Source organism: Diabrotica virgifera, chromosome 5 (assembly GCF_917563875.1).
Source record: "Diabrotica virgifera virgifera chromosome 5, PGI_DIABVI_V3a".
Taxonomy (NCBI): domain Eukaryota; kingdom Metazoa; phylum Arthropoda; class Insecta; order Coleoptera; family Chrysomelidae; genus Diabrotica; species Diabrotica virgifera.
The window spans coordinates 107,973,412-108,261,769 of record NC_065447.1 but is presented as its reverse complement, the minus strand read 5'-3'; the positions used below and the strand labels follow the sequence as shown (position 1 = coordinate 108,261,769).

Sequence of the window (288,358 nt, the reverse complement as noted above, 5' to 3'; positions counted from 1 at the left end):
ACTATGCAATATATATTTTATGAGGTGCAATAATTTTGAGCCACCCTGTATATTGGAAATAAAGGAATAAAATTAACTATTTATTTGCAAGAAATCAAGAAAGTGTCCACAAAGCACAAAAATCAAAAATATTGTGCCTAATAATATTTGTGTACAGCAGTGTATATCAAAATATCTGTGTAATGTAATATGTAATAATAATTAATATTAAGCCACTATGCCATATCAAAAATCAAAAATTTTATGCCTAATAATATTTATGTACAGCAGTGTATATCTTTATATCTGTTAAATAATAATATGTAATAATACTCAATGCTTTATAAAATAAATAATAACAAAAAATTTTACGTTGGAGCGCCAAATGTTACTCTTCGCCGATGTTACCGGTTTTTATTGAAGGTATGCGAAGGTAAATAACTAGTTTTATTTTCTACCAAACAAAAAAAATAATAATAAGAAATCAAAAAAAAATCGGAGAATTCACAAACTATTTATTCTTATTAACCAAAACTAAAAAAATTCATATTAATCTTAATTGAAAAATAAAAAAAAAACCCAAAAGGAAAAGGTAAAAAGCTCAACTAAAGTTTATATTTGCCTCTAAGAATATTCTTTTCAGCGTACACCCATATTATAATTCTTAAAACTATGTAATATTATATTTAGGTACTATTTACAAGAAAAAAATACAAAACCGAGATATTTGTCAGACTGCTGTATGGTGTGGTGGCTTAGACAGGCAAAACAACGTTCTTTTAAGAGAAGTATTGGTTTGATCCTACCTTATGTTTTTTTCGTCGATGTTATACACGTGGATGATGTCGTACTGCATTTATATACTTGGATACTTCACAGATATACAGGTTATATAAATATCGACCCTGGACAAGGGTGTTTCAAAAAAACTCACAACATCAAAATGAATTGGAGAGAAAGAAAAATTGTTGGCCTTAAAGATAGCGTATGGCCAAAAAGAAAGGTCTTGGGGACCTAAATATCCAGATATTTTAAATCCTTGCTGAGCAAGACAATCGTCAACTTCATCAAATTGAATATTTCTTAATTAGTTATCTGGATTACTTCTGATTAAATATCCTCAAGGAGTTTCATAGGACAATACTAACTTGTCCTCATGAAGTGTAAATCAAAAGTGAGCAAGATATGACACTAGACAGGTAAAGACAAAGAGATGACCCTTACTAGACAGGTAGCAATGTATACCTAAAGCCTACTTCATGCCTGATTTTCTATATGATTTCGGACTTAAAAATGGCTTGATAGCCGCTAATGTTCAAGACAATATAGAAGCCTGATTTTTATAATTGTTTAGGCCAGTACTTGTGACAATAAAGCAAAAATTATGACAATCTTATTTATAAGAATCGTTTCCAGTTGCTTAGCGACTTTTAACCCGTAACAAGGTGTATGACATATTATGTGACAGTATTTAACAAATTGAATACGATTACATACGTCCAGTTTTTGACAGGTGACTTCTCTACATGATAAACGCGAAAAGGCCCCCTTCGTTCACTGTTCGACATAGGCCTCCCGTTCACTGCATATATCCACTGCTTCCTGAAGCCGTGACATAAGAGGATAGAATTTAACGAATTAAACGACAAAGAAGACTAAACAAGGCAGTGTGCGGGAAAAACAGAACCATCCTTTGTATACTCCACAGGAAAGCATTATATATTCAACGTTAGAATTATGTTATAGTATAAGGGTATATATTTTTAAATGATAAATATATTTTTTTATTTAGTACATTCCGTACGTTTTTTAAACATGATCAGGAGAATTTGTTGCCTGAAGTCTATAAAAGAATTTCCTAACAATCCTTGCGTTATGGATTATTTTTGAGAATGTGTTTAAAAGGTAGCTTACAGGCTTATTGTTCAATGGTCTTATCACTTTTAAGCGATTGTCTTTTTGTAGGGCTATTAATTGTGATTTCAACCATTCTTGCGGGACAATGCCTTTTCAGTAAATGAAGTGAATATTGTTATACATTTAATTTTTTTCCTCAATTAATTGGATGCCCCCTACTGGTGTTTGGTCTAAGCTTACAGCTTTTCCCCATTTAAGCTATTTTATAACTAATTATAATTAGGGGTACGGAATTTTTGCAAATAAAAAACATGAATTTAGCATTTACTTTTTTATAATTACAAAATTTCGCATATATTTTTAACTACGAGTAAAACAACAGAAAACATTAATTAAAAGCTAACATCGTTGTAATTTCGACATTCGACTCTTTAAGAGCTGTTCTTCGATCTGTCACTGTCACTACAATATTATATGTGCTGAAGAATCGTTCTGCGTCTATGCTGTTCGTTGGACTCCAAATGCTTTGTAATGCTGCTTTAGCAAATGACGAAAAACTGCACTGTGTAGCAATTGTGTCTTGTGTCACACAGATATAGGTCATCTGTTGCAAATTCTTTGACTCGATCACTCAAAATTGTTTTAGGACATCCCATTTTAGGGGATACTTTAAGTAACTTTATGTTACTATGAAAACTTTTTTGATAGACCATGTTCTTAGTAAAAATTGACGGAATGAGCACTGATTGTCCTGTTTGACTAATTTATATGTTTAGAAAATAAGAATTAGCCGACTTTTATTCCTACTTAGATTTTTACCAATACAAAAGACCGAAATGCAGATAACAACAGTCGGATTATTTATATTTCTCAAAGAATCAACATTGAAAAATATCAATTCCTTATCTTATCTTTATCTATTTAATGATGAACAATGAAAGTTCCTTCTGTTTCAACACGTGTTAGAAAAATAAACACTTTTCAAAATAGAAATTTGTACAATAGAAAACTTTCCGACTTCCGTAAAATCTTTCCATACCTTATTTACTACGTGACTACCTACTTGTTTACGGACGAGTTGAGCACCTGCAGGTATTTCGCGGAAATAAACAAAAACTCCATATTTCACATTTATCTCATTTTTGTTCAAAATTTCGCCGACATTCTCATCTATTCCGTACCCCTAATTATAATAAAACAGTTGGTCCAGAATCATTATCTCGTTGACTTTTTCTTGTTTATCGTTGATAATTCTGCCGTTTGAACCTTCTGATAATCCATATATTTTCTCTATCTGCTCTTAAAGTGTGTTTATTATATTATTTTCTTTCTCATTTAATTTACACCGATCCAGACTAGTATATCTCCATATAACAGTTCTAGTTCTGCAGTAACGAATCAATACTTTTATTTAGCAAATTAATTTTTGTTTTGTCTTCGGGTCTATTAAATAATTTTCTTGCGGTGTTTCTCGCAATTTTTAATTATCCATTTATTACTCTACTTGTCTTATTTTTTGAATATACGACTTGACTAAAGACTAATGTTTTGCCAGTCGTTATTGTTTAGTAGACCGGAATATTGAGATATTAATTCTTTACATTACATATTTATCTTTCGGTGATTTTCTATTATTAATATGAAGCTGGAAGTGTTAGGTTACACTGGTTTTTGATATTTGGTCCAGAGTTCCCTCTCAATTCTTTTGTCGGATTTCTCTTTAATATTATCGCAGCTGCATGTACGGGTACTAGGTTCTGAGTACTCAGGTGACCTTTGAAGGACTCCCAATTACTCTATTTCGTCCACTTCTTCTGAGGTGGGTTCAGAAGTGGATATCAACTTCTATTCCATATCTATTTATATGCCATCTAATGATTTTACTTTAAATTTAGCTGCTTGATCTTCTTCATGAGTAATAAAATTTTTGTTATTTTTGCTATTTAGCAAACAGCATTAGAAAGTCTGTAAGCTTTTTTTATGAACTGCTGAAGTGCGTCCTATAAAAGTAGACATATTTTCATGAAAAACATGTTTTCATGAAAATTCTTTAATTTTATTCAATATGTTCAATACAGCGATTTTAACGGTTTTACAAATTTTTTATGTCGATGCCGTGCGCATAATACGATTCTGGAAGCTCTGAAAAATAGTTATTTTTTTCTTCAATTATCTCAGCTGATTTTTTTATTTACGAGTCATTTCTTCAGATTTGGGAACACTTAATAATTGGAGGGGGCCAAGTCAGGAGAGTAAGCCGCATGAGAAAGTAATTCGAACCCCAACTCGAATTTTTGCTACTGTCACAACGCTCTTGTGAGTCGATGTATTGTCTTAGGTCTTGAGAACACTTTAAAGAACACTTTTTTCTTCTGCTTATGGAGTCGTTTCTCATTCATCACATACCGGGACTCACCACATAATTTTTGAAGACCCTGACATCAAAACTGTATTAAATTATATGTGATCTAAGTAAGTTATAGAAAAAGTCAGATAGAGTTATAAGTTATAGATAGAGTAGAACACTTATAAACAAATTGTAACAAGCAATTGGACATCGTAAGTTCTAATTTTTCACCCAAAGTGACCGGAAGTTGAACCGGCAGTCGATATTTGAACTCTTCGTGTAACTTTTTGTCAGTTGATATGACGGATGAATTTTGTTCACCGACAGACATGGACGAACAGACAGGCATGAAACCGGAAGTATGTATTTGTTCTGGTCTTTCTTAGTCGCGTTGAATAATAGTTTGTACTATTTCGACGAATTTAAAACAGTACTTTCGGTTGCAACTCTGGAACAGGCAGTCCGAGGTCAAACTTCTCACATGTAATATCAGGTTTGTTCCAACATAAACTTTTGGACGGTCCAGAAACCGTCACGAAACTACTTGTACCGTTTGTTGTGCGCATGTTCGTAATTGTATCGCCCAGTTATCGTCCCATGACGGTAATTTGGAAACCGATGTTGGAACGGTTACCTGACTGATAACTGATTTATCTATCAATATGTATATTGTTGTTGGTATATCCAATGATAAAAGCTAAAGACGTATGCCGTAGATATAGTAATATTATGTGACACATGACAAAAGCTCTAAACAAATAACAATCAATGAAAACCCCTATTTCCCGATTACTGAAATGATCATCACGAAACCGTCACTAAAAGATCACAATTCTTGTTGGAACAGTGGGAAGGACGATCCGATGACGATCATATTTTTGTTGGAACGGATTTTGTTTACTGCGCAGGAGCGTTACCGTTTCGTGACGGTTTTCGGTCGTGTTGGAATAAACTTTGGTTATAGGCTTTCATTTGACACCTTATTTGTCATTCTTTCTGCCCTACTAACAGAGGAGTTGTGTTTATTGACGGACAGACATGGATAATTCTAGGTTTTCACATTTAATGATAAAAACAATAATTATACAATTCAGTTAACCTGACTATGTCATTGTGATAATGACTTCTTATCTAAAAGTGACAACGGCAATTATTCCATTCACTCACGGTAAAATATCGCAAAACCTCCAGATTTTAAAGAACCGCTTGGATTGACATGAAATTTGGCACACACGTAGCTAAAATGCCAAAGAAAAAAGTGAGATTATGCCGATATGTTCTCTTGTCCTGGATGTGACTTTCACCCCTTCTTGGGGGTGAAAAAACATACGTTCAAAATAAGTCCGGAAGTGGATAAACTGACTAATTCTAATTCTAAGCAAATTTTGTTCTATAAAAGTTTTAAACGGCTGAAAATGGTATAAGACTTTTTTGCTCTACATTGTGCTTTCTATCTATACCTTTAAGGAACGCAATATTTTCGGGGACACCCTGTATATGATCTGTAAGTTGCATTGGTTCAAAATGCTTATTTTTGAAAGGGGTTTTGTTGAAAGGGCTCGAACGAATCACTAGTCACGAGTATGTATATGCAAATTTTAAACAACCATATCTTAACCAATTTTTGTCTTCCAGAAAATCAAAAAATCCCAAATATTTAAAAAAGCAAAACCTACATTTTTTACTCTTTAAGATATTTGGTATCACTAATAATTTAAGTTATTTTGAAAAAAGTCTTTTTTTTCAAAATTAAAGATTTAAAATTTACTTTAAAACCAAATTTTTTCACAAATAAGCACTTTGAAGTGATGAAACTTACAAACACAAACAATACATAAAGTTACTTGTGAAGTGGTAACGATTAATTCCATTTGGGCTGTTAATTAGAGGGAGATTTTTACGATATTTTTAACCAAAAAAAAAGGAACAACTGTATTTTGAGCGTAACTTGCTTACTCTTGCTGCTAGAAACTTAAAAAAAAAATAAAAATGAACGTTTTCTTAAACACTTTAAAAAAGTTGTAATAAGTTTTCCCAGAAAAGTGTTTCATTTTTTTTATTTCACGTTAAAATATTCGATTTGGAATTTGACATATAAGAGCTTATTTTTCACTATAGTCTGTTTTTAAACCAAGAGGAATAATTCAAATTTCCCGCGCCGCAAACCTTGTTTGTAATTGGTACAACCTCAGGCAATTTTACTCATATCAAATTTTGACAATAATGACATTTATAAAATTTTAACACTATTGGCATTTCATATGTTAGTTTATTTATTTTATCAGCGATTTTTGTATTTTCTGCGTTATTCCTTTTATTTTTAGATTTTTAGTCAATATTACCGTCAAAGGCCGATATGATCAACCAAAAAAGAAGATGTATCTGAAGATATTTCTAGTGACTTTCTTGGGTGTGAATCTGTCTTTTTAGTTTACCTACTCCTCTTGGTTTTAAAACAAAGCTTAGCAATAACTCTGCTTCTACTGGGTCTACAGACCTGACACATATACGATTTTTTCACTTTTCTATAAGCTATATTTGCTATTTGCTAATTTTTTTTCAATAAAGTAGGTACCTACTTTTTGAGTTATTTGCGAAAAACCGTCTAAAAACGTGTTTTTTTTTGTTGAAAAATGAACATATTCACTCGCAAATATCTCTAAAAGTATTGACTTAGTGAAAAAACTCTATAAAATAGAAGTTGCTTAGAATTAGCCAGTTTATCCAATTCCGGACTTATTTCAACGTATTTGTTTTCATCCCCGATAACGGACGAAACCCACCTCCAGATCAAAAGCACATATCGGCACAATATCACTTTTTTCTTTAACATAATATTAGCTATGCGTGTCCCAAATTTTATGTCAAACCAAGCGTTTCTTCAAAATTCTGAACAAAAACCGTAAGTAAATTAAACGAAAATGTAAAAGGTACATTCCATGTCAAATCACTCAGGCAAAAAAATTTGGATCTCCGATTTGTCTGAAAATTGGTATATAGCTTCTGCGGGACGTAAAAAGAAGATATTTAAGGTCAAAAAATCTTCTTTTTCTTTTTTTCTCAAAATGTTATTTTATGCGATTTTACAGTGATTTGGTGTTTATTTAAACAAATTTGCATTTTCTGTCGTAAAGTATCAATGAAAAACATAATATTTTAATAGAAATGACTCAAAAATGTCATTATATGGCATTATAACAAGTTATTTGGAATCAAAACAAGTTTTTGATCAAATTTTATAGTGTAAAAAACGTTAAAATACCGTTTACATTTTCCTCCATTCCCAAAATACATCATCATCGATTTGGCTAAAAATTTGCCCGCATATAGCTAAAAGATAGGACTTTAAGTGGTTAGAAGGATTTGAATTATATTACAATACCAAAAAAGTTACATGCAGTAATATCATACTCAAAAGTATATATTAGTCCAGTCGGGATAGCATTTGACCTTGAATGCCAAGCTGCACAAAAATTTATTTTTCTGATCTTTAGGGGAGTCAATAGTAGCCTAAATTTAAAATCGCGAATGAATTCCTCCGTTACGTTAGCGGCCATCTTGATTTTAAAGGGGAACCTGTTTTGCTCAATATCTCCGCCATTTTTAACTTTTCGACAAAAATGGAAGGAACTGAAATTGTTCCAAATAAATCGTATTTACAATTATTACAATTTCTTTTTAACAATTTTTGTCGTGAGATCGATATTTTCGAGTTAATTTTACTTACAGTACACGCCTATATTTTTGACTATAATATTGCATGTAACTTTTTGGGTATTGTAATATAATTCAAATACTTATGACCACTTAAAGTCCTATATTTTGTCTATCTGTGGGCAAATTTTCAGCCAAATCGATTATGATGCATTTTGGGAATGGAGAAAAATGTAAAAAACGGTATTTTAACGTTTTCTACACTATAAAATTTGATCAAAAGCTTGTTTTGAATCAAAGTAACTTGTTATAATGCCATATAATGACATTTTTGAGTCCCTTCTATTAAAATATTATGTTTTCCATTGATACTTTACGAGAGAAAATGGAAATTTGTATAAATAAACACCAAATCACTGTAAAATCGAATAAAATAACATTTTGAGAAAAAAAGAAGAAGATTTTTGACCTTAAATAACTTATTTTTACGTCCCGCAGAAGCTATATACCAATTTTCAGACAAATCGGAGGTAAAATTTTTTTTTGCTCCAAAATTGAGTGATTTGAAATGGAATGACCCAAAATTAATTTTTCAAACAAATATTTTAAGTCATGAGAAAATTATAATTTAACAGATGAAATAAAATAAACACAATTCAACTCGTAAATATTTGGACCCTTACCAGCCGAACCGGCCGAACAGGTAAAGAACCCACCTTTTGTATAGTTTATAAATATACCTTTTCTACCTGCCCTCAAACGATCGATATTTTTAACTCGTGGCAACATCGTTTGACGGCAAATACACCGCAAATACACATTTTTATGTGGTGGAAGTCAAAATGGCTGTGAAGTGTAAAAATTTTTGTATATAATTTAAATTTTTAAAATCAAAATTTTAGAAAACTGAGAACGATACAGGGCATTAAAAAATGCGCTCAACAAACATACACGAATTAAAATTCGAAAATGATAGTATTTCTTAGTGATGCCAAATGACTGCAACATGAAAAGATGACATAATGATAGCGGGATGTATATATATATATATATATACAATATATATTATATGCCTACCTACAACAGAAGTGTTTACTTCACTCCACGTTGTTACATTGAAGGTATACAGCCAACTACAGGGTTTACCCCCTTTTTCAAGTTTTTGTTATTAACTTTTATCGCTATCTATTAGCATAACCCATCTACGGAGCTTTAGCCCATTAATCAAGCACCCTGTATGTGTATTATTAATATGCATAAATATACACTAAGCAATCGTTACAGTAAACACTATTAGACAATACTTTTTTGTACAGATATAGGTCTGGATCCCGTGTATGAAAAAAAAGTTGATTAATAGCAAGTTGAAATTTTGTTAATAGCTTAAGGGTGTCTAGTCAGATAAACTTTGATATATGGGAACACTGGAACAGGGGCAGTTTTAATTGTGGAACAGGTTAAAAATTTGGAACAGTCAGACCACGAAAAGGGCACATTTATTTTGTCCGACAGAACAGACTTAAACTCTCCGACCTGAGATTAAACTCTCGTGCAAAAATCAGACTGCTATTTATCACCTGTCATAATTCCTGTCATTTGACATATTCTACATGTTCCACTCGTGAAAACGCCCATTTGGTGATAAATAGCAGTCTAATTTTTGCATGAGAGTTTAATCTCTGTTCGGAGAGTTTAAGTCTGTTCTGTCGGATAAAATATATGTGCCGTTTTCGTGGTCTGACCGTTCCAAATTTTTAACCTGTTTCACAATTAAAACTTCCCCTGTTCCAGTGTTCCCATATATCAAAGTTTGTCCGGCTGGACACCCTTAATATATTAACAAATTCTCAGCTTACTATTAATCAACTTTTTTTTTCATAAGCGCAATCCAGACCTAATAGTACAAGACAGATTTTTGCATGTAAACCAAAGTTCAGTAAATATTAAAAAACCGTACTTTTCTTTTCTATTACTGCTTTATTTTTAAAAATAATTTTTTCACATGAATCAGGCGAAATAAATACACAATATCTCTTTCTCGGACAAAGGAACATACAACTCGATTTTTCTCTCTATGCCACCACTCTGAAATCTTATGATTTAGTTGTGATATTTTAGAGACTTTTCTGTACAGTTTTCTTTTTGTACTCGGTTCCATAAAGCTCCTTTCGTCCTCTTTACCGCTAAATATATTAGAACTTTATGTGCTGAAACATATTTTTGTTTGAGTATATTACAGTGAATCCTAAAAGAGGATTATATTTGGTAAGTTTTTGAGTTTTAAGAAGTTTAAAAAACCCAAAATATACAAATATTTGTTAATATTTAAAGCATTTCAATTCGTTAGATTTTTGGTAGAGGTATCTTTTTAGGGAACAATTCGGAATTAAACAGTGACTTGAGTCTGAACTAGTGATAATACATATTGATTATTTCATTCATAAAGATATTGACAAGAATCAAAATTTCAGCGATTATTTCATTCATAGGAAATTCTGACCAATAGAAAGCTACAGAAATAGAAATTAAACTGATTATTTTTTAATATTTCACCTTCCAATCTTATAGTAAGATATTTGATCACGTGTTTAATTCCGTAAAATCAGATTAAAATTATACTGAGAATTATCTACTGTAGAAAATTACGGTGAGAATTTTTTTAAATAGATTGTTTCTGTTTCATGACAACCGCTCATTATACTGTGACGTTTTCTAGTTTTGACAACTGTCACATTTAATAAAATGAACGAAAATAAACGTTTTGATTCTGCATCTGTGGAAGATATAAACGTAGAAATTACAGCAAATGCAACTAAGAATACTTTATTAGCAACAATTCAATTTGGAAGCAATTCCAAGAATTTTGTGATGAAAGGGGTTACAAACTGGAACAAGATACTACTGTCCCAAAATTGGCCCTCATTTTAAAATTTAACATGAAAAGGTGTAATGGTGAAGACTATAAAGAAGCAGTGATTAAAACAATGTGGAACAAAATCGCCAAATTATTCAAGATTTATATTATAACGAATTTAACCGAGTCATATACCCCTTTAAGGATGTGGAATTTAAATCATCGCGAGATGCTACAAACACATAGTTCTTAGTTCTCTTGTCATGTTCTGTTGTCTTTTGTGATATACTTAGGGCCGGTTGTTCGAACGCTAATCAAAAATGATCATTATCAAATATTTAATTACTATCACCAATTGTCAATATCAACTTTGTTTGGGTTGCTGAAAACATAATTATGGATTACAATTATGAAACTAATTAATCAATTATGATAATAATTGATATATTAATTGATTAACTAATCTCATAATTATAATCAATTATGTTTTCAGCAACCAAATCAAAGTTGACATTGACAGTTGGTGACATTAATTAAATATTTGATAGTGATCATTGTTGATTAGGGCCGGTCGAACAACCGGCCCTAAATACAATAAAATTAATGTTACTAAAGACTTAACTTTTGTAATATGTGTATTAAACAATAATCTTACGAATATCACACGACAGTAAGAATAAATAAGAAAATAGTGCTTCATATTTACTCAAATTTTTCGTCATTGTTCAATAGCCACTCGAGCCCTGCGGGCTCTCGTGTCTATTACCAGACAACAAATTTTTGGAAAACTGTCTCATTATTTTCACTTTTTTCTCACTCTCTTGTGATATTCTACCCGATAATTTTTGATTATTTTATTCATAGGAGATTCTGACCAATAGAAAGCTACACAAATCTGAATTAAATCGATAATTTTTGATAATTGCCCGTCGTTAAGTATATTACGTCAGATGCCCTTCGTTGCTACGAAAAAATACATTCAGTGACATTAATGACAATTAATGTTTTAAAAATTATAAAAGTGATGCCTTTAAATCGTCAAATATTTATAAAAACTGTGTGTTTAATTGTACTAATTTGTACTTACATAAATAAATTTCAATAAAATTTTGGTTTTGAACAGTTTTATTCATGAATTAATCGCAACAAATTGCACTCGAACTCTAAAATTAATATAGAATTTTAGAGCTCTTGTGCAATTACTACTGATTATTTCATTCATAGGAGATTCTGACCAATAGAAAGCTACATAAATCTGAATTAAATCGATAATTTTTGATAATTTCCCGTCGTTAAGTCTATTACGTCAGATGTCCTTCGTTGCTACGAAAAAATACATTCAGTGACATTAATGACAATTAATGTTTTAAAAATTATAAAAGTGATGACTTTCAATCGTCAAATATTTATAAAAACTGTGTGTTTAATGGTACTTACATAAATAAATTACAATAAAATTTTGGTTTTGAACAGTTTTATTCATGAAATAATCGCAACAAATTGCACTCGACCTCTGAAATTAATATAGAATTTTTGCTCTCGTGACACTTTGACATAATTTCACTCGCCTTCGGCTCGTGAAATTAAAACTGTCAAAGTGTCACTCGGGAAAAATTCAATAATTTCAGATAGTCTAAGAGCTAGTGAACCCTCCGACTAACGGTCGTCCTGCAAGGCTAGAAATTTTTCTGGTGATAATTCATAGCACACCAAGGCTAAAAACCATGGCCTGACAGGCATCAGCGGTGCACGTGTATCTACCAGGTGAATCGAAAAGTGCAAATTTAGGGGGTAAAATAAACTTTCTCATGTAAGGTTTAAATTTAGGTATGTGTCTGAGTAAGTCATTTAGAAGAAATGTGTACAATGACAGGCGATTCTGAAGAGCATAAGACCTTGCCAGGCGAGGGGAAAGGTTAGGGGTTTCTCCTAAAATTATTCTTTTTGCATCGAACAATTTTTTTTAGGTTTTTTAAATCATTCCAAACAGAAAAGGTCTTTAGTGATTTTTCTCTTAAGTTAATAGTTTTTGTTATATGTATAAGCGATTGAAAATTTTGAAAATTGCGAAATCGGCTATTTTTAACCCTAAATCGGACATTTATCTAAAAATATCAATGTTGTCATGGTCCGTAGATATTCTTTAAACATTGATTAATGAAATCCCGAAGAATTTTTTGCAATAAAATATCGAAAACTCCTTTGTTTTTTTAATTACTAATCAAGCGGGCGGGACACTGTAGTATAAGTAAGGACGTTTGAGTTTGCATAAATTCATCATCTCGAGAATAAGCAAATTTCAAGAGAAATCCTCAGACAGGTCGATTTTTATTTTTGAATTGGGACTTTTGGCATATACATAATACTAGTGACGTCATCCATCTGGGCGTGATGACGTAATCGATGATTTTTTTAAATAACAGTAGGGGTTGTGTGATCGCTCATTTGAAAGGTTATTTAATTCTCTATTCAGTAATATAAACACTAACATAATTATTTATACAAGGTGTACAAAAAAATTTTTCTTCTATTGGTCAAATTTAATCAAAGTTAATTTAATAAAAAAAATTTTTTTGTACACCCTCTATAAATAATTATATTAATGTTTATATTAGTGAATAGATAATTAAATAACCTTTCAAATGAGCTATCACACAACCCCTACTCTCATTTAAAAAAATCATAGATTACGTCATCCCGCTCAGATTGATGACGTCATTAGTATTATATATATATATATATATATATATATATATATATATATATATATATATATATATATATATATATATATATATATATATATATATGCGCCAAAAAGTCCTAATTTAAAAATAAAAATTGACCTGTCTGAGGATTTCTCTTGAAATTCGCCATTCTCGAGATAATGAATTTATGCCAACTCAAACGTCCTCACTTATACTATAGTGTCGCGCCCGTTTGATTAGCAATTAAAAAACAAAGGCGTTTCCGATATTGTATTGCAACAAACTCTTTGGAATTTTATCAATAAATGTTTAAAGAATATCTACCTACCTTTGCAACTTCGAAATTTTTAGATAAATGTTCGATTTAGGGTTAAAAATGGCCGATTTCGCAATTTTCAATCGCTTATATAACAAAAACTATTAACTTAAAAGAAAAATCAATAAAGACTTTTACTGTTTGGAATGATTCAAAAAACCTGATTCGTTCGATGCAAAAAGAATAATTTTAGGAAAAACCCCTAATATTTCCCCTCGCCTGGCAAGGTCTTATGCTCTTCAGAATCGCCTGTCATTGTACACATTTCTTTTAAATGACTTACACACATACTTAAATTTAAACCTTACAGGAGAAAGTTTATTTTACCCCCTAAATTTGCACTTTTCGATTCACCTGGTAGATACACGTGCACCGCTGATGCCTGCCAGGCCATGGTTTTTAGCCTTGGTGTGCTATGAATTATCACTAGAAAAATTTCTAGCCTTACAGGACGACCGTTAGTCGGAGGGTTCACTAGCTCTTAGACTAAGAGCTCTTATGCAATTACTACTGATAATTTACCGTCGTCAAGTATATTACGTCAGATGCTCTTCGTTGCTATGAAAAAATACATTCAGTGACATTAATGACAATTAATGTTTTAAAAATTATAAAAGTGATGCCTTTAAATCGTCAAATATTTATAAAAACTGTGTGTTTAATTGTACTAATTTGTACTTACATAAATAAATTTCAATAAAATTTTGGTTTTGAACAGTTTTATTCATGAATTAATCGCAACAAATTGCACTCGAACTCTAAAATTAATATAGAATTTTAGAGGTCTTGTGCAATTACTACTGATTGTTTTTTAATGATTTTAGTTTTCTATCGTATATTAAGTATTTTCGTCATATTTCCAAGTTTCTGCTCCGTAGAGTAGTATACGTTTAATGCAACTATTGGAGATTTTAATTGTTGTCGTTTCCGATATTTTCTGTGTTTGCCAAAGTCCATTTAAAACGTTGAATGCGTGTTGAGTCTTTATTATACTCATCTCTATATCCTTTTTACACCCATCACTCTTTTCCATGACTGATTCCAGATATGTGAACTTGTCTACCTCCTCTAGTTACAAACACTAAACACGAATTTGATGTTGAAAAGCATTTACAGAATTTTTAAAATAGAGAAAGGAACAGAGTCCTAGCTGGATGTGCTACTATAATGTAGGTGCCTCAAGAGAAGATTGTGACGGACTGACTTGAAAATCTCTCCAATATTTACATATGAATTTATAGCGGTATTACACGGTGGACTGTGGAATAAGCATCCGAAAAATAAAATAGTGTCAGACGTCCCTCAGTCTTTGACCAATCAGCGCACTGACAACAGCTCTCTCAACAGGAGAAACTCCTTATTGGTCCGATGACCAGAATTTCCACTTTCCTACGTCATAATTCGGTAAAACAATGGAAAATTTGATATAACAGGAGGTGGATTTTTTATCATCGGCCAGTTCGAGCTCACCCCCGTAATCAAAGACTCCTAGGTTCGGTGTAGTAATACATCCACCTGGAATCTGCCTTTTATTTCTTGCTATTTTGTATATGTTGAGGAACGGAATCTTTCATATTTATATTAAATTTGCTATTTTTCTGTGTTATTCTAGCAGTATCTCTGCTTGCTGACCAACCGCTGAAAAAACACATATTTATTTGTGCCTGTATTTACTATTCGAAAATACTCTCTAGTGGAATTCCTTTCGTGGGTCAAGCATCTGAATTTTTTTCCCATTTATTCATCTATAATATTGTTTGATATAAATATGTTTTATTTTGTGCTAAGTCGATTCCTTCCGTAAATCAAGGAAAACTTAGAATTTTGCCATTTTATTGTTATAGGTACAGTGTGGGCCAAAGAACAGTCCACCTCGATATTTGGCAATAGTTATTAGATTTTAAGGAAAAGCCGAAACATGTCGATCTTTGATCTAAGGGGGACACATTTTTACGGCACATATATCTGTCATTTGTCAACCCACTTCCTTCCACTTTCCCCACTCGTTATTTTTAAATAAGGTATAGGGGTCGTATGCTAACGCATTTGAAAGGATATTTAATTCTCTGTTTAGTAATATAAATATTAACATAATTATTTATACTTTATTTATACAGTCCAACAATAAAAATTTTAAATTAAATTAATTGACACAAAAAGACGAATGTCTGTAATTTATTTAATTCAAAATACATTCTACTGCTGTCACAAAACAAGAAGAAAATATTTTTTGACAAATAAATATTGCTTTTCGCTTGATTTAAATGTTCAAGCTGCCACCCATCTGTCTCTTGGTAGGTTGAATATGGAATTTAAGCAACAAGCAATGTTTATTTATGAAATAAACATTTTTTTCTGTTTTCTGTCAGCAGTAAAATGTATTTTGAGTTAAATAAATTACAAACATTCTTCTTTTTGTGTCAATTAATTTATTTCAAAATAATTTTTCTTGGACACCCTGTATAAATAGTTATGTCAATGTTAATATTAGTGAATAGAGAATTGAATAACGTTTCAAATGAGCTAGCACACGGCCCCTATTTCCTATTTAAACATAAGGGGTGGCGGAAGAGGAACGGAGGGGGTTGACAAATGACAGATGTATGTACTGTAAAAATGTGTCCCCTTTAGATCAAAAATCGACCTGTTTCAGCATTTCCTTAAAATCTAATAACTACTGCCAAATATCGAGGTGGACTGTTTTCTTTGGCCCACACTGTATATATTTTCTCTAAGTCGTTTGCTTCCGTAAACACTCAGACATTTATTGTTTTAGGTCTGGTTATTTTTCCGTCTTTCCTAAGGTTTCTTTCCAGAAGTTAAAGAAACACTTAGCCATATTATTATGCATATTTCTCTTTTAACTCTACGTGTTCTTTCGTAAGGTAAGAACACTGCTGGAGGAATATTATTTCTGTGCTATTCTCTTTTATTATCTATTTTTCTATTTCATTCTTTTCGAAAAGTATCAGTCCTATGAAACTCCTCCTCGTACGTTACGCACTTGCTGTATTTTTCTATGCCAATTTATATAGTTGAATATATTATAATATCGCATTTCTTGTTTTCTCTAAGGTTAGAGTTACTGACGTAGATCAAACACTTACACCCTCATATCACTGGGCTAGTGACATTTTCTATTTATCCCCCTTAAGAATTACGCACTGCCCCCTTAATTTATCTCGTGTCAGATTATATATCTCTACACACGAGGAAACAAGCTAGAAACATGGTAGACACCAGATTACATTCCCGTTCTAATTTTTAGGACAGGAGAGCATCCCAAGAGCCTATTACGGCCCAAACTACGCCGACTGGCACCTCTAGGGAACAAAAAATGGTTCTGTACAGATGATTATGTACAGATCGGGACCGACGGGAACCTTGGCGCTTGGATGGCATTAAACAACTACATAAGATCAGAAAAATTAACCAATTGCTGCCGGTTCCCCACCACTTATAAAACTAATAAATACTGTCACAGTTTTCAGCAACACATCATAACGTAAGATAGTAGTAGTAGTCCGGTGTCAGACACCGGAGGAGCTACACGTACGAGCGGAGCGGAGCAACAGCGAGAGCAGCCGAACGAGGTGGGGGTAGCCCAACTGTGAACTTTTTAGTTCAGTTGCGAATGTAAGCGCAACAACAGTTGAGCGATACTCACTCTCCGAGGCTAGCAGTCGACGAGGAGCCAACGGTGGAAGAGGTAGCACGGCTAGCAGGAATTTTCATTCCACACCACGAATGTAAGCGTGGTAGCGAAACCGTGCACTTCAAAGACTTAGGCAAGAAGGAGAGGCAAAAGCCAATCTACTGGATGTGGTGAACTCAGGGAATTTTATTTTTACAAGTTCTCTGAGACGCTACAGCTAGAGATTGGCTAGCGGAAGAAGCAAAAACGGGCTCGACGTGAGCCCGTTTACGGGTATTACAGTGCCTCCGTAAGGGTATCGACACTGCAAGGTGTAGTTTTTTAGAATCTGCATCGGGCAGCCCCGGCCCCTAGGTCTGTAGGACGAGAAAGTCAAGAGGATCCCGTACCCGGTTCTGTCTGGGTACGAGAACAACCGCGATTTGGTGCAGGGAGCCAACCCTGAAGCCGACGTGGCACCGGGCCAGTCGGCAGACAAAAAGGCTTCGTCTAAAATTAGGACCATTCGCCCCCACGATGTCCCGAGTCAGATCTCGGTCACCCCCCCCCCCCCGTTCCAAGGCGCCTACCCCGCCGACACATGAGGACTCTCGAATAGAGAGTATTAATCTTTTTCAGGTCCTCGACACCGACAGATACTCGACCGACCAGCGGTCACAGAAAGATGGGGAATTCCAAAAGCCCAGAAGATCAAAGAAGAAGAAGTCGAACCAAGCGAAACAGAGGACATGGAAGAGGATGAGGCAGAGGCACTATTAAAAGAACTCGGACCGAGAAATCCGAGAGTGAGGACGAGAACCTGGCAAGCATGAAGGAAATGCTGAAGAAGATGAGTGACCAGATGGAAGAGATGGCGAAGAAAGATAAAGAAATCGAGCGACAGAGAGACGAGATGGCAAAAATGTCAAACCTCCAAAAATCCGATTGGATGACCTCCTAAAGGAATTGAAGGAAACACGCAAGCTCCTTGATAAATCTTAGCAACAGCAACCATCAAAGCTGCCCAAACCGAAGCCAACAAGCCTGGCACCGAAAAGCAGAAACCAACCGCCGAAGTAAAGAAGACTGAAAAATCGAATAAAAAAAAAAGATTTCCCGGTATCCACCTCCAGAGATGAAGAATTGACGACATGGGATCGTCAAGCCAATAATGCGATGAGGGCCAAGTCACCCCCAATAGAAGTGCTCCTGCCAAAAGGAACCAGTCCAACCAATCCATCCAGCTACGAGCGCAGGTGGTGGTGCGCCTGCCCCGAGACGTCTCAGAGTCGGAATGTCAGATGGAAACCAACCAAGATGAAGATACCGCAGTGTTGCCTGAACAACAAGTAACACACCACCGAAAACCTCCTGTAATAAAATTACAGAGCGTGAACGAGACAGGGGCCATCCTCAGCATTGCCCAAAAGCAAAAGATCATAACGATCAACAAGATCTCAAAGAGCGGTAGGGAAACCCTAATACAAACTAAAAGCCCCGAAGATTACAGGAACATGGTTAAGATAGTGGAAGATTATGCTAAAGCATATGAAGCCAAGGACAAAACCAAAAGGCTACAATGGATAGCCTTCCCGTTAGACGAGGATAGAAAACCCAGAGTGGTTATAAGAGGGTTACCAACAAATACCACAGAAGAAATGGCAGCACAATATAATATTGTCTGCCATTCAGCGAAAAACATGTCCACCAGAGCCGGCCCAAAGAGACAGCTTCCAATGTAGGGAGACAGCGTCCTGAATCTGGACCATGAGGACGTCGAGGGAGCCAAGCGAATCACCTGTGCCACATAAAGGTCGTGGTAGAGGACCTATGAAAGGCTAACGGACCAACGCAGTGCTTTAACTGCCAGGCCTTCCACCACGCCCAAAACGCGTGCCATAAAGATACAAAGTGTGTTAAGTGCGGTGAAGACCAACAAACAAAACAGTGCAAACGTGACAGAGAAGTTAAAGCAACCTGCGCTAACTGCAAAGGCAGCCATCCAGCCAGCTACCGAGGATGCCCTAGATGCCCAACATGGGGAAGAACACCACCAAGGAGGCCACAACATTAAGCACAACAACAAAGACGACCGCAAGCAACCGGGGTTTCCTACGCCCAGGCCACACAAAACGCGCAGAACAACACAGCGATCCCAGACGAAGACTACCTAGTCAGAATGGTCACCAATATAGTGACTAAGGTAGTCAAAGAAGTGATATTGGGCACCAGGGAGGCACAGAAGTAATGCTGACAGAAAGGGGAGACTTGAGGATATGCTCCTGGAATCCGGGCGGCATAACAACAAACCAGAATATCTTAGACGAAATCGCCAACAGATACGAGATGGACATCATAGCCATACAGTAAACATCATTTTTACGTAAAATGGGTACTCTTGTTTAAACTTGATAATTTCAACCGTTTTCGATAAAAACGAAGTCGAACTGCTTACAGTCATTTTTCATTAGCTGTTAGAAATCACCTTAATGACGTATTTCCTCAACGATGGATTGGCAGAGGCAGTGATTTTCAATGGCCACCAAGAAGTCCTGAGTATAACCCGCTAGATTTTTATTTTTGGGAACATATGAAGTCCTTAGTTTATGCCAATGAAATTAATACACGAGACGAACTTTGGAGATACATTCAAAATGCAGCTAATCTTATAAGGGGACAGAATAATATTTTTTAACGTCCGAAAATCCTTTATAAAAAGAATTAGAAAAGGCATAGAAATCGGAGGAGACCATGTAGAACATTTCGTTTGAGTTTTTGTGAGTTTTTTTAAGTTAAAGTGTGTTTAGTTTTGATTTATCGTCAAAACGGAAACCTTACGTTAGTTGCAACTTTGTTTATTAGTTTGGTATTTGATATCCCCTTCTAAGTTCCTAAAATTTTCAATTGCGTTTTTATCGAAAACGGTTGAAATTATCATGTTTAAACAAGAGTACCAATTTTACGTAAAAATGATGTTTACGTCATATTTTCTAATAAAAATTACTAAAAAGTTTCATCAGAAAAAGTTTAGACTCAATTTGATCATCAGGAATGATCCACGTGGCGCCCTCTATGACAAAACGTAAAATTGTAAATAAAATACTATTTCTTGTCTAAGATTATGCCTCTGTGCCAATTTTGATAGAAATTTATAAATATACAGGGAAACTATTAGCAAAAAACGAAAAACAAAAATTAATTTTAACACCCTGTATTTTTTTCTCAGCGACATTTTGTTAAGGCATATTTGGCCCAATAGCCATATTTTGGTCCAAATAACCTGTCCTTAGTCTATGTCCCTATAGTTATGACTCACCCTGTATATTTAGTATATATTTATTATACAGGGTGTCCCAAAAGTAGTGGAACGGTCGAATATTTCGCGAACTAAACATTGGATCGAAAAACTGAAAAATACGTGTTCAATCATTTTCAAAAATCTATCCAATGACACCCAACACCAACCCCTACTACACCCCCTGGAGGTGGGGTGGAGGGTAACTTTAAAATCTCAAACAGAAACCCCTAGTTTTTCTTGCAGATTTGGATTCGTTACGTAAAAGTAAGCAACTTTTATTCAAGACATTTTTTGGAACTGTGGATAGATGGCGCTATAATTGAGAAAAACGATTTATCCTGATACCATAGGTAAATTATAGAAACGGTCTAATATCTCGAGAAATACACTTCCAAATGAGAAACCAAAAAAAAAGGTTTTTAATACTTTTCGAAAACCTATCGAATAAAATTAAACATGACCCTCCAACCCACCCCCTGGAGGTGGGGTGGGGGTAACTTTAAAATCTTAAATAGCAACCCCCACTTTTTATTACAGATTCGGATTTGTCATGAAAAATTAAGCAACATTTATTCGAAACATTTTTTAGAATTGTTGATAGATGGCGCTTTAATTGGAAAAATACGATTTATTAGCGCCATCTATCAGCAATTTTAAAAAATGTTTCGAATAAATGTTGCTTAATTTTTCATGACGAATTCGAATCTGCAATAAAAAGTGGGGGTTGCTATTTAAGATTTTAAATTTACCCCCCACCCCATCTCCAGGGGGTGGGTTGGAGGGTCATTTTTGGTGTTTATCGATAGGTTTTAGAAAAATATTAAAAACCTGTTTTTTGGTTTCTCATTTGGAAGTGTATTTCTCGAGATATTAGACCGTTTCTATAATTTACCTATGGTATCAGGATAAATCGTTTTTCCCAATTACAGCGCCATCTATCCACAGTTCGAAAAAACGTCTTGAATAAAAGTTGCCTACTCTTATGTAACGAATCCAAATCTGCAAGAAAAACTAGGGGTTTCCATTTGAGATTTTAAAGTTACCCCCCACCCCACCTCCAGGGGGTGTAGTGGGGGTTGGTGTTTAGTGTCATTGGATAGATTTTTGAAAATGATTGAACACGTATTTTTAAGTTTTTCGATCCGATGTTTAGTTCGCGAAATATTCTACCGTTCCACTACTTTTGGGACACCCTCAGTATATACAGGGTGTAACAAAAATACAGGTCATAAATTTAACCACATATTCTGGAACCAAAAATAGTACGATTGAACCTAACTTACCTTAGTACAAATGTGCACATAAAAAAAGTTACAACCCTTTGAAGTTACAAAATGTAAATAGATTTTTTCCAATATATCGAAAACTATTAGAGATTTTTTATTGAAAATGGACAAGTGGCATTCTTATGGCAGTAACATCTTAAGCGAAAATTATAGTAAAATTTGGGCACCCCTTAAAAATTTTATGGGGGTTTTGTTCTTTTAAACCACCCCAAACTTTTGTGTACGTTCCAATTTAATTATTATTGTAGTACCATTAGTTAAACACAATGTTTTAAAACATTTTTTGCCTCCTAGTTCTTTTTCGAAAAGTCAGTTTTTATCGAGATATTTTGAATATTTTTCAAATCCACCACATATTTGTACATGGTTAAGTACGATTATGGAGACTTAGTAATAATATGAAAATTTATTTATGATTTACATTTTTAGGTATATTTTGAACCATTTTAAAAAAGAAGCCACATCTCGATAAAAGATGCCTTATCGAAAAAATACAAAGGGGCAAAAAAGTTTTAAAAACACTGTGTTTAACCAATGGTACGGCAGTAATAGTTTAATTGGGACGTACACAAATATTTGGGAAAGGCACAAAACCCCCATAAATTTTTTATGTAACCATATTAAAAAAGACGCAGCATCTCGATAAAAACTTCCTTATCGAAAAAATAGTAGGAGGCAATAAAGTTTTGGAAATATTGAATTTTACTATATTCCTTTTCTAAGATATTCCTGCCATAAGAATACCACATGTCCATTTTCAATAAAAAATCTTTAATAGTTTTCGATATATTCGAGAAAATCGATTTTCATTTTGTAACTTCAAAGGGCTGTAACTTTTTTTATGTGCATATTTGTACTAAGGTAAGTTAGGTTCATTCGAACTATTTTTGGTCCCAGAATATGTACCTTAATTTATGACCTGTATTTTTGTTATACCCTGTATATTTAGTAAACAGTGTGTAACAAAAATACAGGTCATAAATTAAATCACATATTCTGGGACCCAAAATAGTTCGAATGAACCTAACTCACCTTAGTACAAATATGCACAGAAAAAAAGGTATAGCCCTTTGAAATTACAAAATAAAAATCGATTTTTTCAAATATATCGAAAACTATTAGAGATTTTTTATCGAATATAGATATGTGGCATTCTTGTGGCAAGATCATCTTAAAGAAAAATTATAGTTCAATTTGTGCTCCCCATAAAAATATTATGGGGGTTTTGTTCCCTTAACCCCCCCCCCCAAACTTTTCTGTACGTTTCAATTAAATTATTATTGTGATACCATTAGTTAAATTCAATAGTTTTTAAAACTTTTTTGGCTCTTCGTATTTTTTCGATAAGGCAGTTTTTATCGAGTTGCAGCTTCTTTTTTAATATGTTTACATAAAAATTTTATGGGGGTTTTGTTCTTTTAAACCCCCCAAATGTTTGTGTACGCTCCAATTAAACTATTACTGCGATACCATTAGTTAAACAAAATGTTTTTAAAACTTTTTTGCCTCTTTGTATTTTTTCGAGAAGGCACCTTTTGTCGAGATATGGCTTCTTTTTTAATACGGTTCAAAATATACCTAAAAATGTAAATCATACAATAATTTTTCATATTATTACCAAGTATCCATAATCGTACTTAACCATATACAAATATGTGGTGGATTTGACAAATATTCAAAATATCTCGATAAAAACTGACTTTTCGAAAAAGTACTAAGGGCCAAAAAAGTTTTAGAAATATTGTGTTTAAGTAATGGTACTACAATAATAATTTAATTGGAACGTACACAAAAGTTTGGGGAGTTTAAAGGAACTAAACCCCCATAAAGTTTTTATAGGGTGTCCAAATTTCCCTATAATTTTTTCTTGAGATGCTACTGTCATAAGAATGTTATATGTCCATTTTCAATAAAAAAACTTTAGTAGTTTTCGATATATTGAAAAAAATCGATTTTCATTTTGTAACTTCAAAGGGTTGTAACTTTTTTTATATACACATTTGTACTAAGGTAAGTTAGGTTCAATCAAACTATTTTTGGTTCCAGAATATGTGGTTAAATTTATGACCTGTATTTTTGTCACACCCTGTATATTTAGTATAGCACAACAACTAAAAAATGAGGAACAGTATGAAACAATAATATTACTGGAAATACTAGAGCAAAATGAAATACAACATTACAGAAAAGAAACACAAAAAGAAATGAAAATACAAAAAAAGAAATACAAAAAAAATTACAAAAAGAAATGCAAGATATAAAGATTCTTAAGTTTAAATGTGACATTACAAGGAAAACGAATGAGAACATACGGATAAGGAAACAGCAACAGGGGACTGCTGAGAAAAATATAATTCTCAGCGAGATATGTAAAGACTTCAGAAGCAAATTTCTAGGTATGACCAAGAAGACAAAGCAACATATTGAAAATGTTCGTCACCTGGCGAGAAAAACTAATAACTTATTGAAGATTTTAAAGAGGACAAAACAAGCCGATTCTAGTAATTAATCTCTTTGCTGTCATTTTTAAAACAACACGGCCCATTTTAGAGCCAACAATTACTACAAATGTAAGAATTTATAACAACTATGCACTATGTCTTACATTTGGTTGTAGTTATATTTTTAGGCAATACATTCTAATAAGTCAGATGGGGATGGACGGGAGCGTTGGCTCTCGTATGGCCAGCGTCAAATAACTCCAATGAGATCAACGCAACAGATGGTAAATGCGATTATTTAATACACATACGATAGAAAGGACTTCGAACGTCTCAGGCGAAATGTCTTCATTTGAAGCATAGGTAGTTCTTTTTGGCTATGGATTTCTGCAATCTTGGCCGGCTAACTATTTCTTATATTACAAATACAAAACGCGAATTTGAAAAATGTTCGCAGAATATTTGAGGTGAAGAAAGACGCAGAGTCCTATCTGGATGGGTTACACTTTCAATTTCTTAGGTGACAGTGGATCCTTCTGACAAATAATTCAACTAAAGTCAAACTGATGAATGGTTACCGGTTTGAAAATTCAAACTGTTTGTCAAACTAGTTTGAAAAGGCTTAAAGAGTAATTTATACAGTAGCTATAGTTTTTGTCGAGATAGGAATGTTAGCTGCCAACAGTGGCGTAGCGTATTGGGGGCGACAGGTGCGGTCCGCCCCGGGCGGCACTTTTTAGGGGGCGGCAAAATTTTACAATAAATAATAATATTTTGTAAATATTTGAACCATTTTATATTTTTATCGCAACTACAAATTCGGACCGATTGAAAGGAGCACGGAATTTTTCATTACATACTTATTTTGTGACGAATTCGGGGAATTCCTTTTCTTTGAATGATATTTTGTAGCGATTGGCAACAACGTCTATACTGACTTGTGGGAATTCCCCGATTATGACTAACAATCAGCACAACTTTTTTCGGCACTTTAAAACGTTGCATATTCTTTTTTTTTTTCTCTCATCGACACATCGTTGGGAAGTTCTGATAGCAGCTACAGGCAAAAGAAGGATTCAAGACACGCGGTGGAGTGCAAGAGGCGATGCCGTAAATGTGACATGGCATCATTACAAAGACATTCTCGTCACTTTGGAAAAACTGAAAAGAGGCAGGTGAAAGCTTAAACACTAGGACAGATGCAGGTGCTTTACTAGTTTCGATGCAGTCATTTTCCTTTCTTTGTTTTTTGGGCCTGTGGCAACCGGTGCTACATGAAGTGAATGATGCACAAAAATATTTACAAACAAGAAAACTTGACATAAGATTGTGCGCTCAGAAAGTAAATGCTTTGCAGATGATATTGACAGAGAAAAGAGAGGAATGGGCAAATGGCGCTCTAGGTTATGAAAAAATATGTGTGAAGAACTTGGAATTTTCATAAAACCTTTTCGATGACGGAAAAATAAGTTGAGACGAAAGCAGTTTTCTTCGTTAGATGGAGTTATTGTAGAAATTCGTGAGCATTTTCAACAGCAACAGAATTTAACGGATAAGTTTGTTTATCTAACGCCGGCTTTATTATTATATCCAGACAACACTGAAAGTAATCGAGACTACGCATCTGACGAAATTGACGAGCAGGGTTTCAAGCTGGAACAACTTCGACTGCGGACTTTCGTTGCTGCTACAGGCAACGAAAATAAATTGATTAATGCAGACTCACTTGAATCATTTAAATTTATTGTTAAATCCAAGCTGGAAAATACTCTGCCCTATATTATAATAATGTTCCGAATATTTCTCACAGTTGCTATAAGCAATGCCAGCTGTGAGAGGAGTTTTTCAAAATTGAAAATGATTAAAAATTATTTAAGATCGACAATAAGTAGGTACTCTAAAACTAACTAATTTGGCAATTTGGTCTATTGAGCTAGAGGTGTGTGTTGCGATAGACATTGATGGTGCAATAAAAGACTTTGATCTTAAAAAAGTAGACGTATAAATTTTTAATTGAAAACGGAAGTTTTGTTTTTAATTCTAACAAATACTCATATTACTTTTCAATAAAAATAAAAGTACAACATGATTTTATTTAATTTTGTCGATCGTCAAGGTGTACCTAATCTTAAGTGACAGATACAAGTTATATCAATGTATCTAATTGGTTAAAGTAAAAGAATTTTTGATAAACTTAGATAAACTAAAAACTTAGATAAACTTTTTTATTTAAAATCCAACCTGTATAATGCAAAATAATGGTGACTGCTCTCGCCTAAAAGTTCTCTTTAATGAATGTATGTAATGTTATACAATAAATTAAAATACCTAAATAAGAGGGCGGCAAAATTTTCTTCCGCCCCGGGCGGCCGACATACACGCTACGCCACTGGCTGCCAATGTAGATATCAAATGTGGAAATACAGGTCCCGTATAAAAATAACTTATACTCAAAGCCATACAAATCAAAATAGAGACGTGGATTTCTGCAATTTTGGTGTTGTACAAAAATCAACTATTTCATACATTAAAAATACGAATCACGAAGTTAAAAAATATTCGTCGAATACTGGAAGTGAAGAAAGGAGCAGAGTCCGAGCTGGATGAGCTACAATATTGTGGGTGACTTAAGAGGAGCTCGTGACGGACTGACTTGAAAATCGCCAATAGCGATTTAGAAATTTATAATGATATTAGACTTCGAAATCAGGCATCTTAAAAATAAAAATGGGTCCGTACCGATCGGTATGGACGGGAGTCTCAGCGAGGATTGCCTGCGTCAAACGACTCCAAGGAAATAAACGGAACAGTTGGTAAATGTGATCATTTGATACGAAATCCATGTATAAGATTAATAACAAATTCTTACATTTTTATAAATTTTTGGCCTTGAAAAAACCGTTATTTTGGACGAATTAAATTTACCCTGTTACTGACTGACCTGAAAATCGCCATTATAATATATATTATATACATGAAGTTATAGCGATACCAGACTTCGCAATAAGGCATACGAAAAATAAAACGGTTACGTAACAATCGAAATGGACGGAAGCCTTGACGCTTGGCTGGCATGCGTCCAATGATGCTTATCGTTTCACAAGTTTTAGTTGAATTTTTGAAATTTACTTGATTTCAAGTCAAACTCAAGTTCGCCGTAAATATCACCTAAACTAGAATACTGCTACTCGAAGAGTTGTACTGAGTTTTGACCACAACAGAACTCAGTTTTTACACTAATGGCTTCTATCTTCTAAGAGACTTTGTCTGGTTCTGAAAAGAACTAAGTCACAGTTTTTTTGCTTATACGAATCAGTTAGTTCACTCTAGTTTTTATGCGGTTCCTGCGCTTGCAGAAACTCCTAGCAGACTGCGCAGTAGACTAGGAGGAAAATGTTGCTGTTGCAAGATTTAAAATATTCCGATAAAGAATATTCCAAAATTATAATAAAATAATTATGATTATCGATTTTTTTCAAAAAGCTAAAAACTAAATTCATAAATGGTAAAATCCTTTACGTACACACTTGTATAAAATTTGAAAAATAATATTTTCTAATTATTGATTGAATGTATTCAAACAATTAATCACAAGTAACTATCTAAATTGGTGACATTTGGCAACAGTGAGTAGATCTGGTTTATTTATGTATGTTTATTCCAAACATAACCTTATAAACAAACAGTTGTTTATTTAGAGTTATTTATTATTGTTTTCTCATATTTTGCAATTGTTAAGTTGGTTTACTTCGAATTTAATGTGCATTACTGTGGTATTTCTCCAGTTTTCTAAGAAGGTTGGTGATTTTGAATTGGGATTATGATGAATTTAACCCAAAGGCAATGTGTGTTTATTTATGTGGCAAAATTCCTGGCACCATAAAAATTTGAGTTTCTTCCTGTTGCCCATGGATGAAAATCGGTAAGAACGTAAATTCTATTTAATATCATTGACATCATTTTTGACGTGCTGTCGTTTTAGGTTTGCAGAATGAAAAGAAATTGTTCAATGTGATAAACTTTCTATGAACAGTCCTCAATATTGTTACATTAACTTTTAAATATGCACTTTACATCTTGAGGAGCAGGCCTTTGCAGAAATACTGAAAAGCGGCTTGCAAAACAACGCAAAATAAAATAAACGAAATATGTCTTGAGATTAAACATTCAAGTTGAAGGTGTGTTCTTTCTTAAACTGGAATGATAATTTTTAGTGTAGGAAACAGAGGTTGAACCTTGCAAAATGGACACAAGTCCGGTTTTATTTTTTTTCTGGTAGATCAAGGGGTGCTTATTATAAGACTAACTTTTTCTGAAAAGATTTCGCCCCGGAACCCCCTTTTTCGCCCCTTTAAAGGGGGTAATTTGTGGTTTTTGCGGAACATAGCCCTTCCTGTACCTTTTACAAAAATTTTTTTTTATAGAAATATGAAGAGGACTATATTTTCTATGATTTATTTCCCGACAGCATATGTTTATCATCCACCGTTTAGCCGGGGTGGCGCCCCAAAGTTGACAAGTTTTTAAAAAAGATGTTTTTAAAAAAAATATATTTTTCGCTAACTGTAACGGAAATTAAGAAAAAGTCCTGCTACAATTTTTCACAAATAAGTGACTGATTTTTTCGTATAGCTTTCACTTAAGGGTAGTTGCCCTATTTTTAATTACAGGGTGTTACATTTTAAAAAACCCCTTTTTATACCATCTGAACTGTTTATGCTAGAGTAAAAAGACTTTCAGCGATTACCAATGTACTGGTGCTATTTACAAATTTATATAATGCACCCCCATTTTTTCCCCGGAACCACCCAAAAAAAAAGAAGAATTAATAAATAAAGTGATTCTCTTGGAATCCTTCACACACAATGCCCTTTATTAATATGCTTCATATATCATTTTGTGTACGTTATTATTACCCATGCATGGACAACAAAAGCGATTTCCTAGTGCAACCCCTGTAGCCAAAAAAAAAAATAAATAAAATGGGGGTTGAAATTTTTTTTTTGTTTTTTGCTTTTTGATCCATATGGGCATATGCTTCATCAATTCTGCTTTTCAAAAATATATATGGTTATTGCAACATTCCTGCGGAAACCACCCCTATCCTTGAAAATTTACTGCAGAAACTACCCCTATCCCTTGGCGAGCATGTTTTTACGATTTTCTCATTACCTATCCATTATTTTTAAACAAAACTTTTACAAGGTTAAAGACCACTATTAACTCTAAAAATTAGATCCTATTCATTTTTTTCGTATAAGCAACCGATACGGCACAGTGGCGCCGTAAACCTCGTGATATGCTTTGGCGGGCTCCAGTTTTTGGTTTTTATCTCGTTACTTGTTTGTTTTATTGATAAAGTACTTATGTAAAATAAAACAACACAGTGTAATGACCTATACACATTTTACAATCTTTGCCCCTCAAAACCACAGTGGTGGCCCAAAATCAATTTTTGCATATTTTCGCCACCTACACGCATTTTATTTCATTAATGCTACCTTAATAGCACAATATTCACCCTTAAGTGGTCGCTAAGCAGTGGCGGATCCAGGGAGGGGTGATGGGGGCGATCACCTCCCCTCTCACACCAAAAGTGATATTATATTTAAAGATTATAAAAATATTCATTTATTTTTATAGAAATTTAGCCAATTGGCACCCCCCTTAACGATGCTGGATCCGCCACTGTCGCTAAAACATAAAAAGTACGCCATCATTATAAAAATAATAATATAATTATTTCCATAAAAATAAATGAATATTTTTATAATCTTTAAATATAATATCACTTTTGGTTTGAGGGGGGTGATCGCCCCAATCACCCCTCCCTGGATTTGCCACTGCTTAGCGACCACTTAAGGGTGAATATTGTGCTATTAAGGTAGCATTAATGAAATAAAATGCGTGTAGGTGGCGAAAATATGCAAAAATTGATTTTGGGCCACCACTGTGGCTTTGGGGGACAAAGAATGTAAAATGTGTATAGGTCATAATTTGTAGCTTACACTGTGTTAATTTATTTTACATAAGTACTTTATCAATAAAACAAACAAGTGACGAAATAAAAAACAAGAACTGGAGCCCGCCAAAGCATATCACGAAGTTTTCGGCGCCACTGTGCCGTAACGGTTGCTTATACGAAAAAAATGAATAGAACCTAATTTTAAGAGTAAATAGTGGTCTTTAATCTTGTATAAGTTTTGTTTAAAAAGAATGCATAAGTAATGAGGAAATCGTAAAAACATGCTCGCCAAGGGATAGGGGTAGTTTTTGCAGTATATTTTCAAGGATAGGGGTGGTTTCCGCAGGAATGTGGCAATAACCATATATATTTTTGAAAAGCACTATTGATGAAGCATATGCCCGTATGAATCAAAAAGCAAAAAACAAAAAAAAAGTTTCAACCCCCATTTTATTTATTTATTTTTGGCTACAGGGGTTGCACTAGGAAATCGCTTTTGGTGTCCATGCATGGGTAATAATAACGTGCACAAAATGATATATGAAGCATATTAATAAAGGGCATTGTGTGTGAAGGATTTCAAGAAAATAAATTTATTTATTAATTCTTCTTTTTTTTGGGGTGGTTCCGAGGAAAAAATGGGGGTAAATTATAACAATTTGTAAATAGCACCAGTACGTGGGTAATTGCTGAAAGTCTTTTTACTCTAGCATAAACGGTTCAGATGGTATAAAAAGGGGTTTTTTAAAATGTAACACCCTGTAATTAAAAATAGGCCAATTACCCTTAAGTGAAACCTATACCAAAAAATCAGTCACTTATTTGTGAATAATTGTCGCAGGATTTCTTCCTAATTTCCGTTACAGTTAGGGAAAAATATATATTTTTTAAAATCATCTTTTTTAAAAACTTGTCAACTTTGGGGCGCCACCCCCGCTAAACGGTGGATGATAGACATATGCTGTCGGAAATAAATCATAGAAAATATAGTCCTCTTCATATTTCTATAAAAAATGTTTTTTGTAAAAGGTACAGGAAGGGCTACGTTCCGCAAAAACCACAAATTACCCCCTTTAAAGGGGTGAAAAAGGGGGTTCCGGGGCGAAATTTTTTCAGAAAAAGTTAGTCTTATAATAAGCACCCCTTGATCTACCAGAAAAAAAATAAAACCGGACTTGTGTCCATTTTGCAAGGTTCAACCTCTGTTTCCTACACTATTTGTAATTCTGTAGGCACATCTATTGAGAAGTTACAACCAGTGGCAAAGTGCCTTAAGGGAATCTATGACATATATAATTGAAGGTATGAGTATATGTTTCAAATTAATTGTTGGATGATTCTGAGAAAGTGTAAATTTTTTTCATGAATTTGGTACATAACTGTCTTTATCTAAATTCTAAAAATCATTGACATCTGTTTTGAAGAACCATGTTCCTAGAAACCATTGATAACAAATATAGACGGTTACCTCTGCATTCGTTGTATCATCTTACTACCCTAGCCACAGTGAGTCTAATTTTTAAATCTATAATAATTGTTTACGTGCTGGTTTCATAAAGATGCTTCAAACATCTATATGGGTCTTACTAGGCAGCACAGCCATGCCTTTAATAGTTTTTCCAATTATATTTTCAATATGCTTATTCTAGTTAAGATTGAGGGACAAAAAGACCACTAAATATTTGAGTTCATTTTTAGGTATCAGCATTGGCTCTACAGCCCATGGTAGGTCTTGGCCTGTTCCAGAATCAGCTTCCACTCTTTCCTATCCTTTGCTTGGCTTTCCAATTTCTCACTCGAGCATGAATGTTTGGTATATATGGGATTATATTGTGATAACGACCAGATCTATGAAAGAATAGTATGTTGTTAAAGAAGATTGTGGTGACACTATTCATGAATATCTGATAATATTGGTTAATGTGAATGGAGTCCAAAATGGGGTTTAGGCTGTTATATAAAAAACTAGGTCATTAGCATATGGAAGTAGGGTGACATTATCTGGTATTAAATTATGTGAATGAGGAGAATTAAACCTAAAAACTCTATTTATTCTGCTAATCAATATGATTTTAATATATTTTAATATAAAACATATGTTATTCTTTCTAGGGACATCTCCTCTGAAGGAATTACAATTATTTGCCAGTATGTCAAATGAATTTTCAACATCAGTCATACTTTCATGAATTTATTGATGAAAATAAAACTAGGTACATGATTTATTATTTACTTCCAAGGGATTCTAAGATACTATGTGTAAAAAGTCCAATATGCAGTGATGAGCATGCTAATAACTGGCAAAATATGGGATATAACGCCAAAGATGGGAAACATGGGATGCATTCTGAAGTAAAAAGAGATGAAACTGAGAGAAATTATCGATATAAACATATAAATTAACATTACATTACAACTACATAGTTTCCCACCTTTAGACGTATCAGATGAGTATGAGAACTGTCACTGTGCCAGGAGAATTTTATAAAATACTCCTGTCACAGAGATCTAAAGGTGGGAAACTATGTAATGTTATCGTCGGCTAAGAGTGTTAACCTGCTAACTCCATTTTTCACTGTGAGTGATATTGGGGTAGTTTCTAGGTCCGTGTACCTTCATACCATGTCCCACAAGCCCGCTGGTTCCACTGTAGTTTAGAGATCGCTATTTCTAAACTACATTGGTGTCGGCGGGTTTGTGGGGTGGTGTATGAAAATACACGGACCCAGAAACTAGCCCAATATCACTCAAAGTGAAAAATGGAGTTAGCAGGTTAAAACTCTTATCCAAGGTTATGTTAATTTATTCGTTTATAACGATAAGTTCCACTTCTACCAGTTTCATCCCTTTTTATCTCACAAGTTAATATGTTTTCCATATTTTGCGTTATTTTGCCGGTTATTAGTGTGAGTACTCATTACTGTATATTTACGATTCTGTGATTTCTCAATATGATGCTGAGTAGGTATAGATCTGAGTAGGTATATAGTAGGTATCTACAACCCTTTCAAAACAGAAAATAAGTTCATTTTATGTACCTATTAAACTTTATTTTAAGGATGAATTTGAAATGCTTGTAGGGAATATATCTGTAAAAAATAAAATTGGTATTGTAAAATTGAAATTCTCAAAATATAATTTATAATTCGAATGTATTATTATTTTTTTCCTCTATAGAAAAGTCCTCTTATTAGTTTTCTCATTAGCACTTGACAAGACATCAGTACTTCGTTTTTTAGATTCCTCACAAGGATTCAGATCCGAAAGATCCTGCGTAGACGCCAGTACTTACTTAATTACTTATTCCTCTTCACTCCATGTGGAGCATAGGGCGTCAACTGTCTCCATTCTGTCTTATCCTTTGCACTGATCTTTATTTCTGTCCAGGTTTTCCCAATAGGGCTTTTCATTCACAGTCATTTGTTTCGAGCTCCTGTCATATGTCGTATAATCCGTGTATATTCATAGATATAACAGAATAGATTAGGCCAGTTCGAAAAATAGAGTAACGCAGAACAGTTCGGGTTGGTGGTCTATCTTTCTCTCTCTACTGGCGCTCAGCTTTCTCTCTCTAGCATATGATGGCTGCCGCCTCTGTGTAACTGTCGTTCCATTACTCCCACCTCTTGGTAGATACGCTCACACTCGCACGACAGACAAAGATAGCTAGAAGACCGTACTTGATATCAGCGTTACACCCCGATGCTTTGAGTGGCATATGACTAGCCTGATCTATTGTTGACATATCTCTGTGTATATTAGTATTATACACAGATTATACAACATATGACAGCAGCTCGAAGCAAATGACAATCAATGTTTAGCCCTATAGCATTAATTTCTTTTTCAACACTTCTTTTCCACATTTCTACGGGTCTACCTGGTCTTCTCTTTCCATGTGGTGTATATTCTAGGGCTTGCCTCGCTATGTCTGTGTCAGGTCTCCGTAGTGTGTGCTCCATCCAACTCCATTTCCTTTTGCATATTGTGTAATATATAGGTTCCTCGTTAGTTCTTGTCCATAGCTCTTGGTTTGATATACGGTTTGGCCAGTAAATGTTAAGAATCTTCCTTAGGCATTTATTTATGAATACCTGCATCTGTCCAATACATTTTCTTGACACTTTCCAAGTTTATGCTCCATATAGTAATACAGTCTTCACGTTGCTGTTGAATAGTCCTTCGGTTTTAATTGTCATCTGATGTGAAGACCACATTTTCCTTAGCATATTGAATGCGTTTGTAGCGTAGACGCCAGTATTGTACTATTTATTTCTGTACTAAGACAAATCACAGAAAAGGCCATCGAGTACAATAAACCAGCATATCTATGTTTTACCTGACAAAGGCTTTCGATCGCATCCAAGTCGAAGACGTCTTACACTTACTGTATAGAAGATACATGCCAATCAATATTATACGAACCATCGAAAACATCTATTTCCATAATCGAATACAGGCAAAGATAAATGGAAAACTAACACAGTTTATACCAGTACAAAGCCGAGTCAGACAAGGGAACCCGTTAAGGCCACTGCTCTTTAATGTATCTAATAATGGACGAAATAATAGAAGCAGTATGTAAAGATCATGGTTACAGAATGGGGAACAAAAAACTCCAAATATTAGGTTATGCAAACGACGCCACATTAATCGCCAAGACAGAAGACAATCTCCAAAGATTAACACACATCTTCAATACAACAGCCAAGAAATACAATATCAATATATGATAATATCAGCAGAAAAAACACATGTATGACATCTAAATACCCACTACGAGGTAAAATCGAAATTGATGGGAAAATATTAAAGCAGGAAGCAAGGTTTAGATATCTGAGAATAGATATACCCAGTTACGGAGATGTTGAAGAGGAAGTACGACAACAAAGCTTAAAAGCAAGTAAAGCGCTGGGATCTCTTAATGACACAATCTGGAAGAACGAACACCTAAGACAAGACACAAAAGCAAGAATCTATAAAGCAGCAATTAGACCTATATTGACATACACGGCAGAGACAAGACCTGACACATCTAAAACGAGACGACTACTAGAAACAACCGAGATGAAAATACTTAGACGAATATCAGGGAAAAGTCTGTTGGATAGAGAGAGATGCGAAAACATAAGAAGATCATGCAATGTAGAAGACATAAATGGATGAGTGACAAAACGGAAACTGGAGTGGAACGAACACATTAGTAGAATGGCAGAGGATAGGATAGTACGAATAGCACGAGATAAGTCACCAAATGGATGAAGTATTTGCAGACTAAGAAAAAGATGGTGCGATAATTTAAACAATTTAGGAGGCTAATATTGAAGAAGAAACAGTCTTTAAAGCCTACCTACAAGAAGGAAGACTCCTCTTGCTACGGCGCGTCGAATAATATATCGCTTGTACTATCCCGGAGAATTTAAAACCGTATTTCCGATTGCATTTTTAAAACTGGAAGTCCTTTGCCAAATATCTCACCTTTAGTACCATCCTTGGATTATAAGTTTTCATCCGACACCTCATTTGTCATTCTATCTGGTTTAATGACTGAGGAGTTGTGTTTACGGACAGACGGACGTATATAATTCAACGCTTTCACACTTTTTTAAAACTGAGTGAAAACAATATTTCTTTAGAAATCCATAAATATATTCGCTAATAATGAAACTAATTTGCAGTGGTTATAGCCAACCTTCATTAGTGGAGTAGGCATTAGAAGAAGAAGACCAATGAAGATAAAGTAGAGCCCATTGTTAGACCAAAATTTTGTTTATATAGAAAAAATTATTTAGTTGAAAATAGTAGGTACGTAATCTCAATGAATCCATTAAAGCTGATACATTTAGTCTTCAGAACAACAGTAATAATTATTTATGAAACTATCGATAAATTGTCAAGAGCTTCGTAAACGTTAATTGTAGAAAAGTATTCCTTATTCCGAAAAACCTATTTCAAATTTGTCCTATTTATTTTCGAGCAGTGTATCAAAAATAATGTTGAGCAGTATAACACACGCTGTTATGCGCTTGCGTCCGGCTGCAAGGTCTCGATGCGCAGTGGGAAAAATGGAACATTTTTTCATAACGTACTTCACGGCAAGTGACTATACTGATTGTTGTATAAACCTATATACTGTGACTAAGTCAAAGCTCGTATTTCTTACATTATGAAACGAAAACCTAAAAAATAAAACACTACTGCTAAAACTCGGAAATAAAGCAACTTCGTTAGCGTAGAATGACCCTAGACCACAGAGTCAGGGAAGGTAAGGTGCAGCGCCCCAGGCTGATGGGACAAGCCCGTGCAGGCTGGAGAACAACTGCGGACTGAGATGCCGAGGTTGCCATGCCATGCCACATTGTTTGATTTGCTTGTCTAGATAATGTTTAGAAGAAATGCGTTCAATGTGCTTCCCCGTTTAGGATTTTGTCCTCTTCAGGGTTTGAGGTGAATGTATTGTGTTGGCAGCAAAGCAAACAGTCCGAAAACCACACCGGGGCAAGCGCCGTGTCCTGGTGTTCTTGGATCCTGGGTTATGCCAGACGGTGTTGTCCAGAAGGCCAGAAGTCAACAGAGAAGAAAGTTTGATGGATTGTTGTTGGTTCCATAGACATTTACGTGTACTGTCCGTGCTTTGCTTTCGACCAAGCTCCCTAGAAACCATTGTACAACGACAGGCGAACCTGCGTCCCTCGTCGGCGGTCAGGAGGTGGCTTTGAGCGCAGCGTGGACAGTGAGCGTTCGAGTGGAGAAAATAGTTGCGGCTATTTTCTTGGGACGAACAGGTATAATTGTGCAATGAAGTTGGGAAACCGCAAAAAACCAACTTCTCCCTGTTCGGGGTAAGGAAGAGGAAATGTTAGAGGTGGGTACGGAAGGCTAACGGGGTAGCCTCAAGGATGTTTTCGTACTCTACCGGGAGTTCGTCAATGCATGTTTGCATTAGAGCGGACGGTACGTGAATCTTTTTGCGTTTGGGCTTTCGGTAGAGTACGTGGCCGGAAGATGAACAGGAACATTTGAGAGATTCTTGTGTGTCGGAAGGGGGGCCGTTGATTACTTTGATTGTGAAGTTCCTGTTCAGAGAGTTTATTCTCTCGGTGATTTTGGGGATGTTCGAGATGTTATGGATTTCGTTTGAGGGATATCGCCAGTGCTCATAGTTACATCTACGCAAGACTCTGCGCTCAGTCCTCAACAACCTCTCTTGTTTTTGTCTTGAGCAAAGAGAGTAGATACATGATTTGTACTCCATGACGGGTCGAATAAAGGTCTTGTAAGTGTGAATGAGAGTCTTCTTGTGTGTCTTGCCAATTTTTCCCGAGAGAGCGTTGAGAAGTCTGGCCCTGTTCCTTACCCTATCTAAAGTTGCCTTTAGATCTGCGTCCCAGTTGAGAGTCCTGGTAAACAGTACTCCCAAATAGTTCACAGTCGGGCTAACAACAAGCCTTTCTCCCAACAAACTCGGAGGATATTGGTCGTCTTCATTGCGAATGATTCTATTTGACACAGTAGGGGCGCGAAACACAATTGTTGTTGTTTTGTTCGCGTTGAGCGTGACTCTCCACTTACAACACCATTCGCCGACACCGTCCAACAGAGCCTGTGCTCTTCTGAAGAGGAGTCTTGGGTTGTATCGAGAGGTAGTTGAGAGCAGAGTCGTGTCGTCTGCATAGAGAAACAGCCGAGTACCTGGGATATTTTGGTTAGTGATGTCGCTGTTGTAGATGATGTACAACAGCGGCGCTAGGACTGAACCCTGGGGAACTCCAGCTTGTGGAGTGAAGGGGGTGGACTTTTGATCGCATATTTTCACTCTGACAGTACGGTTGTGGAGGTAGGAGTGTACAATTTTGGTAAATTGCAATGGAAGCCCGATGTCCAGAAGTTTCCGAACAAGCCCGTCGTGCCAGACCTGGTCGAAAGCCTTCTGCACATCCAGAAATGTGGCTATGGCGATAGAACCATCGTTGATGGTTTGAGTGACTTTGGTAGTGAAATCTATTAATGCATGTTTGGTAGATTTACCTGACTGGAATCCATATTGGAATTTTGGTATGATATTGTGGTTTTCGAGAAAGTTATTGAGCCTCTCCTTTAGGATTAGCTCAAGAACTTTACCCAGAGTATTGATTAATGAAATTGGTCTGTAGGATTCCACGTCGGTTGGGGGTTTGCCTTTTTTCAAAAGCATGATGGTGTTGGCCACTTTCCAAGGAGTAGGAAAATGGCTGTTTTTGAGACATGCATTGAATATTTTAGTTAGAAGAGGGATGATACTCTCTGGAAGTTTTTTGAGGCACCTTCGGTTGATGCCATCAGGTCCGGGAGCGCTGTTTTTGCCGATTTGGCAAAAGCTCTCCGTTTCCCTGTCTGTGAGGGGGTCCATGATAGGATCATAGACTGGAATGTGGTGGTTGAGAGTAACATTTACAATGTATTCTGTGTTGAATTTAAATATGCGATCAAAGTTCGGGTTATCTGGCGTTTGAAAATTGTTTTGAAGCGAATTTTTGAATGCTTCGGCTTTCCCTTCTGGGGAATTGACTATGTGATTGTTGACCAACAGATGAGATGGTTGAGATAATTTTTGTTTTGTTAGGACTTTGAATTTTTGCCAGAATTTACCTCCGTCTCTGTAGTCCAGTTTTGAGGTAGTCTCTTCCCACCGGCGAGCCGTTAGGACAGATATCTCCCTCTTTATCCTGGCACAGATTCGGTTGTACTCTGTTTTGATTAGTGGGTTTCTGTTGGCCTTGTATTGACGTAGAAGACGTCGTTTTTGTTGAATTTTGGCAATGATGTATTGTGGAAGTGCCGGTGATGTATAAGTTATTTGTTTGAGTGGAATTGCGTGCGTGATCGCCTCAGTGATGAGGTTCTCGATATTGGTTGCACTGGTGTCGATACTATCGTTAGTATCGAGTTCGCCTAACATTGGGAGATTTTGTGTGATGAAGTTTTGGAATTCAGTCCAGTTAGCGTGACGATAGTCTCTTATAGATCTTGGAGGGTTTGGTTGTTTTGGAGTGAGAATGTCGGTGTCGACAAGAAGAGGTACGTGGTCTGACGTTATCGAATCGCCTATGTGGCATCTATCCCCGAACCGATCCAGAATGTTACTAGTAACTAGGATGTGGTCGATAATAGAGGCCCCATTGGCGTTCAAAAACGTGAATTCAGTGTTGGTGATTCTTGAAATGGGAAGGTCTAGTAGATAATCCGTGAGGCGGATGCCTTCTGGGTTTTGATGGTGATCACCAAACTGTGTATGTCTACAATTTAGGTCACCCATCAACACAGCCTTGCCGAGCCTCGAAAAGTACTCTAGCAAATGCCTGTTGAGTGGTTGACCCGGGTGTTTGTAGTAAGAGACTATCGTGAGGGTTTCGTTGTTGGGGATGTGCACGTCAATTGCCAGGAAGTCCACATCAGGTGGACGAAAATTTTGTGGGAATGTGTGTGTGTTGTGCGGTATTCCGTGTTTCACGAGAATACCATTCCCACGTGAAACCTGACAGCGGCTTCGATGGATGATCGAATATCCTGCGAAGTGTGGATCGTTTTTCGACAGAGTATCTGTGAGTGCGAGGATCTGGATGTTATGCTTCGACAGGATATTCTTGATGAGGGGTCTCTTTTTGGAGAGACCCTGACAGTTGACTGTGCCTAGGGTGAAATCCATAAAGGGAGGGTGTTTAGTGGTTGGAGCGGAATGTCACCGTGACATTGCTCCCGTACCCGTGGACCACTGTCGAGTGGTCGTAGACTTGGCTAATCAGATTAGCCGTGATTGCAGCGATATGCTCACGAAGTTCAGGCAACAAGTTAAGCAACAGAGCGGTCTGAATAGACAAGATGTTTTTTGTTTCTGTAGGGAGTTCGAAAGGGGGGAATGATCTTTCGATCGTAAGTGGCTGAATTTCATGTTGGGCGGAGGGGATGGTGTGTCTTTGAGGACACTTGTTGGAATATGCGGGGTGGTCACCGCCGCAATTCGGGCATTTTGGTTCCTGCTGTTTGGTGCAGGCGCTGGATTTATGGTTGCCGCCGCAGTGGGGGCAGACGAATGCTTTTTGTGGGCATTCGTCGATGGAATGTCCGTTGATGCAGCATTTGCTGCAATATTTTGGAGTGGGTATTGTAGGGTCGGAGCCATGAGGGAGTTCGGCATTATAGATCTCGCCATCTAGAGTTATGCCTCGGCTCAGTGCTGACGTGAATTTTTCCAAGGATTTGGTCACCACCCTGATCACTTTGGAGTCCTTGCCTGTTTTATAGGATTTGACTCTCCACAGTCTTTCGACTGGGAATTGCTGTTCTGTGAGCAAGTCAGTGACCTCCTGCTCGGAGTAATCCACGTCGATTCCAGTTATGCAGAGGAGATAGGTGGGCTCTTTTGCGGAAGTGTTTGCATTTCTGCTACGGCTATGGACCGTAACCATGGTTTGGCCAGTTGCTGTGTGGATTGCTTTCTCGATATCCCCTGCATTTATAGGATTAAAAAGTCGAAGATGTGCGATTCCATGTGAGAGGACTTTGCAAGAGTGAATTTTGTTGGACAAAAGAGTGGTGGCATTTATTTGCCGAAAGAAGGTACGTTTGTTACAAAGATCTTTTGGGAGATCTTTGATTAGATATTCGGACAGTGTGGGATCGTTTATGGCGTTGATGACGTTTTGATTTCTGGCTTGGGTTTTGGGGCGTGGATTGGCTGCGGCATTGGCGTAAGACATTTGTCTTATTTGTCTTCTTTGGAAGACGAAATCGTTTGGTTCAGGGTTGTTTTCAGTGCTGATGGTTGCTTGTGGTTGAGAAGAGGGTTGCTGTTGAGAAGATTGTTGTTTCGGTTGTTTGGGTGCTTGCTTAGACGGTTGAGTTGGGACTTTGGGTATGGCACCGTGAATATTCCGAGCGCTCTGTCGCTGAGGACCAGCCTGTGCTGGTGTTCTTAGAGGCGGAAAATCATTAGCATATCGCTGCAGAAGGGGGTTGGAGGCGTCGTCCTGCTCGATGCGAAGGTAGGCCTCGCGATACTTGTTGCGGACGATTTCCATCTCCGCGCTAAGCGTCTCGAGGTCTAGCTCCGCCGTGAGCCGGTTGTAACCTCTGGCTGGGGGTACAGTGCCTTCCTGATGTAAGGAAGAGAACTGGTTGGCAGTAGTGGTGGCTGTAGTGGTGGTGGTGGTGGTGGCAACGCTTGTCGAGGTCGTCGTCCGAGGACGAAGCGACCGGGTGGAGCTGACTGACCTTACAGAAGAAGGCATTACAAATGGGTGAGGATGCAAGTCGAGCGATCGGAGGGCACCTCAGCCTCAAGGTGTTCTGGGGGGTAAACCCCAGGGATAAAGGTGGCTTGTCCACCCCTCCGTGCTTTTCCGGCGTAAGACAGTGACTATAATTACCTGATGGGTGCAGTTTACCCTGCTGCTGGTGGGTCCCTCGTTGAAAGCCTTTATCGCAGTTAGTTTGGCCCCCTTACTCGCACTTGTTCTTGTAACCGTATGTGAACACTAGGTAGAGTTCGGGGCGAGCGAACTCGCTCGAGCCCAGGGCCAGAGTATTCCTCTGAAACCCAGTAATCCGTCTACCTTTTTGGTTTACACGGCCAAGCGTCGTTGGTTTTTCACGCTGGTTCCAAACTAATAGCTTAGGGCTAACCGTGCGCCGCTTCTTCAGCACTTGGTGCTCTCAGGCTTCTCGCTGTTCGTCGGTAAGAGTGGGGTGTGCACGCAGTGACCTTACTCTTCGACGTCCGGGACGAGAATGATGCCGAGGTTTGGAACCGCCAGCTTTTATAGATGCGTCGTCTGTGACGTACACGGCAAGCTGCGAATTCCAGGCCTTGGATGGCCTGCGCCCAATGATACTAATGGTTGCACAAGTTTTAGTTGAATTTTTGAAATTTACTTAATTTCAAGTCAAACTCAAGTCAGTCCTTCTGAAAAATCATTTGAAACATCGGTAGTTCGTTTTGGCTATGGATATCTGCAATTTTGGTGTACATATACTAGGCATTCCTTACATTACAAATACGTACCACGAAGTTGAAAAAATTCTGTCTAGGTACGTGAACAATCGCGCATTGTGCAGGGAGCCAACTCTGAAGCCGACGTGGCGTCGTGCCAGTCGGCAGACAAAAAGGCTTCGTCTAATAAAATAGGACCAATCGCCCCAAACCCAAGATGTCCCGAGTCAGATCTCGGTCACCCCCCCCCCCCCCGCTCCAAGGCGCCTACCCCGTCGACACATGAGGACTCTCGAAAAGAGGGTACTAATCTTTTTCAGGTCCTTGACACCGACGGATACTCGACCGACCAGCGGTCACAGTAAGATGGGGAATTCTAAAAGCCCAGAAAATCAAAGAAGAAGAAGTCGAAGACAAATCGAGCGAAACAGAGAATATGGAAGAGGATGAGGTATAAGCGGCAGGCGGAGGCACTACTAAAAGAACTCGGACCGACAAATCCGAGAGCGAAGAAGAAAAGAGCGCGAAAGAAGAACTAGCAGCCATCAGGGAAATGCTAAAGAAGATGAGTGGCCAATTTGGAGAGCAAATGGCAAGAAAATAAGAAGAAAATAGCCGACTAAGGGCCGAAAATAAGCGCCACAGTGAGGAAATGACGAAAATGTCTAACCGGTTGGACGACTTACTGAAGGTGCTTGAGAAGCAAGGAAAAATCCAGCAACAGGAAAAACAGCCATCCAAGCTGCCGAGGCCACAAACCGAAAAACCAGCCACTGAGGCCAAGAAGACATGCACGGAGAAGTCCAAACCAGCCGCCGAAGCGAAGAAACCGACTGAAAAATCAAATCAGATAGAAGAGAAGTCCAAAACAACCGCCGAAGCGAAGAAACCGATTGAAAAATCAAAACAGAAAGAAGATTTCCCGGCACTGCCATCTACCTCCAAAAACGAAGAATTGACGACATAGGATCGTCAAGCCAACAACGCGAGGAGGGCCAAGTCACCCCCAATAGAAATGCTCCTGCCAGAAGGACCAATCCAACCAATCCATCCAGCTACGAGCACAGGTGGTGGTACGCCTGCTCCAAGACGTCCCAGTGTCTCATAGTCGGAATGTCAGATGGAAACCAACCAAGACGAAGATATCGCCGTGTTACCTGAACAACAGGTAACACACCACCGAGAACCGCCTGTAATAAAATTACAGAGCGTGAGCGAGACAGGGGCCATCCTCAGCATTGCCCAAAAACATAAAATCATAACGATTAACAAGATCTCCAGGAGCGGTAGAGAAACCCTCATACAAGCTAAAAGCCCCGAAGATTACAGGAACATGGTCAAGATAGTGGAAGATTATGCGAAAGTATATGATACCAAAGACAAACACAAGAGGCTACAATGGATAGCCTTCCCGTTGGACGAGGATAGAAAACACAGAGTGGTTCTAAGAGGGTTACCAACAAACACCACAGAAGAAACAATAAAAATCGAAATGGCAGCGCAATATAATATTGTCTGTCATTCAGCGAAAACATGCCCACCAGAGCCGGCCCCAAGAAACAGCTTCCAATGTTCGTCCTGACTCTGGACAACGGTGACGTCGAGGAAGTCAGACGGATAACCAACCTGTGCCATATGAAGGTCGTGGTAGAGGACCTACGTAAGGCAAACAAATCAACACAGTGCTTTAACTGCCAGGGCTTCCATCACGCCCAGAACGCGTGCCACAAAGATCCTAAGTGTGTTAAGTGCGGTAAAGACCACCCAACAAAACAGTGAAAACGTGACAGAGAAGTAAAAGCAACTTGCGTCAACTGCAAAGGCAGCCACCCAGCCAACTACCGAGGATGCCCTAGGTGCCCAACATGGGGAAGACCTCCACCAAAGAGGCCACAACAAGCACAGCAAAGACGACCGCAAGCAACCGGGGTTTCCTATGCCCAGGCCACGCAGAACAACACAGCGATCTCAGACGAAGATTACCTAGTCAGAATGGTCACCAAAATTGTGACTAAGGTAGTCCAAGACGTGATACTGGGCACCAGGGAGGCACAGAAGTAATGCTGGCAGACAGGGGATACTTGAGGATAGGCTCCTGGAATCCGGGCGGCATAACAACTAACCAGAACATCCTAGACGAATTCGCCAACACATACGAGATGGACATCGTAGCCATACAGGAAACCAAGCTTACCAACAACTTTAACTTGAAGTTTCCTGGATGCGATGTATATAGGAACGACCACACAAGAAGATCAGGAGGAACAGCCATCCTAGTCAAGAAGGGAATCAAACACACAAATTTCGCGACTCCACCACTAGTGAACATGGAGGCAACAACAATAGAAGTGAAAATGAGGCAAGGCGCAGTCAGAATAACATCAGCTTACGTAAGACCGCAAGACCCATTAATGGATGAAGACCTCGACGTGTTCCTAAACATCGCCGAATCAACAATAATAATAGGAGACCTAAATGCGAGATCCCCAACTGGAATGATAGAGCTACGAACCGAAACGGAAGACTACTAAACAACTACATAGAAAATAACGAAGATACAGTGGCAATGGGCCCAGAAGATCCAACACACTTCCCAGAAAATGGACTCCCCACACACATAGACATCGCTGTTGCTAAAAACCTAGGACTTCAAGCAGACCTAATCACACTAGACGAAGGGAACACAGATCATAACCCAATTCTACTAGAACTAGGAACATGGGAAGAAACAAACCAACCGAAGAGAACTAAAAAGAAAATAAAGTGGACAAATTATAAAGGATTAGTTAGTAAAGGAATAAATATAGTGCCAGCTATAAACGATCCAGAACAAATAGAAGAAAAAATCCTAGAGCTAGAGAACATCATACAAGAAGCAATTAGAAATAGCACAACGGAAGAAGAAGTCGAGATCCATGCGGGAAGTTTCAAAGACATATCACAAGAAGTAAAAGACCTTATAAGGGAAAAGAACAGAACGAAGCAAATAGCCAGGAGAACGAGAAACAGAGTAGATAAAACCCGGGCAAATACATTAAACAGAGAGGTGAAGACGGCTCTTCGACAACACCGCAGCGAAAAATGGGACAACTATATACAAGAGATTGAAGAACTAGATTCAAACATGAAAAACGTCTGGAAGCTCCAGAAAATGTTAAGAAGCGACAAAAACCTATCCCCCCATTACATGGAGAAAACAGCATGGTATACTCCATAGAAGAAAAACTGAGGCGATGAGGTCCACACTCGAAACAGAATGCAGGCTAAACTTCCATGAAGATGAGGACGACGACATCTTAGAAGAAGTCGAAGAGCAAGAAGAAAGACAAGAGGATCCAGAAGACATCATCCCCCCAACATCACCGGAAGAAATAAACGAACACATAAGAAACAGTTCACCGAGAAAAGCGCCTGGTCTAGACGAAATATCAAATAGAGCCCTAAAATACCTTCCCAGAAGAGCTATAGTGTATTTTACAAACATAGTGAACGCCATATTAAGATATAAAAAATTCCCAAACAGATGGAAAGAGGCCCATGTCATCATGATCCAAAACCTGGCAAAAACCACACGTTCCCGAAAAACTACAGGCCAATCAGCTTACTCCCAGCGATCAGCAAAATAGTGGAAAGAATCATCCTCAGAAGACTCCAAGCGGAAACAAACAGACTAGAAATAATCCCAGAAGCTCAATTTGGATTCAGAGCAGAGCACTCCAGTGAGCTACAAGTACTCAGACTAACTGAGTACATAGCAGCTGGTTTTAACGATAAGCAGTACACTGGAGCAGCATTCCTGGACGTAAGCAAAGCTTTCGACAGAGTATGGCATAAGGGGCTCATATATAAAATGTGAGGCTATGGGTACAGCGGGGCGATGACGAGGCTGATCTCTTCCTACTTGGGCGACCGGAGCTTCAGGGTTCGGATAGGACAAGTCCTGTCTGAGCTCGGGAGCCCGGAAGCTGGGCTACCGCAGGGAGCAGTCCTGTCACCCCTACTGTACACAATATATACCGCAGACGTACCTAGAACTACGGGTACCATTATGAGCCTCTACGCAGACGACACAGCGATAGCGGCCAAACATAAAAACGTAGACATAGCAGTGACCAACCTGCAAACAGCGTTAGAAGACATAGAGGAATAGAGTATAAAATGGAAGATAGCCATCAACTCCGAGAAAACTCAAGCGGTACTATATAAGAAAGGTAGACAACAGCCAGAAGAACAACTGACGGTGCAGAACACCCCCCATCGAGTGGAAAGACGAAGCCAAATATCCAGGAGTAATCATGGACAAAGGATTAACCTTCAAGAAACATGTAGAAGCTACAGTCCAAAAAACCAACACGGCAAGAGCAACATTAAGAGGATTAACAAGAAAGAGAAGTAAACTAAGGCTAAAGACTAAAATAAGGCTCATAAATAGCATAATACTTCCGATACTAACGTACGCATCCCTCGCATGGGGACACGTGTATAATACAACATAAAAGAAAATACAGGCGGTCCACAAAAACAGCCTAAGAGAAGCAGCCAAAGTCCCAAAATACGTAGCCGAACGATTCCTCTTCAGAGAACTACAGCAAGTAAGAGTCACGGAGATGATGACAGACAAGGCCAGGGTGAAATTTGCAGAACTGGAGCACCATCCAAGCCCAATACTGCGAGAGATGCTAAGGTACGACGCTTTCCACCGGTGGAAGCACAAACTTCAAAAACAACAAATATTGTAAAGTGGGATAAATAAATAAAATAGGGTAAACAGTGAACGGTTCGTAGCTCGAAAACAAGTGCCGGAGAAAACGTAACACACGTAGGTACAATACCACGATCACCTCTAAGTTAAGAACATAACAAGTAAGTCGAGGTTTAGATGGATGTGGAGGTCGCGGTCGATGTCGACATCCATGTAAAACAAACACATTGTACTGAATGAAAGAGGAGAGAGCAAGTAAGTCGCGGTGGAGGTTTAGCGCGATGTCATCTAGGAGGTTTGCATCGATGCTTTTGAAAATAAAATGAGTTTATTTTACATGGATGTCTACTGCGCGGCCTACAAGGATGCTTTTCTGTGATTGGTCCGTTCGACTCCAAGTTGTCATTAACTGCGCTATCTGAGTTGATACTTTTTATAATATAATCCCTTTTTTGTATACAGTATATTTTTGATTTTCTGAAGTTATTAAATTCAGTAAATTTTTGAAATATGAAGGAGGATCTGATTATTTACAGCTGATATTTCATCACTATCATCACTTGACTGACACAACATCGCAAAAGCACAGTCTTTTTGTCATTCAAATTTCATTAAACTACTTCACTTGATAGTGGTCCTAGCTCGACTGACAGCGCAGATGACCTCCTTGCTATGTGCTGTCGACATCGACCGCGACTTAACTTGTGGCATCCACCGCGACCTACACATCCACCTCGACTTACTTGTTATGTTCTTACCCTAAGGTAAGTCAGATATAAAAAAAATTTCTAAAAAAGGCGTAAGCCACCAAAAAAATCACAAAAAACAAAAAAATCATAAAATTATTGAGTTCCAAGCCATTGGACTGAGCACAATGGAGCTTGGTACAATGACTTGGGGCCCAAGCAAGCAATTTTAGTTCCGCGGATAAGTAATTAAGAAGATAAAGGCATAGAGCGCTTCACGCTGACCTAGCTTTTTGCATTCGATTAGGGTACCACATTCAATCTTATTACCCAGGATTCCATTGTGAAGAGCATTTGGCTACGAGAAAATTTGGAACAGCAAGAATACATCACGTTACTTGAAGTTATAAACGATAACCACATACAACGCTACCGAAACGAAATACAAAGTCGAGATACTAAGATTGTTAAGCTTGAAGGTGACATTGCAAAGCTACGAAACGAGAACGGGAAGTTAAGGAAACAGCAACAAGCAGATGAAGTGATAAATAAACTTCTTATCGAAGAGTGCGATGACTTAAGGACCACGTTTTTAAGTTTAATCCAAAAGGTTCGAGAAGTGACATCTGTCATTGAAAGTCTTCGTCACCGAGCACGAAAAGCTGAGAACATCTTCAGCCAATTCAAAAAGAAGAGGTTACCAGATAGTAGCAATTACTCGCATTTACTTAATTTTTGGAAAAAAACGGCCCTTTTTAGGGCCACCAATTTTTTTAAATGTAAGAATTTATTTAAAATAATAACGAAACCTGTATTGAGTGGGTTGATCTATTTAGTATAGATGACCCCAAAGGAGCTCGTGAAGGATTCACATGGCTTGAGTTGAAAATCGTTACTATTCATACGTTTACAGACATCTTAAACTACGGAATAAGGCATCCGAATGATGAAGAACGGTTCCGTACCGATCGGGTCAAACGGGAGCCTTAGCGCTTTGTCGCAGTTACTTTAATTAATATTAACTAATTTCACTGGTGTCATTTTTAAAACAAAACGGCCCTTTAGAGCAAAGAGTTCCTGTAAATGTAGGAATTTATTACATATTTTAAATTTTGTTGTAGTTCAATTTTTAGGCAATGGTTACACTTTGGCCAGTCACATTGGGACGGACGGGAGCCTAGGCGCTCGGATTTCCTGCCTCAAATGATACTTAGTGCTTTGCACAAGTTTCAGTTGGATTTTTGAATTTGACTTAATTTTAAGTAAAACTCACGTCAGTCCTTCTCACAAATAATTCAGGTAAAGTCAAACTGGGGATTGGTAAAATTTTGGTGTAGTTAAATTTTGGGCAATAGTTAGATTCTGGTCAGTCATATCGGGACAGATGGGAGCCTAGGCGTCGGATGGCCTGCGTCAAATGGTACTTAGCGTTGAAAATTAAAAATACAATGAATCACATATAAAAATAATTTAATATGGGAGCGATTCAAGTTACAAGAGAGTCGTGGGATTAAGAAAATAATTCATTTACGCGTAAAATTGCTTGATGCAAGACTCATTTTATCGGTTGTCGGTGTAAAATATCTTCATTTGAAACATCTGTAGTTCGTTTTGGCAATGGATTTTTTTCAATTTTACAAAGAATAGATCTTACATTATAAAATACGAATAACGAAGTTGAAAAAGGTTCGCCAAATACGGGAAGTGAAGAAAAGAGCAGAGTCCGAGTTGGATGATCTACTATATTGTAGGTGACTTAGGTGGAGCTCGTGACGGACTGACTTGAAAATCACCAATAGTTACACAGGAATTTATGGCGATATTAGATTGCCGATTAAGGCATACGAAAATTTAAAATGCGTCCCTAGCGATCGGAATGAACATTGGTCTAAGCGCTTGAGATTATTACTAAATTCTTGCATTTTCATAAATTTTTGGCCCTAAAAAAGGCCGTTATTTTGAAGAAATAAAATTAACTTTCTTAATTATAAGTTGTTTGGTTAGGACACATCGCTTTGTATTTGTGTTTTCTTTTAAAATTTGTGGATTATGGTTCTTTCTATTTCCTCTGGTTCTTTAAATTGTATTTTTTATATGTCGTTTTTTATTTTTTATGTGTATTTTGAGTAGTTTGGATACGCTTTTTTTTAATTTGTTTATTCTAGTATCGGTGATTTGTCTTCTATGAACGATGCTTCCCATCATTTCTTTTGCTTTGTCCACCATTCTGCATAAATCCGTATGTTTTGTTTGTATATTTTCATAAGTTTGTTTGAGATATTTATATTTATTGGTGGACCTCTGCTTCTGAATTTTTAGATTTATATTTTCGGTATGTAATTTCTTAAGTTCAAGCAATAAAATCTCTCTTTGTTCGCGTTCTGATTTTGTTATTGTCTTACTTGTTCTTCCCCTTGTTGACTCCAAGCATTTGTCTCCTTGAGTATTAATTTTACCGCTCTGTCTAAAATTTTCCATGTCGTGATTTGGAATAACATTCATATTCAAACTATATGTTTCAAATTATTACTCCAAACTATGCTGTTTCTTTAGAAATTTTCTTGTTGCTATCCAGTAGTAATGTTTGTTACTAGTCGGATACATTTATGACGTCCTTTGCAAACAAGCAAGCAATTTGATCCAACCCGACCTGTGGGAGATGTCCACCCTATCGAAAAGGTACATTCCTTTTCGATACAATGCCCCAGGCCATCCCTTTCCCCCTCATAGCACGCTGATGCGCGATGGGGGCACAACTATCGTAGCCAAATGCTCTTCACAATGGAATCCTGGGTAATAAAATTCCATGTGGTGTCTTAATCAAATGCAAAAACTAGGCCAGCTTGAAGCACTCTATGCCTTTATCTTCTAATTACTTATCCGCGGTACTAAAATTGCTTGCTTGGGCCCCAAGTCATTGTACCAAGCCCCATTGAGCTCAGTCCAATGGCTTGGAAATCAATAATTTTATGTTCTCTGCGTTTTTTATGATTTTTTTGGTGGCTTACGCCTTTTTAGATATTTTTTATAATTGTCTCACCTTAAGGTGATCGTGGTATTGGACCTACGTTTGTGTCACGTTTTTCTTCGGCACTTGTTGTTTTCGAGCTACGAATCGTTAACTGTTTTCACTATTTTACTTCTTTATCTCACTTTACACTAACAATAGTTGTTGTTTAGGACGTTTGTGCTTCCACCGGTGGAAAGCGTCGTACCTTAGCATTTCTCGCAGTATTGGGCTTGGATGGTGCTCCAGCTCCGTGAATTTTTCCCTGGCTTTGTCTGTCATTATCTCCGTGACTCTAACTTGCTGTAGTTCTCTGAAGAGGAATCGTTCGGCTACGTATTTTGGGACTTTGGCTGCTTCTCTTAGGCTGTTGTTGTGGACTGCCTGTATCTTTTTTTTTTTTGTATCACACACGTGTCCCCATGCGAGAGATGCGTACGTTAATATCGGAAGTATTATACTATTTATAAGCCTTACTTTAGTTTTCAGTCTTATTTTACTTTTCATTCCTGTGAGTCCTCTTAGTGTTGCTCTTGCCATGTTGGCTTTTTGGACCGGGGCTTCTATATGGTTTTTGAAGGTTAATCCTTTGTCCATGATGACTCCTAGGTATTTGGCTTCATCTTTCCACTCGATTGGGTTGTTCTGCACCGTCAGTTGTTCTTCTGGCTGTTGTCTACCTTTCTTATATAGTACCGCTTGCGTTTTCTCGGAGTTGATGGCTATCTTCCACTTTATACTCCATTCCTCGATGTCTTCTAACGCTGTTTGCAGGTTGGTCACTTCTATGTCTACGTTTCTGTATTTGGCCGCTATCGCTGTGTCGTCTGCGTAGAGGCTCATAAGGGTACCTGGTGTTCTAGGTACGTCTGCGGTGTATAATTTGTACAGCAGGGGTGACAGGATTACTCCCTGTGGTACTCCGGCCTCCGGGCTCCCGAGCTCGGACACGACTTGTCCTATCCGAACCCTGAAACTCCGGCCGCCCAAGTACGAAGAGATCAGCCTCGTCATCGCCCCGCTGTACCCATAGCCTCGCATTTTATATATGAGCCCCTTATGCCATACTCTGTCGAAAGCTTTGCTTACGTCCAGGAATGCTGCTCCAGTGTACTGCTTATCGCTGAAACCAGCTGCTATGTACTCAGTTAGTCTGAGTACTTGTAGCTCACTGGAGTGCTCTGCTCTGAATCCAAATTGAGCTTCTGGGATTATCTCTAATCTGTTTGTTTCCACTTGCAGTCTGCTGATGATTCTTTCCACTATCTTGCTGATTGCCGGGAATAAGCTGATTGGCCTGTAGTTCTGCGGGAACGTGTGGTTTTTGCCAGGTTTTGGGATCATGATGACATGGGCCTCTTTCCATATGTTTGGGAATAATTATTTGTATCTTAATATCGCGTTCACTATGTTTGTAAAATACACTATAGCTCTTCTGGGGAGGTATTTTAGGGCTCTATTTGATATTTCGTCTAGACCAGGCGCTTTTGCAGAGGTTCTTGTCTATTTATTATACTTATTAAAATAATCGTCAAGGTGGGTGTGATTGGTTATAGACATTAAGCAAAAGCAATTGGCCGATCTGGCTCTGGCCAATTGGTTGACGGTTCGCGATGGGTCACTTTAGTACCCCCACCACTTTTAAGACTAATAAATAAAATAAAATTTTTCAGTAAAAGATCACCAACAGCAATCAATTGGGATCAACGCAACAGATGGTAAATGCGATTATTCACTACACATACGATAGAAATGACTTCGAACGTCTCTGGCGAAGTGTCTTTATTTGAAGCATAGGTAGTTCGTTTTGGCTATGGATTTCAGCAAATTTTTCAAAAGGCTAAAGGCTCTGCAATTTATTTTTGCTAAAGGCGACGATAATGAACTCCAACACCTTAAGTTACGACAAATGAAGAAATAAATATCGAGGAGGGAGAGGTAAAGGAAGTATTAAGAAAATTAAAAAATAGAAAATCTCCAGGAGAGTACAGAATATCGAACGAACTCCTAAAGTACGGAGGACAAGATCTAACTAAACAATTATTAAAACTAATACAAAAAATAATAGAACAAAACAGAATACCACAAGAATGGAGATCAAGCATCCTAATACCTCTCTTCAAAAAAGGAGACAAATCAGACCCGGAGAATTACAGAGGGATTAACTTATTAAAGACAACATTAAAATTAACAACAAATGTGATAACAAACAAATTGAATGAAATTATAACATTAGCAGAGGAACAACAAGGTTTTAGGTTGAGAAGGTCATGTACTGACGCTATATTTATAATGAGGCAAGTTCAAGAGAAATCGTTGGAATACAACAAACCGGCATATTTATCTTTCGAGGACCTTAAGAAAGCATTTGACAGGGTCACATTAAAGTCAAGTATATTCAAATGGGAAATAAGCCACAATTTTACCTAAAAATGATTTTATTAACGTTTCGACGCCCAAGTCGGGAGTCGTTGTCAAAATACAAAATAATACTAAATAAATAAAAATGTTGTTGCTTAGTAAAAAATTCTTCTAATAATTTATTTAATCTGACTCATTTATATAATATAAATAATTATTTATATTAAAGGAGGAAGTCAATAGAAATAAAATACCACAATTAGTAAATCAGTAACATATCGAGTTAGTACATATTTAGTATTTTAGTATTATTTAAAATTTAAAATATCAAGTCAGAATTTGGTATTAGTTTTGAGAGTAAACTAAATGTAAACCCAAATAATTACGATGTCGGGATAGTATCACGAGGTTTTTCCTGGTTTTCCCTCGTGATTTACTATGGAATCTCTAACGCGAGAATTTCAGTGCCACCGTTGCATTTGGTTGTCTTTTTAAAGACAGATCACATGCTATGATTTTTTGTGGCGGATATTCTTGAGTTGGGATTGATTTCATGTAATCGAATGAACTATCTTTTAGTAAAGTCGTCCCAGGAACGCAACTCATCAATATTGGCAATATCATTTTAAAGTCGTCTACTTTAAAATGTATAATACGTGTCTGAATTGCCGATATAAATGAGTCAGATTAAATAAATTATTAGAAGAATTTTTTACTAAGCAACAACATTTTTATTTATTTAGTATTATTTTGTATTTTGACAACGACTCCCGACTTGGGCGTCGAAACGTTAATAAAATCATTTTTAGGTAAAATTGTGGCTTATTTCCCATTTGAATATACTTGATTATAAAAATGCCACAAGAAAATAGCTTCAGAACAACGTCACATTAAAGGACGTTATCCACTTGTTATACTCGAGAGAGGTACCTCTGGGAATATTTAAAACGATAGAAAACATCTACAGGAACTGTCGATTTTAGGTGTATAATGTTACCAATACCTTTTGTAGTGCTTGAAAAGACCTTCAAAATGAGCAATATTAAATGTCCTTTAGGTACATTCAAACTATGATATAAGGCACATTCAAACTATAATATGGTGCAAAAAAATTGATGATTAATATATTTTAAGAAATAATGAGAAATATATTTAACCCTTTAACCAACAGAATTTAAAGGTGTTCTTTCTACAATACCCTTAATTATAGTGTTATTTCTATGTTCAAAAAGTTAGACGGGTTTAAAATGAATTGTTTTTGAAAAAGAATAAGATCAAATGATAGAGCACATTTTAAAATTTTCCTCAAATATCTTCCTTTTTCTTCATGTAACTCGAAAATGATAAGAGATACGATAAAAAGATACCATACAAAAATGTAGGGTTTTTCAGATAAATATTTTGTTTTGATTTTTCATTATTGCATCTCTTATTATTTTCAACTTATATGGACAAACAGGAAGATTCTGAAAAGAATTTAAAAATGCGCTCTACAGTTTAATCTTATTTTTTTTTCGTCGCCAAAAACCTTTCATTTTCAACCAAGTTTCAACACAGGAGCATAGAATCAAAACTAGCTTTCTCCAAAATTCTCGTTTGTCACAAATTGCTAGAAACTTGTAAAAAACAAACCATTACAGTTATAACACGGAGGTAAGTTTCATATTATAGAATTTAATCGAATAAAAATCATTTTGTTTGGAGAAATCGAGTTTTGAAGAAAACTTTTGGAGAAATCGGGTTTTGAAACAAACTCATTAGGAGCAAGCAAGTTTTGAAACAAATTCTCTTTTTGGAGATGAAATTTTATAACTTTTGTTTTTTGCCGATTTTAACAGAGTAAAATTAATTAGCTTGATAGTCGTATAACAAATCTTATCGGTTTCAATGAGGATATAGTTCTTGGAAGACCATGCTTACAATCAGTAATTAGCTTGGTACAAAAAATGCATAGAGAAATTTTTAAATAGGCACTTTTTATCTTAATAAATTAGTAAGACGTGTTAATGTAAAAAATATTGTAGAAAAATTAGAAAACCTTAGTTTGGTTAAAAATTACCGGTATAATTAAATTCTAAATAGGTCAACTTCTTTTGAGGGTTCACAGACTTCATTATCCTCCTCATTATCATTTTCTCCATTTCCATTGTTAATAATATGAAGATAAAACTGCAGTTCTTCAATACTCCTCCAGTTATTTCCACAATGTTTTTAGTAGTGCGTCTACACTGTCTTTTAATAGTAATTAAATCTATGTGAGTCCCTTAAACTCACTTTACATTCCTCCTATTGGTCGGTTGGATATAGACGGGTTTCACGCAGAACTGTCATAGGAGAAAGACCGGTTTGATTCAAAAGCCTTCTTTTAACATTGAATTTATATTGGATAAAGCTAATTTTTATTCAAACTAGTTCTGGATTCGTGTAGAGTTCAACAAACTGATACAGAAAATATAAACAACTCAATTTCGGCCATGGATGGAGAAAGCAAGTTTTGATTTTATACTCTTCTAAATTTAATATTGCTCATTTCAAAGGTCTTTTCAAGAAATATAAAAGGTATTGGTAGCATTTTACACCTAAAATCGACCGTTTCTCTGTTATTTTAAGTTGAATACACCGATTTGAGCATAATTTTTTTAGTTAGATGCATATTGTTAGTCGAAAGTTGTCCCAGTAGCATGCACATTGAGCCTGAACTTGGCTTTATCGCTTTAGAGCTTCAAAGTTTTACGAGCAAATTCGTGGACCGTTTCTAATTTTTCTCTTAGGGTTTCTATGTACGTTGGGGATGAAAGTTCTTCTTCGCAGGGAGGCAGTCTTTCGAAAATAAGATTTTGAGGAAGGTTCATTTCTCTTCCGGTGATAATCATCGATGGAGAATAACCGGTTGCTTTATGTTTGGAACTTTCGTAGGCTAACAGGAATAGAGGAATTAGGGTATCCCAATATTTTTGATTATTAGCAACAAACATTGAAAGCTATTGACAAATAGTTCTATTATGTTTTTCGATCATTCCGTCTTATTTTGGATGGAAAGGCGTAGTGCAAGTATTCTTAACACCCAAGACTTTTATTAATTCTTGCCATGATTCTGATTTAAAATTTCGTCCTTGTTCAGAATGCAACTCTAAAGGAACTCCATGTCTTGATACGACGTGTGTTAAGAATGGTTTTGCTATTGTAGTTCCTTCTTGATTAGGAAGGGGTACAATTTCAGGCCATTTTGAAAAATAATCCATTGCGATCATTAAGTACTTGTTACCTCTCTGTGTCATCGGAAGTGGATCGAGAATATCCACTGCAAGTCGTTCAAAATGCTCTCCGGAGAGATATTGTGTCATTTTACCACGACTTCTTATTCGAGGGCCCTTTTTACCGTTACATAGTCGCATTTATTACACCACTCTTCTACATCTCGGCGGCAATTTATCCAATAAAATTTGTCTCGAATTCTGGCCAGTGTTCCTTTTACTCCAAAATGTCCTTCAGACAGGCTGCTATGAAGTTCTTGCAACACTCTTTTAATGTGTGACTGGCAGTACCACTTGTTGAACTATACGTACTCCATCGGGAATTTCCCACCTCCGATATAACAGACCATTCGAAATATGCAAAGATTCCCGTTGAATCCAGTATGACTTTGTAGTTCCACTGTATTTGGATATTTCCTGCCAAATAAGTCTTACTCCATTTTTAAGCCAATTTCGTACTAATCTTAAGTCTTTATCTTTCTTTTGGCGCTTTTTAAGGTTTTCCAGAGAAGTCTGGTCATGATCTTCTTGCTGTTTAACTGTGGTCATCCGCAGATCTACTTTTTCGGTTACATTCTCTCTTTGTTCTAGCTGACATCGGCTTTGAACTTGTAATTAATTTAACGCATTTTGGAATTCTTGTAATTGTTTATTCAACACATTCTTCTCTTTCATCAGTTTCTGACACTTTTTTTCTAGATTGGACTGTGTAAGTAGTTTTTGCATTATTTCTAATTACTTTACACTCTTCTTGCAATATTGTCACCTGTTTTGTTAACTTTTCTATTTCATTTTTACTAATGACTAGTTACTTTTTCAAATAAGTAACTTCAGATTCCAAAATCTCTTTTTCATTTTTGTAGTCACTTGTGTGATTTTCATTTCTTAGAGACCTGTATCTACTATTATCTCTAGTGGGACTTTGTGACAGACTTCTAGATATCGACAGAAGCGAGCTTCTGACCTCATTCTCTAATCATTCTTCCGTTGACTGGAATCGGTTGCTTCTGCAATTATTCTGAAAATGTCCCATTCTTCCGCAATTAAGGATTTTGAGCTTTTTGTTGATTTTGTTGAAGATTTTGGAGTATGTTTAACATCTGGGGCAACATCGGTTGTTGATTATCTGAAGTAGTGACTCCTTCATTTTCTCAAAATCTTATTTCTTTTAATTTTGGGCGAGACCTGGAAATACTTTTTGCCGCTTTAAACTCCTGAGCCAAGGTTAGTGTTCCATTTAGCATGTTGTGGTATTATAATCGGAGCGCCTGTTGTATTTCGACATCATGTAGTCCATCTATGCAAGCCTGTACACCAATCTGTTCCAGAAAATCTTTAGGTGCTTAAGGATATGCCAAATACAATAATCTCTTAATGTCCGTTTCAAATACTTGCAACTTTCAGCTCACTTTGAAAAACCCACTTCAGATGCTGCTGGCCATATATGGTCTCTAAAGCTTCAAAAATAGAGGTATAAGTGGGTACATCCTGGGAAAGAAATTGCCAGACGATTGCTGCCATTCCTCAAAGCGATACCACCAAGGAAGCTGCCACTTCTTTCTCAGTCCAGCCGATTGCTCTGGCTTCTGCTTCAAATTGAAAACGATAAGTTTCCCATGCTGTCTGACCATCGAATGTGGGTGGTTTTAAAATTTTGTTAGCTCTAATTATTCCTGGTTCAACTATGTACGACGGCGAGGCTGGTTGTTCAGATTAGACATTACTTACTGAAACAAGGTTAGATAAAGAAACTTGGTGTATTAATTTTTCTCTGTAATTCAAATATCTGTCTATCTAAACTGGATTTTAAATCGTTTTGTTGTTCTATTTTATTGACTAAATAATTTTGTTGTTCTATCTTATTATCAAAATAGTTTTGTTATTGCTCTATCTTGTTGTCTAAATAGTTTTGTTGTTGTTCTATTTTATTATTTAAAGAGTTTTGTTTTTCTTCTAATGTGTAAATTCTATTAGTAATTTGACTTACCTCCAATTTAATATTCTCATGAATTTAGGATAAAGTGTTAATGATTTCTACCTTTAAATTTAAACGCCTCTCCATCTCCTCTTCCTCTTCTTGTTTACGCTTCTTCTTCACCTCACTACGCTTCTGCCTTTACCTCTTTTTTTCTTGTCTACGCTTCTTCTCTTCTTGTTTACGTTTCTCATCTTATTGTCTACGCCTCTCTTCAACTTCTTTCATTTTTAAAAACCATGCAGGGGGTCCGGACGTATCCATTTCTTTACCAAGTTTACAAGATCTTGTATTTACCATAAACAATTTAACAATAACTCTTGTTTCCCACCGCTGTCGTCACTGTCGCGCTTCTTTAATAGTATATTATGCAACGAGCATAAGATGGTGGTCATTAAGAAGCGAGTATGAGGGATACTAAACGATCCGCCTAGCGGCGAGTTTCGTATAGAGTACAAGCTTCATAATGATAATTAAATTAAAGTTGTATACACGATTTTTTCTATGATCATTCAAAACAAAAATATATTCAAATTTCTTAATATTGTAACGTAAAACAAATTAAATAGTTTGTCAGTTGGACAGTTTGTTTACATATTGAGGACTGTCAAAGCGTATGTAGTTGACTCGAGATTGGTCACTGCGCGTGCGTCACCTTCATGGCGAATGCCATATCGCGGTTCTATCGGTAAAAACCTGTATCGTAATGAAAATATGTACCTATTATAATGAAGTTCAATATAATACAGGTAGTGATATCATAATGGATATATTATAGTGTGATGTCACTACCTGTATCATAATGCACTTCGTTATGATACAGATTTTCATTACGATACGGATTTTTAACCAATAGAATCGCGATATGGCATTTGCGATGAAGGTGGCGCACGCGCAGTGACTAATGGCGAGTAAAATACATATGCTTTGACAGTTCTCAAGATGTAAACAAACTGTCAAACTGACAAACTACTTAATTTGTTTTGCGTTACAAAGTTAATAAATTTGAATATATCTTTTGTTGTGAATGATCATAGAAAAAATCGTGTATACAATTTGCATTTAGTTATCATTATGAAGCTCGTACTCTATAGGAAACTCGCCGCTAGGCGGCTGGTTTCATATCCGTCATACTCGCTTCATAATGACCATCATTAAATACTCGTTGCATAAATACTATTTTTTAACTCTAACAACAATATTACAATTCTTTGAACTTTTACAACTTGAACAAACTTCTTCTTCTTCTTCTGCCACTCCTAACGGAGATTGGAAATCATCAAAACTACCCTGACCTTGTTTACAGCTGACCTAAAAAGTTCATTAGTGGTGCAGCCAAACCACTCTCTCAAATTCTGCAACCATGGTATTCTTCTACGGCCTGGATTCCGTTTTTCTTCTATTTTTCCTTGCATTATATTTTGAAGTAATGCGTATTTATGACCTCTCATTAGGTGACCCAAATACTCGAGTTTTCTTCGTTTTATCGTTAACAAAATTTCTGGGTCTCTTCCTATCCTTCGTATTACTTCAAGGTTTGTGATTATTTCAACCCAACTTATCTTCAGCATTCGACGGTAGCACCACATCTCGAAACTTTCAATATTTTTTATGTTGTTCTGTTTGAGAGTCCAGGCCTCTACACCGTATAATAGCATGTTAAATACGTAGCCTCTTAGCATTCTTTAACAAACTGACGACTATCAACTTCTAAATTCAAACACACATGTTTTTATAGATTTTCTGACGATCTAGAAGTCACCAGATTTTTCTGGGTTATTCCATGACGTCTAGAACATTCTCGTACGTGACAACTTCTTCTTCCACGTCAAGGGCCTTTTCCTATGTAGGATCAATCTACGGAACTGTCATAACAATATTTTTTAAAGTATTTGCAAAAAACCGTCCGTGTCATGTTTCAATTAAAACGGCCAATTTTCAACCATGAATAATTCAGAAAATACCTATTGAGTTTTAAAAAAAAATATTTAACAGTTTTTGCTTTAAATTAGGTTCTCTAGTCACTTCCGTGGTTATTTTGAGCAAAAAATTGTCCGCCCCTTGAAGGGGTGGGAACCGCCTCCAAGATAAATGCGCCATAGTATATAGGCTAGACTCTGAATTAGGAGATAAGTAAAAACTATTCCCAAAATTTTATTAAAGTACATTCAGTAGGATAGAATTCGGAGGTAATAACCTGTTCTTGCTGTCATTGACTGGCGTAGAAAAGGGTTTTTAAAAATGTACTTATTAATAACCGGATTTTTATTTGATTACTAACGGTATACACGCTTATTGTGTTTTAGATATATATTACAATTTATTAAAACTTAATTAAATATAAATAATACAAAGTATTTCTCTTATGTACAGTTTCTTAACACTAATAGGTACTATTGCGGTTTGCATTGCGGTTTAGAATTATATTTCTTTAGCAGATTGGTGAGTATTTTTTTGTATTCGTCAGAATTTTGCTTTACGAAAGGTTTTCTCCACGAGTCGTCCTCCTTCTGTTTTTTCATTCCCGGCCAATGTACCAAAAACGCTCCGTCCAATATGATAAATTTATATTCCATAAGGCACATTTCCAGCATCTACAATTAATTAAATAGGTATTATTAGCTATAATAATTCAGTGATGAGCGTGCTAATAACCGGCAAAATAGCACAAAAGATGGAATACATAATACATTACGAAACAAAAAGAGATGAAACTAGTGGAGATGGAGATGATCATTATAAACTTATAAATTAACATTACATTACATAGTTTCCCAACTTTAGACGTATCAGCGGAGTATGACAACTCTTACTGTGACAGTAGAATTTTATAAAATACTCCTGTCACAGACGTCTAAAGGTGGGAAACTATGTAATCTAATGTTATTTTATACGTTTATAACGATCATTTCCACCTCCACTAGTTTCATCTCTTTTTTTTTGACGCAATTTATTATGTTTTCCATGTTTTGCGCTATTTTTCCGGTTATTAGCGCGCTCATCACTGTATACTAAATATATACAGGGTGTCCAGAAACTCTCCTGACAAACGAAGACCGGAGATTCCTCAGAGAACTTTAAGACAATTTAACACAATTAATCTTATTCTAAAATGCTTCCTGAGGATTAAGGATATTAGTAATGGATATAATTAATTAAGATAAGTCTTGTAATTAGTTTTTTAAAAATACCTTCAGAACTCTTCCATTCAGAACAAAGATAAATCGATTCCATTAAGAGGATGGATACTTATTTTCGGCTGCAATGCTATTCAAATAGGGATTCATTTTTTTCGAGTCCTGAGAAAACTTATACGCATTTTTGAAAAATTTAAACGCAAAATGAAAGATTACGTTATTAGCGAGGGCCGAAAGCCCCTGAGAACTTCTATATTATTTATTTTAATAAGATAGAGAAGTGAAAAAATTTAAAATTTAGTGTGATTTTTAAGTTCAAATATCTCATTCAAACTAAACTTTTTATTTATTCTAAGGGACTTTCGGCCCTCGGTAATAATTTAGTCTTTCATTCTGCCTTTAAATTTTTTAAAAGTGTTTATTTAGTTTTTTCAGGATTCGAAAAAAATAGACACCATGTCCGTGGTAATATTTTCCAAATCTATATTTGTCTTATAACGTACTCAGTCGAATAGAATATTGTCAGCATATTGTCAGTCAGACTGTGACAATCAGTGACAATTTTAAATATTTGACATGGCATCGGGAATATTTTGAGTTGTGTATTAAATAATATTGAAATATTTGATAAATAATTGACTTAAGACGTGAACTTAATAAAAAGTTATTTATTGTGTATTATTTGTGGAAGATCCAAGCAGAGAATACATCAGGATAATATATTCTGTGATCCAAGTATTTTGTTGTTTAAGATGTTCAAAATTGTAAGAGTTCCATAGTAACAATATATTATTAAAAAATCACTTTAACACTCTTCCTCTTTTCTCGATTGATTATTAGTTTTTGTTGTACGTGTAAATTATTGCAATCACTGAATACATAGTTAGTGAAAAAATTATCACATTTATTAACTGAATTAATAATTCGCAATTACACAAAAAAGAGTTATCCAAGAACATTAAAAAGCCATCTCTTTAAGTTAATGATGACATTTTCAAGTAGAATGACATTCTAGTAATGTTTATATATCCATACCAGTGTGAATTTTGCTACAAGTAATTTGCCGTGTAAAGACAGAAAAAGTAAGGATAGCCGTAAAATATTTACGAATTATGTACCTATGGCCTTAATTGAGAATTTCTAGTACCGCTCATAGGCGTTCGTTTTGGGTAGGTCAACGTTTATAATATTGTTGCACAATGTTTTGTCTTTACGTTTTAAGTATATAATCAAAAAATATACAAAAATACTACATAATCTGTATTTTATCGAATTAAAGCAAGAGTATCTTTAAGTACTAGAATAACCCATAATTTAATAATCTTGTATCAAAAATGTTAAAAATTTAAAGACAAAAGCGATAAAATAACCGTTGATCTACAAAAACGAAAGCCTATAACCGGTACTAGAATTTCGCAATTGATGAAATCGATTCATCTCTGAAAGATAAAAAAACGTATCCTTTTACGTTTTTCTAGATAGTTTTCTTTTGAAAAAAATTTTCAAATTCAAAAAACGAAAAATTTTCAAATCGATTTTTCTAGAAAACAGTGTATCCTACCTTAAAGTAAGAGTGATTTTGTAAAAGAATACCTCATAATCTAATAATCTAGCATCAAAAATGCTTTAAAGTTAAAAAAGTTATGCGATAAAATAAACGTTGCCCTACCCAAAACGGAAGCCTGTGACCGGTAATAGAAATTCGCAATTGATGGAGTCGATTTATCTCTGAAAGATAATTAGGCGTACCAGTTTTGTTTTTATAAATAGAAGCGTTCTAGAGGTATTAAAAAAAACTAATTACAAGACACCATCTTTAAAGAGCTCTAGCTCCCTTAGGAATCATTCTCGGACTAGGTGAATTAGGTTAATTGTAAAATATAAAGGAAAAGATTCCTCTCATTGGCTGTATACCATAATAAAAAACTTACTAAGAAAGTAAAACTTCACTTGTAGGTAGATGGTATATAAATTTATTAAATTTTTTTTTCCAAAAAGATCCAAGTTGGATTAAAGTGGGTACATTACTAGTACAAAAAATAAAAACGTTTTCGGACTAATCAGTCCATCATCAAGTTGAATCTTCAGATCCAAAATAGTTGGAAATAACTATGTAGCTAGTTCCAACTACTTTGGATCTGAAGTTTCAGCCTGATGATGGACTGATTAGTCCGAAAACGTTTGTATTTTTTGTACTAGTGATGTACCCACTTTAATCCAACTTGGTCGTTTTGGAAAAAATAATTTTAATAAATTTATATACCATCTACCTACAAGTGAAGTTTTACGTCCTTAGTAAGTAAGTTAATTGTCTTAAAATTATATGAGGAATCTCAGGGCTTCGTTTGTCGGAAGAGTTTCGAGACACCCTGTATATTTACTCATTATAAGTTAGAGTCGTAGTTTTGGATCATTGATTTTTTTAACCATTAAAGTTTGTTTAAATTTAAATAAAAATTTACCGTGTTTTAGGCGGCAATAAACTCAATTATAAATTTTCTTTGATTATAGAGGGTGTCCCAAAAAGATTGGTCATAAATTATACCACACATTCTGGGGTCAAAGATAGTTCGATTGAACCTAACTTACCTTAGTACAAATGTGCTCATTAAAAAAGTTACAGCCCTGAAGTTACAAAATAAAAATCGATTTTTTTTCAATATATCCAAAACTATATTAGAGATTTTTTATTTAAAATGGACATGTACCATTCTTATGGCAGGAATATCTTAAAACTAAATTATAGTGAAATTTGTCCACCACATAAAAATGTTATGGGGGTTTTGTTCCTTTAAACCCCCCAAACTTTTGGGTACGTTCCAATTAATTCATTATTTATACCATTCGTACCATATTTATACCATAAACACAACGTTTTTAAACCAGTTTTGCCCCTTAGTATTTTTTCGATAATCCAGTTTTTATCGAGATGCGGCCTCTTTTTTAATATATTCACGTAAAAATTTTATGGGGATTTTGTTCCTTTAAACCCCCCAAATGTTTGTGTACCTTCCAATTAAACTATTATTGTGGTACCATTAGTTAAACATAGTGTTTTTATAACTTTTTTGCCTCTTGGTATTTTTTTCATAAGTCACCTTTTATCGAGATGCGGCTTCTTTTTCAAAATATACCTAAAAATGTAAATTATAAATAAATTTTCAGATTATTAACAGGTGTATAATCGTACTTAACCATATATGTATATGTACAAATATGTGGTGGATTCGACAAATATTCAAAATATCTCGACAAACACTGGCTTATCGAAAAAGTACTAAGAGACAAAAAAGTTTAAACATTATGTTTAACTAATGGTGCCACAATAATAATTTAATTGGAACGTACACAGAAGTTTGGGGGGTTGAAGGGAACAAAACCCCCGTAAAATTTTTATGGGGTGCACAAATTTCACTTTAATTCTTTTTTAACATGTTGCTGCCACAAGAATGCCACATGTCGATTTTCAATAAAAAATCTCTAAAAGTTTTCGATATATGAAAAAAAATCGATTTTCATTTTGTCACTTTAAAGGGCTGTAACTTTTTGAAATCAATCTATTGTAAATCAATCTATTTTTGACCCCAGAATCTGTGGTAAAACTTATGACTAATATTTTCGGGACACCTGGTATTATTACCAATAATATCCATTTAACAAAATAATTATACAACGTCGAATGAAGTAAAACAATTATAAACATTGGACAAAGGCTATTTTGTTTAGATTTACTTCTTTGATAATAAAATTTTCTATTTTATTTGGGAATAAAACCAAAATTGAAGAGCTCGGGGCAATACTGGACATGAGCAACATTTTTTGAAATTTGAAGATTTCAGTAAAATGGGCACTGTAACAATGGTCTTAAGCCACCAGCGAAATTTTACGGCTATTGGGCAATAGATGTGGCCACCAGGCTATAACGACCTTGTTGCCGACTTGCAAAATCATGGGAAATTTTGAAGCAAGAAAGTCATAAGCCACAGTAAAATCAACATGGCGATACGTGATTGAAGAGTTTTAAAAGAAAAACAATTATTTTATAAAGAAAAAGAAAGTAGTTCAGGTTCGAATTTTTACTCTGACGATTCTGTAAAGGATCGAGAATGTTCTCCGCACACGAGTTCCAGTGAAAGTGATGAATCTTCTCCGAAAAAGGTAAATAAACATTTTAGTGGCTTGAGACCTTCTTGCTGTAGGATATATGGCTTGTGTCTTACTAAGTTTTATGACTATGTTTTAGTAAAACGTAGTCATAAATAAACTGTTTTTAATTTTTTTATTGATAAAGATCCATTAACACTTATATTCTATTTAAATTCGTTTGTCAATAAAAAGTTTTAAGACCAAAAAAAGTAGTTTATTTAGTAGGTGGTTTGGTCTCTTCTTGGTTTGATAGCGAACACCCAAATTCCATATTTATTCAACACACCCTAAATGGAGCATTTGATGAAGTAAATGTTGGTAAGAGGAGTGTAAAATTAGTTTGGTAACAACATATTAACAACAAGAAATTAAAAAAAACATGGAGGCCAATAGTAGTTAACATAAAAAAAATTCAGGGTATAAAGAATCTCTTACAATATATTCATCACATAAACCAGCAGTTTTATCTCATAATTATTGGAAACAATTCAAGTAACATTGAACAAGACTATAACCAGGTTGATGAAGCAGAGGAAGTAGACAGAGATGATGAAACCGATTTTTATTAATAAAAAATTATATTGTAGGCATATTCTTGATTTTAGAATTAATATTCATTTTGTTATTTTCAAGGTCATAAGCCATATTTATTTGTAAGGAATTAAGATAAACACTTTAAAACATAAAAAGATGATTTCAGGATTTTGTCAAAAACTTTAAACGTAATTTACTCAAAACTTTTCAAATGAGGCTTAGATCCCTTATTGCCCCGACCTCTTCAATTTAGGTCCGAAATGATTTTATTTGACGTTTCGACCTTCACTTTGGAAGTCGTTATCAAAATACAAAACAATAATAAATTAAAGACATTTTAAACACATTTTTAATTTTTTTTTATATTTTGAGTAGGTACGCGGAATTAACTTGCGTTGGGGTTCGTTTTTCCTAGACGAATAGACGGGATGTGAGATGTGACTGCATGTTGTAGAGTCCTTTTCGTCCTTTATTTTTTTATCCTTGCCTTATAAATTGTAAAAGGCAGAGATTAAGGATGTTACCAGAAAGTGGTTCTATGAGAAATTTCAGATTTATTGTTTAGATCTGGGACTTCTGTCTCCCCAACATATTTTGTTTCTGTTGCTTGTATTTTATTTTATTACAATGTTTTATTATTTAGTAAGGCCTATAAATTACAAAATATAGTCCGTCTAGAAAGTATGCGGAATTTTATATTTTTCCTAATTTTAATAGATTTCCTTTTTCTAACATTTTAAGACAAAAGTAATGCATCAAGTAGGTTGTGCCGATAGTAGGTTATAGACAAAATCGCATGTCAACACCATCTGTCAAATATTGTTGTTTGTAAACAGACTTAAGGGAATGAGAAGACGGGGTAGACCAAAGCTGAGGTGGATGGACGGGGTAACACAGGATGCCGAGAAGATCGGAGTCGGCAACTGGAAAATGCAAGCAAGGGACAGAACAGAATGGCGTAGAAAGCTTGAGAAGGTCGAGGCCCTCTAAGGGCTGTAGCACCAAGATGATGATGATGAAACAGACTTAAGATTTGTGAAATAATGTCGCAAGTAGAAAAAAGAAAAGTGGTGGAATATTTGTATAGAAAGGGTGTCCGAAACGTTAAAAAATTAGTGCAATTGACTGAACTCGGAAAAAATGCAGTGTATGAGACAATAGAGAGGATAAAAATGGCATAGATATGAGACATAGACCAGTTCCGGGTAGACCGCGTAAGATTCGCGGAAACAATTTAAATGCTTTAGTGACTTTAGCACGACAAAATCCGCGCCTAGGGTTTCGAAAATTAGCGAACAGATTTGAAAATCAACGAAGAATAAAAGTGTACCCAGAAACTGTCCGCATGTCACTGAAAAAGCAAGGCTACATATCAAGGAATCCAAAAAGAATCCCTACAATGACACCTCTGCAAAGGCAACGAAGAATAGATTTTTGTCAACGTTTTCGAGAAGATAATTTTAATAATGTCTTTATATCTGATGAAAGTTGTTTCCAGCTTGGTGCAAATCATCTAAAAGTCCTATCAAGAGAAAATGTTACCGTTCAAATTTCCAAATTTCCCACTAAAATAATGGTTTATGGAGCAATATCTCAGCGTTGTGCTACACCTCTCTGTATAGTTAATGCCACTGTTGATAGTGCGAAATATTGTCACATCCTAAATGGTTTTCTTCTTGAAACCGCCCATGTTTTATATCCAGAGGGGTGGCGTTTTCAGCAAAATAATGCAAGATGCCATATTTCTGCTAATACTCAAGCATTGATTCAAGAACACGAATTGGCAACAATTCCGTGTCCAGCAGCATTTCCAGATCTTAGCCCCATTGAAAACATATGGGGACTGATGAAGATTGAAGTGGAACGAGCAGCGCCACGAGATAAAGAAGGTTTTATTCGGTCAGTTTTACAGGCCTGGAATACCATTACCGAAAATTATGGCCTTGACCTAGTTTCGGGTGTACCTGGACGTTTAGTTAAGTGTTTAGATTTAAAGGGAGGTTGTATAAATAAATGGGATGATTTATTTGTTAAGATTTTATATTTTAAGTGATAGAAATAAATACCGTAAAATTATAATTCTACTTTCTTTTTTCGGGATACTTTCTAGATGGACTATATTTTACTACAGCCTGTATTTTATTACAGGAGAAAAATAAAAGACGTAATACTGCGCATGCTTTGTATATCAAAATAAAAAGTAAAATAAAAGGTCTTTTATTACAGGACGACGTAAAATACGGTTGCAATAACCTAATAACTCAGAATAGGGTAACATCGTTCGATAATAAAAAGGGTATATTATGTACCTGTAACATTTTATCTTGAAGTCCTTCCCAAGACAGCTTTTCATTATACAATGGTTCAGCTTTCGTTCCAATGTATATAGGCTCCCATCTGTGATAAGGCACTTCTCTACGTGCAGTAAGTAATGGCTAAAAATTACCAAAAATATTCATTAATATTTCAATCCCACCTCCATTAATTGGAAGATATACATATATGCAAAACCTTAACAAACTGATAACTTGGTCACCTAATGCAGAAAATAATGTTTTTCTACGAGCGTGCAAAAATGTCTACTTTAGCGCACGCATTTTAGTTTAGAAAGTTTCACTTCTCCGCACGCGTTTTTTTACTTTTCCGCACACGTGTAGATTTTTTGTGGCTTTTTTCTGAACGTACGGCTTTAGAAAAAATATTGTTCCTAACTCATGCGGAAAGTGTCTTCCCCGCACTCGACTGCTTGTCCGAACTCCGCTATCGCGTCATTCGTGTCAACGGCAGTCTCGTGTGTAATAGTATCCCTTTCCGCAATAGTTAGGAAAATAACTGTTTTCTACGAGCGTGCAAAAATGTCTACTTTCGCTCACGCGTTTTAGTTGAGAAAGTTTCACTTTTCCGCACGCGTTTTACTTTTCCGCGCGCGTTTTACTTTTCCGCACACGTGTAGATATTTTAATATGGCCTTAAAATAATTATAATACATTCAATAAACTAATATTTAGATATTATTTATTATTTTATTTCAAATGTATCTTATTGTGTTCCTGTTTTAATTAAATTAACGCGACAATTCGCGTTAAAATTAAATTAACATCGAACAGAAGAGATTAACCTGGTACGGACATGTCAGAAGAGCAGACCAAAATCGGTGGATAAACTGAATAACAGAGTGGAGCCCGATAGGAAAGAGGAAGAGAGGCAGACCCCGAAGATCCTTCAGAGATGAAGTAGACGAAGCAATGGAGAAAAGAAATCTACAGGAAGGGGACTGGCAAGACAGAAAGAGCTGGAGAGAACGGTTGAGTGAAGGAATACAGTGAAAACTGTGGAAATCCTCAGTATATACAGGGTGTTTCATTAATAATTGTCCATATAATAACTGGAGAGACCTTAGCACAAAATACGAAGATTTAACCTAAAACACTTAAATAAAATATGGTTCCTTACCGAGTTACAGGGTGTTTTATCTAAAAATTTAAAAACTATTTTTGCTCAGCATTTTAAAACAATTTGACGTATCCTTTTCATACTTGGCAGAAAGTGCGACTACTATACACCCTACTAAATTATGATAAACAAACGTTTCTAGCTACTACCAGTGGCGTACGACAAGGGATGGTGAATGGTTGAAGCTTCTCAAATTCCACGCCACTGGAGAAATTACTATTTTAGTGCCATTTTTAGATTCTCCAATACTTTCTACGTAAATAACATACTCTTAATTGGTAACGATAAAGTCATTAGTTTTCGAGATATTTGAAGTTAAATATGAAATGGCACAGTTATTTTGATTAATTTATGATATGATTCATATGATTAAAATTTAAAAATTATTTGTACCCAGTATTTTAAAACTATTTGGCGTATCCTTATCATACTTGGAAGAAGAGTATATTATTTTGATAGAAAGTATTGGAGAATCCAAAAATTGAACTAAAATAACAATTCCGCCAGTGGCGTAGAATTTGGAAAGGGTAAACCATTCACTTTCCCCCGTCGTACGCCTCTGGTAATAGCCAGAAACGTTTGTTTAACATAATTTAGTAGTTTGTACAGTACCTATACTTCCTGTTAAGTATGAAAAGGATACGTCGAATAGTTTTAAAATGCTGAGCCAAAATAATTTTTAAATTTTTAGATAAAACACCCTGTAACTCAGTAAATAACCACATTTTATTTAAGTGCTTTAGGTTAAATCTTCGTATTTTGTGCTAAGGTTTCTCCAGTTACTATATGGACAATTATTATTAATGAAACACCCTGTATAGAGGTGGCATTCGGATTTTTGCAGATAAAGTTAGGTGACACCTTCAGTAATAATACTTGACTTATGCTCCTTCCCAAATATGCCCGGAACATTAATAAAAAAATTAAAATATTTAAAAATTTCGAAAAACATCGATTTTTTTCTGCTTTCTGTGCTTATAACTTTAAAACGGTTCGTTTTGGAACAAACTAGTAGAGAAATAAAATAAGTCAATTAATCATAATGCATATATTCATAATACTCTAATTATAACAAGGTAGACTGAAAGACACAATGTATAAAGATAGAATTCAAAGTAATATGTTTATATCCCTGCCATTTTCGTTCGTTGCAATCCGTAACTGCACGCCGGGGATTTTCCTGGTTGGGTCATGTAACGGTCCACCCGTTATAAAATCATTTTTAGCGCTTTAATTATTTTTAAAATTATTTTCTTTTGACCTCCCATTTAAATTCTTTAATTTCTCGTAAAGGACTTCTCATGTGACGTCACACTGTACGGAACATAGTTGAACCGTTCCTTGTCATTTAATTCGTGTTCCGTGAGAGTTTGACGTCTTCCTCGCTGAATGAGAGAGGAATGCTCTTTACTTGACTGTGAGCTGTGGTTCGAATCGGTTATACCAATGGCGGGTTGATAATTTCAACAATTTAAATCATTTTTGTTATTTTCCAAGTGAAAAGTTATCTGGAGCCTGGAGTATGGAAACATATGTGTAACTCAACACCTTATGGAATCTGGATAAGAATCAACCCGGTAAAATATTTAGTTTTTCATAATAATTTTTTTTATATAGCCTGGTTTTTTGGTGATGGAACATTTGATATATTAGGTTCATTGTTAAATTTCTTAATCAACTCATTATTTGGATTTTATGTAGATTATTTCGATTATTGAATATTCATTCAAGGAAAATTATATATTAATATATTTTTTGGTTAGACATAACCAAACATATGCAATTCTCTATTAATATTGGAAATAATTATCATTTCTCTGTAGGTTTTAAATTTATTGAACATCCAATATTTTTATAAATTCTATATATTTTTACAGATATTCCCTCAGATAAATCATATTCAAATTTCACATTCATCATTATTTGTTCATGTTTTCACATTCAAAATAGTTCAAGGTTACCTGAGATTAGTTTTTGTTCCATTTTAATGATCGGTTTTTCTATGTTAATGCTTCTAAAAAGTTTCCTCAATTATCTCTTCTTCCCTTTACTTTTTGCTAATGTCTAAAATGGGAAATAAAACTGGGAATGTTTTTAGCCATTTGGGAGAAACCATAAGATGAAGTCATAGCCCCTTCTTTGACCACCTAGGGAAACCACCACAGCCACAGTCAAGTCACCATTGGGAGTAAGTCATTTTTGGGAACAAGCTTTTTGGGCGCATTCCAGCTCCTTTTCGTCCTGCCACCTGGGCCTACGGAGGGCATGGGACCGCATCATCTTGATGCTCATTTCTGAGGATGCAGCAGCAACCTCGTTAGGAGTCGTTTGGGAACATTTAGTGTTGTGTTTTAAGTAACTATGGTTTTTATATATCAGACATTTATTTGATACATTATGTTTTTTAATTATTTTTTTTTCAGATTTAGCATACCTTTGTTTTTATATGACATATTTGTATACTATTGTATTTGGTTCCCAAACTTTGTATCTACGGTAACTTCTTGTGCACAGGAATAAGCCTAGAGAAAATTAGGTTTTTAATACTTTATTATTGCTTTGATACTGGTTTATGTAATTCGGGTAAATTTATTTTGTAATATTACTTGCTTGTTTCCCAAATATTTTCTTGTTATTCGCTTTATTTCGATTGTTCGGTTAATTCGTCGTTACTTTATTTCATTGCATTTTCTCGGTTAATTTAGGTCATCGTTTCGGTATTAATTACTTCATTACTATCACTTTATTCATTTGTATATTTAACTTTATTTATTCATTATGGTATTTTCTCTTAGTGAGGCTTGGGCCTATTTATTTGTAGTATTTTCATCTTTGTCAGTTTCCTTTAGTTGTACGTAGCAGGCGTACTATAACCATTTGGTAGAAGACTTATGTAATTTTGTACCCTATATGTTAGTGAGAGGTACTTATACCTGTAATTTTGTCACAGATAACATTATTGTTGTTATCTTAGATATAACTTTTGTATAACTTATGTCATTTTAGAGTCACATGATATGCACTTTATGTAACTCAGAGATTGTCAAAGATCTAGCAGTTATTTTTAATAAATATTTACTTATTTTTGTATATCAATTATTTTATTATTCCTTTATGTTCATTATTACAGGTTTGATATATTTAATATTTGAAAGCAGTGTAAGATACCTGGGAAAATTATCGAAGATCATTTTCATGGCGCCCATGATTAGTTAGTTTTATTTATTTTGTTCGTTTTTAGTCATTATTCATCTCCATTCATTTTCAGTACATTATTCTTATTTTATTATTTCATCTTTTAGTCATCATTACTATCTATATAGAGCTACTGTTCTTCGACAGGCATGCAAACGAGCCGTATCCATCCTTGAGTGTCAAGTTGCTCTCTTGCATCTATAGCTAGCCAACTCTATTCAGTTTGCCTCTGTCTCTTCCCACTTCTGCTTCTATCCCTTCTAATCCCCCTTTCTTCAGTACTACTGCAAAGTAGTATTTTTTTTATTTTTCTTACTTCGGCTTCTCAACATAGAAGTCACTTCACCCTTTTCTTTACACACCCCACTCTCTCTTCATTTTTATTCATATCTAGTACTATTTTTTTTCCTTACTTCTGTTGGAGTACCTATATCTTTCTTTTTACTTTCACTCCAACAGAAGTTTTCTTATTTTTGTTACAGTCAGAGAGAGCTGCATATGTCCCTTTTGATGAGAGACTAATTAGTTTCGAAACCGGTAGAGTATTTCTGAGTGTTTCTGATTGGATTAGAGTATGATGCGGCTGTAGTCTCGTGTTGCAACGAATTTGAAAATGGTTATTCATTTTTGATTTACATGTTTAGGTTTACTCTGATTGGAGTACGAAGGGAACCATTCTCGTTTGAGCTTTACCGCGCTGAGCAGATGGGACGTGAATTATAAATTGTAAAATTCCCTCATCTTCTTTAGTCTCAGCATCCGTTATGGCTTGCAAATTTTAGAAGCTTCGGAGGTATAATTAGAGAAGGTTCCCATTATTTTCAATCTGGTGGGATATAGAATAATATTTTTGATATTGTTTTATGTGCTATTAGATTAAAAACTTAGTCTCTCAAAGCTCTATATTTGTAGAATATGTGGTAAAAATTGTATGCTTCTATTAGATCGGGAGATATTATATGGAAGTTCAGCCACGATTTTCTAAGTCCTGCCTTTTGCAATACTGAAAGGGTAGACGATGTACTTACAATCTGTGGAAACATCCACAAATTTCCTGTGACTTTTCCTGTAAAAATTATATTTTTCCAAAATATAAAAATAGGGTTTTGCGATGAATTTTTAAGTCCTGCCATATCCGTAGATAGACAGGATACTATCGATTTTATGAAGAACATTTTTTGGGCAGGAGGGTTGGCATGACTTCTCCTAATGTTTAAGTATACTTGTCCCTTGGAAAATTCTGCGGAAAATTTTCAACCTGATTCCGTGATTTTCTTAGTCCTGCCTTTAAAAAGTTATAATACTCAAATACAATCAATACCTTTTCGGTACTCGGCAGGAAGGTTAAACGGTTCTTGTAAGACGGCAGGAGTCCTAGATTTGTAAGAAAATTCGTGAAAAAGTCAACGATTTTCTGAGTCATGCCATTTTGCACATGTTGCAAGAATCTTAATATAAGTCTATTTACAAAGAGGCAGGATGGTTTTATGGTTATTTTGTATAAAGGGTGGGGCATTAGTGTGACAAAGTCCAATTACTCGTTTGTCGTAAGATATACGAAAAAAGTTATTTAGGTAAAACATGGGCCACAGATAGGACTATGATTTAACAATATTTTCTACAGGGCTACCCGTTTTCACAGGGTGACACAAATTTATGTTTTTTTAAATGGAATACCCTGTATATTTTTACATTTTGGATTCTATTCGATGTTCTGTTTAATAAAATATAGTCTTTTGAAATATTATACGAGGTAGTTTAAAATATAATTACGTTTTTTTGTTAATTTTGTAGGAACATTCACACCCTATACATATTGTTAGTGATTTGATATCCAAACTTCTATTAATTTATGTTTAAACGACTTTTAAGATAGTCTACTATTGTCAGTTATTAATAGTATACCAAAATGTTTAATTTTCAAATGGGGTAGTGAAGCGCAATACATGATGCTGTTTCCAGTTAGCATCTCTAGCCTCTCCTACTCAATTCCTATCCTCACCTCCACGAAGTGTGGTTTAGGCTGCACGGGTGAACCCCGGAGAACCTGGGCAACCCTGTTGGAGATTGGGTAACCAACCCCAGTGGAAGGCAGGGTCAGGGCTGACGAGGAAGGGAGAAATGGTCCTCCGAAAAGGGGGTTTTGCTATGAACCAGCAACCCATACAAGGAAAAAGAAAGACGCTACGAATCGAATACTATTGCCTCGGAATAGACATGAAACACGGATTAGACCCAAGCTACGAAATAAGGACATTCTTTTAGGCACATGGAACGTGCTAAGCTGGTTCAGGCCCGGAATTGCAACACATGCCATAAAACAGCTTCAAAAATATAAGATGGACGTAACAGCGATCCAGGAAATGAGATGGACAGGATCGGGAAGCCTGCAAATGGAAAATTCCCTGGTTTTCTGGTCAGGAGAAGAGGAAAGGCACTAATTTGGATGTGGGTTTGTAGTTAACGGAAAACTCAAGTCTGCCATAATTGATTTCAAACCAATCAACAAGCGCATGTGTTCTCTAAGGCTTAAAGGAAAATGGTTTAACCTAACCCTCTTCTCAACCCACGCACCAACTGAAGAAGCAAATGAAGTCGACAAGGAGGAATTTTATGAAATTCTAGAACAAAAGTACAGACTGGCACCCAGACACGACGTCAAAATCATACTGGGAGACTTCAATGCCAAACTAGGTAAAGAGGGCCATCTTAGAGCGGTGATCGGTACACATAGCTTACACGATAACACGAATCATACGAAACCAGATAGACCACGTGCTCATCGACGGAAGACACTCTAGCAATATCATCGGCGCACACAGTTTAAGGGGAGCAGAAAGTGACTCTGACCACTTCCTGGTCAGAATAAAAATGAGAACAAGGCTAAACACGAGACATCCAAAGCAACGCCAACAAGGAAACAGATGGGACATTTCAAGGCTCGATCTACCTGATAATGAACGCCAATATCAGTCGCTGATCCAAAATAAATTGCAGACAATGGAAGAAGAAGAGACATCAACACCAGAATTGACCATAGACCAGAAATTGCAAAATATAACAAACGCCATACAAAGCGCCGCAGCGGAAACGATAGGGAAACAAAAGAATAACAAGAAGAAAAACCAGTGGTTTGACCAGGAGTGCGAACGAAGCTTACAGCAGAAAGCAATCAAGAGGCTGGAGCTACTAACGCGACCTACAGAAGAGAACAGGGAAGACTACAACAGAGTAAGGACTCAAACGAGAAGACTTTTGAGAAGAAAAAAGAAACAGTACCTAGAAGCACGAATACAGCAACTCGAGGAGGAACATAGAACCGGTCAGTCTAGACAGTTTTATAGGGACATAAAAACAATGACGGGCAACACGATCAACAGCCCAAGATTTATAAAAGACGATGCAGGACAATTGCTCACTGACGACGAAGAGATAAGCCGCCAATGGAGAAAGTATTTTGAGCAACTCTTAAATACAGAAAACCCCACAACGACAGGGCAACAAAGACAGTACCAGTTAGCCGAACCTGAAATACCAGGGCCCACACTAGCTGAAGTAAAGTCCGCAATTTCGTCCCTAAAAAACCATAAAGCCCCAGGCCCAGACGGCATACAGGCGGAACTACTAAAAAAAAGGGGGAGACAAACTACATCTTGAGATATATCATCTTATAAGAGAAGTCTGGGAAAGAGAAGAAATATCGAAACACTGGCATGAAAGCCATATAATACCTATTCACAAGAAGGGAGACAAACAAATATGTCGGAACTATAGAGGAATATCGTTAATTAATACAACATACAAGATTATATCCATAATACTGTTTAGAAGATTAACTCCATACGCAGAGGAAATAATAGGCGACTACCAAAGCGGATTCAGACCGGGAAGGTCGACTATAGACCAGATCTTCGTCCTACGCCATGTGTTGGAAAAAAACTGGGAACTCAACCGCGATGTACACCAAATCTTCGTGGACTTCAAACAAGCTTACGATTCTGTTAGCAGAGAAGCATTGTGGGAGACTATGGTAGAAATGGGAGTACCTGGAAAACTGGTACGATTAGCAAAGGTGAGCACGGAGAACGCTTCCGCACGAATCAGAGTTGGCAGCAACACGTCGGAGGAATTCCTCATTGATCAAGGATCAAAAATACTATTAGCCTTTGCGGATGACGTGGACACAATTGCACAATCCACCAGAGATGCAAAAGAAGTTTTCACCCTATTCGAGAACGGAGCCAAGGAAGTTGGTCTTAAGGTCAACGAGGACAAGACCAAGTACATGGTGGTTACTAAGAACCCAAGACCAAGGGTTAGACAAAACGTAACAATTAATGAATACAATTTTGAAGTCGTCAAAGAATTTAAGTACTTGGGAGCGATCATAACATCTGAAAATAACTATGAAAAGGACGTGGCAGCCAGGATTATTGCAGGAAACAGGGCATATTACTCGTTAAGGACCCTACTTAAATCAAAAATACTCTCAAGACCAGCAAAAATAAGAGTATATAAGACAATAATTCGTCCCACAATAACGTACGGAAGCGAAACCTGGACTCTGAATCAGCGGGAAACAACAAAATTACTGGTACTTGAAAGAAAGATACTGCGGACTATCTATGGGCCTTGCAGAGAAGAGACAACAGGAGAATGGAGAAGAAGACACAATGATGAACTCCAAACAATATACGGAGATGAAAACATAGTACGCTACATTAAATCAAACAGAATACGATGGGCGGGTCACGTACTAAGATCAAGTGACGAAAGACTTCTAAACGCCACATTCTGGGAAAGGCCCGATGGAAAAAGGTCAGTTGGTCGCCCAATAAAGAGATGGAAGGACGCAGTAGCCAGCGATCTACGCAAAATGGGAGTACAGCAATGGGAAATAGCTGCTCAGGACCGACAACAATGGAGGGAAATAGTAAACGCGGCCAAGACTCACATAGAGTTGTAGAGCCAAATGATGATGATGAAAATGTTTAATTTTAGTACACGGGGTTGGTTGAAACTCGGAATGAGTATTTTCTGAGTTTTCTTAAATAGGACACCCTGTATTTTAGTATTATAATAAAATGATATTTTATGGTACCTTTTTATTTGTTAAGCATTTTCTATACCATACTTATATATTAATTTCGGCAGTAAATTGATACAGAAAAATTACTCAGGTGGTTTTTGGGGTTTCTGAACAAGAATGTCACATTAGAACAGATCTTTACCTAGTGCTCGGGGTGACTAGTATACACGCCATATTCTTAAATTTTGAGGCTTTCAGACAAACTGGTCCGCCTTTTTTTCTTCCAGAGATAAATCGATTCCATCAATTGCGAATCTCTAGTACCGGTCATAGGAATCTTTTTGTCTTTCCCTTTTTTTGACACTAGATTATTAAATTGTGAGGTATTCTAGTACTAAAAGGTACTCCTGCTTTAAGTCAGTAGGATGCACGGTTTTCTGTAAAAATCCATTTTAAAATTTTTCGTTTGTTGAATTTGAAAAAAATTTTAAAAAAATAAAAAAAAAACGGTGCATTTGCCGACTTAAAGCAAGAGTAACTGTTAGTACTAGAATACCTCATAATTTAATACTCTACTCTCAAAAATGTCTAAAAATTTAAAGACCAATAAGTTATGAAATAAAATATCCGTTGATCTACCCAAGACGGATGCTTATGACCAGTACTAGAAATTCACAATTGATAAAATCGATTCATCTCTGGAAGAGAAATAAACGTAGCAGTTTTCGTTTTCCTAAATAGAATTTTTCTAAATTCTTTTAAACTCAAAAAACCAAAAAACGAAAAATTTTTCAAATCGATTTTTCTAAAACACTGCGTATTCTTCTGAGTTAAAGCAAAAGTACCTTTTAGTACAAAACTATCCCAGAATTTAATAATCCTGTGTCAGAAATGCTTAAAAGTTAGACAGAAAAGTTATTCGATAAAATATCCGTTTCCGTACCCAAAACGGACCCCTATAACGGGTACTAAAAATTGACAATTGATAATTGACATTGGACAATTGACCTCTGGAAGATAAATAAGTGTACCAGTTTTCGTTTTTCCAAATAAAAGCGTTCTGCAGCTATTTTAAAGAAACTAATTACAAGACTTCGATAAGCTTCTTCTAGACGAAGCATATCGAAGTAGAGGTCGTCCGCCAACCAGATGGTCTGATGATATCAAACGGATCGACAGAAACTTGATGCAGACAGCACAGGACAGAAATGCATGGAGAAGACTGAGGGACACCTATATCCAGCATTGGATAGATCCGAGTTGAATTATGACGATGATGAATTACAAGACGCCATCTTTAAAGAGCTCTAGCTTTCCACGGAAGCATTTTTGAACTAGGTGAATTGAGTTAAATTTTATTAAAATTATCTGAGGAATTTACGATTTTCGTTTGTTATGAGAGCTTCTGGACACCCTGTATAATAAATATAATGGGTAGGTAAATTTTCTACTATAACCAATAAATTTTAAAAATTGTTTATTTACTTTTATTGCGTTTACTTAGATAAAAAAATGATCTAATCACTTAAAATAAATATGTTACAGTTTGCTATTAGATTTGAAAAGTGTGTAAAAATTCCGACACATTATTCAGGAAAATAATATTTAATAGGATACGATTGTTTTAATGATATACAAATTAATTTTTTTTATTATTCATCTTTGCGGTTATCCTGCCAAGTTGTAAACGGTTTTAGATTAGTGTTTTTTAAGCATACTCGACATGGTATGACTCAGAAAATTGTGGTGATATGAATATGTTTGTATAACACCCTGAAATAATTTTACAGACACACAATTTAATTCTTTTATACGAAATAACTATACAACCATCCTGCCTCTTTGAAAATAGATTTATATTAACCTTCTTGAGATATTTGCGAAATGGCATGACTTAGAAAATCGTGTGATTTTCCACGAATTTTCTTACAAATTTTTTAACTATATATAGTAAAAAAGGTGTAACTAAACATCCTGCCATTTTGAGTAATGTCTACTGAAATTATTTATTTTATAATAAAATTTATTTTATGACTTTATGACTTAGAAAATCACGGAACCAGAGTGAAAATTTTATACAGAATTTTCCAAGAAACAAGTGCAGTTAAACATTAGGTGACGTCATGCCAACATTTTTTTTGGCCATTTTGAAATAAATATGATTAATTTATTAAGTTGGCAGGACTTAGAAAGTTATGAAAATTTCATTATTTTCATTACATGTTTGTATATCTGTATACTCCCTTAGTCCTTTTGCAACCGTCCTGCCCAAAAAATTTTCTTCATAAAATAGATAGTATTCTGTTATTCTATGGATATGGCAGGACTTAAAAATTCATCGCAACTCCCAATTTTTTTTTTCATGGAAAATCTAATTTTCACAGGAAAATGTCACAGGAAACCCGTGGATTTTTCCACAAAAGAAGTACCTTCTCTAACCTTCCAATATTGCAAAGGGCAGGACTTAGAAGATCGTGGTTGAACTTCTATTAATATCTCCCGGTTTATATAATTAACTGCACAATTCTTATAATATTTGCACGAACCTGCAGCACTAATAAGAAAACCTGTGAAGGTACGTCATGTATTTATTAAATAGTAATTAGCATAACTAAAAAGTTTAAAATATTTCCTAAAAATATTTTTACCCTCTTTTTAATGGCAGTATTACCTTTTTGAAAAACTATTATATACAGAGTGAAAAATTTGAATAAAAAAACATATTTTTACATAAAAACCAAGAAAAACACAACTTCTGGTAAACCGATTCTTCTGGTTTACCACATCGATATTATAAATCAAAAAAAGAGCCTATGTACTAAATTTGATTGAATCCGGAGTTTTTGTTCAAAAGTTATCGTACTATTAATCACATATGTACAACCCCCATTTTGAATGCCCGCCTTTTGTAAACAGCAAAATCTAAGATGGCCTCATATCTAAATTTAAAGCTTTATATGTGTATTATATGTGATCCAAATTATATGCTTGTATCATTAATCGCCCAATCGTTTCACAAATCGGCCACACTATTCTGGGTATATTTGACTCCATAATTTCGTTTATCTTCTCATCATTATCGCAACCAAATAACTGTGACATGTTGAATTTATATTAATTTATGTGAAACGTCAAAATTGACATTCATGCGTATCTGTAGCAACGAAGTGAAAACAGCCCATGGGATCTAGTGTAACGTTGCTATAATTGGTAATTTTTATTCAAATGACCTCAAATATATTTTCATTGGATTTCTAAGTAAGCAAAAAATTTTCTCAGAGACTGTTCGAGTCGAGATATGGAAATGCCGTTTCCAGATTTGGATTCAGGATACAAAATTACATATCAATGCATCGGTATATCTGCTCCAAGTATTGCATGGGCGGCAACGCACAAACGAATAAACTTATACAGGGTGTCCCGAAAAGATTGGTCATAAATTGTACCACAGATTCTGGGGTCAAAAATAGGTTGATGAACCTAACTTACCTTAGTACAAATGTGCACATAAAAAAGGTATAGCTCTTTGAAGTTACAAAATGAAAATCAATTAACTGGTCAAAAAAAAACTGGTTTATCGAAAAAAGACTAAGAGGCAAAAAAGTTTTAAAAATATTGTGTCTAACTATTGGTACCACAATAATAATTTATTTGGAACGTACACAAAAGTTTGGGAGGGGTTTAAGGGAACAAATCCCCATAAAATTTCTATGTAGTGCACAAATTTTACTATAATTTTTTGTTAATATGCTTCTGCCATAAGAATGCCACATGCCTATTTTCAATAAAAAATCTCTAATAGTTTTCAAAATATTGGAAAAAATTGATTTTCATTTTGTAACTTTAAAGGGCTATAACTTTTTTTATGCGCACATTTGTACTAAAGTAAGTTAGGTTCAATCAATGTATTTTTGACCCCAGAATCTATAGTATAATTTATGACCAATCTTTTCGGGACACCCTGTATATTATAAAAAAATAATGTGACTTTTGACAACATCCTAAACTCTCTAATCAATATTAATATGTATAGCAAAATATTCTAATCGTGAATGCCATTAGAATCTGAAACTACGATGTCGATCTCTGAATTGACTTCTCTATATTAAAAAATGCTTAAACATCAAGGTTCTTTAAAGTAAGACACTTTTATGCAGATATTCTTTGGTCTTTACCAGCTAGGATTAGATTCATCTGTCAGTGCTAATCGAGAAGTGTTTGTGTATGTCTTTGTTGAATTTAAGTATCGGAAAAAATAAAAACTTACTTTAACATTATCCTTTGGATCCGTTCTCATCCAAGATTCTATTCCCGGGAACTTTTGACAATGGCGACATACTAATTTATGAAAATAAACTGCTTTTTTCTCGTTAATCAATTCAAGGATTTGACTCTTTGTTCTCGGTACATTTTCTGTCGCTTCAACCTCAAATATTGGAAGAACGTATACTCTTCGTTCGCAATCGTGTAACTTGTAACGGTCCATCATCTCCAAAAACTTATAAGCAAGTCCTAGAAATCAGTAATAAAATAATAATACAACGAAATCATATTATTATGAACAAAGTTAAATTACAATATCACAGAGATTAAGATAAAAGGATCACGAATTGGATCTTTTTGTATAAAAAATCCATTCTTGTTCACAGGAATAATATTGCGCATTGACACATTCGAAGGAAAGCTATTTATTCTATCTCTAAAAAAATATCATGGTTGTTTGTTTAAGGATTCCGTTTCTATAAATTCGCCGAAAGCAGGTGGACATTTGTTTATAATATAATCGAGAGAGAAAGAGATAGAGAGAGAGAGAGAGAGAGAGAGAGAGAGAGAGAGAGAGAGAGAGAGAGAGAGACAGAGAGAGGAAATTGGCGGAATAAATCTTTTGATGAGAATTGTCTTGTTGTGTCCGTATTCGATTGGCTCGGAAGAGAGAGAGATTGGCGGAATAAATCTTTTGATGAGAATTGTCTTGTAGAGCTGGTTTACCGGGAAAGTAAGATTTAATGAAATGACTCGACCCTTTATCCGATATCTGAATTAGACATAGACAGTGATATTACATACGGATCTGTCGTCTCTAGGCGGATGGCTTTTATATGAATAAAATATTTTATTTCATTGGTACATTCGAACATTGTAGAGTATACTTTGATTTTATATTTATTTAGATTCACATTGAAATATTTCAATATACAGGGTGTTTCATTAATAATTGTCCATATAATACTGGAGAAACCTTAGCACAAAATAAGAAGATTTTAACCTAAAACACTTAATAAAATGTGGTTGCTTACTGAATTACAGGGTGTTTTATCTAAAAATTTAAAAACTATTTTTGCTCAGCATTTTAAAGCTATTCGACGTATCCTTTTCATACTTAACAGACTACTAGACACCCTACTAAATTGGGATAAACAAACGTTTCTAGCTACTATCAGAGGCGTACGACAGGGGATGGTTGATGGTTGACCCTTCTCAAATTCTACGCCACTGGAGGAGTTGCCATTTTAGTGCTATTTTTAGATTCCCCAATACTTTCTACGTAAATAATATACTCTTCGTTGATAACGATAAAGTCATTAGTTTTCGAGATATTTGAAGTTAAATATGAAACGGCACAGTTATTTTGATTAATTTATGATATAATTCATATTATGATTCAAATTTAAAAAATTTCTGTACCCAGTACTTTAAAACTATTTGGCGTATCCTTATCATACTTGGCAGAAAGTGTAGGTACTGTACACCCTACTAAATTAAGATAAATAAACGTTTCTAGCTACTACCAGAGCCGTACGACAGGGGATCGTGTCTGGTTCACCCTTCCCAAATTCTACGCCACTGGCGAAATTGCTATTTTAGTGTAATTTTTTTATTTTACAATACTTTTTATGTAGATAATATACTTTTCATTCGTAACGATAAAATGGTTAGTTTTCGAGATAATTGAAATTAAAAATGAAGCAACACAATACACTGATTAAAATAACCGTGTCGTTTCATTTTTAACTTCAAAGATCTCGAAAACTAATGACTTTATCGTGACGAATGAGGAGTATAATATTTTCATAGAAAGTATTGGAGAATCCAAAAATGGAACTAAAATATTAATTTCGCCAGTGGCGTAGAATTTGGAAAGTGCCAACCATTCACTTTCCCCCGTTTTACGCCTCTGGTAATAGCCAGAAACGTTTGTTCAATATAATTTAGTAGTTTGTACAGTAGCTATACTTCCTGCCAAGTATGGAAAGAATACGTCGAATAGTTTTAAAATGCTGAGCGAAAATAATTTTTAAATTTTTAGATGTAACACCCTGTAACTCAGTAAGGAACCACATTTTATTTAAGTGTTTAGGTTAAATCTTCGTATTTTGTGCTAAGGCTTCTCCAGTTACTATATGGACAATTCTTTTTTTCAGTCTACATCGAATAGCCGAAAGAAGAGGGTCACTGTGCTCACACTCTCTCAAGAGTAGGCTAGTAGAAGACAAAAGCTATAGAAGATAGTCGAAGACAGCGAAAATAGCCATACCAAAAAGCCATCTAGCCAGAAGAGGCTAACAACACCTGAATAAACCAATAACGAATCCACCTACAAAAATACCACTAGAGGTGGCCGTTGCCTGGAACTGTTACATTGTAACTGTTGGAAGTAACGGTCGCTGACAAGTAAATAGGAGGCATTTCAAAGCAAACTGGTGAGTTCTGGGTGTACGTCTGGTCAGCTTCTTGGGTAGTGGTCTGGGGGCAGCTTGCTGCTTCTAGACGTCCCTCGAGGGTGTCCATAGATAGGTCGCGTGGGTCGTAGGCGCCTAGCGAGCGCTAAATCTCATCCTGCGAAGGACAAGACTTCTTCGAGCCTGACGAGGTTCTCTCGTCGCCGGTATTAGGTGAGTCTGCCACCGGCTAGCAGGAAAAGATAAAAAAATATCCGCTCTTCTTAACTATTCTCCCCCCATATAGGCGCAAGCCTCACGAGATAATCCAGGCCCCTGAGATGGAGACTCCATCGTCTCAGGGGGCTACCCCGTCTCAAGAGACCGTGAAATCAGAAAGCGAACCAGTCGACGAGGAGGAAAAATTCCTCCAAAACCTCTCACAAACTTTGTGTTCGGCATATGAAAAATATCCGAATGCACTACCACGCATTTTTAAAATGCTCCATGAAAAAGTTCCAACACCATCGGAGGTTGGAACCAGTTCACGCGCATCTTCTCCACTCATTGATCTAGATTTTGATTTCAAGTACAATGATGTGTTTCCTACTCTCCCTCCCATTCAAGAGGAATCTTCATCAGGAGATGCCGCAACCTCTAGGAGGAAATCCAAGGAAACAAAATCTCCTAAGAAGTCACCTTCTAAACCTTCTAGGCCCAGAACTCGTTCTGGGTCAAAAACACCTACTAGTTTGCCTAAGCAAGCTAAATCCAAACCAAGTAAATCCTCCAAGAAAGCCAAGAAAAGCACTCGGACGCACTCTGGCGATTCTCAAATACCTTCAACTTCTTCTTCAACAAACCTTCCTGCCACTACTGTCAATGAGGTCCCTCAGACCTCGACAAATGCGAAGGAAGTCAGTCTGCCTGAAAAACGTTTTTACTACAAAATTATCAATATTCCAGTAACCTATGACACCCAGAGGAAGCTCTTTCTGCTGGTTAATACCCACGAGCTTCTGAGGGGTGTCATGGTCAACATTAGACTTGTCTTTAAAGACAAGATCGCGTACCTTGAGACCAACCAATCGGTTGACCTCAAGGAAGTAACCAGAAGGTTACAAGCACGCACTGGCGACCCAAGCATTGCTATAGAGTTGAAAAACTCACCTCCTACTCGGTCCCACAATACCAAATCAAATTCGTCCACTAAATTATCCGACTTTCAATTAGTCATCACAGACATCGACCTAGATATCACAGAAGAGGATTTAAGCCAAAGCCTCAAAGAAATTAATTTCCCTTTCAATAAACTTCGTCGAATTGTCTCCAGACAATTCGACAAACCTACGAGGCTAGTCCGGCTATTCCTCGATTCCGAGGTGCACTTCAAGAGTGCTCTGTCCAGTGGCATCGTCATCGACGGGCTGGTCAGACCTTGCGAGGCACCGAGGAATCCTAATTTCGTCCGCCCAGTAACCAAATATTGCAGCCGCTGCTGTAAAAGCGGCCATGAAATCGCGGAGTGCACCAAAAGACAAGTGACTTGCCCTTATTGCGGCAGTGGCGAGCACAAGTCCACCGAGTGCCCTACTCAATCCAACCCGACATGCCCGAATTGCAAGGGCAAACACCCTGCCTGGCATCCGAGTTGCCCCAAACGGCAGGAACCTGCTGCTTCTTATAAGGAGCTAAAACCGATTGTTGCTGAGAGAAAGATTCCCTCAGCCAACCTAACAGAGGATGCGAAAATGGTGATGGAAATCATCACCATGCTATTGCTCAATGTCCTTCCTGACAGAAGAGACTCCATTGGCAAGTTCGCATCTCAACTCTGTGAACCTTACTTTGGTCACCGTATGGTACCTCATCCTAAGAACAAAGGGTTAGAAATAACCTTTGTTCCCATCCGCTAAATAAAATAAGTCACATTCAACTGTGTATTGGGTACAGTCAACTGTCAGGGTATTGGTAGAAAGAGAGCTTTAATTAAGCAAATGCTCTTTGACAATAACATACAAATCCTATCCCTCACCGATACCCTGTCCAAAACCACGCCTAACTTTACAGGCTATACTTCATATCACCTACACAAAAGCCAGGTCAGCCGTGGAAACGGCTTGCTGATACATAACAGCATACCTACCTCCCCACACATCCTTCCCCCCCACATCCAATTTCCAGACCTGGATTTCCTGGCAGTTGACATATACGTACAAAATAACATCAAAATTACGATAATCTCCTATTACAAGCATCCAAATCAACCCCTTTCCAACCTGCTGTTAGAGTATTTTTCCACACTCAACTTAGCAGTGTTAATGGGCGATCTTAATTGCAGGCATACCCAATTCGGTGATAGTACAATAAATCCAGCTGGCAGAATGCTCTCAAACTTACTTCTTGATCTGCCAATATCCAGAATCACCAACTCCGAAGTCACGTTTTTTGGGCCGGCTGGAATGTCCATCGTCGACCATATCCTCTGCACAGATAATGTGCTGGGCATGTTCGATGATGAATGCTTCATTGCTGACTCAATAAGCTCTGACCACCTTCCTTTGTTAGTTAAAACTAACTTCACAGAACCTCCGCAAATAAGACCTGTCATATATAGGGAAGATTATCGTAAAGCTAATTGGGAACTATTCCAAGACTATATCGATCATAACATTCCTCAGTTAGGTAATATGTCAACCATCAACGAAGTTGACACAGGAATCTCTAAAATCGAGAGCCTTCTACGGGAGGCCTCATCCTTAGCAATTCCAGTAACTCGATACAATCTTTTTACTCCAACTCTACCTCCCAGAATAATCGCTAACATCAAAACAAAGCGACGACTAATCAGAGAGTATAAAAGATATCGAGACCCCCTCATCAAAACAGAATACAACCGACTCTCAGCGTCCATCAGGCTGGAGGTCAACAGGCTGAAACAAGCTCAGTGGAGGCATGTTACTTCTCAGCTGGACTATAGAGAAGGGAGTAAATTCTGGAACAAGTTCAAAATCCTAACGAAACAAAAATCTAAACATCATTCACATCTTGTAGTCAATAACGTCATCCTTAATAATCCACTAGATAAGGCCGAAGCTTTTAAAAGCTCTCTCCAAACAGCCTTCATCTCACCCAACAACCCAAACTTCAACGAGCGACACAGACGCAATGTCGAAAGGAGAGTGGAAGAAATACTCCAAAACCCCCAACACATGGCAGCCTACCCTCATCCGATGGTGGCTCCTGTGGAGGAGGAAACCGTCAGGCAGATGTGTAACATAGGAAAAAACACATCTCCTGGCCCAGATGGTATCCACAGAAGGTGCCTCAAAAAACTTTCAGAGAGTATTATACCCCTGCTTACAAACACAATCAATGCATGTCTCAGGTTGTGCTATTTTCCAACTTCATGGAAAGTAGCCAACACAGTCATGATTCCTAAACCTAGGAAACCACCTACCAGCACAGAATCCTACAGACCTATTTCTCTTCTTAACACTCTAGGTAAAGTCTACGAGAGAATCCTCAAGGAGAGACTCGTAGAATTCCTAGAGACAAACCACATTCTCCCCAGTTTTCAATTTGGATTCAGAGCTGAACATTCCACACGTAACGCATTGATTGAAGCAGCTACTTTCATTTCCCAAACCATTAATGAGCATAGAAAATATGCAATAGGCATCTTCCTAGACGTCCAAAAGGCCTTCGACCAGGTCTGGCACCCAGGCCTGATCGAAAAACTCCACCGATTTGGACTGCCTATAACATTTATCAAACTTATTCATTCCTACCTCTCAAATCGAACAATTCGCGTCAAAGTCGCTAACCAATTATCCACCCCATTTACTCCTCAAGCAGGAGTGCCACAAGGATCCATATTAGCTCCTATACTATACACAGCGTACAACACTGACATTCCCCATCCCATTAATCGAACCGAGTCAATCCTACTTTACGCCGACGATACTGCACTGCTCACTGCAGGCACTGCGCGAGGCACGCTAGGACGGCCCTCTGCATTCGATAGGGCCCAAACTCTATTAGACAAGGTAGTGAGGTGGTGCAATAAATGGAGAGTCACCCTCAACCCAGCCAAAACACAAATGATTGCCTTCAGACACCCTCGTAGTGCTAGGTACGAAACAACCAGAATAACCCTTCAAGGAGAAGCTCTTGAATATCGTCCGTCGGTGGTCTACTTGGGAGTCCACTTCAGCAGGACACTCAATTGGAACATCGACATCCAACACACCCTAAACAGGGTAAGAAACAGAGCTAAACTCCTTGGTGCGTTATCTGGAACGTTTGGAGGCACATCTAGCAAGACTCTCCTGCACACCTATAAAACCTTCATAAGGCCCATTATCGACTACAGAGCGCTCCTTTATGCTTCGCTAAATCAACAATATACTAATAAAATCCTCGGATGCGAGCGTAGAATTCTCAGAAAGTGCCTCAGGAAACACTGGAGATATCCGTCGGTATTGGTACATCCACTTGCTAAACTACCCCCCATAAATGAGAGAATCCGTTCTCTCAGCAACAAATATGTCATACGAACGATTAATGGTAACAACCAAAGGGCTCAAAATGTCCTAATTACCCCTTGCAATCGGCGAGGGCATATACTCACCGGGACTCCCAAAAACAAAGTTCCATTCCCTCCGGCCAATCTTCTACAATTGGCCAGAAACGAACTTCCCGATGAGTACTACGAAATACTTGAACAAACTCCCTTAATGTATCGCAGATAAACAACTGCATCCCCACACGCTGATCTAAGAGCCGTTCCTCTAAGGTGACAGATTTGGAACCCCCTCACTGACTGGTCGCTTGCTGAGCATGGCAATTTCTTTCTTTCGCTTCTACAGCTTCTGCGCTAAAACCACCTTCTTAACCCAATCCACTAGCAATTTTGCTTCTCCACATACCATCGACGCAATCTCCCACACTCCTGAAAAGGAGGATCCTTCACCCTGAAGAGGCTTAAGCCTAAACGGGGTATAAACGACGAGTTTTCAAAATATGGACAATTATTAATGAAACAAATTATTAGTATTGATAAAAATGAAATATGAATAAAAAACCGCTAAACGCCGTAAAAATGAGTGGCGCATACAATATTTCAGCTACAAAAAAGATCTGATATGAATATTACGTGGCGCGAAAATGTTTTGAAACGCGCGCCACAAAAGAGTGTAAACAATGTAAAACGCGCCACAAAAGAGTAACTTTGATACAGTTTGAATTTTGAAACTCATTTGTGGCGCGTTTACTTCAAATTTAGCAAATATTATGGAAAAAATTTTAAAATAAAACTAGAATTTCGTTTTGCATCAAAATAAAAATACATTTTCGCGCCACGTAATATTCATATCAGATCTTTTGTAGCTGGAATATTGTATGCGCCACTCATTTTTACGGCGTTTAGCGGTTTTTAATTCTTGTATCAGGAGTTTTTCAAAATTATTTATAAATTAAATGTATGAAATTGAATGCAATATTTCTCGATTACACGTTAAGCTTTATAAATGGTCGCCTTTGTCGCATTATCTCCCAAATGATCTAGTGTTTATCGAATGTACACTAGATTTTTTTTTATTCGAAATAGATTGAAAAAAATATTGGGATGGTCGATAAATATACTCGGATATCCCGTTGCCAGATCAAATTAAGCGTCGTAACCACTACAACTACATAAACCATTTCGGGAATAATGGTTAATTGATTATACTTTTGTAGCTTAATAACTTCTAAACGGCTTAACCGATTTTGATCACTAAACATGAGTTTGAAACGTATTGACAAGTAGTATCTGACTCGCCTAAGGTCAAGTATGAGAACTAAAGCTATTACAGGAATTATTGAGCTTGAAAAACCGTTTTTTCTCATAGGAAATAGATTTGATCATACTTATTATGAAGCCTATAACTTTAAAATTTGAATTTTCCCGAATATGAGGTATATACCGTTAGATTCGTCTAGAGTCCTTCTACAAACGCTTAGTTATTGGCGCAATTCGTAGGTTGAAATTTTGAGTAATTGTCGAAAAACCAAAATTTTCAAAGTTTGTTTTTCAGTTTTTCAGCTATACTGAGCCATGTGATCCTGACGCCTTAGACACCATTTGAAAGCATAACTCAGCACTATTGATTTGGTGTATTTGCGGTTCTGCTGTCTCTTCTTGAATCGAAGATATATACCCCCAAAAAATATGCCATATTGTACCTACCAAGTACTATAGCTGGCTTATGGTTGGTTAAAATTTAAAGACTACACCGGTTCTGAATCAGCCCTTACCCCTTCTTCGAACACAGAAGAAAATTCAAATGGGTTTAACTTTTCCACATACATACATATCTACAAACATTTCCCCTTTTTTAAATAGAAACTGAATTCAAATTCTTAGCTCGGAAACTTTTGAATGGTATAACCGATTTTCAAAATTAGACACGTGTTGGAAAGATAATGATCAGTACTATTAGAAGCCGCAAAGGTCGGACTTAAATTTTCGAAGTTTTTGGGAGTTCTGGGGACGAGAACGAAAAACAGACTCTAAATACGAAGGGCCGTAAAATCCACACCTTTTGACCAAAATGGATGGTTGACATATGCGAGGGTGAGTCTTTTCCTGAAGTTTAAGATAGGAGTTGGCCCAATTTTCAATTCAGTCATATTTAGAAAATCGAAAATTTCGTGTATATATAGTGTCGCGTGTAGGGGGTTGTGTGTGCGCCACTGGTGAGAACTGCGGTTCTCTGGTAATATAAATATTCTGACAACTGTCAGATTTACCTAAAATGTCATGTAATGATTTCCGATATTCTTAAAATCCTATATGACGTCAAAATTAATGACGCACTGAAAAAAGGGTTTGGGATGAACTGTACTGCTATCATTTGAACACATAATTGCTTTGAAGTAAGTTTTAAATAAAGCGATATGTCATTCCAACAATTCAATAATTTATGCCGTGGTACCTTATATTTACGCGCAAATGTTAAAAATGGAAAAACCTGCTCGTTTAATAAATAGTTACTAAATTTGTTCTTGCAATTTCTCCTACTAAGTGTGACGGTAATAAACGATCATGAAACATATCAAGAACAGCCACTTCGAGAAATCCCAGATATGCAGACATGCCTGGGAGAAGGAGCACAGAATACAATGGAAATATGCATCAATAATTATGAAATAAACATACATAAAAAAAACAAAGTCCAGGAAACAGCCCTCATCTTAGTTATTGAAGAAAAATGTAGCCAACCTATCAGCACAATGCTGCAGGCTTTGGTTGCCAATAAATAGCGGAATAAAGGTATCAAAGAAAAAAAATCATATCATACATGCAACATACAACACTACCATAGACAAAATAAAAAAAAATAATTTTCAACAATATTCTCTACGACACAGATTGCACAAATAAATTAACACAAAATAACGTACAAAAATAGTCAGAATTTGATAACCCTAGATCAATAACCTAATTACAAACATTCGGTACTGAGTACCTCGGTTAACAGATTACTTGATTGGTTGTCGACATTCATTTCACTGATTTCATCGTTCCCCGTTAGATGTCAGTCTAACGATACTCCGGTGTAAATATTTTAATATCTATAGCCTAATAAAATAAAAAAAAGTCAAGATGTAAATTCGTACAGGTCAAAACAAATTTTATATCAAAGTTTAGGTGGGTACAAAAGATCTTTTCAAGAAAGTATCCAAATCATACAAGGGGATCATTGTTTAAATAATTAAAAAGGGGTCATTTTTGCAAAAAAATACTTTTTTAACTGCTAAGGTAATTCACTTATTGATGAAGGTCTATGGGATTTTTTCTGCAAAGTTGAAGAGTAAGTCTTTCACATAAGACTTTCTAAATTAAATTTGACCCCCTATTTATTTAAATAATTGTATACAAATCTTTAAAAACAAATTTTCAAAAGATTATTTTTAGCGTTTTAAATAAGCAATATAAAATATCTTATTTTATAGACTGAATTGCGCTATGTTATCAGTATTAAGCAAAAAAAAATTGGTCGAAAAATATTTAATATTTTTTGAGATATTGAATTTGTTTGGTAAATGTTACTATATTTTAAATTGCAAAAACGCGGTTGTTGCCAAAGAAATATTCACCTGCTTAAGATGTCATTATTTTTATTTTTATGTATGTTTTCGATAAATATATTGATAAATTCACATTTCAATTAAAATCCCCCCTAAAATGGCATTTGAAAATTATTCAAATTTGTTTATAATTTGTTTTTTTAATACCGTCGCGGGGATTAAGTATTTTGAAATGTCGTTTCGATAATTGGGTTCCTGGGAATTTTCTAATAATTAACAAAATTTTTTTGTCGTTTTTTCTTCTTCTTTTTTTTTCTTGGAGTTACATTACTACGGGCCCTTTTAGGGTTAAATTTTATTAAGAATGTCGAATCTCTGAGTTGTAGATTCTAGACCTAAAAATATTAAGATTTAACTAAAATCTCTTAATTAAATGTGGCTACTTACTGAATTACAGGGTGTTTTATTTAAAAACTTAAAAATTATTGTTACCAAGTACTTTAAAACTATTTGACGTATCCTTATCATACTTGGCAGAAAGTGTGGGTATTATACACCCTACTAAATTGTGATTAATAAACGTTTCTAGCTGGTGCCAGAGGCGTACGACAGGGGATAGTGAATGATTGACCCTTCCAAAATTCTACGCCACTGAGTGAATTACTATTTTAGCGAAATTTTTCGATTCTCCAATACTTTGTATGTAAATAACTTTATTGGTATTGATAAAGTCATCAGTTTGAGAGATATTGGAAGTTTAAAATGAATGAATGAATGAATCAAAATAACTATGCCGTTTCATTTTTAACGCCCAATATCTCGAAAACTAATGACTTAATCTTTACCAGTAAAGAGTATATTATTTACATAGAAAGTATTGGAGAATCGATAAATTTCGCTAAAATAGTAATTCCCTCTGTGGCGTAGAATTTGGAAAGAGTCAACCATTAACTTTCCCCTGTCGTACGCCTCTGGTAGTAGCTAGAAACTTTTATTTATCACAATTTAGTAGACTGTATAGTACACACACTTTCTGCCAAGCATGATAAAGATACGTCAAATAGTTTGAAAGTAATTTGTAAAAATTTTTTAAAATTTTTAAATAAAACACCCTGTAACTCAGTAAGTAGTCACATTTTATTTAAGTGATTTTAGACCAATCTTAATATTTTTATGTCTACAATCTACAACTTAGAGATTCAACATTATTAATGAAACTTAACCCTAAAAGGGCCCGTAATAATATAACTCCAAGAAAAAAAAAGAAGAGGAAAAAAAGACAAAAAAATTTTTTAATTAGTGAAAAATTCCCAGGAACTTAATTATCGAAACGGCATTTCAAAATATTTAATCCCCGTGACGTTATTAAAAAAGCAAATTATAAACAAATTTGAATAATCTTCAAATGCCATTTTAGGGGGAAGTTTAATTGAAATTTGAATTTATCAATACATTTATCGAAAATATACATAAAAATAAAAATAATAAGATTTAATACAGGTGAATATTTCTTTGGCAACAACCGCGTTTTTGCAATAGAAAATAGAGTAACATTTAATAAACAAATTCAATATCTCAAAAAATATTATATATTTTTGAACCAATTTTTTTTTGCTTAATACTGATAACATAGCACAACTTAGTGTGTAAAACAAGATATTTTATAGTGCTTATTTAAAACGCTAAAAATATTTTTTTGCAAATTTGTTTTTAAAAATTTATATACAATTATTTAAATAAATAGGGGGTCAAATTTAATTTAGTAAGTCTTATGTGAAAGAATTACCCTTCAGCTTTGCAGAAAAAAATCTCATAGACCTTCATTAGTAATTGAATGACTTCAGCAGTAAAAAAAGTAATTTTTTTGCAAAAATGACCCCTTTTTAATTATTTAAACAATGATCCCCTTGTATGATTTGGATACTTTCTTGAAAATTTTTTTTGTACCCACCTAAACTTTGATATAAAATTTGTTTCAACCTGTACGAAATTACATTTTGATTTACATGTAGTTTACTTTTATTTTACTAGACTACTATACCATCTTCTCGTTTCGATTTGATGCAAATCAGTCTTCTTGCAAAGCCTCTTTGAAAAAGGATATATCCTGAAACACGGTATCAGAGGATGGCAACAGACTCGAATTGAATCAAAAAGAAACCGATCATTTTTATTTTTCTTAATGACATAATTATAAACAATTTTTCTAGCCACATATTTTTATAATCTAAGAAGCCACATTTTTCATAATTTAAAAAGAAATACATTAGTTAAAAATATAAGTATTAAGAGGAAAACGAAAAGCCCTAGATACAAAGTTTACTACCTTTTAAACAATTATAATAATTGAAATAAAATACAGTAAACAATATTTTAAATCCAAAACTTTTCGTTAATAAACTGCTTTCTGGCTGCATCCCGTATCTCCTTATTTTACAATATATAATCACAGAGACGACGGAAATAGGAGAAAGCAAAAAGGATACTTAGGCCACGCATTTGCCTTCTCTTTGTCTAGGAAAAGAACCGAAAGACAGTTTCTATTCTATATACTCAGAACTGAGTAAAAATGGAAAAGATAAATGCAGATTTTTGTTTATATTCGGTTCAGATTTGGACCACCATCTCCATCTAGCCATTTCAGCATCTTCATGCCTTATCAGTGAAGTTATGCAGTCACAAATCTTAAGGAATACAAACAATCTGACTATTTTAAGGGAAACCATCGCGAAAACAATGGTTCCACCTCTTGAGACGCATTCTAGCGACATCTCTCGTATTAAGAGGAAAACGAAAAGCCCTAGATAAAATAGTCAGATTGTTTGTATTCCTTCAGATTTGTGACTGCATAGCTTCACTGATGAGGCATGAGGATGCTGAAATGGCTATATGGAGATGGTGGTCCAAATCTGAACCGAATATAAACAAAAATCTGCATTTATCTTTTCCATTTCTACTCAGTTCTGAGTATTTAGAAACTGTTTTTCGGTCCTTTTCCTAGACGAAAAGAAGGTAAATGCGTGGCCTAAGTGTCCTTTTTGCTTTCTCTTATTTTCGTCGTCTCTGTGATTATATATTGTAAAATCCGGAGATACGTGATGCAGCCAGAAAGCAGTTTATTAACGAAAAGTCTTGGATTTAAAATATTGTTTACTGTATTTTATTTCAATTCTTCTAATTGTTTAAAAGGTAGTAAACTTTGTATCTAGGGCTTTTCGTTTTCCTCTTAATACGAGAGATGTCGCTAGAATGCGTCTCAAGAGGTGGAACCATTGTTTTCGCGATGGTTTCCCTTAAAATAGTCAGATTGTTTGTATTCCTTCAGATTTGTGACTGCTTAGCTTCACTGATGAGGCATGAGGATGCTGAAATGGCTATAATGGTGGTCCAAATCTGAACCGAATATAAACAAAAATCTGCATTTATCTTTTAAAAATATAAGGTTATAAAATCTTCCCAGAATTAAAAAAAATTTATCTTTTTTGAGAACGGTTTCTGCAGTGGAAATCGAAACATCAAACATTCTAAGCCAATCACGTCTAGCCATTCACGTCCACATCTGAACATAAGCCTCTTCAAGTCATCCTTTATTTTTTGTTGTACGCTTCTTGTAGTGCTGAATGGTGCCCATGCTAAATTTCTTCTTCGTTTTATTTCTTCCGTTTGAATTTTCCTATTTAGTATTATTATTTGTCCCAAGTATATACATATATTCTTCAACTTTTTCTATAACTTTGTCGTTTATTATTGTCACGGTTTCTTCGGAGTGCATGACTTTTTTTTTGTTTAAATTCATTTTCAATCCTGTTTTAGAAGATTCGGTATGTATTTCTGAATCAGAAATGTATCAGGATTATGTCATCCACAAATCGTAGATTAATGAGGTAGCGTCCATTGATGTTTATTCCCTTATATTTCCAATTTAGGTTCTTGAAAACGTCCTCCAAAACTAAGGTGAATAGTTTGGGAGATAGAGTGTCTCCCTGTGTGGCTCCCCATTAAACAAACATTAGTTAATTATCTCAATATCTAATAATAGTAATTGTGGCTTAAAATCATATAAACGTAAGACTTACTTTAATTTAAGTTTAACCTCTTAAAAGTTATTATTATGGTTAACATTTTTCTTTTTCTTCCTCTTTATAAACAATAATTCTGCTTGTTCATTGGCGGAATAATACCTCTATGGAAGGTTGTCTTGTTCTTAATATTGTTTTGTACTGATTAATATTTTGGCTATAGAAAATTGTAAAAGATATGACTACAGTAAAAACTCATAAACACTATTTTAGAATCAAAAATTAAGACGGTGTTCTATTCTGGTTAAGGAGTTTAATTAGCAAACTTTTTGTTTATAGCGTATTACAGAACTTTTCTTTTAAGTCGTTTAGAAATAACTTGAACTTTCACCAAAGGAATTTTATTTTGATCTAATTACTTGACAATTCTTGACAACTAAATGCTTGACAACTCAATGCTCAAGAATATATATTTAATGTCTGGTTTCACCAACAGATCTTAAGCTTAAATCAAGAATATCATAAGAATTATAACATATTTATTACAATAAGAATACCACAATATAATAATCGATATAATTGACAACAAGGTAAGAATCTAAAATTATGGTGCAACGTAAGTGAAACTCAAGGAGGCCCTATCTATAAGTAGAGCTAAGCTAAGCTGGAGCTTAAGATCTGTTGGTGCAACCAGGCATAAAATATGTTAAAATATAAAAAAATTAAACTAATCGAGCTGCGAAATTTAGCGATATTAACCTATAAATTTACATTATATTATTGATTGTTTCCCACCTTTAGACGTATCGGACGAGTTTGGCAATTACCACTGACACCGTGACAGTTTTTTTTGACATACTCCTCTGATACGTGTAAAGATGGGAAACAATCAATATAATGTAAATTTATAGGTTAATATCGCTAAATTTCCCAGCTCGACTAGTTTCATTTCTTTTTATCTCACAACTTAATTTGGTGTTCTATTCTGGTTAAGAATTAAGACGGTGTTCTATTCTGGTTAAGGATTTTAATTAGCAAACTCTTTGTTTATAGCGTATTACAGAACTTTTCGCTTAAGTCGTTTAGAAATAACTTGAACTTTCACCAAAGGAATTTTATTTTGTTCTAATTACTTGACAATTCCTGACAACTCAATGCTCAAGAATATATATTTAAAATATGTTAAAATATAAAAAAATGAAACTAGTCGAGCTGGGAAATTTAGCGATATTAACCTATAAATTTACATTATATTATTGATTGTTTCCCACCTTTAGACGTATCGGACGAGTTAGGTAATTACCACTGACACAGTGACAGCTTTAGTTGGCATACACCTCTGATACGTGTAAAGATGGGAAACAATCAATATAATGTAAATTTATAGGTTAATATCGCTAAATTTCCCAGCTCGACTAGTTTCATTTCTTTTTATCTCACAACTTAATACGTTTTCCATATTTTACGCTATTTTGCCGGATATTGTATATTTTAAGTTTTTAACGTACACCATACAAAAAGTACAGCTAACTTAGATACATTATTATGCTTCTAACTGGATTTATCAATTTTTTTTTCACAAAAGATATTGGTTTTTTAAGAGTAACTTCTTTATTTTTATCTTACAAAGTTTTATAAAAACGAGTTTTTTAGGTTTTCACAAGGTCTATAAGGCTATTAATATTAACGCCTTTTACAGTAATAAGGTCGATGACTAATTTTAATTAGGGTGGTAATTAGGGAGTTACTTCCGATCACTTTTTGACTGAAAAAAATAGGGACCGACATTCTTTTCATTATAAAAAACTTAATTTTTGACGTACAGACTTTTTTATTTTTGAAGATATACCTTTTTAAATACTTAAAATTAGATTCTATAAGTTATCCTTCAGGAATGTATAGTTTTCCCGTCTTTTGACTTTGAAACTGTAATATTTAGCATTTGACGAAGGAGAGCTATATAATAAAGTATATATATATATATATATATATATATATATATATATATATATATATATATATATATTATTATATATTTTTTTTTAATGATAATTTATTTATTTATTATTTATTATATATTCCACGTTGGTTGAGCCAATTATTATATATTTTTAATATTTATACAACAATAGGCAATTATATATTTTACTATTTAATTAAATATTTTAAATATTTTATTTTTATAATATTTATTATTATTTATTATAATTAAACACTTTTTGTTATATCATTATTGAAATTTTTATTTATTGATTTGTATCGAATCTATTGGGCGCCATCTATTGAGAAATTATTGTACCTACCAGCTCAGTCAATGTCCGAATCCATATATTGCAGGAAACTCTTTTCTTTAGAGGTGTGGGTTGAAATTAATTCTATAAGAGGCATTAAGGACAAAACTGTAAAAAATATGTAACCAAAAACAATTGAAGACCACACTATGATGAAAAATTTCGTAAATATATTTAAATGAAAGAAAAATACGCTTAATGCAACATCAATCTCGATAAATACATAGAATAGTGTTAAATGTTTAATATTATAACATGTATATGATACATACTCTGGTTTATATATTTTTAATTCGCCACATGAAAGGATATGAAAACAAAATGGAAGTTCAATGACTCTAAAAATTTGTGTGATTATGGAATATAAACCAATTTATGTAAGAAAGGAATATTTCTCTCTTAAATTTATTTTACCAAAGCGGTAAATGATACTAAACTTAATAAATTTTTATTTTTATTATGCATGCTTTTCTCTTTAAATTTTTGTTAATCATGATATCATGTTAAAGTTTTGTAATGTCACCTGATTATTGTCCATCGAAGATGTTCGAACTGTTTCAACACTCCCATATGCTGCTATACGTTGAAATTCCGGATCTCCCCAGGTCCATTCAGCTTACAATCTTATTTTTAGTAACTTTCTAAAGTCAAATCTGCTTGGAAACACTTTCCATACGAAAAATAACTCTTAATGTTTGTTTTTCACTACTTTTTGATTACATTTTCCGAAAATTTATATTTTAAAATCCAAATCTTTTGGGAATAGCTTCACAAAGCGTCTGTTCCCTCTGAAAATCTCGAAACTTCTCCTGAATTCAATTTTTTGAGCTTGGCGTCGTTTTTACAGCCAATCATATTTAAATAAATTAATAATTCATGCTTTGGAAATTTAAATGAACCAATAAGATAATTTTACAAATTATGACATTTAGTCAAAATGGTATTTTTCATCTAAAATTTGGAAATATATGCCTAAATGGTGATTTTATTCTCTTATTTGAGTAAAATTGAATTAAAGAATTGAATTCATTGAACTTTATAGATTCTTTTCATATATTTTGCATATCTGAGGATACTCCCAATAAGTTTTTATAGCTACTTTAAGCGAACACTGTCCGTACACTTTCTATACCTTTAATCACTACCTCTACAAATTAAAGTCCAAATATTTTCACTATTAATACATATAAAGTACTGAAATAACTTTCATATTATTCAGAAATAAATTACCAATCGATAGTGCATTAGCCCTATCTCAGAAAATCATTTTTCTTTGTTAAAATTGATATCGAATTCTGACATTTCCCAAACCTACAACTTTAATGAGCTATTTTCAACATTTTGATCAAATTAACATTAATAAAATCTAAAATTGATCTAACTATTATTCTAAATTTTTAGATTGGAGCCTCTTCTAAGATACTTTCATAAATTTACAAACTTAACCAAATCATGGAGACCGTAGTACATCAATGAACATTTTCTCCAAATGATCTTTAAAAAAAAATAAATTTTTATGATTATTCAACAGAAACAAAGTCATCATGGAACAAATTTGTAAGTTATTCTTTTGGTAAGACTAAATTTCAAACTATTGCATGTTTAGCAACAAATTCATACATTCTATGCCTTTTAAATAGCTTCCTTTATATAGTACGGTCTATTTCAAACTTTCTTGTTACTTAAACTGTATAACTCTAAATAAATTCATTCTATAACTATTAAATCAATTAAAATGCAACTTTAACTTCAATTCCCTTTAGTACTCTCATTCTATTCAACTCTCCAAACCAATCACGTCTCTCGAACAAAACCTATATCAAAATACTTACTTAACTGCTTTGGCAGTGCAAAATCATTAAATTTTTTTATTATTTAACTTATTCTATCAATTTGGTATCTTAAAATCATGACAACTTGCCCTAAATGAAAAATTTACAATTTTTTCTAAATCAAATTTAAATTTTTCATTTAAAATTTTAAACTATTCACTAATCATATTTAAAAAATTATACTACATCTTATGATCTGTAACCTATCTATGGTAATATTTATACAAATCATTTATATTAAAAATGCCCCTAGATCTCCCTTCATCTATATATTCTAATTCATATGAATTTTGTCCGTTATTATTCTTTACTCTATATGGACCTTCGAAAATTGGCATAAGCTTTGCACACATATTTTCCCTAATGTTAGATATTCTATGTGCCCTTAACAAAACTAGATCTCCTGCTTCAAAATTGATTTTTCTGCCTTTCATCTTCTTAACCATTCTATTCAAATATTTTTCTCCACTCCGTTGTATTTTCCTATTGACTTGTTCCATTATTTGCCTATATGTCAAGTCATTTTGTACTATCCATGGTCTGTCTGGTTGCTGTCCCGTCATTAAATAATATGGAGATTGTTCAGTGACTGTATTAGGTAGAAAATTCATATTATTTTCTATAACTGGTAAATGTTGTGCCCAATCTGTATGTTCTTGTACATAAATTCTTAAGAATTTTATAATCTCCTGTATATATCTCTCTGATGGATTTGATTGAGGATGTCTAATGCTTGTAAAATTAAGTTGGATGTTATTCCGTTGACAAAATTGTTTGAATCTTACACTTTGAAAATACGTAGCATTGTCTGCTATTACTGTTCTGGGTTTACCTACATTATGAAAATAATCTGAAAATGCTGACTTTATTACCTCAACATTAGTCCTGTTGGTTGGATATAATTTTATGAATTTTGAAAAAATATCAACTACAATAAAAACATGTTTCTCATCTGCTTCTGTTGGTATCAACTCTGTCAAAAAATCTATTGCAACAATTTCTAATGGTTCAGTAGCCAAAATGTTCTTAGGTGTGTTAAAATTAATGATATTTCGATGCTTATTTCTTTGACATATGTCACATTGCTTAGTAATATTTTTAATTATTATTTTGTCCTGTTTACTAATGTAATTCTCCCTAAACATCAACCAAATTTTCCTACTACCTGCATGTCCATTATTTACATGCAAATTTAATAAAATCTCCTGTGCCAGGTTTTGTGAAATGACATAACATTCCTGTTGTTTTATTTTCTTTATGTAAAAGTTATTTATGAACAATTTCCTTCTTTTGTCATGTTCTGTTAAAGTCAGTTGATCTTGTCTAATTGTCTCTATTGAAAATAATCCATCTATTTCATTCATCACATTAATTCCAATGTATATCCTGTTTCCATCCTCATGTCGAATTTCATTATCTCTTGACAATGCATCTGCGACTATATTCAATTTGCCTGAGATATACTTTATTTCAAAATCATACTCTTGAAGTAACAACGCCCCCCTATGTATGCGATTATTTAATAAGCGATTATTCATGACATTAATTAATGATAAATGATCTGTCTCTATAAAGAATTTACCACCTAATAAATAAAAACGTAACTTATTAACACAAAACACTATACTAGCAAATTCTAACTCTCCTACACTATAACCTTGTTCGTATGATCTAGTCAAACGGGATATAAAACAAATAGGTACTTCACATTCATTTTGATATTGTAATAATACTCCTGACAACTTATGCATAGATGCATCTGTTCGTAAAGTAAATGGCAAGCTGTAATCTGGATGGTATATCTTTAAATTTTGACAAAATTGATTTTTTATGTTATCAAATGCAAATTGTTGTTCCATACCCCAATACCATTTTACTCCTTTCTTGAGCAAATGATTCAAAGGTACTATCTTTTGGCTCAAATCAGGCACAAGCCTTTTAAAATAATTGATTAAACCAAGAAAACCACGCAAATTTTTAATATTTTTAGGGGTAGGATATTCTTTTATTCTTTCCACTCTCTCCTCATCCATTGAAACTCCTAAATTATCTAATTTATACCCCAGAAAGGTAACACTATCTTGGAAAAATTGACATTTCTTTATATTGATTTTAAGACCCGCTAAATCTAATTCTTTTAATAGTATCTCAATATGTTTTAGGTGTGAATGTTCGTCTTTTGACAGTATTAGAATATCATCAATGTAGTGAAGGATAAAATCATCATACTTATTTAAAATATTATGGAGAGCGCGAACTAAAGCACTACAGGAACTCTGCAAACCATAAGGCACAACACAAAATCTGTAAAGAACACCATCAATCATAAAAGCAGTATAATCCCTGGATTCATGGGCTAAAGGAATCAACCAAAAACTATGTCTCAAATCTACTTTGCTAAAATATTTTGCCCCCGTTATTCTCCCGAAAATAGTTTCTGTTGTAGCAGGTGCTTCGTATTGTGGTATGGTATGATTATTTAAATTTCTTGCATCAAGACAAAGTCTTAATTCTCCACTACTCTTTTTAACTACAACTACTGGATTTATTATTCTTGAATTACATTTTTCTATTATTCCATTTTCTAACATCTTTTCTACTTCTCTATTCACCTCACTTCGGTATCTATATGGTATCGGATATGTTTTTGGTCTAAAATCTTGAATGTTTCTAACTTCTATGTTGTGAACATAATCTTTAGCGAATCTGTTTTCCTCATTTATGAGTCCATCATACTTTAATAATATTTTCTTCACTTCTCCTATCCACTCTTTCTTACATATTAATTCCTCCTCCATTATATTCATACTACCTTTACATACATCACCTTCAATATCTTCATATAATACATTATTAATATACATCAATTCCTTGTCCTCTTCTGGACATAATTCATTAAATATTTCATTATCTTCCATATACATTCTCCTCATATTCATCAATTCCTTGCCCTTTTCTGGACATAATTCTTCCTCAAATTTCACACACTCCTCCTTTACTTGTACCAATCCTTTCTCATAATTGATCACCATACCCATTTTATCTAGCACATCCGATCCAATCATAATATCATATTTCATCTTATCAATTACAATCAGTTGTATTATATAAGCTTCTTTAATTAATTTAATATTACTAACAATACTTTTATTAACATGAGTAATCACTTTATTATTTGCACCTACTAAACTTAACTTAGGAATCTTAAAACATGAATCTTCTAAATTTAACCTTTTTATAACTTCTTGACTAATTAAGGAAATCTCTGATCCTGTATCTAATAAAACTTTAAAATATATACCCCAAAATTGAATTCTAATAAAAATTAATCCCCTGAATTTTTTAGATACTACATGAGCTCCCATGTCCAAAAATTCCCTATGATGTTCATACAGTTTGGTTGCAATATTGCCTAGCAGGTGCGATCTACAAAACCCGGTTCAAATGTTTCCATCTGTCCGGATGACATTGATGGTTGATCTGAATCATTACCATCCATCACTACATTATTGACTTCAAACCGTGCCCTCCTATCATTATTACCACGACTATTTGGAGGTTGATCAGAATTCGAGTTGTCGTAATCTTGTCTTAATTTGTTATTGCCATTGTTATTGGAATTATTATAATTGTTATTTTGGTTATTTTGATTATTAAAAGAATTGTTATCTGTGTTATTGTTATTATTAAATCTATTATAGTTGTTATTTCTATTATTATTATAACCTCTATTATTGTTATTATTATAGTACCCTCTATTGTTATTAGAACTATAATTTCTATTGTTGTTATAATTTCCCCTATTATTATATTGATTATTAAAACCCCCACGTTCATTATTATTATTATTATTTGATCTATTGTTATTTTGACTTCTCTGGTTATTATTATTAAAATTACTATCATTAAAGTTTTGTGAATTATTGTAATTATTATTTCTTTGCCTGTAGTTTTGTAAAGCTCTTTCTTTTTCTATTAAAAAATTACAAAGCATGTTAAAGTCTATAAAATTAAAATTTAGTCTAATATTTTCTATTTGATCTTCAAAATGACCTATTATATGGCTAATCAATTCTTTCTCTGTCAATTTGCCATCTAAATATTGGGCAGCACTAAATAATCTCATAGCATATAAATGCATACTTGTTCGCGAGTTAGAGTTATATTTTCCTCCGAACAATTCAGATCTTACTACTTGTTGTCGAGATAGTCCCCAGAAAAATTCTAAAAATTTTGTTTTAAATTGCTCAAAATTTTCTAATTCATTTTCCACATTAGTATACCAAATTAATGCTTCTCCTCTTAATTGGTTTCTTATAACTTCCCTAAATTCATCAAATTCATTATACTGCAAATATTTGGTCATGAGAATCTTTATGAATGGTACTGGATGTTGTGATTTATAATCCCCATTGAAATATATTCTGTTATCTGAGGTTTCAATTGTGTGTATTATTGTTCCTTTTGTTGTATTTCTTATTTTCTTCTCCATTTTTTCTATTTCTTGTTTCACTTCTTTTACTTCAATCTTCCATTTATTTTCCAATTGATCCTCCTTTTCTTTAGATGTTTTCTGTTCTTTCTTTATTTCACTTATATTTTCATCTACCATCGTAAATCTCTTATTCGTCCATTCTGCTTCTTTTTCTATTTCTTCTTCTACCATATTTATTCTTTCTTTATGCTGTTGTATTTGAACTACTATTTCTTGATTTTCAGAAGTTAATTTTGTTTCTAATGTTTCATGTTTATTCATCATTTCTTCATATAACATTTTTACTTCTCCAATACTCTTATTTATTCTTTGTTCAATTTGATCCTCTAATCTCTTGGAGGTCTGTTCAAGTTTTTTCTGCAACCTCTGACTATTTTCTTCTAATTTGTCTTCCATCTTCTCTAATGTTATTTCTAATTTTTCCCCCAGTCTTTGTTCTAATGATTGATTATTTTCTTCTGTTTTTTGACTATTTTCTTCTAATTTTTGTTCTACTTTTTGGCTATTTTCTTCTAATTTTTGTTCTACTTTTTGGCTATTTTCTTCTAATTTTTGTTCTAATGATTTACTATTTCCTTCTGCTTTTTGACTAGTCTCATCTAGTTTTATTCTCATTTTCTTGTTATTTTCATGCAAGTGAATTAATTTTCTTTCTATTTTATTATTATTTTCTTCCATTTTTGTTAGTATTAATTCCATAAATTTTTCAAGGTCAGATTTCTCTTCCTTCTGTTCCTCTCCCTGTGTCGTCTTCGAAACAGATCTACGTCCATCCGCCATTTTGTATTTTTTTTTTTTTTTTTTTTATATCAAACTCTAACTTTTATTTATCTTACAATTTTGCCCTATATATTTATTCGTGCCACAACGTTGGGATTGCCAATTATTATATATATTTTTTTTAATGATAATTTATTTATTTATTATTTATTATATATTCCACGTTGGTTGAGCCAATTATTATATATTTTTAATATTTATACAACAATAGGCAATTATATATTTTACTATTTAATTAAATATTTTAAATATTTTATTTTTATAATATTTATTATTATTTATTATAATTAAACACTTTTTGTTATATCATTATTGAAATTTTTATTTATTGATTTGTATCGAATCTATTGGGCGCCATCTATTGAGAAATTATTGTACCTACCAGCTCAGTCAATGTCCGAATCCATATATTGCAGGAAACTCTTTTCTTTAGAGGTGTGGGTTGAAATTAATTCTATAAGAGGCATTAAGGACAAAACTGTAAAAAATATGTAACCAAAAACAATTGAAGACCACACTATGATGAAAAATTTCGTAAATATATTTAAATGAAAGAAAAATACGCTTAATGCAACATCAATCTCGATAAATACATAGAATAGTGTTAAATGTTTAATATTATAACATGTATATGATACATACTCTGGTTTATATATTTTTAATTCGCCACATGAAAGGATATGAAAACAAAATGGAAGTTCAATGACTCTAAAAATTTGTGTGATTATTGAATATAAACCAATTTATGTAAGTAAGGAATATTTCTCTCTTAAATTTATTTTACCAAAGCGGTAAATGATACTAAACTTATTAAATTTTTATTTTTATTATGCATGCTTTTCTCTTTAAATTTTTGTTAATCATGATATCATGTTAAAGTTTTGTAATGTCACCTGATTATTGTCCATCGAAGATGTTCGAACTGTTTCAACACTCCCAGATGCTGCTATACGTTGAAATTCCGGATCTCCCCAGGTCCATTCAGCTTACAATCTTATTTTTAGTAACTTTCTAAAGTCAAATCTGCTTGGAAACACTTTCCATACGAAAAATAACTCTTAATGTTTGTTTTTCACTACTTTTTGATTACATTTTCCGAAAATTTATATTTTAAAATCCAAATCTTTTGGGAATAGCTTCACAAAGCGTCTGTTCCCTCTGAAAATCTCGAACCTTCTCCTGAATTCAATTTTTTGAGCTTGGCGTCGTTTTTACAGCCAATCATATTTAAATAAATTAATAATTCATGCTTTGGAAATTTAAATGAACCAATAAGATAATTTTACAAATTATGACATTTAGTCAAAATGGTATTTTTCATCTAAAATTTGGAAATATATGCCTAAATGGTGATTTTATTCTCTTATTTGAGTAAAATTGAATTAAAGAATTGAATTCATTGAACTTTATAGATCCTTTTCATATATTTTGTATATCTGAGGATACTCTCAATAAGTTTTTATAGCTACTTTAAGCGAACACTGTCCGTACACTTTCTATACCTTTAATCACTACCTCTACAAATTAAAGTCGAAATATTTTCACTATTAATACATATAAAGTACTGAAATAACTTTCATATTATTCAGAAATAAATTACCAATCGATAGTGCATTAGCTCTATCTCAGAAAATCATTTTTCTTTGTTAAAATTGATATCGAATTCTGACATTTCCCAAACCTACAACTTTAATGAGCTATTTTCAACATTTTGGTCAAATTAACATTAATAAAATCTAAAATTGATCTAACTATTATTCTAAATTTTTAGATTGGAGCCTCTTCTAAGATACTTTCATAAATTTACAAACTTAACCAAATCATGGAGACCGTAGTACATCAATGAACATTTTCTCCAAATGATCTTTAGAAAAAAAAAATTTTATGATTATTCAACAGAAACAAAGTCATCATGGAACAAATTTGTAAGTTATTCTTTTGGTAAGACTAAATTTCAAACTATTGCATGTTTAGCAACAAATTCATACATTCTATGCCTTTTAAATAGCTTCCTTTATATAGTACGGTCTATTTCAAACTTTCTTGTTACTTAAACTGTATAACTCTAAATAAATTCATTCTATAACTATTAAATCAATTAAAATGCAACTTTAACTTCAATTCCCTTTAGTACTCTCATTCTATTCAACTCTCCAAACCAATCACGTCTCTCGAACAAAACATATATCAAAATACTTACTTAACTGCTTTGGCAGTGCAAAATCATTAAATTTTTTTATTATTTAACTTATTCTATCAATTTGGTATCTTAAAATCATGACAATATATATATATATATATATATATATATATATATATATATATATATATATATATATATATATATATATATATATATATATATATATATATATATATACATTCATTTATAGTACAATCCTGAGCCTTCGATAGTAAAACTTAAACACAAACCTGAACCACGTTAACCATCCTGAACCTGTATATTGGTTCAGGATAGTTTTCCTTTTATAACTGACATATATTTTGAAACTTACAATATAAATAATTTTTTTAAACTAGTGGTGTCATCAGCGGACAAAACTGATTAACTTTCAATTCAATATGCCATTTGGAATCCGAGAGAAACCTGTTTGTAGTATGGTTCAGCATTGTATCTTTTAGTTCAGACATTTGCCACTTTGGCGCTGGAAACAATTTCACGAATATACATGATCTTTATGTATATATCACAATTAATACCATCCTGATCCATACCATGTGGCAACATTGCTTTGTCGTAATTTTGTGTAAAGATTCGGCGAATTCTATTTTTAGCCTGACAGATTTGTTAATAGGTATATATTATATTCTTTAGTTTTGTAACTTTGCAACAGTCGTTTGTTTTGGTTCAGGAACGTCGCTGTGTGCGCTCGATTTAAAAGTGAATATGAATAATAAAGGACGTTGTAAATTCATGGTTGATATGTGTTTATATTCACAATATGTGAGCACAAATTCAAATAATTGACAGCATCTCAGACAGGGTTACATACATGATTTTAAAACTAAATCCAAAAACCAAATTAAAGATTGTGCAAGTTTATGCTCCAACTGAAAAGGCAACTGATGAAGAAATAAATACTTTTTACGAAGATCTTAAAAAAGCTATAGACACCAACAGAGAATCCAAAATAATAATAATGGGAGATTTTAACGCCAAAATTGGAAGTAAGATTGAAGACTCTGAAAGCAAGATTGGAAATTTTGGATTCGGCACAAGAAACACAAGGGGAGAAAAACTTATGGAATTTCTGGAACAAGAAAACATGTATATTATGAATACCTTCTACAAAAAGAAACCTAACAGAAAGTGGACATGGGTTGCACCTAACGGAACCACCAAAAATGAAATAGACTATTTTCTCTCAAACAACAAAAGAATATTCGAAGACGTAACAACAATAAACAACGTAACAACGGGTAGTGACCATCGTATAGTTAGAGCAAAAATAAATATTAACATGAAAGAAGAGAGGAAAAGAATATTTAAAAAAACAACGCGAATAGATGCCTTTAAAGTAAAAACAAATGAAGAGCAATTCCGAGAGGTCTTAGCGGATAAGTTCAAATATGATCCTTCACATAATAAAGATGAAATTGACGAAATTAACAAAAACATCAATAAGAACCTTCTCGAAGCCGGACTACAGGTCGCAAAGAAAACAAGTACTAAAGAAGACAAAATAAGCAACGAAACTAAACAACTGATGACGGAAAGACGACAACTACTAACGCAAAACAAACGCCATACTCAAGAATACATAGAACTTAATAAAACAATTAGAAAAGAACTAAAACGCGACTTACAAAAATGGAACGAGAACTTAATACAGCGAGTCATTGAAAACAACAGAGGCTTAAAATGTCTAAGACCCGCATTGGGTGTTCAAAAAATCATTAAAATTAAAGACGCCAATAGTAAGGAAGAGAAGGACAAATATAAAATAACAAAAATAGTCGAAGACTTCTACAAAAGCTTGTACAGCTCGCAAAGCCAGCCTAATGAATCAACAAAGGAGAACGTCAAAAGAAAAATAAAAAACGTGGGATCAGAAGTACTACCAAATATAAAGGGATTCGAAATAGAAAGAGCTTTAAAAGAACTAAAAAATAATAAAGCTCCAGGACAGGACGGTATAATTGCCGAGCTCTTGAAAACAAGCAAGACAGTAACAATCCCTATACTAACAGAGCTATTTAATAAATGTCTCCATAATAGCAAGATCCCTAAAGACTGGAACGAAAGTCTAGTAATACTTTTACACAAAAAAGGGGACAAATGTGACCTACAGAATTACAGACCGATATCGTTGCTCAGTCAAGTATACAAACTATTCATGAGAATTATTAACAACCGGTTGACCTACAAAATGGACAATTACCAACCAGTGGAACAGGCTGGCTTCCGCAAAGGATATAGTACATCAGACCATCTGCTGACAATGAGAACATTGATAGAGAAGGCAAATGAATACCAACTACCCGTATTTCTTGCCTTCGTAGACTATGAAAAGGCGTTTGATAGTATCGAGATGTGGGCCATAGAACAAGCTATTAATAATTGTAGAATAGATTCGAGATATAGACAACTAATACATAATATATATTAAAATGCAACTATGATAGTACAACTAGACGAAAATACAAATCCCATCCCTATTAAGAGAGGCGTGAGACAAGGAGACGTAATATCGCCAAAGCTTTTCAACCTAGCACTAGAAGACGTCTTCAAAACGACAAATTGGTCAACCTATGGCATTAACGTTAATGGCAAGAAGCTAAATCACCTCAGATTCGCTGACGACATTGTGATTATAGCGAGCTCATTCGAGGAACTGCAAATTATGATAGAGGAACTCGCAGGCAGCTCCCAATACGTCGGTCTAAAAATGAACATGAAGAAAACAAAAATAATGACAAACACAGATGACCCCAGACGCATAACTATAAATGGCAGTGAGATAGAAAAAGTCCAGGAATATATCTACCTAGGCCAAATCCTGAAACTTGACAAAGAAAACCAAAGTGCGGAAATTAATAGGAGAGCAAGACTAGCATGGGCAGGATTTGGAAAACTTGGTTGGATACTTAAGAACCGCAAAATACATCAATATTTGAGGACCAAAGTGTTCAACCAGTGCATCCTTCCTATCATGACATATGGGTGTCAAACCTGGACCCTAACCAAGGCAAATATGAATAAACTAGCTACAACAGAAAGAGCTATGGAAAGAGCAATGTTAGGTATACGACTGTCAGATAAAAAGAGGAGCGACTGGGTAAGATCAAAAACAAAAGTCGAGGACATAACAACAAAAGTTGCCAAACTTAAATGGAGCTTTGCAGGCCACACTGTTAGACAAAAAGACCAACGTTGGAATGCCACGATACAACATTGGAGACCTTACCAAAGTAAACGACCGAGAGGAAGACCACAGATGAGATGGGTTGATGATATTAAAAGAGTAGCCGGAACGAATTGGAAATATGTTGCTCAGGATAGAGACCGATGGAAGGAGTTGGGAGAGGCCTATGTCCAAACGTGGACGATAGAAGGCTAAGAAGAAGAAGAAATGTGTTTATAAGTTAGGTAAAGTTAAGTTATACAGAAGGGATTAAAATAAATTCTCACTTTGAGAAAAAGGGTTTAAGGATTAAATGTATATTAAATTTCTAGAGAAAACATAACAGAAAATTTAAATCTTATTTAACAAAACAAAAACAACTTTGACATTTATTAATGTCAAAGGAACAAAATTGAGAACAAAAAAAATTGAAGAAAATTGCTCCATGGGAAGCCGAGAAAATGCATCTTTTTTAACGTATACCGATTTTGAACGTTGACATTCCATTTTCTCCAACCTGATGTTTTATTGAAATTTTGGTATTTTTGGTATTTTTCACTCGTAATACCGATAGTTTTTATTATTATAATATATGTTATGAGTCTTTTGACGATATGAAAATTTGTGCGGAGAAAGAGAACCGAAATAGAAAGGTGATGATTCGAAAATTTACCATCCTATTATGTATATCTTCGCCGTACATGCCGGTCAACTACATACCGGTTGTATCTGAGGAACCACTCATTGCAATTAAACAGTTTTTCTTTTAAAAGAAGCGTCCTGCCGCTTTCTTTCCAAGACCGTTTTCATAATTTAATTTAATTTAATATTTTCCGAGATATTATATTTGTTTATAAGGCAAAAAATTGTTTATAATTTTAAAATATTCCTAAGGCCGCTCAAATAGTCCAATTTCAATTCTGTAAAGTACATTAGATAGGTATAGTGCCATTTTATACAAAAATCATAGTTATTCTTATGCATCATAATTATTGTGGTTATTATGGCGACCCGAATCGGCTTCTGGAAATAAAATCGATACCAAAAGAGCTTTTATATCACTAAGTTATTTAATTATTGATAAATAATTACTAACCTAAAATTTTAGTTGAAAATTAAAATTTTTTTTGAAAAAAACCCGCATTTACCGAAAAAAAATTTCGTCGAAGTAAATCGAGAAAAATCTGTCTCTATGCAGAATTTCATTAGGGTGAATTTTTATTTGGGTGTTTTTGGTGTAAAGTTAAAATCTTTGGAGTTGTAGTGCAAAGATTGAAAAAACACGATTTTCGGGCGCCATTTTGTTTATAGAAAAGTAGCACACTATCTGTGGACTTTGCGTACCTATATTATTAATATATAGGATCATAAGATTCGATTCCAGCAATAAAATTGCTGGTAAATAACTTTTCCCAAAAATTGCTTATTCTCCGATAATCTGCCCAGACTATTCTTGCAGTTCTCAAATTTAAGTATTCTACTAAGAAAGAGCCATCCACAAATATGTGAAGAATTGGTTGACAGCAAGCAGCGTGAGAACGATTCGTTAATACTTGAAGAAGTGGTTGATGGAGCGGATCACGCGAATAACGTTTCTTCAATACCATTTAAAAAAACCGGTTGAAAGAGAGAAGCGCGAGAAGGACGAATCCCTAATAATACAGAAACTCTTAAATTTTGGTAGTAAACAAAAAAGTGAACATCAAGTGGAGAAGGAAAGTGAAAAGGGGCAACAGACAAGCAGCAGTTCTGTAGCTAAAAGGATATCATCTCTTGCTCTAGAAGAGAAGGTAATAACTCAATTAAATTACGATCATGATCATCATTCAACCCGGATCTATCCACTGTTGGATATAGGTCTCCCTCAGTATTTTCCATGCATTTCTGTTTTGTGCTGTTTGCATCCAATTTTTGTCGATCCGTTTTATTTCTTCAGACCATCTGGTTGGCGGACGACCTCTACTTCGATATGCTTCTTGTCTTGGTCTCCAGTGTATTATTTGCTGTGTCCATCTGTTATCCGACATTCTAGCTATGTGTCCAGCCCAGTTCCACTTTAGTATGGTATCCGTCACTCCTCTTCTCCGTCTTATCTCCCTGTTCGTAATTCGATTCCTACGAGAAATGCCTAACATTGAGGCTCTATTCCATGGCTTTAAATTACGATATAAGCAGTATAATATGGCATACAAAACAATTTGGTACTTTACGCTTTCCTAAACTCCAATAATTGTCAAACTAACAATCTGTGAGAAAGCCTATAACGTAAGGAAAGAAGCAGAATTGATTTTAATCCATTAGACATGACATACTCTGGTAAGTTTGTTTTGTCGTTTACGGCTCGTAAGACGGTTTTTTGTGTCCAACAAAACAAACCAAACTCAGCTACATGTATAAAAAGCCTATCTGACAAGTCGTAAATGACGAAATAACTTGATCACAAGATTTTGTGTCTAATAAAGTTAAAATCAACTATGATTGTTTTTTTAATGTTACTTTACTTAAATCTTTCCTATTTCTTTTAACGTGTTTGATTCATTGTACATTTTTTTAGCCATTTGTTGAAAAAACGTTGAGAAAAAATTACAAAGATCCAAGGGATTTTTGCTTCTATTGCAAAAAGGATGTACAATCTCATTTTGCTAGACATATTTCTAAATGGCACTCAAAAGAAATTGAGGTACTTAAATATTATGTCATAAAGTTAATTTGAAAGACGATTGGCTTTGTCAAACTTAAGAAGGTAAATTTTATCGGAAATCGGGCAGACGCCGCATTAAGACCTGTTAAAGGACAAACCTTACTGATAAGTCGTCAAGTGCAGATAAATATCTACCGTGCAAATATTGTTTGGGATACTATAAGAAAAAATGTTTACTTAGGCATACCAAAATTTGTCCGTCTAATAATTATGATAAGGATAATAATAGAAGACGAACGACCCAAAGCGACGGACAAACTACTTTGTTTCTACACCATTTTCTTAAACATGACGATTTATTAAAATCAAAAAAAAATTTCAGGATGCACGCAGATGACAAAAATATTATTGCCAAAAAAGATCCCTTAATTTGTCAGTATACATATTCGTACATAAAAGGCCGTCAAAGTAAAGGCAATATGGATTTGGTAAGAAAGAATATGCGAAGACTTGCAAAACTCTTACACTTTGCAAGACTAAAAAATCCAGAGATTAAGAAACTTATAGGTATTCTTCGCCTAAAGCATTTTCAACTAATAATTTCTGGAGTTAATAAACTGGCAAAATATAATCCAGAAACAGAAAATTATGAGTCACCAACGTTGGCCATAAATTTTGGGACATTTATAAAAAAATCTTGCGACTTAGCAGATATTAATCTTGTTCAGATTGAGGACACAAGCGATGAGAGAAAAGACCTTAAAATATTGAAAAATCTTATAGAATCCCAATGGTGCAATTAAGTTTCTGCACAAGCATGTACCAATTTCAATCAGAATAAATGGAACAAGGAAGAACTTTTGCCGCTTACTAACGACCTCAAGAAACTTAACATTTTTTTGCAAACAACTGCAGAAGAATTATTTGACAAATTGAAATCAGATGAGTATGATTTTAAGACCTATAATTCATTAAAAGACACACTGTATGCGCAAGTCATTCTTCTTAACAGACGAAGACCAGCAGAGGTGGCTCAGCTAAAGATCCAAACGTTTAAATATATTAATTTAGGGGGTGAAAATGATACCGAATTCGAAAAATGTTTTAACTCAAGCTGAAAAATGTTTATTAGAAACTTACAGTCGTTTTGTTATAAGAGGTAAGCGTGGAAGAGTAATACCCATGTTGTTATCACTATCAATGAAAATTCATTTCGATTATATTTTACACTGTAGAAATAACTTTGTAATTGAAAGTGACTTTGTATTTCACACCACTGGAAGAGGATTTGTTGATGGAACTAAAATTATTCATAAATATGCCAACAAATGTCAGTTGGAGAGACCTGCGAGTATAACAGCAACAAAACTTCGAAAGCATTTGACCACCATTACTCAACTTCTCCAATTTTACAATAATGATATGGAGCAATTAAGCAAATTCATGGGACACACATTACAAACGCATTGCAATTATTATCCTTTGTCTGAAAAAGTATATAAAACTGCTAAAATTTCTAAACTTTTACTTTTAATGATGGAAGGAGCTGAAAAATACAAAGGTAAAACTTTAGACGAAATTGACATTAACTTACCTCCTCTCTCTGACGCGCAAGGTGAAGAAATGGAAAATATATATTGGATGATAATCTAAACGCCGATTACCAGATTCCATCTACTTCAGCTAACTTAGATAATAATAAAGAACCACCAAAAAAGGGCCATTTAAAAAAGAAAATCTTTATTGATAGGAGACAACCATGGACAAAGCAACAAAAAAGCATTATCGCAGATTATTTTTCCGACCATATTAAAAACAGAAAGCCTCCCGTTGAGGTAGAAGTGCATCAACTTATATGAGTCTCGAGGTATTTATAGAAAGAAAATGCACAAGTATCAAAGCTGTCTTTTATAATATATGTATAAAGGAAAACTTAAATATTAAACACTATTTTTCAAATATTTTTTAGTTGATGTTTAATTTTTTTTCACTATTTTGAAAGACATTATTGTTTTATTTTTGATCTGTATCACATTATTCTTACGCTTGCAGGCAATTGAAATTGCCATTACTTAAGCTATAATAAATAATAAAATCAAGTAATGTACAAATGTACCTACTTTTGATAATAAATTATTGTACCGAATACTTTCCTGATTTATTCCTTTTTTGTTAATTTGCATAAATTGCTGTCAACATAGGTACGTCATATTTTTGACATTCATTATAAGAACTTGAACCTGGAACGTATAGTTTATAGTAGTATGATGCCATCGCATATTAATTCGGTGGGACATAATATCGTTTTGCAATATTATGATGGGTTCGCCTTCTTTATGATATTCATTATGTGGGACGGATCTTTTGCAGTAATGTGATACCTTCGCCGACAAGTTTGTTACTGTTTAAAACCCTTTTTTAACTAATGAGTTTTATATTAGGTATTATTTTTAAATACTATGTAACGTTACTGTGCAATCCACTATGTATTTCATTTTTGCATTTTTAAACACTTGTTGTTGTTGAGATACAATCAAAACTTACGCCAACGAGTTTATCATTGTGTTTGATAAAAGAGGTTGCTTTAATTTCTTATATATAATACTTTATTACAATCAGTTTAATAGTTTGTTTTTGAGATATTTATAATTTGTAATTTTTTAAAGCCTGTATGTTTATTATTTTGAAAAATAAACTAACTAACTAAATAACTGCTGTCATTACTCCACAGGCGAGTGTTCTTGTAATCTGAGATCCCAATCCCAGGGACCACCATTATAAGAGACTAACATTATAAGAGTTTTATTCAATTTATTCTTCTCCGGAAAATAAATAAACAGAAGGGTTTGTCTATTTGTTCACTTAATGAACAATACAAATAATTTACTAGATAAATTGTAACTATCCAAAAAGGTGTAAACTTATGCATATGTAAAAGACAATTCTTGCTTTTCTTTGGTTAATTTTTATTTTGACTACTTACTGAAGCCATACGAAAATTTCCTTAAGAATCCCATTTCACTTAAAACTGGCAACATCTATTAGGCTCAGGTTTGTATATATACATATATGTTTGGGTTCAGAATTGACTGAAATAACAAGGGGATCAGGATTATGTCAATATTATGTAAAATCCCTATTTATATATCTTTAAAAATATTAAAAATTTCTTTTGTATATATACATTTTTGAAATCCCCGCTAGAATTAATGAATATAAGCGTGCCGTGGGCAACTCTAAATACTCTAGATATAGGAGGTTCAGGATTGTACGGTTTTCCAGATGGTTCAGGTATGATATAAAGATGTATATATATATATATATATATATATATATATATATACATACAGGGGGTCATGCAGCTCTGGCTGCTTCCCGCACTTCAATCTCCAATTTTGTCTATCCTGCCAATCCTCTTCTTCTATTTCTCTTTTTCGCATGGCATCCATTATTTCTTGTTTCCAAGATTTACGAGGTCTGCCTCGTCTTTGTTTAGTTGTTGGAGTACAGTCTAAGATCTTTCTTAGCCATCGTTCATTGTTCATGCGTTTTACGTGTCCATACCAAATCAGTTGCCGGAATTCAATTCTGTTGTCAATGTTACTCTTGACCTTTACTCGTTCTTTAACTACTTCGTTTCTTATGTGGTCTAATCGAGAGATTCTGCACGAGCTTCGTAGAAAGTCCATTTCTACTGCTTTCAGTTTGTCTCTGTTTCTTTGTGTTATCTGCCAACATTCTGCGCCGTATGTTGTGATTGGTTCTATTATACTGTGATAGAGATTTATTTTTGTTTTCATCCTCATATATTTTTTGACCATAAAATAGAATTTAATTTTTGGATAGCTGTTCGTCCTTGAAATATTCTTTTATGGATATCCTTTTCTGTGCTACCATCTTCGGCAATAATAGTTCCTAAATATTAATATTCTTTACAGCTGTTGATAATACCGTCTTCAACTGGAATATATATTTTCTGGTTTTCCTCCAACAACAAGATGTTCCGTTTTATTTATGTTTCTTTTAAATCCCCATTTAGTGTATTCTTCGATTAGCTTTCTTGTCATGAATGTTATGTTTTCTGCATCATTTGCCACTAGCACTTGGTCATCTGCAAATAGCAAAGTATACAGGCAGTCCTCTCCAATTTCTATTCCCATTCTTGAGCACTTTTTCATCCATACTTTTAGCGCTTTTTGGATGTAAATTTTGAATAGCGTAGGAGAGAGGCAACATCCCTCTCTTAGACATTTAGATGTTTTAAAGTGTTTTAATAAATTGTCTCCTATTTTTATTCTACTAACCGAATTTTTGTAAATGTTATCAAGAGCTTTTACATACGTGTTATCTAAACCAGATTCTTGAAGCACTTTAAACATCCTGTTTATTGGCACACTGTCGTAAGCCTTTTCCAAATCGACAAACATTAGATGAGTTGTCAAATTTCTTTCCATTCTCTTTTCTACTAATTGCTGTAATACAAATGTATTGTCCAAACAGGATCGTCCGGCGCGAAATCCGCTTTGCTCTTCGATTTCTGGGAAAAACTTCTCGATTCTTATTTTTAAAACTCTATAAAGCCTACACACAGAACTGGTTACACTAATACCCCTATAATTACTACATGTTCTTTTACATCCCTTCTTATGTACTAAGCTTATAAAAGCCATTTCCCAATTTTTCGGGATAGTATCTTCCTTTATAAGACACTTATTGAAAATATCTGTAATTTTCTCAATTAGCAAATCTGAGCCATATTTCACCAGTTCTATAGATGTGCCTCCAGGTCCCGCTGCTTTCCCATTTTTCATGTGTTTCCTAGCTTTCTTAACTTCTTCTTTAGTGATCATTTCTATAGTTGTTGTTATTTCTTCTTGATCAGACTCAGTGTTTTCTATAAATTCCGGTCTATCCTCTGTTAGTAACATTTTATAATGCTCTTCCCATTGTTCGTTTCGTCCGTTCTTAAATCTTTAAGGGTTTGCCAATCTTCAGATACATTCGTTTCTCCCATATATCTATCCAATTCAGCGCATTTCCTTTCCCACATTTCGTTCTTTCTTTCTGCAACTTTCCTTTTCACTTCTCTGTTTAACCGGGCATATATCTTTCAATCTTCGCCGTCTTGTGAAACTAACCATGTCTGGTAAGCTTTCTTTTTGTTTTCTATCAAAGATTCTCGATTTTGTGACCACCATTCTGGGTATTCTCTTTTTATGTTCATGAATGGCTTTCTTTACCTCCATGTATAACGCTTCTGCATTTATATCTATACCCTATTCCACGAACATACGCCTGTTTTGGATTACTTCGATAACGAATATTTTACTGTGCAAAATAAGAAGAACGAAAGTAAATTGCAAATTACATTGTTGTTTATTGGAATAATTATTAGCGCCATTTACTTTCGTACTTCTTCTGTTGCACAGTAAAATATTCGTTGTTGAAATAATCCAAAACAGGCGTATGTTCGTGGAATGGCCCATACTGTGTTGTTTAGTTTTGCAGCTAGTCTCCATTTATACAGAAATTGTACTGATTCTTGTCTCACACTTTGCAGATTGTATTTAGGTGTTATCAATTTTTCTTCGGTTTGTTCTTGATACTCTTTGCTTTGTTGCTTTCGATATGGAATATAGACATTAGCCCCCTATTCACCCTTACGTCATTAATTATCAGCTGTGATCTTTGCATTTGAATCACATAATCTATTATACTTTTCAGATTTCTATGTGGCTGACACCACGTATATTTGTGATTATGTTTATGTGGGAAAAATCCACTCATTATTTTTAACGACAAACCCTTACATAAATCTATCAATCTTTGACCACTGTCATTTCTAGTATCTTCTCCGTATTTTCCTAGGATATTACTGTTTTCAGATTTTCCTGTTCGTGCATTGAAGTCTCCTAGAACGAGTATAAAATAATAAAGTACAGTTCGATTACTATTGTTCTTAAAGAAAATTTAAAAAAAAACGTTTTGTTTATTTTTTAAAAGGTACATTTTTGTTAAGTAAAGTATTTTTGATAAAACAAAAAGTATTTGAGTTATTAGCAGAAAACTGATTAAAAACATTGTTTTATTTTATATAAAACTAACACTTTCGATAACGAATAAATCGAAAACTATTAATTTTATCAAAAAAATGTATAATCCATTTTTTGCTTCGATTTAATGTTTTTCCCAACTTTTGCGGTCAAAATATAATAAAAAATTTCCACCCCCGAGATTGGGTGGCAACCACCCCCATGGTAAAATTCCTATCGGCATCATATAGATTTTGATCCTTGGACTATCGACTATACTACTTATTATCAAATTTTCAAGCAAATCGATCCAGTCTGTAAAAATTGTGAGTAGAAAAGCTTCGGTTCCTGAACTAATTATACTTTTGGAGCTCTAATATACTATATAAAATTATACTCTATAACTTCTGAACAGCTTAACCGATTTTGATCATTAAACATGAGTTTGAAATGTATTGACAAGCAGTATTTAATTCATCTAAGATCAAGTATGATAACTAAAGGTATTACAGGAATTATTGAGCTGAAAGAATCGGGTTTCCCATAAAAAATAGATTTGATCATAATTATGAAGCTTATAACTTAAAAATTAGAATTTTCCCAGATATGAGATATACGTCGCTAGACGCGTCTGGTGTCCTCCTACAAACGCTTAGTTATTGGCGCAATTCGTAGGTTGAAATTTTGAGTAATTGTCGAAAAATCAAAATTTTCAAAGTTTAATTCTTCAGTTTTTCGGCTATACTGAGCCGTGTGTATGTTCGAGCTTGATCGCTTAGGCACCAGTTGAAAGAAACACTCAACCCTATTGATTTTGTGTGTCTGGAGTTTTCCTGTCTCTCCTTAAACCAAAGATATATACGCCCAAAAAATATGCCATTTTGTATCTACCTAGCCCTATAGCTGCCTTATAGGTAGTCAGAAGCCACACATTACACCGGTTCGGAATCAGCCCTGACACCCTCTTGAAACACAGAAAAAATGTATAAACATTTTCTATATAACAGAAAAAAAATTCAGATCGGTGTAGCTTTTCCACACACATACATCCCAAGAGAACGGCAGTTCTCGCCAGTGGCACAACCCCCCTAATATGCGACAATATATTTTCGATTTTCTAAATGTGACTGAATTAAAAATTGGGCCAAATCCTACCCTAAAGTTCAGGAAAAGACTCACCCATATGTCAACCATCCATTTGGTCCAAGGTTGTGAATTTTACGGCCCTTCCTATTTAGGGTCTGTTTTTCGTTATCGTCCCCAAAACTCCCAAAAATTTCAAAAATTTAAGTACGACCTTTGCGGCTTGTGATACTACTGATCATTACCTTTCCAACGCTGCCTAATCTTGAAAATCGATTATACCATTCAAAAGTTACGAAGCTCAGAAATATGAATCAATTTCTATTTAAAAAAGGAAAAATGTTTGTGGATATGTATGTATGTATGTATGTATGTATGTATGTATGTATGTATGTATTGTTATATTTCTATTTGATATGAAAATTTCTTCTTCTTCTTCTTCTTCCTTCTTGTATGTAGGCTTTAAAGCCTGTTTCTTCTTCAATATTATCCTCCTAAATTGTTTAGGTTATCGCACCACCTTTTTCTTGGTCTGCCAATACTTCTTCGTCCATTTGGTGACTTATCTCGTGCTATTCGTACTATCCTATCCTCTGCCATTCTACTAATGTGTTCGTTCCACTCCTGTTTCCGTTTTGTCACCCATCCATTTATGTCTTCTATATTGCATGATCTTCTTATGTTTTCGCTCCTCTCCCTATCCAACAGACTTTTCCCTGATATTCGTCGGAGTATTTTCATCTCTGTTGTTTCTAGTAGTCGTCTCGTTTTAGATGTGTCAGGCCTTGTCTCCGCCGTGTATGTTAATATAGGTCTAATTGCTGCTTTATAGATTCTTGCTTTTGTGTCTTGTCTTAAGTGTTTGTTCTTCCAGATTGTGTCATTAAGAGATCCCGCCGCTTTACTTGCTTTTAAGCTTTGTTGTCGTACTTCCTCTTCAACATCTCCGTAACTGGTTATATCAATTCCCAGATATCTAAACCTTGCTTCCTGCTTTATTATTTTCCCATCAATTTCGATTTTACATCGTAGTGGGTATTTAGATGTTGTCATACATTTGGTTTTTTCTGCTGATATTATCATATTGTATTTCTTGGCTGTTGTATTAAAGATGTGTGTTAATCTTTGGAGATCGTCTTCTGTCTCGGCGATTAATGCGGCGTCGTCTGCATAACACAATACTTTGATTTCTTTATTCCCCATTCTGTAACCACGACCTTTACGTACTGCTTCTATTATTTCGTCCATTATTATATTAAAGAGCAGTGGGCTTAATGAGTCACCTTGTCTGACTCCACTTTGTACTGGTATAAACTGCGTTAGTTTTCCATTTATCTTTGCCTGTATTCGATTATGAAAGTAGATGTTTTCGATGGTTTGTATAATATTGATTGGTATGTTTCTTCCATACAGTAAATGTAAGACGTCTTCGACTTGGATGCGATCGAAAGCCTTTGTCAGGTCTATAAAACATAGATATGCTGGTTTATTGTACTCAATGGCCTTTTCTGTGATTTGTCTCAGTACAAATACGGCGTCTACGCAGGATCTTCCGGATCTGAATCCTTGTTGTTCATCTGATAAAGTTGTTAGTTTATTGATTTTGTTGGTTAGGACTTTTGTGGTTAGCTTAAGTGCGGTGTTTAGTAGATTTATACCTGTATAATTGTTGGGGTCTTCTTTGTCTCCTTTTTTGAACATTGGTATCATTATGCTGTTTCTCCATGCGTCTGGTATCTTGCAGTGCAATATTAGTTTTTGTATAAGTTTTGTCATCTCTAGGGTTATACTTTCTCCTCCGTATTTTAGAAGCTCGTTGGTTATTCCGTCTGGTCCTGGTGACTTCCTATTTTTGAGTGAATTTATGGCTACCCCTACTTCCTGAAAACTGATTTCAATTTCGTGTCTTAATTCAGGTAGGTTATTATTTTGATTATGATTTTCCTTTCCTTTAAACAGTTCCGTCAAGTATCTTTCCCATTCGTTTGCTGGTATGTTATTGTATTCCTTCAATTCTGCCATTTCTTTCCGTTGGTTTCTTATGAATCTCCATATTTGTTTTTGTGTTCCGTAGAAGTCGCTTTCCATCCTTTTTGTAAACTGTTCCCAGTGTTCATTTTTTGTTCTTCGTACCAATTGCTTTGTTTCATTTCGTATTCTTCTATAGGTGTCTCTGGATTCTGGAGTGTTTGATGTTTTATACTTCATGTAGGCGTCTCTCTTCTCTTTACATTTGTCTTTTATTTCTTTTCTGAACCATGGTGTATTGTTGTTGTTTCTTTTGTTCAGTATGACTTTGCGTTTTCCTAGAGCTTCTGTTGCTGCCTCTTCAATATTGTTTTTAATTTTCTCCCAGCTCGCGTTTATATCTTCGATGTCGTCTATCTGCTTCAGCTGTATCTTCTGTGCTAGCCTCCTTTGGTACATTTCTTTGGTAGAATCGTTCCACAGTGATTCTACATTGAATTTTTCCTCGGTGATTTCCTGTGGAAAATGTTTTGGTGTTAGTTTCATTCTTATTTTTGCTAGGACTAATTTGTGTTCACTCCCTGCGTCTGCCGAGTTTAAAGTTCGAATATGAAAATTTAATTTTGATAATTATAAACAGAATTCAATTTAATATAAAATATTTTCAATTTTCTCAACCACGGGCATATAAATTTAGAACAACCTGTATACAACAAATTGTCATATGTAATTTTAAGAAGTGATTAGAAGAAGCTTACGAAACTCGGACAATGCGACTAGAATAAACAAAGTGAATGGCGCGTACCATCATCGTTGTTCGCGGAAGGTTCGATCATTAGCCTATGCTAAATAAGACTCAGTTGAAATCGATAATAGGTCATTATCGTTGTTCGCGGAAGGTTCGATCATTAGCCTATGGTAAATAAGACTCAGTTGAAGTAGATAATAGGTCATTAAATTTTGTAAATAGTAGAAAGTAATTTTAGAATGGGAATTAACTATTTTTTTTTTTGAAATCCATTAAGCATATTTAGAAAGATTAAAAATTGGTTTTGAGGAATACTGCGAATGAGAGTTGGTGGTGGAAGGTTGATTTGTGAATCTGGAAGGGATATTTAGAAAGTAGGGGAATGAATGAAAAAGATAGATCAGAATGTTTTGAGCTGTCGAGAAGTGAAGTCCAGTAGTAGACGGGAGTGTACGGAGAGTGAGAAAGCCGGTGTAGTTCCGTGAGTGTGGAGATCTATCGTGGAACGAGAGGTAGGCCAGGTTGAGAGTAAAGAACCTCCTTGAGCCAAGAGTGTCCCGGTAGCTGATTGCAGTTTCGAAAAAGGTAGAACACAGTATCACGACAGAAGCAGGAACGAGAGCTATACGAGCTAATCTTCAAAGGAGAACATTACTGAAAGCCAGGACGAGGTTTTGATCGCAGCCAAGGATAGCAGGAAACGGGTCTTGTGTGAAGACATTCTCAGTTCACCAGAAAAAGGTCAGTCTCATTTGTTTGGACATGAATGTATGGGTTTTTCGTATTAAATACCACATTATAAATTGAAGAACATAATCAATAATATCAGAAAAGCTTCATCAAACTTAAATAGAATTGTTGCTAATAAATCCTAATAGTTAAATGTTAATAAAAACTTTCAATTGGAAACCAAAAGGAAATAAGATTCCCATTTGTAAATGTTATGTTTAAGAATAATAAGATCTAGCACATATTAAGCAGTGATTGCCATTTAAATAAAATAAACAATATTTTGATTATAATTGTAACCCATATGTGTGTATTATTTTACTCTTTTCTTTCCTATCCCGATTAGGAACCATTGAGAAATACTGAGAAGCCACGTAAGTAAGTAATTAATTTTATAATTCGCCCTGAGATTGAAAACATATTGATATGTGATCTGGTTAATTAATTAAATTATTATTAATGCATTGATTAAATTAAATGACAAATAAGAATATTATCTCATATCAATAATCAAGATCACATCAACTGGCGCCCAACGTGGGGCATTGAAAAGTATTTCTAGTGGCAAATTTGAAGGATAGAAAGAGTAAAGCCGGTATTTGAAAATTTATATGCCTGTGGTAAAAAGTGAGATACTTACATTTGATAACATAAAATTTTAGATCTCTTTAGGTATAAATTTTACATAACTGATTTAATATTTTATTTTTACGATATTTACATTTGATATATTTATTGACAATTTATAATATTTGGGTGAGAAAAAGTCGTCTTGGTAACATACTAGTAAAATTTCATATTTGGCGGGGACAGTACTTCTTGAAAACAAATGTCTGTGACAAGAAGCCAAAGCAAAGACAATAAAAAACAAAAAGAACATTCAAATCAAGAGGAAAATTCAGACCAAGAAGATATTTTAGACACAACAATCATGGAAACAGGAAAAAAAGAATTGTCAGAATTTGTGACGTTCCGCCCCTTATAGAATCGATTATTGATGGGAAGATATTATTAATTATCGAAAATATTATTTAATTATTCTCAGAATTATTTTCTTTCAATGTTTATTAAAATACAACTAAAACCCATCACAGAATTTTAAAATGCTTGCTGACGTCACATTTAAACGTGGCAACATTGGTTTCCCCACTTTGACAGCTAGGGATTTTGAGAATTGCCACGAGGTTCTTGGGCCGTTGAACTGAACACGATTGTGCTTTGAGGAGTAAGTCTACGTAGATGCGGGGTTATTGAACTAAGATTTACCTATAATTCTAAGTTCCAAAGTTATTAAATAGTTATATTGTAGTCATCCAGGATCAGTGAACAGTGAATTTGAAGAATTGTACCGCATAATGGAGTTCCACCCCGGTAAAAAAAAACAATTATTACTTTTATTCAGCCATGTTGAATGTCCTTGACTAATTTGCTAATTAAATTTTATGTAGGCTATTTTCATGGTTCGATCAAACTCATCTTGAGAAAATGATGTATTCTTTGTGGATTTTGCTTTTACTTGGAAAATAGAGCTCATTTAAATTAATTTTTTTATACTCCTTTCAAGTTCAGATCTCCTATCTTTTGAAAGATGATTAAATAAGTACCCATTGCATAGTCATACTATTTCAGCCTAATATAATATGTCTGTATACCTGTATATTAATGAAATATTATTTCACAGCAATTATATCTTGTATTCAAATCGAAAATTACATGTGTTATTTGACCAAGGTCATCCGATAACAACTTGATAAAGAGTCGAACTGTCTAGTCATTCAAGTTTTTGGTCTTAATGACCTATTTCTTCTTATTCCCATAGGAATAAAAACACCTCCTCGTATTTCTTGCTTCTTTTTTTTTTGACATTGGTAGATTGGTAGTAACACCATACTGTGTTTTTTAGCATCTACTATGAAATCTTAAAAAACAAAAACCACCTAACACCACCAGGGACAGACCACTCCTCGAGCAACAATCACTGGACAACCAGCCTGGATCATTTCCAGTTGTTCTTCCTTTAAGTACCTCCAGCTGTTTCCACCAGCCTTCCTGTACCTCCAGCAGGACCGCTGCAAGCGAAAGTTAGCACCACTGGGTGCTCATTACATCAGCCAGACGATTGTGTAAAAGGGGTTTGTTTGGGGACATTTGGTGCGTTTTTAGTAAAGACAGACTGTTTTTTGTGATATTCAGGACATATTTTTTTTTATAGTTAATTGCACACAAATTTTTCCTGCTTCATATTTTTATAGTATTTTTTTTTAACATAATATTTAATTGATAGCGTTCCCCATACTGCATAATCCCTAAGGTAAAGATCTCTGAGCTCAGATATTTTCCCCTGCAAAAGTTGTTGGTACTCTTATTTTGATTATTTTTATGCTGGTTTTCCTTTCTATATAACAATTTAACATTATTTTAGTCTACTTTAAAGTAAATTCTTCAAGTTAACTTCAACTATTAGTAAAAATTTCAATCATTCACATTATTTAACTTTAAATTAAATTCATATAAACTTCTGGGCTCTATTCCCTCAGAATAGAGTTTGGTTTCACTTGTTGTGTCATTATTATAATATACGAGTTAGAAAATGATCTGTTGTATCCAACCGTAGGATTATTTAGTAGATAAAGGCTTGTGCCTGTCCAACTCACATTGAGTTATTTATATATTATATATAATATCAGGTAGTATTTATAGTAGTGTATATTTTCCCCTACAAAAATTGTTGGTACTCTTAGTTTGATTATATTTATGCTGGTTTCTATTTCTATATAACTATTTAAACTTATTTCATTATTTTAGTCTACTTTAAATTAAATTCTTCAAATTAACTTCAAATATTATTCAAAATTTCAATTATTAACTTTATTTAACTTTAACTTATTAAATTCATATACACTTCTGGGCTCTATTCCCTCAGAATAGAGTTTGGTTTCACTTGTTGAGTCATTATTGTAAACTACGAGTTATAAAAAGGATCTGTTATATCCAACCGTAGATTTATTTATTAGGTAAAGGCTTGTGCCTGTCTAACTCACCTTGAGTTACTTATATATTATTTATCGTATCAGGTAATATTTAATTAAGGTGTACGTATTATAAACGTACAATTATTATTTGGTGAAGGTTCTACTAACCTAGGTGTAAGTTGTACTTTCTGTATTAGAGGTACCCTTATTCAGATTTTCTAACCTTATTAAGATTATTCTTAGATCACATTTGTGTGATAATTTTGTAATTGACTTTCACTAGTATCATTTTTTGTCATGTTAGAGTCACATACTAGTTACTTGTCTTAACTCGTAGATTGTGAACATCTAGTAGTTAAATTTAATAAAAATATATTTATTGTGCATATTTTTTTTTCTCATATTACTCCTTTATATTTGTAGATTTAATATACTTTTATTACAAATTTAATATACTCTATATCAGCGTAGAATACCTGGAAGAGGGTTAACCCAGTTATCCTTCTTCTGGCGCCCAAAAATTTATTCTATTTTCATTATATTATTATATTTACCCTATCTACTTTGTGAACATTGTCTTAATATCTTCTTTTCTAGCCATCATTGTCATTTCCTTTAATTTATTGTCCAGCCAGAAATAGCCGTGCAAATTGGCCGAATCCTTCCTTGAGTGTCAAGTGGCCATTCTCTAGCATATTGAGCTAGCTATTCAAGTTACATCTATCTATTCATAATTTTCATCTTCAGTCCTATATCAATTCTATACTCTTCGTCTTAGCATCTTTCCATACAAGTACTACTGCAAAGTAGTATTTGAGACTTCAGCTTCTTCAACGCAGAAGCCACATTGTGGTTCCTTTGGCTCCATTAAGTAGATCTCCTTTTTCCTACTTCTGTTGGAGTTTACCACTCTCTTTTCATTCACTCCAACAGAAAATCATCTTCTTTCTGTTACAAATTAGAAAAGATATTACAACTTATGCTACTCCAGTCACAAAAAATGGATGAAGCAAAACGAACAATGGATAAAAATCAGGAGGAAACAAAACAAGCAATGGATAAAAATCAGGAAGAAACATCAAAGAAAATGGATAAAGTGGATCAAAAAATGGATGAAACACAACAAAAAATGGATGAAACACAACAAAAAATGGATGAAACACAACAAAAATTGGATCAAAAAATGGATGAAACAAAAAGAATAATGCAAGAAAATCAGAAGGAAACAAAACAAGCCATAGAAGAGAACAACAAGAAAATGGAGGAACGCATAGAAAAGTATGAAATGAAAATTCAAGATAAAATAAAGGAGTTAACGAATGGCCAGAAAAAGGAACTAGAAAATTTGGAAAACAAGTTGCAAAACGCTATTCAAGCAGACATAGAAGAAGTGGAAAGAAAGATTGCGGAAATCAATACGCAACAGAATGTCGGAGAAAGAAGAGAAATGGTTATACATAGCACAGATGACGTGAAGATAAGGTTTGGCGGGGATGTAAGAAGATTACACCCAGTGCCGTTCATAAATAGCCTGAAAAAGAAAATACAGCACATCGGAAATTTCGAAACAGCAAAAGAAACTATCAGAAACCATCTAAAATATGAAGCAAGCCTATGGTTCGATTGCAAAGAAGAAGAATTTGACAGTTGGCAACAATTTGAACAAAAATTTTTGAATTATTTCTGGGGAAATGTCCAACAATTGGAAATTAACAAGGAATTGCAAAATGGGAAATACAATGATAGGATGGGTGTATCAGAAAGGACATATGCTTTGCAAATTTACAATAATGCAAAACATTTACAATATAATTACTCATCGGAACAATTAGTCGAACTGATTGCAAGACATTTCGAGGAAACGCTGGAAGACCATATCACATTGCAAAATTACAAAGACATAGATAGTTTATTCCAATTCCTACAAATAAGAGAATCACGTCTAAGAGAAAGAAAATCAAGAAGATCGCGAGAAGATTACAGGTCCCGAGAAACACAAGATTACAGAGATAGAAATCAAAATAGGAGGGACTATGAGATTTTAATCCCAGAAGGGAAACCGAAAATAGAGACAACGGAAGAGGAAATTATGAACAAAGAAATAGGCAATGGAATGAGGACAGAAATCGAGAATACCAGAATAGAAACACCACACGCTCAAATCAAGAAAACAGAAATAATGGTAGACAAAATGAACAGGGATATCGAGAAAACCGAAACAGATCCGACAGACCAAGAGAAAATAGAAGAGAAGTAAATAATACCCAGACAGATGAATATGACGGAGAGAGACATTATGACGAAAATATAAACAACGATGAGCAACCGGCGTCTTTTCACGACGGCGCTCACTAAAAACCAAAAATCAAACAGGAATCTTTTGTCACCCCAAGGAGTTTATTAAATTGGCAGGAAACAACGAAAAGAAAAATGGAGTTAATTTAAAATTTGTGGATAGATTTATCAACGAGAAACCAATTAAAATTATGATAGACACTGGATCTGAAATAACATTGGTCAACAGAAAACAAATAGAAGAAGTTAACTTAACAAATTTAATTTACAAAATACCTAGGGTAAATTTAGTGGGCGCAAACAAACGGACATTGGCAACTATAAATGAAGGCATACGAGTAATAGTACGACTGGGTAAGAAGATGTATGCACTACAATGTGTAATAATGCGAAACATGTCACATGACATGATAGTAGGAGTTGACGAATTGGCAGAAAAACATGTAGTGATAGATTTTAAAATTAATACGATGAATCTAACAGAAGAAAAAGAAGAAGAACAGGACAAGGAACAGGAGAAACAAAATACGGACGAATCAGGTAAAGAACAAACAGTGGAAATGAATTTGGCAACGAAGCAAGGACAAAGAAGAAAAGGGAGAAAAAGTCAGAAAAAGACAAAAGAAAATGAAACCTGTGGCTCCTCAAAAGAAGAGTTGAGCCCAGAACAAGAAAAATTGAGAGTATCAAAAGCAAAAGAAAACTGGGATTCCTCAAAAGAAGAGATGAGCTCAGGAGAAGAAGAAATAAAGCTAACAAATGAGAGCGAAAAAGATATGATCGAAACAGTGGCATTTGAAGAGGAGGCATATGAAAACGAGGATGCAGAATACACGGTAAAAGTATGTGAAAAATCTGAGGAAAAAGACAGAAGATTGATATGGGAAAAAGGGAAAGACAACATAATAGCCGACACTCTAACACAGGATGAGGACACTGAAAATAAGGAAACAATTACTCTACAGGTGGGACTAATTAGAGTAATACAAGAAGAAGGGGTATAAGACGTAGATTAAAGTAAGGAGATATACAGGGAGTTGGTTTTGCCTCGAGAAAATTTATTTAAAATTGCAGATAAATTTTATCGAATACAAGGCGGGGATTTGTTATATTTCTATTTGATATGAAAATTAAATTTTGATAATTATAAACAGAATTCAATTTAATATAAAATATTTTCAATTTTCTCAACCACGGGCATATAAATTTAGAACAACCTGTATACAACAAATTGTTATATTTAATTTTAAGAAGTGATTAGAAGAAGCTTACGAAACTCGGGACAATGCGCCGAGAATAAACAAAGTGAATGGCGCGTGCCATTATCGTTGTTCGCGGAAGGTTCGATCATTAGCCTATGCTAAATAAGACTCAGTTGAAATAGATAATAGGTCATTATCGTTGTTCGCGGAAGGTTCGATCATTAGCCTATGCTAAATAAGACTCAGTGGAAGTAGATAATAGGTCATTAAATTTTGTAAATAGTAGAAAGTAATTTTAGAATGGGAATTAACTATTTTTTTTAAATCCATTAAGCATATTTAGAAAGATTAAAAATTGGTTTTGAGGAATACTGCGAATGAGAGTTGGTGGTGGAAGGTTGATTTGTGAATCTGGAAGGGATATTTAGAAAGTAGGTGAATGACTGAAAAGAGAGATCAGAATGTTTTGAGCTGTCGAGAAGTGAAGTCCAGTAGTAGACGGTAGTGTACGGAGAGTGAGAAAGCCGGTGTAGTTCCGTGAGTGTGGAGACCTATCGTGGAACGAGAGGTAGGCCAGGTTGAGAGTAAAGAACCTCCTTGAGCCAAGAGTGTCCCGGTAGCTGATTGCAGTTTCGAAAAAGGTAGAACACAGCATCACGACAGAAGCAGGAACGAGAGCTATACGAGCTAATCTTCAAAGGAGAACATTACTGAAAGCCAGGACGAGGTTTTGATCGCAGCCAAGGATAGCAGGAAACGGGTCTTGTGTGAAGACATTCTCAGTTCACCAGAAAAAGGTCAGTCTCATTTGTTTGGACATGAATGTATGGGTTTTTCGTATTAAATACCACATTATAAATTGAAGAACATAATCAATAATATCAGAAAAGCTTCATCAAACTTAAATAGAATTGTTGCTAATAAATCCTAATAGTTAAATGTTAATAAAAACTTTCAATTGGAAACCAAAAGGAAATAAGATTCCCATTTGTAAATGTTATGTTTAAGAATAATAAGATCTAGCACATATTAAGCAGTGATTGCCATTTAAATAAAATAAACAATATTTTGATTATAATTGTAACCCATATGTGTGTATTATTTTACTCTTTTCTTTCCTATCCCGATTAGGAACCATTGAGAAATACTGAGAAGCCACGTAAGTAAGTAATTAATTTTATAATTCGCCCTGAGATTGAGAACATATTGATATGTGATCTGGTTAATTAATTAAATTATTATTAATGCATTGATTAAATTAAATGACAAATAAGAATATTATCTCATATCAATAATCAAGATCACATCAGTATGTATGTATGTATGTATGTATATATTTATGTATGTATGTGGAAAAGTTAAACCGATCTGAATTTTTTTTCTGTGTTTGAAGAGGGGGTCAGGTCCGATTCAGAACCGGTGTAGTTTGTGACTTTTGACCACCCCTAAGCCAGCTATAAAACTTGGTAGGTACAAAGAAGCATATTTTTTTGTTTGTATATATCTTATAACCGAAAAACTGAAAAGCTAAACTTCGAAAATTTTGGTTTTTCGACAATTACTCAAAACTTCAACCTAAGAATTGCTCCAATAACTAAGTGTTTGTAGAAGGGCTCTAGACTCATCTAACGGTGTATACCTCATATCCGGGAAAATTCGAATTTTTAAGTTATAGACTTCATAAATATGATCAAATCTATTTCCTATGGGAAAAACAGTTTTTCAAGCTCATTAATTCCTGTAATACCTTTAGTTATCATACTTGACCTTAGATGCATCAAGTACTACTTATCAGTACGTTTCAAACTCAGGTATAATGATCAAAATCGGTTAAGCCGTTTAGCAGTTATTAAGCTACAAATTTATAATCCAATTAACCATTATCCCCGAAATGGTTAATGTAGTTGTAGTGGTTACGACGCTAAATTTTATCGAGCAACGTGCAATCCGAGTTCATTTGTACATTCGATATACTTACACTAGATCATTTTTTGGGAGGTAATGCGACAAAGGCGACCATTTATAAACTTGACGTGTAATCAAGAAACACTCCATTCAACTTCATACATTTTATTTATAAATAACTGTAAAAAAACTCCTGATACAATAATAAAAAACCGCTAAACCCCGTAAAAATGAGTGGCGCATACAATATTCCAGCTACAAATGATCTGATATGAATATTACGTGGCGCGAAAATGTATTCTCATTTTGTTGCAAAATAAAATTCTAATTTTATTTTAATATATTTTTTATAATATTTGCTAAATTTGAAGTAAACGCGCCACAAAAGAGCTTCAAAATTTAAACTGTATCAAATTTACTCTTTTGTGGCGCGTTTTACTTCAAATTTAGCAAATATTATGAAATAATCTTTTAAAATAAAACTAGAATTTTATTTTGCAACAAAATGAAAATACATTTTCGCGCCACGTAATATTCATATCAGATCTTTTGTAGCTGGAATATTGTATGCGCCACTCATTTTTACGGTGTTTAACGGTTTTTTATTCTTGTACATACATACCTACATACATATTCACAAATATTTTCCCCTTTTTAAATAAAAATTGTGTCATATTTCTGAGCTCGGTAACTTTTGAATGGTATAACCGATTTTCAAAATTGATCATGCGTTGGAAAGATAATGATCAGTGCTATCAGAAGCCGCAAAGATCGGACTTATTTTTTTTTTGAAATTTTTGGGAGTTTTTGGGACGAGAACGAAAAACAGACCCTAAATGGGAAGGGCCGTAAAATCCACACCCTTAGACCAAAATGGAGAGGTGACATATGGATGGGCGAGTCCTTTCCTAAACTTTGAGATGAAAGATGGCCCAATTTTCAATTCAGTCAGATTTAGAAAATCGAAAATTTCGTGTATTTATTGTGTCGCATATGTATTGTGCGCCACTGGCGAGAACTGCCGTTCTCTGGTAATATTTAAAAGAAATATGAACTATTCCAAACTCCCCGAAAATAGCATTGCGTTGTTAGGAATTGTCAAGTAATTAGATCAGAACAAAGTTCCTTTGGTAAAAGTTTAAGTTATTTTTAAACGACTTAAGAGAAAAGTTATGTGATGCGCTATAAACAACGAGTTTGCTATTTAAAGTCCTTAACCAGAATATAATACCGTCTTTATTCTTGATTCTAATATAGTGTTTATGAGTTTTTACTGTAGTCATATCTTTTAGAATTTTCTGTAGCCAAAATATTTTTACTACTTTTAGTTTTTCCTAAAATCTTACCTTCACTAGGCATAAGCTCAATATCTGAAACCATAACTAGTTCTGTTACTGCAGCAGTTCTCGCTGCATTGCGACACACGTTAATGGGATACATTACACTGTCGTCTGCATGCCTAAAAAAATAATAGGGACTGTTTAGATTTAAATTATATATACACGATTTAAATGACAACACTGTGCCATAAACGTAGACATTAGCAAGTTGTATTATAATGCGGCAGATTCGTGCAAATATTATAAGAATTGCACATTTAATGATACAAGCATATAATTTGGTCCACATATACTGCACATATAAAGGTTTAAATTTAGATAAGAGGCCATCTCAGATTTTGCCTTTTACAAAAATGGCGGTCATTCAAAATGGACGACTATACATATGTGACTAATAGCACGATATCTTTTGAATGAAAAGTCCGATGTCAACCAAATTTTTTACATAGGTTCTTTTTGTGATTTTCAAGATCGATGTCGTGAACTGGAAGAATCGGTTTACCAGAAGTTGTATTTTTTCTGGTTTTTTATGTAAAACTATTTTATATTATGTAAATAATTTATTTTCAATTTTTTCACCATGTACATATTAATTTTTCAAAATGGTAATACCACCATTGAAAAGAGCGTAAGAATATGTTTTAGGAAATATTTTGAACTTTTTAGTTATGTTAATTACCATTTAAGAAACTCATAACGTATCTTCACATGTAAGTAACTATTAATTTGTGGCAGATTCGTGCAAATATTATAAGAATGACTACACATATGTGAATAATAGCACGATAACTTTTGAACGAAAAGTCCGATTTAAGCCAAATTTGGCATCAAGGTTTTTTTTTTTTGATAAATAAGATCGAGGTCTTGAACCGGAAGAATCGGTTTACCAGAAGCTGTGTTTTTACTGTTTTTTGTGTAAAAATATGTTGTTTTTTTTCAATTCTTTCACCCTGTATATATCAAGTTTTCGAAAAGGTAATACCGCCATTGAAGAGAATGTGAAAATATTTTTTAGGAAAGATTTTGAAATTTTTAGTTCTCTTAATTACCATTTAATAAATGCTTATCGTATCTTCACATGTACCTATGTGCGGCAAATTCATTTTGAATGACTGCCATTTTTGTATAAGACAAAATCTGAGATGGCCTCATATCTAAATTTGAATCTTTGTATGTGTAGTGTGTTTGGTCCATATTATATGCTTTTACCATTAAATGCACAATAATTCTTATATTATTTGCACGAATAATTCTTATATTGGTAATTAACATAACTAAATAGTTAAAAATATTTCCTAAAAAATACTTTTACACTCTTCTCAACGCCGATACTAACTTTTTGAAAAATTAAGACATACAGGGTAAAAGAATTAGCAAAAAAACAACATGTTTTTACATAAAAATCAGGAAAAACACAACTTCTTGTAAATCGATTCTTCTGGTTCAAGACCTTGGTCTTACATATCAAAAAAAGAACCTATATACCAAATTTAGTTGTCGTCGGACTTTTCGTTCAAAAGTTATAGTGCTATTAGTCACATATGTACAGTCGCCATTTTGAACGCCCGCCACTTTTGTAAAAGGTACTATCTGAGATGGAGTTTTATCTAAATTTGAACCTTGATGGGTGTAGTATACGTGGTCTAAATTATGTGCTTCTACCATTAAATGCACAATAATTCTTATAATATTTGCACGCATCTGCCACACATAGGTACATGTGAAGATACGTTATGCATTTATTAAATGGTAATTAACATAACTAAAAAGTTCAAAATATTTTTTACAAAATATGTTTACGCTCTTTTCAATTGCGGTATTACCATTTTGAAAAATTAATATATACAGAGGGAAAAAATTTAAAAAAAAAAATATTTTTACATAAACAACCAGTAAAAACACAACTTCTGGTAAACCGATTCTTCTGGTTCACCATATCCATCTTATAAATCAAAAAGAGAACCTATATACCAAATTTGGTTGAAATCGGACGTTTCGTTCAAAAGTTATGGTACTATTAAACACATATGTATAGGGGCCATTTTGAATGCCCGCCATTTTTGTACAAGGCAAAATCTGAGATGGCCTCATATCTTAATTTGAACCTTTATATGTGTAGTATATGTGGTCCAAATTATATGCTTGTATCATTAAATGTGCAATTGTTTCACATATCGGCCGCACTATTAACAATACATTATAAATAATTAATTTTTATAAGCAAAAATTTTGTTGGTAAATATATTCACTCGAGTCATTGGTCGCCACTAAAAAATCTCGATCGGACCGATTGCCACTGTACGATCTGGTAGGGCATTTCTCCACCAAATGCTTAACCGTTTATCTTTCGGCACCGCAATAGCAATTTGGAGAAGGTATTTTTCCTCATCTAAAAAGTGAGTCAGAGCACCTACCACAATGGCAGCTAATCTAATAAGCTCAACGTAGGTGGCGCTTGTGTAGTTGGAGGTCAAGTCAACTTATGTCAACTCTTCAAATCAATCCATTTCTAAGTAAATATTGCATACCTACTATATTTGTTTCATGTTGTGATGTTGTGATTTGTTTTATGTAATGATACCAATGTTCAAGAAAGGAGACAAAGAAGACCTCAATAATTAAAGAGGTGTAAATCTACTGAGCACCGTACTAAAGCTAACCACAAAAGTCCTAACCAACAAAATCAATAAACTAACAACTTTATCAGGTGAACAGCAATGATTCAGATCCAGAAGATCCTTTGTAGACACCGTATTTGTACTAAAACAAATCACAGAAAAGGCCATCGAGTACAATAAACCAGCATATCCGTGTTTTATTGACCTGATAAAGGCTTTCGATCGCATCCAAGTGGAAGACATCTTACACTTACTGTATAGAAGAAACATACCAATAAATATTATACTTCCATAATCGAATACACATTCTACCGCATACTTTTAAGCCATACGGACGTGTCTAGTAGTAATCGTATTTGGTTTAATAGCTTGTTAATTAGTTCTAGTTTTTTCTTTTTGTTTTGGTGATCGTTTAAAAATAACAATATAAATTGTGTGTTTTTAAATAAATAGACCCCGTAATGGGGGATAAAAATTTAAAGACGTCCTCTTTGACGAAATAAATTGATATGGACGTGTCTAGTGGAAATAGTGTATTGGAAAATAGTCGTGAAACAACTCAGGAAAAAGATGATTTACAGTCCAAGGAAAAGGAGATAAAACATTTTAATTTGCAGTCAGATAAGTACAATTTAAATAATATCTGGGTATATATTGAAAGAATTGGTGATTTAAGTAATTTATCAAGATTACACCCCATGGTTTTAGGGGATTTATTATTTAAAAGTTAAAATTTACTCACATACAGCAAATACGCAGTATTAAGACGAATAGGATAAAAATCTTATTAAATTCTCGTTTATATGCTAACAACTTAGTAAATAATAAGTCTCTAAAAGAACATAATTTGCGAGCTTATATACCAAATCACTTGTTAGAAGTGAAAGGGTTGGTAAGAGACGTGGATACGACGTTTGATGTTAATTATCTTTTAGGGAATATTGAATGCACGTCAAAAGTTTTAAATATATATAGAACCAAACGTAGGATTCAAAAAGAAAATATAATAGAATATGTAGATAAGAAAACTGTAGTCATTACTTTTGAGGGAAATATTCTACCCAGTTTCGTTGCCTTCAATGGTGTTTATTTTCCTGTTGAGCATTTTGTTGGTAGGGTTGTTCAATGTTACCGGTGCCTGAAATTTGGGCACGTCTCTAAGCAGTGTAAAAGCTCACAGGAATCCTGTATACAGTGTGGTGAAATAAAAAATCCAGATCATAAATGTGAGAAAAGTATGTTTTGCATTCACTGTAAAGATTGTAACCATGTAACAATATCTAAAAACTGCCCTTTTTATGAAAAGCAGAAGAAAATCAAGACCATTATGATAGAGCAAAAAACTACCTTTTTAGAAGCAAAATTATATTGCGAAAATTCATTATCCGGCCAAATCAGTCACAATCCTTTTTCTGTTCTTTCAAGTTATGATAAGGAATTTCCCACACTCCCTGTAAATAACAATAACGTTTCTTTAAATCGGCCTAATATAAGTATGAAACAAACCCAATTTTCAACACACCGTCAAACTATTTCTAGTAGTGAAACCCTTCCTACAGCAAAGAAAAGAAAAGCCAACACCCTCCTATGCAATCACCAGCACATCAACCACATTTTTCATTTACATTTGGACCCTCACAACCCTTACCTCCTAACCCATACAAACCAAACTATGGAAAAACTGACAACAAAAATGAATTAGCTAAATGTGTGTCATCTTTTATAATCAATCTTTTAAGTAACATTCGTACATTGGAAGACATAAAAACAATAGACGATAAAACAATAATTTCAGGTTTAGAACAAGTATTGGATAAAGTAGATAATAGTAAATTTTAATGTCCCTTAAAAATACTTTTAAAATAAGTCAATGGAATGCTAGATCTGCGGTTGCCAATAAAGGTAGCTTAATGAATTATTTAAACAAAGAAAAAATAGATATTCTCCTCTTAAGTGAAACATGGTTTAAAAGAAATTTGCAGTATCGATTTAATGGTTACAATCTTATCAGAAATGATCGCCAAGATGGTTTTGGCGGTGTGGGTATATTAATTCATAATTCAATTTCCTTTAGTGAATTAAACTTAAATTGTAATTTTAATAAGGATATTCAAGTTTGTGGTACAAAGATTAAATATGGAAAAAGTGAATTAAGCATATTATCTATATACAGATCACCTAAAAGTAAGAGCACAGTAGATGATTGGAAAAATATTTTTTCGGAAGTCAGTAAACCAGCAATTACAGGTGGAGACTTCAACGCACATCATGCAATCTGGGGATCGACTTTTAATGACGCAGTTGGAAAACAACATATAACAGTTGCAGATGACTTGGATTATATAGTAATGAATAATGGTCAACCAACTATTTTTACCCGACCTGACCAAAATACTTCAGCCATTGATGTAACTTTTGTTTCGCCTGAACTAACTAGTAAAATAAACTGGTCCGTCTATCCTAACACTTTAGGTTCAAACCATTTTATCACCAACATGGCAATAAATTGCCAGAATAAAAATGAGGAAATTAATCCTGCGAGCAAGTGGAACGTAAAAAAGGCCAACTGGTATTTATATACATCTTGTGTAGAACAATTTTTTGATACGCAATACCAAATGGAAAATATATCAGAAAAATACAATTTCTTAATATATGGGATCAACCAGGCAGCAGAAATTTCAATTCCACGGTACAAACCTTTTAATAACAAAATTCGAACCCCTCCCCCCTGGTGGAATAGAGATTGTGACAAAATTATCAGTGAGAGACAAGAATCACTTTCCAATTATAAACACAATTCGAATTTTGAGAACTATTTGAAATGCCAAGAGACCATAGCAAACGGTAAGAAAAAACTGAAAGCAATCACAAAACAAAGTTGGAAAAATTTTGTCTCCACCCTTAACAAAAATACTCCATCATCATTCTTATGGAATCAAGCCAGGAAAATAAACAGAAAACCAATATCGAATACAAAATGCTTTGACAGTACATTAGAGGAAGAATTTTTTGACCAGATAGCACCACCATCTGTTAAACCACGAGAAATTATAATACCTACTACAAAAAATAATAAAAAGGAATTTTTACTAGAACCATTTAAAATCGCTGAGTTGTAATATGCACTCAAAAACAGATGCAACACAAGCCCAGGATTAGACAATATTAAATATCCTATGATTCAATTTCTTCCTAAAATTGCTAAACTCTTTTTATTAGATATATTTAACGACATAATTATTAATAATTCAGTTATTTATGAATTTAAAGAAGTAATTATTATTCCTATTCTCAAACCAGGTAAAAATTCCAACTTAGCAGATTCGTATAGACTATAGACCCATTTCCCTTATGTCTTGTTTACTAAAAACATTAGAACGAATGATCAAACATAGACTAGAATGGTGGTTAGATAGGAATAACTTACTTCCAGAATTTCAATTTGGATACAAAAAAGGATGTGGTTCTATAGACGCTATTGCTACATTAGTAACATACATTCAGGATACATTTACCAATAATACATATCTACCTACAATATGTTTAGATATAGAAGGTGCATATAATAGTGTGTGTCTGACATCCTAATGGAAAGAATGATTAGACATTTTCACATACCAGCTGCATTAGCGAAAACCATACTCAACTTTTACACTTGCAGAAAAATTTATCTGAGATCTAATGATAAAATAATAGACTGATAGGTCCTCGATATAATAACCTAGGACTTCCACAGGGGTCAGTTTTAAGCCCTCTATTATTTAATCTGTATACAGCTGACTTACACAATATTTCAATGGTAAATAACAGCTTTAATATAATACAATATGCTGATGATTTTCTGATATACTCATCTTCCAAATCATAAGAAAAGTGTTTACAGATTTTAGGAATGGACGACTTCTCTAATAGCTGGTTCAAAGAAAATGGATTTGAAATAGCACCAAGCAAATCCAGTATATGTATTTTCACGAGACATAATCTCCCAAAAATAGACAAAATAACAGTAAGCAGTCGTGAGTATAATTTCTGTGCCTCAATTAAATATTTAGGGATGATTCTTGACCGTAAATTAACTTGGAAGCTACACATCGAATTCATGTTAAACAGATGCAACAAGGGATTAAATTTCCTTAAAGCAATTTCTAAAACTTGGTGGGGAGCCGATGTAGAAACGGCATTGCTTTTTTATCGATCGTACATAAGATCAATCATCGATTATGGATGTGTTTTGTATGGTTCAGCAGCTAAGTATATATTGGGAAAAATAGATGTGTTTCAAAATACAATATTACGTATTTGCCTGGGTACTATGAAGTCAACTCCAACCAATTCGTTATATGTTGAATCTCTTGAATTTCCATTGAGATATAGAAGACAATATCTTAGTCAAAAATTTCTGATTAATATTTTTCATAGAAACTCCTTTCTCTCTATTCCAATATTAGCAAACTTAATAATGCAGATTTAATAAATAAATATTGGATCCACAAGAACTCCCCTCCACTTTGTGAGGCTTTTAGGAATCTCTCATATTGCGATTACACCAACTCACATACATATAACAGCTCAAACTTTGAAGATTTTTATGCTTTTTTGGAAACTATTACGGTAATTAAACCAAGGTACCATGTAAATACTGCAATTAGCTTCAATATTTTAAGAAATTTATTAGAAAACTGGCCAGAATCAACAGTTACTTACACAGATGCATCAAAGTCTTCTTTTGGCACTGGATGCGCTTTTTATATCCCCTCAAAAAGTATAGAAAACATGTTTACACTGGATCATAATTTTTCAATTTTTACTGCTGAAGCCATAGCAATTTATGAAGCATTAAAGCATTTTAAGAGTTCCAGTGACAGCTCCGCAACAATTGCGTCTGATTCTTTGTCGGTTCTTTTAGCCATTGAGACTATGTTTTTACCCAGTAAAAACACAAATATTTACATTCTTCTAATTAAAAAAATAATTTTTGAATTGCACCATGAGCAAAGAACAGTTAGATTTTTGTGGATTAAAGCTCACATAGGGCTCGAGTATAATGAGCATGTAGATATATTAGCTAAGAAAGCCATTGCTTCTGGTGTGAAAACAGATTATAAGCTCTGCATCCCAGATGTATTTATAAAAATCAAGAATGATCTAAACAAACAGTGGAAACAAGAATATTATGAATATAGTCAACACTCCAAGTCACAATATGCACTGATACAACCCACAATCCCGAGTGAATTTTGGTTTAAAAATTACTCTGTTCCACGTAGATACATTACATCTATTATCAGAATGAGATCTGGACACGCGTGCTGTCCAGCCCATCTAGCAAAACTTAGAATTTTAAGTTCCAATTTATGTGAAGATTGTCAAAAAGAAGCAGATTTAAACCATATTTTCTTTGACTGTACAAAATATATACAACAAACTGATGACTTAATAAACAATTTAATCAATCATAAAATCCTTCCTCCCTATAACATTTGCTACCTTTTGTCATTAAATAATAAAACCGTATATGACTATTTAACAGAATGTATTTCAAAAAGTAACCTTAAATTGTGAGCACAGTTAAACTAGTAACCTTTGTTTTACCCCATTTGTTTAAAACCTTCTTTCCGTGACCCAGTCTAGTTTGTGTATTAATTTAATGTCTTGATGGGTCCCTAGACGAGAAGCGAGTAACCATGTTATTTCTTACTGATAATCAAATAGGTATTGTGATAATTACTTTCTTTTCTTTGCTTTAGGAAGAACTTAAAAAAGTTGTGACTGGCTGAATGGCAAAAGCCTATGCCAAAAAAAAATAATCGAATACAGGCAAAATAAATGGAAAACTAACACAGTTTATACCAGTACAAAGCGGAGTCAGACAAGGTTACTCGTTAAGCCCACTGCTCTTTAATATAATAATGGACGAAATAATAGAAGCCGTACGTAAAAGTCATGGTGATAGAATGGGGAACAAATAAATGCAAATATTATGTTATGCAGACGACGCCGCATTAATCGCCGAGACAGAATATGATCTCCAAAGATTAACACACATCTTCAATACAACAGCCAAGAAATACAATATGATAATATCAGCAGGAAAAACCAAATGTATGGCATCTAACATCTAAATACCCATTACGATGTAAAATCGAAATTGATGGGAAAATAATAAAGCAGGAAGCAAAGTTTAGATATTTGGGAATAGATATAACCAGTTACGAATAGGTTAAAGAGGAAGTGTAACGGTTTGACGTTACGAAATCAGTTTTGAACTTTTTAATTATTTTTTGAATAACAAGAATATTGAGGAAATCCAGCTCCTGGATACTACTGGGCAAACTAGAAGATTGAAGAGGACAAAGCCTTTTGAACTAGTTTGAGTGATAGTGAAAATCAGAGCATAATGCTTGTGTGCATGTGTATGTTAGAATAGTGCGGTTAGGAAAAGCAGAGCATAGTGCTTGTGTGCCTGTTAGATTAGATAAGAGACGCTATGGGTAAGCTCTTCATTTTAAGGAACAGTATTAATTTAGGTTAAATTAAAATTGCTCATTGGTCAGAGTTATGACCAGATTGTAATTCTAATGAACAATTCAATACAATGAATCGTCATCGTAGTGATGATTATGGAAAAAATATATGACAAGATTTTGTGCAATAAAAATGTTTATATTTATCAAGGATGTATTATTTGGTATGGCTACATATACAGTCGGAAAAATGAAAGAATACCCATGAATGAACATATAAAACAGGCTGTATTTTCCTGTCACCGTGTCACAAAGAAAATTGTCCAGTGCAAGTAACAATAATTATTACATGTACTTGTGCTGACCAGTTTTTTGTGTGACACGGTGACAGGAAAATACAGCGTGTTTTATATGTTCGTTCATGGGTATTCTTTCATTTTTCCTACTGTACTTCTGGTATATCGTCGGTGATGTGATAATACCTCCTATCTGCTTTTTCATAAATTTTGTAGGAGATGAAAAACTTGTTTGGGTCACCTCGTGTTTTCATATATTTTTTGATTTGGTTTGTAGTAAATTCAACTATCTATTTACTACAAAACAAGTAAAAACTTACGTATGAAAACAGGAGGTGACCGTAAAAAATGTTTTTCGTCTCCTGCAAAACTCATGAAAAAACATATAGGAGGTATTGTCACATCACTGATGATATATTTCAGAGAATGTCTAAAAAATATACTTTGAATGTCCTAAGAACATTCATGGAATGTTTCAACAAGACATTCAGTCTAAACAATATACTGTGAATGTTCAAAGAACATTCGTAGACATTCATGGAATGTTCCAACGAGACATTCAAGGAATGTTTAAAATGCTGACACAGCACTTTCCTGGGACTTTCCAGGGACGTTCGTGTGCTTTTGGGGACATTCCAGGAATGTTTTCAATGTCCTGTGTGTACCTTCTAGGAACATTCCTGGAATGTTTTGTGTTATTAGGGTAACCAACATCACTTTCCTAGCAACGGTACTAAATACCTACTGCGATACAATATTACTTCTAAATATAAAATAAAATTAAAACTTTAATTGATGCAATGAACCAGTATGACATAAAGCTTTGTATGCACCACGTGCATTATTAGATGTTTATACCCTCGGGCGACATAGAAACTCTCGGGCCAGAGGCCCTTGAGTTTATAACATTGTCGCCCTTAGGGTATAAACATCTATTTAACTCCCTTGCTATATAAATAACTATTATATATTTGTAAAAACATAGCCCTTAATATGATAGAGTTGATTATTAATACCTGTAAGTTTTTATTTTTGAAGAATCTATTAATTCACAATTATTTGGTTTGGTAAAATACACATCCTTCCTAGAAGGCGATACAAATCTATCAAAGACAAAATGCAGTGACACCCGTGACATTCCTGGAAGACAGTAGCAGTATTGGTTTACTTGCTCTATTACATGGCTAACATCTAAATCGGGAACAAAAGCAGTAATACTAATAAAGCCATCCCAATATCTGAAACATAATATTTTCAAATGAGCTATTTTCGTTACCTATTAAAATATTTAACCTACATAGAAGTAAAATACTTCGGTTTGTACAATGGTATCTAATTTTTATTAAAAAACTTTTAAAAAGTGATCCAAATGGATTATATAAAAACATCAGAACGTTTTCGATCTAGTCAGATCATCTTCAGTGATATTCTGAGTAGTAATTGAAACTAGCCCATTAGTTGATATAGTCTTCAAAGTTACATAATTATTTCTTAAATTCTACTATTGTATTGCGACACAATATCAATGTTAATAGATTTTAATATTAATACTCAAAAGCAGCATGGCTTCCCTGCTCGAAAAAAATAAAGGGGGTACAGGACACACATGGTTTTCGAGCAGGGAAGCCATGCTACTTTTGAGTGGTAATATTAAAATCTATTAACATCGACATTGTGTCGCAGTACAATAGTACAGTTTAAGAAATAATTATGCTATTTTGAAAACTATTATATCAACTACATATAGTCCGTGTCACCTTGACTTTACATAGGCAGAGAGTTATGAGAGAGTTTAGCAAAAAATAATTTGTAATCAAACATTAGAGAGATTAAATTAAAACTTTTTTAGAAAGGCAGTCTACTTTCAGATTCATATGCGTTTAAGTTTATGAGATATACTATAGTTATTACGCATATAGGCAATCTACAATTTTAGGATTCATATGCGTAATAACTATAGTATGTATATGAAATAATCTTAAATGCATATGAATCCTAAAATTGTAGATTGCCTTTCTAAAACAGTTTTAATTTAATCTCTCTAATATTCGGTTACAAATTCCTTTTGATAAAATCGGAATCACCGCGCTAAAAACTTTCAAAAAGACTACATTGCCTATGTTCCTTTTATTGTAAAGTCAAGGTGAGACGGACTATAGTGAGCTGTTTCAATTACTACACAGAATGTCACTGAAGATGATCTGACTAGATCGAAAACTTTCTGATGTTTTTATTTTGGATGACTTTTTAAAAGTTTTTTAATAAAAATTATATACAATTATACAAACCGAAGTTTTTATTTCTACAGTCTGTTCCAACAAAAATTTGATCCCCTCAGAAATTCAGAAACAAATAGCTTCTCCAAAATTTAAAAAAATACGTCAATTTTTAATGGAAGGGGGATGAACTTTCATACAAAATTCATGCCCTTATATGTAACCCCCTACTGTCCCGCATCGACCACTACTTTTTTTAAAATCGCAAGTGTGGTCGTGTGGCACATCATTTGAAAGGTAATTTTTTTCTCTAAACGACGCTCTATTTTATTTTAAGTTACGTAATAAGTTTGAAAATAATTTTGGACTTTACAAATTTATTATAAATTAGTTAGGTACATCAAAAATTATCTAAGGTTATTCCGCAAATTAAAAAAAAATTAGAGGGTCCTGCGGAGAAAACAAATACCTTTTAAATGATGTGCACTCGACTACACTTGCTATTAAAAAAAAACTGGGGGCTGATGGGGGTAGGGAAATTAGGATGAATTTTGCATGAAAATTCCTCCTCCTCTCAATATAAATTGACATGTTTTTTTAATTCTGAAAAAACTCGTGGTTTCTGAGTTACTGGGGTGGGGGTGAAATTTTCGTTGGAGCACTCTGTATATAACTTTTTTAACTATGGTATATAGCAAATCACTGGGACTTTCCCTGTAAAAATATTTTTGTTTTCGTTACTTTTATTCGTCAATTTATCAAAATACAATGGGCAGTTATGTACTTAAATGAAAAAACAATGTAGTTATACGTATTACAAAATGAATGAATTAATGACACTTTAAAAATATAGACTGCAATGTGAATTGCTTTTATTTTCTGCTTAGATAGGGTCAACTTTGATAAAACAAGTAAAGGATGGTCCAATGCAGATATTCATATACGGAGTGTATTGAATGTACCTATATAAACAGAATATCTGAAGATTACTTGTGTTTATAAAAATACGGATATTTCATTTTCTTACGGTACCTGTACCTTATCATCTGTCGAAGGTTATATAGTTATTTCGAAGGCTATAAATTATATTACTTCGATACTCCTTACTGCTCTTAACGGCATATGAGCAAAATGTCGCCTGTCAAAATGTTCAATGTGTTTTAGAGGTATTCATTTTTTTCGAATCCTGAGAAAACTAGTAAATATCTTTGAAAAATATGAACGCAGAACGCATATTACGTTATTACCGAGGGTCTAAAGTCCGTGAAAACTTCTATAATGTTTATTACTTCTATAATCTCTAAGTTACAGGGGTGAAAGGAAAAGAGATAACAGTCTGACTTTATTTCAAATATCTCATTCAAAATAAACTTTTTGGTTTTTCTAAAGAACTTTCGGCCCTCGATAATGATGCAATATTTCATTCTGCGTTTAAATTTTCTAAAAATACTTATTGGTTTTCTCAGGATTCGAAAAAAAAATGAATATATTTAAAACACATTGAACATTTCGACAGGCTATATTTTCCGCCGATGCCCTTAAGTTAGATGATCAACTATTGCATTTGTAGACTGTATAGTCTATATAGACTATACAGCTCTCCGTCTTGCTCCATCATCATCATCATTTGGCTCTACAACTCTATGTGAGTCTTGGCTGCGTTTACTACTTTCCTCCATTGTTGTCGGTCCTGAGCAGCTATTTCCCATTGTTGTACTCCCATTTTGCGTAGATCACTAGCTACTGCGTCCTTCTATCTCTTTCTTGGGCGACCAACTGACCTTTTTCTATCGGGCCTTTCCCAGAATGTGGCGTTCAGAAGTCTTTCCTCACTTGATCTTAGCACGTGACCCGCCCATCTTATTCTGTTTGCTTTAATGTAGCGTACTATGTTTTCATCTCCATATATTGTCTGGAGTTCATCGTTGTGTCTTCTTCTCCATTCTCCTGTTGTCTCTTCTCTTCAAGGCCCATAGATAGTCCGCAGTATCTTTCTTTCAATTACCAGTAATTTTGTCGTTTCCCGCTGGTTCAGAGTCCATGTTTCGCTTCCATACGTTATTGTGGGACGACTTATTGTCTTATATATTCTTATTTTTGCTGATCTTGCGAGTATTTTTGATTAGAGTAGGGTCCTTAATGAGTAATATGACCCGTTTCCTGCAATGATCCTGGCTGCCACGTCCTTTTCATATTTATTTTCAGATGTTATAAACGCTCCCAGGTACTTAAATTCTTTGACGACTTCAAAATTGTATTCATTAATTGTTACGTTTTGTCTAACCCTTGGTCTTGTCCTCGCTGACCTTAAGACCAACTTCCTTGGCTCCATTCTCGAATAGGGTGAAAACTCCTTTTGCATCTCTGGTGGATTGTGCAATTGTGTCCACGTCATCCGCAAAGGCCAATAGTATTTTTGATCCTTGGGCGGCAAATCCGTTTTTCAGTTGTGGCTGAGCTTTCCTTACTGCATGTTCCAGTGCGAAGTTAAACAGCAGGGGGGCGAGAGGATCTCCCTGTCTAAGCCCGGTATCAATGAGGAATTCCTTTGACGTGATGCTGCCAATTCTGATTCGTGCGGAAGAGTTCTCCGTGCTCAACTTCGCTAATCGTACCAGCTTTCCAGGTACTCTCATTTCTACCATAGTCTCCCACAATGCTTCTCTGCTAACAGCATCGTAAGCCTGTTTGAAGTCCACGAAGATTTGGTGTACATCGCGGTTGAATTCCCAGTTTTTTCCAACACCTAGCGTAGGACGAAGATCTGATCTATGGTCGACCTTCCCGGTCTGAATCCTCTTTGGCAGTCGCCTATTATTTCCTCTGCGTATGGAGTTAGTCTTCTAAATAGTATTATGGATATAATCTTATATGTTGTATTAATTAACGATATTCCTCTATAGTTTCGACATATTTGTTTGTATCCCTTTTTGTGAATAGGTACTATATGGCTTTCATGCCAGTGTTTCGATATTTCTTCTCTTTCCCAAACTTCTTTTTGATCCTTGGGCGGCAAATCCGTTTTTCAGTTGTGGCTGAGCTTTCCTTACTGCATGTTCCAGTGCGAAGTTAAACAGCAGGGGGGCGAGAGGATCTCCTTGTCTAAGCCCGGTATCAATGAGGAATTCGTTTGACGTGATGCTGCCAATTCTGATTCGTGCGGAAGAGTTCTCCGTGCTCAACTTCGCTAATCGTACCAGCTTTCCAGGTACTCCCATTTCTACCATAGTCTCCCACAATGCTTCTCTGCTAACAGAATCGTAAGCCTGTTTGAAGTCCACGAAGATTTGGTGTACATCGCGGTTGAATTCCCAGTTTTTTCCAACACCTAGCGTAGGACGAAGATCTGATCTATGGTCGACCTTCCCGGTCTGAATCCGCTTTGGCAGTCGCCTATTATTTCCTCTGCGTATGGAGTTAGTCTTCTAAATAGTATTATGGATATAATCTTATATGTTGTATTAATTAACGATATTCCTCTATAGTTTCGACATATTTGTTTGTATCCCTTTTTGTGAATAGGTACTATATGGCTTTCATGCCAGTGTTTCGATATTTCTTCTCTTTCCCAGACTTCTTTTATAAGATGATATATCTCAAGATGTAGTTTTTCTCCCCCTTTTTTAGTAGTTCCGACTGTATGCTGTCTGGGCCTGGGGCTTTATGGTTTTTTACTGACGAAATTGCGGACTTTACTTCAGCTAGTGTGGGCCTGGTATTTCAAGTTCGGCTAACTGGTACTGTCTTTGTTGCCCTGTCTTTGTGGGGTTTTCTGTATTTAAGAGTTGCTCAAAATACTTTCTCCATTGGCGGCTTATCTCTTCGTCGTCTGTGAGTAATTGTCCTGCATCGTCTTTATAAATCCGTTTTGCTCCAGTTCTACCTTTGTGTCATAATAAAATATTCGGCGGTAATAGTCATCTCACTATGTATTTCTATATGCTCCTATCTATAGAGCAGCGGTTCCCAACCTTTTTTAGCTTGAGGCACACTAACTTAAAAACTCGTTCAGCCACGGCACACTTGGGTAAATATTCTCTATCATGAGTACATATCTGTATGCTGGAGGTAAAGTCTCTAAAGGCACTATGTCACAAATTTGTAATTTTACAGGAGAAGCGTTTTAAGTTTATTTTTGTGTTTCTTTCTTCACAGGATGTACGTTAATACACATTATGTCACAATCCCTTGTCTAATTTATTCTTCAGATTATTAACTTTCAAAATTGTATTATTTAAAACACATATATTGTGATAATAAACTTGATTTATTTTTAATAAAAAAAAATTAAAACACAATGTAGTGGACATAGTGCTGTTTACCTCTTCAAGATCTTTTGGGTCATTGTACTAGATGTTTACCAAAAATGCATTATAGAATGTTAAACTTTAATTTGTTTCTCTTTCATGACAAACATTACAGGGTAAAGTGTAATACCGTAATACTTTACCATGCTTGTTTAATACCGGATTTACAAAGCAATGTCCACAGAGGTATAGGGTTTCATGTCCACATACTTTTTATAAAGTGCTTATCTTTGTTATTTTATAAAGTAGGACATAGTGTCCTTTACCTCCGGCATACAGATATAATCATAATATATTGTTATGTGATTTTTTACAATGTTACTTTCTCTAAAAACAATAATTTAAAACAATGCATTATGCTGTGCTCATTATGGAAACTAATTAGGAAAATTAAAGAAACAAAATTTTAATGCACTTACAAACATATATTTTATAAAAAAACCTTATCTTTAAAAGGTATATTTAAAAATTCCTAAAAAGGGTTATATTACAACAGAACGTTTTTGGAATCAATATTCCATCATCAGTGTTATCACAGGTTTACATGCTTTAAGCCACCAAAATATACGGGTAAAAACCCTTAAGTCATTATAAATTGTGAAGGTTACATTATAGTATCAAAAAAAAATTGTATAGGATGTTAAAAATATTTTCAGATTAACTCCTGGCATAACATGACATCAACCATCATCATCATCATGGCTTATTCGCTCCTGGCGGAGTGTTTGCCGCCCTTTTGGACTCTCTCTCACAGGTCTCATTATTCGTCGAATTATCTTTCTAAGATTTTTAACCTCATTTCATCTTTTTCTGTTAGGCATATCGTCTCTGCACCATAGGTAATCACTGGTCTGATTGCAGTCTTGTAAATTTTTAATTTGGTTGTCTTTGTCTTATTAATGTGCTTTTCTTTCAACAATTTTTGGTAGTTTCAGTAGGTTTTATTACCCAGTAGGTTGCGTTTATTTATTTCATCCGTTCTATAATTTCTGCCATGCACCATCACTCCCAAGTATTTGAAACGGTGTGCTCTTTCAAATGTATATGCAGCAAGCTTAATTTCTTTCTCGATGTTCGTATTCTCTCTTGAGCACTTGGGGTATTTCCTTTTGCTTTGGTTTATTACTAGCCCTCTCTTCTTTACTTCTTTAACTAGTATTAATATTATATTCTGCATGGTTTTTAAATCTAAAGTAACCAGTGCAATATCGTCTGCATACGCTATGAGTTGGGCTGAAGATTAGATAATAGTTCCCATAATTTTGGCTGCTGTTACTGCTCCCTCTATGGCAATGTTAAATAATATTGTTGACAGGGAGTCTCCTGTCTGACACCTACCTCCATTTGTACTTCATCTGTCGGGCCTTCCCTTGTTAAGATTCGTGCCTTGGATTCCTTCATCGTCATTTTCGTGAGACTTACTAGTTTTTCTTGAATGCCTAGTTGATTTATATCATTCATTAGCTCCTCCCTTATTACACTATAAAAAGCTTGTTTGTAGTCAATAAACAGTATATGTAGATCTATTCCGTGCTCGTAACTTTTTTCGACGATTTGCGTTACAATGTGTATTGCATCTATTGTTGACTTACCTTCTCTGAATCCATGTTGGTATTCACCTATTTTTGTTCTCTTTTCTTTTTCTATTCTTTTTCTCATCAAATTAATTAATATTTTGTACATTGTATTTAATAGCGTGATTCCCCTGTAGTTAGTGCATTTCGTCTTGTCGCCTTTTTTAGGGATTGGTGTTATCAGACCGCAATTCCAGTCGTTCGGCATGCGTTTTTCTTCCCATATTCGTTCTATCAGCTTGTGGATTCTGTGGGCTAGTTCCTCTCCCCCTTTCTTGAGTAACTCATTTATAATTTCGTCTGGTCCTGCTGCTTTCCTTGTCTTTAATCTGTTTATGGTCGCCTTTATGTAACACTTCTCTGTATGAGGGAGGCTCTGATTGTTCTTCATTCCTTTTTTTGTTTGTTCTTCATTTTCTGCATTTTCAGTATCGTTTTTCTTTTTAAAAATTTCTCTATAGTGTGTTTCCCATTCCTTTTTTCCAATATTTGTTGGTATCTTTTTCTTATTTTGTGCTTTTATGTGTTTATATAGTCTTGCATTATCGTTACTATTAGCTTCGAGTTCCAGCAGTAAGTCTTCAATCCATTTCTTCTTTTTAGTTCTGCAACATTTGTCTGACTTTTTTCTTCTCTTTATAGTGTAGGAGATCTTCTTGTTTCCCTGTGGCCAACCACATGTGCCTTGCTTTGTCCTTGTCTTTACTAGCTTGCTCCTTCATCGTACCAATCCTTTCTTTTATTGTCTTCCATTAGTCCTATCGTCTGCTGTTGTTAAGACACTATATTTTATGTCTTCCCATGTTTCATCTATGTTCGATGGTTTTAGGACTAGTAGTTTTTCTTCCAACTTAGTGCAAAATTTTCTGTTTGCATTATCTGTATTTAGTTTTGACCGATTCCACCTCTTTCTTTTCTTTCTGTCGTTTTTGTCTTTAAGTATCTTCAATTTCATGTCGCCTGTCACCAAAATGTGATCCGAAATGTGAGATTAGGATGTGGTCTATTTGGTTTCCGTCTGTTGTTCCAGGTATTAGCCACGTTACTTTGTGCTCCTTTTTGTGCTTGAATTGGGTGCTAATAATAAAAGTATTGGTTTCTGCTGCTAGATTACATATTCTCCTGACATTGTTATTCGTATTTTGATGGATCCTTTCTTTTCCTTGCGATTTTTCTGTTCGTGTCTTCTTTCACTCTCTTTGCGTTGAAGTCTCCTAACAGGATTAGTATGTCGTTCTTTGGTATTTCTTCGTACAATTCCTTAAGTTTCTCATAGAATTCACTATTTTCTTCTTCGGGAGCATTCTCTGTAGGGGCATATATATTAACAAATGTTAAATTTGCTTGTTTATTTTTCATTCTTATATATGATATTATTCCATCAACCGTTTTAAAGTTAATAATTTTGTCTCTTGCGCTATTACTAACTAGAAAGGCGGTTCCATTGCGACCCTGTTTACTTTCTCCTGCGTAGTACATTACGTAGTTTCTTCAAGCAATCATCCCTTCTCCTGCCCACCTTATTTCTTGTAGCGCTAGTATTCCCATCTTGTATTTTGTCATTTCTTTTGCCAACTCTTCCATTTTGCCTGGTCTTAGAAGTGTTTTGATATTCCACGTTCCTATTCTTATTTTTCTGTTTTTGTTTTTAATTTTATTTTTTTTTGTTTTTGCGTCTTTTTTACAAAACATTTTCATATCCGTATTCATTGCCAACTCCGTTATACTGTCGCCGTCTTTTGTTATATTTTCTGTTAGTTTTGTTGACGCCATTTTCATCAATTTTCCTCTTGGATCTATATTATCAGATAGAGCAGATCTGTCGTTTATTGTCCTAGCGTTGCCTTTCTTCTCTTCAGGTTTCTTCCAGTAATTTATATCCATGTCTTCTAGTTGCTCCAGTGAGAACAGTTCACCATTTATACATAATTTGTTGTATTTTAATGCGGCTATGTGTCCTTCCTGGCGTACCATTTTCATGAGGATACTTCCTTTGTTGTAGTATTTTTTTCGGGAAGTCCTCATTGATATATATTTTAATTCGTCTTAAGTTTTTAGCAGCCTTCAGAATTTCCATTTTCGTAGCTTTCTTTTTCATTTCTAATATGATGGGTCTGGGTACATTTTGGGGATCACCTTGTCTGCCTATTCTTCTCATCTCTACCCGTTCTTCATCTAAGTTTGTTTGTACTCCGATTTTTTCCATTATTCCCTTTATCGTATTTATCGTTTTTTGTTCGCTTTCTGTATGGTTTTATCCGACCCCCTGTATTACTACGTTTTTTCTTCTAGCTTGTCTTTCCAGTATTTCGATTCTAACTTCTTGTTCCGTGATTTTAATTCTCATTGCTTTGTTATCTGCCTTCAACTGCTCGTTTTCTTTATTTCATTTATCCAGGTCTACTTGCATTTTATCTATTTTCCTTTCGATTCTTACATTTATTTCATCCATTTTCTCTAATTATTCTAATATCCTCTCCATTTTACCGCGGTAAGGGTGTCCGCCCATCCACTTGTCGGAGCTTCAACCCTTCTCAGCACTTTGGAGTTTTCCTCAGATATGGATTTTCGTAATAATGATTCGGCTTTACTGCAGCAATTTTTCAATAGCCGGCAACGTCGCTTTTATTTCAGACAGCACTTCAGCTCTGATAGGGATGTTTTTGTCTGTTGTTTATTAATTGATTAAAGAGGTTATTGTGCTTTTTGCAATGCTTACTCATTAATATCTGCTGAATTTTGAGGAAATATTTTTATCGGAAGAACTGTAGTCAGTATAAATTCACTGTAGTTTAGTTGTATTAGTTTGTTTTTTTACTTTGCTACACTAAATTTATATTTTAATACTTAGCGTATTTTGACAGTATCGTTCGGATTCAAGCCTCGATGCTCGACATCAACCATATTGGTTGGAATATTTGAAGGTAGGATCTGACATGGCAGAGTTTAGAAGACAACTGAGTTGTCATATGGTCAATATGGTTGATGTCATGTGATGCCAGGAGTTAATCTAGAAATATTTTTAACATCCTATACAAATTTTTTCATATAATGTAACCTTCACAATTTTAGACAACTTAAGGGTTTTTACCCGTATATTTTGGTGCCTTAAAGCATGTGATAACACTGATGATGGAATATTGATTCCGAAAACGTTCTGTTGTTATATAACCTTTTTTGGGAATTTTAAATATACCTATTACAACACAGGGTTTTTATTTTTTGTGATTTATGGTATACAGCCAGTTACAGGAATTTTTCCTTGTGATATATTGTTTGATTTATTGTTATATATTTTGTGTTAAAAGAGACGAGTTGATAATAGAACTGAATATAGTATAAAACAGAATGTCCGTCTAATTAAAAATATTACACTAATTGGTACTACTACAGTATGCGGTCTACCAATCCCTATCTGTTATAGTGTGCAAAAAACACAAATTTTGTGGCTTCTTCCACAATATTATTAAAATATTTATTATTAAAATAGTTTTATATCACAAAGTATACCTATCTGTGTGGCTAAACAATACTATAATTGACAAGCGCAGAACAGAAGTTTTATTCAATGAACAATAGTCGGTAAAATTTATTAGCACGGAGAATTAAAAAAGTAAATAAATGTACTACAGTAAACTCTCTCTTAACGGACACCTCCCTTCGCCGGACACCCCCTTTATACGGACGATTTTTAAAACAAAAATTATTCTGCCATATATGAACCTGTACCCTTTAACTCCCTTCGGCGGACACTCTTAACAACGGACGCGGACAGTAAATGATGTGTAAATGCGGACAGTAAATGAAAAAATTAACATTTTTTTCAAAATATTTTACAATATAAAACTATATGTATATGTTACAGTTCAAGTTGATTATCCAGTTGGAGTTGACTCCAACTAGTTGGAGTCAACTCTAACGGCTGGTTTCAGTAAAAGTTGATTATAAATATAAAATGAAGATTTATATTCAACATTTACTAGTAAAAGTAGACTCCAACTAGGAAAAGTATACTCTTCCCAATGCCATTTAGTAAAAGTTGATTCTGATTCACACAAACAGCCGATTCTAGAAATTAAATGTTACTGAATATGTTCAAATTAGTCTAGGCTGTATCGTCGCCCCCGTTAGGTAAATTACTCCGATTCGAATTTTTTGCACAAACTTACTCAAAAAGAGGTCCTTATAACAAATCTACTGGGTACCAGGCAGTACCTTGATCGATAAATTGTTTAAACAATTTTTTTAGACAAATTCACAAAAATAATTTTTTCACTTCACAAAATAATTTTCCTAACAAGTGCAGAAAGTCATATTTTTCCGCACGCGACTGCAGTTTGCCGAACGACGCGGAGTTCGGCAAGCAGTCGAGTGCGGAAAAGAGACTTTCTGCAAGCGTTAGGAAAAATATTTTTTCTACGAGTCTTTAAAAAATGACCAAATCTTAATCAATTAATTTAATTAATATAAAAATACATACACAAATTAATTCTTTGACAAGGTTGTCAAAACCAAACTTTCAGCATAATTGGTTAGCATGACGACGATCTTGGTTTCCATGACGACGATTCAAAACAACTCTTATTGTCTACTGATTTGACTTTCGAATACTATGTCAAAATTATTTTATTTCATCGAATTCTCGCGTTAATTTCATTAAAACATGAACACAATAAGATATATTTGAAATAAATTAGTAAATAATATCTAAATATTAGTTTATTGTATGTATTATAATTACTTAAAGCCATATTAACATATCTAAATTAACACGCGTGAGGAAAAGTAAAACGCGTGCGGAAAAGTAAAACGCGTGCGGAAAAGTAACACGCGTGCGGAAAAGTAAAACTTTCTAAACTAAAACGCGTTCGCGAAAGTAGACATTTTTGCACGCTCGTAGAAAAAAGGTATTTTGTGATTTTTCTCTAAAATTGATTGTTGTCGAGTTATACGCGATTTAAAATTTGAAAAATGCGAAAATAGCCATTTTCAAGGCTTAATAACTCGGTTAAAATCCATTATTATGAAGGTCAGAAAGTGACCAAGTTTATAGCCCCCTCTACAAGATCCAGCAGAAATTTTTGTCACTATTTTATTACTAAGCTTTATATTTAATTATTAACAATGAGCGCTAAGTGCGTATTAGGCGGCCGTCAATGGTGAGTGCTAAAGAGATGCACCATTCTAGCCGTCCAATGGTGAATCTCACTCGCACTCACATTGACGGCCGCCTCAATACACGGTTAGCGCTCATTGTTGATAATTAAAAATAATATCTTATTAATGAAATAATGACAAAAATTTCTTCAGGATCTTATAGAGGTAGCTTTAATCTTTGATTTTTTTTTAGTTTCTGACTTTCATAATATATAATATCGTATGGCATTTTTGCCTTTCGGACAGTTCCGGCGCCAATTACACCTTTAACCCTGTTTCAAGTAACTAGTGGCGATGTACACTAGCCCAGGGGGACCTACGGCTTAACGTGCTCTCACGGTGAGACGGCTCGTGTCATTATTGGAAATGAAAATGGTTTGTCTTTGGCAGGGCTCGAACCCACGTGCAATGGCGTATGAGGCCAGCGATTATGCCGTTACTCCACGGCCGCTCGCTCGACTTTCACAATAATTATCTTTAACCGAGTTATTAAACATTGAAAATGGTTATTTTGGCGATTTTCAAATTTTAAGTCGCTAATAACTCGACAACAGTCAATTTTAGAGAAAAAAAGGCCCAAAGGATCTAAAAAAAATTTGTACGAAGTGAAAAAATTATTTTTGCGAACTTGTTTAAAATCATTGTTTATCACTGTTTATAAACATTGTTTATATAAACATTGTTTAAACACTGTTTATCATTCTTTATAAAGTATCACTTTGTTGTATTGAAAGAAGAATGTTACTTTACCTGCCGCGATTATTAATCAAATTAACCGAGATTGAATGTAAGTGGTCAATGGCAGCAATCGATTATTTATTTGAGTGAAATTAAAATTTATTTACTTTAATTATTAAAAATATTGTTCAAAATTTATCTTATTATTAATAAAATTTATGTCAAAAAGTAAAATTCTGTAGTGTTTCGCAATTATATTCATACAAAATAAATCAAAACTTTACAGATTTATTAATTAGGTAGGTATAAAATATTGATAACTATCGATTAAACATCAAAACCGGCCATCGTGCAAAAGGCATCTGTCATTACTGTCATACTAATTTTTTATTTCGTCTCAAATTAAAAAAATTTCCTCAAAGTTGTAAGTAAGTGTTAATGTTTTTTATGATTGACGATACAATTTTGTACGCACCACCTCAATACTCTATCGAACGCGTCTGTTGCTCGCTTCGCTTCCTCTGCTCGTAATATCAGACTCGTTCGATAAAGAGCCACTTTACTGACTTGGTACATAAATAACTATTAAACAATTTTTCGACCACGGTACTGCCTAGTACCATCTGTCCGACAGCGAGTATAACTCCTCGTTAATTATAACAGGTAGAATGACAAATGAGGTGTCAAAGGAAAGATTAATATCCAAGGATGGTACTAAAGGTGACAAATTTAACCTAGGCTGTCTATCCGTCCGTCCGCGAATATAACTCCTCCGTCATTATAACAGGTAGAATGACAAATCTTCTTCTTCTTCTTCGTTTTGTATAGACATTACTTTGTCTGTTTTTTCAATGTGCCTCTAGTAAGTTGTCGTTCCATCGTTTTCGTGATCTTCCCACTGAACGTCCTCCTATTGGGGAACCGTCTCTCGCTGTCCTGACTACATTCTATTCTATTCTTCTGTCTCTTACCCAGTTATTAATGTTATCCACCTTGCATCTCCGTCGTATATCTGTACTTCTAGCTCTGTCCCATAGAGTCTTACTATCGATTTTTCGAAGGGTTTTCATCTCGGCTGTTTCGAGCAATCTTTTTCTCCTCTCTGTGTCGGGTTGTGTTTCTGCCGCGTATGTCATTATTGGTCTGATGACTGATTTGTAAATTCTGCCTTTCATTTCTTTTCCGATATGACAAATGATGTGTCAAATGAAAGCTTATAATCCAAGAATGGTAATATTCATTTTCTTCTTTCATCCATTAAATCCAATATTTCCTCTGTCATTCATCTTTGCTTCCGTGGTCGCTGTTTTGTGAGCATTTCAGTTGTCGTTGCAAGGGCGTGTCTGATTTCCTCCCGAAGGCGAAAGTTAAGGATGTTTAATTATATGACAGTGTGCTAAAAAACAGTGCGAAAAAGTAAAACCCATTTAAAATACAGTGTTACTTCAAACACACTTTAAACCCTTCATGTACTGCTATCTATATTTACAATTTTTACACAATAAAACCTTTACATCAGCGGTTCTCAATCTTTATGAGTCATGTACCATCTAAAGTTTATTTTATTGTATTTCTATATTTTTAGATTGTATAATCAAGATTTACTATGTACTACTATTTTAAGTTTTTGTGTGTTTTGTGTACCACCGCAAATAATTATATGTACCACCAGTGGTACATGTACCACATATTGAGAACCGCTGCTTTACATAATATGAGATAGAGTAGGTAAAAATTGTTTTTGTGAATTTGGTTAACAAAAATTGGTTAAACAATTTTTCGACCACGGTACCGCGTGACACCCTGTGTATTTGTTATAAGGATTATTATACGGATGTACATATTTCTTTGAGTAAGTTTGTGCAAAAAATCGAATCAGAATAGTTTACCTAACGGGGGCGACGTTGCAGACTATACTAATAAGTAGTTGAAACGGTCAAAACAAAGAAACGCACACTCATCAAAAATGCACTTGAGATTCTCGTATAATCAACATTTACTGAATCGATCCAGTAAGAGTCAACTCCAACTAGTAAAAGTTTATTTAAATTTTTAAAATCAACTTTTACTGCTCGTTTCAGTTGGAGTTGACTTTAACTAGTTGGAGTCAACTCTAACTGAGAATCAACTTGAACTGTAACATATGTAATACATTTATTATTTCAAATCAATACAGATGTCCACGACCTGATATTTGATAGATACTGTTCACGTTATCAACACTACATAAGTAATAAAAATTTAATGTTTTTGTTGGTCGAAAGAAATGCGACACCAGGAAATTGTTAATTGTGTTTTGACTGGAACCACGATTTAAGAATTTTAACCGGAATGTCTGATTAAGCATATCTAATAAATGTCCTTCTATTTTTATGAGTGTTTTCTTAAAAACATTATTTTCGGATTAAATTTCATAATAAATTTTGTGTCTATTACATTTTTTTAAGTTTGAAAGAAAAAGTCGATGTGATTCATTATGGAGAGAAGCATAAGTTAAGTGTTAGACAGTTAGCTGAAAAAGTTGGAATTGGAAAACCTGAAGCCAGTGAAATTTTGAAACATAAAAGTGATTTAATCAATCAGTTTTCTGAGAACGGAAACCTGGAAGCAAAAAGAAAATTTTTGAAAACCGATGGTACTGCATTAGACCTATAAATAATGGTTTTCGATTGGTTTTGTGAAGTGCGGTCTAAAAATATTTCTGTTTCTGGTAAAATTATTCAAAGAAAGGCATTAAAAGTTGCAAGGGAACTAAGCGTTGATATGAAAGCTTCTGGTGGACGGCTCGAGAAATTTTATAAGCGGCACAATATTTCCTTCAAATCTGTATGTGGCGAAGCACCTGCTGTAGATTTATTAGTAGTTTTTAACTGGAAGGAAAAACTGCCCATTTTAATGACAATAAGTATAGGTAGGTACGTACTCTCCGCAAGACATTATTAACGCAAATGAGACGGGATTATTTTTTAGAGTTTAGAGCATTACCCAAGAAAACTTATACCCTGAAAGGAGAAAGGTGCATTGGAGGCAAGGCTTCTAAAGATAGGATCGCAATTCTATTTTGTACCAATATGATATTTTGATAGAAGAGTGCAGAGATAAAATCGAAAAGTTCAATAATCAATGTTCATAGGCAATGCTGCGTGGTTATCCACAACTTGTGTAATGTAATATTAAAAACTAGTATCTCTTTTTATATATATATACATACATGCACTTATTTTAAAAAAATTTAAGTTGACATATTTTTTCTCTTCAACGGACACCTCCTTTAAACGGACACTTCATGAGGAACGACTACTGTCCGTTTAAGGGAGAGTTCAGTGTAATAAAAATACGCTAAAATTTCGCGGCACACTTACAGGGACTTCAGGGCACACTGGTTGGGAACCTCTGGCATAGAGTGTTTGTATAGTTCTCCGCGCTATCTTTTCCCATGCATGAAATTATTCATAATAATTCATAATAATAATTTATAATATCCATGTAATAACATATAAAGAATGTGTAAATACCTCACCTAACTAGTTCTGGCAAAAAATACATAAAATCAGCGGATACGTGAGTAGCGTAAGTCACCTCTGGAATTCCGTCCGCCATCTGAGCCATAAGTACATTGTAGACAATTCTGTAGGAAGTTTCTTTTCCCAATTCCGGTCCAAAGTCTACGTCGGCATTTCCATAATTAAAATCCTTGGGGACGTTGTAATTGAAGGTGCAGTAACTTTCGTTAGATGGCTCTGGATAAAGATAGTTGACAAAGTCTCCTATTAAAGATATAAGTTTAGTAGTGGTAAACATATATAGTTATTTAAAGTATACATACAGCTAAGAAACATACAATTATTTTTTCAGACTTATAAAACTGACACTACAACTTAAGAAGCTAAGAGTAGTAATATCAAAATATTGGAAAAGAGAAGAAAATAAAACATTGTATATACATTAGGGTGGGTCGTTTTTATACTTTTTTTTTTATTTCAAGACGCCTGTAGTTGAAAAAGTTGCTATTGGTAAAATTATCTTGTACACATTTTTTAAATATTTTTCGTCACTATTTGAGCCCTCCGCCAGCCCCCTCAAAAAACAAAAAAAATTAAATCAACAAATTAATTTCCCTGTATTATGAAATAATGCAATATGGTTCTTTTATTACCTAAAAAAAATATTTTTAATTTTTAGATATATTTAGGCCCCCGCCAGCCCTTAAAGCTTCTTGTTACGCACGGGGAGCTACACTACAATATAATAGTATATTATGTCATATCGCTCTCATAATAATGAGTGAGGCTGCATACATGGAACTAATGCTTCCGTGTGTGCAGGCTCACTCATTACTATAGTCAGCGATATGATATACTATAATATATGTACATTATACTATAGCTCCCCGTACGTGACAAGCTTTGGCTAAAAACAATCAAGTACTTTTCCACTTTGGAGCAGCTCTTCGCTTATTTTGTGGTTTAAAATATACAAATTAACCTAGAACTCACCACGGGGAGGTAGCTGCTATCGAGCTCCATCCCTGCCCACCCATCCACCCAACCATATAAGCAATTTTTAATTTCCTACCTCATAGTCTGTTTTGCTATTAAACTTTGGCATGTTGCTTCTAGATGCTATAGTTATACGTATCCAACCATCCCTATTAGTAAGCCCACATACGGCCAAAGATGCTTCCATCACTAATTTGACACCTCTTTGACCAGCCTGTGGATGGCAGGATAACTTCCATAAATCTCCTTCTGGATAACTACCAGTTTGAATAAATTCTTGAGTGTCTTCATCAGCCAGATTTTTCGTCATTAGCGGCTCAAATTATCTGCACTTTTTCCAATTTATTCAATGAATCTAGGATTCCGCTTCAAAATTATTGTACTTGGGAATTTCCAATTTTATCGCAGTGTTATTCAAATTTTAAGATTTTATTTCGCTTTGGATCTGCACTTTAATATCCTTTTGTATCCTACTTTTCTTATATGACTACGTGAGTCAAAGATCATCGTTAGTAAAATATTTTCAGGATGGCCATAAAAGCCATTTCGTTGGATCACAGTGTCAACTACAGCTTTTAGATCGTCGTCACTTAAACATCTGGAATATTCAATTAGCTTCCAAAGGTGAAGAGTTCCAAATGTACACACTGGTACAGTTTTTATTAAAAATTAAACCTTAGCATATACTCGCAGAATATACTGTTTTAAACATTTTAAACTAGACGGCGGATTCTTTACTGCAATATAAGCCCTTAAGATACGATTCGCCGTAGTTAGCCCTCTTCCATGAGATAATTTGCCAGGAGGGTTATTCGCTAAATTATTTGAATAGTTTTCGGAAGATATGGCAGTGCACATCTGGTATAAATATTTTTGATTGCTGCTTATTTCTTTTAAATTTACCTTAGGCAACTTAACTTTGAATTTTTCGTAGCACACAACAGGTAATCGCTCATAAATTTCAATAAGTTTGCCGATAGAACACGAGAATGATAGAGGTCCTGTGGTATTTCCATCCAGATATCTAACCAAATGTCGCAGTGACAATTCGTTTGTATGTAGTTGACATACTTTCCATTTGCAAGGGTCATTTATGACTTACTCGCAATTCCATAAAATTTATTACACCACCGTGGGGCCCAGTGTTAATGACAGCACCACCGCAGCCAACAGAAGTCAACTCGCTAATTGACACCTGATTTTCTGTTAAATAGTTAAAAATCGTTGATGCTGTGGTCTTTGCAGTACCATTTTGAGGTGTTACGTGCCCTATATAGTCGCTAGCAGGTTTTTTCAATAACACTGTATGTTCTTCGACAGTGGTTTTTCTAGATGACGATTCTCGCTGTTCGTGAATGTGAAGGGTTTGATTTTTGCAACCATCAAAATAGAGAACTTGCAGACTGGCATCATCCTTTATGTTTTTTTTTTTGTAAATCAAGTCGTTGCCTTTTTGTTTGTCGATCTAATGTAGACTTTTCTATTACATAGACTTGTCATTTTTGGATATCAATCCTATATCTTCAAGAACTGCACTAGCGATCATTTCTACTTTTCTACTCGATAATCCAGTTCGGTCTATTGCAGTCAAAGGTAGGCGGTGTAGGCGTAGAGTGCTTAGGGGTATTAGGGGTCCTTCTGGACCTGGACAAATTTACCTGGCGGTGAGGTTTAAGGTTGTGTAAATTAAATAATTATTTTTTTAAGTGCATTTGAAGCTACTTTTAGTCGTTTGAAGCATCAGGTTTCATTGATTTAAGAATTTAATTTTAAATTTTTTTAGGGGCCGGGCGGGGGCTACATATTAAAATAAAAAAAATAAAAATATCACTATTCATTCTAGACCATTTGGCAACTTTCTTCACTACAGGCATAAAAAACTAGAGAACCGACCCACCCTAATATACATTGTGTACCAAAAGTAGCGAGACGGTCGAATAGTTTGCGAAATGAACATGGGATCGAAAATCTGAATAATATTTTTTGTTTCATATTTTTTAAAATCTATCGAATGATACCAGACACGACCCTAACTTCACCCCCTGTAAGTTGGGTGGGCGTAACTCTAAAATCTTAAATTTTTTGAGCAAACCTAGCGAATGACTAAACTTCACTTTCATCCCTTGGGGTGGGACGGGAGTAACTTTTAAGTCTTAAATAGGGACCCCCATTTTTTATTACAGATTTTGATTCCTCTTGGAAAAATAAGTAACATTTATTCGAGACCTTTTTTTAAATTAATGATAAATGGCGCTATAATGGGAAAAATACGATTTAAAATCACGAAAACTATTTTTTTTTGTCGATTATACCGCCATTTACCAATAAAAAAATTTTCTTAAATAAATGTTACCTACTTACTTTTTCATAAGGAATAAAAATCTACAGTAAAAATGGGGTCCTCCATTTGGAAGTGGGTAGTGTTATGTGTCATTCGATAGGCTTCTGATAAATATTAAAAACGCGTTTTTGGTTTTTCAGTTGGAACTATATTTTTCCAGATATTAAACCGTTTCCTAGGGTATCACGACAAATCGTTTTTTCCTATTATAGCGCCATCTATCTACAATTCGAAAATGTCTCAAATAAAATTTGCTTATTGTTACGTCAATAATCCAAATCTGCAGTAAAAAATGTGTGTCCTATTTAAGATTTTAACGTTACTTCCCACCCCACCTCCAAGGAGTGTAGTGGGGTCATGGCTGATGTCGTTAGATAGATTTTGGAAAAATATCGAACACGTTTTTCTCAGTCTTTCAATCCAATGTTCATTTCGCGAAATATTCGACCGACCCACTACTTTTGGGGCACCCTATATAATCACACCGGTTAAAACGAGCTAAATGGGGTTAAAGTAAATAATAAAGAAACTATGGAATAGCATCAGATCAATTATTAACAATATGAGATACGCAGATGATACCGCCATAATGGCAGAGAGTCTAGAAGAACTTCAAACTATGCTGAACGCTGTAAACAACGAATAAAGTTATAAGGGCTTAACAATCAACTCAAATAAAACAAAATGGATAGTGGAAAAATTAATATCAAAGACTCTGTACTTACTAAAATTAGATAACAAAATTCTGAAAGTGTGAAACACTTTAGATATCTGGGTAGCCGGATTGATTGCAGGGTTGAAAACAACGAGGAAATTTCGACCAGAATAGAACGTACATTGGAAGTACACATTGTACACACACATTGAATTGTCATGTTACCGTCATATCCCGTGAATAGCACATAGCACACATATCTAACGAAAGTGTGCTGAAGACCTTGCAAAAAAAAACGAGAGTTGATCAACATCATCAAAATGAGAAAGGTCCAACACTTCGGTCATATAATGGTAGGGGAACCCAAGTGAGGATTTTTGCAGTTACTCGAGCGCATCAGATTATCACATGGGGAGAAACCTTGTACCCTGTAATTGTACCCCCAACATAATATATTGGATCTGAATACAGGGGAGTTCGTTTAGGCGGGCTCGAAAAAAATCTATCCTTAAAAAAACTCGAAATCGTCAGATTAAGATAAGGTTAAAGTTTCACAAAATAAAAGTGAATATTTTGAGAAATAAACGTCAGATCGAAAAACTAAAATATGCCATATATTTGTTGTCTCTTGTGCTTCTATATTGTAAAAGCCGGAGATACAGGATGCAGCCAGAAAGCAGTTTCTTAACGAAAAGTCTTGGATTTAAAATATTGCTTATTATTTTTATTTCAATTATTATAATCGTATAAAAGTAGCAAACTTTGTATCTAGGGCTTTTCGTCTTCCTCGTATTACGAGAGATGCCGCTGTTTTGCGTCTCAAAAGGTGGAAACATTGCATCGCGATGTTTTCCCTTAAATAGGCAGGATTGTTGATATTTGTTTCAGAGTTGTGACTACATAGCTTCACTGAGGTTACACAGATGCTGAAATAGCTATATGGAGATGATAGTCCAACTCTGAGTCAAATAAAAACAAAAACTGCCTTTATCTAAAATATAATTGTTCAATATTTATCAAAACTCTATCGAATGATACCAATCACGACCCTCCACGGGAGGGGGCGGGGTAAATTTAAAATTTTAAATAGGAACCCCGCAATATTTCGCGAAATGAACATCAGATCGAAAAACTGCAACATACACGTATTCAATATTTTTGAAAAAACTATCGAATGACACCAAACACGACCCACTACGGAGGGGGGGTAGGAGGTTACTTTAAAATCTTAAATAGGAGCCCCCATTTTTTATTGCAGATTTGGATTCCTTACGAAATAATAATAAGTCACTTTTATTCGAGACATTTTTTCGAATTATGGATAGATGGCGCCATAATCGAAAAAAACGATTGTTAGAAATGGAAAATTATAATAAAAAATGGAAAGTCCCCACTTAAACGGAAAATTTGACTTAACATTTTTGGTTTTAAGACCTACTCTTCAAAAACCGATAGGTCCCAAAAGCGCTCGAGTAATTGCAAATTTAACATACTTTCCTCCCCTACTATAATAAGAGGATATAAGTATCGCTCTATTGTCCTAAGATAGTGCGATTTTACTACTTGAAAGTAAGTTTTGTACTAACATGTCACTCTAATTTTGTACTAACATGTAACTTTAAAATTGTATCCTCACACTCTGCAACCACCTTCTAAATTCAAAATGTATAGAATAATTGTTGTTGACGATTAAAACTCTATATTTTTATTTCGACTTGTCAGTTATCCCTATGTTAACTTTGAAGCACTTGATTTCGGAAAATTTAGTAGGTTTATAATGGAGCCGACAGTATTCAACATATTTATTATTTTAGTAAAGAGGTCAATCCTTTTTGAATTATCCTCTTAGGAGCAGGGAGTGCCCTGTGGCTTAAATCTGATCATAACGCATAATAAACAGCCATTTTCCCGTGAAATTTTGAGAACTAGGGTTGATTTCCTTGAAAATTTGGATTTTGGTAGTAATTATAACCTTTGTCAAAATCTACACTATGCCGAAATGCGCTTTTGCCCTGGGGGTGAAAACAACCCCATCTAGTGAATGAAAATTTTTTAATCAAAATAACAATGGAAATCGATAGAGTGGACAATGTTGAGTAAATTTTGTTTAATAATTTTTTTTTACAAAATTGACACTTTCCAAGTTTTTTGTGATTGAAACTATGCATTTTTCATTGAAAAAACTCACGTTTTATAACCGTTTTTCATCAATAACTTAAAAAAAAATTATTTTATAGCAAAAATTATTAAAAATGATATCGTAGCTAATAAAAAAACAAAGAGATTTGCGTCTGAAAGACATATCTAAACCCAATACCGACTGAGTTATTGCTCTTTAAATGATGGTAATTTTCGAAGAAGATCGAAATGGTGAACATTTAATCTCAAATAACTCGAATGGGGTGTAATTTTTTGGGAAAACTTACAATATTTTAAGGTTCATTAAAATACCTTTCAAATAAGCTCTTATAAAAGTTTTTTGCATAAGAACTACTGACTAATTTATGACGAAAATAAAGTCGCTCTCTGCTTTTTTCTTTTTGAAATGTAAAAATTAAACCCTTATCGTTACAATCCTAACAAAAATGAATATTTTCTCACTTGAAATTAACTTTATTTATGTATAATTGATGCGATCCATATGATTTGACCGGTTTGGAATACTTAGTTTAAAAAAAAAGTTGATTAAATCGAAAATGACATTTTTTAAATTAAAAAAAAGCGCATTTTTTTTAAATAAATCTAAAAGTATTCATAATATGAAAAAATCTTTCAAATATTAATTGTAGAATTTTTTTTACTGAAAATTTTGACTATTTTTGTTTTTGTATCATCAATACTTTTAGGTTTATTTAAGAAAAATAAACTTTTTTTTAATGGTAATAATATCATTTTCGATTTAATCAACTCTTCTTTCTAAACTTATCACTCCAAACCGGTCGAATCTTATGGGTCGTATCAACTATACCTAAATAAAGTTAATTTCAAATGGGAAGCTATTCATTTCTGTTAGGATTGTAACGACGAGGGTTTAATTTTTACATTTCAAAAAGAAAAAAGCAGAAAGCGACTTTATATTCGTCATAACTCAGTCATTTCTTATGCAAAAACTTTTTTCAGGGTTCATTTGAAAGACTCTCTAATGAGCTTTAAAAGATGTCTCGTAAGTTTTCCTAAAAAATTGCACCTGATTGGAGTTATTTAAGATTGAAGTTTCTCCATTTCGAGGTTCTTCGAAAATAACCTTCCTCTAAAGAGCATTATCTCAGTTTTTATTGGGTTAACCTAGGTCTTTATGACGCGAATTTCTTTCTTTTTTTTTATTAGCCACAATTTTGTTTTTAATGATTTTTTTCTATAAAATTAAATTTTTTTAAGTTACTCATGAAAAACGGTTATAAATCGTGAGTTTTTTCAATGGAAAATGCATAGTTTTGTAGCGTTTGAAAAAACTCCAACATTAATTTGATATCCAATTCCCAAAAAGTACATCTATTTTTCCAATTTGTTAATGTTATATACCACATAAAATATTTTAAAGCCGTCCCTGTTTGAAGATTTCCAAAAGTTAAGAGATATTACGTAAGTTGAGATTTTTACCCCTACTCCCCTTCAAAAAATGATTGAACTCGTCCAAAATGCTAACCCCCCTTTGAAAAAATGGTTCAGTCCAACTGAAAGTAACTGAGTTTTTGTCAAGTAAGCATCCCTAAGGATCAAAATCGCTCAGTACCTTCGTCGTACTTTTCCTGTTTGTGGCTTCAGAGCGAAGCGCAATGGAGTCCAGTTTTAAGATCTGAGAGAGTAACATCTGCTCCTCGCTGGTACTCGCTTAAAAAGGGCGTAGCCCCTTGTGCCCCTTAGCCGGTAATGTGTAGAATGGCCGTGTTGTGAAGCTACGTAGATCTGAATCTGTAGTGAGTGCTCTAGGAAGATTTTTTACCCATTAAAATGGATTTATATGGAAAATCGACTACTCCTATGAGTTAATGACGTAGTTCTATAAGCCGGCATTGTGTAGAAGTCTTTTGTCCTGTTCCTGTTTTATGATGTCCAGTTCCTGTCGTAGAAGTTCCCATTGATGTCTGACTAGGCCCCAAACTTCGCCAAGTTCCATTGTCCTGAAATTTAAGATTGAAGCCATGTCCTCCCCTGCCTCAGGTCGATGACCCCGTTTGTTTTTGTTTTGTGTACCCCCTGTGACATTGAAATAAGGTATGATACATTTGCTAATTTTGCTAAATTTCAAGAGGATAATATACTAAAGTTTATTGGTAAAGAGTTTAAAAATGTAATAGTCGCTTTCAAAATGGAAAAGTTTCTTGTAATAACTTTTGTTGTTAGTTTGATATCTAAAAATCCCGTTATATAATATTTTAAAGTCCTGTTTTGCTATGATAGATGTTTAAAATTGTCTTGTTTGAATATAAAATTGCACATCATGTAAATAAAATGACAGTGACATTTGACACGACATCTGTCAAATTTAGTATTTGATTTGATCTTGTTTTGATACACTGTAAAAAAGTTTTGTATTAAAAATCATAAAGATTTGTAGATATTTTACCATTGATTTTACCCATAGTAAAGTCAGTCACGTCAATCATTTCTTGTTTTTTTTTGTTTAAAGATGTTTAAAAATACAGATTTTTTTGTTTAAAGGAAATTTAAAGTTTGAGGTTTTAAATAAATGTTTGTGAAAGTGTACCTATTTTATTTCTCTTGTATAACCCTTTGGAGAAAATTATTAACCAAATGTCTAATGCAACTGTGTAAGTTTTAGTACAGAAGAAAAGAATATGGCATAGAAGCCAGTATTGAGAAAAGATGTTGCCCAGTATAACCCCAAAGAGGAATCAAAGATGAATGTCTCCCCATTTGGTACCCGTAAGTAAGGAAAAATGTCCTGTAAGTACCCATATGTGAATCAGAGGATTTGTTTCGAACGGCGTCCTTTTTGTTAAATAGTAGAAAAATCCTCTAGTCTGAGTAACTACCCTTTTGTATTTGGTTATGGTAGTTTAGTCATCTTAACACCCTCCTACCCCCCTTAACGAATCTACGACCCAGCCACCGCACAACAAATGAGCTGTCGTTCGCATGAAGGTTTGCGTGTCTGTTCCTTCTACTAGCCCCATTTAGACCACCAGTATTTTTATGGTTAGTTCTTTCCTTGTCCCCATATGAGCAGACATGAAAAACGCTTCAAATGGCGCCCAACGTGGGGCTCGACTCATTTTTTTGCCTCCTTCAGTATCCAGTTGTTGTCTTGTCCAGTTGAATGCTTCAACTGGCACCCAACGTGTCGAGCCCGTATTTTTTTGCCTCCCTTAGACCCCATTTGCATGTTCCCACTACCATGTCCATTTGGCCTCCTTTCGGTCTCATTTGTACTACAACTGTTGGGGTAGAGCCTGTACCCTTGGGCAGCCCGATCTCAGTTTGTGGTGCAAGTGTTTCCGACAACATGGAAGCTCGACTTTTGTCATATTTTGTGTATGCCCATTGTTACAAGTCTAGCTTGTAGACATGTTCAACTAGTAGTTAGCCTATCTACTAGTCCCCAATGTCTTTAGCCACCCCCCCACTTAGTGTTACATTTTTAACGTACACCCTGAAGTTTGACCCGAGTAAATATCACCCCAGTCTTCCCAAGTAGTTTAGCCCAGATTCCTCTTGTCTTGCCCCCAGAAACTGTTTCATGTCTTTTAGTGCCCCCGAAACTGTTTCAGTCTGTTAGTCCCCATGAAAGAGCCTATTTTTGTAGTTTTTGTTGCAGAATGTTAATAATTTTTCCAAAGAGGTGTAAGTATGTACACATTTTGTTGTGGTGTTGATTTGGTCATGCTGTTGATTGTATAAGCATGTACCATTTCATACATCATAGTGTATTTAACTTGTAACCCCATATGTATACTGGTATTGTATGTATCGTAGAACAGAATTGTATGTTATTGTAGCGTACTAACTGTATTGTATCGATATTGTACCCATGATGAAAGCATTGATTTGAATTTTTTGAAAATATTGATGAAATATATAGACAAACAGTTGAATAAAAAGTAACGTAAAATTTTTTTTGAAAATTTTGGTAAAAAGTAACGTTAAATATTTTGAATATTGAATCCACTTATGAAGTATAACAGTATGTTGTATTTTTTGCATGTATTCCTATAGAACAACAGTTTTTTACAGAATAATCGTTTTTTGTGATTTATTGATTTGGTCGTTTGAGTAGATGTGTAATGTTGTTGGTATGGTCCGTGTATGAGCTTAGTCCCGTATTGTCTGTGAGAGTAGTCCCTTGTTTTTCCAGCGAAGCCTATCTCTGTTGGTGTATGTCATGCCATAGGTTAGTTGGAGAAGTCATCCCCTTGAGAAGTCACCCCTTGTAGAAGTAACCCCATGAAGAAGTGAAGAGGGAAACCGTGGAGAGGCCCCCCACTTATTCAAGAAGAAGTAGAGCCCCTTGTTTTTTTCAAGCAGCCAGGAGAAAAGCTGTCGCTGTTCGAAGATAGCGTTCTCTGTCGACACTGTTTGGAAATAACTGTTTTGATGAAGTGTAGAGTTTAGCCCGTGAAGAGGCCCCCCTTGTCTGTGTTGCCCCTTGTTTTTTTTTTGACTAATCTTTCTTTGTAGGTGTCAAAAGGATGCCAGAGGTTAGTCGAAAAGAGCCCGTGAAGTGAAGTAGTAGAAGTCCCCCTGTGAATGAAGTATGTCTTTTGTATCTGACATGTCACAAGTGTAATACTCGTGATGAAGGAAGTGTTGTTCAGCTATCTGTGAACACTTTCATTAGTAGTCGGAGCAAGAAATGTCTTATCCCGTGTAAGCTCATATAGGAACCAAGTTTCAATATTGTTTGTGTTTGTAAGCCCCTGAGTATATCTAAAAGTCATTGAGTATGTTGTTGCCTGTTTGTTTGTCTATCCCTGTTTTGTCTGGAAATTTTAGAGCCCGTTGTCCCGTGTTGTCTGTTAGCCCGTGTTGTCTGTTAGCCCGTGTCCGTGCTGGAGTTTGATTTTTTTTTGCGAATAGTTAGTTGACCTCTCTTCTGTTTGTTGATTGAAAGTAGGCCAAGAGCAGAAGCTGTGACAAGGCTGGTGAGGTTAGGATCTGGCCGCGTTGAGTACAGGTGAAGCTTGCTTTCGATCGATAAATGGAGGCGGTTGTTCGTCAGAACTGTCATACTTTCTACATGTCCCTTTGGTCTTCCCCTTGCGTGTTGCTTTCATCCCCTGTTTTGAAAAAGTAGCCCCCCCGTTTTGAAAAATAAAGTCCACCCCCAGTCTTGAGAAATGAAATACCCCCAGTTTTGAAAAGTAAGTCTACCCCCAGTTTTGAAAAGTAAGGTCCCAACCCCTGATTTGAAAAGTGAAGGATTTCCCCAGCTTGTGATTTGAAAATGAGTTGTCTTGTGAACTTTCATGAAAGGTTCTTATGTCCTAGATTGGACTGTTGATTGAAAAGTAATGATGTAGTGTTCTCTATATCATGTGTTGCGTTCATTTCCCTTAGTCTTGTTTAAAAGTTCGATATCCCGTTTGAACCCAGTATACTAGTCTTTTTGGTCTTTTGTTGTTGTCACACGTATCCCCCCTCCCCCCTTGTTAATCTTGTCTTGATTTTAGTCCTTGTTGTTGTCATATACCCCTTTGTCTAGCCCTGTCTTGTTTGAATGAGTTGTTGAAGTAAGTTGTTGGTGAGATTTTGTCTCACTGAGGTATTTAGACTGGATTGTCTAAATCCTCATTTTGCAGAACCGTTGCCGAATTGTCCCGTGAAACTCGCTAGGTGTTAGCTGAGTTTGTGCAGATGTATATCTGTCATATTTTTTTAGTTTTTGAGAACCGCTCGCGGTTAGGCAACGGGGTGATAAGGCTGTGTCTGCCCTGGTATGTCACTTGTGTTACTGCTGTGGATGTCAGCGAGGTCCACACAGGGCACAAGTTTAGTTTCTTTCCCAAGACACAGAAACTCTTGTCACCTACAGTCCTTAGTAGAGTCAATAAACATTTCAGTCTACTCGACTTTAAAGAGTCTGGCGATTGATGGCACGCTAGCCCAATCCCTAACGACTTTTTTGTTTTGTTTAATCCCCACTGGCCATTATCTAAATATTTTGATATTGTTGTCCTGTCACACCTAAGATGTCCATGTTGGATTTTTTTCTGTTTGTTATCGAAAACTGGATAATCTTATCCAGGTTTCTCTTTTGCGCGGAGGCTTTGTAGCGTTTGAAAAAACTCCAACATTAATTTGATATCCAATTCCCAAAAAGTACATTTATTTTTCCAATTTGTTAATGTTATATCCCACATAAAATATTTTAAAGCCGTCCCTGTTTGAAGATTTCCAAAAGTTAAGAGATATTACGTAAGTTGAGATTTTTACCCCTACTCCTCTTCAAAAAATGATTGAACTCGTCCAAAATGCTAACCCCCCTTTGAAAAAATGGTTCAGTCCAACTGAAAGTAACTGAGTTTTTGTCAAGTAAGCATCCCTAAGGATCAAAATCGCTCGGTACTTTCGTCGTACTTTTCCTGTTTGTGGCTTCAGAGCGAAGCGCAATGGAGTCCAGTTTTAAGATCTGAGAGAGTAACATCTGCTCCTCGCTGGTACTCGCTTAAAAAGGGCGTAGCCCCTTGTGCCCCTTAGCCGGTAATGTGTCGAATGGCAGTGTTGTGAAGCTACGTAGATCTGAATCTGTAGTGAGTGCTCTAGGAAGATTTTTTACCCATTATAATGGATTTATATGGAAAATCGACTACTCCTATGAGTTAATGACGTAGTTCTATAAGCCGGCATTGTGTAGAAGTCTTTTGTCCTGTTCCTGTTTTATGATGTCCAGTTCCTGTCGTAGAAGTTCCCATTGATGTCTGACTAGGACCCAAACTTCGCCAAGTTTCATTGTCCTGAAATTTAAGATTGAAGCCGTGTCCTCCCCTGCCTCAGGTCGATGACCCCGTTTGTTTTTGTTTTGTGTACCCCCTGTGACATTGAAATAAGGTATGATACATTTCCTAATTTTGCTAAATTTCAAGAGGATAATATACTAAAGTTTATTGGTAAAGAGTTTAAAAATGTAATAGTCGCTTTCAAAATGGAAAAGTTTCTTGTAATAACTTTTGTTGTTAGGTTGATATCTAAAAATCCCATTATATAATATTTTAAAGTCCTGTTTTGCTATGATAGATGTTTAAAATTGTCTGGTTTGAATATAAAATTGCACATTATGTAAATAAAATGACAGTGACATTTGACACGACATCTGTCAAATTTAGTATTTGTTTTGATCTTGTTTTGATACACTGTAAAAAAGTTTTGTATTAAAAATCATAAAGATTTGTAGATATTTTACCATTGATTTTACCCATAGTAAAGTCAGTCACGTCAATCATTTCTTGTTTTTTTTTTGTTTAAAGATGTTTAAAAATACAGATTTTTTTGTTTAAAGGAAATTTAAAGTTTGAGGTTTTACTAAATGTTTGTGAAAGTGTACCTATTTTATTTCTCTTGTATAACCCTTTGGAGAAAATTATTAACCAAATGTCTAATGCAACTGTGTAAGTTTTAGTACAGAAGAAAAGAATATGGCATAGAAGCCAGTATTGAGAAAAGATGTTGCCCAGTATAACCCCAAAGAGGAATCAAAGATGAATGTCTCCCCATTTGGTACCCGTAAGTAAGGAAAAATATCCTGTAAGTACCCGTATGTGAATCAGAGGATTTGTTTCGAACGGCGTCCGTTTTGTTAAATAGTAGAAAAATCCTCTAGTCTGAGTAAGTACCCTTTTGTATTTGGTTATGGTAGTTTAGTCATCTTAACACCCTCCTACCCCCTTAACGAATCTACGACCCAGCCACCGCACAACAAATGAGCTGTCGTTCGCATGAAGGTTTGCATGTCTGTTCCTTCTACTAGCCCCATTTAGACCCCCCAGTATTTTTATGGTTAGTTCTTTCCTTGTCCCCATATGAGCAGACATGAAAAACGCTTCAGTTTCAATCGTAAATAACTTGGAAAGTGTTAATTTTGCAAAAATATTTTAAAAAACAAAATTTACTCAGAATTGGTAACTCTACCGATTTCCATAGTTATTTTGATTAAAAAAAATTTCATCCCCTAGATGGGGTTGTTTTTACCGAGGCAAAAGCGCAGTTCGGTATAGGATAGATTTTGAAGAAGAGTGTCAAGAGAGATTAAACCCAAATTTTCATTAAAATCGGTGTTGATTCTCAAAATTCCACGGTTTTATAGTTTTTTACCGCTGATTATAAGGCTATATTTTCATTTTCCACGTAAATAAACAAGACTAGCACTAGAGAAAGCGCTGGAATATAATAAACCTGCATTTATGTGCTTTATAGATCTGACTAAAGCCTTCAATTGTGTAAGATTAGAAGATGTGCTAAGATTGCTAAAGGAAAAAAATCAGCCCCCAACGAGATGAAAAGGATAATTAAAGACATTAATACGAAAAACAAAACCAGAATAAAAGTCGAGAATGAACTAACATCGGAAGTAGAAATCAACTCGGGAATCAGACAAGGGGATAGCTTGAGCCCATTGCTTTTTAATTTAGTAATGGACAAAATCATAGAAAGCATTAAAAGTACTGGAAAAGGATGTAAGATGGCAGAAAAACGAATAAAAATCCTTTGTTATGCTGACGACTCAATCTTAATCTCCGATAACGAGGATAACCTACAACGAATGGCACAGACTTTCAATACAGTGGCGAAAAAGTACAGCATGAAAATATCAACAGGTAAGACAAAATATCTGGTAGTGTCAAGCAAAACTCATAAACCTGCCAGACTATTGAATTAAAAAACCAATTAATTGAACACGTTGACTCGTATATATACCTTGTAACAGTCGTAAACTGGAAATGCGACCATACAACCGAAATACGATCTAGAATTGAAAAGGCCAGAGCAACATTTAACAACATGAAAAATATATTCACCCATTCCGACATATCTCTCCCATTAAAAATACGGCTGCTAAAGTGCTATTTATTTCCAGTCTTGCTGTATGGAGCAGAGGAATTGACACTGACGCAAACATTAATGAGAAAGCTGGAGACATTCGAAATGTGGGTATATCGACGTATCCTCAAAATATCCTGGACGACTCACACCACCAACGTAGAGGTACTGCGCCGAATGGGATAACGAAAAGAAATCTCTTTCACACTTAAGAAACGGAAACTTGAATACCTGGGTATGATACCATTATGAGACATGATAAATATCACAAACTCCAACTGATACTGCAGGGCAAAATAGAAAGCAAGCGCGGACCCGGAAGAAGAAGACACTCATGTCTTCAAAACTTACGCCAATGGTTTAGACTAACATCGATCGAGTTATTCAGAAACGCCGAAAACATAATTACAATTGCTATGATGATAGCCAACGTCCACAACGGACAAGAAACATGAAGAAGTGTTAAAGGATCTCGAGACTCGAATATCTCGGAGTCGCATCATGGAGATGTTAAAGAGAGCGTTCGAAAGCAAGCAAATAAAGCAAATTACGTGGCAGGATGTCTGAGGGATGTTATCTGGAGAAATAAAGAGATGAGGCTGGAATTGAAAATACGTATGTATATATAAATTATATGTAAGACCAATCACGACGTACGCGATAGAAACAAGATTTAACAGAGCAGAGACCAAGAGGATATTGAGAACATCAGAAATGAGAACGTTAAGATCAATAACTGGGAAAATACTGAGAGACAGAATACCGTACGACAGAATAAGAGATCTCTGTAACATACAAAACATAGTACGGTGGGAAAGACAGAGCAGACGAGAGTGGAATCAGCATATGACAAAAATGGAGAGCGAGAGAATAGCCCTTATAGCTAGAGATTCGAAGCCAACAGACAAAAGACAAATAGGAAGGCCCTTTAAAAAGGTGGCCAGATAGCTGGCAGTCAACATCACAGCTACGAATACAAGCTCAATATCGGTTAACAACAGGCCAAGAGGCCTAGTATAAGAAGAAGAAGCAGAAGAAGAAACTAGGCTACCTACATATCAGTAAATTCTCGTACCTAATATTTAGTTACGTTATAATTAGATACATTACCTGGTGTGTAGTTTCTGCCTGGTTTGATTTCATTGTTAAAGATTCTCCCAGGTGATATTACTTCGCTTGTACTATCGTTTGAAGAAGAGATAAAGAGTAACACTACTACTAAACTTGTTAAAGTAATTGATAATAAACATCTGGAAGGAGTGAACTTTGGGTAGATCATAGTCCTTCATAGCATGGTTTTCTCATTTAGTGGAATGGCGATCAGTCTAAAATAAACCAAAGAATTAAATAGTTTAGGAAAAGTTTAATTATTATTTGTAATACTTTTTCTTATAAATTAGGGTTTATTTATAAACAGCTATTCTGAGTAACACTTTTTTAATGGCATAGAGATTCATCATTCAGCCAGTCGCATTCAAGTTATAGCTTATCACTAACTCAGGGAAGTAATGTGTAGAGTGTATGTACGTTTAGTAAATAACGTCTTGGTACTTATAGTCTAGTCGCAACATAGGAGGTCCCGTGGGAAAATCTAGCTCGCCGTGATTTGATGGTGGTATTATAGGATTTTGGATCGCTGGATCCAATAGAAGTGGTCTGGAAGCCCAAATATGATGCGTTTAATTGTTATTAACAAATTATGGCAAAATTAGGTATTTTTCAGGTATTATTAGAAGCTCTGTAAAGAAATTGATAGTGTTAAGGTCTTCTCTGGTGTATTTTTGGTCGCTGAATCGAATGTGACTAGTCGCGATTACTCAAAACATGTTCTTATTTTGTAAATAAAAATAATAATTGTTTATTCGCCAAAAAGCTCGAAATAATGCGCTATCTACAGCAAGTTTGTAGTCTTTTTCTAGTATTTTATACAATAAATAGATTGTTACTAGTTGTGATAGCTTAAACCAGGTTCGGACTTTGTAATTGATAAATGATTGCAAAAATAACGGTTTATAGTACGTTTACTCACGGTTTTTGCTATAAATTTTACAAAACCACTTGGATTGACATGAAATTTGGCATACACGTAGCTAAAATGTCAAACAAAACAAGTGATATTGTGCCGATTTGTGCTTTTACCCTGGGTGCGAGTTACATCCCTTTTCGGCGGTGAAAAAAGACACATTTAAAATAAGTCCGGAAGTGGACAAACTGATTAATTCTAGGCAACTTTTGCTCTACACAGTTTTCACACTAAGTCAATATTTTTCGAGATATTTGGGAGTGAATATTATGTTCACTTTTCAATAAAAAACGACGTTTTTTGTGATTTTATAAGCACTTTCGAACTGATGAAATTTATAGATCATATAAATACATTATAAGTAGAGCAACTTGTGAAGCGGTAACGATTAATTTCATTTGAAATGCTAGTTAGGGGTGATTTTTCCGTTTTTTTACCAAAACAAAAGGGACTAACTTTATTTTGAGCGTAACTTGCTTATTTTTGATATTAGAGACTTTTTCAAAAAACAAGAATATAGTATATTGTACAAGTGAGAAAAAAGACATATTTCTCACGAGTGCAGAAGTTTGTTGGCACCAGCCGAGGCACGAGGCGAGTGCCGCAAATCAAGCAAGGGAGTATACGCTGTGAGCTCGTACGTAGGGGGGATATTTACAAATTCGCGAGCGCCAGTAGTGACAAGTCTGTAAAGCTTTACCGGAAATTTGACATAAATGTCAAAGTGGTTAATTTAAAATTAAAATTAAAAACATTAATTATAAAAAATATTAGTTGATCAAAGCTGTGGTATATATTTTTACCTTAAATATACTTACGTTTTAAATACTGAATTTAAGTTTTTTTAATGTTCTATTAATCTATTAATCTATTAATCTTAGCGCCATCTACACGATAATTGTAAAAGTATCCGAAGTAAGAAATTCATATTTTGTCAATAGAACGTCCAAATGATTAGCAAGATCTTAAAAAAATCGATTACAATTTAATTACTTTTTTGCGTTGTAAATATTAAGCGATAACAATTAAATAATAAATTTAAAAATTACCGGTGAAAGTTGAATTAGTAGTCCGCTAGGAGCGACACCAACGAAGCTCACAGCGTATACTGTACTTTTTCTATGGATGCAGTTTTGTCAAGGGTTCAAACTTCAAAATTAAATAATTTAGGTGCTTTTAGGTATATTGTATACATAAATTGAAATAAAATATACATGTAGGTATTTTATATTCTTAAAATTTATAATTTATGTACTTACGTTATTTATTTAAAATTGTAATAAACAGTTATTTTCGAGCAGTTTTGAAAGGTAATTCCTGGTAAGTTTTGTCTCAACGTTTCAACACATTTTATTTGACAACATTAATCGTGTTTGTATTATGCATGTTACCATGGAAACGGCGTAGGAGAACCCGGGAGGAAAAATATTTCTCACGGCAATGGTCCACTTTTCTCACTGCATGAGAAATTGTTCGTTTTGAATGTATGTAAGTAGTGAGAGAAGTTGTCCATTGTATAGCATCCATAGAAAAAAAAACTTTTAAGTTTGAAAAAAGTTGTAATTAGTTTTTCTCAAAAAGTGCTTCATCTTTTGCTTTTTTATGTTGACGAATGTTTTATGAATGTTTTAATTTGACGAATATGAACCTGTTGTTCATTAGCTACATCTCCGCTTCTACTGAAATTTTTATTGAAAAAATACTTAATTTTTGAGGTATTTGTGAAAAATCGTCTAAAAATGTGGGTTTTTTGTTAAAAAATGAACATATTTACACGAAAATAACTCGAAAAGTATTGACTTAGTGAAAAAAACTATAGAACAAAAGTTGCTTAGAATTAATCAGTTTATCTACTTCCGGGCCTATTTTAAAGGTTTCTTTTTTCAATCCCAAAAAGGGGTGAAACTCACCCCCAGGGTAAAAGCATCATTTGTTTTGCTTAACATATTAGCTACGTGTATGCCAAATTTTATATCAATCCAAGTGTTTTTTTTTAATTTAGAGCAAAAACCGTGAGTAAACGAACTATAAACTGTTATTTTTGCAATAATTTATTAATAACAAAGTCGGACCGTGGTTTAAGCTATCACGACTAGTGGTAATTGATTTACCGTATAGAAATACTATGAAAAAGACTATAAAATTGCTGGAGTGCATTATTTCGAGCTTTTCGGCGAATAAACAATTATTTTGTTATTATATAAAATAAGAACATATTTTGAGTAATTGCAATTAGTCGCGTTCAATTCAGCGACCAAAAATACACCAGAGAAGACCTTAACACTATCAATTTATTTACAGGGCTTTTAATAATTCCTGAAAAATACCTAATTTTACCATAATTTGTTAATAACAATTAAACGCATCATATTTGGGCTTCCAGACCACTTCCATTGGATTTAGCGACCCAGAAAACCTATAACACCACCATCAAATCATGGCGATCTAGAATTTCCCACGGGACCCCCTATGTTGCAAGTAGACTACATATTAGTAAATTCGAATTCATTTTCTACAAAGAGACGCTAATTTTATCCGAACGTCTGCAGTCGCTCCGTAAGTACCGATCATACAAGGATAGAAATTATTTAGATTTATTAAATTTTTACTGAGGAAAACTTTAAATTTTTCAAAAACTATTCAAACTAATCCAAAAAATTTACACAAACACAAAACACAAAAACATCAGAATGGAGATCAAGCACCCTTATACATTTTTTTAAAATAGGGGACCAAATCAGATCCGTAAAACTACAGAGGAATCCACCTATTATGTAAATGCATTAATAAAATTAACAACCATACGGATAACAAATAAAATAAATGAAGTTATAACACCAGCAGAAGAACAACATGGCTTTAGTTCGAGACGGTAATGCACCAAAGGCCATAAAAAATAAATAAATGGAATTCAACACACCAAATACTGAAGAAGACAGTTGGCAGGAGACAAACTAAAGGATGATATCGACCTATTGTATGCATGAGACATACCTCTAGGAACGATCAAAATGATCACAGAAAATATATACCAGAATAATACAATAAAATTAAAAATAAAACAAGAAAAATAATCGACCCAATTGGGGCTGGCATTGGGATAACAGAGGGAGATTCTCTGTACCCTCTATTGTTTAACCTGACCATGTATGTAATAATAAAAATTAAGAACGAAAAAATGATACCACATGGGATAAAAACAACTTAAAATAACCTGTACCAGACGCAAAACTATTCTCTCAAAATAAAGATAATTTACAATGTATTATATGTAATATATTGTGTGTGTTTTGTGTTTTATTGGCACTGGTTTTCACAACCAACTGGCCAGTCAATCTCATATTTGTTTTTTAGACTATAACTTATCACTAACTCAGGGGACTAATGTGTAGTGTGTGTGTTGGGTAAGTGTCTTGTTACTTTGCAAAGTCGACGTCATTGTCTTTGCAAAGAGACTTTAATTGTATCCGAACGTCTGCGGTCCCTCCGGTGAATACCGATCCCACAAGGACAGAAACTATTTTCATTTATTAATTTATAATAAACGAAAAATGTCTGACCCTGGTGAGATTCGAACTCACGACCTTTTCGGATTTTTCGATCCATAGGCAGGCGCTCTTACCACTGAGCCACGGAGGGGGTATTATTATATGTATATTGAAGGGACAGATATTGTTCGTCTGCTATAACTTTTCCCATGCGTCACGATTGATTTTGAAACAAATTAAGTCAAAACATAAAGTGAAACGTACGCCGATATGTGTAGTATATATTATACGGTATACAAAATGTATATACACATCGACGTTAGTTTCACTTTATGTTTTGACTTAATTTGTTTGAAAATGAGTCGTGACGCATGGGAAAAGTTATAGAGGACGAACAATAATAGAACAATTGGTGGCGTTTCACACTGTCTAGTTACGAAATCTAGGAACAAAAGTAAGAGATAAAGTGACTAGAGCTCACAGTGCCGCAGGATGTCTGAACCGAAAAATATGGAGGAATTAAAATATCAAGCAAGAAACAAAATGTAGAATTTACTAAGTAGGCCAGGGTAATAAGACAAAAATATACCTTGTTCGTGACACTTCAGCAGCCAGGGTAGTGAAGCGTTTTTTCGACAGGTAATACCTATAGGAACAAATTATAACTATTTCCTGCGTAGGATCTGGCGGCCATTTTTATTTATAAACAATTAACTGTCAAAAAATGGCATTTTCCCCTTTTTTCAAATCAACGGAAAACAGTGAAACTTATGATTTTTTTAGTTCAAATATCTTGGAGATTATGGAAAAAGCTTTAAAATGACGTATTACAAAGTTTGATATACTCATTTATTGTTAATATAATAGCGAAAAAAGGTCGGAATTGCAAAAAAATTGCAGAAGAAATTACTGAGAAAATAATGTACTTGCGTTTTGACTCACCGTGTATTTGATATAAAAAAATTAGCAATATCAACCATTCCTGAAAATTTTAAGAATAAGAAAAAAATATGGCATTAACCCGGCACCTGCCACGTGGGGTGCTACCAGCACCCCATAACATATTTTCATCAAATATTTGGTATTTCAAGTTTGTTAACCGTGCTGTGCGTCATAGTAGCTTTCTGTAATATAGCATAGATCTGTTCGCGTTTGAAGTGGTTATTTAGTGTCATTCTGAACTTGTAGCTCTAAAGTCGAATTGGGGTGTCATCATCTGGCAGTTTAAGTTTTAATTTTTTTTTTTTGTGTTTTTGATATACAGGTCAGATTTACATTTTCTATTGTAGTAACTGATTTAAATTATTAATAATATAGTCTCTATTCTCAATAAATCTTAACTTTTTTAGATATTTTACTTCACTTTATTTATTATGGGTTGATACTTGCTAATTTGCTTATAACACCTATTTAATTTTATTTTTTACCTTTTATAATAGACTACTAGCTAATAAGTTAATAAAACATGTTTTTTTATACTATTGTGCAACTCAACACATTATTTTGTTTATAAACACTAGATCACAGAAAATTTTTAAGGCGTGCTGTGGCTGTGAGCACCCCACGTGGCAGTTGACGGCTTGCAAAGCCACGTGGCATGTGCCGGGTTAATACACCATTGCTGTTTTGCTTATTTTTATTGATACAGGGAGTTGAACTTGTTACGATTTTCATATAAAATTGGTTATACCTTTGTAAATACCCTGTATAACATAATCAACTTTTATATTTTTGTGATGGAAAAGTTAACAGGATTTAGAATTTAAAATAAAATATAGGGTGTTCCATTTAAAAAAACTAAGTTTGGTCTGCCACTGTGTTATCGAACACCCTGTAATATTCTAACTAATTTTGTAATGTGAAGCTCAAAGGTGACTAAAATTTTTGTTATTAACTTTTATTGCTATCTATCACTACAGCGGATCTATTGAGCTTTACCCCACTAATCAATCACCCTGTATAGAAATTACATTCAAATTAAAAAATAAAGATCAAAATACATTGAGTAGATCCGGAGATATAGAAATATTTATTAGTTTGAAATTGCATATTCGGTATTTGAACTCGGTGGATTTGTAGGTTCCACCTAGTCACCACTTGAACTACATTTTTGAAAATTCGTAGAAGGTACTGTAAAGGTATAATGATGTGCAATTTTTTTGACAAAAAATACATATTCCATTCTTTAAAATGGCATGCATTAGGTTCCTTAATTTATCATCAACAAATTAGCTATGAATAAAAAAAACATGACTAACTTTGGCCGAAATTTACATAGGCCAAATTGTGGGTTAAAAAATTCGTACTAAAATGTACATGTATATGTAAAGAAATGTAAAGAATTTTTCTATCGACTATATCTTTAAAGTTATTCTAAATGTTTATAAACTACAAAATTTCAAAAATTAGCCATAAGGATTTTTGACTACAATAAGTAGTTTTTATATCTTTTTCTAATACATATTGATCGAATAAGTCCTCTACTTTAACTTGACATGAACAGAATTGCCATATCTTCATTATTTTCTGTCTTATGTTTCTGCAAAAAATAAGTCTCCGGGAACAAATGTGATAATGTTTATCTAACTAATTGATCTGTCTCAAATTTTAAGGGTTTGTTAACTACCCCAATATACAACTTTGAGTGAAACACCAAAGGTGACCAAAGTTTTACGTTAGGTTGAATAAAAGTTATTAAGAGGAAACAGTAGCGATCAACAGGTAGAGAAAACGCGTTCCAAGATTGCGGCTGTAATTTTGAATATTTTTTCGAGATATTTGGCACACGTATTCATAATATAATAAAAAATGCCGGTACAGAGCCTGATTTGAAAAATATATTAATGTGGAAATTACTCTGTAATTAATTACAATATTAAAAAACGAGCCTGTACACCGAGAGAACAATTTCTTTTCTCCTAAAACACCGATTTCTTTGAGCAATATTTCTTAAAAGTGAACATATCCTATTAACTTAAACACACCGGTTCACATATAAAGAAACGAGTTTTTTAAACACAACTCAATAATTTCTTACAGATAATTTCTTCAATACTAAGAAATGCATTAATGGTTATATTTAATTTTCTTATCCTAAAGTTTTTATTTCTTAAATTGAAAACTACAAATAATTTGCAGTATAAGAAATATAATGTTAAGTTAATCCATATTTATATTTGTGAACAAGAAATTTTCTTGCAATCAAATAAATATTTTAAACCACAAGAAATAATCCTTCAGAAATACCCTCTGTAGTAACTGTGGTTATAAAATAAAAACTTTGTCATTAATGCCGAAATTTTACTTGCAAAGAGATTTTCTTCCACAAAAGAATTGCGCAGATTAACTATTTATGATTTAGTCGTCAGTGTTTGTCAAGATGGCGTGATATGTTTATGTTCATATAGATGGATGTTGGATTTATTAGTGTTCTTTAAAAACGGATATTTTGAAGGTACGTACATAGGTATTAAATAAAAATAAATTGGGTAATTTCAGATGTAATAATAATATTGTTGCGTATCCGAATGGTTAAAAAAGAGACATAATAGTATCTTTATATGCTTTTTAGGTATAATGATGGACGACTCAGAAATAAAGGAGCTTATTATTCTAACTGGGAAATATGCCACAATTTAAAGCTGGGACAGAATGATATAATATGTGTATAGCTTCAGAACAATATTAAGAAAGGAGTTATTAACCAACTGCGGGGCCTTCCAGAAATGGTAGAACTTCATATATGTAAGTACCTTTTTAAAAATGTGTATACTTATGTAGGTATCAACTAAGTATAATAGGTTTCTTGAATGTATCGTCTTCTATAAAATATACGATACAACGTTATATCAAACATGGCGGTTGAAACGCTGAGGATGTTTTCTGTTAATTTATTTGAGATAAAGAAATCAGTTAGTCTAAAAGAAATATATGTTTATGGTTAAGAAATGTTATTGCCGAAAACCGTGAATTAGTTAATATGTATTAAATGACTTAGATGTAAACTAATAATACTTTCCCGTAATAAAATTTGTTAGTGATTAGGTATGCTGTCTCTTTTAGATTATAAGAAAATTACATATTATTATGTCTGCTTCAATGTTTTACATTGGTTGTATTTTCCCTTTTATTTTAGTTAAACAATGTTTATTGTGTGAGTTAATATTATACAGATAAATAATTAATATCTCATTAACAAAAAGGAAAAAATAAACAAAGATGTGTAGGTTAAGTAATGCCATGTTTGAACTAAATATGATTGATTATTATTAGTATTAATAGTTCTTATGTGGGGCCGTGTATTTGTTTTTTTTTGTATTTCCTAAATTTGTCAAAATTAATATCTATAGATATCTTTATAAAAAAATTTTTATTAAAGTAAGTTTACTCTTTCTACATAACAATTTTGTTTTAGTGAATTGCTGATATACAAAGTGCTATTAACAAAAGAAAGACAATTTGAGGAAGTTGGATTTGCCTCTCCATGCTTTTATTGTTGTGTAGAAGCCAGTGGTTTTAAGAGTGGAGAAAATATTTGTATGTAATAATAACATTTTATATCTTGTTTTACTAATAAATAATGATTTTACCTTAACACAATAACACAATGATTTATTTCGCCGTATGTACCTAATATCACTATATTTTCAAGAAATATTAACTTAACTCTAAATATACGTTTATCTCTGCGAAATATATTTCTTAACATTAAATACATTAATTATTAATAGTAAAATAATAATATTCCCTACTAAGAAATATTATTGCTCAGAAAGAATAGTTTTGTAATGTGTAGAAAATATATTTTTATGACTAATAAAATTAATTAACATCAAGTGTAATTTCTTTCTGATAAATGGGTTTGAAGTTTGCCAGAAAGTGATGGTTCAATCATGTTTAAGATATATTTCTTTGGCTATAGTAGAATTTATTTGAAATATTTTAGAAAATTATATCTTACATGCAAAGATATATTTCTTAGGCAATATGCCAAGTCGATTTTTCTTAAATATTAATAAAGTTTCTTTATGTCAAGAATTTTTTTCTCTCGGTGTACCGCCATTAAGAAGAACAAAAAAATACACTTTCTTCAAATAAATGTTTTTATCCCATGCCTAGATTTTGTGTCATTTTGGAATTACTAATGAAATAAAAAATTTTAGTAGTTCCGAAATGAAACAAAATCTAGGCATCGGATAAAAAAGTTTATTTAAAGAAAGTGTATTTTTTGTTCTTCTTAATGGCGGTACAGGCTCGGTTTTTTAATATTGTATTTAATTACAGAGTAATTTCCACATATTATTATATTTTTCAAATTGGGCTCTGTACCGCCATTCTTTATTTTATTACGAATACGTGTGCCAAATATCTCGACAAAATATTCAAAATTACAGACGCAATCTTGGAACGCGTTTTTGCTACCTGTTGATCGCTACCGTTTCCTCTTAACAAATAATCATTTGCACTTATTTTGCAGTATGCTAAGCAACAAATTGACTTTTATATTTAAAAAAATCGGCATTAAATAGTTGTTTATGAAACAGTTCGTGAAGTATGCTTTTTGCGAACGCACGCGATATTTAGAGCACGAGCGACAGCGGAGCGAGTGATATACATCGCGTAAGTTCGCAAAAAGGACTTCACGCACAGTTTCATACAATATTTTATCTACTATACCATAAACAAATAAAAAAACTGTAACTCTTCGTCACTGGAATTCATTCCTATTCTACAATTTTTAGAACTTTGACATTTAAAAATTCTAATTTCTTTCAAACCACAAATCTTTTGTCGTAATTTATTGCTCATTATGTCATCACCATGACAATGCGAAAGTTAAGGATATTTGATTATATGAAAGTGTGTCAAAAACTGTTCGAAAAAGTAAGTCCCATTTAAAATATATTGTTACTTCACGCACACTTAAACACTTCATGCACTGCTATCTATAATGACAGTTTTCACAAACTAAAAACTTATACATAATATGACATAGAGTAGATAAAATCTTTTTCAATGCACCAAAAAATCAAATTTTGTAATTTTTTGTCAATTGTTTTGCTTTTTAAAGGGGTGCAAAAAAATCGAAAAAGTCGCGTTTTGTGCACTAATATGTTAATAATTAAAAAAGCGTCCCCGAACTCTAGACAGGAGACAGGTAGGTTTCCTTCTATATGTAGGTCTACAATAACTAAAAAGTTATCAGCTACCTGGATAATTCAGTGTCATGAGAAAAACCGTATCTCTATGAACTATGAATTTATTATTTCCGTCACTCAAACTTTATTTCAACAATATATTTCATATTAATTTGTATTTCTCACATGTTTCAGTTAAAATTTGTTTAAAAAAAATTAATTCAATTTCTGATCAAAGAAAATTGCATCAAATAGTGTTTCTTCAGTTTACCCTCTCATCTTAAGGATATTTGGCTAGGTTTGTTAGAAAAGTTTCATGTGTCAAAATATTCTCCAATATAATATTAGCTGAAAACGAAGTGATATAAATAATGAAAACTTCTCAAGGACTAAGTGAATTACAACTTACATGCTACTCACAAGTCATAACGTCATAACACACCTCTAAGCACCACCTTCGAAGCACTTTGCATTTTTTAACGCCACTTCAAATCCATTAACAACATTTCTAATCAGCTGATGTACTTCTTTGGATGACAGGTGGCGGTTACTAGTGGTGGGAAATCAAACGTCCTCTACAGAATGCGGGAAAGCTAAAGGGAAAATCAATATTGCGCAGAGTTGTTACGGAGTAGGACGGTATTGGATAATTTTGAGCAATTACTGTCTTGTAAAGTTTTTTTGTTTCAACTTTCTTTGATCAGTAAAATATGTTAATTATTGCGGATATTTGAAATGGTTTGAATTTTGTAAATATACGTCATGTGTTGAGCGGTTCTCCTTCCAAAATTTATTCCAATACCACAATAGAATTGTCTCACCCATGCCTGCATTTGTTTAAATTTGATTCTTGTACCTAAACATATTTTTTACCAGAGTTTTTTCGGTTTGTATTCATAAAAAAGATTGTCTAATGATGTTATGACATTTTTGTTGACATTTTTGTCGAAGTTTCGGAAGGATATTAATGTCTTTTTCAAGAATGATTATTGAGTAAACCATTTTATTAAAAGATATAATAGGCTAAGATCCAATATAGGTGAAATTTGCTAATCATTTTAGACTTGATAATAGCCTATAACTTAAATAGTAGAACCTAAAAGAAAACGTATGAACACTGTGCCGTCACTTTTAGTGACACATGCGTCTACAGTGGCGCAATAAACTTTCTACTTATGGACGAGGTAAATAAATTAAAAGGTACCCAACCTCACTACCAGAATTCAGTTTTGTTAGATACTTTTTTAAAGTTCTATGCGATTAAAGAATAAGACTCAGCGAAATTTGAACCCACCCTCCTTTCCCCCTTCCTCCACTATCAAAAACAAAAACTTCAGTTTGCTTTTTTATTTTTTTATGTGGGATGGTATCAAATTTAAAATTTTAAAATTTTCACATGCAAAGTTGAGACTACAAAACACGCCTATTACACAGCCCAACAAAAAAAAATTTGTCTTGCTGCCGAAAAAAAATCAACTGATTTTAGTTAATTCGTCTGTGCTGATTCCAAAAATACAAACCTTTTCTTTGTATCAGCTCTAGTTTTCGAGATATAACATACTTATCAAATACTTAAATATTCTTACATTTCTGTATATTCCACCACTATAATTGCAATATGTTTATAAACAAAATTAACAAATTCTAAGACAAATGGGCAAATGAACAAAAGGGCCTATTTTGGTGTTCATGTAGGAGATCAAGATAAATCCTGAGCTCCACATGTAGTGTACAAAACTTGTATTAAAAACTTGCGACAGTGGACGAAAGGACAACGAAAATGTTTAAATTTAGTTTTCACTGGTATGGAGGGAACCAAAAAATCATTTTGACGATTGCTATTTCTGTCTTGTGAATATAAAGGGCATTAATCGTAACAATCGACATACGTGAACATATCCTAACCTGGATTCAGCAATAAGACCAATTCCACATCAGCTTGAACAGATTCCCATTCCAATATTTAGCAGTCTACCTATGTTACCAGAGGATAATGCCGAAACGTTATTTGACGAACTGTAGACTAATAGATTTGAGGAAGACGACAGTGATTTTGAAGGGGATTCAACACGTCCTGAGTGCATTACTCAGGAAGAGCTAAGCGATATTATCAGATATTTGAACCTTCCAAAGGATTCTTCCGAGTTGCTTACCTCCAGACTAAAAGAAAAGAATGTTCTTCACCCATACACCAAAATAAGATACTACCGTAATAGAGATAAAAGATATTTTGCCTTTTTTTCTCAGTAAAATGATATGGTTTTTTAAAGAACTGTTAGAAAAAATGGGTGTATCGGAGTATACACCAGATCACTGGCGTCTTTTTATCGACAGTTCCAAACGAAGTTTAAGGTGTGTCCTTCTACATAATGGCAACAAATATGGAAGTATACCAATTGGGCATTAGAGTGAAATAAATGCTCAACAATTTTAACACACACGGTTGTCATATGAGTATTAAAATTCATTACCTCCACAGCCACCTAGACCGTTTCCCAGAAAATTTTCACCAAGATATCAAAACGATGGAAGAGGAGTATCAGGGAGATGGGGCTATCACATGATGGCGGATTACTGCTGGAGTCTTCAAAGGGACCGTCCTTTTAAAGCATTTGCAAGAAAATCATATAAAAGGAAGTTTTTAGGTGACACCGAATAACACATTGTTGTTGCGACGCTGCCGGTTAGGTTAGATGAAAAGTTAAGTTTTTTTGGCAGATATGTGTGACGATTTTTGTAAGTACATTATTGTACAATAAATATTTTACTTTTTATTCGTATTTGGTTTATTTCATGGGTAGCAGCACTACATATGTAGGTGGTGCTGCGTTAAATTACCCTATATGTTAGAAATGTGATCTGTTGTCGTATTTTCTGAAAACGATCTGATGGAACAAATCTGGTGGCATTTTTGGATTCAGCAGACCCAAATTACCTAGAAACAGTAAAAAAATTTCCGGCAGCAAACTGTGTGTTTACCAGTGTTATAGACCCGTAGGTTGCTTGTACAAAACATCAATTTTTTTTCGGAAAAAAGGGTCTAACTTTTTTTTGGGGATGGCTGCAGGTCTAATTTTTTTTAGTCTTGTGTATTTTATCAAACACTATAATTATAATCTTTTTCAGATTGTTTCCTAATATTTGCTACCTTCAAAAATCTTGAAAAAAAATCTGTTTCTTGGGAATTTTTTGGGCGCTTGATCGTATTCCTCCTATTTTTAAATATTCTAAAGGGCTCAGTTACTTCAATTTACATTTATTTTAAAGTATATAAAATAGGGAAAATCACCAAAAACCCCCTAAAAACAGTTTTTCAGGATTTTTGAATGTAGCGAACCTTACGGAAAACTCTGAAAAAAAATTAGAAGTATAGTGTTTGATAAAATACACAAGATTAAAAATTAGACATGCAGCCATTCCCAAAAACGATAATGCGCTTTTTTCAAAAAAAAAAAATTATATATAAACATTTTTTTAGGCTATGTGCCTATACATTCAATTTACATGTCTTGTAAAAGCTTCAACTATGCGTCTATGCGTGTGCATTTTTTGAAATTTTAAAATTGATTGCATCTCGCCTAAAAAAATAAAAACGAAAACTGAAAATTTTGATGGTGTGGGAAGGGGGAAGGGGTGGTGGGATAAATTATACCGAGTCTTATTTTTTAATCACATATGACTTAAAAAATAAACAAAATTGAATTCTGGGAGTGAGGAAGGGTAACTTTTAATTTATTTATTTCGTAAATAAGTGGAAACTTTGATGCGCCACTTTCGACAGATGTCGACACGAAAATGTGACGACACAATGTTCTTTCTTTTAGGTTCTATTATAAGTTTTATAGGCTAGGAGCCGGTATAGGTGAAATTTATTATAATGCCTATAATAATAATTTAATATAGTGCCTATAACTTAAATAGTAAAACCTAAAATAAAACGTATGAACACTGTGCCGTGATTTTTTAGTGGCACATGCGTCGAACATGTGGAACGCGCATCAAACTTTCCACTTATGACGAGAAAAATAAATTAGAAGATACCCGCCCTCACTTCCAGAATTCAATTGTTTTTATTTTTTGGTCCGATGTGATTAAAATATAAGACTCAGCGTAATTTTAACCCACCACCCCTTCCCCTTCCCCCACCATCAAAAACTTAATTTTTCGTTTTTATTTTTTTTAGGTTTGATGCAATCAGTTTTAAAATTTCAAAAGATTTATAGGCTTAGGCTTTTACAAAAAATGTCTATTTTTTAAAGATCCGTAGGTGGAGGTGGATAAAAAAAAATTTTTGGAAAAAAGCGTATAACTTTTTTTTGGAAGTAGCTGGAGGTCGAATTTTTGTTCTATCTTGTATATTTTATCAAATATTAAGTTTTACTTTTTCATGTTTTTCCGTAAGGTTCGCCAGTTTCGAAAATCAAGAAAAACTGTTTTTTATGGGAATTTTGGGGGTTTGAACGTGTTTCTCTCATTTTTGAAGTTATACTCCTTTAGGCGCGATTGAGAGTAAAATTTCATAATACTGCGCGCATGCGCACACAGACAGTATGCCGTTTAGTTGCTGAATCTTTCAAGTTATGTATAAATATATCAGTGCAAGAAAAGGTGTGAAAAGGATTTATTAGTGTTCTTAGTAAATGTATTATTTATTATAATTTTTGTGTCTTTGGATTTGTCTTCCTCGGGAATATAGGCTATTGATTATATTCAAAATAAGATAGCTAAAAGGAACTACAACGTTAACGGGGTTTTATTATTTCATATGGTCAATGGACATCTATATATGAAAAATCCGCGGAGTGCTACCATTTAAAGGGGTGCGTTTTTGAGAAATGGGTAAATTAGTCCCTGGGCACAGGTTACATTAAGGTGAGTTCTATGCACTTTTGGTACAAACATATCTGCATAAAAATTATTCCTGGTTAAATTTTCTATCTAAATATCACTTTTAAAAGTCAATGGTACTTTTTTTTACAAAAATATATTCAAAAGAAGAAGCACAAAGAAACCCACAAGAAAGAAATTTTGTTTTTTGTCCCATAACTTTGATCCACGAGGATATAGGTATAGGCATTGCTTTACTGAAAAAAAACCTACTTTCTTTCTAATCTTTCTTCTTTAAAACGTTGTTTAGTAGAAGTAAATTAGGATTTATAGTTTTCGAAATATGATTTTTCAAAGTTCGCCACTCACAGCAATTTTGGGCAATTTTCCTTGTTATTTCACAAATATTGTTCTGTAATTTTTTTCTACGTAACTTTAGGTATATGCAATGGGACACGTAATAGGAATAGAAATCAATTACCTTTAAAATGGTCTACTGTATAACGTTGTACGACTTTTTTAAAGAGATTATGGTTTTTAAAGGTTTTACACTTTCAACGATTTTTTATAATATAATATAAAAATAAAATAATATTATTATATAATATATTATATAATACGTAATATAAAAAATATTATTTTTTAGATTTTTTACGATTATTTTTGAAATTTCTCATAACTTTTTTCCTTGTACATGAATATACATACTATGAATTGCTCAATAAAAAGGGCTTACTTTCTGTTCTTTAAAATGGTGTATCATCTATATTTAAATATGTAATGGAAACCTAGTGATTCTTTGATATTTTTTTACCTGCATTATTTAAAATTATTTATTTTACAAAAATTACATAAACAGTAGTCAAACATCACTTTAGTTAAAATTATTTAAACGTTAACATTTAAAAAAATTTCAAAATCGAAGTTCATCTCTTCGTTAGAATTAGCTTCAATATCTTCCTCTGACACCTCAGTTATCTTCGAGTTCCCACAATTAGTACCCATGCACATGCACCCTTTGCAGAATATTGAACAACTAATTCCTATCTTCCTACAACCGCAGTTTTTTGTACATCCTTTGGTACATTTAAATGCTATTTTTTCAAGCAAAGCTTTGTGGTGCAGGTACTTTAACAGTAAATATTGGAATTAATCCATATTTTGAAGTTTGCCCGGCCGAGTCAAGTGGATCCAAAGTATTACCTATAAGAAGTAAGATTCAATCATATCACACAATCACATAAAAAAGTTATAATGAGGAATTTAAAAAATAATCCTAAAATCAAAAATCGTTGCAAGTACTTATTACATTCTGAAAAGTATATATTATTCAAAAATAATCCTAGAATTTTTTATAATACACCATTTTAAAATAAACAGATTAAGCTTTCTTTTTTATTATATAATACCTTATTATACTTTATTATACCTTATTATATAATAATAACTAATATACCTTAATGTAGAAAAAAAAAGTTATAATGGGAAATTTAAAAAATGTTCGTAAAAAATATAAAAGCTCGTTAAAAGTATAAAGTCTTGCAAAAGATAACCTCTTTAAAAGAAGTCGTACAACATTATAAAGTAGAACATTTTAAAGATAATTGATTTCTATTCCTCTTACATGTACCATCGCATATGCCTAAAGTTACGTAGAAAAAAGTTACAGAACAATATTTGCGAAATAACAAGGAAAATTACCCAAAATGCCTGTGAGTGGTAAATTTTGAAAAATCATATTTCGAAAACTGTAAATCCTAATGACCTCTGCCAAATATCATTTTAAAGACAAAATATGTAAGTTTTTTTTCTGTGAAGCAATGTCTATACCTATATCCCCGTGGACAAAAGTTATGGGACAAAAAACAAAATATCTTTCTTTTGGGTTTCTTTGTGCTTTTTCTTTTGAATATATTTTCGTAAAAAAAGTATCTTTGACTTTAAAAAGTTATATTTAGATAAGAAATTTAACCAGAAACAATTTTTATGTAGACGTGTTTGTACCAAACGTGCATAGAACTCACCCTAGTGTAACCTGTGCCCAGGGACTAATTCACTTATTTCTCAAAAACTCACCCCTTTAAATGGTAACACTCCGCGGTTTTTTCATACAAAGAGATTCATTGACCATATGAAATAATAAAACCCCGTTAACGTTGTAGTTCCTTTCTATAGTACATAATCAATAGCCTAATAAGATATTTTAAAGGAATAGTAAGTGTATTTAAAGTATTTTTGTATTAAATTTCCCAGTATATATGAGAAATCTTGTAACCTGTCAAATCAAAAGGGATATAGCTCAGTGGTAGAGCTTGTGACCGGAGATCAAGAGGTCCCGGGTTCAAATCCCGGCCGATTCATATTTTTTTTTATATTTTTGGTATCGTTTTAATAAAATTTTTTTAAAAGTGGTAGGTAAAGAAAGTTAGTTTAATATTTAAATAAAATACAAATAACCTGTTAAGTATGTATATTAATTTCGTTGAAATCATAATAATAGAAATATAACTCCTTGCGTGCGTAGAAAGTACACACACATTCTTTTTTAAAAGTTATAAAAGACTCAGTTACTTCAATTTACTCAATAAGCTACAAAACACATTAATTTGATCTATTTTAAAGTCTACAAACTAGGGAAAATCCCCAAAAAACAGTTTTTTGGATTTTTGAAGGTGGCGATCGTTACCGAAAAATCTGAAAAAAATTAAAAATAATAGTGTAAATAGTAAGTAATATTTAGTAAAATACACAAAATAGAAAAAAACTAGACCTCCAGCCATTTAAAAAAAAAGTTATACGCTTATTTCCAAATAAAAATAAAAATTTTTTTGAGGTTATGTATACTTAACCTACGGATCTATATTAAACTAGGCATGTTTTGTAAAAGCCTCAACTATGCCTATGAATTTTTTGAAACTTAAAATTGATTGCATCCCACCTAATAAAAAATAAAAAACAAAAAATTAAGTTTTTAATGGTGGTGGAAGGGGGAAGGGCTGGTGGCTTAAAACTACGATGTGTCTCATTTTTAATCACATAAAACTTAAATAAATGAAAAACATTGAATTCTGGGAGTAAGGGAGGGTACCGTATAATTTATTTATCCCGTCCATAAGTGATAAGTTTGATGCGCCACTGTCGACGCATGTGCCAGTAAAAAGTGACGGTACAGTGTTCTCATGTTTTCTTTTAGGTTCTATTATTTAAGTTATAGGGTTTATAGGGTCTTATCGTGTCTAAAATGATTATAGCCCATTCTTTCACGGTTTTTGCTCTAAATTTTGAAGGCTTGGATTGACATGAAATTTGGCATGCATATAGCTTACATGTCAAAGAAAAAAAGTGATATTGTGCCAATGTGTGCTTTTGCCATGGGGGTGACTTTCACCCCATCTTGTTGGTGAAAAAATATATGTCCAAAATAAGTCCGGAAATGGGTAAACTGACTAATTTTAAGTAACTTTTCTTCTATAGAGCTTTATCGCCAGGTCAACATTTTCTAGTTATTTGCGAGTGAATATGTTCATTTTTCAACAAAATAACCACATTTTTAGACGATTTTTCACAAATAACTCAAAAAGTAAGTATTTTGTCGAAAAAAACGTTCTTAGTAAAAATATCGCTTATAAAAAAGTAAAAAAAATGGTGTACGCGTTAGGTATCTGGATCTCGTAGAACCAGAGTTATAGCCAATGAAAACTAGATTCATATTCACCAAATTTCAAATAGAATATTTCGACGTGAAATATCCAAAAAATTGAGCACTTTTTGGGGAAAACTCATTATCACTTTTTTAAAATTTTTTAAAAAAGCTTTCTTTTTGTTTTTACAAAAAGTTTCTAGCATTAAATTTAAGCAAGTTACGCTCAAAATAAAGTTGGTCCCTTTTGTTTTTGCAAAAAAAAACTCGGGAAGACCAACCCCTAATTAGCAACTTAAATGAAATTAATCGTTACCGCTCCACAAACTATTTTACTTATGTTGTGTTTATATGATCTGTATGTTTCATCGGTTCAAAGTGCTTATTTTAAAAAAATTTTGTTTCAAAGTAAAATTTTTAAAAATTTAAATTTTGAAAAATATGCTTTTTTTCAAAATAACTTAAAAATTGTTAGAGATACCAAAAATCTCGAAAAACAAAAAAGTCAGATTTGCTTTTCTGAATACAATGTATTTTTTTGTTTTTCTGTTAGAAAAAAATTGATTAAGATTTGGTGTTTCTAAATTTGCATACGTTCGTGATCAGTGACTCGTTCAACCCCTTTTAAGTACAGCCCTTTCAATAATAAGGACTTTGAACCGATGAAACTTACAGATCATATAAACAATATATACACGAGTCAAGAAACTTTTGAAGTCGTAACGATTAAGTTCATTTAAGATACTAATTAGGGGGTGATTTTCTCGATTTTTTTACCAAAACCAAAAGGAGACTAACTTTATTTCGAGCGTAACTTGTTTAATTTTGATGCTAGAAATTTTTTTTATAAAAGAAAAATGAAGCTTTTTTTAAACACTTTAAATAAGTTGTAATGAGTTTTCCCCGAAATGTGCTTCATTTTTGGTTATTTCACGTTAAATTGTTCCATTTGGAATTTGACGAATATGAACCTATTTTTCATTAGCTATATCTCTGCTTCTACTAGGTGTAAAGACGTGACGTATACACCATTTTTTTAAATTTTTTACAGGCTATATTTTTGTTAAGCACATTTTTTCGACAAAATACTTACTATTTGAGTTATTTGCGAAAAACCGTATAAAAGCGTGGTTATTTTGTTGAAAAATGAACATATTCACTGCCAAATAACTCGAAAAGTATTGACTTAGTGAAAAAACTCTATAGAACAAAAGTTACTTAAAATTAGCCAGTTTATCCATTTCCTGACTTTCTGTGGACGAATATTTTTTCACCCAAAAGAGGGGGTGAAAACCACCCCCAGGGCAAAAGCACATATCGGCACAAGATCACTTTTTTCTTTGACTTGTTAGCTATGTGTATGCCAAATTTCATGTCAATTCAAGCGGTTCTTTAGAACTTAGAGGTTTTGCAATATTTTACCCTTAAAGAACGGACTAATAGCAAATTTCACCTATAGCGTCGCTCATGACAGAAAAAATACTATTACTAATGGATGAACGACGACAACACAAGAATGACCCAGATGGCAGAAATATGTATAAAAATATTAGCAGGCAAATAAAATCAAAGATAAGAATAGAAAAAAATGTACGACCGTAATTTATATAAAAAGTTTAAGGAGACTGCTGGAATATACAAAAAACGAAGACCAACTACCATAGTTAATCAGTATAACCATATAGTGCTGAGTGATAAGGAGAAAGTTCATATATGGGAAAACTATATCCAGGAGATTTTTTATGACGAAAGACCCATGAGTCAAGTTTATACAGACGACCAGCTGACTGGCCCTTCAATCACTAAAGAGGAGATAGAGAAGGCAATATTAAATTAAAAAAAAAAATAAGGCACCTGGACCAGATGAAATCCCTTCAGAAATACTTAAAGTACTAGATGAAAAGGGAATTTCAGCACTACATAAAATATTTAATACTATTTTTGAAACTGGTTGCTATCCTAAACAGTGGTTGCGCTCTACATTTATTCCCCTACCCAAGAAAGTCAATGCAAAAAGATGTGAGGATCACAGACTAATTAGCCTGATGAGTTACACTTTAAAGATATTCTTAAAAATACCACATCAAAGATTATACAAAAATGTGAATGGGAGATCAGTGATTCTCAGTTTGGGTTTATACCCCAGGCTGTGGGTGAAAAAACGTGATATAATTCAGGAATTTTTGAAACCTATCAGGTGTTGTAAATGACGATGCCAGGAATAACTTCTACTAAAGTGTAACCAAAAATATTGTGCGCTTTTTTTTTATTGCGATTTTCATTTGTTAAATTTGCAATTTTTAATGATTTTTAATTTTGCAGCTTAGGATATTGTATTTAGAGAAAAACTTTTTAATAAAAAGTTGTAGTAAATTAAAAAACCTACAATTTGAGGTACGGTAAGTTTAATTTGGTTAATTGGTTATTGCAAAACAACCTACGAAAATCCAAAATGGCCGTTTTTTACAATTGCATTATTTATTGTACAAATAATTTTTTTTATTTTTTAAAGCTTTAAAATGAAGATATTTCGATTCCAAACATAAAAAAAAATTGTGGAGCCAGATTAACGAATTTGTTGCTTAGATATTATAAATTGTTTATCCCAAGAGGTCAAATGTCGAGAGCTATAACTTTTTGAAAAAAAATCGTAGAAAGTTGGTGAAACATCCAATCTCCTTCGAAAGAGTTATATTTTTATATTCTGATGTAAATAAATTCGTAAAACATTTTTAAACCTATAATTTTTGGATTTGAAAATACGGGGGCAAATTTGGTTATAAACATTTAGAGCTGAAGCGGCCCTGTACATCCTATGAGTTTTTAACTTACATATTATTGTTCCTGAAGATGAAACTAAGATTTATAAAAAAATAAAAAATTTCTACGACGAACTCAAGCCGAGATAATTTTTGGGTTTGAAAATAAGGGGGCAAATTTCGTTATAAACATTTAGAGCTGAAGCGGCCCTGTATATTCTATGAGTTTCTAACTTACAGATTATTATTGCTAAAGACAAAACGAAGATTTATAAAAAAATTAAAATTTTCTACAACCAACTAAAGCCGAGATAATTGTTTTTTTTTTCTTAAATCATAGTGCCTTTATTTATAACAATTAAGAAATTATTTTACAGTAGTAAGAAGTAAAATTATTATTATTATATTTATATAACAATGAAAAAATTAAAAATATTGTTATATATTTCATATATATGTATAATTTTTGTAATATTATTTCTTCAGAAATGAAATTTCACATAAAAAAGTTTATCAAGAAAAACAAATACAGTGGAAAATAGACTGTATATTATAATGGTAATATTATTAAATTGTTTTCTGTCAAAATTTAATACAAGTTAAAAATTTTCCGACCGCGCGGATTTGAAGCGAGCCGGGCAATTTGCAAAATTCGGCCGCTCGCAAAAGCACCGATTTTAAAAATAATTTTTAATAATTAAGTGTAATTATATTTTATAATAATTCTTATTTTAAGATAATATAAGTCTTTCTTTATTCAATGACTGTAAAATTATTTCTTAATTTTTATAAATAAAGGCACTACGACTTAACAAAAAAAAAACAATTATCTCGGTTCCAGTTGGTTGTAAAAATTTTTAATTTTTTTATAAATCTTCGTTTTATCTTCAGCAACAATAATCTGTAAGTTAGAAACTCATAGGATGTACAGGGCCGCTTCAGCTCTAAATGTCTTCAACGAAATTTGCCCCCTTATTTTCAAACCTAAACATTATCTCGGCTTCAGTTGGTCGTAGAAATTTTTTATTTTTTTATAAATCTTTGTTTCATCTTTAGCAACAATAATCTGTAAGTTAAAAACTCATAGGATGTACAGGACCGCTTCAGCTCTAAATGTTTATAACGAAATTTGCCCCCTTATTTTCAAACCCAAAAATTAGAGGTTTAAAAATGTTTTTCACATTTATTTACATCAGAATATGAAAATAAAACTCTTTAGAAGGAGATTAGATGTTTCACCAACTCTCGACGATTTTTTTTTAAGTTATAGCCTTCGACATTTGACCTCTTGGGATAAACAATTTATGATATCTAAGCAACAAATTCGTTAATCTGGCTTTACAATTTTTTTTTATGTTTGAAATTGAAAGATCTTCATTTTAAAGCTTTAAAAAATAAAAAAATTATTTGTACAATAAATAATGCAATTGTAAAAACGGCCATTTTGGACTTTTCGCAGGATGTTTTGCAATAAACAATTAACCAAATTAAACTTACCGTACCTCAAATTGTAGGTTTTTTAATCTACTACAACTTTTTATTAAAAAGTTTTTCTCTAAATATAATATCCTAAGCTGCAAAATTAAAAATCAATAAAAATTTCAAATTTAACAAATGAAAATCGCAATAAAAAAAAGGGCACAATATTTTTGGTTACATTTTAGTAGAAGTTATTCCTGGCATCGTCCTTTACAACACCTGATAGGTTTCAAAAATTCCTGAATTATATCCCGAAATCGACCTATTTTTTACCCACAGCGTGGAGTATTAGGCAATGTTTAGGAACAAGAGAAGCAATAGTAGCAACACAGGTGTTGGTCCAAAACTGTTAAGATCAGAGGAATGTTATTCTTTTTAGATTCTTAAAAAGCGTTTGATCGATAGTTTCCAACATCACAAGTTAATGTAGATCCTCAAGAAACTTGATATACACCAAAAAGACATAAGGTGCATTAAAAACTTGTACTGGTATTAAACAGCACCATTAAAAATAGACAATTCTATATCCAAACCCATATCTATAAGAAGGGGTGTTCGACAGGGATGTGTGCTCTCCCCTCTTTTATCTAACATTTATTCGGAAGCCATATTGCAAGAGTCTTTGGAAGACGCAGAGATGGGAACCAAAGTGAATGGAGTATTGATCAACAATATGCGATATGCTGATGATGCAGTCTTAATTTGTGACAATATAGCCCATCTTCAACAACTTGTCACTATAATCGGAGAGTCATCTCTAGAAACTTGGATGCACATGAAAACTCCACCATAACACTGAATACCAAGTCCATTGAAAGAGTGAGTAAATTTAAATACCTGGGAAGGGGGTTTTTGGAAGACTGGGCATCGAACAGGGAAGTAAAATGTCGCATTGAGCAAGACAAGATTTCGTAATATTCAGGAAGGTATTGACCTGTTCAGACTTCGATCTTACACTGAGACTAAGGTTTACTAAATGCTACGTGTGGTCGGTGCTGCTATATGGCATAGAGGGCTGGACACACAAAACAAGGGATATAAATAGATTAAAAGCCTTAGAAAGTCACAAATGTAGATGTCCTTTAAAGAATCAACCAAGAACGCGAACTTTTCGAAAAGATCAAGAAAAGGAAAACGGCGTATCTGAGTCACATATGCTAAACGAGTTCCTTCAACTTATAAATAATCGAGGGTATAATTGAAGGCGAGAGGGGAATAGCACGCAAGAAAATGTCCTGGCTCCGAGACATAAGGCCATGGACAGTAATTAACGACATACCATCTCTGATACACATTGCAAGAAACAGAGAGTTAATGGAAAATGTGATGGCTAATATCCATTAGTGGATTTGTATCTGAAGAAGAAGAAGAAGAAGAAGAAGAAGAAGAAGAAGAAGAAGCGGTTCTTAGTCTAGTAGACCCTTATCGTGCCTAAAATGGTTAGCAAAGTTCACCTATACCGGCTCTTAATATATAACAAAATATTTAAAAAAGGAAAATCCACTTACCAAGCATTCACAAATTTGATTGTGACAAAAATACACAAATACACGACACAACACAATAATGTTAAAAATATTGAAAGCACAGGCACAGACCCACTAAGTCATTATGTTCAGAATATAATAAAATACGTCAAAAATTATTGTAGTTTTTATTAATGTTTGATTTTATTTTAAAACAATTAACGTTTTACTTAAAGGTAACGTTTTTAATCTATTCCCGAAACAAACATTGGATTTACTCCTAGCAGATACCACTATTTCTTTAAAAGCTTTAGTCTTGGAACTTGAAAAGCTAGGAACAAAATTAATTGATTTATTACCAGTAGATATACCACATATATTTGAAGAAACATCCATAAAATACAGTGACCGTAGTTTTTGCCAAACACGAGATAGAAACAATAAAACATTAATAGGCTATTGTTAACATTCAATAAAAAAATCCATAAAAATACATTGAAGGATACTTGGTTAGAAAATTTAACACATGTAGAAATTCCCAGTGACGTACAAGTCGTTTTAAGTTTAGGAGATTATCTCATTCATAGAGATTCTGGCCTACAGAAATAAAAATTACAGCGATTATTTTTTAATGCTTTTAACTTCCAATTGTGTATTAAGATTTTTCATCACGTGTTTAATTCTGTCCAATCAGATTATTATTACAGCGGCAATTTTCTATTCTACGAGAGTGGGAATAATTTTAAGTAGATTGTTTCTGTTTAATTGCAACCAGTTTCCTAGTTTTGACCACTGCCACATTTAAGAAAATATCCACAATATGCTTTTAGTTCTGCATCTAATGTCAAATCGTCACGACCAGATCACAAATCGGCAATTTTAAGCGCTCGAGTTTACTTCGGTAAGACTATTTCATCAATAAAAGTGTATTTATAAATAATTAATATTTTATTAATATCTTCGTCTAAATATTTGCTAAGCTGTGATGTTCACTTTGACAAGTTGAAAAATGAGTGTCACATTAATTGGGATCAATGTCACTGAATGTTTTTACAGAAATACTTAAATTTTATATATAAGTATTAAAAAATAATATGTCGAATATCACACGGTAGTAGGGATGGTGGTTGTTGAAAAAACACCGGTTTTCGGTTATACCGGTTTTCTTTACCTACGGTTTAACTGTTCCAAAAACCGGTGTTCGGTTTTTTTAGTCATGGCCAATACCAAATAGGTTACATTTACATTGCGCTTTAGTTTGCGATAGGGATGGCGGCTTTTGACAAAACACCGGTTTTCGGTTATACCGTTTTTTTTGCTTACGGTTTAACCTGGCGGTTATAACCGGCCAAAAAAAACGGTTTTTCCAAAAACCGGTTTTTGGATTTTTTTAATCCAATAGGTTACAATGTTACATTTACAATTCACTTTAGTTTGTGATACTCCACCAGACTCGATACTCGATATCAATATGATCAAAATTAGTACTATCGAAAGAACATTAATATCAATATAAATGAAACACAATTTTTAATAAAACATATTGCAATACATATTGCAATAAAAGACAATTTAACCCAACCATTTCAACTTACAAAAAATTTCCCAGATTCTTTCAAATGGGATTTAGAAAAAATAATTACTTAATAATTTACTTAAAAATAAATTGGATAATGCAATTTATCTTTTATTTTTACTACCATCAAAAAAAATTTATCATGTATTTCTTTTAACACGTTTTTATATTTTTGTATAATAGGTACATTTTAACTCATTTAATACTTCCTGTATGGGTGTATCGTTTTGAAAACGTATGGAAATCCTTGGAGATTCGTATTCGTAATCGGTAATTCAATATTCATAGTCAGAACATTATTTTTGGTAATCAGAAAACGTCATTCACCCACTTTCAATGTCAAGAGTCAAGTGTGAAAAATAGATGATGTTTGCGTCTACTTCAACCAGATCACTTCTTATGTAAATAATATGATTTCAAATACTTTTTCAACGAAATATTATAATAAAACTTAATTGTTTGTGTCTGATGTGAGTTTGCACTTTCAGTTTGCTTCTGTATTTATAAAATAAAATTTGAATTATGGTCTTGTTTGGAATAATTACTTGAGAATAATAATTATGATTGGAATCCAAAATAATAGCTAACCTAATCTTAATCCCCGTAAAAACCTAATAACCGGTTTTTACTTTAAAATGAAAAAAACGGTTATAACCGGGACAAAAAAACAACCGGTAAAACCGGTTATTGCGAAGTAAAAAAACCGGTTTTTGCTTAAAACCGGTAGGTTTTTCCCATCCCTAGTTTGCGATACTCCATTCGAGTGAATATCAGTCCATATCAGTATAACAATCAGTCATCAGTGTTGCGAAATCGGTTTCAGTCAGCTTGAAATTTTTCATTTACGCTCGGGGACGAAAAATTTTCCCATTGTTTCTCTGAATTCAGTATTTTTTCACTTATCCGCTTTTTCACCGTTTCTTACTTTAAAAAGAAAAAACCGGTTATAACCGGGCCAAAAAAACAACCGCAAAAAACAGATTGTTGCTGAGGAAAAAATCGGTTTTAGGTTATAACCGGTAGGTTTTTCCCATCCCTACACGGTAGTAAGGATAAATACGAAAATAATGCTCCAATTTTCTTTTCTAAACTGGTTTCCAATAGGCAATAGTCACCCGAGCCCTACGGGCTCTCCTGTCTATTGCCAGGAAACAATTTTTCGAAAAATTGTCGCATTATTGTCAATTTATTCTCACTCTCTTCTGATTCCAACATCAGAAATTATCTGTTCAATTGAGAGTTTCATTTCTAACTTAAGTATCAATGTACATGATGATATTAGAACCAAATGTTGCAACATTTTGACTAATTTTAAAAACAAATACTCCTTTGAAGTAAAAAAATATTAAAATTAATACAATAAAATTAAAAAAACAAAAGGTTTTAAACGAAAACCATAATTGGATGGGATTCTGCAGAAATAAACCAAACCACAAATATGTATTTTTCATATTAACAGTCTCCTAAATTGTAAAATACCCCGTAGATACTTGTGCAAAAAAGAACCAAGTTACATACGATATATGTATACCGTCCTCCACGAGCAAAAGAACCAACCAACATTATCGTTGCAGCATGACAGCGTTCTGCAGAAAAGTTCCGTGTGGGTTGGTTCCTTTATGCAAATTCACAGTTATTTTGCAGAAGGGAACCAAGCTAAAAAAGTGGATTTTTTAATACAACTGTTTTCTTGAATTCACGGGACTTCCAGAAGAAATTATTAAATCTTATTAATTTCATATTAATATTTTTTTAGATTATATGCCTGATTATGTAACTCAGTAATGGAAAATAAATGTTTTTAACTTTGATTTCAATTAAGTTGTTTTGCAGAATCCAACCAAGTCAAAAAAGAGGATTTTTTTTAAATAACTGTTTTCTTCTTGAATTCACGGGACTTCCAAAATTTGAAATCGAACAAATTATTAAATCCCAGTAATTTCATATTAACATTTTTTTATATTTTACGCCTGATTATGTACCTCAATAATGGAAAATAAATGTTTGTTAACTTTGAATTCACTTAAGTTGGTTTGCAAAAGGGAACCAAGCCACAAAAGTGGAATTTTTTTAAAACAAATGTTTTCTTGAATCAAGCAGTATGATGTGTTAAATCAAATCAAATGCATATTTTGACGATTTTAATGTTAAACCATGATTATTTTTAATAGAGAATTTTAAATTTTATCGTAAAGTTTTTGGCTAATATCTCAGTTTTAACAAAGTATGGTTTGGATCCTTTCTGCAGACTCCCGTCCAATTTAAGTGTTCTGAAACCTGACAAAACAAACAAGACTGTTATTAAGGAGTAGAGAGCGGAATATATGCAAAGTGCATATAGATGCATATATTGCATATTTTCAGACAACAAACACAACATTGCATATTTAAGCTAAACACGATTTATTTTGCATATTTTAAAAATAAATTATATAAAAGTTTAAAATTTTCCTCTCTTAGTTGAAATTTTATAACTTCGATATGAACGAGCTCGTTATTTATCTATCTATCGCTCATCTGGACTTTCCCATTACTACCTGAATTTAACAATTATGGGTGTTCCCAGAAAAATATTATTTTATTAGCGTAGCAAGTTGTAGGTACCTACCTGATTTTAAGGGTCTAATATTTATTTTGTCAGTTTCCGGCCAACATTTGTTTAAAGTAAACGTTGTATCGTATTTAGTGTTTTTGAAGTGATTGGTATATATTAAATTTAAATATGTCTACCATTCAAAAAAGTGCTTGGATAAAGTGTTTTCCCGAGTTAAATCTAAGTGGAGACAAAGTATTTTGCAAGGCCTGTTCCAAAATCGTAAGTTACATTCATTTTCACATTTCATTTTTTAAATGAGGAAATGACAAACAAAATCATCATGTCCCACAAAAGAAATTTTTCTGGAAAGAGTGTTTTAATTCGACAAATTCGCTTTTACTTCTATACAGACGGACATAGAGGGAAGCATTAAAATACAAAAATCCATCAAATTGTAGACAATTCCGCTTTTGTTCTTCAGCTTCTCGTATGAAAATTGATTCCTTTTTGGTGCTTGAGCATTTTTTTCTTTTACAGATTTTCTGTGAGAAGAAGTTTCAAGTCGACCAACATTTAAAAACTGCTACTCATAAGTTGAAGCTAAGAAAGATTGCATTAGGACCCGTTCAGCAGTCCATTCATACATCTCTTCAAAATGTTCAAGATCAAGATGAATCAAAAAAAGAAAAACGTTTGTTTAATCAAGACCTGTGTAAAGCTTTGTTGGCAGCAAACATTCCGTTAAAAAATTACAAAATATACATTTTAGGCTATTCTTGCAAAAATATTGCAACATCAATATTACTAACGAGGCAACGCTAAGAAAGGGCAATGTGAATGCACTCTATGATGGAGTAATTGAGGAAATTAAAGTATCTTTAAGCGATAACACCTTTTACGTAATTGTCGATGAAAGTACCAATGCATGTGGTCGATATATGGTGCATCTTATAATCGGCGCCTTAAAAGAGGATGAACCAGGGAAACCTTATTTAATAGCTGCAAAACAACTGGAGAAAACCAATAATGTGACTGTAAGCCGTTTCATTCAGCAAACACTCTCTGCTTTCTTTTTGCCAACAGAAATGAAAAGTGAACATTTTTTAATATTTTTATCAGATGCCGCTCCGTATATGGTAAAGGAAGGACAAAATTTGAAAATATTTTACCCAAATATGGCACACGTCACTTGTCTTCTACATGGCATAAACAGAGTAGCAGAAGTTCTTAGAGGTGAATTTGATTTAGTCAATAAATTAATTTCAAACGTTAAAAAAGTATTTTTGAAAGCAACTTTACGTGTGCAAATGTATAAAGAAAAATTACCAGGTGTAAACTTGCCTCCAGAGCCCGTAATTACAAGATGGGGAACATGGATTAAAGCAGCAATTTTCTACGCAAATCATTTTGATGCCATAAAAGACGTTGTGTTAGATATTCAAAATGACTCGCAGTGTGTAACTGAAAGTCAAGAACTTTTAAGTAACGTACAAATTGCTAAAGAACTTATGTTCATAAAAGTTAATTTTAGTTTTTTACCAGATCTAATAAAGTCATTAGAACAAAGGAATTTACAATTAAGTGATTCGGTTAATCTTGTTAACACTTTTTCTGCTCATTGTCAAAAATTTCCCGTAAATACAGGGATTACAATTAGAAATAAATTAAAAAATGTTTTAGAAAAAAATGAGGGCTCCGATTGTTTGAGGAAAGTTGTACGTATTTTTGAAGGCAACTTTTCTGAAGATCTTACGACTTGGCAGATTAGTTTACTGCCTAAATTAAAATATTGTCCTATAACATCAGTAGATGTAGAACGAACTTTTTCTGTGTCCAAACACGTTTTTAGTGATAGAAGGCAAAAGTTGATAGTTGAAAATTTTGAAAAATAGTTGATTATAAATTCATACTATAATTTAGATTCTAAATTTAATTATAATATCAGTTTTTGTGTGTCATTTGTTTTTATGTGAAAAATAAATATGTATTAAACGTAAATGTAGGTTGAATTTTTTAAACCTAAATGTTTATATTTAATATATTGTTTTATTTTTGAGTATTTTTAATATGCGTTTGCATATTTAGACAAATTTAGAAAAATACCCGCATATTTGTAGTAAAAGTAATGCATATATATGCACATATTTTGGTAATGTTGTGTTGCATATATTCCGCTCTCTATTAAGGAGTATAACGAATATGATATTAAAATGGATTTTCTGTTGAATGATAAAACAACATACGTGAAATGAAAAGTGACCCCAGGAACATCTTTCAAAAAAGATATAACGAATTAAATGATAGATGGGAAAAAATCTCACCAAATTCTATGAAATCTCTCAAGATACATAAATAATGTTGTAGCTCCAAAAATATATGGTCTATCCAAAATTCATAAAGAAGGAACGCCTCTGCGTTCTGTTGTCTCATGAATTCATTATCCTTTTAATAAACTTTCAAAATATTTGAAAAATATTATTTCTAATGTAATTAATACAAATCAACACTATTTAAAAGACGTTTCTGACCTGAAATATATAAACTCAAAAATATACATTTAACTACAAAGTGTAAATTACTGTCTCTCGATGTCCTATCTTTATACGCAAATATTCTATGTAATAGCTTTAGCGGAAGATATCATTAAAAAAATGGAATGAAATAAAAGTGTTTACACACATCCCTCTAAAAGAATTTATATTAGCAGTCGAAACAACATTAAAGTCAACATATTTTGTAAGTATGTAAAAACAAAATTTTCCAACAGACAGATAGATTATGTGCTATTATATGTGTGCTCGCATATCTAGTGCTTTCGCCCAATAAGTTTACCCAATAAGAGCACCCAGAAAAATTGTTATAAATAAAATAGATTTTAATATACCTACTTTCTATCGTTACATAGATAACTCTTTGAGTGCGCCACCCGAGGACAAAACGGATATTTTGTTAAATGAAGTCAATAACATCCATCAAACATTTAAAATCACATTAGAAGTTGAAAGAAAAATTGTCAAATCAATTTTCTGGACCTGATCTTACATCGAGAAAATAGCACCATAACTACTTAATGGTACATGAAAAAACCTGGTCTTCGAGATATCTGAACTTCAATTCTCATCATCCCTTGTCCCAAAATAAATCAGTAGTTTTCGGCGTCGCCGATAGAGCCATCGGATTGTCCGACCCCATAAATAGACCTCAAGCTATAAAAAAAAAGCAAAAACAGCACTAACATTAACTCATAGCCACACTACCTCATTGAAAATACTTATATATATATATATATATATATATATATATATATATATATATATATATATATAAACCGTTTTTTAGGCTCTATGGATATATAGGGATCTCTGGAGGAGTACCATCAAACCGCAAGCCCTGATCACTTGCCGTACCGCTCCTCCATAGGCCAATCAGACACCAGTTTATTTCAAACCAAGTCATAGATTCTATATATAACTTTATACTACGACGTTGACCTTTTATTTTTTATATGACTGGGCTGGGGCTCGAACCTCGATCGTATATCAGCTAGATTTGTCGATCGAGTGTGCCTCTACCTACTGAGCCGTCTGACCGATACACCACCTGATTGAAAATACTTTCAAGTCGCAATTACATCCTTTTTACAACAACAAGAATATCAACAAAAATAATAAGGCAAAGAAGAATTATATACCTCTTCCTTACCTAAAAGGGTTATCAGAACAACTCGCACATCTCCTGTCTAAACATAATTAATATTACAGTTGCTCATAAAGTTACAATCTGTTGAAAAGAAATTTTACTAAACTAAAAACGAAAAAACACACCATTGATACTTAAAATACGACCCTTCTTATTCTTTTTCCTCAAGTGCCGTCCCTCTTCCTTTCGCAACTAATATAGGTTTTCTGAACATTAAAGCTAACATCGGTGTCAGAGACCGACTTAAATGTTTCCATTGGCACACTTTCAAGCGTTTACTGTGTTTACCCCTTTTTAGCAGTCCGGTGCCAGACACCGGAGGAACAAGACGTTCCAGCGGAGCGGAATAGCAGCGAGAGCAGCCGACGAGGTGGGAGTGGCTTGACTGTGAAGTTTTCAGTTCAGTCGTGAATGTAAGCACGACAGCAGTTGAGCGCTTCTCACTCTCTTCTTCTTGAGGCGAGAAGTCGATAAGGAGCCGACGGAGAAGGGAGTCAGCTCGATTAGCAGGAATTTTTATTCCGACCACGAATGTAAGCGTGGTAGCGAGTCGGGCACTTCTAACTCCTTAGGCAAAAAGGAGAGGCAAAAGCCAATCTACTGGATGTGGTGAACTCAGGGAATTTTATTTTTATAGGTTCTCTGAGACGCTACAGCTAGAGATCGGCTAGCGGAAAAAGCAAAACGGGCTCGACGTGAGCCCGTTACGGGATACTACAGTGCCTCCGAAAGGGTATCGACACTGCAAGGTGTAGTTTTTTAGGATCTACATCGGGCAGCCCCGACCCCCAGGTCTGTAGGACGAGAACGTCAAGAGGATCCCGTACCTAGTTCTGTCTGGGTACGAGAACAACCGCGTTTGGTGCAGGGAGCCGAGATGGCGTCGGGCCAGTCGGCAGACAAAAAGGCTTCATCAAAATTAGGACAGCTCGTCCCCAACCCATGATGTCTCGAGTTAGATCTCGATCACCCCCCCCCCCCCGTTCCAAGGCACCTTCCCCGCCGACATATTATGAGGACTCTCGAAAAGAGGGTTCTAATCTTTTCCAGCAACTCGAAGAAAGCGACGGCAACGCGACCGTTGACGACCAGCCGGAGAATTCCAAATTCCCAAAAAATTTAAGAAGAAAAACAAGACGAAGAATAGAGAGGGAAAAAGCGAAAACAGTGAAGACAAACCGCAGAGTGAAGCAGAGGACATGGAAGAAGATGAGGTAGATGCGGCAGGCAGGGGCACTACCAAAAGACCCAGGTCAACAAAAGCCGAGAGCGACGAGGCAACAAACGCAAAAGAAGAGCTAGTAGCCCTAAAAGAGCTGCTAAATAAACTACAGGAAGACTGGAAGCTGCAACTAACGAAAAAGGATGAATAAATAGCCCGACAGAGAGCCGAATTAGCCCAGATGTCCGCAGAAGTGCGAGAACTAAAAGACGCTTTGGTAAAATCCCAAAAACAAGTGGTGGACCGGCTAGACGTGCTGATGGAAGCCAACAAACGACAGGGACCGTCAAGCTGAGAACGCAATGAGGGCTAAGTCACCCCCAATAGAGGAAACGTACATCCTACCAAAAGGACCAGTCCAACCGATCCACCCAGCTACGAGCACAGGTGGTGGTACGCCTGCCCCGCGACTTACCAGTGTTTCAGAGTCGGAAATAATGGAAAGGAATCAAGATGAACACACTGTCGTGTTGCCTGAACAACAGGTAACACATCAACGGAAACCGCCTGTAATAAAATTACAGAGCGTGGGTGAAACAGGGGCCATCCTAAGCATAGCCCAAAAACAAAAAATAATTACGGTAAACAAGATCTCCAGGAGCGGTAGGGAAACCCTCATCCAGGCAAAAAGCCCGGAAGATTACCGTAAAATGACGAACATTATTGAAGAATACGCGAAGACACTGAAGGATAAAAGGCCCATCCGATTAGAGGAAGAAATAAAACCCAAAGTGGTTATACGAGGACTGCCCACGAACACCACGGAGAAAGACATAAAAGAAGAAATGGCAGCACAAAACAATATTATCTGTCAAGCAGCAAAAATCATTTCAACCAGAGCCGGCCCAAGGAGACGTCGTCACCCAATGTTCGTCCCGACTCTGAACCACGGAGACGTCGAGGCGGCAAAGCGGATAACCAATCTGTGCCATATGAAGGTCGTGGTAGAGGACCTACGGAAGGCAACCAGACCAACGCAGTGTTGCAACTGCCAGGGATACCACCACGCCCAAAACGCGTGCCACAAAGACCCAAAGTGTGTTAAATGCGGCGAGGACCATCCTACAAAGCAGTGCAAACGTGCCAGAGAAGAAAGAGCAACATGCGCCAACTGCAAAGGAAGCCATCCAGCCAGTTACCGAGGATGCCCTAGGCGCCCAACATGGGGAAGACCACAACCAAGGAGGCCACAACAACAAACGCAACAAAGACGACCACAAGCAACCGGGGTTTCCTACGCCCAGGCCACGCAGAACAATACAGCGCTCCCTCAAGACGAAGACTACCTAGTCAGAATGGTCACCAACATAGTGACTAAGGTAGTCAAAGAAGTGATACTAGGCACCAGGGAGGCACAAAAGTAATGCTGGCAGACAGGGGATACTTGAGGATAGGTTCCTGGAATCCGGGCGGCATATCAACGAACCAAAACATTCCAGACGAACTCACCAACAGATATGAGATGGACATCGTAGCAATACAGGATACCAAGCTTACCAACAACTTTAACCTAAAGTTTCCTGGGTACGATGTATATAGGAACGATCACACAAGAAGATCAGGAGGAACGGCCATCCTAGTCCAGAAGGGAATTAAACACACAAGATTTACGACTCCACCACTAGTAAACATGGAGGCATAGAAGTGAAAATGAGGCAAGGCGCAGTCAGAATAACATCAGCCTACGTAAGACCGCAGGACCAATTAATGGATGAAGATCTAGATGCGTTCCTATATATCACCGAATCAACAATAATAATAGGAGACCTAAATGCGAGATCCCCCAACTGGAATGATAGAGCTACGAACCGAAACGGAAGACTACTAAACAGCTATATAGAAAACAACGAAGATGTAGTGGCAATGGGCCCAGAAGATCCAACACACTTCCCGGAAATGGACTTCCCACCCACATAGACATCGTTGTTGCTAAAAACCTAGGACTTCAAGCAGACCTAATCACACTAGACGAAGGAACCACAGATAAAAACCCCATTCTACTAGAACTTGGAATATGGCAAAAAACAAACCAGCCGAAAAGAACTAAAAATAAAATAAAGTGGACAAATTATAAAAGATTAGTTAGTGAAAGTATAAATATAGCGCCAATTATAAACGATCCAGAACAAATAGAAGAAAAAGTCCTAGAGCTGGAAAACATCATACAAGAAGCAATTAGAAAGAGCACAACGGAAGAAGAAGTCGTGATACATGCGGGAAGGTTCAAAGATATACCACAAGAATTAAAAGACCTTATAAGGAAAAAGAACAGACCTAAGCAAATAGCCAAAAGAACGAGAAACAGAGTAGATAAAACCTCGGCAAATACATTAAACAGAGAGGTGAAGACGGCTCTTCGACAACACCGCAGAGAAAAATGGGAAACTACGTACAAGAAATGGAAGAACTAGATTCAAACTTGAAAAATATCTGTAATCTCCAGAAAATATTAAGAAGCGACAGAAAACCCATTCCCCCATTACATGGAGGAAACGGCATGGTATACTCCATAGAAGAAAAAGCTGAGGCGATGAGGTCCACACTCGAAAGAGAATGCAGGCTAAACTTCCATGAAGATGAGGACGCAGACTTCATGGAAGAAGTCGAAGAGCAAGAAGAAAGATCAGAGGACCCGGAAGACATCATCCCCCAACATCACCGGAAGAAATAAACGAACACATAAGAAACAGTTCACCGAGAAAAGCGCCTGGTCTAGACGAAATATCAAATAGAGCCCTAAAATATCTCCCCAGAAGAGCTATAGTGTATTTAACAAACATAGTAAACGCGATATTAAGATACAAAATATTCCAAAACAGATGGAAAGAGGCCCATGTCATCATGATCCCAAAACCTGGCAAAAACCACACGTTCCCGCAGAACTACAGGCCAATCAGCTTACTCCCAGCGATCAGCAAGATAGTGGAAAGAATCACCCTCAGCAGACTGGAAGCGGAAACAAACATATTAGAGATAATCCCAGAATCTCAATTTGGATTCAGAGCAGAGCACTCCAGTGAGCTACAAGTACTCAGACTAACTGAGTACATAGCAGCTGGTTTCAACGATAAGCAGTACTCTGGAGCAGCATTCCTGGACGTAAGCAAAGCTTTCGACAGAGTATGGCATAATGGGCTCATATATAAAATGCGAGGCTATGGGTACAGCGGGACGATGACGAGGCTGATCTCTTCGTACTTGGGCGACCGGAGTTTCAGGGTTCGGATAGGACAAGTCCTGTCCGAGCTCGGGAGCCCGGAGGCTGGAGTACCACAGGGAGCAGTCCTGTCACCCCTGCTGTACACAATATACACCACAGACGTACCTAGAACTCCAGGTACTCTTATGAGCCTCTACGCAGACGACACAGCGATAGCGGCCAAACACAGAAACGTAGACATAGCAGTGACCAACCTGCAAACAGCGTTAGAAGACATCGAGGAATGGAGTATAAAGTGGAAGATAGCCATCAACTCCGAGAAGACGCAAGCGTTACTATAAAAGAAAATTAGACCACAGCCAGAAGAACAACTGACGGTGCAGAACACCCCCATCGAGTGGAAAAGCCAAATACCTAGTAGTCATCATGGACAAAGGATTAACGTTCAAGAAACATGCAGAAGCCACAGTCCAGAAAGCCAACATGGCAAGAGCAACACTAAGAAGACCAATAGGAAAGAAAAATAAAATAAGACTGAAAACTAAAATAAGGCTTATAAATACATAGTATAATACTTCCGATACTAACGTACGCATCTCTCACATGGGGACACGTGTGTGATACAACAAAAAGAAGATACAGGCTGTCCACAACAACAGCCTAAGAGAAGCAGCCAAAGTCCCAAAATACGTAGCCGAACGATTCCTCTTCAGAGAACTACAGCAAGTTAGAGTCACAGAGATGATGACAGACAAGGCCAGGAAAAAATTTGCAGAACTGGAGCACCATCCAAGCCCAATACTGCGAGAGATGCTAAGGTATGGGCCATTCCACGAACATAAGCCGGTTTTGGATTATTTCGACAACGAATATTTTACTGTGCAACGTAAGAAGTACGAAAGTAAATGGCGCTAATAATTACTCCAATAAACAACAATGTAATTTGCAATTTACTATCGTTCTTCTCATTTTTCACAGTAAAATATTCGTTGTCGAAGTAATCCAAAACAGGCGTATGTTCGTGGAATAGGGTATACGACACTTTTCACCGGTGGAAGCACAAACGTCCTAAACAAGGAATAGTTTAAAGTGGGATAAATAAGTAAATAGTGAAAACAGTGAATGGTTCGTAGCTCGAAAACAACAAGTGCCGAAGAAAAACGTAACACAAACGTAGGTACAATACCACGATCACCTTAAGGTAAGACAATTATAAAAAATATCTAAAAAAGGCGCAAGCCCCCCCAAAAAAAATATAAAAAACAAAAAAATACCTAAAAAAACTTGAGCAACAAGTCATTGGACAGAGCTCAGTGGGGCTTGGTAAAATGACTTTGGGCCCAAGCAAGCAATTTTAGTTCCGCGGATAAGCAATCAGAAGATAAAGGCATTTGGCTACGATAGTTGTGCCCCCATCGCGCATCAGAGTGCTATGGGGGGTGGGAAAGGGATGGCCTGGGGCATTGGAGCGAGGTGGGGTGATCCCTGTTTTACTCGGGTCAAAACACCTCGCCCCAATGAATTGTTACACCCGGATGTACTTTTTCGATAGGGTGAACATCTCCAACAGGTCGGTTTAAATCAAATTGCTTGCTTGCTGTGTTTACTCCTTGAGGGAGTGAAATTAAACAAGAATGATACCTATTTTAAAACGTTTTTGAATTTACTGCGCCTCTTAAACATTAGTAAAATACCAAAGAAAATAAAAACAATTATATTATATCATCTGATTTGTAAAAAACAAGCTAAATTTGTCGACTGCTGTTTTCTTGCCTACCTAGCTTCACCTTTTACTCCTAGCAATGGAGATACTAAATTGTCAGCACTTGTTCGCACGTTTTTCGTTATTTATAAATTTGCACGTATAAATTTGCTGATAATTCCATAATCACTTGACACCAAAGACTCAACACTAAAAACAGGCACCTGAATCAGGCAGCTATTGATGGCGGCGAAGATATATAACAAACAATTTGGATATATGTAATCGTAAAAACTCTAAGTGGTCCGTCTCACAATGTTAGTCACGGAAGTTTAACAAGTTTGGCCGTCATCACAACTACTTTCATACTTGACAGGGTGTATAATCTATAAACAGCTCAACAGAGTTAGAATAATTGTAACATTGTTCCAATTTTGTTTAGCCAGGATATACCTCATCGGGCTATGCTTCGTGTGTCGATATTATCTTTCCTTGTTATAGTTATATGTTATAGTAATTGTCAGTTTTCGCATCGTTAGTATGGGTCAAACAATGCATTTGTAAATTTTGATTTTTGATGTTCTTGTTAAGATGTTCAATTTCATAAGATTATCCAGTGACATACCGATCGGTATGTAGTCTGTATTCTGCTTTTTATTTCTTTAGTGTTGAAATTCTCAATGGTAATTACTGATGTCACCTTGTCCTCGATATTTGAAACGATCAACTCTTTCATTGACGTTATAGGTGTTGACGGCGATATTTTGTCCAATTGTGCCCCTTTGGCCTGTTTAGTTGTTGCACTTATATTTGGTTTTCTCTTCATTGGTTTTAAGTCCAAAATTTTCTGTTCCTCTCCGACCTGATTTAAAATCTTTTACGCACAGGATGGAGTTTTCCATAAGATTAATTTCGGCAATTTAATACGAGATTAAAAAGTAGCGGTGATAGGGCGTCACCTTGCTTCACTCCGGTGTTTATTTCACAAGTGCTAAATTCTATAATGTTCACTCGTACTTTAGGCACTTCACCCTCCATACAAGCTTTGGTCATCTGGATGAGTTTGTTGGGTATTGGGAACTCCGCTATCCCATTCCATACTTGATTTCCCTCCACGCTATCACATTATTACGTCTGCCGGAAGTTTATAAAGAGGCTATGTATGGTTATGTATCGGCAGCTTTATTAGTAAATATTCTAATTTGTTCCGGGATAAGTGAAAAAGGCATACATTCAGTGCCGGATTAACCATTAGGCGGACTAGGCGGCCGCCTAGGGCCCGGGCACTTGATGGGGCCCGCATCCCACACAAATGCATTAATTAATATTTAATTATTTAAGCAGTTATTTAAAAAAAAATTAAAATATTAAAAAAATCAAATAGGGCTAACTCCGACAAAAAAAAAAGAAAATCGTTAATTTATGATTTCCAATCAAACTCAGTTTTTTGCTTTGTCTTTTGTCAAATATCAGAAAAATACAACCGACTTCAAGACAAATTATGCAGTTATCTTCAAAGGCATTTTTATATTCCATGTTCTAATCATTCCCTCAATTTGGTAATCAATTTTGCAAGCAAATTTTGATAAAAGCTGGTAATTATTTTGGTATGGTACGTTTTTTTTCAATTTCTACCCACCGATGGGCCTTATAGTCCATTCACTCACGGTAAAATATTGCAAAACCTCCTGATTTTGAAGAAACTTTGGATTTGAAAAAAGAACTTGGATTGACATGAAATTTGGTATAAGCATAGCTAACATGTCAAATAAAAAAGTGATATTGTGCCAGTGTGTGTTTTTGCTCTACGGTTGAGTCCACCCCTTCTCGGGGGTGAAAAAATATTCCGTCAAAATACGTCCGGAAGTGGATAAACTGACTAATTCTAAGCAACTTTTGTTCAATAGAGTTTTTTTATCAAGTCAATACATTTCGAGTGATTTGCAAGTGAATATCTTCATTTTTCAACAAAAAATAACACGTTTTTAGACGGTTTTTCGCAAATAACTCAAAAAGTAAGTATTTTACCAAAAAATATTCTTAGCAAAAATATAGCTTTTAAAAAATTGAAAAAATGGTGTATGTGTGCAGTCTGTAGACCCAGTAGAAGCAGAGTTGTAGCTAATGAAAAGTAGGTTCTTATTCGTCAAATTCCAAATCAAATATTTCAACGTGAAATAATCAAAAAATTAAGCACTCTTCATGGAAAACTCATCATTACTTGTTTAAATGTTTTAAAAAAGCGTTATTCTTGTTTTTTAAAAAAATTTCTATTATAAAAAGTAAGCAAGATACGCTCAGAATAAAGTTGATCCCATTTTTTGTGTAAAAAAAAACTGGTGAAAATAACCCCCTAATCCCAAACGAAATTAATCCTTACCGCTTCACAAGCTACTTTACTTATGTATTGTTTATATGCTCTGTAAGTTTTATCGGTATAAAGAACTTATTTATAAAAGGGCTGTAGTAGTTGAACAAGTCACTAATCACGAGTGTATGCAATTTTTTTTATTTGGCTTATAATGCCTCGAAACTAATGGCCATTGGCATGGTACAGTGGATTTTTCCAATCAGGTACCTAGTGTAGTGGGTAGTGTATGTGTTGAGTAAATGTCTTGTTACTTAAAAAAGTCGTCATTGTTTTAGCAAAGAGACGCTAATTGTATCCGAACGTCTGCGGACCCTCCGGTGAGTACCGATCCCACAAGGATAGAAACTATTTTTTATTAATTTTTAATAAATGAAAAATTATCTACCAGGGGTATGCAAATTTTGAACAGTCACATCTTATCCAATTTTTATCTTCCAAAAAAGCAAAAATCTGAAATATTCAGAAAATCAAAACCTATATTTTTTACCCTTTAAGATATTTGGTACCACTAATAATAATTTTTAAGTTATTTTGAAAAAAAAAAGATATTTTTTTGAAAATTTCAAAAAATTTGTTTTACTTTATATCCCAATGTTTTGAAATATAAGCACTATGAACCGATGAAACTTATAGATCATATAAATAATATACTTGTAAGTTTTTTCAAGATTTTCATAAATTTTCGAGATTTTTTTGCCAAAAAAAGGAATCAACATTATTTTAAGCTTTACTTGCTTAATTTTGATACTTGAAACTTGTTTAAAAAAATAAAAGAAAAATAAAACTTTGTTAACACTTTAAAAAATTGTGATAATTTTTCACCGAAATGTGCTTCATTTTTTGGTAATTTACGTTGAAATATTTAATTTGGAATTTGTCCAATAAGAATCTACTTTTCATTAGCTCCAGTTCTGCTTATACTGGGTCTACATACTTCATACATACACCTTTTTTTTTAATTTTGTATACGCTATATTTTTTCTAAGAATATTTTTTCGATAAAATACTTAATTTTGTTATTTGCGAAAAACCGTCTAAAAAGGTGTTTTTTTTTTTGTTGAAAAATGAACATATTCACTCGCAAATAACTTTAGTGAAAAAACTCAATAGAACAAAAGTTACTTGGAATTAATCAGTTATCCATTATTTTGAATGTATGTTTTCTCACCCCCGAAGGGGTGGCACTCATACCCAGGGCAAAATCACATATCGATACAATATCCCTTTTCTTCTTTGGCATATCTATGGAATATTAATGAGAAGTTGTTGCAAAATGTAAAAAAAAAGAAAAATGATCTTGTTTACATTGTCGTAATTTATTTTTGGAGTCACTACTTCCCAAAACAACATAAATATGTATCTGTAAATATTTGTTTTAAGTAAATGGTCGATATAAAGGGCCCTACTTCTTAGGGCCGCCTAGGGCCCCATGATGCCTTAAACCGTCACTGCATACATTTTTAAAATCATACAGATTTTCTTTTTAAAGGCGGTGGTAGTTTGCCGTATTCTCCCTATGAATGTCAAGGCGTATTCTTAGCTAAGCTTTAAATATTAAGTAGAATCCCAAATAAATGTCGATACCTGGACCGCTTGTCTCACTTAATTGTATAAGACAGGCGAAGGTCAGACCTTACCAAAAACTCCAGAAATAACAACCGAAAATGTAATCGTCACAACGGAGGAAATTACTAATGCATTAGAACAATTGAAAAACCGCAAATCTCCAGGACCGGACAAGATTCCAAACGAAATTCTGAAATATGGTGGAAACACATTAACTAAACAACTAAGGATACTTGTACAAAAAATTATTTCGGGACACATAATACCTAACAGCTGGCGCACTAGCACAACGATCTTAATGTTTAAAAAGCGTGATAAAACGGTACCCGAAAACTACAGAGGAATAAACCTGCTTAGTACCGCTCTGAAATTGGCCATAAAAGTCATAACACCAAAATCATTAACTAAATAGATCTAGCAGATAAACAATAAGGCTTTAGATCCGGACGATTCTTTAACGATGTAGTTATTGTCGTCAGGCAAGTCATGGAAAAATCAATAGAAGGCAACGTCCCGGCTTACTGTTGTCCGTAGATCTACAAAAGGCATTCGACCGTGTAGTAGAGCTGAATGACATAATTCACCTGTTATTGTATAAACGGAACATACCATCAGGTATTATCAAGACTATCAATAGGATCTACAGCAGGAATAACATACAGGCCAGAATTAATAACAAACTAACACAGCCGATGCCAGTGGAAAGAAGAATATGTCAAGAAGACTCATTGAGCCCGCTGCTGTTTAACCTCATCGTGGATGAAATCTTATATATAAAAATTAATTGCTGTTCGTTAGTCTCGCTAAAACTCAGAAATGGCTTGACCGATTTGACTAATTTTGATGTTGAATTATTTGTGAAAGTTCAAAAAAGGTTTATACGGTTTTATATAGTCATTTTAGTAGAAACCAAAATATTTACATCTATATGTATAAAATTCTATTTTCACAGTATTAGTTGCCGTATTTCTCCGAAACGGTTTGACCGATTTTTATGAAATTTTCTAAGTGTATTCGGCAGGACTAAGAATAGGTTGTTATCAATTTTTCATACCCGTAGGTCATAAGGCGGTTTTCCCATGACACTTTTAACTTTTATACTCAAATTGCACAAAATATGAATTTCTTAATTTTTCGAAATTTGCAAAAAATATCTCTAAACGGAACTTTTCTGACGAACTGCAAGCAGGAGAAAAATTCTGAACACACAAAAAGAACAAGCAGCAAATTATAAAATTTTATTTAATATTAATTCATTTTAATCAATTTTATTTAATTAAATTAAACAAAAAAAATATATTTAATAATTTCAAATATATTAAAAAAAATTTAAGATTGTAACTCTTACACTACAAACTTTAGTTTGTTACTTCTAACTAAACTATATTACGTCACACATCATGTGTAAATTAATTGACAATAATAATAAAACATCATTCATATCGACCATGTTTTATTTAATAATTATGAATTCCTTTTGTTCATTTTAAATTTATTGTATACAAAAGTTTAGTTTTTTTATCTATTACTTGGACAAAATATGAATTTTTTAATTTTTCGAAATTTGCAAAACATATCTCTAAACGGAACTTTTCTGACGAACCGCAAGCAGGAGAAAAATTCTGAGCACACAAAAAGAACAAGCAGAAAATTATAAAATTTTATTTAATTTTAATTTATTTTAATTAATTTTATTTAATTAAATTAAACAAAAAAATATATTTAATAATTTCAAATATATTAAAAACAAATTTAAGATTGTAATTCTTACACTACAAACTTTATTTTGTTACTTCTAACTAAACTATATTACGTCAAACATTATGTGTAAATTAATTGATAATAATAATAAAACCTCATTCATATCGAACATTTTTTGTTTATTAATTTATGAATTCCTTTTGTTTATTCCAAGTTTATTGTATACAAAAGTTTAGCTTTTTTATCTACTGAGGCAGTACGAAGTCTGCGGGTCAGCTAGTTATTTATAAAGTCAAAAACCTGAGTATAGGGTACAGAATGGGTGAAGAAATTATCTCTACAGTATGCTATGCGGATGATGCCATACTTCTTGCAGAGAGTGAAGGTGATCTTCAGAGATCTTTATATCAATTTAATATAACAGCAAGAAAGTTCAACATGACGATATCAACAAATAAAACAAAAAGTATGGTAATCTCTAAAGATTTAATAAATTGCAAGCTGGAAGTTGACAGCAATATACTAAAGCAAGAAAAAAGTATCAGCTACCTGGGAGTTCTAATGCACAGTTGTGGAGACACAGAAGCGGAAGTTGCCCAGCAAGTAAACAAAGTCAACAGAATACCAGGATGTCTTAAACATACTAGTTGGCGCAACACACACCTGCGGACAGAAACAAAGGCCAAGATCTATACGACAGTAATTAGGCTAATTATGAATTACACTGCGGAAACAAGACCTGACACCACAAGGACAAAAATACTGATGGAAATGTGTGAAATGAAATTAAATTAACTTTTTTTAATGGTAAACAAGCCACAATTTTACTAACAAAAATATTTTTCCAAATCGGAAAAAATATTAATATTTTTTGTATTTTGACAACGGCATCCGATTTGGACGTCGAAGCGTTAATAAAATCATTTTTTAGTAAAATTGTCTCTTATTTACCATTAAAAATAGTTAGTTACAAAAATGCCACAAGAAAACAAGCTTCAGAACAACAAATGAAAATAGTCCGAGATATCACAGAAAAATCATTATGGGATAGACAACGTAGCACAAACCTCGGGCAAAGCTGTAAAATAGAGAATATAAATGACTGGACACTGAAAAGAATAAGAGAAAGGTATAGCTATATAAGCAGAATGGGAGACGTAAGACTGGTAAAGAAATGGACTGGAAGTACTGGAATGAGTATAGGAAGGCCAAGGAAGAGCTGGAGTGAAAACCTGGATATCTGATGAGGGGGCATCCGAAGATGGAACAAGCGCGAGCCTATTAACCCTACCACGAACAAGGAGGGTTAAAAAGTATCCACAACTTTGCATTACATCCGATTTTCTAAATACCTTTGTTCCTAAAAATTTCGAATAATTAGTAGTTGTCGGCGTACTACTGCCCTATTAGATGATATAATTAGCATTTCTATAATTTAATATATTTCCTTATACTTTTATAAAAACTTGACATTAAATTTAATAATCACCTTGAATACCTTCAACACCATCCCAAAATGGAAAGGGACGATATCATTTATGTATCAAATTAGCAAGATCTAAAAGAAAAAAGGACAATAAGCGGGCAAAAACAGCCAAAATTTGTTCAAAATGCAAGTATGTACGCGGTAAGCACAGCAAGAAGTCAAAAATGTTTCTGTATCCTACGATGATGCCAATTCCACTGAAGCCGAAGACTCCGGGTAAATTATAAATTCGTATCTTTTAACTGTTCCATTAACGACTAGGAATAATATTATAGAAGTGTTATTTTTAAATAGACTAGGACTATTATTATTAAATATTAAATATTTTTAAATAGACTTTTTAACGACTAGGAATAATAAAAGAGGGCCAGCGTAGCCGAGTGGTAGTGTGCTATGCTAGCGTGCCGGTGGTCCGGAGTTCAAATCCTACCGCTGGCAAGAACAACTAGACATTTTTAAAATGCTTATAGGCCCTAGGTCGACTCAGCCTGAATAAAATGACTACCTTGGGTAAAACCAGGGGTAATAATAGGCGGTTGAAGCGTAGCACTGGCCCTGTTACCTTCCTTGTATACGGAGGCCCTAGATATAGCAGACTAACCTGCTATACTCCCAAAGCCACGTGAGCGGTATAAAACGGGAGACTATTATTATTATTATTATTTTTAAATTTATAAAGGTCCGAAATTCGTTGTATTTTTTTGTTCCACCCTATATGCCCAATCCGTTAAAATTCATATTATATCGAAGAGTCGTAGTTCCTAACAGATCTTTCGCATGATGTGTGTTTTGTTGATTCTACGTTCCCACAATGTTAAATATTACGTATTTTATTTATCTGGCCGTTCTTTGAAATATGACGTGATTACCTTTGAGTGTCTTATTGATGCTTTATCGGAGCTCGCCGTCAAAGAATTTTAATGGTTTTTCCAGACCGAAGTCTGAATTTTGTTTATATTATCTCACAAGTGTTTGGCGATAATAGCTCAGTAAAACACACCTGCAGAAATGCTGAGTGCGTGAGAAACCAAAGACTTGCTTACGGAAAGTACGTATCCCTTATTGGTGGAGAAATTTTGCATGGCGTCAAATTGATGGTTTGGCGTAGTATGATTTAGGTTTTCTGATTGGTGAAGATCTGATTAATTAGGAATTAGAATCTGTAATTGGTCGATGGGATGAATCCTGTGATGATTTTGAGAGGGCGTTGATTTTTGGAGATTATAGTTTGAGGGGATCAAGAAGTCAGTTCCATTTGAGAGTGCTAGAGTAGAGTTCCATCTGAGAGTTCAGTGGTAGAAGTTATCGAGCGGTTGCCTCGGACCGCGAGATGTGGTTACCGGCAAATAGTTAGCACCTAGGGCAGTTTTGTTGGGTCCGTTGCTTGCAGCGGCACGTGAAAGGTGGAAGTTCCAGTTTAGTTTGTGTATTATTGTGCAATTTTATTACAGAAGTCTTAGTATTGGAGTAAAGTGTTCATTCCAGTATGGTCTAGCAAGCCGCAGGCCACCGCGTTCTTCGCTGTTTTTAAGCGAACGCCCCCATGTTATAAAAATGTTGGTATAATAATCTTTTCTTACATGCAAGCAGGAGTTTCCTTTTGTGTTACTAAGTTTAACATTACAGTTCAATCAGGAAGTTTGCTTATATATTTCATTTTGATCCCGTTTAATATTAACATTGTGAAGTGACTTTCGCGTAGTGAAATAGCGTCTTGGGCTTACAAACCAACCAAGAAGAAACCAGGACAATGATACGTAAAGGTATTATTTTTATGTATGTAGAACTTTTCTTTCATTCTTTTTTATTTGGTAATCTCGATCTCAATCTGTAATACCGAGAGATCAGAAATTCATTTTTTTTTTTTTCGTTTTTTAATAAATAATGTTTGATTTGCAAAATATAAATTTATTATTTCTTCCCTTCTCTCTTGAATCGTAAGAACAATAAAGAATTGGCTGGGTATAGAATATTGAGTATAGAGTAAATAAGATAAGTTACATTATAATATTTTGTATATTATGTATATTTTCTGTGAGACTATTTATTTTGTTTTATTTTGATTTATCGATCTATTTATTTTTCTTTCATATTTCTTTTTTGCGTAAAGTTTGGTTTCCTTTAGGTAACCAGTGGCGCCCAATATTCTATGTTTTTTATTTTACATGCTTATTTCGATTTTTCTATCTTTTTAAATTTTTCTAAGCTAATAAGAGTATACTATTAACACCCCTTAAGAATCCACCCCTTAAATCTCTGAGCCTGAGCGACCGTGGCCTTGAATTTTGTTGTGTAACTTCCCCTTATATGACATATTCAACATCTTGTCAAATTTCAATTCCCTTTGCATGTTATGCAAATAACACCCTCTTTTTGGGGCACGTTACAAATTAATTTAAATAAAGAAGCAAGATTTTGATTAATTTATGTGTGGACAATTATTGACCCTCCTTGGTCCTCGCTGTTTCTACTAAAAGGTTGGTCGTGCGAGGGTTAAGAAAGCAGGAAGAAGAAGAAGAGTAAGCCAAGAATAAAACTGGTTTGTAGTTTACACGTAATTTAGCAAACAGATCAGGGAATTTGGCACAAAATTAATCGACTACAACTTATCGAACAACCGAAATTACAACTTTTCCCATTATTCTCAAGTTAATGTCAAGAAAAAAGTCTAGTATAGAAAAATGCACTTTCATTCTAAAGTGCATACAATGCATCCAAAAGTGCATAAACATCTCGAAATAAGTATTTATTACTTGGGGGTTTTTGGGGTCGCTGAAAACAAATATGCCATCAAAACCGACCACCGGAGCACCTGGTGCCCAGCTTCATTGTTAAAGCACATCACATGGAGTTTCGAGGGTTTTCGACACTAAATTGATTGAAATATATTACTTGGGGGGATTTTGGGTTTGCTAAATAAGAATACGCCATCACAACCGACCTCCGGTTCCCCTGATGTCCAAAAACCCTCCAAATTCCAGATAATAACGTGGCTTAGCAGTGACCTTGCGCACCAGGTGGTCCAGGGTCAGTTTTGATAGCGTATTTGTATTCAGTGACCCCAAAAACCACTTAATAATATATTTGTATGCATTCAGTGCTGAACACCTTCGAAACTCCAGAACATGACGTGACCCTATTCACCAGGTGCTCCGGGTTCGTTCTGATGACACATTGGTTTTCAGCAATCCCAAAAACGACTCAAAAAATCTGTTTGCATCAAATTAATGCCGAAAGCACTCAAAACTTCAAAATATGATGTGTCTTAGCAGTTACCCTGTGCACCAGGTGCTTCGGGTGTTAGTGATGGTGTATTCATATTCAACGACTCCAAAAACCTCTAAGTAATCTGTTTGCATCAATTTAGTGCCGATAACCCTCGAACCTCCAGATGACATGCCTTAGCAGTGACCCTAGGTACTAGATGCTCCAGGGTCGGTTCTATAGAATAGAATAGAAATATGCTTTATTGTCATGGAAAATTTTACAATTTTATAGACAAAGCTTACAAAGAGTTAAAAATAAAAAAAAATAACAAACACAATTACTAAGATTATATAAATCTTCCATATAAATAAAAAATAATGAAGTAAAACAAAAAAACAATCTATTGAAAAATTAAAAAAATTGCAAATTGCATAATCTACATTAGCAAAAATTAATAAGTTAAGTTAATCTTCTGCATATGGCATTTCAATATAGATTAAAATTCCACTTATACATAAATGTATACAAACTCTGCTACTGAATAATATGGTCTTTTAGATAGATAGGCTTTTGTCATTTTACGGAACTTGGGGAAAGATGTTGCAGATTTAAGTTGTAGACGGAGATGTTTGTATAGTTTTGTAGGTATAGATGTCAAAGGTAGAAATACTGGTGGAGCAGTCATAACTAGGTCTCGCTGGAGAGACATGTAGATGCTTACGAATTAAGCAAACAGTTTCTAAAATACATGAAGAAAGTAGTTTTAAAATCCTGTAATCTTTGAAGTAGCTTCTGCAATGTGTTGTTCTTCTGAGGACAAACAGATATCTCATTGCTCTTTTTTGTCATTTAAAAATAACATCGGATTGGGTATCTGTACCAGAACCCCAAAGAGATATATGGAAGATGCGACTCGAACATAGAAAAATATGTTATTTTGGAAGAACCTAAATTGATTTTCTTCGAAACAGATCTTATTGCATAGCAATCTGAGGATAGTTTCTTGCTTAACACATCGATATGAAGGGACCATTTATAAGGTTGCTATCTAAAAAAATACCAAGAAATTTTACAAAATCAACGATACTGACCTGGCTTTGATTAAGAGGTAAGGGTTGAAGAGCTCCCTAATAGGATAATGCTGCTGTTTTATCTACGATAAAAGAGAGTAAATGAGAATAGGACCAGGTTTTTGTTGTGGGTAGATCAGAAGTTATAGTAGCAAAAAGAGGTGCGATCTTTGAGTTGCCCAAAGTGATACCTACTGGTATCATCAACAAAAATTTTCATCAGTTGTTCCATATAAAAAGAAAAAAATTTCCATCGATTTTTAAACCAGTGATGTCATTAATAAAGATAAGGAAAAGAAGAGGACCCAATACTGAACCTTACGATGCCCCATAAACAATATTTTTAAGACTAGACTCTCTCACTTACTCTAACCAGTTGTTTCCTATTATCCAAGTAAGATTAAAACCAAGTCAAAGAAATACGTCGAATTCCGTAGAAATTTAGTCTTTTTATCAAATTGTCGTGATTCACGCAATCAAAAGCTTTGTCATAATCAAGGAAAACAGTGGCAGTGTGCACATTATTGTTTAGTGCTTGATAAACCTTATGTAGTACAGAAAACATGGCATCAGTGGTACATTTATTATTTAAAAAGCCGAACTGATTTTGTGATAAAATATTGTTTTCAACGAAAAAGGACATAAGTCAGGCTTTTATGATTCTCTCAATAATTTTGGAGAGTACAGGTAGTAATGCAATAGGTGTATAATTGCAGGCATTAGATTTTTCACCACCTTTATGAAGAGGAATAACGATGGCTGTCTTTAGACACTCTGGAAATTTACCTTTCTCAAGAGAATCAATAATTAGTGAGATGAGGACTTCCAACACATTTTTTGGAAGATTTGAGAAAATTTTATGGATAGTCTATTAGTACTACAGGAAGATTTGCTTTTGATACTATTGATTGTTTGGATTAGTCCAAATTTATCAACTGGTCTTATAAAGAATGACTTCGAGACTTTCTTGAATTAGGGAGATATGAAATGGTGTCTTGTTGTGACAAAATTCTTGTTGATGTTATATTTTTACTCACATTAATAAAGTATCCATTTAGATTTTCTGGGTCTGAAGGGAAAATGTTTGAGCTGTGTGAGTTTCATTTTGAAGATCGTTTATTATAGACCAAGTTTCTTTTGCAACACTTTTAGAGCTTCTTAAGTGATTTTAACAGTGCAATTTTTTAGCTGATTTTATAAGTTTTAAATAGATTTCCCTATACTTGGTGATATATTCAGTAACAAAGACGTTGACAGTAAATTTCTTGATGTACAGAAGTGAACGCATATTCTTGGCTGATATGCGGACACCTTTGGTAGCCCAGGTTTTGCTATTTTATTGGTTTAAATTGTAATTAAAGGAAATGCTTTATTGTAGATACAGACCAGCTTGTTCAAAAAATGACTGAAATTATGATCGACGTCAATAGAAGGAAAGTGCCGCTCAGAGGTTAAGCCAATATTTTGGAATTTACGAAAGTTCCGAAAGGAAAAATTTATGCCTGATGCACAGTCGTGTTCAGGAACCCCAAAACCTCCCGAGTAACAAAAGCTAGCCCTAAATTTGCTTATTTTCATCTGTTTATGCATTTATAGATGCATTTTATGCACTTTAAAATGCAATTGTGAACAAAACTGCACTACATTGAAAAATCGATTTATACCGGTGTTTTTAGCGCTCCTTTCCCTGGTCTAAAAGCATACTCGAAGCCCTATTCGTTGCAGGATCAGTATGTGTTGTTATAATTAGTCTTTAAAATAAGGTAGTGACTTAGCTGCCTCTACAATTTCTAGCGATGCAAAAGTAAAAATCTCTTAAGTTTCGTCCATATCAATCATCATGATCTTAATTAGATATTATATATTATATAATAATACCTACACGAATATCAAATTCTACGCAACTGAGCCTGTTAGAATTTGTTTATTTTGTTTTCATAATAATATATTATTTGAGAAACATTGTCATTGGAGTATAAAGAATAAAAAATACATATAATACAAGTATAAAATTGACCTTATATAATAGGTAAAAACAGTTATTATTAGAATATAAAGAAAACTCACCCCTCCAAAACGTAATAACATTGTACTGAGTATATTAGAAAAGACCAACCGTATATTTGTAATCCTCTTTAGTTCGGTGTCAACCATAAGCTATTTTTATATAGACTAACATAACTGTTTTAGATTTTTTGTTGTTGTTGGTAGAAGGGTGTATTCCATTTCATTCTTTAAAGGATATTAAGCCACTCCTTCAATGTGTCACAACGCAAACATACGAATTAATCTTTCATCATAAAACTTTGATAATTTATTGGTGGCCAGAAATAAATATAATTAATTAAGGAAATGTTGGTTGAAATATAAATTCGATTCTGTAGTGACCAAACAGTATAAATTATATAAATATATAGGGTGTGTTAATGGGTATTGCAAAACTTAAAAAAACTCGCCCACAGGCACTTGTAGAACCCGGATCTAGGACAATTGCCCGAAAACAGTTTCCCGAAAGACAAATCCCCGAAAGCAATTCCCCGAAACACGAATGGACCGAATGGACAATTGGCCGAATAGACAATTGGCAAAAAAACAATTGCCCGAAAAGAGAATTGACCGAAAAATAATATATTTAAATAGTTATTGCTTTACATGTATTTCCTATATACTAATAGTCTAAGAGCTAGTGAACCCTCCGACTAACGGTCGTCCTGTAAGGCTAGAAATTTTTTTAGAAAAGTGCAAATTTAGGGGGTAAAATAAACTTTCTCCTGTAAGGTTTAAATTTAAGTATGTGTTTGAGTAGGTCATTTAGAAGAAATGTGTACAATGACAGGCGATTCTGAAGAGCATAAGACCTTGCCAGGCGAGGGGAAAGATTAGGGGTTTTTCCTAAAACTATTCTTTTTGCATCGAACAAATTTCTTTTTAGGTTTTTTGAATCATTCCAAACAGAAAACGACTTTAGTGATTTTTCTCTTAAGTTAATAGTTTTTGTTACATAAGCGATTGAAAATTTTGAAAATTGCGAAATGGGCCATTTTTAACCCTAAATCGGACATTTATATAAAAATTTCAATGTTGCCAAGGTACGTAGATATTCTTTAAACATTGGTCGATGAAATCCCGAAGAGTTTTTGTAATAAAATATCGAAAACCCCTTTGTTTTTTTAATTGCTAATCAAGCGGACGCGACACTGTAGTATAAGTGAGGATGTTTGAGTTTGCATAAATTCATTATCTCGAGAATGGGAAAATTTCAAGAGAAATCCTCAGACAGGTCGATTTTTATTTTTGAATTAGGACTTTTCGGCATATATATAATACTAGTGACGTCATCCATCTGGGCGTGATGGCGTAATCGATGATTTTTTTTAATAAGAGTAGGGGTTGTGTGATAGCTCATTTGAAAGTTTATTTAATTCTCTATTCAGTAATATAAACATTAACATAATTATTTGTACAGGGTGTACAAAAAATGTTTTTTTCTATTTGTCAAATTTAATCAAAGTTAATTTAATAAAAAAAAAATTTTTGTACACTTTGTACAAATAATTATGTTAATGTTTATATTGCTGAATAGAGAATTAAATAACCTTTCAAATGAGCTATCACACAACCCCTACTCCCATTTAAAAAAATCATCGATTACGTCATCACGCTCAGATGGATGACGTCACTAGTATTATATATATGCCAAAAAGTCCTAATTTAAAATAAAAATCGACCTGTCTGAGGATTTCTCTTGAAATTTGCCCATTCTCGAAATAATGAACTTATGCAAACTCAAACGTCCACACTTATACTACAGTGTCGCGCCCGCTTGATTAGCAATTAAAAAACAAAGGCGTTTTCGATATTGTATGGCAAAAAACTCTTTATGGTTTCATCAATCAATGTTTAAAGAATATCTGCCTACCTTGGCAACATTGAAATTTTTAGATAAATGTCCGATTTAGGGTTAAAAATGGCCGATTTCGCAATTTTCAAAATTTTTAATCGCTTATAGAACAAAAACTATTAATTTAAGGGAAAAATCACTAAAGACGTTTTCTGTTGGGAATAATTCAAAAACCTAAAAAAAATTGTTCGATGCAAAAAGAATAATTTTAGGAAAAACCTCTAATCTTTCCCCTCGCCTGGCAAGGTGTTATGCTCTTCAGAATCACCTGTCATTGTACACATTTCTTCTAAATGACTTACTCAAACACATACTTAAATTTAAACCTTACAGAAGAAATTTTATTTTACCCCCTAAATTTGCACTTTTCGATTCACCTGGTAGACACACTTGAACCGCTGATGCCTGCCAGGTCATGGTTTTTAGCCTTGGTGTGCTATGAATTATCACTAGATAAATTTCTAGCCTTACAGGACGACCGTTAGTCGGAGGGTTCACTAGCTCTTAGACTATAATACGGTAACTTACTTGCTATTTAAATAGTTATTACTGCTTAGATTGCAGTAATTATTGCTATATACAGGGTGTCCAGAAACTCTACCGATAAACGAAGACAGGAAATTTCTTAGGTAATTTTAAGACAATTTAACCCAATTCACCTAGTCCGAAAATGATTCCTAAGAGAGCTAGAGCTCTTTGAAAATGGCGTCATGTAATTAGTCTTTCTTAAATATCCCCAGAAAACTTCTATTTAGAAAAACGAAAATTGGTATGCTTCTTTACTTTCATGAAATGAATCGATTCCATATATTGCGAATTTCTAGTACCGATCATAGGCGTCCGTTTTGTGTAAGGCAACGGTTATTTTATCGCCTAACTTTTTTGTCTTTAATTTGTAAGCATGTTTGACTCTGAATTATTAAATTGTGAGGTATTCTAGTACTAAAAGGTACTCTTACTTTAAGTCGATAGGATACACCATTTTCTAGAAAAATCGATTTGAAAATCTTTCGTTCTTTGAATTAAAAAAAAGATTAAAAAAAACTATTAGAAAGATGAAAACTTTTTTTTTTTTTATTTAATGTTGTAATATTTACAATCTGTCCTCAACTGAGAACAATAGGTAAATTATTTGACAAAAATTGAAAATTTTGAACTGTAGAGGGAGATCCAGTGATCACCCTCTTTACATAAATTAAATTACAACAAATTAAAATAAGTTTAGTTATCACAGATTATTCGAATCTTCTTGCTAGATCCACTACTTTGAATCTCTTCAGGCGTCGTACATCATTGTGGTCATCAGTAAGGTTGCTGGCTAACTCATTTGGATGAGATTCTAGTCTCTTGGAATATTTTTTGTAATATTCCGTTATTACTGTTTTTATGGATGGCACATTGAGGTCTTGCTCTATCACATAGTTTGGCACGTACCAAGGGGCATTCAGCATTGTTCTAAGGACTTTGTTCTGGAATCTCTGCAATATTTCTAGGTTAGTTTGACTGGCTGTCCCCCAAAGTTGGATACCCTAGGTCCACACTGGTTTTAATATAGTTTTATATATCAGCAGTTTGTTTTCAAGTGATAGTTGAGATTTACGACCGATGATCCAGTACATTTCTCGAAATTTTATTCCTAGTTGTTTTCTTTTTGTAAAAATGTGTTTTTGCCAAGTTAATCTCCTATCAAGATGGATTCCTAGGTACTTGACAGTATCGGTTTGTGGGAGTTGAGTTTCATTTAGTGTTACAGATGGACATGTTTGTCTTCTCATGGTGAAGGTTACATGGATGGATTTACTCTCATTCGCCTTTATCTTCCATTTTTTAAGCCATATTTGTATATTATTAAGGTCTTTCTGAAGGGTTCTGGATGCTGTATTTGGATCATGGTGAGAGGCTAGTACAGCAGTGTCATCAGCAAAAGTTGCACACGTTGTTTTGTTACTTGTGGGTAGGTCAGCAGTGTAGAGCAAGTACAATATCGGTCCCAAGACACTTCCTTGTGGTACTCCGGCTTTTAGTGGTCTTAGGCTTGTGTATTCATTATCCTGCTTGACTAGGAAATGTCGGTTGGAAATATAGCTTTTTAGGATTTGATAAAAAGGATGAGGAAGGTTTTTCTTTAGTTTAAAGAGCATACCAGCATGCCATACCTTGTCGAAGGCCTGACCAATGTCCAGGAATGCAGCAGAACAATACCTTTTATTTTCTAGATCACTTCTGATGTGTTTTACCAGTCTATGTACCTGTTCTATCGTTCCGTGTTGTGTTCTGAACCCAAATTGGTGTTGGGGAATTAGTTTCCTTTCTTCTATAACTGGGGATAATTGTTTAAGGAGAAGTTTTTCCAAAATTTTTGATAGAACAGGTAGCAGGCTTATTGGTCTGTATGAAGTCACCTGAGATTTATTTTTCCCTGGCTTAGGTATGAGAATAATTTGAGCAACTTTCCATTGTTCTGGGTAGTAACCTAGCCTAAATATTGCATTAAATACTTGCGTTATCATTTTCAGACCTTTGCATGTCAATTGCTGCAGTACTTTCCCGTTGATCAGGTCATACCCTGGAGCTTTTTTTGGACTGATTTCATGCTGGATTATATTTCTAACTTCTTTAGTGGTGATTTTTTGTATAGGTAAATCCATCTGGTAGGGCGATTCCAGGAAGTCATTTATTTCTTCCTCTTTGTCACCATCTTCCATGGGATGTGGCTGGAATACATTAGTGAGGTGATTTGCAAATGCTTCGGCTTTTTCCTTATTATTTCTACACCAGTTTCCCTCTTGGTTTCGTATTGGTGGTATTTGTTGTTTTGGGTGTTTGATTTTTCTCGTGGCCTTCCAAAGGGTATATTCACTATCTGCGTTTGCTGATAAACCTGTAAGATATTCTTGTATTTTGTTATTTTTGATATTATGCAATTGTAGTTTAATTTCCTTGGTGATTTTATTTAATTTCGCCTTGTTCTCATGTGTTCTTTTTCTTCGCCACTCTTCCTTTATTTTTCTCTTTCTAGCAATCATTTCCTTTATTACAGTTGGGCAATTCTCTTTCAATTCTGTTTGGTAGCAGTCAGGGGTAGCATACCAAGCAGCTTCTTGTATAGATTTCTGAAGATTTTCTACTGCTGCGTAGATGTCACTTTCTGTTTTCAATGGGATGTTTATGTCAATTAGTTCATCTAGTTTAGTCTTGAAAATGCTCCAGTCTGTTTTGTTACTGTATAGTGATGGTTGTTTAGTACTGTTTGTTATTTGTGCATACCATGTTGCGATTACGCTAGAGTGGTCAGAGGGTAGATCGTAACAAGATTCTACTTTTGCCAATTTAACATTAATTCCTTTAACAATATAAAAGTCGAGTAGATCAGGTATTTTTGCATTGTCGGTAGGCCAGTAAGTTGGTTCCCTTGTGGTGAGGTAATTTGCATTGGTCGCATTTATAGCTTTAAGAAGTTCTCTGCCTTTTGTGGTAATAATTCTGGATCCCCAGGTAGTATGCTTAGAATTAAAATCTCTTCCTGCTATAAATCTATTTCCTAATGTTTTAAAGAAATTTTCAAACTGTTCCGTTTTGTTATTGTGCTTTGGCGGACAGTATATAGCTGATACTGTTAGTGGGCCTAGTTGATCTTCCACAACAATGCTGGTGGCCTGTAGATAGTCGCATTCATGTTTTTGTATTTCGTAGTGCTTTAGTTTATTACTAACTATTATTGCAGTGCCTCCATGTGCTTTTTCGTTGGGATGTTGCGTATGATAAGTTGTAAATCGTGGAATATTGATGTGGTTTTTAAATGTAAAATGGATTTCTGTAATCAGCATTATGTCAATTTTTTGTGTGTTAATAAATAGTTTTAATTCTTCTACATGTTGACTTAAGCCATTGGCGTTCCATAATACTAGCTTTAGTAACTGAGTCATTTCTGGTTGAGAATCATGGTCAGGAGGTTGAGCATAGTGCTCATTTGTTCCGTCAGTTTTTTTAACATGTCTTTCAGTTCTGACATGTCTGTGTGGTTATTAGTTTGATTTGGTATATGTTGTGTAGTAGTTTGGTTGGAGGCTTGCTGGTTAACTGCTTGCGTTGCTTGTGCGTATGTTATTCCAGGTTGCACATAGTTGACTGTTGTAGTTCTATCTTGGTTTGTCCTCGCGTTGTGTCGTCTCAAGTTAGGGAATTTAAGTTTTTGTAATTGTTTGTGAACTTCACACCCTCTATAATTTGCGGGGTGATTTTCACCACAGTTAGCACATTTAACATTACTGTCTCTGGTTTTCCTTGGATATTCTTTAGTGTAATGAGGTTCTGCGCATTTGACACAGCACGGTTGTTTATTGCAGAAGTTTTTTGTGTGGTTGTATTTTTGACATCTACTACATTGCGGAATTATTCTCTTGACATGCGGTGCTTCGAATTCTACTATGGAGTGCATTACTTGTTTAATGTTACAGATGTCCTTGTTATTATCTTTTGTTTCTAGATCAATGTAGAACATAGGCAGCGATTTTTTAGTTTGGTTGTGTAGTATATTCCATATATTTATAACATTATGGTTTTTGGTTTTAAGATCTTCTTTTATCTCTTCTAAATTTGTCGTGGGGTGCATGCCTTTAAGAACCACTCGGTAGTGTCTTTCACTTTTAGGTTTATAAGTGTGGAAGTCCGTGTTTTTTGTTTTTAGAGCATTTATTATGGCGGTGTATGCTTTGTCTGATTTTGGTTGAATTTTTATTTGTTCGCTGTTGATAGCTTTAGTGATAAAATCATTTTCTGCTACTTGTTGCAATAGATCGATAAGAGGCTTGCAGATCTGCACGCCTGATATAAATATTGGAGGTGGTTTTGGTTTTGCATCTGTATTTTTAACTGTGTCTTCCAGATGAAAACTGGTACATTTATTTATATTCCAGAGATTAATCGATTTCATTAGTGGTGAGTTTCTAGTACCGGTCATAGGCGTTCGTTTTGGGTATGTCAACAGTTATTTTATAGCATAACTTTATTGTCTTTAATTTTTAAGTATTTTTGACACTAGATTACTCAATTATGAAATATTCGAGTACTAAAAGTTACTCTTGCTTTAAGTTGGTAAAATACATCGTTTTTTTTTTAATTTTTTTCAATTTTTTTTTTCAAATTCCCAAAACTAAAAACTTTTAAATCGATTTTTCTAGTAAACGGTGTGTCCTACAGACTTAAAGTAGAAGTATCTTTTAGTACTAGAATACCTCATAATTTAATAATCCAGTATCAAAAATGCTTAAAATTTGAAGACAAAAAAGGTATGCGATAAAATAACCGTTGCCCTACCCAAAACGGATGCCTAGACGGGTACTAGAAATTCGCAACGGGTGGAATCGATTCATTTCAGGAAAGTTAATATGTATATCAATTTTCGTTTTTCTAAATAGAAGCGTTCTGGAGATATTTAAGAAAAACTAATTACATGGCGCCATCTTCAAAGAGTTCTAGCTCCCTTAGGAAGCATTTTTGGACTAGGTGAATTGGGTTAAATTGTCTTAAAATTACCTGAGGGATCTCCTGTCTTCGTTTGTCGGTAGAGTTTCTGGACACCCTGTATATTGTAGTAATTTATTACTATAATATATATTTGATCTTTATACTAAAACGATAAATTATGTGCTATTCCCCGCAAGAATTAAGGACAATAATCCCTTGCTAATTGCTAAAAACAAGCTGACAAGCTTTTTGAATATTCTGTTATTTGTTTCCTGTTCTTTTTGTTAATATTCGTATTAGTATAGGAAATATGTACATATAAAAATCATATGCATAAATGAATATAAAAAAATTAATAAAAATTAAAATAAACTGCAAAAAAAAATCGGGAAAAATAAGAAATTTAAAAAAATTAAAAATCTGAAAAAGTATGACAAATTGGGTGTTTATTCCAAATTCTAAACACGCCAACGGTACGCTGCCAGTCCTAAGCCTGAGTGTGTGAAGGAAACATGGAATAAAAAATATATATTATAATAATAAATTAACTAACAAGATAGTTAGCTAGGTCGAACACAATCTAAGCATTTAAATAGCATGTAAGTTACCGTATTAGTATATAGGAAATACATATAAAGCAATAACTATATTTAAATTTATCTTTTGGTCAATTCCCTTTTCGGGCGTTTATCTGCCAATTATCTATTCGGGCAATTGTCCATTCGGGGAATTGTCCATTCGAGGAATTGTCCATTCGGCGAATTGTCCATTCGGGTAATTGCTTTCGGGGAATTGTCTTTCGGGGAATTGTCTTTCGGGGAACTGTTTTCGGGCAATTGTCCGGGACCCGTAGAACTCAATCTTACTCGGTACAGATTTATACACATAACACCGGTTTGTAGCGTCCTGTGCCTCCTGGTTCGTATTAACCAGACGCGTCGATCTGCCCAATCCCCTGGTCGTAGATATCTCTCAGACAATGATTTCTGGATTCCACTTATCCAGGTATTTTTCGGCTTGCCCCCTTTCCTTCTTTCCGGGGGTTGCCATTCCATTATCAGCTTTGTGATTTGAAGTCTACCTTTGCCATTCTTTGTAAATACTGATATGAACAAAGTTGTTTTTCCTGGACTTCCTCTATTATGTTTGTTTTTCTATTTATAATATATCGCATTCTGTCATTCGTTATGTGTGAGACTAGAGATGCACTTCGCACCGACCTTCGCCAGCAGTCCATTTCCAGTGCGAGCAACTTATGTTCTGTTGCTTATTCAGTTGCCAGGTTTTAAATCCATACACTACCAAGATTTTAAATACAGGGTGTTTCATTAATAATTGTCCATATAGTAACTGGAGAAACCTTAGCACAAAATACGAAGATTTAACCTAAAACACATAAATAAAATGTGGTTCCTTACTGAGTTACAGGGTGTTTTATCTAAAAATTTAAAAATTATTTTTGCTCAGCATTTTAAAACTATTCGACGTATCCTTTTCATACTTGGCAGGAAGTATAGGTACTGTACAAACTACTAAATTATGTTAAACAAACGTTTCTGGCTATTACCAGAGGCGTACGATGGGGGAAAGTGAATGGTTGACCCTTTCCAAATTCTACGCCACTGGCGGAATTGCTATTTTAGTTCAATTTTTGGATTCTCCAATACTCTTTATGAAAATAATATACTCTTCATTCGTAACGATAGAGTCATTAGTTTTCGAGATCTTTGAATTTAAAAATAAAACGACACGGTTATTTTGATTAATGTATTGTGTCGCTTAATTTTTAATTTCATTTATCTCGAAAACTAATCATTTTATCGTTACGAATGAAGAGTATATTATTTAAATAAAAAGTATTGGAAAATCTAAAAATTACACTAAAATAGCAATTTCGTCAGTAGCGTAGAATTTGGGAGGGATCAACCAGACACTATTCCCTGTCGTACGCCTCTGGTAGCAGCTAGAAACGTTTATTTATCTTAATTTAGTAGGGTGTACAGTACCTACACTTTCTGCCAAGTATGATAATAATATGCCAAATAGTTTTAAAGTAGTGGGTACAAATAATTTTTAAATTTTAATCACATGAATCATATCATAAATTAATCAAAATAACTGTGCCGTTTCATATTTAACTTCAAATATCTCGAAAACCAATGACTTTATCGTTACCAATGAAAAATATATTATTTACGTAGAAAGTATAGGAGAATCTAAAAATGGTACTAAAATAGTAATTCCTCCAGTGGCGTAGAATTTGAGAAGAGTCAACCATTCACTATCCCCTGTCGTACGCCTCTGGTAGAAGCTAGAAACGTTTGTTTATCATAATTTAGTAGGGTGTATAGTAGTCGCACTTTCTGCCAAGTATGAAAAGGATATGTCGAATAGTTTTAAAATGCTGAACAAAAATAGTTTTTAAATTTTTAGATAAAACACCCTGTAACTCAGTAAGGAACCACATTTTATTTAAGTGTTTTAGGTTAAATCTTCGTATTTTGTGCTAAGGTTTCTCCAGTTACTATATGGACAATTATTAATGAAACACCCTGTATACTTTTATACAGGGTGTCCAGAAACTCTACCGACAAACGAATACAGGAGATTCCTCAGATTATTTTAAGACAATTTAACCCAATTCACTTAGTCCGAAAACGCTTCCTAAGGGAGCTAGAGCTATTTGAAGATGGCGTCTGGTAATTAGTTTCTCTTAAATTCTTCCGGAACGCTTCTATTTAGAAAAACAGAAATTGGTATGCGTATTTATTTTCCAGAGATAAATCGATTCCATCCATTGCAAATTTCTAGTACCGGCCATAGGCGTACGTTTTGGGTAGAGCAACGGTTACTTTATCGCATAACTTTTTGGTATTTAACTTTTAAGCATTTTTGACTCTGGATTATTAAATTGTGAGGTATTCTTGTACTAAAAGTTACTCTTGTTTTAAGTCGATAGGATATACCGTTTTCTAGAAAAATCGATTTAAAATTTTTTCGTTTTTTAATTAAAAAAAAAACTATTTAGAAAAACGAAAATTTGTACGTTTAATTATATTAAAGATATGAATAGATTTGATTAATTGCGAATTTCTAGTATCGGTCATATGCGTCGGTTTTGGGTAGGTCAACGGTTATTTTATCGCATAACTTTTTTGTCTTTAATTTTTAAGCATTTTTAACACTGGATTATTAAATTATGAGGTATTCTAGTAGAAAAAGTTCCTCTTGCTTCAAGTTGATATAATACACCGTTTTTTTTTAAACTTTTTTCAATTGTTTTTCAAATTCAACAAACCAAAAATTTTCAAATCGATTTTTCTACAAAACAGTATGTCCTACCGACTTAAATCAAGAGTACCTTTTAGTACTACCATACCTCACGATTTATTAATCCAAAGTGAAAAATGCTTAAAACTTAAAGACAAAAAATTTATGCGATAAACTAACCGTTACCCTACCCAAAACGGACGCCTATGACCGGTACTATAAATTCGCAATGGATGGAATCGATTTATCTCTGGAAGATAAATATACGTACCAATTTTTGTTTTTCTAACTAGAAGCGTTCTGGAGGTATTTAAAAAAACTAATTACAAGACGCCATTTTGAAAGAGCTCCAGCTCCTTTAGGAAGCATTTTCGGACGAGGTGAATTTTGTTAAATTGTCTTAAAATTACCTGAGGAATCTCCTGTCTTCGTTTGTCGGTAAAGTTTCTGGACAACCTGTATAGCTATGTTTTCTCTTCTTTTGATATTGTTTTTGACTAAAGTAGTGAGTTCAAAGCTCCTACTACTTTCTTTCGATTTATAATTCGTTCCTATATTTCGAATTCTGATACAAAACCATGATAGATTTTAATATCCCAATACACTTAGTGCGATTGGTCAAAGCAATCCTCTCAACAGTTGAGTGTAAAGTTAGAGTGCAGAATGGAATGTCAAGAACTTTCCAGGCACAAAGAGGACTTCGACAGGGAGATAGCCTATCGTGCCTTCTATTCAACATTACCCTAGAGAGAGCTATCAGAGAATCTGGAATAACAACAAGAGGGGCCATTATTAATAGTAGTGTACAAATACTAGCGTATGCAGATAACATCGATATAATAGCAAAAAGAAAAGGGGACCTGGTTCAATAGTTTGCGGCATTGGAATTGCAGCAGAAATAATAGGGCTACAAGTTAATATTAATAAAACTAAGTATATGAAGGTCTCAAATAATAATTAATCAAGTAGCATAAGTAGAATTCGTTTTTGCTTATTACATATGTCTTTCCAGTTTAACTTCAAAGGGTAGTTGGTTTAGGATGAAACAACATAAATTTTATATTAGGAAGTTTAGTTAATCTATATATTTGTTAATTTGCTGAAGAGTAAAACTGGCGCCCTCCATTTTAGTTTGTTCAGGATATCTGTCTGTTGTTATTTATCTAATTTCTGTTTTATTCTTCCAGCTCTTCTTCGTTCACGCCCAAATTATTTCAGAAAGAAATCTGGTTTAATTTTATTCCTTTATCTGGCCCTCGAATCCCACCTTCTTTTTTGTCTCTTGTTTCTCGAGCTACTTAGCTGGTGCTCTATCCTATTCTTCTTCCTTCCTTCTTCTCTATTCTATACTTTCTTTACTTTCTTTCAAATTACATACTAACTTCGACTATCTTTCCTTTCTAAAGTCGAGTTTAGCGTTGCATCCGTCTTTCTCTCTCATGAGCCATGTGCGTCCATTTTGTATTGGTAGATCTATCAAAATATACAGGCTGCAGTGGATAGGCCACCTAGAGGGAACAAATGAGGCGGAGCTGTCGAAACACATTTATAGCCGAGTATAAATATAGCCACTAAGATCAGGTGGAAGACGACTTGAGAGTGTTATGAGTGCGAAATAGAAAACCAAAGCGAAGACTATAATCTAAGATCTTAATATAGGCCGACCTGCACCCATCTGCTTTCCTGATGAAACATTTTTTTTTATTAAATTTCATACCTAGACAAATATTTCTAGCATGGGTTGCCTATCTAAATCGTGGTATAGCTATCTTTAAGGTGGGGGCCGTAGAGGTTGAAATCAATATTTCGAGCACATTTCTTTTTGAAAGTATGGTAGAGTTGTTTTATTTTTTTAAATAGGCATATTCAATACAATCCATAGATTATTCAAGAAAAAATTCAAGGAAAAATATTGAAAAATAAGCCAACGGTGGCAAATTTTTAAAGAGACCTCAAGATATAATGAATTTTGCGGTGGCCATCAGAACTCATAGTCCAAGAGGCAGCGCTGAAAAATCGCTCTGAATTTACTAAAGCTAGTTTTTCACAGTTAATTATTGTGATTGTGTAGAGAAAGATACTACGGTCTAACGCTCTGCTACGGCCGTGCGGTACATCTTTTCAATATGATGCAAGACTTCGAAATGCCGCCCCTTAAATATAATTGAAACTTGACTTATTTTTATTAAATACAACTGCACAAAATGAACTAAAACTTTTATTTTAAAAACAACACATAATTTAAATTAAATGCAATATGTATTAACATTAAATAATATTTACAAAAATTTCAATTTTATCCTTCTGACTATAATTTTGGTAAATTCGTCAGATTGGTGTAGTCTAAAGTAGCAGCTAGTGAGGACTCTTGAAATAAGTGCTAAATTTTTTAGTTTTGTTTGTCTTATGGCGCTTCGTAAATAATTTTTAATAATTTTTAATTTTGAAAAACTTCTTTCACCACTAGCTATCGAGACAGAGAGTGTTAATAAAATTCTTAGTGATACAACTTATTAGTTCCTATGTTTGTATTTTATTATGTTGTATGTTTAATTTGCAATTTATATTAATTTTGTAATACATATATTGGTTTTGTTTTTTATTTTAATTTTGTTTTAATTTATTAACTTGTTTTTTAATATTGACGATTTATCTAGTTTCAGAAAATTGTATGTATTATTCAAAAATGAATAACCATTTTCAATGTCGTTGCAACACGAAACTACAGCCGCGCGATATTCTAGTCCAATCAGAGAGTGCCGCAAGCGCCTCTACCGGTTTCGAAACTTATTAGTCTCTCATCAGGAGGCACATATGCTGCTCTCCCTGATCCAACCAAAACAAACCCCGGCGTGCAGTCACGGATCGCAACGAACGAAGCCGTATGGCTTGCAAATTGTAGAAGCCTCGGAGGTGTAACCAGAGAAGGTTCCCATTGTTTTCATTCTGGTGGGATGTAGAGTAGCATTATGGTGCTTTATATGCCATTAGAGTGAAAACTTAGACTTTTGTATGTGTTATTGTTATTTTTTTTTGACTCTATGTAAGCTTTGTCTACAAAAATTGTAATATAGTTTGTAACTTATGGAAGACTATGTACTGGGCCTGATGATGAGGCAACGAAAATGTAATCCTCGAAACCGGTTGCTCCACATTTTTTAACATCAATTAAATACAAACTCAAAGATTGCGAGTATTGATTTAATTTATATCCAATAGCATAATGGACTCGCATTGGCGACCCTTTCATGTTTTATCTTCCTCTGATAAGAGCTCATCCACAGATTTTTCGTAATCAAATTGACGCTTTTTTCTCCTGGTTCGAATTTTATTTTCAGCTAAAAATTCGAATTTATATCAAGATTTTCTTCAATTTCGTTAGCAGCAATTTTCGTTGTCATAGCCAGATTGTCTGCAACTTTTCTTTTTTTTTATAGTGGCTGAAAACATTTTTACACATTCTGACTTTATAGTTACTTTTTGCAACATCTTCGAAACTGAAGTTATATGAAATAAAATATCATGCCAAAGAACTACACCGCATATAAATTTATAATTTTTAATATTTTTTGCTAATCCTAGTGCTTTAACTTTAGTTTCTGATTTCTGAATCTTTGTCAACTTCTTCTATTATTTCTAATGAGGTATCATATATTTCACAAACTTGAAATCTTAAAGCCTTAAATGTTTCAATGCATTTATTTGACTTGACCATCTAGTATCACTCAACGGTTTTAGAGTTGTGAAACATGTTTTTTCGGAACTTCCCAACGCTTTGTATAATTAGAAAAAAATTGTACAGTTCTTGTGTAATACAAAAAGGGTTGTTGTTTCTTTAGAAGAAGACGCTATCTTCACTTTTATAACTAAGTTTAAAGAGTGGCATGCGCAGGGCACGTAAAACGCCCTCCGATATTTTTCAAGTGTTCTATTTTGCACACCCTATGATTATGATCTTATTCCTATGATTACTTTTATGTATTTTGATTTTACTGATTATGCCGCCCCCTTATGATGCCGCCTGATGCGACTACGACTGCCTCACCGCATCATAGCACCGCACGGCCTTGCGCGTTAGCATGTGAATGGTCTCAAGTAAAATGTAGATATTATGTAGTTGTAATCGCGCGTTATCAAAACGCGCACGCGCGCTAAGCGCCTGTCACGAGAACGGGGTCATAGGTAACATGTCAAATAGTAAAAGTGAACCCTTGGGGGTGAAAAAAAAAATACGTTCAATATAAATCCGGAATTGGATAAACTAACTAATTCTAAGCACCTTTTGTTCCATAGCATTATTTCGCTAAGTTAACACTTTTCGAGTTAGTTGCGAGTAAATATGTTCATTTTTCAACAGAAAAACACGTATTTAGACGTTTTTTGCTAATAACTCAAAAAGTAGGTATTTTGTCGAAAAAAAAAGCACTCTTAACAAAAATATAGCCCATAAAAAGTGAAAAAATGGTGTACGTGTTAGATCCCTAGTCCACGTAAAAGAAGAGTTGTACCTAATGAAAAATGGGTTCATACTCGCCAAATTCCAAATCCAATATTTTAACGTGAAATAACCAAAACATTAAGCACTTTTGGGGAAAACTCATTTTACCTTTTTTTAAAGTTGAGCTTTTTAAAAATTGGTGTTCAGCAAAAGTGTTGGTGTTGTTTTGTATTTTAAAAAAGTTTCTAGCATTAAAAGTAATAAAGTTATGCTTAAAATGAGGTTGGTTCCTTTTTTTGGTAAAAGAAATCGTAAAAATCACCCCCTAATTAGCATCCCAAATGAAATTAATCGTTACCATTACTCAATCGATAATACTCGGGTATGTATTTTTTATAAAATATGATCTGTAAGTTTCAAAGATTCGGTGTGCTTATTTTTGAAGGGGTTCTAGTTGACGGGGGTTGACCTACTGAATTTTTGCCTTACAGAAAGATAAAAAATCGAAAGTATTCAAAAAAGCAGAACCTTATTTTTTTTTATTCTTTGTGATTTTCGGTATCAATAATAAATTTTAAGTTATTCCGAAAAAGCATTTTTTTTTCAAAATTAAAAATTAAAAAAATAGGTACTTTAAACTAAATTATTTAAAAAATAAACCCTTTGAACCGATAAAACTGATCATAGGTACAGTGGAACCTCGATAAGTCGGATTAATCGGGACCGCGGCCGATCCATTCATCCATCCAATGGCACTACAGCCTAAATCGAGCCTTGGCCTCCTTCAGTAAGCTTCTCCAATCATTTCGATTTACCGCTGTTCTTTTCTATGAACGCGTTCCCAGGAAGTTCCTGGCATCCTCATCGACTTCGTCTTCCCATCTCTTTTTAGGTCTTCCAACAGGTCTTCTTCCCTGCATTCTTGCATTCAGCAATTTTCTGGGGATTCTATTCTCATGCGTGCGGACCACGTGCCCTGCCCACCGTAATCTCTGCAGTTTAGTGTGTTGTGCTAGAGTTGGTTCGCTATATTGCTCGTATATTTCTCTATTGTACCTAATTCGCCAGTTGTTATTTTCACTTATTGGGCCCAGTATCCTACGTAATACTTTTCTTTCAAACACATCTAATGCATTGGCAGATTTCTGTGTCACCACCCATGTTTCGCAGCCATAACTTACTATGGGCCTGATTATTGTTTTATATACCCGGAGTTTTGTTTTCCGGTATACATCTCGCGATTTGAATATGTGGCACATCGCGAAATAGGCTTTATTTGCCAGCACAAGCCTTCTATTTATTTCCGGTTCTTCTTCATTGCTTGCAACCAGATCCATTCCTAGGTACGTGAATCTAATCAGATGTTCTATATCGTCAATAAAGTGTTGTTGCGCCGGTCAATTTGATCTGGTTTGTATGAGTAGTTTTGTTTTATTTTTGTTTATTGCTAGCCCTACTGCTTCTGCACTCTGTTTCAACTCAACGTAGGTATCTTCCGCTGCATTCATTGTTCTGCTCATTATGTTTATATCATCCGCGTATGCTGCTAATTGGGTAACCGCGGCCGATCCGGGTTATCGAAAATCCGGGTTAGCCGGGAAATACGGTAAAAATTAATAAAATACGGTACTCTTACAGATAAACTTAATTATAATTAGAATAGAAACAGTAACAGCAGTATTTGTCAGTAACAGCTGTTGATTGTAAAAATGGTAGCCATTTTTTTAAAATACATTAAATGTGATATTTTATACATTTAAGGGTTTTTACCCTGACCAGTGGTTAGATCCCTGGGTCAATTTTTAATAGTAGAATATGTTTGTTCAAAGTTTTCTCTTCGTTTGAGGTAGTTACAACTGTAAGACGATAGCTCTAATGATGGAATTAAAAATGCTGAAAGTACTTAGCTGATTTTAATAAATTTATTTACATACTATCAGTCTTTGAAAACATACACCAATTCCCGTTTTGATTTAATTATAATTGCCAAAAAAAATGAAATACTTATTTCCAGTACATCTAAATTACGTACAGTTGTATACATTTTTATTTATTTCTTGGTAAAAAAACTCAGTCAAAGTGAAAACATTTTTATTTTATCTGATGAAAATCGATTCGGGTTAGCCGGACTTCCGGGTTATCGGAGGCCGACTTATCGGGGTTCCACTGTATAAATAAATAATACATATGTAAAGTAGCGTGTGAAGCGGTTACGATTAATTTGATTTAAGATGCTAATTAGGTGGTGATTTTCCAGAGCTCCTTTACCAGCAAAAAAAAGGATCAACTTTATTTTGAGCTTAACTTGCTTACTTTTGATGCTAGAAACTTTTGTGAAAAACAAAATTGAATATTTCTTTAAACACTTTAAATAAATCGTAATGAGTTTTCTCCAAAAAGTGCATAATTTTTTGGTTATTTCACGTTGAAGTATTTGCTTTGAAATTTGACAGATATAAACCTATGTATATTTTATTAGCTGAAAACTTCGCTTTTGTTGGGCCTAGAGAGTTCATACCACAGGTTCATACATACACTATTATTTTCAGTTTTTAGAAAGACATTTGTTTACATAGAATCTTGTTGTTTTCGATAAGCCACTTACTTTTTGAGTTATTTGCAAAAAACCGCCTAAAACGTGTTTTTTTGTTTGTTGAAAAATGAACATATTATATTTACCCGCAAAAAAACTTGAAAAGTATTAACTTAATGAAAAAATGCTATAAAACAAAAGTAGCTTAGAATAACTTAGTTCATCCATTTCTGGACTTATTTTGAACGTATATTTTTTCACCCTAGAGAAGGGGTGAAGCGCACCCCAGGACAAAAGCACACATCGGCAAAATATCACTTTTCTTCTTTGACATGTTACCTATGCGTTTGCCAAATTTCATGTCAATCCAAGCGGTTCTTTAATATTTGGAGCGAATCGCTTGGACAGGTCGATTTTTAAAATAGTCATAGTATATTATAGCATCAATTTTTCGAACCTTACGCAATCCCTCTTCAGGTGACAGGCACAACTTTGATTTTTTTTAATGGGAAAGTACATCATGTGACACCTCATTTAATAGCTTTTGAAATACTGATGACAAAAATGTATAATACTTTAATCATTTTAAGAGCGTAGGCGCAAAATTTTGTTCGAATTATTTTTAAACGCAGTTATTATTTTCGAATCCTGAGAAAACTAATAGGTAAGTATTTTTAAAAAATTTAAACTTCTATAATGATTATTTTAATAAGTCACAGGGGTGAGAAAAAGAAAAAATTTAGTCTGATTTTTAATTTCAAATATATCATGCAAAAGAGACCTTTTGTTTATTCTACGGGACTTTCAGCTCTCGATAATAATGAAATTTTTCATTCTGCGTTTAAATTTTTTAATAGTTATTTGTGATATAAGTGTTAAAAGTACACGTTTAAGGCACGCATGTGAAAGTTTGCAGAATGAGCGATAGCGAGTTCTGCAATTCACATGAGTGCCTTAAAAAGGTACTTTTTAACACGCATATCATACAATATTTGTTCTACAAACGTAATTACAGGACAATATCTACAAAAACTTTTACTTGAACTTGACTGACATTCCATTTTTATATTTTTTTGACATTACATCAAAATTGCCTATACGGTCAATACGAATTGCAGTGCCATAAAAATTTTAAAGCACTAGTGCCTTAAAGTAGCATTTTTAACGCTCGTATTGAGTGCTAAAAATTGCATTTTTAACACGGTTGTAGAAAAAAATATTTATCAGTTTTCTCAGGATTGGAAAAAAATAAATGCGTTTAAAAATAATTCGAACGAAATTTTGCGCCTACGCCCTTAAAAGGAATTAAAGTATTATACATTTCTGTAATCAGCATTTCAAAAGCTTTTAAATGAGGTGTCACATTATGTATTTTCCCATTTAAAAAAATCAATGTTGTGCCGGTCACCTAAAGAGGGAGTGCGTAAAGTTCGAAACATGGATGCTATAATATACTATGATTATTTTAAAAATCGACCTGTCGAAGCATTTTGCTTATGAGCAAAAAATAAATAAGTTAATAAGCGGGAGTATAGTCCTTTTCATGACCATTTTTCAGTGCGTAACAGTTTTTCGATTTCTCTCTAACGCATTAAATTGTATATGACAGAAAAAAGGGACGTCGGTGATTACTTTGGTAATTATTCTAGTTCGGTGATTATTCTAGTTGTCGATAGATGGCACCATAATCAAAAAAGAATTATTTATTAAATAAAATAATAATATTATCAATATAATCTGTACAATTTATAAGACTATACAAATCAAAGAAAATAACATTTTATAAATGCAATAGACAGAATTGATTTGTTTTTATTCCTAATTGAAAATAATATGTGACAACTGTCAGATTTAACTAAAATGTCATGTTAGAATAAATGTCATAAATGTGTATTATCACGGACTTAGCTTTTTTTCTATAATTTTTGACGCACTGAAAAATGGTCATGAAAAGGAGAATAACACTTCCATTCCAGCGCACTGTATATATGTGTATTCCTGGTAACTTATTTGATCTTTCAAAAAACATAGTATTAGTCGCAGTTGTATTCATTGTTTCACTGCGCTAGTATACCTACTGTAAAAATGTAGATAATAATGCCAATATAAATCATCATCAGTATTGTAATCAATTATTATTAGAGATTACATAATATTTGATATAATTGATAAGATTTTGAATAATTTAATTAAATCAAGTACCTACATAAATTTTTGTTTTGCTTACTTTTCATAGACTAAGTAACTAAACCGTATTTTTCTTAAAAAATATTAAACGCAGCATTAAATCACAATTATCACTAACTTTTAACTAAATTAAATTAAAAATGGTTAATACCAGACAATGTAAGAGAAATAGTTTAGGTTGTAGAATATATCTGAATCTCTTATCAAAGATAACATGTGTGCGGATTGTTTTATTTAATAATACATACTAATTTATATGGATTAGTTGAACTTGAAAACACTTATCATAGATTTCATTCACGTCTTATAATATAATAAAATTTGTATATAAATATAATCTCCGCTTCGCAAGAACGTAGGCTTAAGTCAAAAAAGACGATTTTAGAGGAGAGGCCTTTTAAAATGTAGACCAGTAAGAATCTGTTTTTAGGTGGATGTGAGAAGTGGCATTCAGATTTTTGCGGATAAAGTTAGGTGATAACTTCGTTACTAATAATTGATTTATGCTCCTTCTCAAATATGCCCGGAACATTAATAAAAAAATAAAATATTTAAAAATTTCAAAAAATTTCGTTTTTTTTCCAATTTTTTTGCTTATAACTTAAAAACTATTCATTTTAGAACAAAGTCCTATAATAATAAAACAAAGATAATTAAATTTTATATCAGATTAGATTGGTTAAAAATGTCTTAATTTATCACCCGTGCTTCAAAATAGCAATAAATATAAAATAAGGGGACAAAACACGCCTGTCGTTATTCAATGATTTTCCATCACTTAGGTTACACTTGAAACCTTACTAATTCACTTAGAAAATTTTTGTAATGTGCTAAAACCGTACACCAAATTTGATTAAAATTGACTTACTAAATTTTGCATAATAATTTTGCAATCTAAACTTTTTTTAAAAAATTAAATTTTTTTAAAATCTTGCACAACAAAGACTAGAAAATACAAAAATTTGACAATTTTTTTACATATAAAGGAGTACTCCACCTATCTAATACACTTTACAGAATTAAAATCGGATTATTAAGGGGCAATATTTTAAATTTATAAACAATTTTTTGGCTTATAAACAAATTAGTGCTGTGGCCAAGAGGGGGTGCTACGGGCTCTTTTATTTAGATGGACTTACCCAAGTTTTTTTATGTATTTTAACCCGTAGAACACGAATTTTCTGGGTAACAGTTGATCCGGATGTCGATAAGATTGTTATAAACAAAGAACTTGAGGAAATACATAAAATCGCAAATTTTTCGCAAAATAAAACATTTTTTTGTATTTCTTGGGTAATTCTAAGCAAAAAATGTTCTTACAAGTTTTTTCGTAGGATGCATAGTTTTCGAGATAAACGCGGTGGAACTTTCAAAAAATCGAGAAATTGCAATTTTTTAACGCGAATAACGTTTAATTAAAAAATAAAATAGCAATTCTGCTGACAGTATTTGAAAGTTTAAGTCAAATTATATCGGTTTTAATTATTTGCATCGCTAAAAATTATTTTTTTATTATTAAACAAAGCTATTTGTTTATAAGCCAAAAAATTGTTTATAAATTTAAAACATTGCTGGGGCCCCTTAAATAATCCGATTTTAATTCTGTAAAGTGTATTAGATAGGTAGAGCACCTCTTTATATTATGTAAAAAAATTAGCCCACTTCTAAATGGTCTACTTTTTGTTTAGAAAGATTTTAAAAAATTTGAACTTTTTTAAAAACATTTAGATTGCAAATTTATTATGCAAAAGTTATTAGGTCGATTTTAATGAAATTTGGTACACGATTTAAGTATGTTACAAAAAATTTCCTTAGCGAAGTACTAAGGTTCTAAGTGCCACCAAAGTGGTTAAAAAATATTGAATATCAACAGACTTATTTTGCCCCCTTATTTTGTATTTATTGCTATATTGCAGAAAAGGTAATACCTTAAGACATTTTTTACCAGTCGTATATCATACAAAATTCAATTATCTTTATTTTATTTCTGTACGACTTTGTTCCAAAACGAATCGTTTTAAAGTTATAAGCAAAGAAAACAGAAAAAAATCGATGTTTTTCGAAATTTTTAAATATTTTATTTTTAATTTTAATTTTTTTTATTAATGTTCCGCGCAGATTTAAAAAGGAGCATAAGTCAATTATTATTACTGAAGGTGTCACTTAACTTTATCTGCAAAAATCCGAATGCCACCCCTCACATCCAAAAATAGACGTTTTTTCGCAGATCCTTACTGGTCTAATGTTTTAGATTATGATTATGGGTATAACTCCGATTAAGTTGTTACTTTACAGAAATTACCTATACAATTTTGTTAGAAATATATCTAAAATTTAGACAAGCTGTGCTAAGAAGGTAAATTTATGAAGTGTTAAAATGGTTAAATTTGATCATTTTGTTACCCCTATTAGATTTTTTTCCCGAGAGACATTTACTTCAACTTTGTTAAAACACTAACCTAACTAAAAAATGGGTCCTTATTTTAGAGAGAATTGTCACAAAAACTAATCGTAAATATAAGAACGGTCGTCCTTGACGAGAAGTAAAAAACACAAATTGCTTCACAATCTGCGGCGTTAATAGACCACTGAAATATTCTCAACTGCTCAAAATTGGCAAAGAAGACGAAAACCTTTTGCAAATATGTTTTCGACCCTCAGGAATCCGAATCTGAAATTAGTTTTGCGAGAAAATGCCGGGAAATCCGGAAAAATCGTAAAATAGAGCTTTTCTGCAGTTTTTTTGAAAACTACAATAGCTAGCGGAAAAATAATCAAACCATCGTGTTTATTGGACGATTTTACATAAAAATAGATGTGCTTTTTTGCGAGAAAATGCCGGGAAATCCGGAAAAATCGTAAAATAGAGATTTTTCGCAATTTTCTCGACAACTACAGTAGCTAGCGGAAAAATAATTAAACCATCGTGTTTATTGGACGATTTTACATAAAAATAGATGTGCTTTTTTGCGAGAAAATACCGGGAAATCCGGAAAAATCGTAATATAGAGATTTTCCGCAATTTTCTCGAAAACTACAGTGGCTAGCGGAAAAATAATCAAACCATGGTGTTTATTGGACGATTTTACATAAAAATAGATGTGCTTTTTTACGAGAAAATGCAAGGAAATCCGGAAAATTGTAAAATATAAGATTCTACGCAAATTTCTCGAAAACTACAGTAGCTAGCGGAAAAATAATTAAACCATCGTGTTTATTGGACGATTTTACATAAGAATAGATGTTTACTAAAAGATAAAAGTAATCCCAACGATAAGGAATTAAATTCTTGTGTAAAGTGATAAAAACTTGTGTGATATCGAATATACACAAAGCAGGTTTTACAGTAGGTGGAAACAAAACAATATAATATTATTGTGAATGGTGTATTTCTACAGGAAAATAAAGCATATTAATAAACAGAATCAGCTGAAAGTAGAAAACCTTATTATAATATAATTAATGTTATTATAAACAGATAACCAGGGCCGGATTTTGATTTTTACCTAGGAATAAAAGTGCTGGAAAATTAGTAACGGCCAGCGCGGGCGCGGGTGGGAATTTGAACTGTGAGTAGAGTTCTCCACGAAACTTCACCCGTGACGCATTGACTAATAACTCTAGCACGAAAAATAACTAGGAATTAAGAACAATGAGTTCAGATAGCGAATTAGCTGATGAAATGAAAAGGAGAAGGGAAGAGGAGGAACATGATGAAAATTATGAGAGAATTAGCAATGGATATAAAAGACATAAAAAAAGAACAATATAGATCTGGAGACGAAATCACACAACTAAAGAATGAAATTAAAGAACTGAAAGATCAACAAAGCGGCTACAAAGATTAAATAAAAAAGCTGCGAGAAACTAACGAAAAAGCTATAAAACAAATAGGTCAATTAGAAAAAGAAATTAGTAAAGCAAATGAAAAAATAGAGAAATTGGAATATGAAAGAAAGAGGAAAAATGTAATAATCATCATCATCAATGGTGCTACAGCCCTATGAAAGAGCCTCGACCTTCCCAAGTCTATTACGCCAGTAATATTGCCAACCGTTGCCAGTTTGCTGCGCCTATTTTTCTCCCATCCTGATCTACGCCATCTTTCCATCTAAGTTTTGGCCTACCCCTATTTCTACTTCCCACCGGTTGTGACATAAGGATTCTTCTAGGAGGGTTGTTATGCTATGATCCTGCTAGATGTCCTGCCCATCTTAGTCTTCCTATTCTTATAAGAGATACTAAATCTTAAAAAATCTAATAACACAAGGAATAAAAATTGATACAAATGATCAGAAAGTTTTACGAGGGGCTATGGAGAATTTTATAGAAAAAGAGCTACAAGTTTCAGTAGATGTAAATGGAGCAAGGAAAATAGGAGAAAATGCTGTCATAGTGGAACTCAACAGCGTGAAAAACAAAATAGAAGTAATGAAATATGTCAAAAGAAGAAAGAATTATCCAGAAAGAAATTAGAAGCAAGGCTATGGTAGAGAGGCATAATGGAAAAAATGGAAAAATAGGATTCCAGAAGCTAATCATTAATGGTGAAATATGGACATGGAATAGCAGTCAACAACAACTCATAAGAGAGAAAAATATACAACCAAAAAACTAGCAATACAACTAAAGCAGACTGAAATAACAGAGACGACATGGCAAAGTAAAGGTACACCAAATAGACAAAGTGTACAGATTATTAATGAAAAGAAGCCCGTAAACGAACATATATTAGTAGGAACATGGAATGTAAGAGGAACATACGAAGAAGGAAAACTGAAACACCTAGTAGATGTATGCAAAAAATGTAAATTCGAAATAGTAGCACTATAAGAAACGAAACAACTAGGCCAAAACTCAATGGAAATAAATGACTATTTATTTTTCAATAGCGGAGGGGAAAATAGAATGTTAGGCACAGGATTTGTAGTAAACAAAAAGCTGAAAGATCTAATCGTTGACTTTAAACCAATTTCAGAGAGAATATGCATACTAAGAATAAGAGGAAAAAACAAAAAATAACATTTATAAACATACATGCACCGACTGAAGAGAAAAACATAGAGATAAAGGAAGACTTCTACAGTCAAATAGATACAGTACTTATTCGAAAATATTCCTAAATACGATATAAAAATAGTACTAGGTGATGCTAATGTCAAAATAGGAAAAGAAGAAATATACACACCCACCATAGGAAAATAAAGTCTGCATGAAACAATGAGGATTAGTAATAAATATGGATAAGTCAGAATACTTCATAGTGGGAAACGAAGACATTGAAAACCTACCATTGGAACAAGGACATATTGTTTTTGGTGTGAAACATTGCAAATATTTGGGAGCTATATTTAACAAACGAGGAAATAGTGAAGATGAAATAAAACACAGGATCAATAAAGGTAGAAGCATCACTAGATCAATTCAATTTCATGGGACAAAGATATCAGGAAGGAAACAAAGAGAAGAATATATGAAAGTATAATGAAGATACGCTGCAGAGGTTTGGGACATAAGTGCAAGAAATAAGAAAAAAAAGAAGCTACTTAGTACAGAAATGGACTTTTTGAGGAGAAGTTGTCAGGTTTCGAGATTAGAACATGTAAGAAATGAAAAAATTAGAGAACGTATGAAGGTGGAAAAATGGTTTGATAAGGAATGTAAAATAGAACTGGATGAAAGAAATAAGTTAAGACTCAAAATGATGCAAGTGAAAACACCAGAGATAAAGATAAATTACAAAGAACAAAGAAAATGAACTAAAAGAATCGTAAGAGCAAAGAAAAGAAAGTACAACGAAGATAAATTGAAACGCATATTGGAAAACTATAAAAATGAAGAAGTCAGAAACTTGTCTTTTTCAACATCTTTCTTCCATCTGGTTTTCGGTTTACCTTTCTTCTTCTTTCCTCCTATTCCTCTCGTTAGTATTTTTTTGGAATTCTCGTGTTTGGCATCCTTTGGATATGTCCCAACCATCTCAGTTTTTGTGATTTTATGATCCCTACTATGTTTGGTTCACCATACATCCTCTCCAGTTCTACATTTGGTATTCTTATCCACATTCCATTCCATATCTTTCCGCTAAATATTTTTCTCAGGACTTTTCTTTCCCACACTTTAAGCATGACTTGCTTGGATTTGTTCATCGTCCATGTTTCACTGACATACAAGACTATAGGTCTTATCACTGTCTTGTATATTCTTATCTTAGCCCCTCTAGATATGTTGTTATTTCTTAATAAGTTGTTTAGAGCAAAAATACAACGACAACCAGCCATAATTCTCGCTTGGATTTCTTCTTTTATATTTGGTCTCCTAGTGAATGTCGCTCCTAGATATTGGAATCTCTCTACTTCTTCGAATTCATATATTTTGCTTCTGTGTTTATTGTCAGATATTGTCCTTGTGTGTATTCTCGTTCTGTCCATTCCATATATTTAGTCTTTTCTTCGTTTATGTATATCCCTTTCTTTCTTCCTATCGCCTCTAGTCTTTTTAGTATTTCTTTTAATTCTTGTTTACTTCTGGCCATCATTACTATGTCATCAGCGAATGCCAAGCATTGGTGTTTGTTTTCGTTGGTATACAAGTCATGTCCTGTTAATTTCGGCTTCTCTGATGACCATTTCAAGAAGGATACTGAACAACAGTGATGACAGTGGGTCTCCTTGTTTTACTCCTGCACCGACCCTAAACTTATCTGTTTCCTTTCGATTTATTTTAACCCTGTTCTCTGTTTCTCTGAGTGTAACTTTTACCATCTTTATTAATTTTTCACTAATTCCAATTTCACATAGTGCTTTGTATATTTCTTTCCGTTTGACTCTGTCAAAAGCTTATTTAAAGTCAATGAATAGGGCCATTGTAGATTTCCCGTATTCGTAGCTTTCCGCTTGTATCTCATGCAGTAGGAAAATTTGATCCACCGTGCTGCTTCCTCTTCTGAATCCACATTGATATTCTCTTATGTCATTATCTATCTTTTGTGTTATCTTGTCTTTTATATGTACTGCAAGTATTTTATATGCAACGTTCAGTAGGACTATTCCCCTGTAATTATGGCATAAACTTTTGTCGCCTTTTTTGTGAATTGGACACAGTGTGGCTTCTGTCAATTCTTTTGGTATGTGTTCTTGTTCCCAAATTTCTTTTATCAGCTTTTCCAAATGCTTAATTAATAATGGTCCTCCATATTTAAGAACATTTCGCTGTTATTTCATCCTTACCTGGGCTCTTGTTTTTCTTTAGTTTCTCTATTATTTCTTTTATTTCTTTTTCATTAGGCGGCCTGTATTTCTTCCGGATCAATACTTTCATTCGGTTCTTCTTCTTCTTCTTCTTCTTCTACATATTCTGTTGTGGGAATTTCATTTAGAAGCTCTTCGAAGTATTCTCTCCATCTGTTCAGTATTTCTTCGTCGCTTACTAAATTCCTTATATTTTTGCTTTTTTAGTGTACAGGTTTTCTGTGGAACCCCCTTTTCTCATTTTTTTACTGCTTGATATGTTTCTGTCTTCTTCATTTTTATAGTTTTCCTCTATGCATTTCAATTTATCTTTGTTTCAGTTGTATTCCGACTATAAAGTGATCTGTGTCTGCATCTGGTCCTCTGTATGTTCTTATGTTCTTTATACATTTTTCCATGTCTTTTTCGACGAGCACATGATCTATTTGGTTTATGGTTTTCCCATGTGGTGATCTCCGTGTTTCTTGGTATATTCTTTTGTGTTGAAAGTACGTGCTCATAACGATCATGTTTCTTTCTTTTGCAAAATCTATTAAGAGGTGACCATTTTCATTCGTTGTTTCATGCAGACTTTATTTTCCTATGGTGGGTGTATATATTTCTTTTTTCCTATTTTGGCATTAGCATCACCTAGTACTATTTTTATATCGTATTTGGGAATATTTTCGAATACTGTATCTATTTGACTGTAGAAGTCTTCCTTTATCTCTGTTTTTCTCTTCAGTCGGTGCATCTCTCTCTCTCTCTTGTCGTTTCCCCATTAACGAGGATCGTGATTTCTTCCAATATTCCTAACAATCTTTCTCCATTGGTCTCTATTTTCAGCTACTCTAAGAGCTTCGCAGAATGAGTTTCCAGCTGAATTATTTATTTGATCGGACCATCTAGTTGGTGAGCGTCCTCTTGATCTTCTCCCCGGAACGTTTCCAGAGACTATTAATCTCTCCATACTGTCGTCACCTCTGCGAAACACGTGACCAAAGAATTGCAGAAGTCGTTGCAGTCATATTGTGGACAGCCTTTTTTTAATATTGAGTTGGTTTAGAATGGAAACGTTTGTTCTATGAGCTGTCTATGGTATGCGCAGCATTCTTTCCCAGCACCACATCTCAAAGGCATCAATTTTTTGGCGCTCGCATGCGCGAAGAGTCCAAGTCTCTGCTCCGTATAGAAATATTGAGAATACAAGGGCATTCATCAGTCTCATCTTGATATTTTGAGAGATAGATCTGTCTTTCCAAACTTTAGTTAGGCGACTCATCGCATTTTTTGCCATACCAATACTCCGAACTTCTTGTCTCCGAACTTCTGCTTCACAGTTGCCATCGTTAGTTATACTAGACCCGAGATAGACAAAGGTGTTTACTATCTGGTATTCCTGTAACATGTTAGTCAGTTGAATAGTGTCGAATCTGTCGACCACCATTATTTTTGTCTTAGCTTTATTGATTTTCAGACCAACTTTATTGCTTTCGTGCTCAACTCTTCGCAGAAAATCAAACATTTCTTTCTCATTTGCTGCTATAAGTGTAGTGTCATCAGCAAATCTCAAGTTGGAGATTTTCCTATCCTTCTAAAGGCCCATCCTTCTAAAACCATCCTCATGACATGTTCACCATAAATGTTAAATAAGTCAGGTGACAACACGCATCCTTGTCTAACACCTCTCTCGGTCTTGAATTGGTTTGAGAACTTCTGATCTAGTCGTAATGTCGCTATATTAGACTGGTACAGATTTTTAATAAGTGTCACCAGGTGCATTGGTGCGCCCATTTCTATTAAAATTGACCACAGATTTATCCAGCTTACACAATCAAATGCCTTTGGTAGTCAACGAAGCATATAATCATAGGTACTTGAAATTCTCTAGACTTTTAAATAAGTTGTCTCAGGTTCAGGATTTTTTCCCTTCTACCTTTACAAATCCCGCTTGTTCCTGAGGTATTTGGTAATGTAGATAGGTTTTTAATCTGTTTTTGATGGTATGCAACAAGATTTTACTAGCATGTGTTATTAGTGACAGTGTGCGGTAGCTTTCACATCTGGTAGTAGTTCCTTTTTTCTGTAGCGGGATATAAATTGAGGTGCACCAATCAGATGGCCATTTTCCTGAATTTCAAACAGCGACATAGATAGAATGGATGATATGTAGTCCTTTGTCACCTAGTAACTGTAGTATTTCACATGGTATTGAATCAATGCCTGGGGATTTATTTCTCTTTAGTGATTTAATTGTATCTTTGACTTCAGCGAGTAAGACAGTAGGTTCTCTAGGGTAGTTAGAGGGCCACTGATTTTCTGCTGATACCTCGCTATTTTTATATAGCTCGTCACAGTAGTTTCGCCATTTTTCCAATATTTCGTCAGTATCGGTCTTTAGATTACCTTCCTTATCTATTACAGACCACGTTTGAGGTTTAAATTCTCTGGTAAGAAGTTTGATCTTCTGGAATAAATCCCTCGGTTTATTTCGACAGCCATGTTCCTCTATCTCTCTGCATATTTGATAGATGTAATCAGCTTTGTCTTTGCGGCACTATTTTTTGATTTCTTTCGATAACTCTCTATATTCATCGTTTGTTCCGTGTCTAGCTTTGTGTTATTTTCTGCGATGAATAACAGTCCACTTATTATCAGATATCCATGGCTTATGGCCAGTGGAAACCGCTGTCTCACAGTCTATTGCAGCCTCGATTACCTTATCTTTGAAATAAATCCAAGTGCTTTCAGGGTCACTATCTACTTGGTCTAAAGAGAGAGCTTCTTCTAGGTTGTGCTGATGATGATGGATTTTTGATGGATTTAGAGACATGACTTTTCTCTGGGGTCGTCTTTTGGGAACTTTAAAAACGAAGTCGAACGTGCAATACCAGGAGTTGATGATCGCTTCCACAGTCTGCGATCTGACTTGTCACATCTTGATCTTATTAGGATGTAGTCTATTTGATTCCTTGTTGTTTCTACATTCTAGGTCTATGATGTTGATCTACAAGATGTTGTTCTACACAAAACTCCACTAGACGGTCGCCATTCTCATTTCTCTGTACCAGTCCATTTTTGCCCAGCACTCCTTCAATATTTTCATTATATGACACCACTTTGGCGTTAAAATCTCCTAAAATTATGATGAGTTCACGTTTCGGAATAGCGCGAACAGTTTCTTCTAGACGACCATAGAACATGTTGATGTCTTCTTGTGCAGCTGTTGTAGGAGCGTATACCTAGACAAGGTGTAGGGTATTGGTAGATATTCTCATTTTAGGGGTTATTATCCTGCCATCAATAGTATTATATCCAATTACGCAGTCGTTAAGTTTAGAGGGTACAATTATTGCGACTCCATTTGTACTTTTGTTGTCTGGGCCTGAAAAATAGACGACGTTGCCAGCAGTTGTTTAAAATGCCCTTTACGTCTCCAGTGAGTTTCAGAGAGTCCCAGTACCGAAAGATTGTGGTCTGCCATTTCTTTTTCAATTATGTGTAATCTTCCTGGGTTTTGGATCAGTCCTTGGACGTTCCATGTACCAATTCGCTGACATTTTCTTAAATTAAATGAAAATTTGGATTCAGTCTCACAATTTCTGCCAGGGTTCTGGTCCCTCACACCTTGGCAGCCGGTAGCAAATTTCACACCATCCGACCCGGAACCGAGATGGCGTGAGTCGGGTCGCTACACATTCCATCTTCACTTACTGAAATTGTCATCGTTATGGGAAGAAATTCTCTTGGGAAAATAGTGCAGTGGTTTCCCTTTGAATTCTGCAACGCTGTATATGTGCCGTTTCTGTGGCTATGATTCTCGCCGCATGGTCAGTTTTGTAACAACCAGCTGCCACTGTCCAACCTATCACCATGTCTGGCTACCCTCACTTAGTTTAGCCTGCAGACCAATGCAGTTGCCCGGGATGTGGCACGTGGAGCCATAAGTGGTGAGAGTTGAGTGCCTTATGAGGACCAGTTATCAAAAACAATCTCCCGTCGATGACGTTTCATGTGGTCGTTCCAATAAAAGGTGCTACCTCTATAACACATTCTTACACCCCACATCGGTGCATGTATGTTTAAAAATGTTATTTTTTGGTATTTTCCTCTTATTCTTAGTATGCATATTCTCTCTGAAATTGGTTTAAAATCAACGATTAGATCTTTCAGCTTTTTGTTTACTACAAATCCTGTGCCTAACATTCTATTTCCCCTCCGCTATTGAAAAATAAATAGTCATTTATTTCCATTGAGTTTTGGCCTAGTTGTTTCGTTTCTTGTAGTGCTACTATTTCGAATTTATATTTTTTGCATTCATCTACTAGGTGTTTCAGTTTTCCTTCTTCGTATGTTCCTCTTACATTCCATGTTCCTACTAATATATGTTCGTTTACGGGCTTCTTTTCATTAATAATTGTACACTTTGTCTATTCCGTGTACCTTTACTTTGCCATGTCGTCTCTGTTATTTCAGTCTGCTTTAGTTGTATTGCTAGTTTTTTGACTGTATATTTTTCTCTTTTATGAGTTGTTGTTGACTGCTATTCCATGTCCATTTTTCACCATTAATGATTAGCTTCTGGTATCCTATTTTTCCATTTTTTCCATTATGCCTCTCTACCATAGCCTTGCTTCTAATTTCTGGATAATTCTTTCTTCTTTTGACATATTTCATTACTTCTATTTTGTTTTTCACGCTGTTAAGTTCCACTATGACAGTATTTTCTCCTATTTTCCTTGCTCCATTTACATCTACTGAAACTTGTAGATCTTTTTCTATAAAATTCTCCATAACCCCTCGTAAAACTCACTGATCATTTGTATCAATTTTTATTCCTTGTATTATTACATTTTTTAAGACGTAGTCTCTTATAAGAATAGGAAGACTAAGATGGTCAGGACATCTAGCAAGGTCACAGCATAACAACCCTCCTAGAAGAATCCTTATGTCACAACCGGTGGGAAGTAGAAATAGGGATAGGAAAAAACTTAGATGGAAATATGGCGTAGATGAGGATGGGAGAAAAATAGGCGCAGCAAACTGGCAACGGTTGGCAATGGATAGGACTGACTGGCGTAATAGACTTGGGAAGGTCGAGGCTCTTTCATAGGGCTGTAGCACCATTGATGATGATGATTTATACATTTTTCCTCTATCTTTCATTTTCCAATTTCTCTATTTTTTTCATTTGCTTTACTAGTTTCTTTTTCTAATTGACCTATTTGTTTTATAGCTTTTTCGTTTTTTTCTCGCAGCTTTTTTATTTCAACTTTGTAGCCGCTTTGTGGATCTTTCAGTTCTTTAATTTCATTCTTTAGTTGTGTGATTTCGTCTGCAGATCTATATTGTTATTTTTTTATGTCTTTTATATCCATTGCTAATTCTCTCATCATTTTCATCATTTGTTCCATTTCGCTTATGTTTTTTCACCTATTTTTTGTGATGATATAGCTGTTCTTTTTGATTTTTTTGCTGGGATATTCCTCCTCTTCCCTTCTCCTTTTCATTTCATCAGCTAATTCGCTATCTGAACTCATTGTTCTTAATTCCTAGTTATTTTTCGTGCTAGAGTTATTAGTCAATGCGTCACGGGTGAAGTTTCGTGGAGAACTCTACTCACAGTTCAAATTCCCACCCGCGCAAGTGCTGGCCGTTACTAATTTTCCAGCACTTTTATTCCTAGGTAAAAATCAAAATCCGGCCCTGGTTGTCTGTTTATAATAACATTAATTATATTATAATAAAGTTTTCTACTTTCAGCTGATTCTGTTTATTAATATGCTTTATTTTCCTGTAGAAATACACCATTCACAATAATATTATATTGTTTTGTTTCCACCTACTGTAAAACCTGCTTTGTTTATATTCGATATCACACAAGTTTTTATCACTTTACACAAGAATTTAATTCCTTATCGTTGGGATTACTTTTATTTTTTAGTAAACATCTATTCTTATGTAAAATCATCCAATAAACACGATGGTTTAATTATTTTTCCGCTAGCTACTGTAGTTTTCGAGAAAATTGCGTAAAATCTCCTATTTTACAATTTTCCGGATTTCCTTGCATTTTCTCGCAAAAAAGCACATCTATTTTTATGTAAAATCATCCAATAAACACCATGGTTTGATTATTTTTCCGCTAGCCAGTGTAGTTTTCGAGAAAATTGAGGGAAATCTCTATTTTTCGATTTTTCCGGATTTCCCGGCATTTTCTCGCAAAAAAGCACATCTATTTTTATGTAAACTCGTCCAATAAACACGATGGTTTAATTATTTTTCCGCTAGCTACTGTAGTTGTCGAGAAAATTGCGAAAAATCTCTATTTTACGATTTTTCCGGATTTCCTGGCATTTTCTCGCAAAAAAGCACATCTATTTTTATGTAAAATCGTCCAATAAACACGATGGTTCGATTATTTTTCCGCTAGCTATTCTAGTTTTCAAGAAAACTGAAGAAAAGCTCTATTTTACGATTTTTCCGGATTTCCCGGCATTTTCTCGCAAAACTAATTTCATATTCGGATTCCTGAGGGTCGAAAACATATTTGCAAAAGTTTTCGTCTTCTTTTCCAATTTTGCGCAGTTGAGAATATTTCAGTGGACTATAATAACGGAGGTCTGTATTCACACGAAAATGTTAACTAGTTAACTACTTTCGCCCCAAACAATTATAGACACTTGATGCCATCTCTTAGCGACTATTATTAACGTAGTAGGTCCTTATTCACGTGATACTATCTGCATTAATAATAGTGCAGTTACTGAAGATGGATATGAGTTATCACCTCCGATTTCGTTGAACCTCCATCGATTTGCATGAAAATTGGTGGGTGGTAGATATCTCAAGTAACAAGGGTGACATGGTGCCAACTTGCGCTTTTACCCTGGGGGTGGATGCCACCGCTTCTCGGGGGTGAAAATTATTTTATTAAAAATAACCCCATAATTAGATAGGTGGGCAAATTCTAAGCAATATTTGTTAAATAAAGTTTTTAAAATAAATCAAAACTTTTTGAGTTATTATAGATCAAATATTTAAATTTTTTGTGAGAAAAATGCAGGTATCATGTATTTAACCGATTTTTCATAAATAACTGAAAAATTATAAGTTTTTACAAAAAAGTTATTCTTATCAAAATTTAAGCTAATCAAAGATCAAATATACTCCTTACTAGAAAAACTCTTTAGTGTTAACTAAAAGTGAGTTATAGGTAAACGAATGTATATTGTTTTCGGCGAGTACCCAAACCTAAGTATTCAAGCTTAAATAACTGGAAAATTATGCATTTTATTTATTTATGTATACAATATTTGTCAAAGTACTTAGAAATATCTATGAAATAAGCCACCGAACAAGCTGATATCATTAAAATTTATGATACAAACATTTTACAAAATTTATTTTTTAAAATTTTTTTTAAAAAATGTTATTGTTTCTTTTTAAATAACTCTGTTAATTTTTACGATATCAGATTCACGTAAAAACTATTTGAAAGTTAATTCCAAGGGCTATTAAACTGCGTTGAACCTAATGTTTTAAACTCCTTACTTTGTTAAAAATAAAACGTTAAATGGCCCAGTTACATGGTTATCGCAGCAAAATTTAAGTTTAAACGTTTCTATCTCGGTTATTTTTTACCCTACAGAAATATGTACTTAAGAAGGTAAAATATTTTATACAGAAAAAAACTAAAATTTGGTTGTACATAATTTTTTACGTATATTGAGTATTTTTTGGAGTTATTATCAAAAGACAATGAAAATCACGATAATTTTAAAAAATTTTATTTTCTAAAATTATATCTTTTTTTTTTCAAAAACATGCATTCTAAACCGGTCAAAATTGTTGAAATCATTACTTATACTACCTAATAAAAAGATATTATGGTAAGGATTACTATAAATTTTAATTTTTGTGGAAATGGCGTATATTTTATTTTTAATTTTTTCCTAAAAGTTCGAAAAGGTTCTTCATGGAGCATTATCTATCATTCTAAGGGTTTTCGACTGGAAAGTTTGTAGAATCTTGATGTTGGAAAGATTACTGCAACCCTAGAATTCAATTCCGTATGACCAAATGGGTTTGAGGATGATTTTGTAAATTAGTATTTTATTCTCGAGTGAGAGTTGCGACTTTTTCTAAGTAGCCACTACATTTTTCTAGCTTTTATGTTTAGTTGTGCCCGTTTGGCTTACGTATGAGTTTTTCAAGTAAGCTTCTGATCTAGATGCATGTATAATAAATTTCGTAAATTTTAATAGGTATTAGTATTAAAGGATATTTAAATCATACTAGTACTCTAGGGTTAGATTCGTTTACTTTGATATCACAGTTCAGTGTCAAATAATCGAATTTTGCCATTATTATTATTTCCCGTTTTGCAATAAAACATAAAAAACGCCAATTTTGAAGTCTCTGACTACTGAAGATATTGTTTTTTAAGAGTAAGTGTTGCTTTGCACGTTTATGTCTAGGTACGTATACTTCTTTGTTAAAATACAAAAAATTAAAGATTGTAAACCTATCCCGTTGATGACGCCACTATTATGACGCCACAATATGTCTTTTGTGTGCTTCAATAAAAATGTTATTTTTTTAAGGTGCCTTCTCCATTACTGAAGGTTGGCTGTAACTACAGCCAAATTTTTCTCTATTTTGAGCTGTTTTTTGCTTGTTGCTTGCTTAGTATCAAATGTGCGTCCATGCCTGTCCAGTCTATTATGTTCTTCAGCAAAGAACATTTTCTTCTTCCTGGACGTCTACTTCCTTCCACTTTGCCTTCCATTAGGAGTCGTAAAAAATGTACCTTTCTCATCTGTAAATATGTCCCAGATAACTCGTTTTCGGTTTTTTACAATATTTAGTACTTCTCCCGCAGCCCTATTCTTCTCAACACCGCGGTGTTGGTAACGTGCTCTGTCCAAAATACTTCAGCATTCTTCGAAAAACCCACATCTCAAAGGCTTCTATACGCCTCATACTTTTAATTCCGGGAGTCTATGTTTCCACTCCGTATTGCAATATGGAATAAATGAATTTTGTTGGGAAAACCCGGATTTTCCGAGAAAAATTTTCGTCGAAGCAAATCGGCAGACATGTCTCTATGCAGAATTCAATTATGCTAAATTTTTATTTGGGTGTTTTTGGTGTAAAGTTAAAATATTCGGAGTTACAGAGGAATAAATGAAAAACATGATTTCCGAGTGCTAATTGGTTTAACAAAAAAATAGTACACTATCTGCAAACTTTGCATAACTACATAATTAATATATAAAATATGTACAATCATAAGAGTCGATTCCAGGAAAAAAATTGATAGCATCACTTTTAAAAAAATATAGCTTATAAAAGTTATAGATACCTTTTCCTTGTATTTAGCTAATTTGCCCAGACTAGTTATTGTTATTAATTTTACGAGTATAGTAATAGGCTATTGATTATATTCAAAATAAGATAGCTAAAAGGAACTACAACGTTAACGGGGTTTTATTATTTGATATGGTCAATGGACATCTATATATGAAAAAACCGCGGAGTGCTACCATTTAAAGGGGTGCGTTTTTGAGAAATGGGTGAATTAGTCCCAGAGCACAGGTTACATTATGGTGCGTTCTATGCACTTTTCGTACAAACACGTCTACATAAAAATTTTTACTGGTAAATTTCCCATCTAAATATAACTTTTTAAAGTCAAAGATACTTTTTTTTACAAAAATATATTCAAAAGAAAAAGCACAAAGAAACCCAAAAGAAAGAAATTTTGTTTTTTGTCCCATAACTTTTGTCCACGAGGATATAGGTATAGACATTGCTTCACAGAAAAAAAACTTACATATTTTCTGTTTAAAATGGTGTTCGGTAGAGGTCATTAGGATTTACAGTTTTTGAAATATGATTTTTCAAACTTCGCCACTCACAGCAATTTTGGGCAATTTTCATTGTTATTTCGCAAATATTGTTCTGTAACTTTTTTCTACGTAACTTTAGGTATATGAAATGGTACACGTAGTAGGAATAGAAATCAATTACCTTTAAAATGGTCTACTGTATAACGTTGTACGACTTTTTTTTAAAGATATTATGGTTTTTCAAGGTTTTATACTTTTAGCGATTTTTTTATAATATATTATAATATAAAAATAAAATAAAGTCGAGTCGAAGCAAGCGAGGAGGTCGCACGTATTGATGTGATTCGGCGGTAAACAACTCGGATTCGGGCTTTACCACGAAAACCATTTAGATATGTGATGTAAATTGATTTAAAAGTGATTTAGGATTGATTTAGGATTATTTAGTGTTGTGAATGTTGTTTGTGTACAAAGGACACAGAAGGATTTTGATTTAACATTTTGCGAGCGGTAAGTGATTTTTTTTAATTAGTAATGGTTTTATAAATTTGACCTAGTTGAAATCGGTGTCAAATTCCTCGTGCATAAACAATTTGAATTAAACCTTTACTGTAAATAGCAAATTGATTGCAAAACATATATTTATTTTATAAATAAAAACAAACAACATTCAGATAGAAATAGGAATACCAGTAAAATACAGTCAAACAATTAATTATAATAGTAATTGAAATTAAGATGACGGACAGTGGCAGCGACACTTATTTATCAGAGGATGGTAAAAGGAAAGGAAATGAATTTGACGGAATCTTTAGTAAGAGCAGAAAAGTATATCGATCTCCCGATACAAAGAATGCTGGGGGTAGAGAGAATGAAATTACGGAACTGATGAAAACGTTAATAACTGATAATAAAAAGAAAGATAAGGAACTAGAGGATATAAAAACATGGTAGGTGAGTTGGTAGGAGAAATGAAAGAACTCAGAAAAGAGAATAGCGAGTACAAAGAATAGATTAAACAAATAATTCAAGAAAATGAAAATTTAAAAAAGGAAATGATGAGTATGAAACAAAAAATGGATAAATTAGAGCTAACTTTAGAAATCTGCCAAAAAGAAAGAAAGAAAAATAATTTAATAATGAAGGGTTTGCCAATAAGTACGTCTGATATGGAACAGCTTAAGAATGAAATAGGAAACTTTTTAAATAAAGAGCTACGAATAATGGCAGAGTTAAATAAGGTACAAAAGATCAACGACAATATGTGCATTATTGAGTTTAGTAAGTTTGAAGACAAACTAAGAGTACTAAAAGCAAAAAGTAATCTTAGAAGTTATAGACAACACCGCGTATACATTGAATGCGATTTAACACTTAAAGAGATTGATATGCAGAAAAATCTTAGACATATAGCAGCAAAAGAAAAGGCAAATGACAAAAGAATAAAAATGGGTTATGGTTTTATCGTTATTGAAGACACCAAATGGAGATGGAACCATAGTACGAATAATATAGAAATAGTCAGAGATAATGTAGCAGCAACTGGTTTAAAAAACTACTAGTTAATGCAAATTCGAGGATGGATATGGATACGAACATGGCACAGATTATGGACATGAGAGAATATAACAAAATCGATGCGAGTCTTGACAAAAATATGCAAAAACTAAACCGTAAAAATACAGACAATGAAAGAACTATGAATGCAAAAAATGAAAAACAAAATAAGTATTGGAAAATTGGGTTGTGGAATATACAAAGTCTAAATGGTAAAGAAGAGGAACTTATTGATGAGTTTGAAAACACAAAAATGGATTTTTTAGCATTAACTGAAACAAAGAGAAAAGGTAGTGGATGTATTAAAATGAGAAATGAGCACTACATGATTTTTGGAGGTGTTAATGAGTCAGAACGTGCGAGGGCAGGAGTTGCCCTAATGGTTCACAGAAATGAGCATAAAAATATCACTAGATGGAAAAATATTTCGGAAAGACTCCTTAGAATAGATATGAGTAAAAACGAGAAGACAACAATTATTGTTGGGTATGGACCATCGGAAAATGAAGCCAAGGAACTCAAAGATAGCTTCTGGGAACAATTGCAGGACGAAATGGACCAAATAAATCATAAAGTCATAATAGTAGGCGATTTTAATGGGCGAGTGGGGTCAAGCAATGAATATGACTACCCTATAGGACCATATGGAGAAATGGTCAGGAATAATAATGGACAAAGAGTCATCGAGTTTTGCATCATGAATGATATGCAAGTTAGTAACACATTTTTTCAACACAAGGAGATTCATAAATACACACGAGTGATGGATTCGCGGAACGAAAAATCCGTTATTGACCTAGTATTAGTACAGAACAAATACAAAAATGAAATAGCGGACGTGCGTGTTAAAAGAGGCTATGAGATCAGCTCGGATCATTTTCTCGTTGAAACTAAAGTAAAGACAAGGAGAGAACAGGCATTTAATATTAAAAATGAAGAAAATCGCTACGAACAACCAAGTATTAAAGTATACAAACTTCAGTCTGAAAATATTAGGAAAGAATACTGTCGTAAATTAAATGAAGAAATACGAAAAACAAATTGGAAAAATGAGGAGGATATAGAAATATTATGGAACATTTTTAAGGAGCTGGTGTACGCAACTGGGAGTAAAGTATGTGGGGTAACGAAAGGAAGATATCTGAAAGGTACAGCTTGGTGGAATAATGACATAAAATTGGAAGTTTCGAAGAAGAAAAAATTGTGGAAAAAGTATATAAGCAATAAAAGTGAAAGTAATTATCAAGAATATAAGGAACAGAGAATACTGGTTAAAAATAAAATTAAAGAAGCTAAGAATCGACAATGGGAAGAATTTGGAAATAAAATGGAAAGTGATAGTAAGGGGAATGCGAAGTTGCTTTATAGGACTTTAAAAAATCTAAGACAAAAGAAATCAAACGGATTAACAGGTTTAGAGGACAAAGATGGTAACATATTATTAAAAAATGAAGAGATTACCGAAAGATGGCGAGAACATTTTATGGAGTTATTAATGGGAGACAACAACGAAATAGAGAATGACAGGGAGGAGTACAATTTAAATGAACAACAAGATGATGATGACATAACATACGAAGAATACAGGGAAGCAATTTTAAAATTAAAAAATGGCAAGGCTGCAGGACACGATAATATTAAGGCTGAGCTAATTAAATATATGGAAGGAGAAGGATTACAATTACTATGGAAGTTCATAAGGAGCTGTTGGCGTACCGGATGCATACCTAGAGATTGGACGCTTGCAACTATTCTACCATTACACAAAAAAGGCGATAAACATAAGTGTTCTAACTATAGAGGAATCTCATTGTTGGTAGTTGCTAGTAAAATCTACGAAATAATACTAGAGAAAAAGCTGCGAGAAAAGATCGAGGCCACACTGGATGACAGCCAATGCGGCTTTAGGCCAGGGCGAGGTACAACCGATCTCATATTCACGGTGAGACAGTTATCAGAAAAAGCCCTAGAGCATAACAGTAAGTTGTATCTCTGTTTTGTGGACTTGGAAAAAGCATTTGATCGGGCTCCACGTAACAAGATCTGGGAAATATTAAACCGTAGAAATGTGAAACCGAAGTTAATCCAAGCAATAAAGAGTATATATAAATGTACACGTAATAATGTAAGAACGAACAATTGCTCATCTCTTGAATTCTACACAAGGACAGGTGTAAGACAAGGTGGTGTTCTGAGTCCTTTGTTATTTATCACTCTAATGGACGAAATTGCAAAAGAATGCAGGGGTAAGGTAAAAAGAACTAGGGTTGGGGTGTATAAACTTCAACAAGTTTGCGTGTCAGAGTTGATATATGCCGATGACCTGGTTATTGTGGCAAAATCAGAAAAAGACTTGCAAGTAAATGTGAATGTTTGGAATGAAGCCTTTAAGAAATTTGGGATGAGAATAAATATTGAAAAAACAGAAGCTTTAGTAATATCGAAAACACAAGAAAATATAAATGTTAAGTTGAATAATGAGACCATTACACAAGTTGAGGACTTCAAGTATCTAGGATCAACAACGAATGGGCAAGGAAATATAGAACCAGAAATAAACAGCAGGGTACTGAGTGCAACAAAATTATACTATGCACTAAATAAAAGTTTTATTAGGAAGAAAGAAGTAAGCCTGAAAACAAAAATGAAAGTATTTCAAACCGTATACGAGCCGGTGCTACTCTACGGTAGTGAAACGTGGACAGTGAACGACAACATCCGTAGTAAAATCCAAGCATGCGAAATGCGATATTTACGGTCGGTATCCGGGGTGACCAGACGTGATCGTATAAGAAATGAAGACATACGTGAAAGGTGCGGTGTTGGAAGGACCTTAGACAGACTTGAAACGAAACAGTTATCGTGGTTCGGACATATGGCGAGAATGAGTGAAGGTAGAACTGTAAAGAGGGTATGGAAAGCGGCATCTGACAACAAACGAAGAAGAGGCAGGCCAGCAAGAACGTGGAATGCGAATATTGGAAAGGCTTGCGGAAAAAGAAATATTGGGTGGAGAGAAGCAGAAAGACTAGCTACCGACCGAAAGGCATGGAGACGTCTCATTTCTCCACTTACCTCGACACCGTAAGGTACAAGAGGACGGCTTAAGTAAGTAAGTAAGTAGATAACTTTTCCTTGTATTTAGCTAATTTGCCCAGAGTAGTTATTGTTATTAATTTTACGAGTATAGTAGTTGGCTATTGATTATATTCAAAATAAGATAGCTAAAAGGAACTACAACGTTAACGGGGTTTTATTATTTGATATGGTCAATGGACATCTATATATGAAAAAACCGCGGAGTGCTACCATTTAAAGGGGTGCGTTTTTGAGAAATGGGTGAATTAGTCCCTGAGCACAGGTTACATTATGGTGCGTTCTATGCACTTTTCGTACAAACACGTCTACATAAAAATTTTTACTGGTAAATTTCCCATCTAAATATAACTTTTTAAAGTCAAAGATACTTTTTTTTACAAAAATATATTCAAAAGAAAAAGCACAAAGAAACCCAAAAGAAAGAAATTTTGTTTTTTGTCCCATAACTTTTGTCCACGAGGATATAGGTATAGACATTGCTTCACAGAAAAAAAACTTACATATTTTCTGTTTAAAATGGTGTTTGGTAGAGGTCATGAGGATTTACAGTTTTTGAAATATGATTTTTCAAACTTCGCCACTCACAGCAATTTTGGGCAATTTTCATTGTTATTTCGCAAATATTATTCTGTAACTTTTTTCTACGCAACTTTAGGTATATGAAATGGTACACGTAGTAGGAATAGAAATCAATTACCTTTAAAATGGTCTACTGTATAACGTTGTACGACTTTTTTTTTAAAGATATTATGGTTTTTCAAGGTTTTACACTTTTAGCGATTTTTTTATCATATATTATAATATAAAAATAAAATAAAATTATTATATAATATATTATATATTATATAATACCTAACATAAAAAAAATATTATTTTTTGCATTTTTTACGACTATTTTTGAAATTTCTCATCATAACTTTTTTTTTTCTTGTACATGAATATACTATCTATATATTGCGCAAAAAAAGAGGGCTTACTTTCTGTTCTTTAAAATGGCGTATCATCTATATTTAAATGCATAATGGAAACCGAGTGATTCTTTGATATTTTTTTACCTGTATTATTTAAAATTATTTCTTTTACAAAAATTACATAAACATTAGTTTTAAAAAACATCACTTTAGTTAAAATTATTTAAACGTTGACATTTAAAAAATTTTCAAAATCAAAGTCCATCTCTTCGTTAGCACTAGCTTCAATATCTTCCTCTGACACCTCAGTTATCTTAGAGTTCCCACAATTAGTATCCATGCACATGCACCCTTTGCAGAATATTGAACAACTAATTCTTATCTTCCTAAAACCGCAGTTTTTTGTACATCCTTTGGTACATTTACATGCTATTATTTTCAAGCCAAGCTTGTGGTGCAGGAGCTTTGACAGTAAATATTGGAATTAATCCATATTTTAAAGTTTGCCTGGCCGAGTCAAGTGAATCCAAAGTATTACCTATAAAAAATAAGATTCAAGTATAACACACAATCACATAAAAAAGTTATAATGAGGAGTTTAAAAAATAATCCTAAAATAAAAAATCGTTGCAAGTACTTCTTACAATTTGAAAAAGCATATCTCATTCAAAAAGGACCCTAGAATTTTTTATAATACACCATTTTAAAGTAAACAAGATAAGCTTTCTTTTTTATTATATAATATATACCATATAGAAAAAAAAGTTATAATGGGTAAGAATAGAAATTTAAAGTATAATCGTAAAAAATATAAAAACTCGTTAAAAGTATAAAGTCTTGAAAAAGATAACCTCTTTAAAAGAAGTCGTACAACATTATACAGTAGATCATTTTAAAGGTAATTGATTTCTATTCCTCTTACATGTACCATTGCATATACCTAAAGTTACGTAGAAAAACATTACAGAACAATATTTGCGAAATAACAAGGAAAATTGCCCAAAATTGCTGTGAGTGGCGAACTTTAAAATATCATATTTCGAAAACTGTAAATCCTAATGACCTCTACTAAACATCATTTTAAAGAAAAAATATGTAAGTTTTTTTTTCTGTGAAGCAATGTCTATAGCTATATCCTCGTGGACAAAAGTTATGGGACCAAAAACAAAATTTCTTTCTTTTGGGTTTCTTTGTGCCTTTTCTTTTGAATATATTTTTGTAAAAAAAAGTATCCTTGACTTTAAAAAGTTATATTTAGATAAGAAATTTAACTAGCAACAATTTTTATGTAGATATGTTTGTACCAAAAGTGCATAGAACTCACCCCAATGTAACTTGTGCCCAGGGACGAATTCACCCATTTCTCAAAAACGCACCCCTTTAAATGGTAGCACTCCGCGGTTTTTTCATATATAGAGATTCATTGGCCATATGAAATAATAAAACCCCGTTGACGTTGTAGTTCCTTTCTATAGTACGTAATCAATAGCCTATAACGTAATAAAATGTTATTTGAAAAAGTTTTTCTAATACAACTTCTACTGAATGTCATCAATTTTTGATTTTTTGTCATTTATATAATTATATGTGTAAATTATGCATATATTTGCAAAAAAACGTGCATCCACATGCGTATATTTTGGATAATTTTAGTGGATATATCGCCGGTCCGGAATAAGAATGACGTAACAGCAAAAAGCCAAATTTCTCACGAGAGCGAAGAAACGATTTTGAAATATTTAAAATAGGGATTAAATGAGGAGTAATCGTCCAGGAGCATCGGTATGGCGTTTATTCTTACAATGGTGGCTTTTATTTATTCCTGTTGGTTCGAATTTCATTATCTTAATTTAATTCCCCCATTTTTAATCATTTTTGCAGTTGCGTCATTTTTCATCTAAAATTTTTTAAATATTTAAAATAGTGATTAAATAAAATAGTGTAGGAAACAAAGGTTGAACCTTGCAAAATGGACACAAGTCCGGTTTTATTTTTTTTCTGGTATATCAAGGGGTGCTTATTATAAGACTAACTTTTTCTGAAAAAATTTCGCCCCGGAACCTCCCTTTTCACCCCTTTAAAGGGGGTAATTTGTGGTTTTTGCGGAACGTAGCCCGTCCTGTAACTTTTACAAAAAATTTCTTTTATAGAAATATGAAGAGGACTATATTTTCTACGATATATTTCCGACACCATCTCTCTATCATCCACCGTTTAGCGGGGGTGGCGCCCTAAAGTTGACAAGTTTTTAAAAAAGATGTTTTAAAAAAAAATTTATTTTTCCCTAACTGTAACGGAAATTAAGAAGAAATCCTGCGGCAATTATTCACAAATAATTGACCGATTTTTTGGTATACGTTTCACTTAAGGGCAATTGCCCTTTTTTTAATTACAGGGTGTTACATTTTAAAAAATCTCTTTTTATACCATCTGAACCGTTTATGCTAGAGTAAAAAGACTTTCAGCGATTACCCATGTACTGGTGCTATTTACAAATTTGTATAATGCACCCCCATTTTTTCCCCGGAACCACCCCAAAAAAAGAAGAATTAATAAATAAATTGATTTTCTTGGAATCCTTCACACACAATGCCCTTTATTAATATGCTTCATATATCATTTTGTGCACGTTATTATTACCCATGCATGGATACCAAAAGCAATTTCCTAGTGCAACCCCTGTAGCAAAAAAAAAATAAATAAAATGGGGGGTTGAAATTTTTTTTTGCTTTTTGCTTTTTGATCCCTATGGGCATATGCTTCATCAATAGTGCTTTTCAAAAATATATATGGTTATTGCAACATCTCTGCGAAAACCACCCTTATCCTTGAAAATATACTGCAGAAACTACCCCTATTCCTTGGCGAGCATGTTTTTACGATTTTCTCATTACCTATGTATTCTTTTTAAACAAAACTTATACAAGGTTAAAGACCACTATTTACTCTAAAAATTATGTCGTATTCATTTTTTCGTATAAGCAACCGTTACCGCACAGTGGCGCCGTAAACCTCATATATGCTTTGGCGGGCTCCAGTTTTTGTTTTTTTTTCGTCATCTGTTCGTTTTATTGATAAAGTACTTATGCAAAATAAAACAACACAGTGTAACCTACAAATTATGACTTATGCAGATTTTACATTCTTTGCTCTCCAAAGCCACAATGGTGGCCCAAAATAAATTTTTGCATATTTTCGCCACCTACATGCATTTTATTGCATTAATGCTACCTTAACAGTACAATATTTACCCTTAGGTGGTCGCTACGCAGTGGCGAATCCAGGGAGGGGTGATGGGGGTGATCACCTCCCCCCTCTCAAACCAAGTGATATTATATTCAAAGATTATAAAAATATTCATTTATTTTTATAAAAATTTAACCAATTGGCACCCCCCTCTTAACTATGCTGGATCCGCCACTGTCGATTAAGCATAAAAAGTCATTCTTATAAAAATAATATTAATATAATATAAGTATTTCTATAAAAATAAATGAATATTTTTATAATCTTCAAATATAATATCACTTGGTTTGAGAGGGGTGGGGGTGATCGCCCCCATCACCCCTCCCTGGATCCGCCACTGCTTAGCGACCACTTAGGGGTGAATATTGTGCTATTAAGGTAGCATTAACGCAATAAAATGCGTGTAGGTAGCGAAAATATGAAAAAATTTATTTTGGGCCACCACTGTAGCTTTGGGGAGCAAAGAATGTAAAATGTGCATGGGTCATGATTTGTAGGTTACACTGTGTTGTTTTATTTTACATAAGTACTTTATCAATAAAACAAACAGATGACGAAATAATAAACAAAAACTGGAGCCCGTCAAAGCATATATGAGGTTTACGGCGCCACTGTGCCGTAACGGTTGCTTAAACGAAAAAAATGAGTAGGACCTAATTTTTAGAGTAAATAGTGGTCTTTAACCTTGTATAAGTTTTGTTTAATAAAAATGAATAGGTAATGAGAAAATCGTAAAAACATTCTGGATAAGGTATAGGGGTAGTTTCTGCAGTATATTTTCAAGGATAGGGGTGGTTTGCGCAGGGATGTTGCAATAACCATATATATTTTTAAAAAGCACTATTGATGAAGCATATGCCCATATGAATCAAAAAGCAAAAAACAAAAAAAAAATTTCAACCCCCCATTTAATTTATTGTTTTTGGCTACAGGGGTTGCACTAGGAAATCGCTTTTAGTGTCCATGCATGGGTAATAATAACTTGCACAAAATGATATATGAAGCATATTAATGAAGGGTATTGTGTGTGAAGGATTCCAAGAAAATCACTTTATTTATTAATTCTTCTTTTTTTTTGGGTGGTTCCGGGGAAAAAATGGGGGTGCATTATAAAAATTTGTAAATAACACCAGTACATGGGTAATCGCTGAAAGTATTTTTACTCTAGCATAAACGGTTCAGATGGTATAAAAAGGGGTTTTTTAAAATGTAACACCCTGTAATTAAAAAAAGGGCAATTACCCTTAAGTGAAACCTATACCAAAAAATCAATCATCTATTTGTGAATAATTTCCGCAGCATTTCTTTTTAATTTCCGTTACAGTTAGGGAAAAATATATATTTTTTAAAAACATCTTTTTTAAAAACTTGTCAACTTTGGGGCGCCACCCTTGCTAAACGGTGGACGATAGAGAGATGCTGTTGGAAATAAATCATAGAAAATATAGTCCTCTTCATATTTCTATAAAAGAAATTTTTTGTAAAAGGTACAGGAAGGGCTACGTTCTGCAAAAACCATAAATTACCCCTTTTAAAGGGGTGAAAAGGGGGGTTCCGGGTCGAATTTTTTTCAGAAAAAGTTAGTCTCATAATAAGCACCCCTTGATATGCCAGAAAAAAAATAAAACCGGACTTGTGTCCATTTTGCAAGGTTCAACCTCTGTTTCCTACACTAAAAAGTAACCGTCCGGAGCATCGGTATGGCGTTTATTCTTAGAATGATGGCTTTTCATCCTTATTGGTTCGAATTTCATTATCTTAATTGAATCCCCCCATTTCCAACTCTATCTACAGTTGCGTCATTCTTGATCTGAAAATTTTTCTGTACAAAAAACTATTTTTAAATATTTGGTATGCCGTTTATTATTTCAGCGATCGCTTTTATTTTCTTCCCTATTGGCCCGAATTTCATTATCTTAATTTAGTCCCCCATTTTCAATCCTATTTACAGTTGCGTCATTATTCATCTGAAAGAGGTTCTAAAATGGTGCGTATTTCCATTACGACTACCCTATATAGTGGCTTAGCACATAGTTAGAGTTCTGTCGCTTTTGTATCATTTGTATACAGTATTTTAGAAGTTAATTACGCAATAAACATTAATTGACAAAATTTGCAGTTACGTCATGATTATTCCGGAGCGGCGATTTGTCCTGTCTCTACTGATTAGTAACTAGAACTCAGTTTCCAGTCAGAAATTTATACTATACAAGTCCTTCTAAACACTCATTACAAATTATAGTAAAGTACTTTTGAAATAATAGTATATTCGTGCGTATACAATCCATGAACGTGTTAATAATTCTATAGTCTAATAAGGTACACATGCTACGTTTGTTTGTAAAATGCATTCTTGAATATTTTAGATCCTCCAAATTAACATAACATGACGAGAGACTTATGCTCACGAACTTGTGTATGTTCGGAAGATAATGAATAAGCAATCCATGGGTAGTTAGTATTTAAAACAGAAATATTAAAAAAATTGGAGCAGAAATGCAAAAACAAAATACCGCTAAACACGGTAAAATTGGGTAACGCACGCAATATTCCAGCTGCAAAATAGCTGAAAGGAATATTAGGTACGTGGCTCAAAAGTGTATTTTCATTTTTATGAATATTAAAATTGCTGTTTTACTTTGAAAGATTTTTTCATAGTATTTGCTAAATTTGAAGTACAACGCGCCACAAAAGAGCCTTCAACTGCAAACTTTATCAAAGGTATTCTTTTGTGGCACATTTTACTTCAAATTTAGCAAATTCTATGAAAAAATATTTCAAAATAAAACTATAATTGTATTTTCCATCAAAATAACAATACATTTTTGCATCACGAAATATTCATGCCAGCCCTATATTAAATAGAATATTGTATGCGCCACTCATTTTTACCACGTTTAGCGGTTTTTTGTTCTTTTATGTAGAGTTTTTCAAAGTTTTTTTTATAAATCAGATGTATTTACTTAAATGTAATGTTTATCGATTATACTTTAAGCGATATAAATGGTCGCCTTTGTCGCATTATCGCACAAATATATCGCCCAGTGGTTACGGCACAAAACTCGTAATAGGGCAATTCGAGTTCATATCATACCCATCCCAATATTTTTTTTCTATAAAATGTTTTGTGTCCATTCAATGTACACTAGATTTATTTGCCTTCGGAATAGATTGAAAATAACATCGCCGGTCTGGAATAAGAATGACGTAACTGCAAATTTTGTCAGTTCCTGTTTATTGCGTAATTAGCTTTCAAAATACTGTGCACAGATGTTACTATGTGCTGAGCCACTACAGGGTAGTTGCGTCGTTATTAAAATACATACCACTGTAGACCTTGTTTCAGATGAATAATGACGCAACTGTAAATAGGGTTGAAAATGAGGGGACTAAATTAAGATAATGAAATTCGAACCAATAGGGATGAAACTAAAGGCTATCACTTTAAAAATAAATATCGATGCTCCGGACGGTTACTCTTTATTTATTCACTATTTTATTTATTTAAAAATTTTAGATGAAGAATGACGTAACTGTAAAAATTGTTGAAAATGGGGGGACTTAATTAAGATAATGAAATTCGGGCCAATAGGGATAAAAATAAAAGCCATCATTGTAAGAACAAACGCCATACCGATGCTCCTGGACAATTACTCCTCATTTAATTCCTATTTTAAATATTTAAAATTAGTTTTTTTGCTCTCCTGAGATATTTGGATATTTGCAGTTACGTCATTCTTACTCCGGACTGGCGATATATGGATAGCTGGCAAATGAACTCGGATTGACTGGTCAGGTTTATCGTTATAACCATTAAACCAGACCATTTCGGTGATAATGCTTTGTTTAATAGATTATACGTTTGGAGCTCGATAACTGCTAAAGAGTTTAACCAATTTTGATTACTAAACGTGACTTTAAAAGGTATTGACAAGTAGTGTCTTATGCACATACGGTAAAATATGATATCTGAAGGTATTATAGGATTTGGCGAGCTTAAAAAACCGTTGGTTCAGATAGGAAATGGATTCGATCATATTTATGAGGCCTATAACTTAAAAACTAGAATTCACCCAGACATGAAGTATATATCGTTAGACGCATCTGGAGTGTTCCTACATACTTTAATTGTGTCCTATGCTGAGCGGTGTGTAGGGTATGTCCAATGCTGACCAAGTAGGCACCTAAAAATTAACATCTAATTTCAAGTTTTATGAATTTGTTGCGTATTCCTGTTGCCTTTCCTTTGTTTCCTAATATGGCTTTTAGTTATTGTTTATCCCAAACCCCTTTTTCAGTACGTTACTAATTTTGACGTCAAATAAGATTTGAATAATGTTGCTAATCGCTTCATGATATTTCAGTTAAATCTGACCGTTGTCAGAATATTTATTTATGTTTTTCTACAACCTTGTTAAAAATGCAATTTTTAGCACTCCATACGAGCGTTAAAGATGCTACTTTAAGGCACTAGTGCTTTAAAAATTTTAAGGCACTGCAGTTCGTATTGACCTTATAGCCAATTTTGATGTAATGTCAAAAAAATATAAAAATGGAATGTCAGTCAAGTTTAAGTAAAAGTTTTTGTAGATATTGTCCTGTAATTACGTTTGTAGAAAAAAAATTGTATGATATGCGTGTTAAAAAGTACATTTTTAAGGAACTCTTGTGAATTGCAGAATGAGCGAAGCGAAACTTTCACATGCGTGCCTTAAACGTGTACTTGTAACACTTATATATAAGTGTTACATCATAATAAGTGTTAATCTTATATATAAGTGTTACATCATAATAATTCAATATCCTTAAAGTGATATATCATAAATAACTATTATATTATAAATATCAATATTTGTATAAATATTTGCCAGAATATTAATATTTAAAATATTTTAAGAAAAAACTAAATAAAAAATATCGGATAAAATTTCACTATACAAATTCCGAATATAACCAATGACAAAAAATATTTATATTTACTTCGTTGACAAACTTCTAATCTAGAATTACAATTGTCATGTTATCCGTTAAAATTGTACAAGTACTGTCAAGATAAATTACTCTAGTTTCCAGGGCCGTCTCTACCCGGAGATGCAAGGGGTGCGAGGCACCCGGGCGCCAAGCCCAAGGGGCGCAAGCTGAACACTTGCTAGGCTCAAACTTGCCCTTTTTGTCCTTAAAAAAACTACAAATAACAAAAACATTTAAGTGCACTTTCGGTATTTTTTACAAAGGCTATTATTAAATGCTTACTACACCTATGATATGCAAATGAAATATGAAACCCATTTAGATTATTCCGACAATAATTTCAAAAAGGTGACGCGTTATTTTAACCAATATTGAATGTCGAGTGACAATGAAGTCAATGAATCACCATCTTGTAAAAATTATCAGTGTATCCGATTCTGCTGACAAAAGTATAATTGCCTCTTGGGGAGCTATTTGACATTCAAAAAATTTTTAAAATTGTTTAGACATGAATCTTCTTGCGTTTTATGTTCCTTGTGCGGATCGCAGCCTTCATTTAGTGCTAAATGGCGCCGCTAAAAGCTCAATGGAAATAATAAATATTATTTGTTAAGAAATTTATGTTTTCTTTTTCGCATCAACATTACGGTGGAATGTCATAATAAATGAGATACCCACCTTTACAGTTGAGTCTCTGAATCTTTACCCGTGCGTCATCATTTAAAGCATATGAAATAAGTCGATGATAAGTCGGAAATTGAAATTTAGTAAACGCAACAGCAAGTCACTTACTGTCACTGGCTGTTGCGTTTAGTAAATTTTAATGTCCGACCTTTCATCGACTTATTTCGTATGCTTTAAATGATGACGCACGGGTAAAGATTCAGGGACTCAACTGTACATTAAAACCGCTTTCAAATGCGGTTTTGCGCTCTGGCTTATGAACCCAGGTATCATGAATCTGAGCTACGGTCACGCTACGGCCGTCCACGATAGGAGAGTAAAATTCTCTCTCTTCAATCCTGACCCCCCGGAGGGAATGTAGTGGTCGACGTGATGTCGTGTATTGTCCGTCTCCAAAGATCTCTGTCTCTGGTCATTTCTTTTAACTCATGCATAGGTCTTTTGCATATTCCTGTAATTTGATCGATCCATCTTGTTGGGGATCTTCCTCGTGATCTTCGACCTTCCACCTTTCCTTGTATAATGAGTCTTTCCATGTGTTCTTTGTTTGCTCTCATAACATGTCCAAAGTATTTTAATTGTTGGAGATGGACTTTACTGGAGAGTCGTTGGCTAACTTTTAGCTCTCTTAAAATTGAATTATTTGTTCTATGGTCAGTCCAAGGAATTCGTAGCATTCGTGTCCAACAGAACATTTCAGTGGCGTCTATCTTTCTTCTTTCCGAATTTCTCAGAGTCCAAGATTCACATCCGTAGGTCAGTATTGGGAATATTAAGCAGTTGATCAATCTCATCTTTAACGCTCTTGAAATTTGACAGTCCTTTCATATTGTGGTCATTTTTGCTGTGGCGACTTTTGCTAGATCACATCTACGGTTTAGTTCTTCCTGTAATGAACCTGTGTTTGTGATTAATGATCTCAGATATAAGTATGAGCTCACAACCTCAAACCGATAAATTGTGGTTATGTGTGGATGATTGTTATGTAGTCTATCCACTATCATGATCTTTGTCTTTGATATGTTTAATTGCAGACCAAATATTTGACTTTCGTTTTAAACCAGTCGTATAAGATCAATCAGCTCTGCTTGACTATTGACTATTACAAATATTTCGTTTGACTATGGGGAAAATTTACCGCGCATTATACTCAATTTTTGACAACAACAAATACGACAATGACACAAGAAACATCGAAAGCTCATTGATGACAAAATTAAAGAACTTTAAGTTTATCTGCTCTGTCGTGACATGGTACAATATATGAGCAAAGGTTAATATTATCAGCAAAACTTGGCAAATGAGCGATATTATTATTTCGGAAGCTGTTAGGATGCTTGATCAATTTAGTGAAGATTTAACTAACAACCGCACTGGCACTGCGTTTGAGCAGATATTAATTGACTCGGTTACAATTGCTAAACAAAATTTTAAAGTTAACTTCTATTATTATTTATTGGACATTGCCATTGCAAAATTAAGTGAAAGTTTTGAAATGTTGAGGGAACATAATTATAATTTTTCTTTCTTCGACAGTATACTGAGTTGAAGAAACTCCGAAGGAAACTTAGAAAAAACACAATGTTCAAATTTACAAAAAAAACTAGCGCATGGAAGTAGATCTGATATAGATGGTAAAGATCTATTCCATGAGTTAGAATTGTTACCAATATTTTTTATAAATATAGACACAACTCCACTCGATATTCCAAGTTAAATCTATTCTAATAGATAATTTACTCTCAGTTTTACCAAATCTTTCTACATGTCTAAGGATGGTACACGACAATTAGACCGAAATCATTAGACCGAAAGCAGTAGACAGAACTCATTGGACCGAAAAGCACTTTACCGAAAACTCACTAGACCGAACAGCATTAGACCGAAATGGTACCTACATATTATATTAAAAAAGATTGCACTAAATTATGCTAAGATTTTGTATATCTGTCTTTTTGTTTATTGTATTTTTTTGTATTATTTTAAAAATAGACTGTGTACTTAAATTGTTACTCTGTACAGTCTGATATGAAATAATTTTCATCCGTTTTCATCCGATGAAATAGTTTTCATCCGTCAACAAATTAGTGAAGGTAAAAATAAATTAATAAATTAACACCATTTAAACTGTTTCTGATAACCATACAAATAAAATTTAGTTGTAATTACATTTATCTTATCTCTTTTACTGCGACAAGTAAAAAGAAAAAGAAAAAAATAAACCAAAAACAAAACAAAAAACAAACTCTAAGCTCGCCAGTACTTTGTGCTGTCAGTCCTAAGACTGGATAAAGGGTGAATGGAGATTGATGTTACCCTTTCTCAGATTACAATACTGTTTAAGCACCCTGTATTATGCACATAATGCTTTTCGGTCTCCTCCTTTTCGGTCTCCTACTGTTCGGCCTAGTGAGGTTTCGGTAAAGTGCTTGTCGGTCTAATGAGTTCGGTCTACTGCTTTCGGTCTAACGATTTCGGCCTCTTTACAGTAAACCGTCTAAGGATATATTTAACACTTCCAGTAACAATAGCTGAAGGAGAAAGGTCTTTTTCTAAACTTAAATTGATCAAAAATTATCTGCGCTCAACAATGGACCAAGTCAGATTAACAAACCTGGCTTTAATAATTATAGAAATTCAAGTAAAAATTGATATCACCAAAGCAATAAAAACTTTTGTCAACTTAAAAGCTAGAAAAGTTGAGTTTGATATACTTTAAAAAGTATGGTATATGGTATAGCGTTATAAGATTGATTTTTTATGAATACTGAATCCATGTTTTTTAATATATAAATAAAGAAAGCAAACATAATTAGTTTTAATTTTAGCGTAACTATAACCTATATAATCTTCTGACAAAAGGGGGCGCAAAGGTGAGTCTTGCACCCCGGCGCCGTGTATGGTTAAGACGGCCCTGCTAGTTTCAAGTTATCTTTATTCGCTTGTTGGATTGGTTATCTATTTAGAGTATAGGGCTTTTCATCGATTGTCATTTGTTTCGAGCTTCTGTCATGTGTTTCATAATATTAATATATCTACGCCATACGTCTTTGGTTTGTACATTGCTATATGTCAATAACGTATGACGTAGATATATTAATATTATGTGACACACGACAGAAGCTCGAAACAAATGACTGTGAATAAAAAGCCCTATTGTAATAATTGTCAACCAACGATACATCTATAAGTATAAATCGCTTTAATAAGAAAAATACCGTTCAACGAATACATAATTTTCGAAGTTCTATGTATAAATTTTTTTCTATCACCTCGAGCTTAAATGCGTTAGAGCGAATTCGACAAACTATGACGCACTGAAAAAAGGGTTTGGGGGTTTGGAATAAACTGTAGTCGACAGATTCTCATCCATTTTTTCTATTCTAATTCTAATTGCGTCTCAATTGTTTATTTCCTAATTAATCGAATAGTTTTCGAATAGTCCTTTTTTACGTCTTTCTTTTTTATATCTGCCAAGTCTTGTAATACCTTCCACCCTTCTGAGAAATTTTATTTATAATTTACTATCACGAGTGATTATAATTTCAAATTTATTATTATTTATTCTTTATCATTGTCATTAGTAATAACCTGGTTTTAAATGTGTTTCTGCCTATTTTCCAACAGGAAAGAATAAAGTCGACAAGAAAAAAAGTTTCCTGCAGCTGGCTGTATACAATTATTAATCACAGAATATTTATTGAAAAATCATTTATCAAATATATACATAAAAACCCTAATCAAAGGACAACATCCAAATTACAGAATTTTTTCGATCTACATAAATCATCATCACTGCCGATACACTCAAATCGCACGCCGAGCCACCAAAAATACTTCTTGTTCTCCTTCCTACTTTATAAATAGGCTCAATGCCTGTCTTACTTCGGTTTTTAGCCTCAATTCACATTGTCTGACCATCTTTTGAAATGACTTCGTCATTACAAATACCTGGTTTCAACTTCCAGAAAGGCGTCTCTACACGTGGAAATCCCCTCAAGATGGACATCAAGGTAAAATAGTACGGAATCAAATAGACTACATCCTAATAAACCATCGATTTCGGAACGATATTAAAGATGTAAGAACTTACCCCGGCGCCGACATAAACTCAAATCATAATTTACTCTGCTCCAAAATACAAATTTAATTAAAGAAACTAACAAAGCCAACTAAGCCTAGTAAGATATATCTCGACCCCCTTAAAAACACCCAAACGCGCGAACACATAGCACAGCAGATAAATAGTAAAATGCACATAATCCCAAATATACCAAACGAAAACAGAACTATTAACGAATGTTGGTACGATATTCAAAACTCGATTTTAGAAGACGTAAGGGAATCTTTAAAAACACCTACAGTGTTGGCAAAAAATGAATGGATGAACCAAGAAATTCTAGACTTGATGAAAGTTCGACGAAAATATAAAAATATAAATATTATCAAATACTGTGAAATTAACAAACTCATAAAAAGAAAAATTAAACAGGCCAAAGAATCCTGGCTCGAGAATTCATGTAAAGAAATAGGAGACCTCCAAAAAAAGCATGACAGTTTCAACCTCCACAAGAAACTTAAATATACCTCCGGAATTAGAAAACAGAAAAATGCTCACGTACTTAAAACCGCAGACGAAAAAATTTTTGATCACGAACAACAGTGCAAAGAATGGGAGAGACACATCAGTGACCTTTTTGACGATGCTTCTCGAAAAAATGCTCCAAATACTACCTGTGGCAACCAATTAGACAGAGGTCCCAGACTACTGAAGTCAGAAGTCATAAAATCAATACAACAAGCCAAAAACAATAAAGCATCTGGACCAGATCAAATCCCTGTTGAGCTACTTAAACTTTTGGATGAGGAAAACATTACCTACTTGACTACTTTCTTTAACAAAATTTACAACGAAGGAAAAATACCAGATGATTGGTTGGAGTCACTGTTTATAACATTACCAAAGAAAAGCAGGCCCACCAAATGCAGCGTTTTTAGACTAATCAGTTTGATTAGTCACACACTTAAGATACCTTTACGTATTATACAAAACCGAGTATTCCTTCTGTGCGAAACTAGAATGGGTAATAAGCAATTTGGATTTAGAAATGGTCTAGGAACTAGAGAAGCACTATTTTGTATGCGCGTTCTATTACAAAAAAGTTGTGAATTCCGAAAGAACGTTTATGTTTGTTTCATCGACTTCGAGAAGGCATTCGACCGAGTACAACATGATACACTTTTCGATTGCCTGCAGGCAGCAGGACTTGACCACTACGATATAAGACTGCTGAAATACTTATATTACAATCAAGTAGCCTCTATCCAAATTGGAGACAGTCGTACTGAAAAACTGCCGATAAAACGTGGAGTACGACAAGGTTGTGTTTTATCACCAACCCTTTTTAATCTCTACTCTGAAGAAATCTTTAGGGAGGCTTTGGATGACAGACAAGAGGGAGTAAGGCTAGGCGGAGAAGTAATCAACAATATTAGATACGCTGACGATACAGCCATTCTTGCTGAAAATTTACAAGATCTTCAGACACTACTAAATCTAGTCAGTGAAGCAAGCTATCGGAGAGGCCTTAAAATCAACATTTCAAAAACAAAGTGGATGGCAGTTGGAAAGAATAATATAGATCAAGGTCAGCTTTCTCTTGATGGAGAGGAGTTAGAACGGGTAAATCATTTCAAGTACCTTGGCAGCTGGTTAAATGTAAATTGTGACTCTGATGAAGAGAAAATAACTAGGATCGAAATATCACGGAAGGCTTTTATGACCTGGAAACCAGTTTTATGTAATAGAAACCTGTCGATGAATATTCGAAAGAAGGTGCTGAAATGTTATGTGTGCTCTATCCTATTGTATGGTTGTGAGACATGGACGTTAAAAACCACAATGCTAAACAAAATAGAAGCATTCGAATTGTGGTGCTATCCACGAATCCTAAAGATATCGTGGGTTTCGCACACTTCCAATGAAGATGTTCTTCAAATGATGAATTCGGAACGTCTGCTCATAAGCATCATAAAGAGGAGAAAAACAGAATACTTCGGCCATATAATTAGAGGACCTAAATACCATCTGCTTCGCCTTATAATACAAGGAAAAGTGGAGGGAAAGAGATGGATTGGTCAAAAGAAACTTTCATGGCTGCGTAATATTAGACAAACGTGTGGCTGCACAGTAGAAGAACTATTTCGCGTAGCAGCCGATAGAGAGAGATTTCAGGAAATTGTAAGCATGATGACGGCCAACGTCTGAATACAGACACGGCACCTAAAGAAGAAGAAGACCATCTTTTCTTCGGTCATCCCAATTATCTTCCTTAAATCTTACCATATATTCTCAAAAATACATGGGTAAAACCCTTTAAATGTTAACACAACATTAGAGTTATATTATTATTATAGAGGACAAACATCTAAAGGAAACAGGGCTACAATACAAGGAATGACATGCACAGGTAACCAATCAAAATAATCAACAAGAAGGTAACACTATGTACCAACAAAATAGTATAAGTCAACCTAATGATATCTCTGAACTAAAAGCAATGATGAGAGATCTCATTACGCAAATGGGAACAATAATGAATCTTATCACCGCTCTTGTCTCAAATAGGTCATAATGGTCCAAACACTAAAAATGGAATGCAAACGGCTTAAACCAGAATACTCATTGACTCAAAAGTTTCATAACCAACAATGAAATAGGTGTCATGCTAGTTACTGAAACTCACTTCACAAATAAAAGTCACCTAGCCCTAGTTAACTACAAAATTTACTTTACCAACCGTCCAGATGTGACTGCACATGGAGACACAGCAATACTAATAAGAAACTCAATAAAACATCACGAACTGGAAAAATATACAGAAAATCACCTACAAGCCGCTACCACTACAATAGAAGGAGTTACTGGAATCACCAAAATATCTTCTGTATACTACCCTATCAAGCACAACAATAAAAGAGACAACTATGAGATTTTCTTCAAAACGCTTGGAAACACATTTATAGCGGGTGGAGATTACAACGCTAAAAACACAGTATGGAGTGCGAGAGTTACAACTACTAAGGTTCGTGAACTACTAACTGCAATGTATTGCAATAATCTAAACTACCTGTCAACAGAAGAACCCACATATTGGCCTTCGGACCCTCATAAAATACCAGACCTTCTTGATTTCTACATCACAAAAGGAATTGACAGTAAACTAGTCACAGCAACATTCAGCTTAGACAAGTCTTCTGATCACACTCCAGTCCATATGAACATGTACTCCGATATAACTCAGAATCCAAATCCACCCACTCTGTGCAATAAAAAGACCAATTGGGATACTTTTCATGAAGTATTAGATGAAGCAATAGATTTAAAAATACCATTAAAAACATTTGCAGCTGTTGAATGGGCGATAACTAACCTCATAAAAAACATACAGAATGCTTCATGGGCAGCAACTCCAAACTAAAAATAGTCAACAAGAAAAGAATCCTGCCCTCCAACTATAAAAGAAAAAATTTCAGAGAAAAGAAGGCTAAGAAAAAATTGGCAACAAAACAGAACAGTGAACAATAAAAATAAATTTAATAAAGCAGCAAGGGCACTAAAAAAAATATTACTTGAATAAAAAATGATTCTATACAAAGATACTTAGAAGAGCTTACACCAACAGAAGCCACCGACTACTCACTATGGAAAGCCACAAGGAAACTAAAAAGTCCTCAGACACCAATACCACCAATAAGAAAAAACAATGCCAAATGGACAAGAAATAACATGGAGAAGGCAGATGCTTTTGGTTGCTATCTGTCACAAGTCTTTCAACCAAACAGCTTGGAATTAATACCTGAAGAATTGAAGGA

The 288,358-nt window shown here is 34.0% G+C and overlaps 1 protein-coding gene and 2 long non-coding RNA genes across 6 annotated transcripts; 2 read left to right on the top strand and 1 right to left on the bottom strand.

The window, feature by feature from the left end:
• The first annotated feature begins 31,556 nt into the window (after positions 1 to 31,556).
• On the top strand, positions 31,557 to 33,490 carry LOC126884863 (uncharacterized). Its single transcript, XR_007698172.1, has 2 exons — positions 31,557 to 31,641; positions 32,452 to 33,490. It is a non-coding gene; the product is annotated as an uncharacterized LOC126884863 (long non-coding RNA).
• A 27,049-nt stretch (positions 33,491 to 60,539) lies between these two features.
• LOC114330850 (beta-1,4-glucuronyltransferase 1) lies at positions 60,540 to 249,159 on the bottom strand. Of its 4 annotated transcripts, none has more exons than XM_028280269.2 (8): positions 248,973 to 249,159; positions 177,133 to 177,347; positions 161,053 to 161,299; positions 144,617 to 144,838; positions 134,226 to 134,338; positions 82,054 to 82,298; positions 68,419 to 68,544; positions 60,540 to 60,886 (listed from the first exon to the last, which is right to left on the bottom strand). In XM_028280269.2, exons 2-8 carry the CDS (start codon positions 177,299 to 177,301, stop codon positions 60,686 to 60,688), a joined length of 1,323 nt encoding a protein of 440 aa, XP_028136070.1. In that variant the 5' UTR covers positions 177,302 to 177,347; positions 248,973 to 249,159; the 3' UTR covers positions 60,540 to 60,685. The 4 variants fall into 4 exon arrangements, with proteins under 4 accessions (XP_028136070.1, XP_028136072.1, XP_028136074.1 ...); XM_028280271.2 differs by having other exon boundaries at positions 248,952 to 249,098; XM_028280273.2 differs by lacking the exon at positions 248,973 to 249,159 and adding an exon at positions 201,884 to 202,158.
• Positions 100,229 to 104,232, top strand: LOC126885091 (uncharacterized). Its single transcript, XR_007698280.1, has 3 exons — positions 100,229 to 100,388; positions 102,826 to 103,127; positions 104,010 to 104,232. It is a non-coding gene; the product is annotated as an uncharacterized LOC126885091 (long non-coding RNA).
• Positions 249,160 to 288,358: the final 39,199 nt, after the last annotated feature.

Bases quoted from the DNA above. Each gene is read 5' to 3' on its own strand.
- LOC114330850 (XM_028280269.2), bottom strand. From the start codon at position 177,301: ATGATCTACCCAAAGTTCACTCCTTCCAGATGTTTATTATCAATTACT. The intron at 161,300-177,132 runs GTAATGTATCTA...TATCTTTAATAG, and splicing joins AGGCAGAAACTACACACCAG to GAGACTTTGTCAACTATCTT. The intron at 144,839-161,052 runs GTGAGGTATTTA...ATTATGTTTCAG, and splicing joins TTTTTGCCAGAACTAGTTAG to ATATTGGGATGGCTTTATTA.